At 37.9% G+C, this 256,830-nt stretch overlaps 1 protein-coding gene and 1 pseudogene across 2 annotated transcripts; one reads left to right on the plus strand and one right to left on the minus strand.

Moving 5' to 3' along the window:
• Positions 1 to 16,912: 16,912 nt before the first annotated feature.
• IL1RAP (interleukin 1 receptor accessory protein) lies at positions 16,913 to 147,413 on the minus strand. Of its 2 annotated transcripts, none has more exons than XM_004577785.3 (11): positions 147,350 to 147,413; positions 107,851 to 107,915; positions 70,048 to 70,333; positions 66,816 to 67,002; positions 51,177 to 51,342; positions 47,704 to 47,775; positions 44,565 to 44,691; positions 42,082 to 42,230; positions 32,184 to 32,333; positions 28,385 to 28,528; positions 16,913 to 17,825 (listed from the first exon to the last, which is right to left on the minus strand). In XM_004577785.3, exons 2-11 carry the CDS (start codon positions 107,912 to 107,914, stop codon positions 17,107 to 17,109), a joined length of 2,064 nt encoding a protein of 687 aa, XP_004577842.2. In that variant the 5' UTR covers position 107,915; positions 147,350 to 147,413; the 3' UTR covers positions 16,913 to 17,106. The 2 variants fall into 2 exon arrangements, with proteins under 2 accessions (XP_004577842.2, XP_004577843.2); XM_004577786.2 differs by lacking the exon at positions 16,913 to 17,825 and adding an exon at positions 25,688 to 26,188.
• Positions 46,905 to 47,266, plus strand: LOC101534594 (eukaryotic translation initiation factor 4E-binding protein 1-like; annotated as a pseudogene).
• Positions 147,414 to 256,830: the final 109,417 nt, after the last annotated feature.

Below are 256,830 nucleotides of genomic sequence, written 5' to 3' on the forward strand. Positions count from 1 at the left end.
ATGATCAATTTCTACGGTCTGCTGCATGCAATTAATACAATTCCCTTAGTAAATCAATGTAATTTTCTGAATTCAATAACTAGTACAGGATTTGAAATATTAGGGTGTATATAACAAAACAATGTTGTATAATATGGACATTTTGCTGTCTATTAATCTGTTATACTCCAGAATAGAGGTGATATTTTCACTTCTTCTTTTTACTTCTTTAGAAGATGATCCCTGTCACATAAATTACTGATAGGATGTATGTGTTTGATCTATTTTTCTAAAAAATTATGCGTTGTACTTGGGAAAGTTCTTTCTGGAGCTTTTCATGCTTAACCTTTACTATTCTATTCTGGGTTGCTGCTGAATTAAAGATAACTGCTTAATTGATTGATTTATAGGTCTGAAATATGAATGAAATATATTACAAGCTCCGTCAAAGAGTAAGAAATTGGATAAAATGTATTGGGAAGCTAACTAATTTTGTGATATTTTAGTTTTTGACTTTATTTCTCTCAAGGTCAGATTTTTGTCTTAGAACTGTATGACTTGTGTTGAAAATGGGCTTTGTCACAAATGAATGAACCTTTAACTGTAGACTTTGGGTGGGCATCAATAGGAGGAAGAAACTTCCTTTAATTATCTGTGGTTAATTATCTCTGCATTAATGACCCGACTGAAGCTATTCATCTTAGGTGAAAGCATAAATACAGAGTTGGGACTGAGAAAAATTGTCCTAGACAATGTCTTTTTGTCTCCACTGTTGCTGCAATGGCCTCTAGATAATTTTATAATTCTCCATAGCTTGACAGATGGATATAGTACTCTTAATTCTTCACTGAGAAATGTGATAGTATTAACTATGGTCAATTATTTATTCAAGGAAGATACCTACTTCAACTGTTTTAATAGATAACCAGTGCCATGGCATATCAGACCAATCTTCCACCTGCTCTGCTGGAATGCCATATGGGTGTCAGTTCAAGTCCCACTGATTCACTTCTGATCCAGATTGTGGCTCACAGTTTAGGAAGGCAAGAGAGGATAGTTCAAGTCTTGTACCCCTGCTTCTACATGGGAGTCCTGGAAGAACCTCTTTGCTCCTAGCTTTGGATTGGCAAAGCTCCAGCCGTCAAGGTCATTGGCATAAATCTCAGCATGGAAGATCTGTCTTTCTGTGTCTTTCCTTCTCTCTATAAATCTGTTTTTGTTATAAAAAGCAATGAATCTTTTTTAAAATAAGAAGAAAAATGTATTTATACACATAATCTAAAAGTCCAGAAAGTTCAATTACTTTAGAAACTATCTTCCACTCATTCAAAATAGATATTTAGGAATCATTCTCTATCTCTAGGCTACTCTTTCTCCCTCTGCTGGTTTAATTCAAGTGACCTCTTATGCAGGTTTTGGGAGCTTGGATTATTTCAGCAACTTATTTTAAAAGATAATTTGTTTTTCTAAAAGTGTCAAGGGTCATCACAGTTGAATTTTTAAAAGATATTTATTTTTGTTTGTGTGATTTTGAAAGTCAGTTTTTATAGAAAAAGAAGAAAATACATGGAGAGAGAGAGAGAGAGAGAGAGAGAGAGAGAGAGAGAGAGAGAGAGAGATCTACTGATTGACTCCCCAAATGGTTGCAATGGTTGGAGCTCAATGAGACAAGGTAAGAAGCCAAGAGTTTCTTCTGGGTCTTCCACTTGCATGAAGATGTCCAAAGACTGGAACCAAACTTCTCTGCTTTCCCAGGCTATAATCCATAGACTGTAAGTAGAAGAGCCAGGACACAAACCAATGCTCTTATGGGATGTTGGCTTTTGCAGGTGTATGTTTAGCTCAACATGCCATCACGTTGAGCCTCTAGCTGAATTTCTTAAGAATGATTTGTAAAACAGGCCTTCTTGAAACTAGTTACTATGTCAGTGAAATACTACTATGGAATAGACTTAAGTTATATATCCTTTTCTGAATCTAATCCTACTCATGATACTTAACATGGGTAATGGGAACAGATAGGTGCATTGCCTCCAGGAAAACAAACACAGAATATTATTATTAAGAAAAGGAAGAATGCATAATGGGTTACAAAATGCATTGGCCGTAAACTTGTCAACAGTATGATATACATGTTTAGCTTCAAATGATGATTGAAAGTTCATTTGGTGAACAAGTGGTTCACTTGGAGGAAGTATTGTAGTAGGCACATGGAGCAAAGAGTATATCAAAGACATAGGGAGCATTAAAGGCCACGATAATTCAGGGAAATGAGAGCAGGTTGTTCTAGTGGCCGAATCTCATTATAATCATCTCCATTTGGTATCACCTGAACAGAAGCCAGACAGCAGACACTGTAGGCACTGAAAGGATAAACATTTAAAATTATATTGCACAGATTTGAGTAAATAGGAAAGCTAATTAGCTCAAGAGGAAGTCAAAGTGAAAAGATTTTTAGTTCAAAACAGCTTACCATGTGTGAGAACTTGGAGGTTACATAAGAATTAAGTAAATAGCAATAATTATCTTTTCTAGAAATTATTCAATTAGTACTACATGTGCATTTCAAAAAATTTGTAAAATATGGAATTACATTTTGGTGCTAAGATTCATAACCCATGCAAAGAAACATCCTTGAAAATTTGTTGGAAACATGTATTATGAAGAACTAAGCCCTTGAATGTAAACTGGTCATAAGAGGTGCTTGCAAAAAAATACTGTATAATTCACACACATGGGCTCTTTTATTATGTCTATCCACTTGTTTTTCTCCAATTACTACAACACTTTCCCCAAGCTGTCTAGAATTTATGGGAAGTTATCAGCAAGCTATAAGGTATTTGTTCTGACCTCCCTTTAAATTGACTTCTCTTCTACTCTACTGGGAATGATTTAGGTCTTGGAGGTGTTTCTTCTCCAGGACTCTCAAGTAGTTACTAATTTCTTTCTGTTTCTCTTATTCTACTGGCTGACAGTAACTCTGTGCAGGTGTATTTGAACCACAGTCCATCTCTTGTATAACTTTCCTAACCCTAAATTTCATATGTTTTACTCAGATTGTGTTCTGAATATGGTTACTTACAAAGTCCTGATCTCTTCCCTTCATTCAGCATCACTTTTTCAGTTGAATTGCCTTAATTCTTGGAGACCAATATATTCACGTAAGCTATACTTCTGGTCCAAACTATCCTCAATTGATTTCTTTCCCTCACTGTCACTATCTTACACATCATAGTAAGCTTTTGAAGGATCTCAGTTTTTCCATAATATTAATTACACGTACCTCACTGTCTGACACATGTCTATCTAACTCACCTAAGATGTTCATTTAGGGTCTGGTATGATAGCTTAATAGCTAAATCCTCTCCTTGTATGCACCAGAATCCCAAACAGGCACTAGTTTGTGTCCTGGCTGCTCCACTTCCCATTCAGCTCCCTGCTTGTGTCCTGAAAAGCAGTAGAGGATGGTCCAAAGTCTTGGGACCCTGCACCCACAGGGGAGACATGACATGAAATAAACTCCTGGCTTCAGATTGGCTTAGCTCTAGCCACTGCAGCCACTTGGGGAGTGAACCAACAGGCAGAAGAACTGTCTCTCTGTATCTCCTCTCTGTTTCCAACAAAAATAAATATATCCTTAAATAAAAAGACTGTAATTTAATTCAAATAATCCTTTGATATTGCCAGGACAATGATTATAGTACTTTTCAGTAATACAGTAAATTATAAGCAAGCCTTGGCATATATTTTCCAGACATAGTGCAACCTTTCTCTCTACCTATTTACTACCTATGCATGTACTCTCATGTGTGATGGAGAAAAACGTAAAATTATATTGACACAGCTCATATCAAATTCATAACAAAATCAACTCCATTTCTCCCCCAGAATTCATATTGCATTGCTCTGGGGAGTTTATAGTCTTAGTTTTCTAGATGAATATTTCATACATGATCATTATATCCTAAAAATAACAGTTCTTTCATTCTCACTTTGGACTTATGCTTTTTTCTTTTATTTAGAAACAAATAGAAAAGAAATATATGAGACTGTCTTCAAATTTTCAGCACCACATCTATTGAACTTCCTTTAATTCAAATTGTGATAGTGGGAAAACCTTTCTGCTTGTGTACAAAATTAGTTCACTCTGGGCCTTTCAGAGATTTTCCTCTCTATCCTGCAACAATTTTTTTCCTCATTGATTCTTTATTTCTCATGATACAGTTCCTAGGTTCAGGGATTTCCCCTCCCAAATCCCCATTTTCCTTTATTCCTTCCCCATTTTCCCCTTTCACACCCCCAATTTTCCCCTATGTTGTAACAACAGTTCAGTCCCTTAACAATAGTCACAAGTCCATCATTATTCTATATAAGTGTATCCTGACATAGGTATATAGAATTGTGTAAAGTCTAGCATTCTGTTGTCAAGATATATTTAACATTTTCATTGGGAGCCCATCTTTTATGCAATGTGCACTTTCCGGCATAGATGTGGGGGAAAATGAACCCTACGCCACTGTTGGTGTGACTGTAGGCTAATCTAACCACTATGGTATTCATTATGGAGAGTACTAAGAGAACTAAAAATTGATCTGCTGTATGACACAGCTATCTCATGTCTGGGAATATATTCAAATGAAAGGATATCTGCATGTGAGAAAGTGATGTGTGATCCTATATTCATAGCAGCACAATCTGCAATAGTGAAGACATGAAAACAACCCAGCTTCCCACTGAAAAAGGAATGGATAAAGAATCCGTGGCACATATACTCTATGGAGTACAATTGAGCCATTACAAAGGATTAAAGTCAACCTTTCACACTATTTTTTTTCTCCCTGCTAGCTATCTGTCCATATGCTGGGTTGAAAAAGAAAGGTCTGATCAAACTCCAGTGATTTTAGCTTCCGCATTATTGGAAAACTGATGAAAAACACTTATAAGTGTCACTCCGCACCTTCCATTACTATTACATTTTTTTCTGCTTCACTTTACAATGATATATTATTTTGTTTTACAGCATCCCAGGCTCTTTCTCTATTGTCTTGAACTCAGTTGGATCTTGCTCTTAACACGTCACAAAATGCTATTCATCAAGTTCACAAAGAACCCTAACATAATAATTTTTAGTGCCCATTATACAATATCCCAGCCTCAGGGTTTGTTATAATTTTCTTCACGTTGAGGAGTTATCTTCATTTAACTCCAGAAATCTACATACTTCTGATTTTCTTCATTTCAGCTTTCCTTTACTTGGTTCTTTCTCATTACAGAAATCCCTTAGAGACAGTCTTTATAGATCTTCTTTTCCCAATATACAACCACTCTTTTTTTTCCCTAGTGGTCTTTGGTGAAGCTACAGGGATATAGACACATTTTCTGTGCAATCACTTATCTTGAATAGCCCCAACACAGCACTAAGAATTTTCCTAAACATTATTCTTAAATCTAAGAGGATCTTTACACATTGAAAACCTTTAAATTCTGAATTCTTCCATCAAAAATGTTATTCCATATTTCCAGTGGCTCATGACAACACTCTGAATGCATTCATGAATCTTCTCATACCTGTGTACACATCATCTAATCTGTCTTAAAAATTCTCTCAGTTTAACGTATCAAGTTCCATGACTTGAAGTCACTTCTTGACACTACCCCGTTAACATGCTGATTCAAGTATTCATCAGCTTCCATCTTGTTTAATTTAGCATTTGCTTAATTCACTTACGGTTCCTCTAAATTTTTTTCTCCGCAAGACTGGTGGAGTTATCTTGCTGAAGTGTAAGGCAGCACTAGGACTCAGATGCCCCCAGAGTTTGCAATGTTAGATATCCTTTATGTGTATTCTAGAGCTACTCCATCCTTTTCCAAACTGTTTTAGGATTAGGAGGTTGGGCATTCATCTGACATTTCCAAGATTCCTTGCTTTCTGAGTTCTGTATCAGAGGCAACAGACAGAGATTGGTGGGCAAGAGCATAAAGTATTTTCCTTCCTTCTATCATTGAACAAGTGTTGGCTACATTCATCTACTAAAATCTTAGCTGCAATACAATAATCCACTCCACATAAATGGCCATTGCTTCTGATAAATACTCCTTGCCTTTGCCATTTGACATAAAGTACTGACTCTTCCTTTTATTAATATTATTGGGCATTAAAACCTCTCATTCTCTGTTCTCTAAACCTAGCTATAAATTAATAAACAGAAATTTCATTACATTATCTTTAAATTTTGCATTTATGTATACCATCTGTTTCCTGCTGGGACTAAAGTTTATACATTTTTACTTTACTAGAAGAAAATTTTGGCTTACAAGGGATAGGAAATTATCACTTTAGTACCTCTGACTTCTTTGCCTGCTCACTCACACGCTCCTTGTATTTCAATCATAGGATTTCTAGTTTTCTTTTAGACATCATTGGCTTTTTACATTTGCTGTGAAGTCTGTTCAATTCCCCACTTCCCTTAGATCTTCACTCAAACACTATATGCATAGTGGTACTTTGGTGCTACCTATTCCAAATCTTTGCTTTCTCTATTTTTGTAATAAGTTCTACAATAAACATACTTTTTCATTTATTTTGTGTACTTTGCCACCAGAATGTTATCTTTAGTAGGAGTAAATTCGTTAGATGATTCACTGATCCTCTCTTAGTTTCTACAATAGATCTGGGCACTCAGTAGGTATTCATTTAATATTGTATAAATACGCAAATAAAATGAAGAAGAAATGCTATGTATAACTTAACAGCAAGGATATATTTTATAACAGTAATATTTAGCAAATTATATTTGAAATAAATCTTAAGAATTGCAAGTGAGATACCTAGTACAGTTTTCTCAGATATTGACAGCCTGGACATGGTCATACTGATGAAAATGTACTCAATAGCACTAATTCCTTTAGCTGGAGTGCTGAGTGCATAGTACAGAAATTCAGAGACTCATGGGAAATTGAAGCAGATGAAAAGTGTACTTTGGTGTAGAATTTGAAAAACATACTTAGCTTTTAACATGAAGTCATTTCTGAAGACACACTGAAGTTACATAATGGAATGCCCTTACCACAAAGAACAAACAAACTGGAATCAACTCACCCTAAATGAAGAGAGATGACAAAGTCTCAGAGATGCAATTGTTACAATAAGAGTTATATTGCAGGAGCAGTACTGGATAATGGGTGTAGGCGTTTGAGACTGCAGTCATCACAGGAAACTGGAAAGCATTTATGAAAGATGGTGTGTCCTGAACTACAGGAATTATGATGAGCATTAAGCAGGTACAATACGTCTCAGATAAGACAGAGAGAGTTTACAGACAGCCGGTATTTTTTGATCAATGTAGTCCTTAATTTTGTTTTACCAATATCATTTATATTTTGATGGATTAAGCAGTTATAATACATTTCTGCTTGAATTCATTAATAAGAAATACTGTGTGATACACTGTAGGGAAGTGTATTTATCACAGTTTAGCATGTCATCATCCTGAGATTATGTAATAGTGAGATCATAGACAGAACATCTGATGAGTCTGATGATTATTCTAGCATCAGCTATTATTACCGATTAACAGGAAAAGTGCATAACTAGACACCCTTAATGGGAAGGTGGCAACTAGGCCAGACGTGGCACCGTTGGAGCTCTTTCTACTTCCGCTTGGTTGTGGATCATTTATGCTTAAGTAATACCAAAAGACAAATTGGGTGGTGCCGGATGCGGTGTTGGGAGCTGCAATAGTTCAATATTAGAATACATTTTATGCATTGATGCTCAAAAGTCTAAAATGATTGAATGGTATATCTAAGATGTAAGAAAGATGAAAGGAAAATGCAATTCTGCCAAGAGAAAGCTTCGTAATTTTTGAAACAATTGATGTGAACCTAAGGCACTGTAACAGCAATTATATGGAAGGGAAATAAGTAAGCATTATGAACAGAAGAATTTTTAGCAAAGGTATATATAGCATGAAAGTAGATAGTATGTCAGGAAATGGAATACATGGTACATACATGACATGTATTTTGGGGATTCCCTTGGAGGTGGAGACTAAAGAAATTCTGAAAGATTTTTGAAGAAAAAAATCACTTTAGGATGAGTGGGAAAGAGGATAAATATCTGAGTTTTGGGTTGACTTTGCTCACCCAACTAGAATTTTACATACTTGAAGGGGATTCCAAAATTCCTAACCATATGATTTCAGGAAAGTAGAAAGGTGTCATATATTTTACAATTAAATACACAAAAAAGGTCTTACCTTGTTATTTTTTTTAAAGATTTATTTATTTTTATTGGAAAGTCAGATATACAAAGAGAAGGAGATACAGAGAGAAAAATCTTCCACCACTGCTTCACTCCCCAAGTGGCCACAATGGCTAGGGCTGAGCCTAACCAAAGCCAAAAACCAGTAACTTCCTCTGATTCTGCCTTGTGGGGTAAGGGTTGCAAGGGCTTGGGCTGTCCTCTCCTGCTTTCCTAGGCCACAAGCATGGAGCTGGGTGGGAAGCATGGCCACTGGGAGTAGAACTGACACCAATATGGGATCCCAGAGTGTGAAACGCAAGGATTTTAGCCACTGGGCCATCATGCTAGGCCCTCACCTTGCTATTTTGATATCATCCCATAAAATATTAAAGATAGAAGACACATGGAACTCCTTGAATTATTTTATCGGTTAAATATTATAAGTTTGGTGATTTGGTCAAGGTTTCATAATGAAAGAGCTACAGGAACTATTATAGGCAACTATAGCAAACAAATCAGAAGAAATAAATAGATATCTGTACACATACAATTTACCAAAATTGAATCATGAGACAATTAATAAGCTAAATATACCTACAACCTGGATGGAGTAATTAAATCCCTCCCAGTATAGAAAAGCCCAGGACCACATAACTTCACTGTAGAATTCTCCTAAACATTTCAAGAACCTTACCCAAATCTTCCACAATCTTCAAAACAACAGAAGACAAACCTTCCACATTCTTTCTATGGAGCAAACATCACATTAATATCAAAGCCAGATGGAGACACAACACAGAACAAAATTACAGACTGATATCCCTGATGAGCATAAACATAAAAATCCTCAACAAAACACTGCCCAACAGAATCCTTGAATACATCAGACAGATTGTTCACCTGAACCAGGTAGGATTTATAACTTGAATGCAGACATGGTTTAACATAATCAAATTAATAAGTGTGCTATACCATATCCACAAAATGAAGAATAAAAACTGAGATCATCTCAACAGATACAAAGAAGGCATTTGATAAAATCCAACAGCATTTCATGCTAAAAACCCTAATCAAGATAGGCATAGAAGGAACATTCTACCACACAATCATGTTTCTGGATCAGTAGAATCAAAAATTGCTGTTATCTTCAACAATTGCTATTGAGACAATTGGATATCACCCAGCAGAGGAAACAAGCAAGACCCCCACTTCTTACCATATACAAAAATCAGCTCTGAGTGGATTAGGGACCTGAATCTGCACCCAGAGACCATCAAACTATCACAGTAAAATTTAAGAAGCACTCTATGAGATGCAGGCATCGGTAAGGACTACTTATAAAAGTCACCAAAAGCACAAGCAGTCAAAGCCAAAACAGACAAGTTGAACTTGTTTATCATCTTAAGAAGCTTCTGTAGAGCAAAGGAAATTATCAACAGAGCAAGGAGGCTACAAGCAGAATAGGAGAAAAATATTTGCATATCACACAACCGATAGGGCAACAGGGAACTAATATTCAAAATTTACAAAATCTTCAGAAGCTGAACATCAGCAAAACAATCTTGTGAAGAAATGGGTGAAGGAAATGGCTAGAATTTTTTTTTCAAAAGAACAAACTCAAATGGCTAATAAACATATAAAAAATGCTCAGGCTCTTTAGGTATCAGGGAAATACAAATAAGTACCACATTGAGTCCACCTAACTTCAGTCAAATTGGCCTACATTCAGCAATCTGCTAACAATACTTGTTGGCGTGGATGTGGAGAAAGAGGTACCCTCCTTCACTGTTAGTGGCAGTGTAGGCTGGCAATGTCACAATGGAAGTCAGACGGGAGAATGCTAAGACGATCAAAAATTGGTCTACGATATGATCCAACTGTCACAATTTTGGGAATATATCCAAGAGAAATGAAATCTGCCTATATGAAAGTGGCCTGCAATCCTATATTTATAGCAACTCTATCCACAATAAATGAAGACATGGAAACAACTCAGATACCCATCAAGAGAGGCATGGATAAAGAAGCTGTGACACATCTACTCCATGGAACATCACTCCGCTATCAAACAAACAAAATTTTATCATTTGCAACAAAATGGTCCCAGTTTAGAGAGCATTATGTTCAATCCCCAAAGGACAAATATGACATGTTTTCTGATATAAGGCAATGTTTTTGCAAAATACAAAACAGACAGATATATAGAACTTGCATATACATCTAGTCTCATAGATGAACTGTATAATGGAGACAAACATACTGACATTGAAGACATGGTGCAGTATGCACTATGATGAAAGGAGGACTCCCATTGAAACTTAAATATATCAATATATCAATGGAAAACTAGATTTTCTATCATTGTCTATAACTACAACATCATGATAATCTTAAATGGAAGAATGCTGAACTTGTGACTCTTTCTAAAGGATTATAGTGTTGTAATAATACAGGGACAAACATTGGGGAGGGGTGAAGAAGAGGTGATTATATGATTACAAAATCACTTCAAGGAAAATAATATGAATAAAAATTATTTAAAGAAACGGGAGACATCAGGATTGGGATACAATAAAGAATTATGTATTAAATATATTCTCAGAGCTACCAGATCCAGTGACAGAAAATAATAATCTAAGTTTGCTGTTTAGATTTACAAATGAGAAGTGCATGTTGAAAATAATCCCTTACATATGAACTAGATTTTTCAAGTACCTTGACAAGAATCCTCATGCTTTAAAATATTCTTTCTGATTTTACTAGACACCGAAAATTTGTGTTTGCATGTATTTGTTCGTGTGTGCATTTATGTGGAAGTAATGGGATTATTTAAGCATTCCATATAATAAAACCTCCCATATGATTTTCAGCTGAAGTTCACCCATTTTTGAGGGCCTTAAAGTCTGCACTACGAAGAACATTAACATTTAACCGTTGCAGTTCATAGCTATTCTGCTCATTCCTTCCCTTTCTGTGTTTGTGTTTTGGAATCATCACTTTCTGCCTCTCTAGAGGTAACAGAACGGTTTCTATTTTTTTGATTGTGTAAATTTTATTTTTGATCATTTTTACATATTTGATTAACATGTGACAGGTCAAGGGCTAGAGGAAAGTCGGTGAGACCATTGTTATGACATTCTCTTTTTTCCTTCCTGAACCTTGAGGACGTGAGGAGAGATAAGGGAAGATGGCACACCCAGCCTTTCAGTCATCCCAGGGACCCTGATGTGGGGCATGCTCCGAGGGTGCTGCTCAAGTGGTTTTAATTGTTCAACAGTTCTATATTGCTGCCAATCTTGCCACTCCAATCACGATGAAATCTCTCCAGATTCCACTGGCTGAGGTAACAGGATAGTTTCTAATTTAATATGAAGTTCCCAGTCCAACATTGTGATCCTCTCAGATTTCTGCAGACTGTCTTTCATTTCTGTCGAGTAGGCGAGAGCCACAGAGAGAATCAGAGAATGAGAGCAAGAGCAAGAATGAGGAGAGAGGGATAGAGAGAGGGACTGAGCGCACAGAATAGAACTCACTAGACCACTCCCCCACTGCAACAACAACAACAAAAAAAGTCCTAGCTAGAAAAGAAAGCCCTATTGTTAAGATTTAAGTAACTCAAGATCCAACTTCAGTGTTGACTCGAAATCTTTCTGTTTCCTTTCCATGAACACCTTTTCAAGGAGTCATTCTTCCCAATGAAGTATTTGCGGATGCATAAACTGCCTAAAGAAAAAACCTCACTAATATTTCTAAGAATTTTGAATGTATCATAAATCTGCAATAATAAATAAAACTTTTCCTTGTTTACAATTATACTCTGCTAACAGAGCTCAAGAGTAACTAACCCTAAATTTCACCAATCTAAAGTCAACAACCCAAATGGAGTTTAATTCATTGTGACAGAAGATGCACAGACAGCAGCAGACTTCATAATACCCACAGTAGCAATTGCCTAGTAATTCATATGAGCTTTAGTAAGTTTTCTTCAAATTCCCTGTTTAGTTCTTCTGCTAAGTTAATCAAGCAATGCTTTCTAATGATCACGTTATATGCTCTGCTGTTTTCTAAATGTCCTCAGTTCTTCTGAGGCTCCCTGGATACTCAAATTAAACTGGGTTCATTTACAGAGAGTTTGAGTACCACAGCCTTTGAGCACTAACTAAAGCTGATGAGTGTAAAACCAAAATATAACAACTTTCAAAGTTTTAAGCATGATTCTTCTGAATGAGAACCTGTAATTATTACACATTCCTTCAAAAGCTTATGTGGGCAACATTTTCAGACAAAGTCTAATCATCTATATGTGTTGTCTTATCTTGCAGCCTTGGCAAACAAAAATGGTGTGTTGGGGCAAAGTCCTTCTAAACCTTCATCATCAATGGGTAGGTCGTCTCTCAGTTGGAATACAACCGCCTTCTTAAATGATCTCATTAGTAGCAAAAGACAACGCTATGTGCTTTGTTCCTCCCACGGAAACAGAAAGACTATTTTCTAGCCTTTTCTGTGACTGTGTCAGGACCTTGGAATTATACTGGCGAATATGTTTGAGATGAAAGAAATGGCTGTCAAACTTAAACTGAAGCATAAAAGAAAAAGCAGTGACACAGCTCTATGGAAAACTGCAAAGAATAAGTATCTGTGCTGGACATATGCTATAAACAAGAAATAAGACTTTGTTACTTGAAACTACTGGAATATTGAGCTTATTTAACAACACACGATAACTAATTTTTGTAAGCTGTCTTCTGTCTAATATATTTTATGACTACAGCTTTCCAGATTCTTAACATCAGTGTGATAATGCTTATATTACATATAAACTCTACTAACCACTCTGTACAATTGTCTCCTAAGCCAAGACAGTTCCAAGAGCTAAAATTCCGCTTTCATCTATTGCCTGTATACACTTTGCTAAAATGATAACTCACAGTCTTCCTTGGCTGAAGAAAACCAAAGTCTACAAAGAATTAAAGGCAGACAACAATCCATGCCTCTTAAACTTTTGTACATTAGAATCACTAGAAAAGCCAATTCATAGTGCAAATCTACCTCATCTTAAAGATCCTCACTTAGTTAACTTCAAAAAGGCTGAAAATAGTCATCTTACTATGTACTGCAAAGGATTCCAACATGTTTGTATCGAGAAATAGACTTTGAAAAGTTTAGAAAATACCAATTAAGAAGGTCCTCCCTTACAACAGGAACAATATTTTATAAGACATGAAAAGGGTTTTAAAGAGTTAACTTACTTAAATTCCCAAGGCACACTTTAAAAATGTTAACTCCTAGACAATGCTGAGCTTCTGATGAATTGGAATGGAGCCTGTTCTTAGATTTTTACCCCCAAAATGGTTCCTACATGTGCCAATTTCAAAATCATTACTCTATGATTTGTCCCTCTGAGTATATGCTTATAATTGATTCAATTTTATAGAGTATTTTTTATGAGATAGAATATTAGTTTCCCATGTACCTCAATTCTTCAATCTTGACATGAGTATACTTATAGTAATTTTAAATAGAAGAAAATGTAGCTCTTGTATTCACCGGATCTAGCATTATAATACAATTTTAGTCTATAGAACATTAGAAATGATTATAAATTTCAAATACATAAAATATTGAAAAATAAAGATATATAATAATACAAATCAAGATGGTCAAATGATGCATCAGAAAACAATGTTGAATTTGCATTGTGGGCATTACATTGCCTGCTTTAAAAACTGTAACATGCTTCTGGTGAAATAGTTCCATTTTGGTATTTTATAATAAAAATACATACACTTGAATCTTACAATTATGTTTCTAGAATTGGTACTGAATCAATTATTGAAAAGATGGATTAGAGGTTCAACTCTTTTGCCACTTAAGTGATTGTATCATTTCGATTATAGACATTTATGGCCCATGAGAAAATCTCCTTTGTTATAATTCGCCTCATTGAAGTATCTGACATCAAAGACCTCATTCAAATGTGGCATGCTTGTCATAGAATTATATCAACTCTAAGCCTTTCTCCATGCAGTTAAAGCACCACCAATTCCTTTGGACCCTATTACGCTAGTGCAAAAATTTACATCTTTTTACTATTTATACTATGTGTATAAAGAAATTAATACTGAGCTTATGTTTTGTGTTGACCAACATGATTCATAGTAAGGACTTGTGTATAATTTCCATGCCAGTGCCAGCATTTCCTAACAAAATACTTAGCAAAGGTGAAAGTGATTTCTCAATATTTCCAAGAGTATCTTACAGTTTAAGACATCAGGTTAATAATCAGTAAGAGTAATTATGATTGAAAACCTTCTTTCCTTCCTTAGAATTTGGAACCATTTACATAACTGATATTCTTTCCAAATTAAAATTCTTGAGCATACATCAAGAGTAGATTGCTTCTCTAAGGAAGAGATGTCAGCGTGGAGCAATATGGTGGGTTGTGCTGTCATTCTTTGTAGGCAGCTCAAGTAAGTGGCCTGTTGTGGCTTGTCATTTCCCTATTACAAATTTATAATGGGATCTTATCTCATTTTCAGAGACATTTTCTACCTTCTTTCAACAAGAAAAAGATCTTCAGTTTCCTTCTTCATGAGGTACAATGGGATAATGCTGTTTTCACACGACCCATTCACTGTTAGTGCCTGACAGAGACCTGCACTCACAGCAACATACATGCCTCACTATCCACCAATGCTAGTAGAGTGAAGAGAATCACTATGCTCTGACCAATCTCTTTTTCCCTTAAATCTGCACCTATTCAGAAGCAGAGGTTTTATGCTTTGAATTATTTCAAAGCAAATGCAATAGATGGGGGAATACCACAGAGAAAATAGAAACACACAGCTTGTTGGCTTTTTAACCCCTACTGCAGAGTTAAGTAGTATAAGATGTCTTCAATCTGGGGAGGAAATAAACATTTCCCATCATGTCTTCAGGACCACAGTGGCTTCTTGCCAGTTCCAGTGTTTCCAGGGACACCTGCGCCTCCACTTGCACATGTGTTCTTTTGGTTAAATATTGTACTTCTGCAATAATAGTCTAATAATGACCCTTAGAATGACTACATCTCACAAATGTGTTTCACTTGGCTATTGATTGCATCTTGGGTGTTTTTTTTTTTTGTTTTTTTTTTTTTTTTTGCTTTTTTTTTAAAAAAGATTTATTTGATTTTATTGTAAAGTCAGATATACAGAGAGGAGGAGAGACAGACAGGAAGATCTTCCATCTGTTGATTCACTCCCCAAGAGGCACAATGGCTGGAGCTGAGCCAACCCAAAGCCTGGAGCCCAGAGCCTCTTCTGGGTCTCCAACATGGATAAAGGTTCCCAAGGCTTTGGGCTGTCCTTGACTGCTTTCCCAGGCTACATGCAGGGAGCTGGATGGGAAGCTGGGCTGCCAGAACTAGGACTGGTGCCCATTTAGGATCCAGGCATGTTCCAGGCGACGACTTTAGCCACTAGGCCACTACGCCGGGACCTTGTTTTGCTTTTTTACTTCTAAGTTTAAGCCATTCCATAACTCAGAGCATGCATAAAATCCTGGATTTTTAGGGTTGTGGAAAAGGCTGGGATGTCTGGTAACATAGGTACTAGGTCAGTAGCAAAAACAAAATGGAGCTTAGAAAAACCATCTTTTCTATCATAAATGAAAACACTTCAAGAAGATCATAAAAAATGCAATTGAAAGACACATTTATTTTGCTGGATGTAAATTTGAAGTTCGCTGCATTGTTTCTCATAATACACATTTTGCCTGAAACCTTTGAAGATCCTGAGCATGTGCAGTTACTTCAGTTAAGTATTAACTCAATGTTCCTTATCGCATCCTTGACTTCAAATCAAACGCCATGGGCCTTTCGTAACTTTGTGAAAACATTTGTAGGAAAGCAATACTTACCAATGCTTGTACACTGTTACCAAATAAACATGTATGTTATGTTTGTATGTGACTCTTTCTGTTTTTTTTTGCTTACCTTCTGATTCTTATAGGTATCTACTATCATTTCTCAAACTCCTGAATGGGAAGGCTTTCAGGAACCAGCCTCAACCCAAGGAGCCACCAGTTCCCAGTAATAAACATTTCTGGATAAACTTTCATTTTATGATAAACTCTCTTACTCTTGATCCATTCCCAGGTTATTCTTAACACACATTAGAAGGAAACTAAATAGTTAACTTAGCTTTCCTGAAACTTCAACTATATTTTCATGTCCTGAAATACAATATTTTCAGATTTGAATATAAACTCCACAGAAAATCAGAAGGGAGAAAAGGTCAAATATATTAGTACAAATGGAATGACATAAAAATATAACTTTATTAATGCTAACAACGTCAGGAGGCTTAGAGAACATTCGTTTACAGTGAGACAGAGAACACCACGTGTCCCTGGGTGGATGTATTTGGTTCTTTGTGGGGAAATGGGCTGTAGATTGCCTGATGAGCTTTGTTCTACACCTCCACTAGAACCTTTTCCTCTCTAGGATACTTCCTTGGGAAATAAACCCTGTTAGCATCCTAGCCCAAGCATACCTGACTGGCTCATAACATGAGACTGATAGACAAACTCAGAGATATTCAAACCATTAGCACAGTTTTAAACCATTGGGCAGTACAGAGGATCAGAGTTTAGACAACTTTCACATACTGACCTTCTAGGGCCCAAGAAGAGTGTTCTCTTCTGAGGCCATTAGAGGCAAAAACTCTGGACTCAGGTGCTTCAGGTCTTTTGACTCCTAGAAATAAATAGTTTTTAAAATCAATATAAGGGACACAAAGCTGATAGTCCATTAGACAATAAAAACGTCAGTTATTCCCATAAACTCATGACACAAAGAGGGTTGGTCGAAAGAGCAGCCACCACCCACCACACATCAGTCATTATAGGATATAAAAGTCATTATTATTGGATAAATCCGTGAAATGATGAAGAGCAAGGGCTGAGATCTGGGGAACAGGGGGTTCCAATCTGGTGCCATTTTGTATCCATTGAGTTTCTGACTCTTGGGGAACAGGCTTACAGAGGTGTGTTTCCCACTGGGGCTGGGTCTGAATCTCTGCCCGGCTCTTGCTCTTAAGGTGACTCTCTCCTTCACAGTAGGTGACACAGCAGCGACAGGCTGCAGAGGGCTTCCCTCGGTGCTTGGACACTGTGCCTGTGGCGGGAGCAACGCTGGCAGTCCTCTCTGAGCTCTGTGGCTCTGGGGGCTCTTTTAAACGACTTCTCCTTCTTTGAATGTGATCCACACTGATGTCAGACTGGGAAGAGCAGCTCTCATTCCAGCCAGAACTGGCACTCAGGCTTCTGAGGGGAAGGGCCAACCGCAAGGCTTTCCAGAATTTAGAGCCAGAGTGTTTGGACTTTTCCCCTTTCCAGCTCACGAAAGACACAGAGTCCTTCAGCTGCAGGATGCCTGGGTGTGGATGCTCAAGGGGGCGATACTCAACCACAATGAGCTTTGTGGCAATGGAGTTCTGGCACATGACACCTAGTTTAAACTCCAGCATGCTGATGCTCTTCTCTGTCACATAGTCTGGACTCAGCACAACAATCATCCTTCGACTTCTCTGAATGAAATCAAAAACTGCTTCCACTGTATCTACAGGAAAATAGAAAAACAGTGTGTAGTGTCTAGTGAATGCTTCCCAATACACCACTGTCCGTCCTGTGCAGGATGAGGAATAGATAAACATTGAACAATATCTCAGGGCTTTATGCTATACCCAGTGTTATTTCCATCACCCTTTTTAGTGGTTCCTAAGGACTGATACAGTCATGCATGAAGAGGAGAATGAGTCAAGTTTGCTCTACTGCAAAACTTCCCTGTTTCGGTAGTCACCTTCTTGAATTCCTTATCCCTTGCTAGTACAGGCAAACTAACAAGCAGAAATGGAGAAGTGAACTAACAGATCGCTAAGAGCAGCCAATTTCAGCAACACATGTATGTTAGCTCTTTTTTAAAATTCTTCAAGCCTGTAAACTTTGATGGCTTCAAATGCTTGAAAGATTGGAGAGCTGTATCACTGTATTTCTTTTTACTTTTGAATTAAGTATTTCATATTTTTTCTTGTTCCAAAAATAACATGTCTCTGTTTCCTCTCTACTTTCATAGTTTTCTTCTGAATAATGTTCAGCTTATATATGTCTCTTAAGAATAAGCATTCCATTGTAATCTGACCAGCACAGAGCACTTTCCAAGATCCTTACCACACCTCTTGATAATAAACATGTTTGGACTTGACATCAGACAGTCTGCAGGACTATCCCTGCTGTCTGCTAAAATTGTCTCTCTTTTCTCTCTCTCCTTTCTCTCTATGTGAAGAATTCACTTAATAATCATCATTTACAGGGACAACAACAGTAACAACAGCTACTAATCAGTCAATTAGCTAAATCTTCTGGCAAAGCATTCAATTCTAACGCTATTGAGGTGGATTTGGACAGGCCCCAAAGGAAGTTCTTCAGATTAATCGAGTGCTTAACTTCCTGTGTTATTTAGGAAATTAGGTAATGCAACTATCTGTGGAAAAGGAAATGCAAATAGCAAATTTTAGCCTTTGACAACTCAGAGAACAGGTGCCAGATGCAGACTACAAAACTGAGTACCTAGCCTCTATGGAAATCAGTATGGAGAACATTCAAACAACTCAAAATCGACATACTGTATGATGCAGCAATAGCACTCCTAGGAATATACCCAAAACACCTGTTTTATGAGAAGCCAACATGCACCCCTATGCTCATAGCAGCACAATCAGTAATTGCAAAAACATGGAAGCAGCCAAAATGCCCATCAGCAGAAGACTGGATAAGAAAGCTATGGTTCATCTACTCCATGGAATACTACTCAGCTATTAAAAAAAACAAAATGCAGTTCTTTGTGGCCAAATGGGCCAAACTGGAAACCATAATGCTAAGGGAAATGAGCCAATCCCAAAAGGTCAGATACCACATGTTTTCATTAATTTAAGAGGATATGATGTTATGTAAAACATGTTATTGTATGTATATTATGTTATATGTTGTGTATAAACTAAAACTGAATTGATAATGAGGTGATCACAGAAGATGGCTAAGAAATTGCAATTGTTTTTAACATATTGGTTACCCAATACTATAACTATTAGTTACACAGCGAAGTTAATTGTTGCTGAGGATATGTTGGAGCATTTAATTGATTGGGTTGATAATCTGATGGTTCTGCCCTCGGACCGGACAGGATATCCCCAGGAAGCTGAGGAACTAGACTGAACTATAAGATGTTGGACTCTATGTTTAGTTTATGCTTGCAAAGAAGGAATCTCACCTGTACTTGATCAGTGGATATGCAACAAGGTGGAATATTCCACATGGGGGGAGGGCGGAGGGAGGGGTGGGGTGATTCCCAGTTCCAACGAAGCTGTATCACATAATACAATGTAATTAATGAATTAAAAAAAAAAAACTGAGTACCTAATCTTCTGGAGTCAAGACTGAAATAGTGATGGTGAAGACAAGAAGAAACTACAATGAATTTGATCATTATGAACCTATCAGCAAGGTTCTTAACCAGCTGAGTCTAACTAGGAAATTCAATATGAATCTGAAAGAAAATCAGAAAATAAATGTGCTCAATTTTGGACAAGTTTTGACCGAGTTCAACAAGATTATAAAAATGTTATAGAGACATTATATTTTATTGTGTAATGATAAATGTATTTTTAACTTGTCCTTTAACTTGTCTTTAGAAATTTCTGTGTGTGAGAGAGAACTTGTGTAAAATTTTTGTCCCCTCCAGTCCTGCAAAACCGTATCATTGAAAATAACTTTAAAAATAAACATTTTATTGAAATATAGTATACATAAAAAACAAGAAGAAGAGGGGAGTATAAAGTCCACTCTTTCTGAGGTTTTTGAACAAGCTTAAAGTAACACAGTTGGTTAGCTTTTCAACACAGGGGACTTACATACACTGTGTTTTCTTCAGGTTGGTCATAGAAAATATACTTTCTATTGCCTATATCACTACTGAAAATGAAATATTTTCTTACATCTGTTAAAAAAATATCTGTAGAGCCTCTTTTTTTCTTTTTATTGATACTCTTTCCACAGAGTGATGGATTTACATTTGAAAAATAGCAATGATAAATATAGATATGTGAGCTGAAATGTGGACATTGTGCAAGGAATGTTAAAGATGCTCGTCAGATAAGGCTTAGAATGTGCATTGGAGCCTCCAAGCGACGACTGAAAGGCTGCTGCTGCTTTTGTGGCACATTTTTCTAAATTTTCCATAATTTCAAAACTATGTTTTTTGAGGATTTTAGCTCTTTTTTTTTTTAATGCCAAAGTTCCTTTGGAGAAACAGGTCCATTTAATAGAGTGCTTATTCAGTTGTAGCTCAGCAAATGAAGTATGATTGTAGTTGAGATGTACTCTCCTTTGCCATAGTAAGATGATTTTGGTGTCATGGCTACTGTCTTTGAATCTCAACATCCATGGGATTCACCTGCAAGAAAGCTAAGGCTGTAATTTTGGAAGAATGATGTATGAAACTGCATCTCACTCCTCTTAAAGTCTGCAGGTAATGAAAAGAGGGACAATTCTAGCAGGTGGATCTGAATTCAGATCTTTGTTTCTCCTTTTGCCTCTTCTACTGTCTCTGAGTTCTATCTTTAATATGCATATGATGTCAACAAACTAGTAGAGAGGTTATACAAATTTAGAAATATTTAGATGCAAACGTGTAGTACTCACTAGGCATGTGAATGTCAACCGAATAAATCACTCAATGTAAACATAATATTATTATAATTTATATAGACTAGTGTTTATTGACTCCAAATCAATTCTTGCTACTAACTTTAGAATAGTGATTTAATATGTGAATAGATTAAATTAACTAGGAGTTAAGATAATATTATCTATTCAAATTAAATACATAGGTGTAAAAATACTTCCAAAGTGTTCAACCTAATAAGTCATTGCTTAACTTACTTTATATTACTTGAGTAGGAATAGAGAACAGACCACAAAATGTGTCTCTCATACGATACAGTGAATTTACAGTGAATGGCCTAGTGACAGCAGCGAAGAACTACCGATAACATCTTAAAAGGTTTAAAAAGCCAGTTACTCTGTTTTCAGAGTTAATTTACTTATGTTCAGGTTTAACACAATAACTCCAGGGGTGGGCATCTTGACTTACCTGGCTAAGCCTCCACCTGGGGTGCCTACATCCAATTTGGGGGCCTATTCGTGTCCTGGATGTTCAACTTCTTATTCAGCTATTGGCCCTGAAAATAGCAGAAGATTGGCCAAGGCCATAGTCCTCTGCACCATTGTGGGTGATCCAGAAAATGCCCGTCTCCTGTTGTGGACCACGCAGCCATGGCCACTGCAGTCAGGAAGAGAATCAGCTAGTGGAAGTTCTCTCTTTCTGTCTCTCCTCACTCTGTAATTTTGCTTTTTAAATAAAAATAAGTTAATCTTAACAAAGAAAGTAACTTCATACTTGGGCTCACTGTGACAGTTTAGTGGCTAAATCCTTGTCTTACATATGCCAGGATCCCATTGGGGCACTGGTTCAAGTCCTGACTGCTTCCATCCAGCTTATTCCCTGGTTGTGGCCTGGAAAAGCAGCAGAGGATGGCCCAAGGCCTTGGCACCCTGCACCAAAATGGGAGAGCTGGTGGAGGCTCCTAGCTCCTGGCTTTGGAACTGCTCACCTACAGCTGTTGTGGCCATTTGGGGAGTAAACCAGTGGAAAGAAGATCTGTCTCTTTCTCTCTGTAAATCTGCTTTTCCAATAAAAATAAATCTTATAAACAAAACAAACAAAGCTTCCCACTTAAGCCACTGATCTGATGTGAGAAGCTATACAGATTTTTGGTTAGGTTTTACCATATCTCAGAGTGTACATCCCTGCTTGCCCAGGACCCAATATGTGTAAAGACACAAGATTTCATTATTCAGCTTTGCTTTGTAGCTGTTTTTTAAATGAGTAGAGATCTGTCTTTTCATTCTAGGCACTAATAATATTATTTGGAGACTAGCTTTCAGGAGGAAAAATTTTTTAGTAGCAAAGTTCTCTACAAGTTCACATAGTCAGAACATGTTAAAATGCCTCAATAAGGATTTTTAACTAAATGGTTCTTTAAAACAAAACAAAAATGTAGTCCTGTTGCAACAGGTTTAATGTTATTCATTCAAAAGAAATGATATTTCAAATTCCTATCACTGGTTAATTTTTATAAGATGCTTTAGTGAATCAGATTGCCAATTAGCAGTGCAAAGCAATGGCTTTGAGGTTCTATTAAACAGCCAAAGGTGAGAGATTCCTATAAGCTATGCAAGTTTGAAGTTGAATAAAAAGTAATGGGATTCTTTGTTTTACAAGAGTCTTCTCTCTGCTCTGCTCTGCCTCTGTATCGCCTGTCATTCCTCTAACTGGTATTATCCATCACCTATCCTCACACACACACACACACACACACACACTCCAAGGATTTCCTAGTTCCCTGGAACTATTCCAATAAATTTCTCATATGGAAAGAAAATGTTTTTGATTTGAAATTATTTTTTCTCAGATTTCTCTCAGGAAATACACTTAACTAATGAAATCTATTAAATATAATTTTTATAAATGTAATTATATTTTATTCTTACCTCTTAAAGCTCAAACATGAAAATAAAGACATAAACACATGCACAAAATAAAACTCAAAACTGAAAATAAATGGTTTATTTTAAAAATAGGTAAATTTACACATCAAATGAAAATGGTATATACAAATGTTCACAAATAAAATTAAAACATAACATTAACATATTAAAACATGTATAGAAAATGAATAGTTAATGACTGATGTTTTATTTTTCAGCACAATGGAGTGTTTTTTTTTTATTAGAGTTTTAAGGCATAATCTAAGTTACAATAAAAAAGAAAGTGAAACAAATTTTATATCATGGTCCTTTGTTAACCTGGGTACAGTAGGGCCTTACAGAAAATACTCCAAATCATTCACTTTTGGTTTTGTTTTTAAGAGATGTGATTACTTTCTAAATGACAAAATGTTTTTCACCATTAAATGTTCTGTAATGGACATTTCCTGGAATATAAAAAAATACTTCACATACATTCCTTTGGGATGAAACATTTCAATTAGATCTGATGTATTTTAGACTACAGAATTTGGAAAATTTCAGTATCAAAGGCAGCAAAAAGGCAGGAAAAAGCAAGGAGATTCTAAGGACACCCAGCAGCATTTGGGATAAATATGGAATCCAGAAGTGCAAGAGAAATGCAGTATCAGCATGGCACTGGTCCCTTCTGATGAAACGATCCTCTGTTTAGCTAAAGCTCATGTAAGAACCGATGCTCAGGGTTCATCTGGAGTCAGCTTCCTGTAGTCTTGCGTGTAATTGGCTAATAAAGGGAACAGCTGCAATTCATAATGCTAAAAATATTAGATTCAAGAGTGATGACTCCATACCATAGTTTTATAGTTAGAAATCCAAAGGTGAATTTTTATGCAATGTAAATAATCAATAATTTTATGTGGAGAAATTACTTATTACAGGTTGTACCACTGATGAAGGAGAGTTAAAAACAGAGAGCAATTTTAGAATCATGTGTCAACATTTGTACTTCTGGGTTACAGGATTCTTTAAATTATAAATTATTGTGCTTTATGAGATACTTAGGCTTATGTATAGGTATATTTATTTTTCTTTGAAGTCAACAGTGCAAATAATTGTTGAGCACTGAGAGTAACTGCTAATTGCATTTCCTGGGAATAGAGCAGGAAATCAATCACTATCAGAAACCAGGTATTGCTGAGCTCCATGCACTACAAATTCCACTGCAACCCAAATCAACTGTACTAGTATTGAGTTATTTATATCAACTACAGAAGACAAGAATTGACAAGTACCACTTTTCCCAATGTGAATTTCAGATAATATTCATGTATCACCAACCCTGACACTAAAGCATTGCAGTAAAACACAATGTAACAACTGGACAAATGTTCTAGTGCTTTGCCATATTGTAGTAATGGCTGTATACAGATAAGTATATGTGTGTATATATGCAAATGTATATATATATATACATATACATATATACATATACATATGTGTACACACACACTTACAAATGAAGGTACTTAAAATAATTCATGAACAAATAGAAATAAAACAAACTTTTGGTGCAAAAACTTTGAAATATATTCATAGTTTTTTCACACTAGCATTTTCCACAAACTTTTTAAGTACTACCATAAACTCTGTGTGTGCAGGATAATATGTATAAATACACACATATGTGCAGATTTATATACACACATGTGTGCACATTTTAAGATTCATACATACACATGAATGTATAAAAACACATACACACATGTACATACACAGGATATATACATGTAACAGATAATCACCACTCTGTAAACTTCTCACTTAGCTTTAACTTTTCCAAGTCTTGGAAACAATAAAATATTCCTTAAACAAAAACAAGCTTCATAGACTGTGACTTTTTAGACTGATGTAACTGTGGCTTTCCGTGATCTGTACTAGTGAATAAATGATAGGAAATGCAGCTAATTCTTAGACAAGAAATGCTAAAAGCAACAATCAGGGTTGCAAACGCTGTTGAGAAAGAACCACTTTCCTAGTATTCACATCAGCAAGTCTGGAAATTAAAAGGTAATCACCAAATGTCCTATAATGTGCTCTTTTCACAAGCCAAAAAAAAAAAAAAAAATTGAAAAGCCTTTTTCTGTTGCATCTCTCTCCATTAGCACCATTAGGAAAAGTTTCTTTTCAGACCGACCCAGGTGTGGAGCCACCTGCAACATCTGCTTTTTCATCTTTTCTTCGACATGCAAACTCTGAATAAATGACACTATGGAATGATAAATATGGTTTAATGTTCAAATAATCAGGAACTTAGTATAATAAAAACAAAATTCATGATTTTTAAAAATTTACAATATTACCTCAACTACCTGAGATGAGCATAATGAGGGCAGCACAGTGGAGAACAATGCAACACACTTTTAAAATCAATTATTAGGAGCACTTTCACATGCAGTGCTTTCTAGCCACCTAGGTCGTGATGGTGTGGGAGTGCACAGTGCACAGTGCAGCTGAGCCAACTGAAGCTTATTTTCTGTTTTATTTTCCTATGCTCGGTTCAATGTAGGCCCTGATTTTCTTGTTAATGAATGAGTAAAAAGAAAAGAAAATTATACTTGCAAGTCATAATAATATCCCTGTCAACAACTGCATTTCTTAAGGGGATCTGAACTTAAATCCATGGGTAAGGCTGCTCCTCGATGTTAGCCCTTCCCTCACCCTTTTTTATTCCCCATGAAGGCGTGTACACAGGGACACGGTGCAGTACACCAATAGGGAAGTCCACACCAACAAAGTCTTTTCCTACAAAGAGTGTGGTGACACGACATTGACACCATATTCTAACCGCTGCATTGCCTGAGAAGCACAATAAACAGCAAACCCATGGCATTCTTAACTGATCCCCACAGGGAAGCCGAGACAGAATTTTTCTCTGCTTATGTAATCACAACTGGGATGTTTTTTGTCCTTTTCAGATGTTTTTCAGGGATGAATAGGAGAGACCCTTCCCCTCACTGCTACACCTCCTGGGACTTTTCTTCACTGGCATGGCCACCTGTAGCTGCTTCCAGAACCTGCCCTGTGGATATTTGGATTTCTCCCCTTTCCATTTAATGACTGTGAGCACCGTCTTAGCCCTCTTCAGCTCCTTCACCTTCATCTCCTTCACAGCTTTGTACTGGACTAAAATCACGTTGATGTTGCCCCGAGAGGCCATATTTTCTAGGCCAGCCTTGAGCTCCAGGAGGGCTTGGGTTCCCTGGAGCACGTAGTTGGGGCTTAGGACAACCAGGAGTCGTCTGCTTTTCTGAATGAAGCTCAAGGTTTCATCTGTGACAACTGAGAAAGAAAACACCACGGGAATTAGTGTTGGTTGAGAACACCTCAAGGGCATGAGGCTTGAGGAGCAACAGTCCGGGAATAGGAATGAATCTTTTTTACCAGTAACATTTTCAACAATTCATTTCATGGAATCAATCATGGCCTCATAAAATAGATCTTTTCAGGAAATATGGAAAATATTTACTTATATCCCACCCAAGACAGAATCTCAAGAGTCATGAAGCTAAAATGAGCTCTATTCTGTTATTCTGGTTTCCAAAAGCATTATGTGGATTAAAATAGGTTTCTTCAAGCTATGGCATTTTGTAGCCTGAGTCCTTTCTGCCCAAAATTACTTATGTAAACTTCAGAATTTCAATGAGTACAAGAGACATATATTAGATGTTATAGAACTCCATTTTCTGGCAACACAGGACAACAATAATAGAAACCATTTTTGGAAGTCCTCTGTGGTTGGACTCTTCTTCCTTCAATCAAACTTACATGAGTAGCCATTGCAGTAGAATCTATGAAAAGCCCAGGCAACTGGGTAGCATTTGGCTAGAAACACATTCTCAACTCAGGTTCCTTTCTCTCTGTCTCAGCTGCATAGCAAAATTTAGACTTGAATCTTTCTCTTTAAAATTCTGTGACTATAATGGAGGCATGCATGGAGAAAGCTACAATCTAATGGACATACTTTTGCAAATAGGCAAACTCTACAAAAAAAGAAAGGAAAAGAAAAATACAATGTAATTGTATTCTCCTGCCAAGAGCTTTGATTACCTCCTGCCACTATATTCTTGATGCAAATACTCCTCATGGTTACTTATTGAACACTGTATAATCCGTTACCTGGGCTCAGAGTTGCCAGTGTCAGGTAATGCACTGGCGTGGAAACCTGCACCGGGGCATGCCACGACCCCCTTAGTAGTAGTTCTTTCCCTTATTCTTCACAGGTATAGAAATTGTACAGAAATACTTGCCATTAAGATCTAGTGTGTAATGACTTGCACACTACAAAGAGTGTCACAGGAGACTGATGACGTTAGCATGGAAAGAGATCCAGAAGCTAAGAAGGATTACATTGGAAGAACACAAAAGAGAATAAGGGCAAGCCAACTGTAACAGGATACAGTACATAAATGTTGGTCAAATGGCTATATGCATCAATAAATAGATAAATAGTTTAGAGGATTCGAGTTTGGTTAGTTCTTTAGCTCTATAGTTAAGTCATCACTTCTTAGCAAAGATACATTGAACAAGGTTTCTTCTTTAAGAAATAAGCCAGACAGGTTTTTAAGGGATAAAATGATCAAATTGATTCAAAATGATTATAAAGTTTTATCTATTCTACTGCTCAACTGTTCATGAATATTTTAAAAACAAATTTAATGATTAATATAATTAAAATTTAATGGAAAAATATCTATGTGTCATGCTTAAAATTAAACACAATAGTGGGCCCAGAAGTTGAAAGAATCTTACAAATGGACTGTTACTTTTTGTGTTTGTGAAGCTAAAAAGAACATATGCACTGTTACTCTGAAACATTTAGCATTTTTTTCTTTAGATTAATATAGTATATTAGTCTTTTTTAAATTTTACATTTAGTCTCAAATATATAAGATGATAGCAATAAATAGACAGAAAAAGATAGGAATTTAAGTAGAGCTAGTTTGCCAAAAAGTAACAATGAAGAAAAGAAAATTAAGTCAAGGCCAAAGAGAAGCAGGGCATCCTATTTATTTTCAGAGAGTAATATAAGGGAAAATTCTACACACTTTTAACTTTAACTCAATTTTAGGGAAAAAATGCCTAAAGTCTTGTTCTTTATAAAAACAAAAAAGTGGTTTTCTGTAGGCAAAACAGGTCAGTGTAAGCCTAAAAATATAAGTGTGGGTAAACGGCATGGTTAGTGTTGGGGCACATTAAGACAGTTCAAATCCGGTGTCCAGCCACAGTTTTCTGATGCAATATCCTTGAGGATTATTTAGAAAAGCGCAAATTTTAATGACCTAAACTGAGCTGAATTGTGTACATCTAATGTTGTGAATTTTTTTTCTCTCAGGGAGATCTCCATTACATCAAAAGGTTGGACACTAAGTATCCAAATTTACAACTCAGAGCTGTGACTCTCCCACCCAGTCCAAGGCTGCTAAGTAATATCTTCCCCTCAGTCTGACACCATTTGGACTCATATGAAATACTTACTTCCCCCAGGAAGACTGTCTCTGTCAAAGATGCACAGCTTGTATCCGAATTCGTTCTCTAAAACTCCACGGAGGGTCAGTAAAACAAATTCCTCTTCTTCAGCATTCCTTGCATAGGACACATAAATATCATACTCCTTCCCATCTGGCAGAGGGACACAGACACAATGTAAATTAGGAAACACAGTACAAGTCAATACGATAAGAATATAAAAATAAGTGAAATTTATGCCTATTAGACATGCATATTTTATACATATATGAATTAGATCACAAATTTCACTGTGACTTTCCACTTGTATCAAGTATTTAAGTAAAATGACTACTTGAATTTAAATCTGATCTGATGCTTCTTTTATCCCCTTTTCACTGAGTTGGGTCTTTATGAAAACCATGCAGAAAACTTTGACTATCTCAGTTTATCACTCACAAATGTATTAGAATCACAGATGGAGCAGACCTTTCTTAAATTATCAATTTACTTATAACTAAAACAAATACAACTTAAAATATTCTCAGATGATTTTCCCAAATTTATAATTCACTGTCAGTTACTAATATAGATTCTGGGAGTCTCGCACAAGACTGGTGAATTAGAACCTTTGTAGAATGAATTTAAGAATCAATGGCCACGCCTCAAGCCTGGGAACACACAGTAGCTACCACGTACACGTGGGGAGCTGCTCCCAGATTTGCCGGAACCTTGATGGCTACCCCTTTTCTGGGTGAGTCCCGGGGGTCTGTGTAGCGAGTCTGGGCCTCCCCTACTGCTCGCCATGTGGCTTGAGCTGGGGGAAGGAGCCAGGAAGGGTGGGACTGGGGCCCAAGGACTTGAACCTCCGGCAGGCAGCTACCCCACTGCCTGCCGGGGGGCCTTGGGATGGCCACGCCTCAAGCCTGGGAACACACAGTAGCTACCACGTACACGTGGGGAGCTGCTCCAGGGCGGCCAGTGCGCCATTTGGCGCCAGGCTCCGCCTGCTGGCCGCCCGGCCAGAGTTTTTGATTTTTGGTTCATTGACCTGCTTCCTGGGAGGCTCCCTCCAGAACCCACAGTGCTGGGGGCGTGAAGCACTGTGCTTGCTAGTACCCTGATCTCTGAACACCTCAAAGTCTCTTTGGGGATCCCTTCAATCAAAATGGAGGAAACAGAATGCTGGCAATTAGGGAATCCCAAATGAACTTGAGGCTTGCACCTAATGGTCCTCAGAGCAACCACGGGCAGGTGCGTGATTCACGGCTAGGAACAGGCCCAAACTGGGAGGTAAGGGGACAGCACAACTGGGATGAGGCTCCCACCAAGGAGTGTAGGTGCTGGAATGGGGGCTGTGTTCTATCTAGGAAACAGTTGCAGTCACCCGAGGCACTTGTGTGGGCTGGGATTGGATGCACCAGGCCGCTTCAGATCCCAATACCATCTGGTGTTATGGAGAACCAGGGTTGATGTGGGACTGACTAGGCTGGGTCTCATTCCTCTTCTGAACCATGTGTGAGCTGTATGTGGGTATGGACGAGCCATGGCCGGGCTGAAACATCCAACAACAGGAACCAGAATGGGGTGAAAGCCAGCCAGGAAAAACCACTGTTCCTGCTAGGACAGGAGGTGAACTGAGTAGGGCTGGCTCAAGAACCCCCTGGCAAGCGCAAAATCTGGCATTGGGAGGGGTTCTGATGGAGGAGCCTGGGCAACTCCTCTGGCAGGACACAGTCCCTGCAGGTAAGCGCAAGAAGCATGATAGGAAACAGCCCAGAATAGGCCACGGAAAGTTTCCCACTGGCATGCATTCAGCATGGGTCAGGAGCAGATCAGGCTGAATCAGTTCATGTCAACCACTGGCAAATCCGATCGCCAGACCAGAGTGTGGGATGGGCCAGGTTTGGTTGCGACAAAACCAGTACACATTATGGAATGCCAGGGCGTGGTTGCCTGTACTGGATATGAATGCAGCACCCATCCAGCACACGTGAAATCCAGGAAGGAAGGGGCAGAGCTGGCGGGGGGATTAAGGGGCTGGTCCCCTCGCCAGACAGCTACTCCCACTGGAGAGTGTTGGCTGGGATAGAGACAGACCCGACTAAGCAAGGCTATAACACCTGTGCGCTGCATGTGGACTAGATCAGGGCCGCAGCATCAGCTGGCAGAAGCTGGCACTGGGGACTAATTCTGTCGAGTCAAATCACAGGACCACCTAAAGAGTGCATAAACCGGGACAGAGAGACCTGGGAGGGAAAAGTGGGTTCCCCCTTCCTGAATCACTATTCCCGTAGGAGGGCATGAAAACTAGGACGGGGGCTGGGATGGCTAGATAGAGAGGCACTCAACAACATCTGTGAGGGCTGGATGGTTGAGTTGATTAGATAGAACTAAGCTTTAATACCCATTGACGGGTACCAGAGCCAAATGGGATGGGGGACAGACGGGTCTTCTGCTACACATACTGGCAAACCAGGGTGGGGGGCGGGCTTGGTGGGGGTTAATGTGGGTCGCCCCGACTAGGCTGCAGCTCCCACTGGTTGATGTAAGGGCCGAACCAGATTGGACTGCAACACCCATTGGTTCCAGCGCAACTCGGGACTGAAAACAGAACCAACCCAGCAGTTGCAACCACCAGCTGATCGGGGTGATGGACTGTGCCGGGCCCTGTGCTTGCTAGAACATACAAAAAACTAATCTGGGAATACCTCAAAGTATCTTTGGAGATCTCCCCAATCGAACTGCTGGACTCAGAATTCTAACCAAGAAAAGACAGAAGACAGAACGGGACAGTCATTCATCTCAGCTATATGTTGGCAGCAAATTATGGGGCAAACGGAGACTTTATGATGGACCATATCAATCAGTGGACGACCTCATCGAGCGAAACTGGCAGCAATTCATAACTAGAGAACTATTAACACCACTTGGGCACATATTTCGGAGCATGCCCCACATCCGGGACTTGGGGTGGGCGGGAAACCGGGTGGGGCTTCTCCCTCAATGTCCCCCTTTACCTCAGATGCAGGATGGAAACAATATGGACATAATGGCATTGCCCACTTTCCTATCCCCCTGAACCTTTTTTTTCCTTTTTCCTTTTTTTTTTCTTTTTTCCTTTAACTGTAAATAACTATGTAAAGATTGTCAACAACAATACAATAATAAAAAAAATAAAACAAACAAAAAAAAAAAGAAAAAAAAAAAAAAAAGAATGAATTTAAGAATCTGTGTGGAATCAGAAGGTACCCAGAACTTGAACTCCAACACTTTGCTATAAGAGGAGGGTGAGCCAGTATGCAACTTAACTGCTGAGCCAATGCCCATCCTACTGATCACTTTCCATGTGCAAAAAGCATGGACTTCAACTGTGAAATACAGATGCCACAAACAACTTTATCTACTAGACATTTAAACTGATACAAGTGTAAAATAAAACATATTGTGAGTTTTGAAGATTTTCAAGTATCTCACTGACTTTTTTTATTAAATTACATGCAAGAATGATCACATTTTCAATAAACTGAGTCAGATCATTATTTTCTTTTGTTTCTTTTTGCCTTTTCTAGTGTGGTCACCAGAAAATCGAAAATGTCCTATGTGGCTTGCCTTGTATTCTTTTTTTTTCCTGTCTTGTATTTCTATTTGGACAGGGCTAGCCTATGTTAAATCACATTATTTCAGCCAAAAGAGTAATACACATCAAGAATATTTTCATTGATGGGCCCTGACATAAAAGATAATCTTAAATTTTCAATTAATCTAAATTTCATCAGTTTCTAAAGATGGCCATACATGACATTTATATAAAACTTCCATTACTTACCCATAATTGTTTCATCTGTTCCAAAATGGGCTCGGTAAAACAGGACCATCTCCAGCCAGTAAACATGGTAAACAACAATGAGAATCACCACCAGTAGGACTGTGGCTCCAAAGCCGCATGCCAGCTCCACTGTGTATTTTGGAGCTACCACTAGAATGAATAACAGAAACAGCATTGATCTCCATGTAATGTTCTCAGTGAATGATTATCTTAGGATAAGCCAATCAGCTATTCCATGCACTGACTTACATGTGTAAATAAGCAGAAGTAGCATAATGGTTTTATACTTGTAAATAGCAAACTATCATATTTTCCTTCAGAACCCAGCATAGAAAATGTTTATAGCTCTTACATAGATGGATAGACTTTGATGAAACACAAATTAAAATGGCTTCTTACTATTGGGACAGAAGGTCTTCTAATTCAATTCACAAGTTTGAACAATTTCTTTTAGTAATGCGATTTTATTTATTTATCTGTTTATTTATTTATACAATTTGAAAGGAGGAAAAGTATAAGAGTGGTGAGAGAAAGTGAGATGTGTACTGCTGATTAATTCCCCAATGGCCTGGAATAGCTGCTGCTGAGCATGGCCAAATCTGAGAGCCAAGAAATCAGAGGCTCTCGTGTGGGTGGCAGACATCACTATTCCCCCATAAAGTACACATTAGCACAGGCTGGCATAGGGACTCATAGCCAGGCCCAGCCTTAGGAAATGCAGATATTCTGTGCCAAAGGCCTGCCCCGCTTTTATACCTGAACCACCTCAAAAATCTATATCCTGCATTTCTCTGTGGAGAAGGAATTCTCACTGCTACCAGGAAAAAAACCATAGTACTGGTAGAATTTTAGTTGTTGGAAAATTGTATCTGAATATAAACTTTAATTTGTTCCATTAATTTTAGTTTTAGCCTTTGTCCAGTGCCAGTTGGAAGAAATGTAATTCCTTTCTCTGTATTGTTGGAAATAAGAGTTGAAAATCTTATTTTCACTGGGCAAATGTAAGAGGTATCCATTAAACCTGGAGTATGCTTGGGTTTGAAATGATCTCTCATGTCCACACTTCCAGAACACACATTCCAAAGATCAACCTGCATTATCTGAGAATGAGCAGAGATTCATAGTATCTCCCTAGTTGGTGTGACGAGGGTTTTCTTCACATGTTCTTTAGAACCATATAAGCTAACTTCTCAAGCATCTGAAAAATCCACCACCTTATAACTCATGAATCTTGGAATAAGGGCTATCACCATCACATTCCTGTTCTATTGGCATTTTCCTTTCCTCAGAATCACCAGAAATATTTAATGTTGTGCTCTTTTTGCTGGAACAGTTTTTTCTCCTTTTAGTTTTCATATTCATGCTCAAATTGAATACCACTAATTTTTAGAAGCTTTCACAAATTAAAACTCTTGCAACCTGAGCTCAATCTGGTAGAACACCTATTTTTTATTTTACATATTTAAAAAATTATATTATAATTCATATACTGGCCTACTATTCCACTCCCTCTCACTATCGATCCAATTCTACATTTACAATCTCCATCCTCTTCCTATCATGCCTACTACTCCTACTACTTCCTAGTACTATTATCTCAAGCTTCTAACATTAGCATGTTTAGGTTGGGAATATCTAAAAAAAGCCTGAGTCAAATTAAATCATGCATTCATGACTTGATAACTCTTTCTGATATTGATGAATAGAAAACAAAATTTAGGGCCTCATATTATTTCAGAAGTCATTATAAGCAAATAAATGAGCCAGTTTTACTACAATGGTGACCATATATATCCATTATATATAAAGAATATAAAGGAAATAAACAGGATAATGTGATACATGTCACTAAAGGGCAAGGGCAGTTGAAAAAGGAAACAGGGCATTTCAAAATATTCATGAAAAAATAAATGAAAAGCTAAGATTACTTTGACATGAAAGCTAAGATTACTTTGACAGGTATAGCATTTTACAATATGCAGCTTTCCCAAATTTTTTTGAGATCACCATACACATGGATTTCAAATAATTTGCTCCAAAATAAAGTTAATTCCACTTTCCATGGAATTAGTTTTTAACTCAAGAGGCAATGAGATAAAGAAAAAAGAGAGATAGAGAATTGCCATGTGATGGTTCAGTCCACAACTGTTAGCAACAGCCAAAACAGACGCCAGAAGCCAGAAGCCAGAACTCGGTCCAGGCCTTCCATGTAAGCGGCAGAGAACCAACTCCTTGAGCCATTTCCTGCCGTCTTCCAGCATCTACATTGGCAAGGAAGTTGGCATCTGCAGTTATAGCCACCAAGGAACCTTGGTGTTGGGTATGGGATGCTGGCATTGTTAACTGGAACACTGTACATGTAATGCTCATAAATGTTTTGAAGTTCCTTCTTATTTTCAATAGCTTGGTGAGGAACGCTTGTGTGTGTCTGAAACATCACAGCTAGTTACCTGTCTTCTGAGACACAGCACAGAAAAACCCAATCAGCTCTAGTACTGCTGCCAAAGATCCCTGATGCTAACTAGAGTCTTAGCCTAACACTACCACCAGATGGAATTATGGATCATACACTTGTGGAAAATCCATTTTACAACAGGTATGTACCCCAAGGGGGAAATCATATTTGAGCAAAGCTTCTACAATGAAGAGAAAAATTGCAGAATTTCATGTTTTTCATACCAAGCCCAGAAGATCAAAACTGCACAGGTATGGGATTCAGACATGCAAAAGTGTATCTGTAACACCTGCTCATGTTATGAATAATAGCGCTTCAGGAACTTCTCTATCATAAATGCCAGAAATAAGGGCAGCTGATGAGAATTTACTAAGTTCAATTCAGACAGCTGGCATAAAAATTGTGTTCCTAGTATTTCTGGGCATATTACGTTAACAGTACACTGTTGTGATCCCTTTTGATATTTTCTTATTTACTATTGCTTTTTTTGGCTCCCTCTGGAGAGACAGTTTGCAATAGTTTGGGGAGGGAGGGTCATTGGTTTCACATGGCTGAAACAGATTTTTTTATGTCAATAGGGATTTTGCTTAACGACTATAAGATTAATCAACTCTGTAAATTACCGTGTATGACATTCACTTTATTCCTATTTATTTTATTTCAGTGGGACTTTTTTTGTTTTGTGTCACACGTGCCACATTTACAGACTGTATTCTGCACAGCCATCTAGACATCAATAAGTCCCTAATGCCATTTCATTAATTGGACTGTTCAGATAAATAATCCATTACCTTGATTTTCTAAATTGTTTGAACTATGCATAGCAGGAGGCTTTCCTATAAAGGTCTGTTGGCTCACAGAAAGAACGACCTTTAACCTGTACTTTCTGTCAGCTCCAGGAAGAATCCTGATGCAATACCAAATAGGTTTCCAATCAGGAAGGAGTGTGTGTGCAATTTGACCCAACTGGACTCCTAAATTGTTTTTCTCTCCTGGATTTCATTATAATCTGAATCAGGATGTGGTCAAATCTAGCCATTTGCTATAGTCACACTTTACCCCGAGTCACAAATGCCTTCCTTGCAATTTTGCAGCAATAACTGGCTCTGATGCTCAAATTTCCAGGTGATTGACCTTGGCTCAAACAGTTCAACCCCCCCCCCCCCCCACTATTTTCCTTCTTTCAATTTCAAGTTCTTTTTTTACAACCATGTTTTTTTCCTTGAATATAAAAATTCTCATTTATACCTTAATTATTGTGGTTCCAGCCCTGGTGTCCCTAGTTTTTTCCAAACCAAGTAGTTGTCTGAATGCTCACATTTCCACTGGCACAGACATTTGCTGGTTAAGTTGCTGGAACTTTTTGACATTTTTCTTTTTCAGGGAGAAGGGGCACTTTGTAGCAAATGAATTCTGCCTGGGTTCATATATGTATATACATACTAAAAAGGCTAGAGAAGAACCACTGAGAACTAAACAACCCTAATCACTCAGGAAAGCCTTGAGATCCAAGAGTTAGAACAAGCAGAATCATGAATCATTTCGCCTCCTGAAGTATTAAGTGGAGATCAGAAATAGGTCAATCAGAATAAGTAGGCTCAATCTAACTACAGAAAAGGATAGGTCATGCCTACTCTAACAAAGCTAGATTTTTTATTGTAACATTTAAATTAATAACTTGCTAGAATAAAACATTGCTTAGGGAAAATGCATACATTCAATGATACAATAACTATAACATACAGCACATGAGAAAAATACTAGAATAAAAAAAAGCAAAAAATATGTGTATATATATATACACTTATATATTGTGTATATATGTATACATACATACCCAAACACATATATACACATATAAAGAAAACCACATACGATCCAAATTCAATGAAAAAATAAGCCAATAAGAATACAACCGAAGGCCAAGTACATGGCATAGTAGGCTAATCTAGAACTCGCTGCACTAGAATTTCATATGGGCACTGGTTCATGCCCCTGCTACTCCCAATTTGGATGCACAGTAGTAGCCTGGAAAAGCAGGGGAGAGTGTTCCGCATCTCTGGGCTCCTGCACCCATGTGGAAGATCTGAAAGAAGCTCCAAGATCCTGGCTTTGAATTGGCCCAGATCCAACTGTTTTCAGAATTTTGAAAGTAAATAGCAGATGGAAGAACTGTTGAAATTCTCTGTGATTCTGAGTTCCAAATGTTTTTTAAAAAAATGGATCTTTTCAGCAAAGAATATAGCTAGAATTAGCTAAGATGACAGAATATCCCAAAAATATTTTAATATATATTAATAAACTGTTTATTGAATTTGATAAAAAAGAAAATAGACAATAGAAACATCAAAGATAAAATATCCACATAGGGTTTTCAGTGGAGAAATGGAAACTCAAATACTGAAAAATAAAATTCTAAAGCTATAATTGCTGTGGATGCTATTACCATAGCAATGATTATTGCAAACAAGAACGACCCAAACCCAGTACAAGAAAAGGGATAAGAGAGCAGCAGTACAGAGTCTCAGAGATCTATTGGGTAGTGTGGAGCAGAAGTGGTTTAACTGAAACTTAGCTAAAGTACTAACAAAAGAAGAAAAGAACAGCAAACAACAGAAAAATACAATTGAGGAAACCATGGCTGAAATTTTTTCACGTTAATTAATAAAGAAAAGCATATAGACCATGAAGTTTAATAAACTTTAAATAATATACACATATAACACAACAGAAGATATTTATTTTTAAAAATCAACATAGTCAATATTAAAACCCGCCAAAGAAAAAGCGATAAATGAGAGATAACAATAAACAGAACAAAAAGAGACCAAAAAAATCCTCATAAATTGCATTACAAATAATATTGGCCAGAAGAAAATCAAATGAAACTCTAAAGAGGCAAAAGAAAGGAAGGAAGGAAGACTTTGAACCTCATGTTTACATGATCCATAACAATACCAGAAAAGGCAGCAGAGCAAGACCAGGAGGGAAGCAAACCCTTTCCAACAAATCTTTATAGAACCATTGGATATTGATATGAAACAAAAATCAAACTTCAGTTTGTTATTTTCATAGCAAACACACACCTACACACACACTGAAATTTTGACATTGATCATAGACCCACATAGAAGGCAATAATTCCATGGCTTTGTGGTACATAAACTTTTTTAGTACATTAAAAAGCAGCATGATTGAAGAACATCAATACCATTTTATATACTTGACCAATGGATATACCATTAGTACTAGAGCCAGAAATTTAAAATAAGTCTATTTGAATATAAATTCTGTGTCCTTTTCAATCCATGCTACTTTAGAATTATGATCTCTGGGTAGTTCTATGTGAGAAATCTATTGCTGACTTTACCTCATTGCTAATTGTTTTAATTGCCAAGATATAAATTACAATATTTAACGCTCCAAATTAAGTTATCAAAAGTGACAGAGCACAGGCTGGTTTAAATTTCAAATGAACTCTCTCATATACTACAATTAATAGATGAAGAAATATCCCTAAGAATATACAAATAAACACACTTCTAGATAACCCACGAATTAAAAAAAATAGGACATGTCCTGAAGTGAATAATGAAGAGCATTCAACATCATTTAGCATTCCTAGATTTACAAAGTAATTTAATAAGGGAGATTTATAAGTTCAAAATCAGTAAAACTATCACATTGACTAATAAATGAAAAAAATAAGCTCTTGTCTATAGATGAAATTAGGAATTCAAGAAAAGTCAAAACATAGAATTAAAAAGTCTCAATAAGCCAAATATGTTAATATTTCCGACAAATAAATGATATCTATCAAAATGCTCTATATGTGACAAACAAATTATATACATAATAGCTGGACCAATCTCAATTTGAAAATAACACAAAGTTGGCTCCTCTTGTAATTTCAAATAATCATTACGTTGGGAGTCAAAAAAGGGATGTGACTAGTCACATCATCAAAGCATAAAGCTGGAAAAGGAAGCAGCAAAACTGCTCTTTAATAGGATCACATAGCCAAGTTCTTAGAAAATGCTAAAGAAACAAAGTTGAAAAAGCAGAAACGGAATGACCAAGTTTAGCAACATCAAAAGATCAAGGTCAAAATCTAACATGTCAAAAGGCTGTATTATTGTGTTGGGTTATAAAATACTGTAGTCCTTAAAATAGTCAAATTGATTTTGAAAAAAATGAATAATACATACAGGATCTATTTTTAAGAATTACCTTCAGAGTATGTTAATCAGGATAAAGAAGTATTGAATTAAAAACAAAAATTCACAAAATGCAGTGCAGAGAGCAGAAAAAGATATATTTTGAGTCATTTAATATGTACTCAAATTTTCAAGGTAGTTAAACAACAACAAATGATTTTTCAATATAACATTGAAACAACTGGAAAAAAAACAAGAGAAAACTCAACTGTAACCAATACTCACATCATAGAAAAAAATTTGAATTGGTCTAGAGACCTAGATATTAAAGGAAAAAAAAATCTGCTAATCTTCTATATGACAAAAGAGAATAATACGTTTATAAATATTTAAGGTTGGAAGATTTGCTAAGGGCACTTTTAAAAACCACTAATTATAAAAGCAGAAACTGAAAAAATGAACTCCATCCCATTTGTAAAAATACTACTCAACAAATGCAAATGAATCCACTGAGTGAAAATGCTGACAAATCATACAGTAAAAAACTTATGTGTCTATCCAAAATACAATGAACTAAAAAAAATAGGTCATATGTTCTCTCTGATATAAGGTGACCTTCATGCAAAATACAAGATAAATAGCCCTTCCAATGCTGTTTTTGCTACATCAGGTGTTTTGATATGTTTGTTTTTATTTTCACTCCTTCATATAGGTTTTGTTCTAATCTATGATCAATGTCCTCACTGACTCATAGGTCACACAATAGCATTGTTTGTTTCAGGAAGGTCTTTGACTTTCCTTTTCACTTCAGCCATGCATTGACCATTCAGTAGTACGTTATTTCACTTCATGCTGTTGTAAATTTTCTTTTTTTTCTCTCTGTGTTGATTTTGTTTTATGTCTTCTCACTTACGAGGATGTTGTAGTAGAGATTATCGTGTGCAGATGTGAAGATGAAATGCAGTGTGCATCTCCTCTTCCAAATCAAAGATGAACTCCCAAGGAAACTGTTGAAAGTATCTTGACAATAGGACGCTGGTCTTTCTGACACTGCCTATATCTAGAATGCCATGATACACTTAAATAATAGATTGATGGACTTATGACTGATTCTGAAGGACTACACTATTGTAATGACATGGGGAAAATATGGGGAGGATGGGGACTTGGTGTGGGGAAAGGGAAATCCCAGAACCTGTGGAACTGTGTCATGGAATAACAAAGGAAACAAATAAAGAGAACAGAACAAAACGATGACGTCTCCAATACTTGATTTTAAATAACTAGTTGGAATTGTGCTGCCGTTAGGCTCCACTTAGATACATTCCTCTGATTTCTGTCCTAAATGTCTTCCTGTAGTATCCTTGATAAAGTGTATAGACTTTATAACGTGAATGAATTCAAAACAGGACCCACTGTGCAAGGCATGAATGTGAACTCAGCATTTAGGAAAGGGGTGACTATCTGATGGTAAATACCAAAGTACTTTGGTGTGTGGATTCTGGCTCCACTCCTACACAAAACAGTGTTCTAATCAACTGTTTTGACTCTATTTTTGACAATCAATTATTAACTTATGTCAATCCCCATAACTGTTTCCCAGGACACATGTCTCAGAAGATGAGTGGATGAGTTACACATGATACTTATGTTTAAGGAATCTGGAAACCAATACATTTGAGAATCTTGCATACTACAATCCAAAGCTTGGCAGACATCCTAAGTGAACTGTTATATATTAACACTCTAGTGGTCCTGAACCAAAGTAATTTGGTATTGGTCTGGTTTTACCTAGACTATAATGGCACTCATCAGAGTATAAAGTCTGTCAAATGACCTTTAGGAGACAGATATGGAAGCAGCAAGGGCTAACATTTACTGAACAATAAGAGGTATATATGCCAGAAACCACACTGAGCACTTGAAAACCAGCTTGTGTGAAATTGGTATTCTTTTGCTAACTTTATTCATAAAAAAAAACTGAGGCTAGAAGAGATTAAGTGATTTTTTTTTTCCCCACAAAGGATAAAATACGTAGCATGCCTAGATCAGGATTTCAGCAGGCTGCCTGACTGCAGGGTACAAATAATGCATTGCAGTACAATAATAGTTCTTAGCTGTGTTTCTAGAAAGTGCCATTGGAAAGCTGGCTAATATGTACTTTAGTCTTGTCTCCATGGTTTCAAGGAGCAGACGCAATGAGTTTTCCTTTACAAACCTACTAAAACTCAAAAGGCATATATATTTCAGGCCTTTTCTGTTTTCTACCTTGCCATGAAATTGTAGCACGGATCCTATTTGTTCATCAGTTTTTTTAAAAAAATTAAGCCCCACTTTTTGTTGTAACAATTATGAGCCAATTTTTTCCCATTTTGATGTAAATGATAAGTTTGTATGTCTGTTTATATGACACACAGACATATGTGGGAAATCACCCCTCCACTCCCTTTCTCTAGAATACTGGAAAATCTTCTCAAAGCGACTCATAGTCTGGGATTCGATGTTCAGGGTCAGACGCAAAATGGTATTTAGGAAAAATGCTTTTTTAGAGCAACAGCTCACACAACAAGGCTTTATAATTTTTTATTTGTAGAGAAAATTATAGTAATATTAACAAAAACATCATTTTTATATCAGGTTAAACAGTGGTCTTAATGATTATCGTTTATCAATGGTAGCTACTATATTATAAACTTGTTTGATTCTTGATACAGAGTGTTGCAATTACATATTTTATAATTTATTCATAAAATTAGATGATGGGTATTTATAATACACTTCAATATTACAAATAATGCCTTCAATAATATCAAGGGATAAACGATTATCTTTCTGTTATTTATTCGGGAATGATTCCCAAAGTATGATGTCATGCAGTATGATAATTTGTATGGCTCTTTAACTCTGTCCACCATGGTTTCTCAAAGGTTCTATACAATTCACTAATTATATGAGACTCTACAAGTTTGATTATATCCTTGGTAAGCTGGAATGTTTTAGTTCTCATTTTTACGATTAAGGAGACATAAAATTATGCCACTTTGTTATAAACACTTAAAATTTTTTTAGCAACAATTAGGCACTTAATCGTTCACACAATAATTAACAATATTTTGGGCATCTTTGCACAGATGGAAACTTGCATAGTTTTTTTCTCTCAACTCTTTCATTACCGTGTGTGAGATGTGCTAGGTGCTGAAATTCTACTCTTCCCAACTTCTCCCTTTTCCTTACTCACTTATTACAACCGGAGTTCACTGATCCATCCACTGAGGGCATCCATTACCTTTCTGTTTCACCTTGGCTGCTTTGTCAACTTCCCCTTTAGCATTTCTAGCATGACAGACATAGTTGCGCTTGAAATCCTCTGCTGTAACTTTCTTGATGCTTAAAATCTGAGTTCTTGTTTCATCTTCTGTTTTGGTATAAATTATACTAGAAATAGAGAAAAGAAAATAAAGGATTTATGAGACTCAAAAGCTATGTGCTTTCTGTGAATCTGACAAGGAAGCAATTGTAGAGTCCCCAGATAGGGAAGACATGCTCATCAACTGTAACACAATTGTTTCAAAAGGGGAATGATCACATAGCAAGAGTGCTCTTCACCATCTACGTTGCAGACTGTTCCAATGTTTATATCAAATTCCAATCATGGATTTTTGCTATAGATTTCTCTTCAAAGCAAAAGATCTTCCTTCACTGAAACTAATGAGGCAGGATGCTGTGTTCGTTAACACAGAATTCCATAGGGGCAGATCCATTTGAGTTTTGCTCAACATTGTCACTTACTGCTGTATACATGGGACATGATAGAAAATCTATGTCTTGTGTTTCTCTTTTTGTAAGAGAAAATTAGTAGTGCCTACACAGCATGTATTATTACTTAAGGACCCTGGTAACAGCATTATGGATGCATATTTACTAGAAGAATACTAAATAACTGTTCATGTAGGACTATTATTATCATCTCATTGTTGCTTCACTTTCAATACAGCTCCCTGTTAATGCACTTGGAGATCAGAGGGTAATGACTCAGGTCTGGGCTCTGCTGTAGGAATTCTAGGTTCCTGGCTTTACCTGGCCCCATCACAACCATTGTGGTCATTTGGGGAGTGAGCTAGAGAGTGAGAGAGACTCCTTCTCCTCTCTCTCTCTCTCTCTCTCTCTCTCTCTCTCTCTCTCTGTCTCTTTGTAATTCTTGCAAAAAAATCTTTAAAATACACAGATGTTTGAATTTTAACTCAGAGGATAAAATCATCCTCCTAAGCTATAGGCTACTCAGGCTCCCCTTTGTATTTGGTTTACTGTCAGTCACATGCTTTGATGGAGGGCCCCGGACTGGTTTAGCCGAAGCTGAACACTACTGCTTCTGTGAAAACGGACAATGCGTTTCCATAGCAGCAAAAGGAACAGCACAATTTTCCCTATTATTCATTCACTATTATTACAAGTGTGGGAATCACAATGTTCAGAACTCCTGAACTGATCGATCTCTCCCTCAGAGCCTTCAGCTACACCTTGCAGCAACACAATCTGCCAAAAAAAATGTATTTCAATTTTAGGGAACAACTTTTCTGCCTCTGAGTCTTTTCTGTTTCTGTAAATTCCAGCCTTTGGACATGATGCTCCTCACACTAGAAACATACTTTCCATTTATGTATCTTTCTAATCACACTCAAAATTCAGATCTTGCATTTGATACTATATCATCTCACAAGTAGTACTTAACCTCAAAAAACTGACTGAATCTCCTAATAGTCTCTTGCAAACCATTCGATACTACTCAGTCACAATATTTATCACATTTGATTGAAATGCCTGGTCTAACACTGTCATTCATATACAGTTAATTACCTACTTAGGGACCAAAAATCTAAAGCACAGTGAATAAATCAGGTTTTCTACATTAAGTCTGAACTCACCATTAGGAAAGAAATATCTCGTAAAGTCTAGAAACTCAAGCAGTTCAAAATATGTAAGCACATAGGTGATAAAATTAAGGTCCTGGAATGAATTTGTCATGTAGCTTGTTTGCTGCTAATCTTTTCATTAGTTGTTGCCAAGAGTCAAATGCTCTTTCACAATGGTATAATTCATTTAAACAGTAATCTTGTCTTCAAGGACCAAAGTCAGGTTTACGTAGCAATAAAATGACTCACACTACTATTTTAAAAATGAGCTATATTACTACCACAATTTAAAGAACATAAATGCATTTGCTCAATATTTTAATTATTGTTGATTATGAATGTAACACATACACATGTGCATTAAGAACTAGGGGAAGACAGAAAATCCATGCCAATTAAAACACAGCAAATGATACATAATTATTGGGGCACAAAAATATTTTCCAGAATTGAGAGAGAGAATGAATACACTGATAATCTTTCATGTATCACAAACCTACACTGTTTCCTTTTTATTCACTTGGGATATGCATTTTATCTACTTCAAAGAGAGTGTCAAAATTGTGTGAATCTTTCTGGGGTTAAGACAATACAGTGCAATCCTATAGAAGAAGTGTGAGGGAGGAGCTTAGCTCAAAGGCATTTGAATTAAATTCCATTAACAGTCATCAGGTAGCAGGTGGCTCTGAAATTACATGTCCAATATCCCAATTTTGGGAAGCAGTCACTGAACATATGATAATCCTTTTGACCTCTACTAATGATACTCAAAAAACGAAAATTTAAATTTTCATTGATTAGTGTTTATCAGAGAGTCTCAGGGACAAGGGTTAGTGACCCTTGGCTGCATCCCTAGTACCTTTCATTAATGGTTACATCAAGACTGACGTCATCAGGCTTTTTTCCATCGATGGTCCACCAAACTTCATTGCGTGAGTCCTTTAGAAAAGTAAAGTAGACTTTACAGGGGATGAGTAACTCCTCTCCTAAAACAAACAAAAAACAGTGGAGTAACCAAGATAATCCAATGACTTGTAACTTTAATATGATTATACTCATTTTATTTTATATCTATTCAGAAACCATAAAATTATATACACCTGAAATTTTAGCTTTGACTGCTACTCTATTGATCTACCATAAGGAAACATGTCACTCATAACCAAACCAAAAAAAAAAGCCATTAACTTTACATGAAGTGCCCAGAATTAACATTATCAATGCAACCTGAATATGCTTTAAAAAGCCAGCCAGTGTGCTGAAAGTGCTACAGAACTACCAACTTCGCTTCTCATTTGTCATTTCCCTCCAAAACAAAGCACAGCAAGGAAAGGTTCAGGGAGGGTCAGTCAGGTCGCCACAGAAAAACTGGCCTAAGAAGCGGAATCCTGAAATACTCACTCTGCAAGAGTGCATCCAACAAACCTTAAGACAGCTTACAAGCAAAAAATCCTACACTCCCTTTCTGAGATGGAACAAGTGTTTCGGGATATTCTTCGCAGAAAAGAATACTAATCACAAATAGCAGTTGTAACATACTCATTGAAAACTGTAAAAGTACCTGTGTTAAATATTTAAACCTACTCATGAGATTATTCGATTTTTTTTTAGAGAACAAGGGAGGCATTTTAAAATGCATGTTCTCTGTAATAGAAGGCCAGGCTTGAACATGTTAAGGCATCCTGAGAGCAAACTGTTAATAAGTTACATGTCAGGTTCCAACCTAGAGTGATTTTGCATTCAGATTTACTCATAAACAATGCTGTGTTTTGCTTACATTCCTGGTCAGTTATTCACATGAACTGCTTTCAATATCAAAAGGTGCCCAGGTCTGGAAGATAAACTGTATCACACCCTAATTTTAATTTAGGTTTTTCTCTTCAAGCAGTTATAGCCTGTCCACCTTCCTAATGCATGATTCTTGAGTTTTTCTCTTCCTGTTTCATACATACAAACATGAAGGAACACAGGCTGAACGCTGTGAGGCTTTTTTGAAAGCATAATATGAGAGGTAAACGAAAGACAATTAGGTCATTAATAAGGAGTTTCTGCAATTTTATTAAAAATGTTTATATTGCTGTACAACCCCACAGCTAACTCTAGAAATGCAGTTCAATTGATTTTAGCAGATCCCTTAGTGTGCTGCCTAGGTTTTTAAAAGATTTATTTGATCTTTTTTTTTATTGTAAAGTCAGGTATACAGAGAAGAGGAGAGACAGAGAGGAAGATCTTCAATCCATTGGTTCATTCCACAAGCAGATGCAATGGCTGGAGCTGCACTGGCCCAAACCCAGGCACCCCGAGCCTCTACTGGTTCTGCTACACAGGTGCAGGGTCCCAAGGCTTTGGGCCATCCATGACTGCTTTCCCAAGCCACAAGCAGGGAGCTGGATGGGAAGTGGAGCTGCCGGGATTAGAACCAGTGCCCATGTAGGATCCTGGCACATGCAAAGTGAGGATTTTAGCCACTGGGCTATCGCGTGAGGCCCTCTTTGTTTTTTTCAAGCGAAATCTAATTTGCAAATTTATTTTTGTTTTTGGTATTGCTGTTCTCTAAACCTTGTATTGCACTTATAGTGAAATTATTGCAAAGGATACAGTACAAAAAATGATAAAGTTTAACATGGTTGTCAGTGTATTTAATCACAGGCAGATTTGAGCCTGAGGAACAAACCATTAGTTGTAATAATAACTGATTATTGCCAGGAATGAAAAAATTGCCCGGAGGCCCAGAGCAAGCCTGTGGTTATACCCTGAATCCATGTGTACCAGCTCAATCAGTTGCTGCTTAATTCTCACATGCGATCTGGGCTCCACCCCTGCACTTTCATCATGGAGGAGTCTAGAAGATGTCTCTTGTTGCTGTGGCTGCCCCAGAAGACAATGCCCCATGCAAACTAGCACTTTCTTGAATAGCAATCCCCAAACCACAGAGAGAGATTGGGAGCAGGGGAAGAGAGCAGATGCTGAAAGTGAGAAAACAAAAACAAAAACACCTTTGCAGCTCTCCTTGAGATTGAGAAAGCAGCTGAGCCTCAGAGGTGCCTTGGTTTCTGAAAATACTTCAGTTTCAATCTGTGTATGTCTTTATAGTAGCTTTGATCATCTTCCACTAAGTAAACTGACATTTGAACACCTTATAAATAAGAAAATAGGCTGTTTCAGCGAGCGGGGCGGGAGGGTGGCCGTGCTGCGAACCATGTCTGGGGCCAGCAGCTACAGCCAGACCCGGAGCTGGCCATCCCGGCCCCTCGCCGGGTGGTGTTGAGGGATGGTGTGCAGCTGCCACCTGGGCACCACAGCACCACCCCTGGGGGCACGCTCTTCAGCACCACGCCGGGAGGCACCAGGATCATCTATGACCGGAAATTCCTGATGGAGTGTTGCAACTCCCCACTGGCCCAGAGGCCTGCAAAGGACCTGCCCACCATTCCCGGGGTCACTAGCCCTACTAGTGATGAGTGCCCTCCAACCCCCGAAGCCAGCCAGAGCCACGTGCGCAACAGCCCAGAGGACAAGTGGAGAGCTGGTGAAGAGTTGCAGTTTAAGATGGACATTTAAACAGCCAGCTGTCCCAGCGAGCAAGGCCCTTCTGGGCGAAAAGTCACACCATCCAGGCCATAAGGGATCTCGGCAGGCCCCGGTCAGGGTGGGGGCTGGCAACATTTCGGCCCTCTGCTGCTCTGCTCAGGGTGTCTGCCTCCCTCCCTCCTTGTAGGCACCAGCACAAACCTCCAATTGTGCCTCCCTCCGTGGGCGCGGGAGCTGCAGTCCAGACCGGGACGGTGGACCGCAAGAGAGAGGGCCCTTTCTGAAGGGACCTTCTGGCTCTTCTGGCCCTCTGGGGGCGCATCCACCCCTGCCTCAGGTTGGGGGTGCCTTGAGGAAGCGCCCCACCCCGCCCTCCCCACGAGAAGCAATAAAAGCTGTCTTCACTCTCAAAAAAAAAAAAAAAAAAGGAAAATATAGCTGAAATTCAGAGTCATGTCTGTAGTTACCTGGTTCTATTTCATAGACCACACGCTCATTGGGAGAATGGATCTGAGGAGGCATTGCATCTTTTGGAGAGCCTGTGAAAGAGAGGAAATAAAACAGGATTCATCAAGGAAAGGAGTCTTACTCAAGAACCTGCTTTTCTGTGAACCCGTTTCCAATTCTCCTGGCATGATTTTCTAATTCCTTTTAAGAAACATTGTAATTTGAGGCCAGCAGAGTGGCTCAACAAGCTATTCTGCTCATTGTGGTGCCACATAAGGGCTCCGGTTCACATCCCAGCTGCTCCATTACCAGCTAGTTCCCTGCTGATGGCAAGAGCCTGTGACCCTGGATGCAAAAGGGAGACTTACAAGACGCTCTAGTTCCTGGCTTCAGATAGGCTCAGTTTGGCCCTTGTGGCCCTGCGGTGAGTTAACTCATGGATGGAAGCACTTTGTCTCTCCTTCTCTGGTAATTTGCCTTCCAATTAAATAAGCAAATATTTTTTAAAAGAAATCCCTTAATTCTATTCTTTGTTTAATTTGTGCATTTTAATTATTTGAACTAAGGTAAGTGAGATATAAAAAAAAAAAACATATTTGCTCTGCTCCAGGCTCCTAAAATTCACGTAATTTCCCAAATGATAGAGGCAGCGGCAGCAGCATTTGTCCTGTTTGGCTGCATCTCTTGCCATGAATGCTCTTACATCCCTAGAATCTCTGGAGTGGTGTGTTCTGATGACATGACTGGGACTGCAGGCTCCAGGAGGGGAGGGCAGGTGGCCAGAAATAAACATCAGAACACGATCTAGAACTGTGATCTCACTCCCTAAGTTTCACGGAGTGAACAGTCAGGCGACTGAGTCAATTACCAATGCCACTGATTCTTCAGTCTTGCCTATGAAATGGATCTATAAAATCCCTTACACATGCTGTCAGAGAACTTTGGAGTTGGTAAAGACAAATACAAGCCAAGAAGTTATGGCATTTCAACTCCAGAAGAAGTGAACTGCTACACTGAAAACCTTTCTGTATTACCCCGTGCACTATTTTTCCCCCATGTGAAACCTTTGTAATAAACTTGCTCATATAATAAGCAGTTTACTGAATTTTCTGTGATTCCAGAACATCATAGAACCTGAAGAGGGAGTTGTAGGAAACTGACTTGTAGACGAGTCGGGCAGATGCATGGATAACCCGGGGAAACGCTGCACAAGACTGGCATACAAGCAGGGTTATGGCAGTCTTAGAGGACTGCACTACGTGGGACAGGGCAGTGTGGGCGATGAGATAACTGATAATATTAAACTCAACTGTATTGTAGAACATGTAATTTGTACCTAGAGAGAATTAGAAACTTGCTATGTATTTTATGTTTGTGATAGGATATTTTGATAGATTATCCTTTATCAAGGAACTACGATATCCTCCACCTTTAAGCACACATGGTTAAGTACAGTTTTCTTGCTTTCATAGCTTGTGTGAGACAGAGATATCAAACTAAGCCTGTGTGAGAGAGAAATATCAAACTACACTATAACTGTTTTCATATCTTTGTTATATGTTGTCTAGCGATCGCTCCCCATTATTTCCAGAATATCTAGTATTAGACACGGTTAAATAAATATTAAGTTAATGAATACATAAATGGTAAAATCAAAACTCATATTGTTAAAGCAATTCAAGTTCATATAAGCATACTTCAGGTCAAGTTACCAGCTGAATTGTATCAACAGGTTTTCTGCTCTTCTATATTGCCAAAACAATAGGTTGAAGAGGCTTTCAGTGTAGTGAGCAACAAACATTCTGAGCAAGGTCAGAGCCTGCTCAGGCTGTCTACAAACTATTAGAGTCTAAGTTTTAATTCAATTGTTAGGAAGCTAATTTTCTTTAACTATAAAATGAAGAATCATAAAACACATCTCATGGTTTAGATTTGAGATATAATGTGTAAGTTTGATTGCATTAGAGCAGACGGTAAGACTCTCCTTCTCCATTTGTGTTTACTTACTTTTACAACTATTAACTAGGTGACCAAGCATTCCTCCTCTTAGCTTTCCAAAAATGGGTGAACTTAATATGTGAGTCTATAGCTGTATCAACACACACACAGTGGAATATAAAGTTGGGTTACTCATTTGGCTTCCAAAATCCATTCACATTAGACACAAAATGTATTCGGGTATTTTCTTCCTCATTAATTTTTCACTTAGCATTAATTGATTGGTTTGAACTTTTTGACTATGACAAAGCCATTTATTTTTGTGATTTAAGATTTACTTATTCTATACTTCAAAGTCAGAGTTATAGCGAGAGAGAGATAGATAAATCTTTCATTCACTGTACATCCCTAAAATGGCCACATGGTTACAACTTGGCCATTCCAACGCTGACAGCCAAGATCATCTTCTGAGTCTCCCACATAGCTGCAGAGACCCAGAGACTGGGGCCATCCTCCACTGCTTTCCCAGGCAATAAGCAGGGAGCTGGATCAGAAGGGGAACAGCCAAGACTAGGGACAGTGCCTGTATGGGATGACATCACTGGAGGAGGGGTATTAGTCTACTAAGCCATCACATTGACCCCTATATTTGCACTATAGTTTTGCAACTGTAATGTTTTTGTAAGTTGTAATTGGCCAATATCTCAAAAAGCTCTGGACAGAGAAACCCCAAGATTCAGAATTAGTTCTACCATCCAAGGAGTTACATCTAAAATTTAACTTTCTGTCTGTGAATCTCATTGTTAGTAGGATCGTGAGTCCTATCAAAATCTATCAAAATACGGATACAGCAAAATATTATTCTCCTATGCCATCATCACTTTTAACACAATGAACGCAGCCACATATCCTGTCACTAGATCTGAAGCTATCTGTGACTGTCAGACTTTTTGGGTTCTGCACAGGCCCTGTCCTTTCCACCTCTCTAGTCTCTCACCCTATCCCATCAGTACAGAAACGGAATGCTACCAGTAAGCACCTTCAACGACAGCAACAGCAGTTTTGGCTTCCACAAAAATAGAGCTTGATGAAACCATGTAGGACACTTTTTCAACAATACACTTAACTACCATTCGTACCTTCTGTATCTCTTGTTTGAAACGGCATTCACACAATATGCTAGGTTTAATATTCGGAATTTTCCTGAGTGGTAGATCTTGTTGGTCCAAATGTAAAGATAAGGACACTAAAACCTTAATTAAAGTCATGCTATTAATAAGTGACAGTAATATAATTTAAACACATATATACCTAGTATTCTTTTCACTTCCCAAACTCCCTTTGTATCAGTTATTTGCAGATTTATTCAGCTGATGTGTTATTGAATTGATACTATACACATGGAATTGCTGTAGGCCTCAAGTGATAACACCATGGATTAAAAGCATTGTCTATTTTCCTACAGAGCATATATTTTTGTATATGAAAAATTGTTGAGAGCTTGAACAAAATCATCATGTATTTGCTGTGTATACTTAATACAAATCATGCTTACCTACCACCTTTACAGTAAGAGTCCTGGTGAGATGAAAGGTACGTCCATTTTCAGGATATGTAACCACACAGGTGTAATTGCCATTATTTGAAACCAAAGCAATGACAAAATTCAATTTCATGCCATCTGGCATAACGTTATGAAAATCTTGTATTTTATAACAACCCTTGAGGAAGTAAAACAAAATAGTTTATTTTTTGTTAAAAAGAGATTTTTAATTTGTAACATCAGAGTTAGAGAGAGAGAGAGAGAGAGAGAGAGAGAAATGGTTGCAACTATTAGAAATAGCTATGGTCGAAGCCAGGAACTTCATCAAGGTCTCCCAAATGGGTATCAGGGGCCCAAACACTTGGGCCATCCGCTGCTGCTTTGCTCATGCCATCATCAGGATCAGCAGTGAAATATCCAGGATATGAAATGGTGGCCATATGCATATATATATATATACATACAAACACATTTGCAGTGAACTTATAGGTGTATAACTTGATACAAAATTATCTTGGTCAAGTGCTGGATAATCTTTCAAAAATAATACATAGCTCTTTCCTGAAAAGGATTCATTAGAATTATGAAGTTACATATGACTACAAAAGCAAAGATCTTTCATTTCAGGTTCTGGTATTGAAATTCTCGAAAGCTCATGTTGATAGTTAGGCAATAAAATAACGACTAAGTAAATTACGGCAACTGAAAACTCGGCAATTTAGAAAAGTTACTTTTATTCTGCATTTTTTTTCATTGACTATATGAATTCAAGAATCCTGTCACACGATCTGATAACCCGGGACTCAATTTAGATGCCTGTTTCTGGCACTCTTGATCACCCTATTGACTCCCTATCATTTCCAAACAGTTTTTTATTTTTATCCCATTTCATCACATTTTCACAGTTGAGAATTATAGACCCCAAATCTAAAAGCTAAAAATTTTTTATTAACCATATTATGTCCAAGGACCTTGTTTCTGTTCTCAAATTATATTTCAGATAATTCAGCTATTTTTTAAAAAATGATATGAAAATACCCTTTACAATATCTAGAGTCCTGTTTTCATCCCTTAACTTTACTAACAAGCTACACTGTTTTGTCTTCTACTTTTGGAGAAAACTTTTCAGTTTATCCTCTATGAACAAAATATATGTAAAACATTTACATTTTGTGAAAAATCTTAGCTTTGTTTTACACATCTTCAATGATAAAAATCAATGACACTATTTTTAAGACCCTTTAAGTGCTTAAACTTCTGGGATTCTACTACTGACTTGTATTTTCAATTTTCTGTACTCACATACCTAACCTTTGATTCAAGTTTACTTATTTTATTTTATTCCAGCTTCTAATTATGCATTTTGAAGTGTGAGAGATGCATATTTAGAAAGTCTTTGTTGCAGGAAATGTCTTTCAAGAGCAGCACTGAAGTTTAGTTTCATGGAGATGATCAAGAGGAAGCTGGTGTGTGAACAATTTAATCCATGTTAGCAATGTTTCCTCTGCTGGAACAGGCAGTTATTTTGGTCATTTGTCACACTAGCAAAACAATCAAAACCCTTGTATTAGCAAAAAGTATAATGTCAAAGAAAAATCTCTGATCCTACGATTAGTTTTCATCAGATTTTGCTTAAATTAAGTTTAAACGTCTTTAGAACTTCTTTTCATTCTTGGGGCACCGTTCGTTTAAACAGCTCAAAAGTGGGGCAGGTGGAAAGGGAAACCCTGAGCCTGTGGAACTCTATCATGAATATGAAAAAAAATTTTTCCCCTTCCCCTTACATATTCTTAAATAGCAGTGAAGTTTGATAAATGTGCTCTAGTTGCACAAATGGAACTAAAATGAAACAAAGGCGTATTCTAGACATCATAATACAAAACTGAAACTCAGTTTTCCAAATGGCTAAGTAGAGCCCTCTCCCTAGGATCTGAAAACCAACACATACTCATCAGGGAATTGAGTTTGTAAAAATCTTATCGAGCCACACACTTAACATATATTTTATTGCCTCTCATCATCTTCATTCATGTTACAAAGTTTATAATGCTTTAATTTTATAGAGGAGAAAACAAAGGCCTGTGAGGTTAAGCAACTGTGGTGTAAGAGTTCAAGGCAGTATGGAAGCTGAAATGGGAACTTATCTTACTTGTTTCAAAATCCTTGATATTTTTTAAAACAAATTTATCCATGAAAATATAATCGATTCTATGCATCTCACACATACAATTTTACGACCATAATAGAACTTGTATTTCCTCCAAGCCACTCTCCTCCTTCTTATTTTTCTTTTTTACTTAGGGGATATCAAAATTTCCATTTACTTCATAATCACAAGCTTAATCCTCCAGTAATTAAACAATTCCATAAGTAGAAGGGGAAGGACCACAGCTGATACTGTCTCCTAATTCTTAAACATTTTCTCTCTTTTAAAAAAAATTATTCATTTTGGTTGGAAAGGCAGATTTACAAAGAGCAGGAGAGACAGAGAGAAAGATCTCCTCTCCATTGGTTCACTCTCCAAGTGGCCACAACAGCCAGAGCTGAGCCAATTCAAAGCCAGGAGCCTCTTCCGGTTCTCCAACACATGTGCAGGGTCCCAAAGCTTTGAGCCATTCTCTACCACTTTCCCAGGGAGCTAGATGGGAAGTGGAACAGCCACATCACAAACTGGTACTCATATGGGATTCCCAGCACATGCCCACAGGGATTTAACACTGAACCACCACACCAGGTCCATGTCTCCTAACTCTGTAAGGTGGCTTTCAACCTGTGCCATGGGGAAGCCAGTCTCAGTGTTAATAGTATTCATGCAGCCCTATCATTTAAATCAGGTTAATTTGTCCAATCAGTGTAAACTGCAAAAACACTTTTCAGATGAGAAACCAGCCATTATTACCGAATTGTCAATTAATAATTATTTTTTAACAATGTGCTGAAAAGAACTTGTCAGCTGCTTTAAACCTTCTAGGCTCATAGCAGTTTAGAAAGAAAAGAAACGAAATATTTTACATGCCAATGTTCATATGTATTGTGGGGGTAGTTTTAGGCTAATATTGAATTGTCAACATTCATCAGTACCAGCCTATAAAGCCCAGTTCGTGCTCTCGCTTTCTCTCTCGCTCCTTCTCACATCCTTTCTCTTTCCAGTTCCATTTTCTTCTACCTCTTGCAAATGTACCTGAGAAACACAAACTAATATTTCAAATAAGTCCAGCAAATATTATGGTGATTTCACAATCTTCTGTGTGAATTCCAGAAGAAAACAATCATGTAAAAGGTCTAGATGACCCAAGTATAGAAAAATGTTTCCACATACAAGACATTATTCAACGGTAAGTGAATTGCAGTAATGAAGCAAGCACTTGCCTGACTAGAAAAGAAACAATCCATCAAGGTGACCCATCACTTCCTCATTCTGAATTCAAAAAAGAGAAGTTAAATAGAAGAGCAACTTTACAACCGCACAATGATCACCATGACAACTGACCGCAACAAATAGGTAAAGAACAGCACAAGAAATGATTTTGAGATTTTTCAGCACAAATAAATGATGTGGGGTTGCAAAGGGTACAAGTGAAGCAATCTTATGACATCATAAAGATGAGTATTTTCATTTGAGAAATATACAACAAGAATTATGTAAAAAGGAAAGGATATGGTGCCCAAATCATTTACATACACAGCCTAGCACATAACTGCAACAAATACAATGAAAGACATACTGGGGCACAAAAGTGTGAGAAGACCATAGAGTAAGCACTTAGAAAAACTTAAGAAGGGAGATTCAGACTGAATCTTTAAAAGTTAAACAGATTATTAATAGAAATAATGTAGGAGTGGGATCTGGGTGACAAACACAGGAATATGCATGAAGAATTTACCGTCCCTGTCGTAATATTTTCCCCTCAATATTATGACCTGAATTATTACACAATAATGTTCTGCTTTTATTTCATTTCCTTTTTTGGAAATTAACTCCAAACAGGAAAGGTGGGCGAGTCCTGAACCTGTATAATAGCAGCTTGCCTAATATCTGGCCTCAATGTACATGCTCAAGAAGTGTGCATTACGTGAGCAAAAACACATTCAAAACTAAGCGAAGACACAAGGCATGGAGTTGAGAGCCAATGGAACATATAAAGGAGAATTAGTGTATGGAATATAAGATATTGAGTAGTGGATTGTAGGGTGGGAGAGAAAATGGAGATAAGGATCCAAAGAATTAATCCACAAAACCAAGTCTGAAAAATTGGGGCTACTTTTTGAAGTTTTGCATCAAAGATTGTGTTGGCATAAAACCCCTACACATGGCCACAAAATCTCACAAAACATCTACAGCCAATCACTTCGAATGAATAGAAATAAGTCTCCCAGTGTTCGCAAAACAATTATTTACAAAATCCCCTAGATGTGCCAGGCACTATTAGGAGCTGGGTACACAATAGCCAGTACAAACAGAACTGGCACTTTTTCCCATGGAATTTTACAGATCACTCTAATCCATTCAATTACTTAATGAATCTCTAAGGGCAACATATATTGTCTCTATGTTTTTCTGTGTGATTGATACACAATGGGAAAAGAGAGAGAGTGTCTACTATCTAGAACAGAAAAGATAAATACAACATGACAGCAAGAGAGATGAGATATGAATGGTGTGTTATCAGAAGCACAGAATGATTGATTTATTTCTCCTAATCTAATGCCCTAAGACTTCAGATACTTGAATTTGGCTTTAACGTTAAATAATGAATCTTCGATCATCAGATACTCTAAAGCTACATATAAAATGTTGCATGTATATGCATATGAAGAACTGTATATGAAGGTCTGGAAGACTATGATACTTTCTTCACATCAAAGATTAAAAATTACTATACAAAAAATTTAGGGAAGGCAAAAAGATAAAGAACCAATCTAAATTTTTACATAGAGTTAAAGCAAGCATTTAAAAATACTATACTATAAAGACACAGTATTGTCTTCTCAATAACATGCTGACATAGAACAACATGTTGGGCTATGAAACAAAAAGCCCAAGCCTGCTACATTTTCAGAAATGTCCTTTCCTAATTCTGTCTTAGCTGAAAGTAAAAAAAACAAAAAATGTTTCCTGTTCTCTGAAAGATTTACAAACAATACCTGATCAATTCTGAATAGCTGTGCATTAAAACTTAGAAGTGTACTTAATATATTACTTAAAAAATATTGTATGTATTTGAAAGAGTGACAGGGGAAGAAAGAGAGAGAGAGTCTTTATTCTCTGGTTCCTTCTTGAAATAGCCACAACAGCGAAAACTGTCAAAACTGGATCAGGTAAACCCAGGAGTCAGAAATTCCTACACAGGTGGCAAGAACTAAAATACTCAGAGCTTCATTTACCGACTCTCATGTGTGCTATTAGGAAGAAGTTGGATCAGGAGTGCAGGTGTGGTTTAGCTCCTGAAGCATTTTTTCCTGTTTTTTGTATTATTTTATTTATATAAGATGAGCAAATTTCATGTATTTCACAATACGGATTTAGGAGCATGATTCTTCCCACCCAACCGTGAATCCTGCCTGCTTTCCCACATTCCCTCCTCTTTACTCATTTATTATTTTTTAGTTTTTACAGTGGCCTACTTTAGGGTCATTCAAAAGAATAAGCTTAACTCTCCAATAATTAAATAATTGGTAAGTAAATAAAGAAGCAAAAACATTGTTCTGCAAACATATAGACATGGCTATAAAACAATTAAATCTTAAAATGTCAATTTTATTCATGTAGATGACATTATTTGGCATTCTGACTACTAGCACAGATCATGGAAAATACATCATATTTGTCTCATTGGGACTGGCTTATTTAATGTAGTATAATTGTACCACTTACACTCACATTGTTGCAAAGGACCAGATTTTATTCATTTATATGGCTGAGCAGTATTCCCTAGTATATATATACACCACATTTTTTTTGTCCAATTATTAATTAACGGACATCTGGGTTGACTTAACTGATGTTAGCTGAGCTGCTATAAAGATGGAGTACAGATTATGCTTTCGTATGCTGATCTCATCACCTTTGAGTAAATCCCTAACAGTGGTATGGCTGAATTATACAGTAGATCTATTTTAGGATTTCTGGGGGATTGTGATTTTGTCCTCCATAATGGCTGCACTAACTCACATTCCCAGCAGGGAACTGGAACACATTTCCCTCCCTATCCTTGTCAACACTTATTTATTCCTCATTTCTGTATGATAACCACCCCAACTGGAGTAAGGTGAAGCCTCATTATGGTTTTTATTTGAATTTGTCTGATTTAAATTTCTCTGACGATTGACTTTAGTGATCCTAAGCATTTTTTTTCATATTTCTGTTGGACATTTGGATTTCATCCTTTGAAAAAAATTCCTGTCCATATCTGTTTCTCATTTCTCAAGTTGATTGTTTGTATTGTTGTTGCTAATTTGTTGAGCTCTTTATATATGCTGGGTATTAATCTTTTATCAGTTGCATGGAATGAAGTATTTTCTCTAATTCTGTCAGTTGTATTTTCTTTTAGGAACTCCTTTGCAATGGAGGAGCTTCTTAGCTTGAGACAACCCCATCTGTTTAACTTATTATTCTCTGTGCTCATGAAGTCTTTCCCATGAAGTGTCTGAATATGCCAATGCCTTGCAGAGTTCCTTCCGACATTTCCCTCTAGCAATGCGATAGTATCAGGCTGTAGATTAAGAACCGTGATCCATTTTCAGTTTACTTTTGTGTAACATGGAAGGTAGGGACACTATTTCGTGCTGCTGTATGTGGAGATTCCATTTTCCCATAACCATTTGTTGAACAGACTGTCCTCTTTCTAGGGCTGATTCAAGCTCATCTGTTAAAGACCAGTTGATTGTGAATGCATGGATTGTTTTCTGAAGTTTCTATTATGCTCCATGGGTCTACATATCTATTTTTGTGCCAGTACTAGACTGTAGTATGTCCTGAAATCCTGTATTCTAATGTCTCCTGCACTGTTTTTTGTTAACATTAATTTAGCTGTTACAGGTTTCTTGTGTTTCCACGTGAATTTCAGCATCAGTTACCTTAGATTTTAGAAGAATTTTGTTGATATTTTGATTGAGATCGCAGTGAATTTGTAAATTGCTTTGAGTAGCAAGGACATTATAATAACACTGTTCTCCACAAACATGACAAATTTTCCATTTTTGTCTTCTTCATTTTTTAAAATATTTTATTTTAAATATAGATACATTATCCACTGGTTAGATTTATATCTGTGTATTTAATTCTTGTACTATTAGCAAAATTTCTGTGCCATTATTATAAGTTGTCTCTCAGTTGTCTATTTATACACAGGGTACAGATTTTCTTGTGTGGTTTTTTTATCCTTCAGCTTCACCAAAAGCTCTTACAAGTACTAATTGTCTCTTAACAGAGTCTTTTGATTTCCCTACCTATAGGTTGATGTCTTTTGAAAACAAGGAAAATTTTATTTCCTCCTTTCCAATTTGCATCTTTTTGATGCTTCTGATTACCTAATGTGTGTCTAAAACTTCCAGAACTGTTTTAAGTTGAAAAGAGAAACTGGATATCTTTATCTGGTTCACAAACTTAGTGGAAATGCTTCCAACTTTTAAGGCTTCAGTATGAAGCTAGCTGTGTGGTTTTTATGCATTGCCTTGATCATGTTAAGGAATAATTGTATATCTAATTTGCTTAAGATGTTTGTCTTGAAAATGTGTTCTGCTTTGTTAATGTTATCTTTGTATCTACTGATAATCATTTTTTAATTAAATATTTTCTGAGTACTAATTTTGGGTTTGTACTGTTTTCTTTATTGAGCAATTTCTTGATGTAGGCACAAATTTACTTCTTCTTAACCTTGCTTTTCTTACATCCCACGATATGTTGTGGAATCATTGCTGGATTTCAGGGATGTTTTATTTTTACCCTTCTCATTTCTTTTATGTCCTACTGTTCATTCAAGAATATATTGTCTAGTCTGTATGTGTGTGCATATTTTCTAGAGCTTCTAAAGTTATTCATTTCAAACTTCATTTCATTGTGGTAAGAAATCATACATGCTGGATCTGGCGCAGTAGCCTAGTGGCCAAACACCTCACCTTGCACTCACCGGGATCCCATATAGTTCCTGTCCTAGTGGCCCCACTTCCTACCCAGCTCCCTGCTTGTGGCCTGGGAAAGCAGTGGAGGATGGCCCTAAGCCTTGGAACTCTGCTCCTGCATGGGACACAGGAGGAAACTAATGGCTCGCGGCTTTGGATTGGCTCAGCTCTGGTCGCTGAGGATGGAAGATCTTCCTCTCTGTCACCCCTCTTCTCTGTATATCTGACTTTCCAATAAAAATAAATATTTCTAAAAAGAAATAATACATGCTGTTATTTTTATTTTTGTAATTGTGATTTTCTTTATGGTCCAACATGTGGCCTGTCCTACAGAATGTTCCAAGCGTAGATGAAAAGAACATATATCTGTTGCTGTGAGATGACAGCTCTTAGATGTCAATTGGGTCAATACGGTCCCTACTGTCAACGATTTCTGTTGTTCCTTTGTTGATTATTTGTCCGATTTATCTGGGTGTTGAAGTCAAGCACTACCATTGAAGTGAAAGTCCTCGACCCCCTGTACAGTCACCATCAACTGTTTAAATAGCTAGGCACCCTGGCATTGGGTGCATATATTTACGACAGTCATATATTCAAATTGATCCCTTAATCATAATGGGGCACCCTTCTTTTTCTGTTTTGACAGTTTTTGTGTTACAGTTTATTTGATGTTGATAACTTTTTTTTCTGTTCGGACTTGGATTATGTCTCTCCATTCCCCCCTCTGATGAGAAATCAGCTGTCCCGACACTCTTGTATGCATACAGGCGTTACAAGAAGTTGCTTAATGAGCTGCATCGCAGTGTCTACACCAATTAATCAATTTTATGAACACGATGTGCAAAAGAACAACTAGATTTTTTCAAACTGATATTCATAATGATATTCATACTGCTAAATAGCACTTGAACATATTTCAACAGCTTCCATAACGCCAGATCTAAAACATCAAACATAAAGGCTCATCTGATCCTTAGAAAATGGGAAAATTATTTTTGCTTTTTTGTCTCTAAAAGCTAATATTTCAAATACAATACTTCAAGAATAAAGAACAGAATTAATCCAATAATTAAATGTTAGGATGTTTTGCCATAATTTGAAGCTCTGGAATCTAACAAAATAATAAATATATTAAATTACAAACAATTAATGAATAAATATAATAGGAATATTATGATCACACTTCCACGCACATCTACTGCTATATATTTTTAGGTCTCTATGTGAATAAAAAGACAGTATTTGATCTGTATGCATATTGTGTTTTGGGTGTACTTTTATAAACTATTTGATATTGAGCAAATCTCTTGCAAATCATGTCTTTATCCCCAGGCTATTTACAAATTCTAGCTTATTCAACAAACATTTATTGAGCATCCGTTTAACTCACAGGATTGTTGAATGACAGAACTGTGCATCCTGAGATATGAATTAAGGAGACCCTGCCATGCAGGAGAAAAGAGGATGATAAAAGGAAGACACGCAGTGAAGAGAAACTCAATCCTGCTCATTATCCCTGTAATTCTGAAAGATAAATATTTTGGTTCCTATACTTCCCAAACTCAGTTTGTTTGCCATCCTTCTCTTCCTGAGTCCCATAATTCAGTTCACAATCCAACATGTGCTGAGTGTTCACCCTGATCTTCCAAGTACCCTATGCTATAAAAGGATCAGCTTCTCCACATTAGCTCTGAAGAGTGTGGGATTGGGAAATAGACAGAACTGGCTTGCAACTTCAGATTCTGATTAGCAGCTGGATTGTTTGGAGTGGATTTCCTAAGATGATATAAAAGTGTGGGATCATGCCACTTAAGATTGTATCTTCCGCACGCTTGGGTCAATGCTCAATCTTCACTTCAGCTGCTTCATAAGTATGTGGAGAGTATAAGGCAAAATAAGTAAGGCGTTTGGAACAATGTTGTGCTTAATAAATATTTGGTATTATTGTTCAGGTCTGTGAGACTTCATTTCCCAATATGTTAACAAAGGACATCTATCTCACAGAGTACATGTGATACCATATAAAACACCCAGCACACTGCCTTGTAACATGCAAGGAATGTAACTTTCTTCTTGCTTTTTCAATTCAGATCTCATCCTGAAGATAACAAGAAAACACATTTCCTGGAACTGATTATAATTTGTATTATTTGTCTTACTAAAAGAAGTCATGGGGACGGGGCAATAGTGTAGTGGTTAAAGTTCTCGCATTGCACGTGCCAGGATCCCATACGGTCGCAGGTTCTTAACCCAGTGGCCCTGCTTCCCATCTAGCTCCCTGCTTGTGGCCTGGCAAAACAGGTGAGGATGGCCCAAAGGCTTGGGACCCTGCACCCGCGTGGGAGACCAGGAAGAGCTCCTGGCACCTGGCTTTGTATTGGCTCAGCTCCAGCCTTTGTGGTCACTTGGGGAGTGAGTGGACGATCTTCCTCTCTGTCTCTCCTCCTCTCTGTATATCTGGCTTTCCAATAAAAATAAACAAATCTTTAAGAAAAAAAAGAAGAAGAAGAAGAAGAAGAAGCCATGGCTGTGATGTTAATGTGAGGAATTCAGTTGAGAACAACCAAAAGAGAAATCCTGTGGAGGGGCCAAAATACCTTAAACGGATATTTAAGGAAGATTTTTAAAGGCAGAGAATTAAAAACAAAGTCAGCAGTGCTAACGAGTGATCAGAGAATACAATTACTCAAAACGTTGATTTTGTTTCCAACATGGTAGATAAAGGCATCACTGGATTACTCAAAAATAGAGTGATAAAATAGTATGGCTTCACACCAATGGCAGTTTTGTTCCTAATCAGAAAAGGAGGAGGACAGATCTTTGTTCACTCCCTTTCCAGTCATCTGTACATTCTTCGACACATACCAGCATAATGGCTTTTCAGTTGTGGTATTTTTGTTCCTTTGTCTCCTTCCCACATTTAGCGTTTCCATTCATATTATACAAAGTCTTCCCTGAATCCCAGCTCACCAGATCTCATCAAATTCTGTTTAGTCTCCCTCTGGGCTTCAAAGACCATATAGCTCAGATCTGATCCTTGATTTTCCTCCTACACTGCGAGGTCACTGCCTCCACACAGATGTCTAACAGGCACTTTCGACTCAACATGACATTTCTTAAACTCATTACTTACTCTCCACTCTATCATGCTTTAGTTAATAGCTTCGCCATTTATACAGTGAGCATAAAACCTGGGAATCACCAGGATTTAAACATAGATTTGGTCTAACTGCTTCATGAAACAGTGTTTTAGGGCACATGCACGTGAATTCCCCCTCTTAAAACCAAAGGTCATTTTTTTTTCTCAAAGATTCAATTATGTGGAAGTTAGAACAATGCATTCAACAGGTATGTGAATTCATTTAAAACCAAAAGTTAGGAGCTGGTGTGACTGCTCAACTGGCTAATCCTACCATGTCAAGTGTAGCATCCCAGATAGGCACTGGTTTGTGTCTTGTCTGTTCCGCTTCCAATCCACCTCTCTGCTTAAGGCATGGGAAAGCAGAGGAGGATGACCCAATCCTTCGGATCCTGTACCCATGTGGGATACAAGAAGAAGGCCCCCGGCTCCTGGCTTTGGATCAGCTCAGCTTGGTCCATTGTGAATAATCAGAATAGGAAACAAGGGGTGGAAGGTATTTCTGTCTTTCCTTCTTTCTGTAATTTTTTTCTAATAAAGATAAGTCTTAAAAAAGTTATTTCTTCTCAAATGCTTAAATCTGTAAAACCTAGAATTTTACATTGAAAAAGAGTATGAATTCTTTTTTTTGAAATTGTCAGGATTAAATTACACAGATATTAGCATGTATCTTATTCCTTCCAAAACCTTGGACACAATTGATTTTCAGCTGGTACCTACTAAATGTATATACAAATGAATGTCTATTAAAAGTAAGAGCATTGCCTTCAGCACTGTGACATACCAAGTAAAGCCATTGCCTGCACTGTGGGCATCTCACATGGACACTGGTTCAATTCCTGGCTGCTTCAGTTTCAATTCTACCCCCTGCACATGCACCTGAGCAAGGAGAGGATGGCCACGTGTGTGGGCCCTCGCACACATGAGGAAGATCCTGAAGAAGCTCCCAGGTCTTGGCTTGTGATGGCCTCAGCTCTGACCACTGTGGTCATTTGAGGTGGAGAAAGGCAGATAGAGGTCTCTCTGTCTCCCCTCTTACACTGTCCATAACTTTGTTCAAATAAATAAATAAAACATTTTAGAAAGAATTTTGTAAAGTAACACTAAGAATAGCCATAAATAAACAGATATGACAGTATATATTCAGAAAATAATTTTTTGGCTGAAGGAAAAAAACAATTCAAGAAATCTGCAGAATGTTCTTAGATAAAAGGCATATGGGCACGGGAAATGAATATGGAAAAGGAGAGGGAAAAATAGACTTTACATGGAAATAAATCTTTCAAAATTTAGAGATTAGAGATTTTGGATAGAAAGTAGAGAAACAGTTTTGAACTGGAATATGCAGTGTTGCTTCAACAAAAATTCTTAACATTTTTTCATCACATTTCATGTAGTTCATTATTGAAAAATACAATTACTGAGAGGACATGCAATAAGTCCTTATTATACCCTTTTTTGTCTCAGCAAGTATCAATTAGGCTGCATCATATTTCATTTAATATATCTATCCACTGTACTAAAATATTATTTTAAAGCAAATCACAGAGGATATATAATTTCATTTGTAAGTATGTCATTTTGTGCTTATTAATGATAAAATTCTTTTGGAGAGCACAGCCTTGGTATATCACGAGCAACTGCAAAAGGCCAATATCTACCCTGTGGAACCAGCATCCTATATGTGATTCGGTTCATGTTCAGGTTGCTCCACCTTTTCTGGTTGCTCCACCTCACATCCAATTCTCTGCTTCTGGCCTGGGAAAGCAGCCAAAGACTCCTTAAGACCTTGGGATTCTTGTCCCACATGGAGGCCCCTGCTTCTTGGCTTCAGATTGGCTCAGCTCTGGCTCTTGTGGTCATTTGAAGAGTGAACCAGAGGATGGAAGACTTCCTCTCTCTATCTCTCCTTTTCTCTGTAAGTCTACCTTATAAATAAAAATAAATAAATCTTCAGAGAAAAAAGTAATAATTTGCTCATATCCTCAGTAGTCTAAATTCAGCATTAACTGATTTCTCCTAGAAAAAAATGAATACATGATTATTTCTTTGTATTTACCAGTTTTCAAGTTAATGAGTTGATTGTGCTGGTGCTGTGCCATGGAAGGTTTAAGCTTCTACATATCAGCACTGGTTTGAGTGGCAGCTGAAAATGGCCCAACTATGAGCCTTTAAACACATGTGGGAGCCATGGAAGATGCCTCAGGCTCCTGGCTTTGGACCAGCCCGGCTCTAGCTGAGGAAACCATAAGGGTAATGAAATAGAAGATGAACGATCTCTCTTTATGTCTCTCCTTCTCATCCTGTAACCATGGTTTGCAAGTAAAAATGAATGTCTTAAAAAGAGAGAATGAGTTGATTTCCCAGCACTATCCAAATACAACTCGTTAAATTTTTTTGAAATACAAAGGGAAATGCTACAATTTAAACTATTACACAGGATTCAAATTATTAAGATTCCATCTTCACTGATGTTCAATATGGAATCTTTGACCAAAAGAACCTTTAACTTCCCTTGCAAGTTTTTCCATTAACAAACTTAAATGGATACATAATTTAAAACAGTCAACTATAAGTATTAAATTGTCTATTTCTTTTTTAATTCTGACAACCTTTGCCTTATATAGTGTGAGGTTTTGCTACCAGATAGAAATGCTTTTGTTATGGTTATGTCATAATGATAAAGTAAGGTTTCTTTTATAATAAATTCCTTTTTTATGATAATATTCACTGTCTACTTTTATGATACAATTATTACTAACCTTTGTAATATGACTGAAAACCTTTTTTTTATGCCACCTTTTATTAATCTGGAGCCATTATCGTCACACTTAATTTTCTTTTTGATATTATTTTAATTTTAATTTATCTTCACTTATACAATTATTTCTTTCAAAGATTTTAATGAGTTGCATAATTTCTGAGTTACAATTATTATTTATGTTATTATTTCACCTTCCAAATGAAATTTTAGTAATTTCTTTTAGCTCATTTCTGAAATAGTTTGTTATGACATTTTCAATATTCCTTTTTAATTTTTTTAAAGATTTATTTAATTTTTATTGAAAAGTCAGGTATACAGAGAGGAGGAAGGTCTTCCATCTGATGATTCACTCCCCAAGTGACCACAATAGCTGGAGCTGCGCAGATCCACAGCCAGGAGCCAGGAACCTCTTCTGGGTCTCCCACACGGCTGCAGGGTCCCAAGACTCTGGGCCGTCCTCAACTGCTTTCCCAGACCACAAGCAAGGAGCTGGATGGGATTAGAACCAATGCCCATTTTGGATCCTGGTGCATTCAAGGCGAGGACTTTTAGCCACTAGGCCACCGCACCAGGCCCAATATTCCTTTTTTTAAGCAGAAAGGTTTTTACTCCTTTCTTGTAACTTTGGATGAGGTTTTACTTTCATTCTTCTTGATGTCAACCTGTTTCACCTAAACTTTAGAATATGAAAAGACTAGTTTTTCTTCAAGACATCCCTGAGTCATGAATGCCCTGGATCTGCCATGCTTCAGTGTTGTTAGCCAGTCCTTTTTCATCCTCTCGATATTGTCCTGATCTTGTTTATTTTTCATTCCAGTCTCAATATCTTCTCTTCAGTGTGGCCAGTCATTCTTCATCTTTTTAAGGCACTAGAACTTTTCTTATAATCCCTTCAGAACTTCTTGCTGTCATTCTCTTATACTCGCCTACTATTCCTGTTTTTGAAGACTGTCAGACACAACACTACGTCTCTCTTTTTCTCTCCCTTACATCATTTATTCCATATAGGTCTTGGGCGATGGGTGACTGGACTCACTCACTACAAGTGGTCCTATGACTAACTTGTTATTGAGTTCTGGTATAAACTCTGTCCTTGAATTTTTGTCTTTTGTGCAACTGTAGATCAGAAATGATTCAAAATTCAACTCGATGTCATAAGTGCGACCTTTAAACCCCTTTTCTTCATTAAATATTTCGCAAATCCCTCAGATGTGGAAGAGATCACAGACAGACAGTGCTTGCAAAGGAAGATGAAAAAGAAAATATCCAAATAATAAAATATGCTATAGATTAATCAAGCAGTTGAAATCCAGCACATAAATTACCTTCTGGCCTCCCTAAACATTAAGGAAAAGCAAGGATCATGTCTCAAAATGTTTGCGACAGGAAGTTAAGAGAATAATGGTAGTTTTAGTAATCTAAAGAATATCATTTCTGAAATGGTGAATTGAGGCAAGGTATGACACACAACATCATTTAAAATAGTAAGAAATGAAGAACCTAAATGTTTTGTGTAAAATTATTAAATAGGAAATTAGACATTCTGAAAAGCTTTAGTTTCTACATTTAACCCAGAACATAAGCATCAGCGTGGTAGCAATGATGAAATGTCTTTGACTTCGCTTACCATATACCAAGTGACGATGGGTTGGACACTGGAAGGGAAATATCCGTCTACATCTGGACAAGTGATCTTCTGAATACCATATTCTATATACAATCTATGCACAGGGAGTTTCATGGGGGAATTGAAGCAGCTGTCTTTTTGAACAACTTCCAGGGGAAATGCAACTTTGCTGCAATACGTTGTGTTCCTGAAAAGAGAAATATGCCATAAATGTGTGGCCTCATTTGCATTTGATTTGAAATAGCATCCCTATTAAACTGAACTAAGAGTTACTATGTTATGTTTTGAGACTTCATTTATATGTATAAGTTCATGTAGCAATTAAATGACTTACAGAAGTATTCCGTTCTCCAATTCACATCACAGAAAAAAAGTGCAAAAACAGATACATAATTAACTATGTAAAGATTGTCAAAAATAAAGAAAAAATTTTTAAAAAGGACTGAACACAATAGAAAGGGTTGGGGAAACGTACAAACATGGGGAGAAGGGTACTTATTATGAAAAAAAAAAATAAGGAGATAGCAAAAATTGCTTGCCATAAACTCTGTCCACAAACAATAAAGGGTCTACCACATGGAAAAAGGATTCTTTCAGTGGATGTGAATTAGGTCAATTTCCATTAATGTAAAAATACATTTTCTGATTTTAATAGAAGTGAGCAGAGATAGGTTGATTCAATCGACTAATATTCGAGCACACCTACAAACAACTTAATCCCAGAATACTAATCTAACAGCCAGGCCATAAAAGCATCCAGATGTTTTATTTCAGCTGATTCCACTTCAGGCTATTCTCAGTTTAGGAATGGACTCAGGACAATGGGCAGCCTGGCAATTCTTGTACCACCAAATTTCAATCCTAGCTTTGTTTGAAGACATGGAATATGTGCGGACAGACAGATGAACTGAAAGGGTGCCAATCTGGAAATAGATATAAAAAATAATAATATTTGGGGAATACCTACAGGCCTTAGGCAGGTAATCCTATTCCAGTAATGTTAAAAAAAAATCTAAAAAGCTTTTTATTTGGGAGGAGTATTTACTTGGCAAATTTTGGATAGACAGATTCTGCAGCATTTTAGAATGTATAGTAGACATGAAGCCCAAGAGAAAACCACTATGTATGCCTTGCTAGGGTTGCAAATGTTCACTTAGGAAATGTTAGTAGGTAAACGATTATTAAAGATGATAAAGTGCTTAAGCCAAACATAAGTCAGTTGTGATTGTGTGGATACAAATACTAAAGAAGTGGACACAACCTGAGTATGATGAATAGCTAAGCAATCGTGGAACCGGCTTAATCAGTTATTCTTTCATCCCACTCTTCTTTCTACTATCATCTATTTGTAGTTCCACCAATCTATATTAGGATACAAATAATGGATACATGAATATCCTGATACCAAGGAAGCCCATGCGTCAGTACACTTTCCACTCCAATAAAATGACAGTGTCCATTCGGTCTTGGGGCTATAAACTGCTACAGGATTCCCCACAGACCTTCCCGTGATGGAGATGGGGTCTTTCCAACATACTCATATTGTAGCTTACACTTATCAAAGCATAGACTTAGTTCTCCAAGAGAACCATTAGCATCCCTGTGAGAAAAAGGACCTAGGATTGCACAATGAAGCAAATTGTGTCATTCTCAAAGTCATACATCATAGTCACTTTACAAATTAATCCTTAAATATTAAGTAAGCTATAAAATTCATAAAGTTAAATCATAAATGGAGGTAACAAGCACCCTTCTACTAGGGAATGAAGACACAGAAACAAACAAAAGGAAAGATACATTTCTGGAGTTTCAATGTATTCCACTGGTTTATATATCTATTTCTATGCTGTATCATGGTGTTTGCTTTAGTCTCTATGTATTTCATATGATGGTACTATCGTGTACAAGTGAATTTTAGATAACTGTTGGGATTGTTTTTCCTACTTCTGCGTAAAATGTTATTTTGGTGGGATTTGCATTAAAATTCCAATGTCTCTTTGGTAACAGAAACATGTAAACAATATTGATCAATGAATATGGGTAGTATTTCAAAAAAAAGAAAAATCCATGAAGACATGGAGGGAGAAGTTAGCTAAATACAAGCTGAGGAGAGAGGCACTGGGAATGGAAACCACCTCCTCCAGGTCTCCCACACGGGTGCAGGGTCCCAAGAATTTGGGACATCCTTGACTGCTTTCCCAGGCCACAAGCAGGGAGCTGGATGGGAAGCAGGGCCACTGGGACACAGACTGGTGCCCATATGGGAGCCTGGCGCATGCAAAGCAAGCACTTCACCCACTAAGCTATCACACTGGTCCCGACATACTTCTTTTTACATCATCCAGTCTGTAGTATTGTGCATTTGCATCCCTAGTTCACCAACATATTGACTGAATAAATCTAAACCATATTAAAAATAAATAAGAAAACAAAGCAGTAACAGCACATCTGGTAGTTAGGAAAATGGTAAATCCTGGACACTAAGAAGAGACACAGGTTAAAAACAAAACTAAGAGTTAAACCTTAAAATGGTTATTTTTTGGAGATACATGTTTTTGAAATTTTATTTTTTGAAAAGCAAAAGCAACATTAACATGTAGTAAAGGAGACGCTATCATATTGTGCAGTAACATAGAAAATTTCCCCATAGCTATAATGAAAAAAAGTGGATTTGGAAAAAAGTTGACCATAATGATAGACTGTTTCATACTCAGATACCCAGGGATATGTTCACTTGCTTTTTAGAGGAATTCTGGTAGAAAAGATTGAAAAGCATTGCCCTAAATACATTGATATCTCCCAAATACTCTTTCAAAGACACCCTGTGTCTCTATTGTGCCAGGTACTTTGAAAAATGCCAAGAATAACACAAAAATGGACTCTACTTCCTGCCCTCTTCCTGTCCAAGAAAACATATGCTTGTCACTTAGGCAGGTTCTGGTGCCACACATACAAATTCCAATGTCATGGCAAAAAGGCAAACGAATAAAGCTTTACCTCTGAACAATGTTGACATGCATCAGGATCTGAAATGGAGCCACCCATGGAGACTTTTCTTAGAACAAAACCATTGTCTCCACGTACCTCCTTCCTCCCTCTTCAGTGAAGCCACTAGTGCAAATTATAATTCTGTCTAAATGTTTCCTTTCCTCCCCAGCTTCATAGCACAATCATTGTCCTGATACACGCAAAGGAATTAAAGGGAATGAAGAAAGCATCGGAGATAGACTACCTTAGCATGCAGGTATAGTTTCCTGTGTCATTGAGAAGAGTGGGCCGGAACCAGAGCACATCTTTCTCCTTACTAATGCGGTTCTCGGGAAGGCGGAAGTTAATTGGCTCCTCAAGGTCCCGGTCCTGCCTAGTCCAATACCAGATTAACGTAAGGCCAGCTGAATGAGCTGTGCTGTAGTTAAATTTCAAGAAGTGTTCAAAAAGTGGGCACTTGATGCGGGCTGGCTCATCTTCATAAACTTGGATTTGCCGCATGGTATCCAGTCCCCAGTCATCGCACCGTTCTGGAATAATCAGAAACAAAGAAGACAACAGATGAATAATCCTGAGCAAGGTTATTAAGAGGACAATGCTTAGTCCAGTCTTTTCCAGAAACTTCCTTTTCTGGTTTTCTTTAAAAATTGCCCTCTCATTAACATTGTACAGGTGTCTGTGCTACGAAGTACTTACTTCTAACCATTTATTTATTATCCATTAACAATTTCTTGAGCATCAACTTAATCTGAGAGCTTGAGTCTGTTGAACACTGCAAGATATGAGTGAATACATCATCTGAAAAACATGTCACATGTTTTTTTCACATCATGGAGATAGAAGTTCTAAGAAGGAAATTGCAACTTAAAAGATGACCTTCACATTTGGTGGTTAAGAGGACAGACTTCTGTGACTCTCCAAACAGTTTCTTATAGTAGCTACCTTTTTTCCTAGCATCAAAACACAAATGCAAACACATCATACACATATGCATGGATATTCACATATAAGACTATATTAATTAAATATGTTCTTAGGGTCATGTTTTATATTTATAGAGGGGGAGATGAAGAGAATAGAAGGAAGCAAAAGGAAGAAAGAAAAAAGGCAAGAAAAGAGAAACAGAAAGAGGGCCCCTTCATTCCTCAAATGCCTACAGTGGCTGGGGCCTGATGAGGAGCGAGAGTTCGAGCTGCGACCTAATGTAGATCTGGCACCTGGGGTGCAGGAACCCAATTACCTGAGCAATCTATGACCATGAACTACATTGGCTGGAAACTGCCAGTCAGAAGCCAGACAAGTAATTAAACCCAGGAGCTTTTGTCTGCCACATAGATGCAGGGCCCCAAGCACTTGGGCCATTCTCTGCTTTATAATTAAGAAATTAGCAGGGAGTTGGATTAGAACTGGAATGGATAGAATTGCAACCAGTTCCCACATGGGATGCCAGTGCCACAAGTGGCAGCTTTATCTGTTGTGCCACAGCTCCTGGCCCCAGCTATATATATATATATATATATATATATATATATATATATATATATATATATACTCATTCTTCAGTGAAATTTATAAAGGTCTAAGCGTTAAAACATTTATTTTCAATCTATAATGAATTTTGCTATGATTACAGAGATACCATTTTAATAACACATTTCCAATTTTATCATTTATTAAATCTGAATTATAAAATTTTATTGGAAATAACACCTTAATAATAATAGTCTAAGGCCCGGCGCCCTGGCCTAGCAGCTACAGTCCTTGCCTTGAACATGCCTCAATCCCATATGTGCACTCTATTCTAATTCTGGCAGCCCCGCTTCCCATCTAGCTCCCTGCTTGAGGCCTGGGACAGCAGTGGAAGACAGTCCAAAGCCTAGGGCTCCTGCACCCACATGGGAGACCTGGAAGAAGCTAAGAAGCTCCTGGCTCCTGACTTCGGATCGGCGCAGCACCGGCCATTGTGCTCACTTGGGGAGTGAATCATCGGACAGAAGATCTTCCTCTCTCTCTCCTCCTCCTCTCTGTATATCTGACTTTGCAATAAAAATAAATAAATCTTTTTAAAAATAGTCTAATCCTGAAGAAAGCTGTCATGCATTAGCTTAAAATTGTTTGCTTACATGTAAAAAAAATCTTCATAGTCAGGTACAAAAAATGATTCAGTGCCAGCAAGCCACTCAGTTGTTTCAACTCTTCCAAGCTATTTACTACACCCACTTACGTCTTTTTAAAGATTATTTCTTCATTTGGTGACCAGAATGACAGGGTGGGGAGCACAGAAGAGGAGGAATAGAGCCCAGTGCCCTAGCCTAGCAGGTAAGGCCCTCACCTTGAACGTGCCAGGATCCTATATGAGTGCAAGGTCTAATTCTGGCTTCCCATCCAGCTCCTTGCTTGTGGCCTGGGAAAGCAGTCAGGGACAACTCAAAGACATGAGACCCTGCACCCGTGTGGGAGATTCAGAAGAGGCTTCAGGCTCCTGGCTTCGTATTGGCTCAGCTTCAACCGCTGCAGCTGATTGGGGAATGAATCAACGGACAGAAGATCTTCCTCTCAGTATCTCCTCCTATCTGTATATCTGACTTTGCAATAAAGATATATAAATCTTTTTTAAAAAAGAAAAAAAAAGGAGGAGGAGGAGGAAGAGAAATGGAAAGAGAGAAGAAAGAAAGAGAAACAGAAAGAGATCTATCTTCCACCTGTTAGTTCACTGCCTAAATGATTGCATTTGCCAGGGCTTATCCAGCCCAATGGCAAGATTCAGATTTCATCTAGGTCTCCAACAGGGGTGGTAGGGATCAAACTACTGTGCTATCCTTGGCTGGCTTCTCCGACGCATTCAAAGGGAGCTGCAGCAGAGGGGAACAGCAGGGACCTGAAACCATGCTCTGATACAGAATGCTGGCATCACAAGCACACACTTCACCTGATTTGTCATATTGTGGGTCTCCAATCCCAATCTAAATTTTCAACATCCAAAATAACTTTTAATGTTCACGTAACAGGACAAAAGCCTGCAAATCAGCTCCAGTTCTTCACTCTTCCATTCATCTACATATTCTGCAGTGTGAAATTGTGAGTCTTCCCATCAAGGAAAGCCTGTTTTACTACCCCTGGAATCTAGGGCAGCCCTGGTAAGTGAGCTAATTCAGGAAAATGCCGCGGAAATAGCTATGTGGTAATACAAGCTACTGCAATACAAGCTAAAGCAATACAGCTAGTACTTTTCCTTCTTGAACCCTGTTGCCATGATGAGAACAAGTCCAGTAAATTAGCAATAAACGAGACACGTTTCAGGGCTAGGACATCCTAGCCAGCAACTGGCCAATCTCCAGAAGCACAACTGTCTAACACTCCCAAACCTGATCAACGCTTAGGGGAAGCTCACTCTATACAAATGGATTATAGACTTTTCAGCAAAAACCACATGAATAACAAATAGAATCACATTTTTTCATGGATATTTTAGTTTTATTAAGTAATATTTTTGGATCAATAATCAACTAGTAGAATAAATATGTTAGTATTTATTTTAATTGACAAAAGCAAAGAATCTGAAGCTTTCTGACTTCTGGAAAGAAATTGACACTTCAAGAATCAATGAATTTCTGGGAAATTAAACTGTCTTTTCCCAAAACTCAAAAAGTTGCTAAGTTTCCACTTAGAACTAGCTATCTAAAAAGAAAAAAAAAAGATTTATTTATTTTCATTCCCAAGTCAGAAAGACAGAGAGGAGGAGAGACGGAGAGAAATACGATTCACTCCCCAAGTGAGCACAATGGCCGGTGCTGCGCCGATCCAAAGTCAGGAGCCAGGAGTTTCTTAGCCTCTTCCAGGTCTCCCATGTGGGTACAGGAACCCTAGGCTTTGGGCTGTCTTCCACTGCTTTCCCAGGCCTCAAGCAGGGAGCTGGATGGGAAGCGGGGCTGCCAGGATTAGAACCGGTGCCCATATGGGATCCAGGCGCATTCAAGGCAAGGACTGTAGCTGCTAGGCTGTGATGCTGGGCCCCACTTAGAAACATCTTAAACCCAACATATATGAGAATAATTGGAAAGACTGAAAGATTATTTATATACATAAATAATATTTGAATATCTAAGCAATATTTTTTAAAATACCAATCTTTAAATATATTTTTGTTAACAATTCAAAGCGACCAAACTAACTCATTGATTATATACTATACATATGATGATATAAGTATAGTCTTAAGATATACAACAAATACATGTCTTTTAGAAGTTCACTAAAAAATATTTCTTACTATACTCTCGAGTAACAGAAAGATGAGGAAATGAAAAGAAATAGCAACATCAATATCCACTGGTGCCAACCAGCTTAGCAGAATTAAAGCAATAGGGCTCGGCAGCGTGGCCTAGCGGCTAAGGTCCTCGCCTTGATCCCATATGGCCGCTGGTTCTAATCCCGGCAGCTCCACTTCCTCTCTATCTCTCCTCCTCCCAGTATATCTGACTAAAAATAAAATAAATAAAAATAAAAATAAATCTTAAAAAAAAGGATTAAAGCAATAAATTGTAAACAAGCATGGAAAAGCCAGAGAAGAAACCGATCTGGAGAACAAACCAATATCCAGAAAGCTGAAGAGGCCTATGAACTGCTAACACCCAAACAGGAACCCCTTAGCTCTGTACACCCAGTATTTCTGTGCTCTCTTCTGAACTGTATTCTAAGGCCACACCTCCCTGCACCTCTGAAGTAAGGAGAGGTCATATCATGACTTTGACCAGTAACACACAGTCTTACTCCAGTCATGTGTGAACACTTCATTTTTTCATCCAGCTTCCTGTTAAAGTGAATCATGGGAGACTCAACAGTTTTGGATCCCTGGCACTTAGATGGGGGATTGATAGTATCTGACAGTATTTCAGGTTTTTAGATTAGCTGAGTGCTCGCTATTGTCCTTTCTATATTTTAAATATACATAAGCATATATAAATATTGCAATTTCTAGATTATCCGATGACATTAGCAGTGTGGAAAACATGTGGCAAAGTAGTTAGAAAAATAAAAGTTTAAAAAAGTAGAGTAAGCAGGTGAAAAGTAACATCATTAGTGCTATACAAGATAACAAGGTATGTAACAAAATCATAATTTATTCATATGCAAAAAATTGATAAAGTATTACTGTTTCAGTAAATATGCATTAGCACTACAAAGAAGGACATGGGCAGAGAAATCAGAATGGATGGCAATTTAAGAGACACTTCATTTACTTAATAAGAGAAGTGAATGATACTCCTGAAAGAAAAAGTGAATTGTAAACACAAATTGGTTAGCAAAACAGACATGAGAAATGCCATAGAAAACAAACAAAATATCCAAAAGGAAAAATACTAGCGTGAGTGAGGAAAATTAAAGCAGAAAGAATGCACTTATTTTTGTACAAGTCTTACATTGCCTTTGGAAAAAAAAATGGTGCATGTCTTTTTTGAAAACGTTTAATGTAGGGAAAAAAGGAAGGGAGAAAGAAATGATGGCAGGAATAGTAAAGGAAGACCACATCTGCCTTGTGATGCACTCAGAAGCTCATTCTCAGTGTCAAACCTTCCTAATCATATCTCCTTCCTCTTAGTCTTAACTTTGTTCTTAATTAAAAAAAAATCTGCGTTGGTATTCATTGCATGACAGTCATTTCACTTCCAAATTACAAGAAATATACGGGGGCCCGGCGGCATGGCCTAGCGGCTAAAGTCCTCGCCTTGAACGCCCCGGGATCCCATATGGGCGCCGGTTCTAATCCCGGCAGCTCCACTTCCCATCCAGCTCCCTGCTTGTGGCCTGGGAAAGCAGTTGAGGACAGCCCAGTGCATTAGGACACTGCACCCGTGTGGGGGACCTGGAAGAGCTCCTGGCTCCTGACTTCGGGTCAGCACAGCACTGACCATTGCGGTCATTTGGGGAGTGAATCATCGGACGGAAGATCTTCCTCTCTGTCTCTCCTCGTCTCTGTATATCTGGCTTTGTAATAAAATAAATAAATCTTTAAAACAACAACAAAAAAAGAAATATACGATAGTTTAAAGAAAAAGCCAGAGACAGTTGGGCGGCAGATGGAGCCTGGAACTTTACCATATTAAGGTGTGTGTGTGTGTGTGTGTGTGTGTGTAAAATAAGACGTCACTACCTTCTGTGTTCACAGAGATTTTCTTTATGCAGTTTACAAAGAAATCTTTCTCACAATTCTGCACTTTCTGAATAAAATTTTATGATGATTGAAGCAAGCATATTAGATGAAAACTAGAATCCTCTGTGCAGATCCACTCCAACATGTCTCAGTTCAGATCATGTTGATTAAGGGAACAATCAGTCCTGATACCATGTTTTCCTCTTACAAAAAAGCAATGGCAAATGGAAAAGAAAGAGGAAGTCCCTCTGGGCATTACTGATGCCTTTATTAAAGGATTCTTTCTGACACCAACCATACAAAATGTCACATTTTTTTTTTTTTGCCTCTGGAGATCTATAGCCCTGGCCAATGAAGAATAGTGTGACACACAGATATTTTCTCACGTGAAGTAGGAGAAAGGTAGTTAGGAAAAGGAAATAGGAAAGTCGAGTTACTAAAACATCTTAGGCACAAGCAGGGTAATCTGGCAGGCCACGTTGGAGGAAGTATGAAGAACATTTTGGTGACCACACAGACTGTGGGGATTGGCTGGATGCTCACTAATCATATCCCTCTTCCCTCCCTTTGGCAGATGTGAAAATTGCATATGGCCTTCGGGATGGGGCCAGCTGATTTGGTTCTGGCAAAAGAATGTAGCCAGCACTGCTACACAACCCGAAACTCCGAGGTAAATCTTTGGTGCCTTCTCTTCACATTTAAACAGAGCCTGAGGACCACATTTTGGAAAGAGTGGATAGCAATATGGCCAGGGTTTAGAGAAGAGCTACTGAGGAAAACTGTCTACCTCCCATGGGTATGAAAGAAAAACAAACCACCATTGTGTTAAACTAATGAGATGTGCTCATAGCAAGTAGCACTGCCTATAGTGACTAATAAAGGAAGTATTTTTCTTTCACAACAAGGGTTAATAATCTGCGACACTCTTTATAAACAGCATTTATAAAGGTTCTAACACACCGAAGTTTAAATACAGGATCAATCAACAAGATTTTGGCCGACTCTATAGACTCTATGTTTTCAATGAAAATAAAAGTAATATCTTTTTAAAGGCAAATCCTAGTTATGCCAGCTGTGTTTTTTCCTAACAGAGTATTTCATGGGCCAAGTGACTATGTCTGTTAAGTGAGTCATACTCATTTACAATAGGGAATAAAAATGTATACATCAATATTCATAAACATTGCTCCATGTGGTTTATTACTTTTTTCCTTTGAGGGCATTTGTCCATCTGAAATTTATTCTATGACTTTTTCTCTTTCAAGTGCTAGCCACCTGAGGGTTTTTGTCAGAGCTTTTCTTTTTTTTTTAAAGAAAGTATTTAATGAACTAATAAAAATAAATTGTGAGGCAACAGGCTGGCAAGTCATGTAACAACAAATTAATTATATGATTGACCACAGGCACCACCTCAGGAAAGACAGGGAAGCTTGTGTTGGAAATAGATTTGTCTCTAAAAAGAACAAAGGAAAGTTAAGAAATTACTGGCACAGTGAATTGCTTTTTGTTTCAAGTACCACCCCCCCCCCCCACTGATACAGTTTACTCCACAGTGGAAGTTCTTTCTAAATTGGCCCTACAACATGGGGGACCCACAAAGTCATCATTTCTCCCAGCCAAAAGGGCTTCTGAAGGATCCGCCAGGGTGGCACGGACGAATAATGGAACTGTGCAGAGCCTGGCAAAGCCAAGTCACTGGAAAATCCAACCCACGCTCCCGACAGCAATTAGCATTTATATAGCAGGGTATACATTTTAACTAATTAATCTCACAACACCCTCTTGGGCTTTCATGCCCATTCCCACATTACATGCCAGGAAACGGAGACAGAGAGATTAATTGACTTACTTTTGCCTGAGTGGTAGTACAAATAAAAGCTGCCCGAACACAGATCTAGGTTGCTTGTCCCAAATCCATGCTCACACAATCAAAGCAGGATATTTCCCACAGGAAAGCTGTTCATATATTTGCGTTTGTTCAGTATTTACTGAGATCTCGCTGTGAGCAAGGCACTGGGCTGGGTGGTATGGTAAACATACAGGTAAAAAACAAGCAAACAGACCAAAAATCTCAGAACTTCAGGTAGACAAAGAAAGTAAAAATCTGAATTTTGGCACACCTAATTAAGGTGGGGCTACTTTGCATGTGTAATTGTCATGTGTCTATTCCTCTCCAAACACTCTTGCACAAACAGACTCAGTTGCCCTTTGCGTAACCTACCTCTCCAGTGTTGTTATAGGAGAATTAAAGAGCCTGCTACATGAAAGGATCTCACTGGGCATCGCATGGCTCTACATAACAAATCCAAATGCATCTTACTCCATCAAGAAATTCAGTTTTGTTAAAAGACAAAAAAAAAAAAAAAGAACAGAATAAATGAACTGATTTAATGGTAATCTAAACAAAAATACATAGTCTACTACTTTAATTATAAACTGAGTGGAAATGGAAGGTGTTAGCCCTGAGACAGAGATCAGAGCCATTTCCTTTTTACATTCCAATCCGGAACCCAATCTGGATGAGGCTCCTTTAGAAACTGCCACATCACTATGTTCCAGTAATCCTGCTGAAAGCTAAAGCAGAGACTACGACCATTCTGAGAGTTTTGCTTCATGTTTTCTAACAGCAGGCATACTTCTTCAGTGAATATTAACATGTGACTGTCATGAACAGCTGTTTAGGTTGCCTAGCAAAACGAAATGTCATGAACAGAGAGAGCTGATGAACAGGTTACGTGTGGGCAAGTTTCTGCAGCAATTCAAGGAGTGGCGGCTCAGCCACCTTGAGCAGCAGTCCTGACGAGGCAGGCAAGCAGCACAGTGCACAGAACACCAGGGCTGTGGCTGTCAGAGGTGATTCAGAAACAGACTTTGACACCAATTGGTTTTATGCATCCATCTAATATGCATGTGCTCAAAATCCCATCAAAAGCCAAGTACTAAAGGGAGTTCTTGGAATGCACATGGAAACAAAACAGAGATCTCATGGAGCTCACCTTCTAACACTGGAAGACTGGCAAGGAACAATGGAAAGACTAAATAAGAAAAACAGAAGATAAGTCAGTGGAATAAAGAGAGGGGGGAAAAAGTGGGAGAAGAGGCAAGAGTATGCAGTTTTAATGAGGGTAGTCAGAAAAAATTGCATGATTAGTAAATCCCCTCAACAATTCTGAAACTTCCACACCCCAGAAAGGAAGCTCATAGTGGACCTAAAATAGTTGTGAGAGTGTAGCAAGCTTACAAACTAGATTCCTACTAGTTATGAAAGTGTAGTGAACTTACAAACTAGACTCCTACTAGTGCGCACACCGGGAGGAAGCAGGTGACAGCGCCAGGGCTTGGGTCCCTGTCAGTCACATGGGACACCTGGATTGAGCTCCAGGATGCAGTCTTTGGGTCTGGCCCCAACAGTTATAGATATTTAGGGAGTGAACTAGTGGATAAAAGGTCTCTCTGTCTCACTCTCTTTTTCTCTGCTTCTTAGATGAATGTGTAAAACTTAAAAATATCAGTAGAGCAATCCCTGGGGTTTTATCAACCCCATGGGTATATGACTCCTTAATCAATACTTAATTTATACTTTAAAAACATTTTTGTTCTGCAATGAAATATATAGAACATCTATCATAGTTTTTTTCTATCACTACTATATAATGAACCATGAGCTTTCTTAAAATCTTCTAATACCCATTCATCTTGAGTTCAATTAGAGAGGCAAAATGTTACTAAAATTTGGATTATTCAATAAGAAGAGAACTACTCCCGAAGGGTCTAGAAAATATTTCTAACTCACATGTGCCCCCACTAAGCTGTGCTAATTGGAGAGAGACAGTCAGGAGGCTGAAGGAAGAGCTGCAGAGGCTGTGAACATCCTTCGCACGTGCTCATGCTTTGTTCGCCACAGTGCTGGGCTAATCACTCAGCAGATGGCTCTCCTGAATTGGATAATTTGAGATACCTTGTTCCTACTAAGAAAAAAAAAGAGAGTTTTCTTGATTGAATAATTTGAAGAAAATGGGAAATATCCCCGAGCAGAGATAAAGAATGTCAAATTCAGAGAAAGGTCTGGGCATAGTGGGCAGGGTTCACAAGCCAACGTTTCTATCTTGCAAGGATTGCTAGAGATGTTTCCCAGAACAAATCTGATCTCCAATGGTGTAATACTCTTCCCTAAAACACTGCATATTCTTCTCTGCAATGCCCTAAAACACAGTCTCTTATATTAACTGAAAGTGGTAGCCCTGGGGTTAACAGCACCAGCATCAAACTAAGCATGGAAAACAAAAGGAAACTAGCACATATAAAAAACAAAACAAAACAAAACAAAAAATGAACCCTTTTAAATTAAAATTCAGAACTAGAGTAGAGCATTCTAAAAGTTACAAGATGTAACTGTCTGAAAAATGACCTAGAGGTTATCATCTTCCTAACAGTTAGAGACAGGAGAGGGACAGAGATGTTTCACCTGTGGGCTCACTCCTTGCACGCACCCCAATACCTATGGCTTAAGCTGAGGCCCCAACCAAGAGCTGGGCATTCAACCCAGCTCTCCCACGTGGGTAGTGAGAACCTATTTACTTGAGCCATTGCTCTGCCTCCCAGAATCTACATAAAGCAGGAAGGTGTTGTCGGGAGCTGGAGCTGTAAACTGAATCCTTGTACTCCAAAACTGGATAAAAGCGTCTTAACTGCTCAACTAACCATCCATTTTTCAAAGTCCGCTCTTACAGGATCAATACTCTGGGATATTTGAACATTTTGATTTTCATTCAATGCCTGCCAGGATAAAAATTGCATATAAATTGTGAAAGCCAGTGTCACCTGTAACAGTTTGTGGCCTGAAGAAACCCAGTGTTTCCGAGAGAATGTAAATCCTCAGGTCTGAATGAGCTGCAGTCTCCAGGCTTTTTCCAGATCTCCATTAAATCATTTCACAACTACTTCTGGGGCACTGAAAAAAAAAGACCCTGAATCATCATATACCACACCTAAGGAAGGTCCACTCAGCACCCTTCCATCATGAATAAGGAGGCATGCGGAATAACACCGTCTAACAGCCACCTTAACCAAGCCCAGTTCCCTCATCAAAGCAGCAGCAGGAGTTAGTAGGCTAGAGAATGGCTTCTGGGTATGTTCCTTCTGTACCTTGTTTCCATTATTTTCTCTTAAAAAAATTAATGACTATAATGAGCGTCCTCATGCAGTTGAAGGGGATGATTTCCTTTGCAGGGCTATTATGACAATAAATAAACTTGCTTATGTCAAGTGTGGCACAGAACACTAGAGAAATCACAAGCAGGCATTAACTGGCAAGTGTTCCCTTACCCCCAAGCAATCCTTTCTAGTCCATGATTAAGAGGTAAAGATCCAATTGCTATTCTCCTAGAACAACTGGGCCTGTATTTCTCTTTTTATTTTCATTACTACATAATACTTATTCAAAGTCCTAGGAGTGCTAAGGGCCATGACCAAAATACAGAAAAAAAAAAAGTGGTCCACTGTCTTAAAATTTCTATTTAAGAAACAGACTGTCAGTTCTCCCCTTGCACGCACCAGGATCCCATATGAGTGCCGATTCTAATCCCAGTGGCCCTGCTTGCCATCCAGCTCACTGTTTGTGGCCTGGGAAAGCAGTTGAGTACGGCCCAAAGCCTTGGGACCCTGCATCTGTGTGTGGGAGACCTGGAAGATCTCCTGGCTCCTGGCTTTGGATTGGCTCAGCTCCGGCCATTGCGGTCACTTGGGTAGTGAACCATCGGACAGAAGATCTTCCTCTCTGTCTCTCCTCCTCTGTGTATATCTGGCTTTCCAATACAAATAAATAAATCTTAAAAAAAAAAAAAGAGAAAGAAACAGACTATCAGGCTCAGAAGTCAGGTGATTTTGCAAATTATCATAGAATCCCAGAAGGTACTTGTCTGAATCTTAGATCCAAGTGTAGCCTGCAGTTCCAGTTCCACAGCTGCCAATATTGTCATTTCACAGAACTGAGTGCAATCACAAGAGAGTAAAGAACAGGTCTGAAATACGAAAATAATGCAAGGTAGTGGTAGGGTTCTTGCAGGCTACAATTTTTTTTCTTTCTTTCTGGAGAACATAGTGAGACTCTTGTATGTAACCTTATTTTTTTTTTCTTTCTTTTTTCTGGAGAACATAGTGATGAAAAGCCTCTGAAAATCCCAGGGCTAATTCTTGTTCTGTTGTTTCCTTGGCATGTGACTATGTATAAATAAATTAAACAACACAGAGTAAAACCCTGGTATAAAGATTAAATATTTTACAGTATTTAGCTGAGAGCAATTTATATATTCCTTGCTTCTGTTAGTATTATATCCCACTCTTTCTCAATTGCAAATTGATCATGGTCAATTGAAAATTGAACACTGCTTAACAAATGTTGCTAGTCAGTTTCAGGGAATGATCTCTATGCAGTGTGAAATACAAGGGGATTGAAAAAATAGAAAAAATTCTCCTTTTATAAGTCAGAAAACAGCACAGAGAATTAACTTGATGAATAACACAGAGATTACTAGTGGCAAGCATAGTCACAACCTTTCAATCAAATTGCATGTTCTTGTTACTAAATCATCCCGTCAAACCATAGATTTCACATACGTATCTGCATGTTCTCTGTTGATACTGGGAAAGTTAACAGCGCAACTGTGTATTCCTCTCTAAAACATATGTTAATAAAGGTTGAGGATCAAACTCAGAAATGCAGGAACAGATATCAAGAGTGGAACATAAGAGGTAGCTTTTGTGAGTTCTACAGAAACAAACCACACAATTGAAATCCTTGTTCTCGCCACTCAGTTTTTACAGGTGAAACCGATAAATGGAAATTATTTGATACTGAATGCTATCTAGACATGGCATCCAAAAATAATTCCTTGCCTCATTTTCCTTACATTTGAGCCATCTTTAAAAAGTTCATGGAGAACACATACTATGAAAAAATGAATGGATTTCAAGACTCATGCAACACAACAAACGTATTTTAATGTTATCTTTCCACTTTTTTGATTGTTTTAAATAACAGTACAAGACACTAAGTATATATTTAATGGAAGTATCCACCCTATACAGTTGCTAGGGGGGAATTTAGATAATTTACAAAAATTCCAGAAGGTTTTTTGGTGAAGAACAAGAGTTTCAAACTTTTAATTATTCTTTATTTTAACATAAAAGAAAACAGACTCAAAGAAGGAGGTGCCAGGGAATGTTGTTTATTTTGTGTGGTTGCTTCTGAGATTTACTACATTTTAACAGAGCCACAGACCAAAATTTAACAAAAAGAAGGAAGAGGAGGAAGAGAAGATAATTACGATTTGACTCCTAACATATTGAAAGACCAAATATGAATTCATGTCTTAATTAGTAAGGATAACTATGCAATTACTTTCCACTCAACAATGTGATGAACACTTAAAGCCCCAAAAGTACACAAGGGAACTCTAGGTTCTCATATCTGAATCTGAGGGTCAGGAGATTCCTTCACTAAAAGTAGATCAGAGGCCATTCACTAAAGCACAGTCGGAGCCATTCACCCCTGCCCGCTGCTGTCCCCGTCACCTGAGGCTCTGCATCTGTATTCCCGGTACAACTACGAAAACACTGCGAAGCCCACCAGAATGAATCATGCTAGCAGTCTTCCCAGCAATTCTAAGGAAACTGCCAGAAATAAAGTGCAATTTACGATCTTCATCACCTGCCAGGGAAAAAACACAAGATACAAGCCTGCTACTGCATTTAACAGAGGCATCACCTGTCTCATTTGATTTTAATAATGTGTCAAGCATGCAGGCTTCTTGAAGCCTCCTCGTGACAAGCAGAAAGCAAAGATTCTGAGAAAAATTAGGTGTAGCAAGCTGAGAGCCTAAGAAACGAGTCGGGAGCAACGAGCTAAGAAACGAGCAGGAGGATGATGATGGACAAAAGGATTCAAGAGGTCGGGCTGTCAAATGGCTGGGTTTTCAGTGTTCGCTCATCTAGTGATCAGTGTCAGCTCCAATAGGCAGAGGGCTTGGGAAAGTGAAACGTGCAGAGGAACTCCTGGTTAAACTTTATGAATAGCTGTGTGGCCAATAACATACTATGAATCTTACAAAATCAACACAGCATAGAGTTGGAATCAGGACTTGAAAATCATTAGAGCCCCAGGACACACTATACAGATAAGGTTCGGAGGCCAGAACGCTAAGCAAGGACTGCAGTGCAAACTGTGTCACTAGCAGAGGCAGGGTGGAAACCTCCCATAATCCTAGTTATTTGCCCTATATTTCAAACATTACATCTGCACACAAAGCCAAGCACAACACAGCTTAGACAACACTTACATCAGTCTTTGTTTTTCTTTTCTCCCGGTATCTCTGAAATTGAATTTCTACATCTACATTTATGTTCAACTTCTTCACTTACTACACTCCTAAGGTTCAAAGTTCTTGATCTTGTAAATGTTTATTGCTACAGAGAAAAGAGCCTACAGACTAACTTCTCTAATATCTGGAGCTCTTAAAACAAAAGAAGCAAAATGTAAGAATACATCTTTGTATTGGAAGCAAAGCAAACACTCCAGGAAAAAGTCAGATCTTGAGTCCTCACTCCGGTCAACTCCTGTCAACTCCTCTTTCAGGTGGTACATCCTTTCCCTCTCTGTTCACATCCACTGGTCAATGTATCACCAATGTTCTGCCAATGAGTGAAGCAAAACAGCTATCAGAATGTAGAAGATTGAAAATAATAGAAGCTAAATGAGGAAAAAGCATGCAAGCATATAAAACAGGACTTCTAGGAAGTACATGGTACAACAACATCTACGCAATTATAAATCTCATGCATGACAGTGAGTGTGTTCACATATCTCAAGACAACACTGTTAAGTCCAGGACACTCATACCTGGGCACTGTTATTTTCTCAATGCTGTGGCTCCTTGACTCATGAAGAAACCAACAATGAAGGCAGCTGCTCAGAAAGATGTGACATGGCTTTTCAGGAGGTACTATCTATTTATTTTAAAAGATTCACTTATTTATCTAAAAGGCAGATTCACAGATTGAAAGACAGGGATCTTTCATCTGCTGGTCTATGTCCCAAGTGGCCACAATGGCCAGGGTGGTGACATGAAGCCTGAAGATAAGACTATCAAGCTGCGTGCAGGCCACCCCCCATGAGTGGCAGGGGCCCACGTACTTAGGCTATCCTCTCGTGGCTTCCCGGGTGCATTAACAGGGAGCTGGATAAGAAGTAGAGCAGCAAGACACAAGCTGATGCTCTATTAGATACCAAGGTTGCATGATTTACTTTATTTATTTTGAAAGAAAGATCTACAGAGAGGAGAAACAGAGAAAGAGAGCTCTTCCACCTTCTGGTTCACTCCCCAGATGGCTACAATTGCTGAGCTGAGCCAATCCGAAACCAGGATCTGGGAGCTTCCTCGGGGTCTCCACATGGGTACAGAGGCCAATAGATTTGGGCCACATTCCATTGTTTCCCCAGGTGATAAACATGGAGCTAGATCAGAAGTGGAGCATCGAGGACACAAATCCTCTCCCAAATGGTATAAGTGTACTTTAGGCAGAAGATTAGTCCACAATACCACCTCGCTGACCCCCGCCCCAACCCAAGTATTTAGGATAGGAACATCGTCCAAATTCATCACTTAGGAATCATTGCCTTCTTTGCCTCACCACATAGCACCAATGATTACAGATCCATAAATGGTACAGAAACCACAATAACTTTACAATAACTCCTATTCAGATGGAAGACTCAGGTGTGTTGTATCCTTCAGTCACACAGGTAGGCAAGATTGCTCCATTTGGAGATTTGGAAAGAGAAGCTCCAGGAGGGACTTGTGAAGCTCACGGAGAGGTGAGGCGATGGAATCTTCAGATTCCAGAACAAATCCTCCCGTCCTGACCGGCTCAGGTCCCTTGGTAATACTCAGCCTCTTAGCTCCTGCTTCGCAGACTTTATATTTTGTTTCTCCCCTCAGACACTCCATTCATTTTGGTTCTTAAACAACATTTCAAGCTATATTCTTCTTTTCTGAGCTATTGTGAACTAATTAATGCTTCTTTCTTTGACTACTGCAATTCATCTTCAGAAAGATTTTTCTCAAACTTTCTCACCACTAAATATAGTTTCTAATATAGTCTCGGTGGAGAACAAAAACACAGGGTAAGGAGACCTCATTTCTTGTCCTAATACATCCGGGATGACCATCATTATTTTTCTTTTCTGTTGCTTTAAGATATATTTTTATTGGAAAAGCAAATTTTCAGAGCAAAGGAAAGACAGAAATGTCTTCTATCCACTGGTTCATTCTCCAACAAGCCACAAGGGCTCAAGTTGAGCTTATCCAAAGCCAGGAGCCAGAAGCTTCTGCCGGGTCTCCTACATGGATTCAGGGTCAGGCTGTTTTGCCCATCCTCTGATTCTTTCTCAGGCCACAAGCAGAGGGCTGAATAAGAAGTTAAGCAAGGGCCCCACATGATAGCCTCACAGCTAAAGTCCTTGCCTTGTACATAGTAGCATCCCATAAGGGCACTTGTTTGTGTCCCAGCACCCCACTCCACCCCCGTTTCTCATCTAGCTCCCTGCTTCTGGCCTGGGAAGGCCATCAAGGACGGCCCAAAGCTTTGGATCCCTGCACCCACGAGGGAGACCTGAAAGAGTCTCCTGTCTCCTGGCTTCGGATCAACACAGCTCTGGCCATTGCGGCCACCTGGGGAGTGAATCAATGAATGGAAGATCTTCCTCTCTGTATATCTAACTTTCTAATAAAAATAAAATAAATCTAAAAGAATTAAGAAGTTGAGCAGAGGGGACACAAACTGGCTCCCACATGGGATCCTGGTGCTTGATGTGGGAGGATTAGCCAATTGAGCCATCGTGCCAGGCCTTTCATCATTGTTATTATAATGCTTATTACCATCATCAGCAATTACAATTGAACATATTCCTTGTTAGCTATTAAGTGCATTGCATTTATTATCAATTTTTATCCACCATTAAATTTCTTTCAGATAACTTTATTATTGTCCCCACTTATCCAATCAGCAGCTTGAGCCTTAGGTAAAAGGTTAGCCATATGATGGCACAGCAAGTATGCCAGGAAGCAACAATTCCAGAGTTTCAAGCTCAATGTTGACTACAGTCAAAAAATTTCCATCCCTAGGATTCAGTTTTCTTACAGAATTTTCTTACAGTTTTCTTGCATCAGCTTGTATAATTTGATGGTCTTGTGTGACTTCTATCACTATAATACTATGGGATCTGAGCAATACTTCCTGTCAGAGTATTTATTTTCTAACTTGAATTCTTTAAAAAAGATTAAATTAAATTAAATTAAATTAAAACAAACAAACAAAAGCCAGGTTTTCAGAGGAAGGAGTAATGGGTTGGAACAAATGGAGTCCCTTTAGCTGAAGCACATAAGCCCTTGATTAATGTTTCCCAACCTTTAGAAGGCAAGTGTAGCAGCCCAGAGGCAGCAGGGCAGGTCTCATCTGTTTGAATTAGCAAGTGTCATAATAATGTCTTGTTTCCAATGGAGTCTCCGAAGCTATCTTCATGCTCAACTTTCCTTCAAAACAATCATTTCAGAAATCACAGGAGTCAGAAATGTCAGCCTGTCCTCGAAGGCAGCTCCCCTGGGCATCAGGTGCTCATTAAGTATAGTCAAGCATGACTCAGCTCTTCTATCAAGCGTTTGAGAAGAACATTTCATGCTGGTAGAAAATCACCTTAAGCAGAACAATGGCAGGTATTTGAGGGAGACAATTAGAGTCTCGTCACTTATTCCTCAAATCAAATCAGCCTGTTCCTATTCTAGACAAGCGAGCATAAACACAACCAAGGGCTGTCTTTGCTTAGAACACATCAGATCTCTCTGTCACCTCCAGTTACAACAGCCTGCCACTCAGACTTCTCTTCTGTCTGAGTCACAAAGCAAGGTGAACTGCAGGTTATGTTATGTCCTTCAATCAATAAAATCTCAGTGAGGACGTACTACAAACGACAACTTATAATAGGCTTCAGCAAGGGACACAGGTAAAAAGGAAAAGAGAATCTCTGCTCTCAAAGTTCTTATGCCTAGAGAGGGTGAACAAACAGGCAAACAACCAAAAGGCAAGCAGAATGAAGCAAATACTTACACAAAGATGTAACATGTCATAATTGCACAGATGAGATCTTAATTTTGATTATGAAAGGGGTAGATTTCAATGGAAATGTCACAGAAAGCATCTGATTTAAGCAGGAAAAAAAATGAATAACACGTATACAAACAAACGTAAGAGGAAAAGTCCAGGCTGTTGGGAACTGTGATTAGAAGTTAGTGCAATCAGCTCAGGTTGGCATACCGACTGAGGGATAACTAAATAGAGCACGAACATGTTGGCCTAGTGTCATACAAGAGACACTGCTGGCCATCTTGGTAGTAACTGAAAGCCACTGATGGTATTTGAAGAATGCAGTGATTTATTAACACTTATGAGAAGAGATAAAAGACAGTTTAGGGAATATGCTTGTGCTCTGAGACTTCCAAAGGGTCACACGCACGAGTAACTCCACATATGTCAGGAATGGAATATCTTCAACCACTTACTATCCTTGATTTTACTTACACCATCCACAAATAAAGTCAAAGAGATCATCGCGACCTGCACTGACAACTATGGAGAAAATATAAAGAAGCTAATGGATTCTGAGGTGGTACAACTGTCAGGCACCGTGACCTTTCAAGATGAAAAAGCTTCCATCTGCCAGTACCTGCTTTTCCTCAATGCCTTCCTGCTGATAATCATCAATAATAATCCAGTGGACACTGGAGGGGCCTACACTTTAACACATTTCATGAGATCTACTTACCCAGTCTTTATTGGTTCTCTCTTATGCAGTCTGATCTCAAACGTTTTAACGAACAAACTTCAGTGACTGTCAGTGCTCTTGGCAGGGCAACATGTTGTATACAAACCTTCTGATATTCATAATATCATTCCATAGTTTATAAATATTTATTTACCTGCATTCACTTTCCAGTTATCCAAAGTTTCCTTGTTTATCATGTTCTTCACAACCTATGTCCTCTGCCTAGTAACCACAACTATCACTGTCTCTGGAAAAGCATGGAAGTTCCACAAACTATGTAGCTGGAGAATAGTAGTGTAGATCCAAATATGGACCTGAGAGAAGAACTTCACAACTAAATAGAAAAATTGAAAGTTAGCAATGATACACAAAAAGACAATATTGAGAATTACTTAGCCAATAAAGACTTGGATCCAGAATCTGTAAAAGCAACAATAAGCGGGGGCCCATACCGTGACACAGTGGATTAAGATTCCAATAATTCATATTGTAGCACAAATCTGAGTCCCAGCTAATCTGCTTCCCATTGAGTTCTATGCTAATGTGCCTGGGTAAGCAGAAGGTTATCCATGCCGTTGGGTCCATGAATCACCAGTCATTTGATAAACACAAATTAAAAATCATTCAAGATAGTACCATACACTTATTGAGTAACATTTAGCAAATGGGGAATATCCATTTTGGTGAAACAAAGTTATTGAAACTCGGCCACTTTAGAAAAAAATTTGGTGTCTCTTATTAAGTAAACGTATGTTTACCAAACAAGCTACACACACCAGTCTCAGGAGAAAGGAAAATTTAGGTTCAGAAAAAACTGTACACAGATATTTGCTACAGCCTAATAACAACAGCCAAAAATGTGAAGCAGTCAAATGTCCTTCATTAATTCATGAAATGATTTAGAAATGGTATTAAATCTATTGAAAACAATCCTACCCAATACCAATCAATGGATTTGTGCTACTTGCCAATGTGTATGTCCTAAATGCATTACACCAAGTAAAGGCAGCCACTCCAGCAAAGTTCTATCCATGTGACAGCCCGAAAGGCATAATTATGGGAGAAGAATATCAGCATGATTGCTGGAAGGCAAGAGTTGGAGTGGGTTGAACAAACTGCCACGGCCTGAGAGAAACATGGGGGAGTAATGAAAGTTTCCTATGCTTCTATTGTGGTGATGTTTTCATGCTTTTATATATACATGTATATACATACATGTGTGTATGTACATAGTCATAAACTTTACACATGAAAGAAGTTGACTACATGTAAATAAGAATACATAAAAATAAGGATAAAATGAAGAAGGCACTGTTCCTGCTTCGATACTTGGCTTCACTTGCAACAAGCAGGAGGAGACATAATTTGTTGTAGACATTTTCTGCAATGCCTGTTCTCACCCATCTCCAAACAATCTAATTATGCTAATCTTCCGTGGCCTAAATTGTGTACTACACCTGTAGACACAGTTGACTGCTCTCAGTTTCAGGAAAAGTCTCTCATTTCTGAAACACCAAGGCATTTTTTTCTGTATCTCCTAGTGACACTAGTCATTTTGTACACTTCCTAATTGTTATTTGAGATTTTGCCTGATTCCCTGTAGACTGTGAGCTCAAAACCAGGGGTTGGTATCTGCTCATCCAGCAAAATTCCCAACAAACAAGGTCTAAATGGGGTCACAGCAGTAAAAAAAAAAATCAGTAACTGCAGACAAAGTAAAACCTCTGCTTATTCTGGATTCCCTGACATCCCCATACAAAATATTTTCTCAGCTAACTGAATGAAGTTTTAACGGTTTTTGTTTTTGTTTCATTTGTATTGTTTTTTTTCAAACCATTTATTCTCTGAGTATTCACTGAGCACGTATAGTGGCACAGCAAGTTTGCAGCTGTTCATGATATCAGCATCATAACTAAGAGTGACAGTTTGAATCCAGGCTACTTGGCCTGCCATCCAACTTATAGCCTAATACACCTGGAAGGCAGCAGAGGATGCTCCAGGTAGATAGAGCCCCCCTGACCTATGTGGGAGAGCAAGACTGACATCTTGGTTCCTGTGTTTACCTGACTCAGCCCTGCCATGTTGAGATCATCTGGGGAGTAACTCAACACATGAAAGAATGTTGTCTAACACTCTTTTCAAAAAAAAAAAAAAGGTATTTTTAAAATACATGAAATTTGTTCCCTATGTATATTTTCAAATGTAAATAATTTTATTTTTTAAGATTTATTTTTATTGGAAAGTTAGATATAACAGAGGAGGACAGACAGAGAGGAAGATCTTCTATCCACTGATTCACTCCCCAAGTGGCCACAGTGGCTGGAGCTGAGCTAATCCAAAGCTAGGAGCCAAGAGCCTCTTCCAGGTCTTCCACACAGGTGCATAGTCCCAAAGCTTTGGGATGTGCTTGACTGCTTTCCCAGGCCACAAGCCAGGAGCTGGATGGGAAGCAGGGCTGCCAGAATTAGAACTGGTATCCATTTGGGATCCTGGCACGTGTGAGGCGAGGACTTTAGCCACTAGGCTATCACACTGGTCCCCTTAATTTTAAGCAAAAGAACATAGCACTTGTCCCCAGAGCCATTTATCTAGGAAAGTAAGAAAAATTAAAAAAAAAAAAGAACGAGCTTTATTTAATTCTAAAAAAACAATCACAATAATATAACAGCTATATTGAATGGGTACCATGGAAAAGAAATACAAGATAATGTAAATGGGACACTTCACCTGAGCTCTCAGTGCTTGGAGATTAACAGGGTATATTTGCTGAGAAATATATATGACTATTGTGGTGAGTACTAAGAAATAAAGGCAAGAATGCAAAGTTAAATTAAAAAGACAGGAAGAACTGACTTAGCATAGAATAGATATATGTAAGGCAATTACTGGAAGCATCATTGCTAAGGACAAGAAAAACAGTGGAATATGAACAGGTCAAAGCACTAGGTAGGAGCCTGAATATAGACGGTCACAGAGGAAGACTACTGTAAGGAACTGAAACATAATTGAACAAGTAATAGAAACTATTTCAGGATTGTTATTGGAATGGATATCTGATATAATTTCTCATCTTAAAGAGACAACACTGGCCGCTGTGTGAAGAACAGATTATAGGGAATTCTAATAAAAGAGGAATGACCAGTTATGAAACTACTGCAGAAAAGTCCCAGTGGAATAAGAATTTCAGTTAAGATAGAGAGAGACAGAGCCACGTGGAAGAGGCAAGCTTAGTGAAAAACGAAAGGAAAAAGAAGGTTCAGAGGCTCTTAAACTTCCAGTTATGGAATCTAAGTGCGTCCAAGTCAGAAGAACTTCAACTATTTTACAGATGAGGAAACAGATTCAGAGAGGTTAAACAGATTGGTCAAGGTCACCTAGCCAATTGGTGATGAAGTTGAACAGCAATACCAATACCTTTTCTTATGTTCAAGGAATTATTTCTCGTTCATACCTTTTACAGACTACGTTTGATCTCGAGTTTGCTATTCATTTTTAAAGCAAACACAGTGATGGTGCCATCCATGACTCATGATGAAATAACACACAGCCAGAAACATTTGAACATAAAACAAAGACTACAGGTACTGTCCAAAGCAAAAACAAAAACAAACAAAAAAAACCTATTTTATTCAATGTTGTATGCCAATGTTTAGCAAATCCTCATCTTATTGAAATACCTTAATAAGTCACTATTGAGTGAATGAGTACATTTTCATTTTCCATCATTTGCAATTACATTGAAAAACACAATGGGAAAGCAACATGATTTTCAACTGGCGTAAATTTGAAAACCAGAGTAGGTGGCAGAAAATCATGACCATAGACTGGTTTTCAAGAAATGTGTGTCAAAGAATACTTTATTATTAGCCTTTTAATTCTTAGTGAAAAAAGGTAACTCTGGGACAGAATTTAATAACATTTGGAAACGCACATTCTTTTAGGCAAGCATGGACCTTCAAGTGAAGAAATTTGAATCCTAATCTCATAATTGAGGTTTACGCATCTGTTAAATGTGTGGTGATAGCTTCCAGACATACTTGACTGAGCTTATGCCCCCTTCTTGCTTTTGCTGATTACAGAAAATTTTTGAAGATATTATCTCACTGGATCCTCATATTATAAGAGGGAGACAGGGCTGGTATTATCATTTTTTTTTAAATATATAACTAAAGTCACCAAGAGTCACACTCTACTTTGGATGCTGAGAGTTGCTCGGGACATTTTACTCCCTAGGACATTTTGTGAGTTCACATAGCACTGAGACATAAATTGCTTCCATACACAAAAAGGAAATTCAAAAAATAATCCCACTGATGGATCAGACATTAACGGGCCGAATCCTAGGAAATCATGTAAATACACATTTTTCTCCACCTCTTCCCCCCTCATAAATTGTGACTGGCTTACAAATAGGTTATTTATACAAATAACTGATGAATTTGGAAATAGGTATAAACCTATCAAACCATTACAACAATTAACGCTATATATCAATCTGTCACCTATTATTGTTACCTATAAATTCAAGAGACCTGCTGCATGTCAGCATTCATAGGTAAGAATAATAGGTATATTTACTTGATTTCCTAGGATTCGGCCACTTAATGTCTGATTCATCAGTGAGATTATGCATAACCTCAATTATGAGATTAGCATTGAAATTTCTTCACTTCATATCTCTTAACTAATTCCTTTCTATCCATCTCTTCCCAACCCCCCTCGTCCCTGGCACTTTGAGCAGCTGGCAACCAGCATGTCTGGTTCTGCTTCTATAAGCTTGCCTGCTTTAGATTCTTCACATAGGAGGTATCACATTACATTTGTCCTTCTGAGTCTGGATTATTTCACTTTGCATAATGGCCTCCAGGTCCATCCATATTGTCACAAATGGTAAGATTTTCTTATATTTTAAGGTTGAATAATACCGTACTGGAGTGCATCAATTTTTTTTATATTTATGGGTTCATCATCTGCAGACTGAAGACACAACGTACTTAAAATACATATATTTTTAAAAGTATGTATTGAGGGCCTGACACACTAGCCTAGTGGCTAAAGTCTTTGCCTTGCACGTGTCAGGAATTAATATGCTCATTTGTTGGTGCCCTGGCTGCTCCACTTCCTATCCAGCTCCCTGCTTGTGCTCTGGGAAGGCAGTCGAGGATGGGTCAAAGTCTTGGGACCCTGCACCCGTGCGGGAGACCCGAGAGAGGTTAAGGACTCCTGGCTTCGGATCGACACAGCATCAGACATTACGGCCAACTGGGAAGTAAAAGATCTTCTTCTCTCTCTCCTCCTCTCTGTATATCTAACTTTCCAATAAAAATCATTAAATAAATAAATCATAAAAAACAACAAATACATAGATTTCTTTCCTGTCTTTATTCCCTAAAAATTACAGTAATTTGCACAGTGTTTATGTTGTAATAGGTATTATAAATAACTCAGAGATGAGTCAAAGGATAAATAAAAATCTGCATAGGTTGGATGGCAATTATCACCCCATTTTATATGAAGCTTGAGTAGATTCTTATTCCTACAGGGGTTTTTGAACCAGCCCCCCCCTCCCCCGATGACAGCATATTCACATTTTTAATTCATACTGTAAAATACTATGTTATGTCTTCAGAAAGCTAAAAAGATACCTATCATAAGATATATGTGTGTATATATATATACATACATATGTGCATACACATGCATTGTACACATACATGTACATATATAGATCATACATGTATATGTGCATGCATATATACATATATGTATGTAAGTGTACATACATATATATATCTTCACAGTTATGTTCATTGCAGCCACACTTGAGACAACAACGAAATGGAAGCAGTATGAATGTCCACTGATCTTTTCTTTTTGGTACAATATATTTTACTTTCAGCAATCACTGCATAAACTTATAGTATCATTCTAAACATAAACTCACCTATTCTTCCAGTTTAGCAATTTGAGAAATATTATCTATAGGATCAGAATGACCCAGTAATTGCAACTCAAGGTATATATCCAAGAGAAATGAAACTATATGCCTATGCAAAGCCTGCACCCCGATGTTCATAAAAGCCTAATTTATGGCAGCCAAAAATATCAGAAAAAAAGCTGGGTGTTTGCTATAGAAGTTAACTCAGAACTTTGGACACCCTCATCCCTTATTAGAGGGCTTAATTCAAGTCCTGCCTGGTTCCTCTGCTTCTGATTCAACTTCCTAACAATGCATTTGTGGGAAGCAGCAGATGATAGCTCAAGTTCTTCTGTTGCTGCTACTGATGTGTAAGACTTCTCCAGATGTTCTTCCAGATTCCAAGCTTTGGTCTTTCCCAGCAAACTTGTCAGCTGCAGCATCTGGGCCATGGACCACTAGATGGACAAGTCTCTTTCTCCCTTTCATTCTCTCTTCCTCCCAAATTCAAATAAAGTAAAAAAAATAGATATGCATCATGGAAAACAATAACAATAAATGAAACAAAACTAAACAAGATGAATGAATTTTAAAAATTGGAAAGAAAATCTCCATCAGTGATAAACAGAAAGACAATAGTATATTATTCCAAAACATGTTATGAATTATTGATACAGATATACTGTGGATTCACTACAGTAAGTCAAATTATGCTAACCCATCCACATATAAAATTGTTGTATTTATGTGGGATGGTCACACTACTCAAATCCACAGAGAAGGAAAGTAGATTAGTGGTTGCTTAAGATGCAGCAGATAGGGAAATAGATGGGAACTGACAGTTATCGGAAACAAGATTTCCTCTTAGCATAATAAATTTTCTCAAATTAAATGGTTAGACTAATATGCCTGGCTTTTGTTGTAAATCACAGATTTCTGTAAAAATAAAGAACGTGTTTTGCTGTGAAAGGATGGGGTTCTCTCTTTGGTCTGCCAGAAGAAAGGACAGTGGGTTTAGGAAAAGATCACAACGCGTGAATCCTGAATTTTCACTAAATCATCTAGCATCACCAAGACTCTCTTCTTAGAAATAACACTACAACCGACATTGCTTTCCTGAAGATCAAGTAATACAAGCACTTGTAGACTGTAAAAACACTGTAGGATGTCATTAACCAATATAATGATAACTAAATATAATGATGATGTGATCTATACCTGGAATATAAGGCAAATCCAACACTACACATATCTTTATTCTTACGGAAATGTAGGAATGCTGACAGATGACGAAAAAGTACTCATTGGCTAACATACACATACTCACGTCTTGGATATTTCAACCTGTTAGCTGGCTGATTGTACTATATAAAACTGAATTCTATAAAAAGTAAAACAAAAAACACAAGAAACTCCTTGTAATCAACAGAAACATTCAATGAGTAGATAAAGTAGGAAGGAAAAGAGGTATGTAGGCAATTGAGGAACTGAATATTTAAAATCGGTAAATATTAGTGAAAGAAAGTCATACAGCCATTGATTTCAACTTCAAAGTATTTGCATAGTTACTGTTAATTTTCTTGACAGTACATACATAACAAATAAACAAGTTGAGCCATGGTTACACAGCAGAAAATACCAGTGGTATTTTCACTTTTACTTCAATCTCCAGTGTTAATAGTCTACAACAATCAGGTCATCATGAATGTTACTATTATCTTTGGTTAGGGAAATCAGTAACTTCTCAATTTACTGATAGAATCAGCAGTCAAATCATTAACTGTCTCTACAGTCCCAGGCCTACCAGACTGCCAACGTACAGGTATTCATACTTTCTCACTTCTAAAATGAAGCTGCCAGCATTTTCCATTACAAATATACTCAGATTGAAATTTACTTAGGCAATAATTAATTCTTTTTAACTATGGGGGCTGGGTAGAAGTTCTAGCATAATCCCATTTTGCAAAGAAAATGTGAAAGGAATTTTTTCATTGTTTAGAATGAAAGGGACCTCTTGTGACTCAACTGTTGTTTTTAGCTCTGTTTATTCTCCTGTGGAATGGTGGTAGTTTTACTATTTACTTCTTGAATATTATGGTTCATTAAGCCTAACAAGTGATTGCAGAATAGACTGAAATTCTATTTTTGCAAAAATTAAAGCAAAAAAAAGAAGGGGGATTGAAGGTGGGAGAGAGGGAGTGAAGGGAAGATGGACATCTTAGAATTGTACCTTTGGAATATGTTAAATTTGCTCTACTTGCAGTTACATTTTTTTCACAACTTTTACCATCAAAAAAGCATATTTTACAGAGAGAAAAGGAGAGAGATCTTTCATCAGCTGATTTATTCTCCAAATGGCTAAAACAACTGCAGCTAAGCCAATCAGAATCCAGGAACAAAGAGTTTCTTTCAGGTGTTCCACAAGGGTGCAAAGGACAAAGGCCTTGGGCCATCCTTCACACAGGGAGCTGCATCGAAAGCAAAGCAGCTGCGATTCAAACTACTGCTTTTATGGGATGCTGGTACTAAAGCAGAGGATTAGCCTGTTATGCCATTGCTCCAGCCCTATATTAATATTTTCTTAAAGAATCAAAATGAATTTACCTGTGTTATCCCCCCCCCCCCCGCAAAAAATATCTGAAGCTCGGAAGTTACATAGCAAGGGTTCACTTGCACCACTGTCTGATGGTGACCATTACAAAAGACTGGAGGAACCACATACATTACAGAGACCACAACAACAATATACACAAAGTAACACATCAATGACAACCATTCAGCAACTGACTCTTCAACTTCAGAGTAATGGTGATATTGTTAGTGGCTATGAATCACTGGGACCAAGACCACTGTTTTAATACATCTAATGTAAACTCCCTCATTTTAGCCTTTAAAAATGTTCCCTTTCCTCAACCTCTTTGAATGTGCCCACGGTATACTATGGAACACATATTGTTAATGCAAGCCTCCGCTATTCCACAGTTCATATCATCTTTGGAGACTGCTTCTTGGATTTCAGACAGTCATTAGTTTTTCTGTAAGTTGACAATAGCCACTGTTACTGTTTGAGTGCATCTTCCACAAGAGGTACTGTCAAGTATGCATTCTCATGCATACATACGCATGCATGCCTCCAGTAATGTGCTGGGAAGTCAGCTGGAGGAGGAAGCCAATTGGTAACTTCTGGTACCAGTTACCAAGAGGAAAATATTCTCACCAAAGGCAAATTCAAACTTTCTTGCTGCTTTACCCCCAAAAAAGTTGTTTAAAGGAGCTTGTCCAGCATACTGAGAAACTGAAATCTTTCCCAATCTGTTTCCTACATAGCAGTTAGAATGATCATTTAATAACCTAACTGGATAATTTCAGACCCTGTTCAAGTTGTACCAATGGATTCTCACTACACTGAAGGTAAATGTAATAGAACCTTTCACATGTACTAGACCTGCTCATCTCATCCTCTCAATCCCATGGCTTTTCCCCTCCCAATTTATTTAGAGTTCTAACAACACTGGACAAATAATTCATGCGGTCTCATGACGTCCCACAGCCTTCCCTCTTTGCTTCACACCTAGGTAGTTCTTTGACATCTGCAATATTCAATTAAACAACATAATCTTTTATTTTTCATTATACAGTTCCATAGGCTCAGGGATTTCTTCTTACATCCTCCCCGCCCCCACCACTGTTTTTCCCTACATTATTACGACAGCATAGTCCTTCAGAAACAGTCATGAGTCCATCATTCTGCTATTTAAGTGTATCCTGACATTGTAGGTGTAGACAGTGGCAGAAAATCCAGCATTTATTTTTTCTTTCTTCCTCCCTTCCTTTTTCTTTCTTTCTTTCCTCCTTCCTTCCTTCATTTTCTTTCTTTCCTTCTTTCTTTTTCTTTCTTTCTTCTTTTTTTTCTTTCTTTCTGTCTTTCTTTTTCTTTCATTTACCTTGTAAGATATTTACTTAACTAGATCTGCTGATGAAATACAATAGAGAGTACTTCAAAACATTTGTGGTTAACATAAAAATAAATGGTTAGGTTAGTTTGGTGCCAATGACTTTTCATTACATGCACAAGTCATTCCATCACCCTCATTTTCCACAAAGTTTTTAAGGTCTGTTATATGCAATGTGGGGAAATATTTGAAAATCACAGCATATTCTTTTTTTTTATTGAAAAGTCAGATATACAGAGGAGGAGAGACAGAGAGGAAAGATCTTCCGTCCGATGATTCACTCCCCAAGTGACCCTGCAACGGCCGGTGCCATGCCGAACCAAAGCCAGGAGCCAGGAATGTCCTCCAGGTCTCCCACATGTGTGCAGGGTATCTAGGCTTTGGGCCATCCTCAACTGCTTTCCCAGGCTACAAGCAGGGAGTTGGATGGGAAGTGGGGCTGCCGGGATTAGAACCGGCATCCATATGGAATCCTGGGCATGCAAGGCAAGGACTTTAACCATTACGCTATCGCTATCGTACTGGGCCAACCACAGCATATTCTTAAGCAAATCTTCTATCACCGCTACAGAAGGAAAGAGTCTTCCCAATACAGGACATCAACACAGTGCCCTACAGATAACCATAACAAAACATACACTAAGACGCATTCATTTACTTCTTTTCTTCCATTCTCCCCTTCACAAGACTATATCTCCATGAGTGTAAAGATAACTTCTCTGTTGTTTACCAATACTGGCTACCATTACATTTAGCATAAATACATTCAGTATGAATGAATGAATGAATAATGAGAATGTCTTACACATTATTACATTCCCTAGGATACACAGCTTCTCGAATAAATGTGTCTAGGAGACATGCACTGAGCAAGGTTTCACATCTAATCAAGGAGCAACCTCCCTCAGTATGCAATCTATATAGATATTTGGCTCGCCTCTATTAAAACACAAAGTGCATTTTCAAAATAAGAGTGTTATATGTTTTATTCTGTTCTGACAGAGGTATTGCATGTTTTAAAATGGGTAAGCAGGCTAATATAAATGTGAATTTTGCTGGAAGCAAAGATTTGGGCATTAAGCCTGCTGGGATTTCAATGCAGGGGAGCTTTCAGTGAGAGAAATATTTCACCAATATATGGATTGCTGATAATCCCTCCAGCCCAGTTTGTGTGTGTATGTGTGTGTGTGTGTGTGTATTTGAGTCCAGATGACAGTTATTCTAGCTGTTTTGTTGTCACATACCAAAAAGGTGGCAGTTCTCAGAAGAATAAAGCATTCCAGTTCCATCAGAAATAAAATGGAACTTGGAGTGAAACCATAACCAAATTTCAAAATTCACACCCAATAACTGCCAAAGCACAGCAGAAAAGCACAGGCATTTTTAGACTAAAAAGAACTTTCTACTGCTATATAATTTAATGCCAAAAAAAAAAATTCCCTGTAAGCCACAAGCAAACATTATTTCCCAAGTCCCTTAGCACCTAGGAGAAGGGAGAGAGTCTATAGTAGTTGGGGAAGCAGGGGAATTTGGAAAGTTACAGTTAATATCTGAGTTAGCCACACAGGAAGTCAGATGAATAATGCCAAGGCAACTTTGCAGCACACAGAGGCTAACAGCCTTTCCTGCCACGCAAATCCCTACATCTGTAGTGAGCCACCTTCACATCATCCATATGCACACATGCCTTTATTTAGAACTGCTTATCCTGAGTAAAATCTTTATGTCTGGAATGATGTACATAATCTAAATACAGCTAACGTGTACCATATATGCTTCATGAAGCTTGAAACAACTACATTTGAGATCATATTAGCAACCTAAAATTTTAGATTGAATGTTAGCTATTGTGTTGATTAGTTGGATATTTCTTTTCAGGTCATAATTTATGGAGAGACAATGTTACTAGGCTTTGAAAATTATTTTCATTATAATAAATGCAATAACAACATGCATCTTAAAACCAAACAACACAAATTTTATCACTTACAACTTGTAGTGAACTTTGGTTTAACTTTGACTTTGATTGTGTTGCATGTGAAATTATTCATTAGAAAGGACGGTAGAAATATGCCTCTTTATCTTAGGAGACTAGTTACAAGTTTACAAAATACATAAATATACTCTCTGAATCAATTAATGTTATTTCCCTAACCTATTCTTTCCATCACACACACACACACACACACACACACACACACACACAACCACTACATAGTTATTAACAGTTTACAAAGAATTTTTAAAAATTGTAAGTCATACTTAGTTTCACAGGATCTTCTTTTAGTGATAAAAATAATCAGTATTGTATGCTGCTTCATTGTTATTACTGTAGTCATCAATTGTCAATGCATGAGAGATGAGAGGAAGATTTTTAATAGCAGGATACTTACAGTAATAAAGGTGAGATAACTAAAACTTTTAACAAACCAACCAGGAGCTAAGACCCTGTCATCATGTTTTGCTTTGTTTTGTTTTGTTTTGCCTGTATTTTTCATTGAAATACCACTTGGTTTAATGTAAGAACATCTCATGAAGTTAGAGAGAGTGTTTCTCATAACACTTCAATTTACTAATTGCTCTATCCACAATTTCCATCATTCTAATTAATTCTGAACAATGCTACATTCTCCTCCTGGATCTGAACATAAGTTGGGTGTATACTAACTATAAGCAAAATGTTGTTGCTAGCAGACATTTCACAACTCAGTGTGAATTAAAAACAGAATGTGTGTGTCTTAGAACTCATATATCTGCAAAATGGGAGCCCCAGTCCAACATTCTTGCCTGTCATCTCCTCTTCCTTCACTGTTGCTCAGACCAGCAAAATATTAAGCCAACATCATCTCTGCTATACACCAGTTCAGAATACAAGTACCTTGATTGAAAAGAATATTCCCTTAAGGTGTTGATGGCTCTCATAACTAACTACCTAAAAGGAAAACTTAGTACATATTCTAACTTACAACATGAAGAATGAGTAAAGGGTAGAATGTTTTTAAAAACTGGAAAGACATTAGCTGTTACAACAGGAAAGTATCCAATATAAAGCTTTGGAAAATACATTATCCCTCTTTCTAGTTCTTCTCTCATTTTCCCTCAGTATTCTGTTCCCCCCCCCAACCCTCTCTCCTTTTCTTTCACCTTGAACAACAGAAAAAAATGCTGAAGAGGCATTTAAAATCAATCCATGATATCAAATCGTCTTGCATAAATGAAGCACACTTTGCCCCAATCAGATACTGCCAATATTCCCATCTGGTGCATCATACATGAATAACCCAGTAAGCCTAAATCTTACAGCATTTAACAATGCACTACATGAGACAAGGATGAGAAAAAGGAGGGGGGAGAAAACCTTGGTATACACATGACAATGCACATCTCTCTCTCCCAGAGAACATCTCAGGAATGATCAAATTATATAAACAAGATGGGCTGATGTGTTTCAGATTTAAACTATGGCAGAAAGAGAAATAAAATTCAAGAAAACAAGATAAGATATTCAAGTCTAGATTATTATGGATGGTGATTACTTCATCTCTTTTCCTTTAATTTTTTGCCATTTTGTATTTCAGTGCTTCTACTATTCCAGAAGGATAATAAAGCAATTCTGTACATCATCTTTGATGGGACTGGACTACAAGTACTTGAAGCTAGTGTTCCAGTTTCCAGATTTAGAAAATGTATCCTTTTTTTTCTCTGTCCCTCAAAAATAAAGGAGAAGAGACTGAAGTTCCAGTGGATTTAAAACAGGACAATCATCACATTATTTTCAGTGATAATTAGTTTTATTTCCTAATGAAACTCATCAGATAAACAGGAAAAAAATGTAAAATACTGGAGTAAAAATTAAGACCTGCCCTGGCAGTGAGTCCTGTGACGGCAGATACCTGGTTGTATTAGGTTCTGTGGCAGCAAGTTATTTGAAGGAGCAAGAGGAAATGGCAGAAACAGACATGATTCCAAGAGCAGAACAGATATTTATTGCTACCTGCCACTACATGTGCCCATAGATTTCCTCCAAAACTTTGGGTGTCTCTTAACAAACAAAGCCATGTGAAGAAAGAAATGGGTCATTTTCTAAACATAAACTTTGATACAAGAAGGTGCTTATTTGTCATGTCAACATCAAGCTAATAAATTGTAATATTCTAGTCTCTCAGTTATCAAGATACAGAATAGTCACCCTTGGGAAAAATAAGTAACTGAAAACAGTGTATTTCAAAACAGAAAAGCAACTTAATGCAGAACAAAACAAACAAAACAGAAAAGAAGAGGTATGCTACCAAAGAACAGTGTTTAAAGGACAATAGGGTGAAGTTCTGTAATTTCGATGAGCATTAGTCCAAGGAATAAAACAAAATGGAATTCAAACATTCTCCAAATGTTTGGACTATACTGCACAGAAATGAGAAGTGTTCAGGATGACCAACCGTGGGCAGCTGAGGCAGAACTGAATGTCATAAGTACATCTGAATGTGGAGGTTTTCAAAAGACACATTGAAATAAAATGAGGCCACTGGGGCTGGCAGCAAATTGAATTCTTGCCAAAGGCTGAAAGAAACATTGCATATAGCATTAAAAACATATGTCCTTGAAGAAGAAAGACTGACTGGCTCCTTAAAGTCAATTATATTTAAATATGTTGGATACAATTATTCTCATTACCTGATGGGATCCCCATCTTTCATAATTGATTCCCAACCTACCTTTCAGTTTGGCTTCTAAACAGTTTCACATTATCCTTTGTGTGGCCCTGCACTATTTTCTTCCCAACTAAGAGATTTAGCTCCTCGTAGAGAAAAAGCAGTTATTTGATTATACTATCTTCCCCAGCAAGATTTCCTGTTAACATGTGTTATTCTATTTGTTACTTATTTTATATTCTTTCTTTCAAATTCTACTTCAAGACTCTACAACAAGCAACTTCCCTTTTCTACCTGGGATTATAATGTAGGCTGTCAAATGCGTGCTAAGTAGAGGATGGAGCGAAGTTATCAAGAGTCCAATAGTGCATGATATTGCCTAATACAACGTAAGAAGATGCAACGGGAAGATTCTGCTGTCACTGTTGTTGGTTGGCTGGTTGGTTAAAGATAAGGACACAGAGACAAAAACACATGAAATGACTCCTTTAACATCATGAAACAACCCAAGTGAAGCAGAATTTACATCAATGTCTCTCAATTGCCACAGTGCTTTCACTTATTTATTCTGCATGGTATGATTCACTGTCTAAAGTTGGTAGATTATTCCTATCCCCTGGATATTTTATAAAAACATAATGGAAGAGACATCAGAAGATCTTACTTCCATTAGCAGATCAAAGTCCTAAAAGGAGGCAATTCAGTATAAAGGAGAAAGAATTCTTTGAGGAGTCAAGGTAGCCTTCCAATTCCAGTTCTATCAGGTACGCCACCAGGAGCTTCAGGCACTTAGGCTACTTCTACAGCTTTTTTATCACCTAAGCTATTAAAGTCCATGGCATCTCTCACACATAGAATGTTCATACAGTTGACTGTCCACTGACCTTGAAATAAAAAGCTAAATTCAAAAATCTGCAAGTGCTCATTTTAGGGAGACAATACATGCTTTTTTATCACCTAAGCTATTAAAGTCCGTGGAATCTCTCACACATAGAATGTTCATATAGTTGACTGTCCACTGACTTTGAAATAAAAAGCTAAATTCAAAAATCTGCAAGTGCTCATTTTAGGGAGACAATACATGGTATATTTTAATGTGATTTGTGTACCAAATAATTTAGATATGGATATATGATCTCAATACACCATATCGTATCTTGTACTGTTTTTGTTCTTTCCTCCACTTGATGTCCCAACTTCTAAACAGCTACTTTACTCTAAAGGCAGCTTTAATGGCTTGATTTGTCTATGTGTGACCAGTGACATACACAAGGGGAATGTAGGATAGCTCATTATTCATTTTGAACAAGTGAAAATGGAAATCTTGCATGGTGAGGTTAGGGTTATAGTGATTTCCTGCTGAAGAAATGTTGTGGGGAAGCGTGTTGGGATAGGGTGCAAACACATCCCTTATCTAGAAAACACAGTTAATACTGAGGGATTCTTCAACTGTTAGCAAAATGATGATTCTTTTTGGTCCCTTGCATCTTAATCTTATTTCTAAGTTGTTCATGTTTTAGCAAGTACATATAGCAAAAATAGCATGAGTATCAGAAACTGAGATACTAGTTGGAGTCAGAGATACCATAAGTTTTGTAGAAAAGGAATAACAAAATAAAGAAAAGGAGGTGGGGTATATTTAGTACCAATGCATGCAATGAATTACTCTGAATATATAAAATAAAACCTACTTTTTCAGCAAAGAGAATTTTAACAATAATAATAATAATATTAACTACAACATGACCATAATATTATCAGTATAATTACCCAATTTTTAAATACTTAAAAGGAATCACTGGCTTCTTTTTTTAATTTGTTATTATCATTACTTGACATGTCACACCCATTGATTTCCCCTGTATTATTACAATAGTACAGCCCTTCCTTAAATATGAGACTTCCCTTGAAAGGAGGATCCAATGGCAAGGCTCAGAATAAGAAAATAAACTACAACATAATAGCCTATGCATGAAGAGTACTGGAAGATTTAAAAGATAGTCCCCTTATTTCCTTCAGATCAACTAAATTTCCAATAAACTGAAAACCTGTAACACAGAGATTCACATGCAAGACTAGTAAGTCTTCCAACATCTCCACTCTCATCAAGGTCAACACCTTCACACACAGAGAACTTGGTTGATCCTTCAGGATGTGCAATGATTCCTTTCTTCCCCTGGTAGTCCAGAGCCAGTTGATTCTTTTATTTTTGTCAACAATGGTTCCTTTTTGTTTCTCCCCCTCAAACTAGGAAGTGCATCACTGACAGTACAATTCACCTCTTCATGAAGAAGGCAAATGAGCATGTGCCAGATGGGCTGAGGGGATTACAACATGTTTCCTGCTCAGTTGGTGACTCAATGGAGCTGGTATGAGAACTTATCTCATTCAAGAAGTCCGCTTCCCTTGGCAGAATTATGAGTCACAACTCCTGGGAAGAAAGCTCACTTACCAACAGGATTAGGGTAGGGGTGGGGGGGTGAGAATTTCTTGGGCTGATTACAGTAAAGGTCATTCAGAAAGGCAATATAGCTAAAAACACTAGGGAGGTACCAGCCACCAGTCACTTCTGAGATTTCCATGACCACTTAACAAGATAACACATTACCTCTTCCTTTTTTTCCTCAAGGTCAGGCAGGATGTAAAATCACACTGATGGATTATTGATATGGATTTAAACATTTTCATAAAAGAATTGGTCAAACTTGGGGACAAAAGAAGACATAAAAGAACTTTTGTTCACCCAGCCAATATAAACGCATTGAGCACCTACTTGGTCTCCATGTGCTAATCATGATTCCAAGGGCTTGGATACTAAACAAGTGGGCAAAGTTTAGCCCTTGGCTTAAAATCAGTGGGTGAGGGGGTAAGTAGGAAGGTAAAGGGAGTGGGAAACAGGAAGGAAGGGAAAATGGACAAAAAGTTGGAGGAGAATAAACAAGAAGAAAGGGGAGCAGAGGAAAGAGGAGGAAAGAAAGAGGTTCAGTCTACCAGCTGGAAATGCCAAGTGTTAGAAACCAAACTAAAGCAGAATAGAGGGACAGTGAGCCCTGGCAGCATTACTTTAGCTAAGATGGTCAAAAAAGCACATTATGAGCAAATAACATTCAAATGTAGAACTAAAATAAAAACAGACTATAACCAGCATTTAAATGTACCTCATATTTAAGAAAAATCAACATATTTAAAATCAGGATATTAAATGGCTCACTAAACCAAATGTAGTATTCAATTCAATGCTGGGTTAGTATCCATCAGGCTGTGGACCAATGTATCCCAGCAGAATATCAGTCCTGGTTATATTATGACTGTTCCTCTATGAAGTCCCAAAGGCCATTAAGTTTAGAAGTTATCTCTACTTCCAGCACTGAGCTGTACTGTCCTAGTTATACCTTTCCTTTGGTGCTATTTTTGACTCCTAATACAATACTTTCAAGTGTTGCAGAAAAACTCAAACACACTCAGAAAAGACGATCAGGATGTTAGGAGGGCTATACTTCATGTCATGTGAAAATTAGTTGGAGATGTACATTGTGGAACTCTGGGGACATAGGTGTCTGATCACTGACTTAACATTTCTGAAGGGCTCTCACATGGAACAGCAACTAAAGCAATGCTATCAAGACGATAGTCGAAGACATTCAACGGTGTAACAAGTGGAAAGCTTTTTAAAATGAATTCTCCTTCAATTACCTGCATTAGACTTAGAGAATCACTACATTAGGCATTTTCTGTTTCAGTCAAGCAACTGAACCAAAGAAATATACGGAAATAACAGATTTCTGTTTTCCATACTAAATTTTTTTTCCTAGCCATTTGATAAGTCCAAACACATAAAAGTCTGCACGTACGTGATCCCTGCTCAGAGGCAAGCAAAGTTTCTCTGACCAGTAATTGTGAAGATAAGAGAAGCCTCAAAAGATGAACTTTCTAATACCAAATGCGTTTCACCTCCAATTTCAGATGATTCAGCTACATGATGGCTGAGTTTAAATATTCAAATCCAATAAAAGTCTTCCCTATCCACTTTCATGAAGGAACTCCAAAAAGTCTGAAGAAAACAGTGCTTCTTTTCCTGCACTTAACCAGCATGAGCAAAAACATTTTTTAAATGCCTCGATAGACTTCTGCTACTGAGGCTAATTTCACCAGTTGCTTAAGTTTGGAAATTATGGCAATGCCTTTTCTTTCCCAGAGACCATGAAAAGGGGATAGAAACATCACTCTTGCTGGCTTAGGTGCCAAGACAATGAACATGCACTGTTTTCATAAACACCAGACCAGATCTCCAGGTACAGTGCAAACCTTGAAGACCTCAGATATATCCATATAACCTTCCATCACCAAGGTTTTATGGTTTCATTAGACATCTAATTTTGCACAACGACAACAGGAAAATATATTTGAGGAATACTATGGTCTTTTAAATTCATTCTGTGAAAAAGGGATAGCTTCCTTTCCTAATATATGACTTGCATTGTAACAGATCATCAGATCACCTACCCGAGGCATCACTTTGCAGGATCCCACAGAAACAGAGACTCATCACACACCACAGAAGTCTCATCCTGTTGACATAAACATAACGGTAAGCTTAGGAGAGTACTTGAAATTATTAACTGCATAAATAACAATAGCTAGTACACATGAATTCTGACCATAAGACCAGGAACTTTTTATGATAGTAAGCATAATTATCAAGAACAATCAACACCATAGGCTTTGTTTTGCTTTGCTATTTGTTTTTAACCTCCTTGATACATAAGATGAAGGAAGCTGAACAATTTTTAAATAATAGAACAAATATTCTTTAGCTAGAAAGTACTAGATTCATGATGTCTGCAGGTATCAGTCAGCAAACATCCGTCTAAAGTTTTCAACAGGAGATACCTCTCTGACAGAAAAATCTGACCTTGCTCCTCTTCATAATTGTTTGGTCTGTTCCAAATTGGAACCATTTCATGATTCAGGTAATTTTCCATCTTAGAGATGAGTAAAAAAGCTAGAAATCCTTAATCCCGATGCTCTGAATTCATATGAACGGAAAAGAGAGACCAGTCTTGCCCTGCTGCTCTCACTCTCCTCATCTCACTGAAACACGCAAATAATGTGGCAGGCACACAATTCCGCAAATTTCAGCTTTTCTATTGATACACAGTTGCAACTGCCAACTGCTAAGAACCACACTTTTGCATTTAGTTGCGTTATTTTTAATGCAGAAGTCCTATAGGTTTAACAACTGTGTTGTTATTCTTTCTATGGACATATGTGGTCAGTGATAATTTCTCTATAGTGTAATAAGTAAAAGCTGCAGGTGAGCAGGAAATGCAATGCTCAATATCTCTGCTTCCTGTTTTAAACATAGCAGCCATATATGGATGTTTACAGAGGGTCTTGATAACATGCTCCAATCATATTTCTCTTAAATAACCCAAGTGAGATTTATAACCACATCAGGCTAACTACAAAGTCTATTATCCCAAACAGTCTGTGTCACAAATTTCATATCCACAGGTCCATCAGCCAAAAACAACAAAAAAGCCAGAAATAAATAAAATATATCCTGCATTCAAATAATATCAATTAAAATAGGTCAATTAAAAGCGCTGCATTTAATCAAATGCTATAAATTGTTGTTGCCCAAGCAATCAAATCTATGTGGTCATACTAAAGGACATGAAAAGTTTTCAGAGGCTGTCACTTCACTTTTTTCAATATTTTCACAAATATTTTAAAGGTGTGTACATTTGTAGAGCACCATGTAATGTTTTAAAACACATATACATGAACAACAATCAATTGGGATAAATACATTTCCTCAAATATTTAACACTTAAAATGCATCTCCCTTGACCACACATCACCAAAAGTCTGGTTCGTGTCATGCTTCTTGCTTCAGAATGTCTATAAACAAATCACAGGTGAGCTGTTCTATTACAAACAAGTGTTTATATCACATATTAAATGACTCTTTGTTTTCACTGCCACTCCTTTCTCATTCATATACATTATCTCCTCCATCATTCATTCACATATTCATAAAGCATCCACTGAGCATTTTCTGTTTTTAAGTGACAGAGCTATAACTGCAGGGGCCTATGTTAAGAAGATGCAGGACCTTCCTAAAGCACTTCTCTTCAGTAGGGATTAAATCCTATACACACCTCTTTACAATCATCTACTATGTATAAGATATACACAAGCAGGGAAGCTTAGGAGATGTGACTGTTTATCTGGCAGCCGTTCTAGGGCTGGGCAAAGTCTAGCAGGGACTTACATGTGTATAGAGAAAATAATGGCAATCCAAAGCAAAAAGTGGTGAAAATAGAGAACAACAGATAAGTGTTACTGTGAAGAATAGCAAAGGCAAGAGCTTACTCCAGGTGAGCTATCAAAGCACACAAAAGGAAAGTGGTGCGTTTTGAATTGAACAAGAACTGATTTAGATGTTTACAATGGAAATTGTGTAAAAGAAATCTTTGATGGAGAATAGTGTTCAAAGATAATGATAGGAAGGAACACAGATAGGAAATTGACCATAAATAATTCAGTCTTGCTCAAGCACAGAAGATTACAACTGCAGAAGATTTAGTTGGAAAGAAGAGTGTTAGGACCAGACTGTGGCAAGGCACTGATTAGCAATCTAAGCATTTGTAGTTTACCTTAAATACCAAATAGCGAAACACTGGAGTTTTCTTATTTTTGTGACGATATAACCATCAAGTAATGGTTTTCTGAAATCACTTTACCACACAAAACAGATGTGTTGCCAGTAAATTCTGTCTTGAAGATGTTTTAGCTCCCAAGACTGTCATCACAATTATTGCTATCCTTCTGACTTTGTGTCTCATACAAACTTGATCAACATGCTACCTATGCCTTCATCTAAGTCATTAATAAAATAATGAATAATCCTGCATTAATCCTTGTCATCAAGAGCAACGAGATAATTCACTGCAATTCAATACAAAGAAATTTTAGCTTCAGTACCCCTGTATATCAAAGCACTCAGGCCACTCAAGTTGATTTGGCTATTAAAAAACACATGTACACACACAGCTCTAGATTTTTCCCAATTTGCCTGTTTATAAGCTGTTGAAATCCTAAGGCAACACTTCGAAGACATTCTAATTAGTGTGATTGAGGACTTTAATTAATATTCCTCAAAGTAACTGGATTATGCCACAGGCAGTCAAGAGTCAGGTCACCCAGGTAGAGCTAATCTAAAGAAGACCTATGTGCAAATACAGGTCCAGAATCATTCTTACCCCGTGATGGATTAGAATAAAGCACACTGAAAAGAAACTGAGATGGTGCAGGCTGGTTTTGACAAAATGAAGATACCAAGTTTAGCAGGAGGTGGTTAGCAGATCTGAAAACGCACCAAGATTTCAGGATCATTTACTATCATCTTGTACCCAAACCTACAATTGTATTACTGTAAATATTAACACATTCTGGGTTCCTTTTTTTAGCTTGACAGGATGCTGGCCAGAGATGTAGAAACAGCCAGAAAGCAAAGGAACACACTGACTAATGCAGGGCCTCCCAGTTTCTGAATTACAGTTTAGGTGATGGCATCCAACAGACACTGCACTTGCATCAGATGACTGGAAACTGCATAAAATAAATTTCCGGTCAGTCTTTACAGCACTATTTTTTTTCTATTTGCTGTATGATCATTTTCACATCTCCCCCCTTATGTATTGGTATTTCTCTTGTATGTACCACCATTGTTTTGCAAATATCTATTTGGATGCCAGTATCATCTTGCAAATATTTTTATGTATTGAATTCTATGTAATTAATTAACAACAATGTTAAGGATAAATATGACCATGCATCCAAAACACTGATGTCTAACTGAGACTCAAGCTTTCTATTCTCTGGATTGCCCATTTGATTATCTCCAACATCTCCTTATTTTGAGTCACTGTGACCACTGGATTCTCTCAAGGGACCAGGAAGTGACTGACTGCAACGGGGCATGCTGCCCAAATACAGAATCACCATTTGCACAGCCATGCTCTTCACATCAGCATTTCAACAGGTCACAAAACTTTTTTTCCACCTCAGTTCCTCAATTCCACACTGAGCTCCACTGATAATGACTCCATCAAACTGACCAGCCAAGTACTTGTTCCTGATAAGGTCTTGCTTTAAGTTGGCTAAACTTCCTACAACAACGAAGTTATTATTACTTCTTTGTTACTGCTTCATTTCTGCAACAGTCACATATGTCCTCTCCTATGACTGATCCACTGAAAACTGGGCTGAGTACACCTTGACACAAACTCTCACCAACTCCATACACGAGGGAACAGCCTGCTGCCAAATCCTTTCCTAGCTTCCCGATACCACCAGATTCCTCCATTTCCATTTTCCAAATAGCAAGACATTTCAGCAGATCTTGCCTGTGTGTTGTTTTCAGACCAGTTAGTAAACAAGTCTTGGAAGAACATGGCACTACTCCACTTAACAAATAAAGATCAGGAAGGTTTTAAAAATTCTTCATCTTCTGTTTTTTGAATCATAAGATGATCCCTCTGCTTATCTTTACATTACACGACTCCTTTCTTTTTCTAGATATTTTAGGTTGGGGTGAGGGAGATAGAGGAGAAAACCTTACCAACTGAGCACAGTCAAGATGATTGGCTACTGATTACAGAACTAAAGGGGCAATAAGTAATCTCTAAAAACAGATATTACATGACAGATGTGGACTGATATCACAAAACTAGTAACTGCCAAACCCAAACTTAAATGAAATGGACAATCTGAATAGTCCTATGACTGTTCAGGAAACTGAAATGAATTCACCTCTAGAGCCTACAGAAGGGGCACAGACTTTGACACCTCCGATATGGCCTCATAAAACCCTAAACAAGGAATTCACAAGGTCACACTGTCCTTGAACTTCTGACCCAGAAAATGTCTTTGTTGTTGTAGTTGTTGTTAAGATTTATGTTATTATTATTGAAAAACAGAGTTTTAGACAGAAAGAGGGGTGGAGAGAGAGAGAGAGAGAGAGATGGAGAGAGAGAGATCTTCCATCTGCCTGTTGATTCCCCAAATAGCTGCAATGATCAAAACAAAGCTGATCCAAAACCAGATGTCAGGAGCTTTTTATGGGTTTATCATGTGGATTCCATACGTGCAGGGATCCTAGAATTGGACCATCCTTCATTGCTTTTCCAGTTCAGTAACATGCAGCTAGATTGGAAGCGGAGCAGCTTGGACTAAAACCTTTGTCCCACTGGGATTCCAGAAGCACAACGGATTGAAGCTTAGCCTACTATGCTGTGGCACTGGCCCCAAAAGTGCTGGTTTTTATATAACCAAATTGTGGGTAGTTTGCTTCAGTCTTAAGAGAAACTAATACATGAAGTGCACCATATGCATGAATTGAGAAACTCAACATAGGGGAAATGTCAAACTTCCATGATTGACCTACAGTTTTAGTTAACTCATGTTTTTAAAAGTCAGCAAGACATTTTTGATGCAGAAAAACCAATTGTTGAATTTATATGCAAAAGGTCTAAATGTTGAGAACAATTTTAACCACAAATTCATTTTAAAGTTATGGAAGACAGCTTAACCAAAAAGACTGAAGAAAGCAAATACACGTGGCAAGATGTTCAATTTATTATTCATTAGTAAAATATATAACGAAACCACAACATGCCATACAGAATGGCTGAAAGTTTAAAAAACATGTTGACAATGCCAAGTGCTGCCAAACATGCAAAAAAATGAGGATTTTCATATTAGATCAATGCAGAATGGTGCAATGTCTCTGGAAAAAAAATGGTGGATTCTTTTAAGTCCAGCATAGTGTTAGCGTAATTATGTAACCCAGCATTTTTACTGCTCAGTGTCTTATTCAAGAGAAACAAAAGCTTTAAAATTAACTTGAAATGTTGTACTTAGAAATTTACAGCAGCTTTCTTGATTCACAGGTCTCGAAAGAAATGCCAATCAATAAGTGAACTGATCAGCCAATGACTACATACAAGAAAACTGAATATTATTTCACAATGTTAAACAAAAATCCTTTATACTATGTGCTATTATAGCTATAGGGATGAATCTCAAAGTTTTCCATCAAATGATAGAAGCCAGTTTTGAAAGGTTGTCTTCTAGTAGCCAGTATAGTGGTGCAACAGGTTAAACTCACTGCCCGGCAGCATCCCATACAGGAATGCTGGCTCAGGATCTGAGTGCTCTATTTCTCATCTGATTCTACTGATACATTTTGGAAAAGCAGCAGATATGTAGCCCCACCATCCACTCAGTTGGAGTTCCTGGCCCCTGGCTTCAGGATGGCCCAGCCCCTGGCTGCTTTAGACACTGCAGAGTGAACTAGCAGTTGGAATATCTTTCACTTCCTCTGCTCTCCCTCCTTTTCTATCATTTCGTTCATCAAATAAACAAATCTTCAAGAAAAATAGATTACGTTCTGTATGTGTGATTCCATTTAAGGAAAATCCTTAAAACTATGTAACTGGAGTGAGAGTAAGAACAAGTCCTAATGTTAAGGATGATGGTGAGCGGGACTGCAAAAGAATCTGTCTAGAAAGATGGAAAGGCTTAGTATCTGAGGCAACGCAGTGGCTCAACAGGCTGATTCTCCACCTTGCACCACTGGCATCCGACTATGGCTACTGGTTTGTATCCTGGCTGCTCCACTTCCAATCCAGCTCCTTATTTATGGCCTGAGAGGGCAGTGAGGATAGCTCAGATACATGTGCCCATGAACCCATATGAGAGGCCAGGAAGCAGCTCTTGGCTCCCACCTTCACATCAGCTCAACTCCAGCTATTGTAGCCATTTGGAGAATGAGCCAGCTGACGGAAGATATGTCTCTCCTCTCTATAAGCCTGCCTCTCAAATAAAAAGCTAATAAATTTAAGAGAGAAAGCCGTTTAGCGTGATTGTGGTCACTGTTATATAATTTAATGCATGGTTCAAATTCATAGAGCTATACTCTGAAATAAGTCTTTCATTATCATTTAATTAAAAATGCCAAAATATATTCTAAAGTGACACATTTCCCTAATAAAGATTTTTTAGATCAACAAAGAATTTGTGAACTCTTTTAGACAGCTTAAACAAATAAGACCATTTTAACCTGAATATTGTATCTATTTTCAACACCAACTTTGAAATGACTTTGAAATGACGTGATCCTGTAGTTAAGTACAGAATGTTCCAGAAAAGTCTAGCCAGTAGAGGCAAAAAGAGAGATCAATGAACTGCCCTTCCAGCTTACCAAACCAGCAGAGTCAAAGTTCACACCAGACAACATTACCACACTGCTCTTATAAACTGCCTTCTCCTTTCTTACTAAATAGCTTCAAAGTGCTTGGAAATCTGAGAGGATATGTATAACATAATGTACCACCTGCTGGCCTTAGAAGTTTGGAATAGAATGACTAGATTGATTTCCTTTTGTCCTTCAGTATTTTGAATAGCAATGTGCTCCACAGTGTGAGGAAAGAAATGTCATGAAGTTCTGGGCCTCACAAGAGAACTAGAACTGGGTTTGCAGTGCCAGGAAGGTGAAAGAGCAATTTTAAAAGGGCTCTGACCTCCAGAGTTCTTGAACTAACTGTGTGATTTCAGACAGCCTGCGAATAGAAGCGACAGATATTCACATTAACACGTAACATAAGCCCCTCTCCTTGTCTTCCAGATTAATTTAAGACAAATGTGCTACGTGTTTATGGATACTTATAAATGAAATCAGGAACAACAATCCATTGTAGTCTCTCGAGTGGAAATGTTGGTCCTTATGGCTTCTCTATTTAGGGACACTCAAAGATGTGGGATGACTGAGGCCAACACTGGCCTAATCACTGGAGGAGAGGAATGTAATCCATAATCCCTTAGCACCCTCAGGAGCATGCACTGGCTCGGCAAATGCCAGTTTGCTTTAAAAAAGTGGGATAATAAAGGTGAGTCATTTGAAAACCCGTAAAGCCAGATAATGCCAGTCATAGACAAGAAGTCACAAAGTAACTTGTTTCAAGTTGACAACTGGCTATTATTCAAGATTTTAACATTCTGCTTTTTGAGTGTTTTATACTATTTCCAACATATTTCAAAGAAGATAATCACAGTTAAACTTGGTTTTATAAATTAGAACAGGGCCCACCATGACAGTCTAGTGGCTAAATACTTGCCTTGCATGCACCAGGACTGCATGTGGGTGCATGTTCGAGTCCCAGCTGCTTCATTCCCATCCAGCTCCCTGCATGTAGCCTGGAAAGTATAGAGGATGTTCCAAAGCCTTGGTGCCCTGTACCCAGCAGAAGCTCCTGGCTTCTAGGTTCATATTAGCTTAGCTCCAGGCATTGCGGCCACTTTGGGAGTGAACTAGTGAATGGAAGATCTTTCTCTCTGTCTTTCCTTCTCTCTGTATATCTGCCTTTCCAATAAAAAATGCATGAATAAATATTTCCAAAAAAATAAAAATAAATAATTAGAAGAAAAGCCAAGGTTGTCATGATAAGCCCTATAATAAAACAGAAAATTGCAAAATTATTATCCAATAGATTTATTTTCTGCTGGCCTCAAATTCTCATTTTTAAAACAGAAGTTAAAAATCCCTGTCGTATTCATCTGGCAGAGTGAATGCAGAGGATCAGATGCTGCTATGGATAACATATGGAAAGAAATGTTAGAATTACAAAGAGCGACACCAATATAAAGTATCATTAAGGCTGGTACTTAATGTGAAATAAGCTACACTTCTTTTTCATGTATTTGGCTTACATTTAAAATAAGTTCAAAGAGTAGAAATACTAAAGGCTACATGGAATATTTTGCAAGTTATGTAATTTAAATCAGAACATAGAATAGCTTTGGGGATAATGACAAAGAAGGGCAAGACCTAGATTCCAGGGTCTGGTATTCAATGGTGAGGTGACGGCTAGTTGGCAATGTAATTTTTAAAGAATCAGCAAGATGCACATTCAATACTTATGCACTTTGTTAGTATGTCAAAATTTGCTTATGTGATGGTAAAGAGTAGAGCAGCAGAAAATGTTAACAGAAAGATAGAGTACACACATGTACAAACACATGCACACAATGGCTCATCAAAAAGTACAGGAAAATGTAAACTATGAATAAAAGTAACGGAAATTCTCATAGCCTTTTGAAGTATCCTGCGTGTATGTGTGTATATCATACAAATCTATCATATATACATATAATTTTGCAAATATATTTATAGAGCACATAAATATGCCATATTCACCTGTAAAATTTTAAACCAAGAAGCCGACCAATTCTATACTTTTGACAGGGAATCACCTAGGAACTTCATGGCTGGAGAGATACAAATTTCTGATGAGAAGATCTAATATTTCATCTAACTCGTTCAGCAATTATTCCCCAAACTCTATACACAGATTGAAGAAGGAGGTGGGAATGAAATTGCTCTCATGAAGTTCGCCCACAGCCCAGAGACCAACACAGCAGCAAAGGCATTTACAACACGTGAGGGAGGAAGGGAGGAGGCAATTGAATCTGGTAATATGATGCCATTAGAAGTTCAAGCGCAAATAAGCACCACAGACACAAAACAGTCAGATTACCTTATGGACTATGATCCAATCACCCGAGGTTGGGAAATCAATTACTTTTCCCAGCATACAAATGCATCTCAGCCACCTGAGGTTTTCTCTTATTAAATCTGATGTAGCAAGTTGGGCACTAACAATTTCTCTAATTCAAAGAGATGGCTTGAAGATCAGGTTCACTGTTTGACACCCTCCAAAGAAAGGCACCTTCTGAGCACTGTTAAAAATGCCACAAGTAACAAAACCTTGACCAAGCTGTCATACATTTTCTGCAGGGTCTGACTGGGCTGAGTTCCTGCGTCTAAAGCATCAATTTCTGTTCAATTCATGCAACATGTATGGAGCCCCTGTTTCACAAACCTTAATCCAAACTGTGTAGTATATCAAAATAAACACTTTTTTTGTTTTAGAATCAGGAATTTCAGCATTTTGCAGCCAATTCTTTATGTAGATAAAGGAAAAAGGAAAAAAAATCAGTGGTATAGCTATGTGGTGTTGACACCATTACTTGGCACGCATCTTCATGCACACACAGCATTATTTAGCAAGACTAAAGGCTGTCCTAAAACGGTAGCCTCCTCCAAGGATTGGACCAAACAGGTGTCATTTTGAGTTTTGTGACTTCCATCAAGATCCACTGCCCAAGAAATGAACCTGTCTTCAAGAATTAGCTTGAACGGATAGAAGCTACCCTTGGTCTCACAGCACATTTTTTTCACAGAATACTTCCTTATCTATCCCCTAACTCCCCACCAAGAAATCTGTCAGAAAACTGATTAGCTTGCCAGAGATCATTCATCAGACTGGGGCCTCTCTGCCCCTCCTGTAAGGGGCCTGGAAGCCTCAGGCAGGTCAGTGCTACTCAGACCCCGCAGTACCCAAAGGCACCTCATGCTCACTTACACAGAGAGACTTGTCTTTTGAGGAGGCTGGTTCTTAGTTCTGACTCTGGCATTAAGTAGCTCAGTGACTTTGGCCATGCCCTTTATGGTTGTTTGCACCAGTTTTCATAAACAGGCTTTTTCTTTGCTTTTTATCAAGAAAAGTTATGGTCAAGGCTGTCATTGCAGCAGAGCACATTTGGGCACCAGTGCGTGCCCTGGATGCTCCAGTCTTGATTCAGCACCCTACTAATACACTGGATAAAATAACAGCAGATGGCCAAAATGCTTCTGTCCCTGCCAGCCACGAGGGAGACCTGGGTGAAGCTCCTGGCTTCCACCTGGCCCAGCACTGGCTGTGGAAGCCATCTGCGAGTGAACCAGAGCACGGTGAATCTCTGTGTCTCTTCCTCTGCCTCTGCAATTCTGACTTCCAAAATAAAATGAAATAAATATTTTACAGAGGTCAAGAATCACATTAGAACTTTCTTGAATCAATATATATCGAGTCACACTGTCCTATCTGTATGAAATTGTTTTCTCCAGTTTTTTTTTTTCCTCTTCAGGCATTCTTGCTCTATTGGAGAACATGGACTCCTCTTCATTCCCGCTGTCAATCTTGTCTTTGAAATGCAAAGACAATATTCCAGTTTTTTCTAACGATTAACACAGGCAAAAAAAAAAATGACCAACAAGCGAACAAACAAAAAGGCTAGGTACACATAAATATCATGTCTCTGTAACTAAAGTGTTAAAGAAAATCCCCTAATGAACTAACACTGAGGAGGTCTGTGTGAGACTGTGTCACTGTTGAGGAAATTCTATGGCTTCTTTCACTAATTTTTGGGCACCCAGATCATCCTGACAGATGGCAATGTGTACCCACCCATCTCAGTCTGGGCTATGACCTTATCCAGATCACTCTGGATGGAGGGAGGGAGGGGGGGAAAGACTAGTGTTCTCTGACCACAGTTCTTTCCATGTAAATTGGACACTTGCTGACTTTATTGCAATAATGTAAGACCATGCATTTCCCCTTTCATCAGGAATTTCATAGTGTTTTTATCTACTGATCCATAAACCACTACACTCAAGAGACCCTATTTTCAACAAGTTTGCCTTATCTTTGCCATACAGCTTCTTAGAGAGGAAAAAAAAAACGATTCTCTCACAGAGAGGTACTCAAGCAGTGCTTAATATGAGATTTTAAAATGCTTTGACAAGTGAACAGGCAAGTCAAAAATCATAACAAAAAAAATACTAACAAGAATGGGGGAGGGGGGGCGATGCAGCTTTGTAACTTCCAAAGCCAGTCAGAGGCTTTTTTCCCAGCATTAAGCCATTTAGTAGTAAGAGCACCTATCATGTGGGCCCCTGTGCTAAATGCTAAAGCATGACACAAATTTTAGCATGCCCCAGGCAATCAGGAACTCCCCAACAATGAGAAGAGCTGACTCTCTTGAGTCAACATTCCAGTTCCTGACTCTACTTCATAGGCCCCATGAATACTGAACAAGGTAATGAATCTGTTCATACCTTATTTTTCCCAATAGCCAAATGGGGAGAATAAAAGCAACTACCTCACATGCCTATTGAGAGCACTGTTCGAGTTCGTGTATGGAAAATATCTAAAAGAGTATTTGTTATGATTTCTCCTTTAACAGTATGATGCATTTTAGCTGTGCTTGTTCATGCTATTATTAAGTGTACAAATCTATCCAAGCAAACTGTTGGCATATCCTGAGGAAGAACAGCTTGCACTGGCAGGCAGCGGGACAGCTTGGGAGTTGGGACACAGTGTAGGAGTTTGTACCTTGGGGTAAGGGTGCGGGGAGGGTCCTTGGAGGCAGCGTGACACTTGCATTCTGAAGACAGGTATCACTCAAAAGTAAACAAACAAACAAACAAAAAACATGCACAACAAAGAAAGGCATTTAGGACAAAATTTAAACAGTTAAGAATATTGTTCGCGACTGGACAAAGAACAGAACAGAAAATGCATGAAAAGCAAGATGAAGGTTTCCCTTCAAGTATGAATTACTGAAAACCATGCAACAAGCATTTTTTCTTGGGGAGGGGGTCCATCATTTCAAGGACACACACTCCTTGGAGCTGCTAATGGCATCAACGCCTGGCTACCACATTCCACACTGCATAGCAATGTTAGTGATTAGTGGAGTATAGCACATTGCCCAAGCAATGGGGCAATAAAATGTATGTTCAGTTACAACAAAAGTGACAGTTCAAGAATAGAAACTTCTTCTAATAATACAAAAAAAATATTTTTGAAACTTTTTGTCAGATTCAAATATTTTCTTCAAACCCCTCTAAACTTTCAGGACTCTGGCACTTGATATTCCTCTAATTTTACAAGAAAAAAAAAAAAAAAACAAGCAGCAATTTTCCCAAGCTTCTACAAGGAATAAATGAGGAAACCTATGTTCGAACTCCTATATGTGTACACCAAATCCGATGACCTCCTCACAGTGTTCACCCTTTCTATTCTGGTTGTGTTGTTCTATTCTGGTTGTGTTAGACACAGCGAGGCATTTAGACATGATTTTCTACTGGAATTCGAATGTCTATCTTCCACTTAGCACACCCCCTCAGCACTTGTCATGTCCTAAAGAAAATCCCACGTTGTTGCACACTATTGATCTGTAGCTGTCTCCAACAAAAGGACTTGAATCCCTGCCGTGGTCCTGGGAATTTTAAATAAGAAGTCAATGAGAGATGCTGGCAAGCAGTTCTGTAATTGTCTAGGGGTGGATACAACCTTGGCAGAATAATAATCATATCAATATGCTGGCTACATGAAGGATCCTGCAATGAATTACAACAGGGCACTTCAACTCCAAAGCCTAGGGTGGCTTATCTGCATAATTAATCTCATTCCACAGTAACCCCACAGGGTCAGCAACAACGGCAATCTGCAGCTAAAATTAATGTCTTATTATCTCAGTACCCTCTGGTGTTTCTTCGGATTCAGGAAAATAATATCAGATGTAGCAGCTCTGTTGAAACAACCAGGATTTTAAAGGGTCACCAAGCTACCAAGAAATCCTCACGCAAATCTTGGGATGATACTCTGCTGGCTCTGTCATCAGACCGGAGAGGGTATACCTAAGAAGCCGTTGAACTTGACGGGACAATAAGATGCTGGACTCTATGTTTGGTATACGCTTGCAATGGGGAAATCTCAACTGAACTTGAGCTGTGGTTATGCAACAAGGTGGAGGAATCCACCATGGTGGGAGGGTTTGGGGAGGGGTGGGGAGAACCCAAGTATCTATGTAACTGTGTCACATAATACAATGTAATTACTGAAGTTAAATAATAAATAATTAAAAAAAAATCCTCATAGTTCAAGGATAACAATCTATAACCCCAAGAAATACATCCACTAAATGCAAGCCATTTGATATTTTTAAATTTTACTCTTAAATTAGCTTGGATTTTCCAAGGGCCACGTACTAATCTTTAGGGATTTACAGAATGATTCAGAGAAGTTATGATTCGGTGGCTCATCTTTGTTTTAGTGAAACATTTGCATATAAATATTGGGCAAAATATAAAGCTGAAAAATTATATTTGTACACATGACTTCCAGGTCATTTAAAAATATCAGTGAAATTACTTAGGAATAACTGGCAGCACTCCTCAAACCTAACTGACTTCACGAATTCATGTTTGGCAAAAACGATAAAGCTTTAGGATCAGTTAGGCACAGTTGAGAAATGCTGACTGACATTCTTCCAGTTAAAGGGGAATTGCAACACTAAAAGGCACCCAGCAAGAGACCAAGCTTTGAGAAACTTTTTGCAAATTCTCCCACATGCTAAATTACTCCTACTTAAGGTAATTTTAAAATTGAGATTTATTTTTGTTTATTTTTAATGGTAAAGTGTGAGCAAGAGAGAGAGAATAAGAGTAACACTCCCCTCAGTGGTTCCATTCCCCAAATGGCCATAATGACTGTAGCTATGTGAAGCCAAAGTCAGGGGCCTGGAGCTTCCTCTGGGTTTTGCACATGTCTACAGGGCCCCAAGGACTTGGGCCATCCTCCTCTGGTTTCCCAGGAACTGTATCAGGAAGACAAATTAGAAGTCAAGCTACCGGGTCTTGAAATAGCACACATACGGAATGGCAATGGTACAAGCAACAGCTTAACCTGCTATGCCATTACACCTGTCTAAGATCATGACTGATCTTTACATTAAAGATCATGAATCTTCATTGGGAAAAAAGTGGGAATTCAAATTGTTTTCATAATTTACCAAAGCACTCCTGTGGAACTCAATGGAGGAACAATGGCATAACAAATTACTAAAATGAGATGTACCACTATGCTGATGGACGAAAATAAGGTGAGTCTCCCAAAGTACTGTTGATTGGTGATGATTATATGTTCACTTATTCAGCTACTTTTGATACTTAAACACATTTCCTATATCAGCACATAAACACATAAGTCAGAAAAAAGGGGGAAGTTTTGTTCACTTCAATCATATAAGGACACACAGGAGGGGATCTGGAAAACATCCTTTCCACATGTGACTTTACTATAATCAGGAAAAAAAGTAAAAAGTAATAATAGCTTTAATTACTCTAACTTTTCTGGAAGAGGAAATAATGCATCAATTTAGCAGGTTGATCTATAAATTAATAGGTTTTTCATGTAAATATTCTTCCTATCCACTAATATGCAAAGCACTAAAGTCTTGTTCCCTAACTCTGAAAGAAGTGATGTTTACCACCGCAAACATGATTACCTGTGAATGTCTTAGTAAGTCTTGGGTGCCATGGGGACACCCACGAAAGGTGATGGATGACAAGGGGGAAACAATTGTCCCATATGTCACATCCTAGTGCTTCAGATGACATCCTGGATCCTCCAGACTGGTGGAAAACTCTTCCTCCCAACTCTTTTTCTGCATCACTCTTCTACAACTGGGCTCCCTGCAAAGGGACCACATGTAGACTGCGCTAGGCATCACCCGAGCCTTCGTTCCCCTTCATTCATTCCTTCCAACTCAAACATATATCCTTCCCGTGGCCACAAGCCCTAAAACTATTCCCAAAGCTAGTTCTTTCACGAAACTTCAAGGTTTCTCTCCGTGAGATATAACGTTTCCATTCTCTCCATAATTTTCTTTTCTTTTTTTTAAGATTTATTTATTTTTATTGGAAAGACAGATATACAGAGAGGAGGAGAGACAGAGAGGAAGATCTTCTGTCTGATGGCTCACTCCCCAAGCAGCCACAACGACTGGAGCTGAGCCAGTCCGAAGCCAAGAGCCAGGAGCTCCTCCAGGTCTCCCACGCGTGGGATGCAGGGTCCCAAGGCCTTGGGCCTTGCTTGACTGCTTTCCCATGCCACAAGCAGAGAGCTTGATGGGAAGTGGGGCTGCCAGGACCAGAACTGGAGTCCATATGGGATCCTGGCGCATGCAAGGTGAGGACTTTAACCACTACACCATCGTGCCAGGCCCCATAATTTTCACAATGCTTACTTTACGTACAAAAATCATTTATCATGTACTACAATTAGATTTGTATGTATTCTCTCTCAAGACCCTTGTGAATAGAGTCCATCTCTAATTTATTTGCCTTTCAAAGCCAAGTATGAACCCTACAACAAAAAAAGTTCTCTGAATTACTGATTGAAAGAATGTCTTCTTTGGACTGGATCCATGCTGTAGAATATCTTTCAGTCCAGGAATAGCTATACCGCTTTGATTTGTTCTCTCAGTTCTGGTCTTTGAACATTCATTTCTTCCCTCCAGATCATCTTAATTGACGCTTTTTTCCCCTCTCTTATAAAATCAGGCAGCCAATTTACATTCAGCAGAGTACACTGGGACTGTCACCTGCTTTGGTCATTGTAAGCCTCAGTTACATTCTTGTGATACATACATTTGCATTTATTAAGGGCCAGGTGACATTAAGGGCCCTCAGTTCCCCCAAGTGCCTGCATGGATAACACCAAGAATCAGAGCCAAAATACTGCTTAATTTGAATTCGCACAGTCTGATTCAGCATTACTGTAGCTCATTATTTTTTGAACATGATGATGTCTGGGGACCAGGTCAGGGGACAATTTATGTCATCCCATCTTACTGGATAGCTCTGTTGTTTACTGCTATTTCTAACCCCGTGAAAGATTTCAAGTAGCAGCAGGATTGAGACGGGAAATACTGAGCCCCAGAACACAGATTCCTCGACCATCTTTACAATATTCCTCAAACCCTAGAATTTAAGGGCAAAAGCAACATTTGTGTAAGGAAGGGAGAACCATAGCAACAGAGTGATAGAGGTAATAAGTCAAGGCAGAGATACACAGAAGGAAAAAAAGCACTTGAGGGAAATTGACTTTGAGAAAGAGTATGTGGTTCTTTCATTCAACCAACGTTTTCCAAATTCCTATTAGATGTGAGATATGCTACTTAACCGAAATTATTCATGCTTTGACAATATGCTCAGAGCTTTCCTTGTCTCCTTTGATTTGATATTCCCATAACTTATTCAGAAAGGAACATAATTTTCCTGCTTTCTGGATGATGGAATTGGGCACAAATATGTGATGTATTTAACTCAAGACATCACAGTAATCCAAAAGTAGAATCTGATTTTAATAATGTTCCCTGTCTGCCCTGATCCTGTCACTCCATTCTCTCCAGTGCTCATGGCAAGCTATAAAAGCTAACATATGAAGACTGTGTTCAATAGTCAGCTTGCTGTTTTGCAACTAATCCGAAAGAACAATTAAGAAATGCAGTGAAACAAAGGTCGTGGAAAATGTCAAGCCTAAATTTCGGGAATCCTTAAATTATAAGGAAAAATATCTCAGCAGAAAACCTATTTCCCCCCCATTACTTGGAAAGTAATGGAGTGGCACAAATGAAATGCTTCCGGGGAGCTACACAGGACTGGATTATTCGTAATTAGTGTAGCATCACTTGTAGATAGGGTGACATCACACACAAAGGTTTCAAAGTTGTTTTTCCAAACCATTTCCTATCCCTTGCCCCCAAAATCTGTCTCCTTCAGATCCTGGGAAAACACAACTTCTACTTATCACCCATGAGTAGGATATTAAATTTCATGGGCAGTTTTTAATACTTGGGTTAAACTGCTAACGATGGTGGTAGTCAGGGTCAAGGAAAGAGAGAACAGCAAATCAGCATTTAAGCTGTGCAGTCTCAGCTGAGCAGAAAGCTCTGTGTATAGATAATGGTAGAAGCTGCCCAGCAATGTGCAATGTCACAAAATGGCAGATTAAAAATGGTGCAACTGGTAAATTTTATGTATATTTTACCACATTAAATTTAAAGAAAAGCTAATGAATTTTCAAATTAGATTAGGTCATAAACATGCAATCCATTACACTAGGTCAAAGATGACCCTTAGCTGAGTCTTTGGTTTATCTCAAGTTTAGATAAAAACAGCATAAATACTGAGTTATGAACTACTCTCTGTAGGAACAAATATAAATAAGACAAGAGACATCATTCTTCTTGTTAAAAGAAAGGGAATATTCTCTACCACCTTACCTTTTTCTCAGAACACTTACTTTGGAGTACTTTGAATTGTTAAGCAATTTCTCATTTGAGAAATGGATATAAATGCTTTTGAAGCCTAGATTCACCTTTCTGTACTCTGTGCCCCTACAGTTAAAAACAAGCTGAGAGTTACTGCTTTGAAAGGTAAGTAGCCAGGGTGACAGGATGGTAACCATATCTCCCATTTCTGTGGGAGAACAAGAGTCTATCTTTGGGTGATTCCTTCATCAAGTTAAAAATTCCCTTTTGAAATAAAGATATGAAAATGTACTTTTTCTGGAAAAAGCCCAATTAACAACACAAATGATCACCCCCAATTACCAGGTGAAGTTGGACAGAAAATGTATGACAAACACTTCAATCAAGCTGTCTTACTTCAGCACTAGTTCTCATACATATTGAAAGCATGTATACAATGGGCTACTTGGCTAGGTAAAAGAGATTTCCTTATGTCTTTGAAATTTCTTAGTAGATTACCCAAGATATAATCACATGATGGCTTCATGTTCATTCAACAATAAAGACATGTATTTTTTCCAGACATTCATGAGAAAATGTTGCAAATAGAAGATTTTTATTTCCCAACATCAAATGAAACTTTAACCCTTTCAAATTTCACTAAAGTTAATTCTAAAACAAAGACATAAAACAGACAAACGTGATAATGACTAATTTCTAGACATCCATAGGAATGACTAAGTTGATCGCTTCTCGGCCTTTTGGCTAAGATCAAGTGAAGAATGACTAAGTCTAGTTATTACTAACAAGCAGGAAAACTAGAAGAGCCAAATAAACGTCTAAGAAAAAGAAGATACATTATGAAATACTAAGTGTTAGTATCTATGAAAATAAAGGAATGATTAATTGCACATCTAGCACATATGGAATATGTGGCACGTTTATGAACAAGATTTATACAGCAACTTTCAAAAAGCGATTATACCTTTGAGGTTTTCAACTTCAGAGTACGTATCATGCAGAGTACGTAGCATCCACCAAGACAAAAGTGGAAATTCAAATTAGAAGGAAATGAAAATGGAAAGAAAAATTAGGGCAAGAGAAAGAGAGTCCGGGAGAGTGGGAATGGCAGTGATCAGAAGCCATCGGAACTAGCCCCCCAGTGCTCTATCTGCCTCTAGGGTCTTCTGTGTATGCTATGCCTCCGGGATTCTAGAAAGCAAAAGTCCCATGGCAATGATTAAAACATGCTTGTTATCATTTAATCTTTCACCTTGTTTTTGGTGGTGTGTGATTTATGTTTTTATATTAATTTCATTATATGTAGCTACATTTTTACTTTTATCTTACTATATCTATTGTTTTATTCATTCATTTGAGACTTATTATAACTTTACTAATCACTAATTCTGCATTTTGTAAAAGATTGGGGACATTATCAGCATTACACAGATGTTTTGAATGTTGAGATCTGAGTAGAATAACTGAGCAAACTACAAAAACTTAACAAAGATTAGAAGACAGGAGTGACAGACAGTAAGAAAAACAGCAACAGCAGCAAGCTGGGTGGTTGGATATACTGGGATAAGGATGTGCAGTGGGAGTTATGATGACAGCACTTCTAAAATTAATAAGTTTTGCCTTTGTCAAATTTTTAAAAAGTAACCAACTAAAACAATGTGATTTTTCTTGGATGCGAGTCACCAAATTTCAGCCTAAATTTCACACTGACCTTGTAACCAGCCTTCCAGCTCTTGAAACAAATACAATTAAAGCAGCTAGATTCACTCCTATTACTAAGCTACTAACACAAAGTTATTTATTTGCATGAATTTCTGAAAGCTCCAAATTCTCATATCATTGCTGTTTTTGTCAAAGAAGTGAGAGGAGGAAACGAAGGTCTGCTAATAGGGTCAGCCTCTTCTACCCTCCTGATGGGAAACACAGCTTTCATTCCACACCCTCCAGAGTCATCATGCTTTGCAGACCAAAGCTGAAGACACAGTCTGATCTCAAGACAAAGTCTATCAGAATTCACTGACACAAAAGTAACCGAGTGAAAGAGAAATCAAAACATGTGCTCCAAGACAGCGTTTTGTGGATGTGCATAAGGATGGTTTGGAGAAATGGGTAAAATGGAGGCGCATTATTCATTTCAGTAAGCCTAAGACAGCACCAATCAAGACACAGCATGACAAAGTATATCAAAGGGCTGCATAAAGGCTCCCTTGAAGGGGCTTCCTAAGGGACTGGGGAGGATGGGAATGAAAAGATGACAAGAGAAGAGGAAAAGGATGTCCCAAATCAAAAAATGTCTTGATCAAAATACTGAAAGCAGCAATGGGATGTCAAGCAAAAAGCAACGATCTGATAAAGAGCTGAAGTGTTGTCTGCAGATCAGAAGTCACAAAATTGTGGCATGTATGGAAAATGGGACAAACTGAGAGGAACCACACAGATCTTATTTGTTTGACTCTAGTTTGAGCCCAGAGAGGAAGATACCTTTTCGCTCACAAGATAGGCGAGTTCCAACCAGAAAAAATAATAACTCTTGGAATTTAGAGATAAAGTTATTTGATGCTATATTTTGATACTTATTATTTACCATTCATTATTAGCTTCCAGAATAATTTCTTTTGTCATTCCCCTTGTTCAAATTTTTTTTTTCCAAATAAGACTATGTACACAAGGCTCAAAACAAAACATGGCTTCTCTCAAACCACTTACAAGGTCTATCACCTAGCACCCTAAAACCAAGCAGTGGCATGAGGGCACCCTAATACTTTGTATTTATTTGGAAACCTCATGTTTTCAGAAACATTTTACAATGTATTATTCTAAAACAGGGACAACAGAGAAGGATGGGGATGTATAGGTTTTTGCACAACTGTTGAAAATACTAAAATACATAAAAACAAAGAAAAATTACTGAGGAATACACAAATGAATAATTCTACATAATATTAATAGTAAAACCCAGGTAGTTCTTTAATGGTTTCCACTATAATGTATTTTCAATTGGTTATATTTTTAAATTTCAATAATATTATTAGGAAAACTATGTTGCAATGTCTTTCAAAAATCATATCAAATAGATAGTTAAAAAAAACTAGGCCCCTTCTCTCCTCTCAGAATTCATCTAGTCCTACTGCCAAGATTACCACATAATCTGTCAGATTTCCTACAGCTTTTCTTTTTATTCTTAGAAAAATGAAAATATGTGGATTCATGATTCAGTGCCTGTACTCAACAGAACAGGTTTTACTTTTTTTTCAGTTCAGTTAATAATTCTATTTCATTCCCTTTGATGGCTAAACATGAAAGCAGTGTCCAGTTTATATTTAGGTCATTTGTCTATTGATGGCGTTTTACTATTTTTTAAAAATCTGCCATTTTAATACTACAAGGTTGTGCTGATTTTTCTTTATACACAACCGAAATTGTCAGCATCTACCTAACAGATCACAGTAGAATTCTGATACAAGTTAATTAGCCAAGGAGCTTAGCACCCAAAGAAGAAAACTAAACTCACAGCAAGATATTAACAGGTAATGCCCCAATTCATATCAGTGTCCATTTCTAGTAAGTACCAAGTCCCCACCATGGCAGCAATCTAAATTTCTAACTGGCAAGATAAAAATCGAATCAATTTCACTTACGGTACACACCCTCAGATTCTCATTTAAATCCTTACACCAAAACGGAGAAATATAAATAAATTTAAAAAGCAGGATTTGGGGCTATTTAGTGTTACAGTCTAACATACATTACTTACTAATAAGCCCTGGGAACATTATTATGCACAGTGAAAAGTAACTGATGTTCAAAATGATGGTTCTAAATATTATAGGAAGCACAACCTCTCTGTATACTTTCCATAAGACAGTAGCCAAGGAAGGATACACTTCAGCAAGAAATTTTATTAAAATAGTCACAAGATATTACGTCAAAGGAGATCTGAAGCGTTGGGGCCACTCACTGAATTTAACAACAGCAAAACCAAACCATGTAGAAACTATGATTGACCCAAGATCGGTGGGTTACTGAAAATGATCCTAGCTATAACACAGGATACAAGAGCTTTTTGGCACTGTGTAGATAGTTCTTTTATGATTATAAAATAGGAAATGAAGGACTGAAATTTTAACTTCCCATAATGGTACACAATCTAAAACATCTTCATTATTATGTACCTACATATTCAATTACTGAGTATTTTTTAAGAGCATGATTTTCACTTTCAGAAACATTGTGATAGAGCCAGTGATATGGCCCAGTGGGTTCAGCTGCAGATGAAGACACCAGCATCCCACAGAGTTCTAGTCTTGATTATTCCACTTTCAACCCAGCTTCCTGCTAATGTGAAAAGCAAGCAGCAGAGGATGGCCTAGGCAACCGGCCTCTTGTTACTCAAGTGAAAGACTCCAGTGGAGTTCTGGGCTCTTAGCTTCGGCCTAGATCAGCTCCTACTGTGGCCAATTGATAGATGCTATGAGTGGATGGATGGTATCTCTCTCTCTATCTCTCTCTCTTTGCCTCTCCCTCTGTGTCACTTTGCCCTTCAAATAATAATAATAATAATAATAATAATAATAATAATAATAAAATACTGTGATTAAAAAATGTGAGCATGAATGGTTCTGGCAAGACTCCTGGCAATAAATTACAAAATTGCCAGCCATAGAAGTTCTTGGAGAAGGTAGACCTTCTTAAAAATAAATAAATACAAATAAAAAGGCATTATTTATTAGCCCAGAATAGAGCTTCACTGAAGGGAACTTACATCCACAGCATTTGTTATGGAGCAACTATACCACATATATAACAAGAAAAGTTTAGATACTTTTTCAGACACCAAACTCCAAGGTTTAGAATCTATTAACTCTAATATATAAAATAGTTGACTTGAACAAGATGGTCTTTGAACTTCCTCATGACTATGATTCATGTTTCTAGGCAGCTGTCAGGAAACAGAAATGAGAACAATAAGGGCTATGCATATATCCTGTGGTGTGTAATGCATATATGCACATATCTTGTGGCATGCAACATAAAGTCTCCTATCTTTGAGCATTTCTTGCAATGACAGTTTTCTGAGAAGTCTTTTAGACAGCAACTAAGCTTCACTGTTAGGGTGTTGTTGTTGTTGTTGTTGTGTGTGTGTGCTTAATTCTCTCACTCTATCTTCTTATCAAGATGACCTCTAGAAAAATCAGAAGCGACCTCCAAGTCAATAATGTTATTTAGGACACTGTGGGAAAACAGGAGCTCAGGAAACAGAGGTGACTTTCATGAGGTTAGCCAAAAATTATCTTTTAATTCCCAGTTCAGGCCCTTTTTTCTAGTGAAATCACACAACCTCCCAACTGAAAAGCCATAAGAAGTATAACTGTCCCCTAAAAATAACACACCATTTATATCCAGGGAAAGAGTCATGGCTAACCAGGCAACAATCCTGCATCAAAAGAGGACAGCTATTTGGGCCCAACTGCAATAAGCAAGCTGCTCAAAGAGCTGAGGTTGCTGTTTTCGCCCCACGACTTTGTGACAGTTTATAGAGTACACGGGCAATCTTAGCCAAATCTCCTACAGGCACTCTTGGATCTGATCCTTCAGGAGTCCTTGGAGCTACAAAGTCATTGACATCTTTACTTTCTGGTGATAGAACGACCTGATGGTTTCCCAAAGCTTTCCTCTAAGGGATGCCACTTCCTAGTTTGAGATACCCAAAAGTGATAGAATTGAACCTAGCATACTCTAGTATCTCATTTCATTGGAAGTAAAATGGAGTTGGGTTACAGATTAGTGTGTTATCCATAAATTCTGTGGGAAATGAGCACCTTGTTTCACTGAGAGCCACTCTCTTTTCTTAGTCGTAGCACTAACCAGTAGGCCTACTGCTAGTTTGTCTCTCCCTCCTTTCCTTAAATAGGAAAATATAAATTAAGGAGTTGTGCCCCTGACATTCTGACCTGCTGGCAGTTTTCCTTCAAAATCACAAAAAGATCCTGCTCTCAAACATGCTTTCTCCTCTGCTGCCAACTGCAAAGGTAATATTTTTCAGTGGTTGCCTGTCTGGTAGGATTCAGCCTTTTTTCAGGGTGTGTCATGCCTCATTCCTATAAGAGGTTTGGCCTGGGTAAGACTGAATATATTAGAAACAAAAAGAAAAAGGAAAAAAAAAACAGAGCTAGCAGCCAGTGAGAGGATTTTGACACGGATGTGCACCCCCCACGTGCTCTGGTCACAGACAGAACTGGGCTGGTAAGAGAGCCGGGCGGAACAGTGCCAGGCCCAGACACAAGTCTTTCATTCTGCCACAAAGTGCTGCCAAGAGGGAGAGAACCACATCCTTCCTCATCCTAAGGTCCCTTCTTAAATCGAGTAGTTGTTCAGATGGGGGAAGCACAGAGGGGCGGGGGGAGACGACATCACTCGTTGGTGTTGATTACAACAAGGGGAAACCTTATTCCCAATATGAAGTTTGTAAGTGAATTCAAGACAGAATCTCAGCACCGGAAAGGCCCTTCTTAAATGTCATTTTGATTCAAACTCCTTTTTGCAATATTCAAATCTGCCTACAACATCCTTACAAAGAGGATGTCTTTTAAGTATGTAGTGATGGTGAACTCATAACACTTTAGTTTACATTTGGCCTTAACTGTAATAAAGTGTCATTATAATGAGCCAGACTTTATTCCTCTGTAATTTTGAGCAACTTTTGCCTGTGTGTGTGTGTGTGTATGGGGAGAGGTGGGGGACTCACTGCTCCAGAAAACTTTGCTTGTAATCCAGTGGTTTGAAGTAGTTAAAAGCAGCATTTCCGTATATCCATAGATGTGATTTTCAAAAATCCGAAACTAGCGCTTTGGGAAAGCACTTGTTTGTATCCCTACTTCCCACCCTGATACTCAAAGTGAGAAGAATATACTTAGGAAATGAAAATGTCATTAAGACACGAAAACCAGTGATCAACTGATGAAAGCACTTCCCTGTGGTGTCTGAGGCTAAAAGGAAATTGAAAACGAAGAAAAGGAAGCAACAACACAGAAACGCAAAGGATCAAATGGAGCTGGCTTAGACGCTGAGTTTCCAGTGAACTCTGAGAGCTAACAGTGTACTAACTAGACACCTACTCTCAGATGCTCAGCTGCACCTGTAAGCACCAGAGCCCGCAAAGAAATGATGAGTGATCCTCTCTCAGGTCCACGTAAAAGCTTGAGGGTCACATGGCCCTTGGCTTTATTTCTCCCCAGTTACTTAATGTCAGTTTCCTTCCCAGCAAACAGTAAAGCACCTCAAGGAATTAGGTAAAATGATTACTATTTGAGAGAGCTTCATAAGGCACTTGATGCATAATAAGCACTTCAAATTTTCAGTTATAAGGATTCTTTTTGCTTTTTTCACTAGAAATTCAGCCCTTGATTCTCTCAGCCTTTTGTCCCTACATTCCTTCATATCTGAATGCCCATACATCTAGTAGGAAAATACGAAGCCAACCTCAATCGTGAGAGCAAAGGCAAGAGAAACAGTTCACTATAACACTACATTGCATGAGAAATTAGAAGGCAAGTTATATAAAGGCTTGACTCACTCTAACGACAGCATGTTCTTCTGTGATACATTCGCAATGCGAGGGGTTTAGACTTTTTGGCCCCAGTGATCATGACAGTTAACTCCATCTAACGGTAGCTGGGAAAGCTTGATTTCTGAATGCTTCATCTGGTTCCCCTAAGCCCATGTCTCTAAAGCATCAGCTACAAAATTTCTGGACTTCTCAAGGCAAAAATCTGGATTATCGATTTGATAAGCCCCTGGTATTTTTCGAGGAGGACAAAACCTTACAAGGCTGCTATGAATGGAGATTATAAGGATTTCCAGTCACCTGCTGGTGGCTGTTAAAATCTTAGGTGATACAGCAATAGATTTCAGTGTGCATTTTACTAAGTCAACAACAAATTCATGGGCCAGGTGCAGTAGCCTAATGTCCTTGATTTGCATGCACATGCTGGGGTCCCATATGGGCATTGGTTCATGTCCCTGCTGCCCCACTTCCCATTCGGCTCCATGCTGGTGGCCTGGGAAAGCAGTCAAGGATGGCCCAGAACCTTGGGACCCTGCACCCATGTGACAGACCCTGAGGAATACCTGGCTCCTGGCTTCAGAACAGTTCAGCTCTGTCCATTGCAGTCACCTGGAGAGTGAACCAGAGGATGGAAGATCTTTCTTTTTCCTTCTCTCTGTAAATCTGACTTTTGACTTTCCAATTAAAAATAAATAAATCTAAACACGCACACATACATACACACACACACACACATACCAAGTTCAGCTCTGTCTTGACAAAAAGGAATACGGGAGAAGGTGTTTTGTTTTTTGTTTTTTTGTTTTTTGTTTTTTTTGAAACATTCAGAGGTTTGTACTAGGAAGTTTGTACTAGGGATGATACAAGTAAAGCTGTGAGAGCCTCCTAGGCATGTTAAGGCACCTGCTCATGCATGCTTTTGTGAAGAAAACAGTCTGCCACTCCCTTGTTTGGCATTCTGTGCTTTGAAGAAAAGCAATGAATACTGCATGGAAGCAAGGAAAAACTTCTGGGTTCCCAGGGGCCTGTTCTCTGGATGGAAAGAAACCTTAAAAGCAAGGACATTCAAAAACTACGGATACATTAAGAACAGGGCAAGGTATGACCAAAGATCTGTCTCAAGAAGATGTTCAAGCAGTGGGGGATAGCGTGAAATAGAAGGCGAGGAGAGAGAGAGGTGCACATTCAGAGCTCCCATGAGCTCTCCTGAATCATCCAAGCCTAGGGGTCACTTAAAGTAGCATCCCACCTCAGAGCCTCAGGTATCTCACTTATAATAATTCTGGCCAAACTGACCTTACAGAGCTGTTATCAAACTAAATGAGCTATTGCATATGTAAGTAGTTTCTAAGATGTTGGGCACTTGGACAAAGATGAGGGAATACTCTTTTAACCAGCAGTCAAAGCCAGAGATTTGATTTACTAAATGAGACAAGTAGATATTTTTTCCTTAAGATGCCTCTTCTTAAAAATGATACTTATATGGTTGTATAAACTAATTTAAATTTCCAATTACATATATATACACACACACACACACACACACACACATATATATATATATACTTTCTTTACTCTTCACATACTGTAGAGAAAAACATTGAGAAATTTTACAGAACAGTTATCTGCTATGCTACCAGGACATAAAGTAGCAGATGACATCGGCCATATGTAAAGTTGCCTTGATTTGCAATGTTCACCAACATTTTTAATTCTCATGCTGATCCTAAGCAACCTCTTACAATGACTCTGGGCCATCACTCTCAGTGATAACAGGAGAGAGCTCTGGGAATACATTTTGTCTGGATTATTATAAGAGAGCCTTCATGAATTACCTGAAATACTCCCTCTCTGAATTAAAGTGCTTTAACATCCAACGCCACATCTGTCTGAAACACAGATCTACTACAGCCCACACATTGCTTAAGAATATTAAGTTCCTCCCATTGTCTTGTGCCTTGGGCACAAATTCCTCAGCAGGTTATTTAAGATCCTCAACAATATAGCTCCTACTCATGGATCGCTGTGCTCATTTCTCATCTCCAGGTCCATCTGGTCTTTCCCCAAGCAAGACCGTGGCTTCCTGCATCCACTTCATTTTTGTTATGTTCCATTTAACTGGGATATCATGTGTGTGTTTAATTACTTCAACTTCTTCAAGTTTATTATCCTTCTGCAGTTCTGAGTTACAGATGACCATAGGAAAGTACTTCCACATTGGCCACCAGGTAACACTACAGATCATGCACACTGTAGTTCACTGCAGGATCATCTCCTAGTTGGGTCCAGCAGCCTAACTTACTGCCCATTCAATTCCTACCAAATCTGACCCTTATACTACTGTATGTCTGAGGCCAGGTACGTATGAATTCCTACTTGTTAGTCCCTCACACATCGTCATGGACAGAGATGGTAAAGGACTGCAAGTCATCCCCATGGGTTTCAGATTGTTCTTGCTCTTTACTCTTGATTTCCCTTTGGATGCTACCCAAAGGGTAAATGATTTATCCTTGCTACCCTTCTCTTGTCCCCAACACAAGAAAGTGAAACCAAGTGAACTGTGGATGATATCACCTCACCTACATGAAGACTGCTTCTAAAGCACACTACACTCTCCAACATCTCCACAAAGGAGTCTCCAGTCCCCACCCGACAATGTTTATTCTTACCAGACACATAGCTCTGACAAGCTCATTATACAACTTCCTAGTCTATAGTAAATTAGAAACCTCAAAACATACAGAAAATGAAGACAAAACTGCTATGGCAAGATGTGATGAAGAGCAACAAAAACCAGCAGAAAAGAGCAAAGTCAGAAAATTTATGAAAATCATATTATACAAATTAAAAAATATACCAGCCTGGAGCCATTTAATATGATGTCATCTCAATAAATTCTCAAGAAAATGTGGTTGATTCCAATAACCTGCCCTGAAAAACCAAGATTAAGTAACGCCATGTATTGTATAATAACCTCTTTCTGCAATAGCCTTTAAAACTACTTGCAAAAGAAAAGCACACATGGAAATTTAACTTTAATCTTTTAAATCTTACTTATTTGAGAAAAAGAGGGACAGAGGCAAAAACAAATTTCTCATCCCCTGGATCGCACTTGAAATGCCTGCGCTGACTGGAGCTAAGTTGGGGTGGAAGTTGGAAGCCACAAACCCAATCCGGAGTCTCCTGCACTGGTGGCAGTAACACAGGTGCTTTGCCATCAACACTGCCTCCAGGATCTCTATTGTCAGAAAGCTCAAGCCTGGAGCCAGAGGCAAGAAATTCATCCCAGGTACTCCAACGTGGGACACAGGCATTTTAAATGTTTGAATAAATACCCACTCTCCACTACTTTTTAAAAACTCCAACAGCTCCCATTCTTGGGTGGGGGGAGTAAGTGAGTGGCGAGAGATTCAAATATGAACTACTCGTTTGAAAAATGCAGAGTCAAATATGTGTCAGGCACAAACCTCATGAACATTTACACACATGTGCCTTCCACCCTCTGCCATGAAATGACAATTCAGTAAGTGGGTCCTTGCCAAATGTGAGTCCCCTGAACTTGGCCTTAACAAGCCTCCAGCAGAACAAGAAATAAATCTCTTAGTAGCCTAAACACATTGCTTCCTCCCCACCCAGATACAGTAATAAAGAAAAAAAAAAAATGTGGAAACAACTGTCTCACCCACTTTCCCTTATTCCTTGATCCTCCTCACCCTAATTAGTGGTACATATGGGTATACATCCTTCTCAACATCATAAAAAACTAAAAATATTTTAAAAGAAAGCAATCTGTTTTTCATTAAGTATGTAGTCTCGAGTATTTTGTCACAACAAAACACAACAGACACATCACTGCACATAAGCAGCATACCAGTTTCTTAAAAAGATGTGAACAAATCCCACCAACAGAACAGGACCCAGCTCATTGTCACTTGCTTTTTCCAAAGCAAAATAAACTGTCCATTGGGATGAAGATTCTTATCTTCCCTATGTAATCTTTGAATCATTTCTTTGCCAAATCTCTCTTCTCTGCAGGGGAGGTCTCTGGAGCCTAGAGGTATTGCAATGTTGCACAATTTGCTTTTGAAAAAAAAATGTACCAAAACAAAGCATACTTTATTCTATCATCACAGTCTCTATAAAACTCACATTGAGTCCACTATGAGAACTCATATTTTCTTACAACTGCAATTTAAAATTTGCATGGGACTGCAGGAATGATTTAATGAGATAATGAGAATAAAGCACTAAGCACAGCTCCTGGCACACAGAATGCTCTGGATCAATATTAGGTTCTAAACTTTTGGAAAGCTCTGTAAATTAGCCTCATTAAGTATTGCATAGGGCAAAATTTCACCCTTTTCCCTTGTCACTCAAACACTCTGGGATCATCACTGGAATGCAAAGTAACTTTCCAACAAGGCAGGCATAGGCTGGAGAGAAGGATGGCATGATTGAAGTACCATTTCCAGATATATCAAATGCTTGGAAGAGACAAATAGCATGGTTGCAGGGCAACTTTTACTCCCAGAAAGATTCCCCAGGACACTCCCCATAAGAGGGCCTTTCAGCATTTACAACGCATGAATCATCCAGGACAAGGTACAGAATGTGCCTTGCAAAAAAAATCAACACCAATGACTACTAGAGTGGAACTTGCGCTTTCATTTTTTTTTAAAGCAAGTTAATAAAAACAATCACAACTTTAAAAAACTGCTTGTGCCTGTATGTAAGAACATATGCATGGAGAATATTTTAACTCAAAATATAATCTATACAGACAGAACGGACCACTCATTATTTTCTAAGCATTGCACTAAGAACTGTAGATGTAAGGATGAGCATATGGCGGTGGCAGGTTAGGCAACAGCCCGGTATGATTCCCCATTTCAGAATGCTTGGGAGTAAGGCTCATCTCAAGTCCTGTTCCAGCTGGAGGATGTGCAGCCTGGGAGGCAGCAGATGAAAGCTCAAGTTCCTGCTGCTCATGTGGGAGACTCACAGAGTCTCTGGCCGGGTGCTGAATACTATGGATATTTTGGAGTGTGAATCAGCAAATTGAATCTCTCTCTCTCTCTGTTCCCCCACAACCCCCTCTAGAGAGAGAGTGCTATACACACACACACACACACACACACACACAGAGAGACACATTGCTCTCTCTTCCTCTCGCCCTATGTCTCTCTCCCTCCCTCTCTCTCTACCTACCAAATAAATAAAAATTAACTTTTAAAAAAGCATTTTATGTACAGACTTTACTTAATCCTTATAATAACCCATTTCGTGCCAACAATGCACATGAGAAACTAGGGTTTAGAGATGCTAAGTAATGTTGTCGTATATTGAGGCAGTGAGGAACTTGCAGATCTAGGAAAAAGAAATTGATCGCATATGAAACTGAATTTGCCTTTTGCATGCTGATTCTTCAACACAACAGATTGCAGGAGCTGGTACCTGATTTTTTATAAGGAAACAGCTCCAAGGCCAATGTTTCGTGGTACTGATAAAACACCTACATAAAAACTGAAATTTCTAGCTGAATTGAACTGAGCAACAGTACATACATTTCCATCCATTACTCAATGCATTTGGAAATAAGAATGGTATCATTTGAGAAAAAGCAAGAGAGTCTGCTTTTGCCTATTTTGCCTATTTTCATTGTTATTGCTCCATTGAGACATTCTAATAGGAATGAGGGGCTATGAATGAAACATCAATACAACTACACTGTCTTTCTCATCTGTTCATTGAAACCTATATCAGATAACAACAGTTTATCTCCTCATAAACACATTCCTCTATTCTCCTGTGCTTTGGGTTCCAGGCTTGAAATGTGGTGAACCGGCTCACCATCACGCATTTGTCCTTTCATGTATTCCTGTTGTAGTTTCACAGAATCCATATTCCTTCCCTTGACCTATAAGGTCGGTCTAGTCTACACCTTTCTACTGTGGGTGATTTCTAGCCATACTCTCCCCTCACTGTCTCTTGCTACCTCAGCCACACTCACAGTGTCATTCTGGCCCCTTCTCAGCATTTACTCATGATTCAAAGATCTCTGTCTCAGAGATACCTTTTCTGTCTATTTTATTTGAAACTTCATCTCAGGTCCTCATTTATTTCCCTGAAATCAACGCATCCAATCTTGGTCTGCTCTCTGTTTACTGATACAATATTTCTTTCATATCATCCTAACAGCAAAGGATCATTTCAACACATCTTCTTCCAAAGATGGTTTTGGGCAACTACAATGTAAAGTGAAATTTTTATTTATATACACATCGAGTCATACATAAATCAGCATTTAAATATTCTAAGTATAAAAATGCTTCACATTCTATAAACATGCAGCCCACACCTACATGTATGCTCATGTATGCCTCTAAATATATATGTACACATATGTAATGTATACATATACAAATTTCAATGTTATTTATATAGTTATGAACTGCATAAATATTTGTATATTTCAGTAAAAATCTGAATCTATGTTTTTGCTTGTACTTCTTGGGACATCTCTGGAAAGTTACTCATTATTGACTCATGACGGAGTGTTATTTCGCAGGTAGTACTTTAGACACTTGAAATATAATAAGAAAACAAGTTGTCCTGGTAGATTTTTTATTTGAATGGTAGTAAAATTTTTTTAAAGATAAAGAGTAAACATTCTAGATCAAGTAATACGTGAAAATGAATGACGGAACAACTGTTAGAGGAAAAACCAGCACAGTAAGGTCAGAATGGGTCAGGAAGAGGTAAAAGAAGCAGGATGGGAAGCAATTTTATTAAAGTTTTTAACATAGCTTCCACTGAGGAAATACTGAAGAGAAGCTTCAAACAGCGGAGTCAGCTGTGTACACAACCAGGACCTTGAGTCAAAGCAGAAACACAAGGTAAGTCATACAAAGTCTCACAAGCTATTTTATAGACTGGCTTTACAAATTGAGTGAAATACTGCATGGATTCTTGTACCAGTCACTGCTGTAGACACTTCATATGCTCTTATAAAAACCCAGTGGAGTTTATCTCCATTGCAAAAAGATGCTAGGATTGCACAAATGAAGTAGAACTTGAACAAACATAAAAAGACTCCAAATATGTACACTTTTTTCAGTATTGCAAACTTATACCAGCAATGCTGAAATGCAGAGATCAAAAATTACTTCCTCAATAACTTCTCCACATGATCTACCATAAACGACCCATGTACCACATGTATCACTATTCTCATTCCTCGTTCACATGAAAGGTTGCCGAAAATCTTCAAGCAAACACAACGATCCTTTCCTATCCCTTACTGCCCCAGTTGCTTGTCAACCTGGAACACATTCTCTTACTCTGGCTGGGGCACCTACTTGATGTATTCCTTCTTTCCCTCTGAGTTTTATCAGACTGAGTGGAGAGAGAAGAAAAGATATTTACTATTTGCCATTTAGGTGGCATCTATAAATGAGATATGATAAGTAAGGCTAAGCAAGCAGTATCCAAGTCTCAAACTCAAACTCCAATCAAAAGCCAATTAACCTTTCACTACCTATCATATTCATTCAATCCCCTGTTCTCACTATTGTCTCACTCTGCAGTTAGAAAACCGAAGTCCATCCTTGCAGCAAAATTCTATTTACTGTGTATGACTACTCTTAAATCTCTATCATTTCTATAAAACAGCTTCTATATTTCCACAATCATTCTTCATCCCATGAGCATTAATAGGAAAAGGTATACTTTCACTTCTAAAAAGGTCAATGCCCATGCGCCTAACCTACCTGTTTATTTTCCTCATTCCCAAACTCAGATGCTGAGGTGGAAGGGGCTGGTCTGCAAGTCAGAGAAATGTGACAGAATCATACAGTTTAAAGACACAAAGGCATCTCTATGGATCTGACTTCCACTGCAGTGCTGTCATAACTCTCGCCGAGGACAACAAGGCTGCTTAGTATCTGAAACTTAGGATTCCCCCATGCCACGACATGTGGATGCCTCTGACAAGTGAATGGAGTTTTGTTCTTAGCCATTCACTACTTACAGTCACAGAATTGCAGAACACAGTACCTTCGAACGCATCTTGTCCAAATTCTTTAGGTTTTAGTGGTGACAACAGGAGCTTGAGAGAAAAAAATCAACTAATACCAAAGCTGGTGAACCATGAATGTAGGGGCAAAACATATGATGTGTGAGTTGAAAGCTGGGATCCATGTCTCAGCTCCACTATTTCCTGGCTGCACAATCTTGGCAGCTATCTAGCCTCCCTCTTAGGATATGCCATGTTACCAACAGCAGTCCTTATTACCTTAATGTTATTATAATAGTAAACAATTTCACATTTTGTACAGATATTTGTATATAATAACAAACATTTAGAGGCCTTAAACTTCTGTGTAAATGAGAAAATGTTATTATCTGAACTTAGGATTCCATTTTCAGATTCAGTATCTATTTAGCCATTCCATTAATGCATACTCATAGCTTTTGTTAACCACAATAAATATTAAAATCCTCATGCAACAAGTTCTTAGCAAATGTCATGGAATATGATTGACACCTACCAAAAGCCAGATAAAATGGGTTTTACTATTCCCATCTCTATAGATGCTAAAAATTAGGTAGACATAGACCAATTAACTTGTCCAAAGTCTAATAGGGAAGATCAGTGTGATTTCGATATCTATTATGTCAAGCAATTATAATTTTAAGCCAACATAGCATCTAACAACCAGTATCTCAAAGCATAATTCTATCAAAGGAAGGAACATTTTTAGTTATTAGAGTTTATAAAAATGACTGGCTCTCTTTTCTGCTGCCTTTACAATTGATCAGAAAAGGACACAACCAGTTTAATCCTAAGGACCTAGAAACCAGACAAGTAAACACCCCAGGCATCTGCTTATACACTTAAACACATGAATGTGAATTCCTTATTTCTTTTATAAATCTTGGCATTTAAGTTCACTGTAGCTGTTCTCTTCCATGAAATTTCCCATATTTTCTATGGCAATTTTTAACTTAACATCATTAGATGCAAGCCTACACTTCAATGTCATCCTACACTATGCTTGTTGACATTTTTAGGGTGGAAATGTGCTTTCCTAACACAGGACCAATATTGTTCAATATTCTTCAGGTCTAGGACTCCTTAACATTTTTTAAATTTATAGTCACAAAATTAATATCATTAAATTGTTTCTATAAGCAGTAATATTTCAATTAATATGATAAAGTAGAAAATATCAGCAGAACAATTCTGGGCACCCCTGATATAACAGTCCATTAACCATATTCAATTATTCACTCTCTGTGGATCAGGCACTTCACCTGGCACAGGGTCGAATAGCACAGACCCTCAGTTGCTAAGCTGTTCATCACAAGCAGGTAACAAACACAAAAGCACAAAGTACTAACCAAATCATAAAAAATAAAACAAAACAAACAAACAAAAACCCACACACAATAGAGACAGAGAGTACATGGACTAGAAACAACCAAGAAAGGATTACAGTAAAGTTTTGGGAAACAGAGGAGAAAGCAAGGAGATATCAAATAAATCGGTGTAGTGTGAGAAAACAGAAACGGATAGTTAATTATGAATCCAGTTATATTTCCTTAGATTTCACAAAACAGTGTCTAATAAGCAGGATATGCTAGCTTTATAATCAAGCACAAACAAGTTCTAATCTTTACTAATTAGGTAACTTTGGGCAAGTCTGTGTGTCACACTGAGCCTCAGATTTTTTCACTGGTAAAAGACAGACAGTAATATCTGTCTGAGAGCTGTTTTGTGCTTAAGTCAAACAGCAAAGGTACATGCCAGCCTCCTTTGCCTTCCTCTGTGGGACCAGAAAAATACATCTCCAGGGCATAAAACAATGAGAGCAACTGCTTTTTACTTTTCTTTGTTCCTATCAGCCTTGACTTGGCAAAGAGATAGGGTTACAGAATTGCAGAGATGAAAGGAATCTAAAGAAAATAAGATGACAATGCATTGGAACAGAAGGACCTTAGGGATCATCTAATTCAGCTCTCCCACATTTTAGGACCCAAAAGTAAAGAGACCCCAAACACAGAATAAAACCAGGGCAAGAAGGGTAGGATGGGCATGGAATGGGTCTTTGATCATAGTTCATTTCCTTAGTTCCAACCCAGGGACAAGGCAACTTAAGGTCCTTCTTAATATAAAATGTGTAGATGTGCTTAGCACTAGTACTTTTCTTGTGCTATGTGATTCAGGTCATATTACTTAACTCCTATGAACCTTAGTTTGCAGAAAGAATTTTTGCAAAATTGCATGGGATGACACATGTAAACACTCAGCATACAGCCCAAAAGAGTTCAGTAAAATGCTGCTGCTGAATTTTAATGATTGACATTTCACAGACTAAGCAAGTGAAGAGACTGTTGGCAGAAGGAGGACTTGGTGGTGATTACATGTCCCCTGAGAACAAGGTGATGATGAGACAGAGCCTGAAGCTTCTCTGCAGGAACCAGCTTCCCTCTTCCGTAGCTGAAGGGACTGGACATCGGACTTCTTCCCTCACGTACTTGCAGACTAAAATCTACATTGCCACAGCAGACGGGGACAGCCAGGACAAAATCAGACCAGAAAGGGGTCTCCAAACAATCCCATCAGCATGGACCACACAGTCTAAGCTTTAAAAGAAAGGAAGGGGAGATGAGTAGCTAACCTGAATTTATGTCTCAAAATATCAGAGACCAAATGTTCTGTAACCTTCCCGTTCTTTGGTGCTTTATTCCCCCAACAGAACAATTTCCAAAATGGGCAAAGAGCACAGTAGGTGGCTCTTTTTAATATTTCATGGGCAAGGCAACAATGACTCACCAGATCCTACATCTGTGTCACCAGCAAAAGTCTGAAGTTGAGTAACAAATGAAATCATGTGTGTGTACATGTGCACACGTGTATGGAAGGGGTGTGTGTGTGTGTGTGTGTGTGTGTGTGTTTCATTTAGCCTCCTTCCCTACTCCCCAGCCTCAGTTTGCTTTCCTAAGTATACCAGGTAAGATGATGTTAGCTGCCTACCTTTTGGCAAACATATGTTTCCAAATGTCAAATGCACAAAGGAAATCATTTCTCTCAGAAATACATTTGCAAACCTGTCTAGTTGCAGCAAGGGAGAGAAACCTGATGACCTGTGAGGGGGCTCAATGCATAAATGACCCCACTTTCTGGACAAAGAACAGAACCTCTCACTTTCCTACATAAGCTGGAAGTTAACAATAACCAAATGCTGACCAGTTCCCAAATCGCACCACCAGCAAGCAAGGATTTCTGATTTTTTTTCTTAAAATGCTGCTCTGCACTGTTCTCTGTATTCTACCTCCTACACACAGAATCTAGGAAAGAGGGAACAATGCTCTCTATGGTCACCGACCGCATTTGCTACTCACTATTACTATCAGCCTTCAAACTGATGCAGGATGGCACAAGGAAGAAACTGCCCCAAACGAGAAAAAGTATGGAATCATTTTCATTTTGCATTTTCATAGTAGATAGTCTCCCAGGATTTGTAGGTGTATCACATCAAAGAGATGAGAATAGGTTTCTTTAGAGACTGCTGCTTTAAACGGACTGTCTTGAGAGTTTGCTCCCTCCACGTTACAGACCCATGTGTAAGTATACCCTGTTAGCAAAGAAATGTTCACCTTGCAACAAAAAGTACCCTGGACGTGTCAGCCAAATAAGGTCCAATCAACACATGAAGTAAGCTGCTATAGATTGTACTGAAGATGTGGGAGAGGCAGATACCACGCGAAAAGCCCTAACATACAAGTCAAAGAGGTATGGGGCTCGGCAGTGTGGCCTAGTGGCTAAGGTCCTCGCCTTGATCCCATATGGCCGCTGGTTCTAATCCCGGTAGCTCCACTTCCTCTCTATCTCTCCTCCTCTCAGTATATCTGACTTTGTAATAAAAATAAAATAAATCTTTAAAAAAAAAAAAAAAAAAACAAGTCGAAGAGGTATGAATTGTGAAATGTGTTAACCATGTGATCCCTAGAAATCTTTTGTTTTTATGTCTCAATTCTATTTTCCTTCTCAATGAGACTAAAAGCAAATATCATTGAATGAGCACCTACTTACTACATGTACGTGACACAAACCCATTGAATTTAGTCCTTACATGAATTCTTCCAGTGAGCATTTTTCTTCTTTTTTAGGATTGATGAACCAATTGTATACATGAAGAAGCAAATTTCTCAGTGTCATACAGTTACTGAGGTATTGGAGCTGGAATCAGAAATCCCAAACCATAGGCTCCTTCACATATGCCTACCCAGGGATCACGCTACGGTAGATCCCTAGGAGTTTGGAAAGCCCTTCGGAAGTTTTAAAGTCCTTCACGTACATGTGGGCTTGGTAATACTAATAACACATGTGAGTAGAAGGGCAGCTATAACAACCTTTCTTCAAAGAACCAGAACTTTAAAAAAAATATATAAAAATCCGCTTTCAGTCTCCTTTCTAGCTCCTTGTTTTGACATTGTTTTGAGCATTTTGCTTTTTGCCTTGGCTCTCCAGCCCCCTAGGCAGGCAATGAGCTGTATCCCAGTCCACCCCTCACAGTGTATCCCCACAGCAACATGCTGATGGAAGAGACAAGGGACAAGGCCACGTTCTGTAAATACTTCATCCAGCTGCTGTCTCAGGCAGCACCACCAGGACCAGGCCTTCCCTCCAGATGTGTCACACCCCTTTGCATGCACTCACCAGGACTCAACACACAAATGGTATGGATAAGGAAGGAGGCAGCAACCATAAATGCTAGATGCAGGATTCAGGGACTTATGCCATAGCCAGTAGATAGCACTAAATCATGTTGTAAAGGCAATCAGAATAAAGTCAATAATCGTGAGCAAGGTAGGAATGTAGAAAACTGTTTAATTTTCAAATAGGAATAATACAGGAATTAATCAAATGTGTATGTTCATATTTAATAATACATGTCTGTGTCTACAACACACTGACTTAGCAACATCGCTGAGCAACGTACAAGAAACATCCGAACATTTTCTACTTGCTTGCCGATACTAGCTGAAAAGCCCTATTGCCTGACTAACCAGAGTAAGCAGGGTTTGATGGCTTCAACAGTGGGGTCACAGCTGCAACTTCAGGAGCTCTCCTCTACTCTTTCCCCTGTCATCAGATTCAACACCCTCTTACTCAAGAAGCAATGCTTCCAGTTCACAGGAAACTAGGAAAGTCGCTCCTGAGACATATCAGCTTTACACATCCCAAGTCAAACATCCACGATCTGAGTCACACAGGCAGATGTGAAAAGCACCATAAAAGAGGGTTCCACACTCCCAAATGGAAAGCACCAGGATATTTACATTTTTTTAAAGTCACCACATGGAAGAATAAAATCACCCTCAGTGAAATACTTCCAGCAGGGTTACAATATAGCCATTTTCAGAACAGTTGCAATCAGATGGAAGGGATCAAGTGAGAGGCGAGGCACAAGCTGAATCTGAGCCTTGAATTAGCCCAATTCATTCTCCTAACTATGTGAAGGGTTCAACGTAGTCATTACTATCTCCATTTCAAAACTGATAATGTTTTGTTTGTTTTAAACTGCTAGTTCTAGAAGAGTGGAAGAACATGCCCAGGTTCATCCAGCTACTACAAGGCAGAGGTGAAATCAAACAAGGTAAATCCTTTTTCAGTCAGTAGCTAATCCAGGACCTGTAGAGGCAGAGCAGTGACTTGCTCTCAGTGGTGCCCTGGTTCAGGATTCCACAAAGGGAGTGGAAGACAGGCTGGGGGCTGGCTCTTAAAGAAAACAGCAGAAGTTCTTGAGATCCAGTCCATGCCTTACAGAGCCAGCGGCCCTGCTCCCTCCAGAGGCTGGAAGGAGCAGAGCTGATCAAGGGAGATCATCAGTACCCCAGCATCTGTCACCGACCCCTGCCCCTCGCTCCCACTTGGCTTCCTCCAGAATCCGCACGGACACCATGCAAGGGGCATCCTTCTGAGAAAGCAGGTCAGTCGGGGGAAGCACCCTGTCACAGCTCCAAGTGGGGTGGCAGACACCCAGTGGGCATGCTGGGACACACCGCCTTTTCATCCTCAGGCTCTCAGCCGCACTCTGGAGCAAGCAAACCACGGTTTCCAGCCGGGTGGGGGGAGGATGGGGGTTGTCAGAGTGAATCCCTCAAAGGACCCAGAATGGGGCCAGTAATGCTCTCTGGGTCCCACTACTGGGTTACTTAAATCCCCACAAGGCAAAGCATTTGAAAAAAGCCTGCTTCCAGTCCCGAAACCCTAATGTAGCCCTGCTCTCTTTCCCAGCTACCACGCCAGTAAGCGTCTCAGTGTTCCCTTCTGTGAAATAGGAAGGTTCAACTCTGAAAATCCATCCAGAGTGTGAGGTGCTGCGGTTCCGCGGAGCCCTCACTGCAGCCGAGACTCACCTTTGCGAGCGGCAGAGCGGTCACGCAGCGAAAAGCAGCAGAGTCGGGTGCAGGGTCGCCGGCAGGCACTGGTTCTTTGCGCGCCTCAGGGCCGACGCTGAGCCCCGGCAGCCCAGATCCCGACTGTCTTCCCCCAATGAGCCTCTTACTTTCCGCCGCACTTTCTTTTTCCCCTTTCGGGGCTCCTCCCCCGGCGCGGCGCTATTGGCCGAGGCCACGCAGTTCGGCTCCACCCGCCGCCTGGACTCGCGATCCCGGAGCGCTCGCGGCTTCCGGGACGCGCGGCTGATGGGCGGTACCCGTGCGCCAGTCCCGCCCGCTCCGCTGCGAGGAGGAGCCGTGGTGAGCCGGCCCGCGGGAGGCTGCGGGGCTGCGAGGCTGCGAGGCTGCGAGGCTGCGCCAAGCCCTTCGTGTCCAGCTGCAGCCTGCACTGCAAGCTCAGGCTGGAGCGCCCCGGGAGAGGAACGCCGTGGCTGTGCAGCCCTGCGCGCACCCCCACTCTCTCTCTCTCTCTCTCTCTCTCTCTCTCTCTCTCTCTCTCTCTCTCTCTCTCTCTCTCTCTCTCTCTTGTCTCTCTATCTCCCGGTGCACAAGACAGGATTAGGAATCTCACGGAAGAGGTCAATGCCACGCTTCTTGCTATTTATTTACTTACTTATTTATTATTTATCTATTTCTGTTCTCTATGGATTTCGCTGTGTGGCTGCAAGGTCGCATGAGTCCATGCAGTGTCCATGATTTGTGCGGCCACAGTGAGCCACGCACAGAGTGACAGAAGCCATCTCCCCATTCGGCAACTCTTGCTCTGCTAGCTATGACAGCCAAGGGGTCATGGCAGCTGGATAGAAGCTGGGCTGTCCGCGGCGAGACGCCTGCTGTCTTACACAGTGCCTGGCAAGACTTGAGCCCTAAGGACACGCATGCTGGATGCACGGATGGATCAACTCACTAGTCGGTTACAAGAGGAAGCAGCCTTTAGAAGAACTAGAAGAACTGTGTGTCTTTCCCTCACTCGTACTTTAGGTTTCTGTGTTCCTGTTGGTAGCCCCTCAGAGATCACCCTGCCCCCTTTTCTGAGGCTCCCTAACAAAGGCCATCCACCACGGACTTGTGTCTTCTTGTTTAGCTCGCGGGCCACACCTCCCTGACTTTTCTCCCACTCTTGAAGTTACCTAGATAAATCTCGAGACCCAGAGAAAGAGGAAGGGCTGGAAAGGAAGAAAAGGGTCTGCCAGGAGGGGATGGGAAGTAGTGGGTGCCAGTCCCACCTGGGTGGAACACAGGGGGGCTCAGCCTCTGCCTGAGGCAGCTTACCTCCCCTGGGGGAACTGTCAGAGCAATGCAAGCCACGAAAGTCTGGCCATGTCACCTAATGAGAATTCATCCCAAGAAATGACAATATCTAGATACATGGCTTACAGGCTCACAGTATATACTGACAACATTACTGATGCAAAGAAAATAATAAGTAAAAAAGAATTTGAAAACTTACTTGCATGAACGAAGAATGCTCTTTGATTTGCTATTAAACATATTCCAGGCTTTGTCATTTTCTTCCTCGCATAGTACATGGATATAGCTATAGATACAGATATATAGATATAGACATATAGATATATTGCTCACAAAGCAGACCATGCCATGAAAATTTTGCATACAGCAACTCCTTTAACTCCACAAACTATGGCTGTGATTAGTATCTGCAGTTTATAGATGAGATAAAGAAAAACTCAGTAACCTGACCAAAGGTACGAGTCTCCAAATGGAGAGTGCCAAATGAGAACCCAAATGATAGGTTCCAGCTCTCCTCAGCACCTCACTATTCAGTCTGCTGTGCTACCTAGAAATCAACTAAGTGGTGATAACACAAAACTGAACCAAAAGTAACCCTAGATATTGAGGAACTAGTCATACATACTGAAAAAATAATAGGCATATAGACATACGATCATAGCATATTACAATTTGAAGATAATATAAAAGGCTAGAAATGAAAATGATTAGCTAATCAATTCTGTATATCCATACAACAAATTGTTTTCTATCACAATCATCAAGTTATGGAATATATCTGCAAAGAAAAAGGTTTGCAATCAATAGAATTGAGTAAAAGTTGTGAAGACATATGAACAGCAGTTAAAAGACCTGTGTGAAAACACTCTGTGTGAGGACTATGAGATTGACCATAGGCATATTTCTGTATTTTATTTAATCTAAAATGCTTCCATCATAATTAAGTTATTTATTTATTTATTTATTTATTGGAAAGGCGTTGGTAAGTAGAGGCGGAGGTGGGGGGAGTAAGAGAGAATAACAGCCGTCTCCCATTGCTAGTTCATTCTGCCATATGCCTACATATGGGATTATGCTAAACAAAGCCGGAAGCCCAGAACACCATCAGAGTATCCCACATAGATGGCAGGGATCCAAGTACATGAACTGCCACCTGCTCCCTCCCAGTGTACGCATTATTGAGAAACTAGATCATAAGTGGAGTTGGGACTTGCACCCAGAAACTGTTCTATGAGACCTGGATGTGTCAAACAGTGCCTTAATCAGAACATCACATCCCTCTTCTTAAGAAAAAAGTAATTTAAAAATCTTACCAATTAAGTATCCACTCATACTAAGCACTCAATGAATAACTGCTGTGTAAATGGAGGAAGGAGGCTGCAAACACATGGTGTCAGTACCCAGCAGGGCTGGTGTTTAGGAGACAGACTAAGAAATATTTTACACTTCCCAGCGAAATTTAAAAAAAAAAAAAAAGCATTATTATCCCCTGCTGTTTGTTCATACTGTCCTCATCTTCTTTCTCCCTTAAGTTTATCTTCAATTGGCTTTTCTTAATTGTAAGAGGTCTGGGAATTTTTCTAGTCCTTCAAAACCACTCCATTAAATATTTGCTCCTAACACTCTACAACTTCCATGTTGCTAAAATTAGGTTTGTTGCTTTCTCTGTAATCCACTGTTCCCTGGTGGAACTCTTTGTGACCTCTGAATGTTAGGATGTCCAGAGCTTAATCCTTGGAGGGTTTACATCCTTTGTCTAGGGCATCTCATCCAAACAGCTTTCTAAAATGTCTGCATGATACTGACCCCAAAATATAAAACTTCTCAACTTCCCAAATTTTACTTTTTGATTATTAATTTGTTTTTATTAAAAACAAACACCAGGGGAGAAAGAGAGAGATTTGATCCTCCTGTGCGGGTGGCAGAGAATCAAGTGATTGAGCCACCCAGGATGTACATTATCAGGCAGCTGCATCAGAAGCAGAAGAATCAAGATTCGGACCAGACACTCTGATTTGAGATCTGAGTGAGTTAAGCAGAAGATTAACTACATGGTAACTACATGTATTACAGTGTCAGCTCCTATATATAGCTCAAATTTTAAATGCTCAAATTTTTATCCTTCATCAAACCATTTTTTCCTGTAATTCTCTTGTTTTTGTAGCTTATAATAATTTTTATCCAGTTTCCCAGGTCAAAAAGTTGTGATCAAGGCCCAGTGCAATGGTTCAACAGGCTAATCCTCTGCTTGCAAGCTATAGCATCCCATATGGGCACTATTTTGTGTCCTGATTCTTCCACTTTCCTTCCAGCTCCCTGCGTGTGACCTAGGAAAGCAATAAAGGACGATCCAAAGCCTTAGGACCCTGTACCCTTGTGGGAGAGCAGGAAAAAGCTCCAGACTTCAGATCAGCTCAGTCACTGAGGCCATTTAGGAAATGAACCAGCAAAGATGGAAGATCTTTCTCCATCTCTATTTCTCTCCTGTAAATCTGACTTTCCAATAACAACAAATTTAAAAATGTGTGCTCACTGTCAATTCTCTTATTTTTCTTATCTTCCGGGTCTCCCACGCAGGTGCAGGGTCCCAAGGCTTTGGGCCATCCTTGACTGCTGTCCCAGGCCACAAGCAGGGAGCTTAACAGGAAGCAGGGCCACATGCATTAGAACCAGCACCCAAAAGGTATCCCAGTGTGTGCAAGGCCAGGACTTTAACCACTAGGCTACTCTACTGGGCCCCATATTCTCCTATTTTTCTTCTAATTCTAACGCAATTCATCCACAATTGTTCAAATTCTTCTGTATTCAAAATGTATCTAAAATCTAACCATTCCTCCTCCCCTCCACCACAGACTCCACAGGCCAACTTACTGTCATCTTTCCCCTTGAGACCCTTGCTTTTTCTCTTGTCCAAGAGCCTGGAACCTGGAATCAACATGTCAGAGAATCTGATAAATGGAAATCAGAATAAATAGAGAGTAGCAATTTAGAACAAGAACCCAGACAGCAAACTGCCGCAGCCCATGCTCAAATTGAGTAGCATGTTAAACAGAAAAGATAATTTGCTTCTTTTTGTCTGAGATGCATCCTTTGTAAGCGTCACCAAATTAAATGAGCTTGTATTTGTAAAACACTAGGAAGGTGGAGTGTCCCCTTTAAGGGTCATATCAATATCACAAGAAACATGCTGGACTCTGCACAGAAAGCACTCCAACATCTCTTGCTACGATCTGGTGACTTTCCAGAATTCTTGTTGTGACAGTCAAGGGCTGTACATGCCTTGACTCTCACCCCTTCTTTTGCTTGCCCCTCGCTGTCGCTCGTGCACACCAACATGTTCTTACCGAGGGTTTTGGTATCTTTTTCCCTCTTCCTACCATGCTCTTCCACTGTCAATCACTTCCTCATTTCATTCAGAACTTGCCATGTCTCTACTCAACCATCACTTTCTCAGTGAAGACTTTCTTGGCGTCAGTAATAACTTACTTCATACTTTCACAATGTTACATTATAATTTACTTGTTTGTCGAATATCTATTTTTGGTTAGAATGTCAGTACTAGTCGGGTAAGATGATGTTTCCCTAGCAAATGGACAGAGCTCTGTACATAGGATTTATTTAATAAATGTTGGTGGAATTTTGGATCCAATCCAAAGCTCTTATGATTTAACTGAGACAAATTTATTATCCAGATCATTTGATTTACACCTCTGAGAGTCAGGAAGAACTAGAAGAAGAATAAAACAGCAAATAGACTTTCCCTCGACCCCTCCTTTGGGCTCAGCGCAGGGAAAAGAAGGTACAACATAGAAACAATTTGTTTTTGAAGGTAAAGGTCAATAATGAACCAAGAGAGAAAAAATGTGAAAAAGGAAAAAGCATGTCTTCTTCCACATTCTTTGATATTCCTATGGTTTATACTTCTAGTATTCTTTTCCCAACCCCACCTGATCCCCCACATTTTTTACCAGCTGTCCAGCAGCCCAGTTGCTATGTTCCTGTCCCTTAATCCAGCTGAATAGGTTATCTGCAAGCCCGGAAGGAAAGAAAGGAAAGGCGAACTCCTGGATCTCATCAAGAATGTTCTATAAATACGTAGGGATGGAGGAGAATCTCGTGAATGGGCATTGCTCTTCTGGCAGGTGTCAAAGGCAAGGAAAGCTGCGTATTTGCTACAGTGGTGAAAAGAAATTTCATTCAGCAAGGACTGGCAGTAGAGAGCTGAACTCCATTTCTTTTTGTGCAGAAATGATGCAGACATTTTAAAGGGCAAAGGAGGAGGCAACCACACAGGCTTTCACTAGTGTCAATGAAGTGAAAAAAAAAAAAGTCACACAAAAGGGTTGGTGAGGGTAAATGTGATTAGGTCAGCTGTGTCTGCAAGCTCACAGTCATCAAGGTTAGGCTTCTGTCTCCCCACAGAGAGTGGAAGACGGAGGCCCAGCCTTCCTGATGCTTGCATTTTCAAGGAATGGCTTTCAGGTTCTTCACTGAGACATGACTGATTTGTAAATGATATATGTTCAAGATTAAAAGCCCTTTTAAGCAAAGGCTTTATAAGAATGAGAAGGGCAGGGATCTCCCACTGAGTTAGAACAAACAGGAAAGTCTCCTGGAAGCCTTGAACTTTCTCAAGTAGGCATTTTAGTGTGAGAGGACTATGATAGGCTAGGGTTTTCCCAAGGGCACAGATTTTGGCTGTAGATGTGCTAAGCAACTGATCCAGTACCTTAGAGCAAAGGCTTCACATGTGCTGAGTGCTGTAGTTCTCAGTGGTCAGCAAATTCTCCCATAAACCCGCAGTTATACAACCAGAATCCTCTTCTGAGTTGTATTTCCTCAAGCTGGTCTTGCCTTCCTTGGAATGTCTTTATGATGCTGCTGCCCTAGTGCCACCACAGAAGTGTGTCATTGGCTGAGAGACAAAGGGGTATTAAAAAATGAAGAACAAACAAAAACAGCTAGGGTCTCCTGAGCTATGGCCTAAAGCTACTGAGGACTAATGGAAACTGCTACATATTCTCTTCTTGCTTTTTCCCTCCAAACAGAAGCTTTGAAAACAAAGGTCAGGATTTTAATAAATTCTTGGAGGCTAGTTATTATACAATGTTGACACTTTATTACAGCAGGAACTTTTAAGATAGTAACTTTGCAGACTAGGGAAAACTTGCCTTTGTCATTTTAACTGGGCCTTGCCAAGTAGTTAAGCACTTTTAGACTCCAAATTCTAATCTGTACTGACACATGTTCTTCCTGTTGATACCATCACCTGTACCATCCCCTAAGGACAAACACTATTCTTCATAGCGGACTTAGTCTAAACTGTCCATCAGTTGGTGAGAAACACACAATCAATGCCAATTAAACGATAAGTTAATGTTTGCTTGTTGCTGTGCCAGTGTGAGAGAACCATGACAATCAGCTGTATTTTTTTTTTTTCAGGAAGACGACATGATCTTGCAGCAGGCAAGCACTTGCATGAGTCAACTCCAGAGAATAATTTTCCAATAGTCACATGGTATTCGGAAATTTTGAGTGGGATTCTTTCTCTGCTCCCTGCATTAAGAAAATTGTTTGGTTTTTGTTCGTTCTTTAATTCAAAGCTGGGTAGAACATGTTTCTGTTTAAACAAACCCTGAGGGATGCTGAGTAGAGTAAACTTATTTCTGTAGTTACAGCAAGGGCGAGGCAAGAAGATACATTGAGCAGAGTACACAGCACAAAGATGAAATATCTGGTTTTGTTGAGCAATTGTCATTGAGTTGGTGGCACGCCCTTAAAACATGTCTCATCTCTAAATCTTCAAGCAATAGCTAGAGGTAGAAATAGTGATACCTTTAGTGATGGGAAAACAAGGAACCTTACTTGCCTAACAACACAGCAGTAATTTATGTAAAAATCAGTAGAAAAATGCTAGGGCTAAAAGATTCTGAAGACCACACTTGCACCAAAAGAAGATTCATAAACTTAAAATAAAGTACTCTTGAATTTTTAAAGAAGAAGAAAAATGGCTTGTCTTCAGAAAGGATCTCGGAAAAAAAGCAGAGTGTGTCACTAGAAGGTGTTGGAAGGAATCAGGGAATGAAGACCTCCAGGGACAAAGAAAGGAAGTACTGAGACACAACAAGGAAAGCACAGAGTATCACCCATTCATTCTTTCAACTACTATTTGATATATTAAAGAAACAGCAGAATAATATGATAAAGGTTTTTTTTGGTGGGGGGAGGGAAGTGGAGGAAGAGGATATGCTCCCAATTGGCCCATGTGTTTGAGCTTATCTTTAACATGTCTGTGTTAAGTGATGACAGAACCTGGGGCCAGCACCATGATCTAGAGGGCTAAGTATCCACTCATGGCACAAGCATTGTATATGGGCACCAGCTTCAGGCCCGCCTGCTTCACTTCCCATCCTGCTTCCTGCTAATGCACCTGAGAAAGCAGCAGAAGATGGTTCAAGTGTTTGGGCCCCTGAACTCACATTCAGGGAAGAAGTCTCTGGTTCTGGCTTCAGACTGGCCCAGCTCAGGCTGTTGCAGCCATTTGCAGGGTAAGCAAGGGAATAAAAGATATCTATCTATATCTCTCTCCTGCTTCTTCTGTAACACTGCCCTTGAAATAACAAAAAATACATAAATCTTTAAGCAAATAGGAGACAGATGCTTTAGGAAGTGGTGCCTTGTGGTAGGTATTGCCATGCAACCGGTTAAGATGCCTACTGTGACCCTGGCAACCCATACAAGCCCAAGTACGAGTTCCAGACACTCACTTCCTGTCCTACTACTGGCTACTGCATCTGGCCCAGGTTCTGGGCAATGCAAGATGGCCCAAGTTCTTCAGCCAGTTACCCACAGCTCTGGCCAGGTAGTCACTGGGGGAGTGAACCAATAGGTGAAAGATCTCTCTCTCTCTCTCTCTCTCTCTCTCTCTCTCTCTCTCTCTCTCTCACACACACACACACACACACACACACACACACACACACACAATCTCTCTGCCTCTACCTTTGCATGAAATAAATATATTTTCAAAGCATGATGCTTATTAGGAGATCCTTAGGTCATTAAACATGAACCTTTGGACAGCATTAAGGAAATTTTCTTGTGACATCCTAAGCTATTGTTTGAAACAGTTGTTATGAAGGAACAAGCCTGGTTCCCCTCCTGCCTCTTTGACCTCCTGTTTTGCCATGTGGCTTCTCCCTCTTGCATACATTTCTGACCTTGTAAAGCTATCTCCTCTCATGTAACCCAGTCAAGAGTCCCAATGGATGAGGATGCTATACTTCAGATTTTAAGTCTCAAAAATTGTGAATTATTACTTTTATTTATTTGCAGCTATTTATTTTATTCTATGGCTGTAGTCACAGAAAAAAAATAACACAGGTGATATTCCATGGATGCCCAAAGGAACCCATTTTCACTAATCTTGAGTTCTTAGGAAAGGTTAATCAGGGTAATCCAATGTATCTAGAGAATGCTGGGGAGTGGCAGGGGTGAAGTGTAATGGAAGAAAAGTCCAGAAAATTATGCTTAGATTGGGTGTAGAGGAAAAGCAGGAAAATATGATCTGTTACTCAGAGAGCATGAGCTCTTGCTTACACACTTAATGTACTAAACGGTGATTGAGATCCTGAATTCATAATGACAATAATCAGTAAATGAACTAGTGATGCCTGCTGAGAGACAGATATGCTTATGGTTGTAAAAGATTGACTGGTTTATTAGAAAGGTACACTGATCAAAAGACAGCAAGAGGAGAGAAAAGAGAGAGAGAATGTTCCATTCTCTGTGATTCACTCCCCAAATGACCATAACAGATAAGGATGCCCCAGGATGAAGCCTGAAGCCTGGACCACCAGTGTTGTCTCCCATAAAGATAGAAGAGGGCCAGTTTTTTTTTTCACTTCAGAGATGTAAAAACTATGATTTTCAGGGAGCTAACATGATTGTTCAACATCACAGAGCTATAAAGATATAAAGCAGAATTTTAATATTTGACTTAAGAATTTATAATTATTTTTGTTTCTTTGCTGTAAATGACAAGCTAAGGCAATTCTGTTATTATCTGGGTTATTGTTCTAAATAAATATTCAGTTGTAATAGAACAGAAATGTATACAACTGCACTAATCATATATTTTCAGGATTATAAATTTTAGCAAAGTTAAACACGGCCAGGTTGTTAGTTATTTTAAAAAGTTTCGAGTTCTAGTTTTTATGATATTACCATATTATTACATGCAGCTAATTCCCGCAACTTGGTTCTTTACCATGGGCCAAAACCACCAGACACAATGAGGTATCTTAGGAGGTTTATTTGGGTGGGGATTGGGAGGGATTGAGGGCAGGCCCCAGGGGATTGGTGCCTGAGACTGTCACAGGTGATTGCCCAAGAATAATTGGTAAGTGGGCAGAGCTGGGGAAGGGGCTGGAAGATTGGGGGTGGGATTCTCAGGTTACGTCTGATTCACTGCCGGCTAGATTGGCGCGAATTTCATGAGCTGTGAGGAAGATGAAATGGTGCTGGGTCCAGGGTGGGATATTTGAATAACTTCTTACTCAGGTAACTGGTCTAAAGCTCTTATTATAACAGGCTACATAGCTTTGACTTAATGTCATGATTGCATTCATTTCTATAAAAAGAACTTTCCCTGTAGCATTGATTTATGCGCACAGTATTCTTGGGAACTCATAAACTATTGGATCTGCTCTTGCCTGGAAAATTAGCTAGTTGACGAATGATAAAAGCTTGTTTTTAGGGGACATGTGTTACCCCACTCCAGAAGTAACTTTTATTAAGCAATAACACTGAAAGAATAACTTGGGTTCATTGGAATTGGATAAACCTGGATATTTCTGGGTAGTGGAAAGGGAAACCACTGTGAGACTCGTGCACTTATTTTTGATTGTCTATATTACATACTGATTCATGCAGCTTTACAGTTGTAACCTGTAGAAATTAACTAACACTCCAGATATAGAACTCTATAAATGATAATTCTGAATAGTGGTTAAGGCAGTAAAGGGACCATCTGACAAACCTAACAACTGCAGTGGGATCAGTTCTAGCCTAGGCTGACAGATTTTGATCTGTTGTCCTTGAAAGTCACTTCTGCTTTCTTAGTTTCCAGTTCCCTTTAAAATGGTCATGAACGTGCAGCATTTTCCTAGAAATTTGGTCAAAGCTCCTTGCTAAGCATCCAGATCACCTAGAGTTTTTTAACTTTTTGTATTTTTTTTTAACTTATTAACTAGAGATCCTCAATCCCTTGGTGACCTGCATGTTTTGCATACTGTGTGAAATGTATCATTCATTTCCAAGGTGAATATTAAAACTAGAATTTGATATACACAGTAATTGTACTTGTTGATCTTCAGGTTATTGTCCAGAGCAATAGACCTTATTTATTTATTTATTTATTTATTTATTTATTTATTTATTTGTTTGTTTATTTATGAGGTAGAGCTACAGAGACAGGGCGAGATAGAGGGGAAGGAATAGGGAGTGAGTGAGAGAACAAGACACAGAGTTTTCGCTGGTCTTCTGGTTCACTCCAAAAATGACCACAAGTGGCAGGCCTGATAGAGGTCAATGCCAGGAGTTTAGAGCTTCTTCTGGTGCTTCTACAGGGGAACAGGTCCCCAAGCACATAAGCCATCTTCCACTGCTTCTCCAGGAACATTAGCAGGGAGCTGGAATGAAAGTTGGAGCAAGGCCTGACATGGTAGCCTTGCGGCTAAACTCTACCTTGCACATGCTGGGATCCCATGTGGGAGCCAGTTTGTGTCCCGTCAGCTCCACTTCCCATCCAGCTCCCTGCTTGTGGCCTGGGAAACCAGTCGAGGACAGCCCAAAGCCTTGGAACCCTGTACCCACATGGGAGACCTGGAAAAAGCTCCTGGCTCCTGGGTTCGGATCAGCACAGCACTGGCTGTTGTGGTCACTTGGGGAGTGAATAATGGGACTGAAGATCTTCCTCTCTGTTTCTCCTCCTCTCTGTATGTCTGAGTTTGCAATAAAAATAAATAAATCTTAAAAATGAAAGAAAGAAAGAAAGAAGGAAAGAAAGAAGGAAGAAAGAAAGAAAGAAAGAAAGAAAGAAAGAAAGAAAGAAAGAAAGAAAGAAAGAGAAAGAGGAAAGAAAGAAAGAAAGAACGAGCAGCTGGGACTTGATGAGATGTGTATATGGGATACCAAAATTGCAGACTGTAGCTTAACCTGTTATACCATAATGCTGGCCATGAGAAATATTTCACAAATGATCAGCTGATAGAATTTCAAAAATTTTTAATAATCTATTTTAAATAAACAAGGCCAAAATTTTTATCACAATAGTAATAAAATTTAAAATACATTTCATAGAATTTGCATGTATGTGGTTACCTCATGTCACCTTAAGTCCTCAGGAAGGAAGAGCAATTGTGTGATGACTGTGGTGGCATGAATTTATTAATCTCAAATTAACTGTAATATTTTTGGCTTGCTTGAAACATGTTTTGATATTCAGGTACATTATCATATGGAAATAAAAATTAAAACAATTAAGTTTTAAACAATTAAATCATGTTTTGTGTTCCAACTAACTGTTAAGTACAATTGCAAAGTACCATGGATTACAAGGTGAATATTAGCAAGGAAATCTGGGAAGATGGTTTTAGAGGTATTTGTGATCAGTATTGAGCAATGGATAATATCTGTCAAAAAAAGAGGAGAGAAAGAAGCATTTAGTCAATATGAACACAGAGTCAGGTGCATAGTGGTGTCAACTTGAGTAACAGGGAGACAAGAAATAGTCCAGTTCTTGTGACTGAATTCGTAAACCCGGATTAGTCAGAGATGGAGTAGGATAAGATGTTGTGGTGTCCCTCATGAAGGACTTTGCTATGTAAGCATGTAGATTTCAGAAATCACAGATGATACTTAAAAATTGATAGGTAATAGAGATCTTCTTACAGAAACAGAGGGAATACGGATTAGAGTCATTTAGATGCCAAGACTCTCCTATAACTGCTAGTTCTTTAGTGGGATTCCTTGGAAGTGAAAGACAAGGATGACGTTTACAATGAATGTTCCTTCTGGTGTTCTCAAGGCCTCCAGAATGGAGGTCAGCAGTTATTCATCAATGCAGAGCAACAGCATGCAGTAGGTTGGCATCAGGAAACACAGAAAGGAACTGCGTTAGAAATTGCAGAGAGAATTAGAAATTGGTTGAATGCAATTACCCACATTGGAATCTGGCCAAAAGCTACAGATTTAATATTGTTACTCATACTGGCTTTTATAAAGACCCTCTGAGGTCAGATACTTTCATTTTATTGTTCCTGTAAAATTCTTGGGATGGCATTTCTGAATCTTCTCCTCACCCCATAAACCAAGACCTTTTACTTTCTTGCCTTGGCCACATTGCTTCCAATATGGCTTTGATTGCTGCTACCGACGAAAAGACAGTTTCATTGCCACTGAAGGCTACTTTTTTTATTGGTACTATCTTTCCAAAAGATGCAGTTATCTCCCCTGAATGTTCAGCTGGCCACATAATAGCACAGGCTGACATTTTGGTGACCACTCACGAGAGAAGTAGATTGTGTAAATTCCACAGCTCTGGCATGTCACTTTTGAGGTACCTTGAAAAAAATTGTGCAGGTTGACTGACCTTGCTTGTAGACAAGAACCATAGACAATGCAACAATGGGATAACTGAGCACTTCAACTAAAAAGTATGAAACATTTAATTAACTATTATGCACACACAGAAACATACATATAACCTTTTTAAAATGAAAATGAAAACATAATAAATTAAAATATGCATCAAGATAACATTAAAGGATATTTGAAAAGTGATGAAACAAATATCCAAATTCTAATAGTTAAATAGGCAAATATTGATTGAACTTTGAACAAATAAAGTAAGCTGGCAAGGTCAAAAGTGTATGGCATAGTATTTTTATAACTTTTCTAATAAAGAAATGAAAATGGAGACAATGAGATTTTCTTACTTGAGTTCTTGGAAAAACATAAAGCTAATTTTACCAGTGAAATTTTGGATTCTTTAGGCAGTATTACATTTTCATAATGCAAAAGTTAACAATATTTGAAATATCAGTTTGGCCAAAGAATCAAAATTTAAACGTATTATATTCAGACATTTTGATACTCGAAATTTACCTGAAGAAGAAATTAAAAGAAGAAAATGCATCCATGTATATAATCCATTACACAAAAACTACTGTGATCCTGTAACTCACACAAAGCACACCTATCATTTGACAACAAAAATTTGAATAATTTGATAAGAAAATGAGCAGAGGGCTTGGATAGAGATTTTCCAAAGATGATTTGCCAATGGCCAGTAAATATATTAAAAGATGCTGAATATCACGAATAATTACTGGGATACAAATCAAAATAAAAATAAGGCACCATCACATATTCATTAAGACAGCACAAATGTAAAAAAGAAAGAAAGAAAAAAAACATAAATTGTCCACAGTGGTAGGAAGTAGAACTTCTGTTCACTGTCAGTAGCACATAACAAGGTATCGGATCTTTGGGGTACAATAGAGTAATTCTTTTAAATGTTAAAAACAGAATCAGCATATGCCCTAATAGCTCTGGTTCTGGATAAATACTTAAAAGAACTGCGAAGAAGGTCTCAAAAAAAGTTGTGTAACCTTGTTCATAGCAGTATTTTTCATAATAAATAAATGTACAGGCAACCCAGTCTCTATCGGCAAATGGATATGTAGAAACATTCAGTGGTTAGAAAGCTTTAAGTATTATCAAATACTAACAAAGAAAAATTTCTAACACTTGCAGCAACATGGGATAACCTTGAAACATTATTACAAGTGAAATAAGCCAGTCACAAAAAAATACAAAGATTATTTGATTCCACTTACATAAAGCATCTAGAGTATTGATATTCATAGAGAGAAATATTAAAACAATGATTGCCACAGATTTGGTGAAGGGGGAAAATGGAATGCTTTTTAAATGGATATAAAACTTCAATTTTGTCATATAAACCACTGTGTAGACTGCTTGCTCAAAACTGTGACTGAACTTTTGACATTATGTACTACCAAACTGTACATTTGCAAAGTAATTTTAAAATGCAAATTATATACTGGATGTATTTTACTCCAATTTTTAGAAGTAGTATTCTTATTCTATTGGATAATAGCATAATTAACAACTTAAGATAGAATGTGATACATCATTACATTCCTATAATCATTAGCAATTTTAATTATAGAGAAGCATAAAAGTATATGTGAATTTTGTCTTCTAAAATATTTATTTATTTATTTATTTATTTTTATTTATTTATTTATTTGAAAGGCAAATAGAGAGAGAGAGAAAGTATGAGTGAGAGAGAGCTCTTCCATCTGCTCCAATGCCTGTAACAGTCAGGGTTAAACTAGGAAAAATAAGGGACAGAAATTTCTTCTGACTCGATCCAGGGTGGAAGCAACCCAGGTCCTTGGGTCATGATTCATTGTCTCGCAGAAACAGCAGGAGGGAGCTGGATGGGGAGCACAGTAAAGGACTGGAAGGAAAAAGAAGAAAAGAAAGAAGAGAGAATTAGGGAAACTGACCAGTGTATACATTTCTTGAAAATGTGAGCTTACTGAACACATAAAATTTGAGCCACAGCAAATTAAAAAGGAAAAGACTGCTCCCATAGGGCCCTGCAATGCATCAGCTGCCTTCCATGTTCTTGGCTGCTTATTTACACTCTTTCTTGAGTTGAATTTTCCATTCTCTGGCAGATGGGATGTAAGTTCTTGAGTAAGTTATCTGATGTCCACGTATCTGTGTTTACACATAATAAAGGATGATGAAAGACTGACCTCAAAGCTAAGTTTTTGTAAGGATTAAAAGGGCTATCTCATGTCAAGCACTTCTAACAGAACACAGATATTATATATGAACATAAAATATAAATTCTTGCCCCAGCTTCCCAACCTCATGTGAATTTTCAACCAGTCTCCTGTTTCCAAGGAGCCATAAAAACCTAACAGAACCATTGCCAACACTAATTCTGATTCTCCACAGAATTCAACACAATTACTTGCATGTGATAGGTAGTTGATACAAATCTATTGATTGGCTCAGGTACTCGATAAACACTTTTTGATCGATCAACATTGCAGCAAGAGATATATGATTTTAAAATGCTTTGTTGATTTATTGTAACAGATTCAAGGTGTTATAAAGTCAGCTTCTACCTTATTATTTCAGAAAAGGGAAAGCTTTTCTCCTGGTAGTGTGGTACTTAGAATTCTTTGTGTTTGTGCACTTAAATATGCCATAGATGCTATTATGATCTATAAATTGGATTCTCATAATAACCATGTAAAAAATTAACAAGTGGGAATTATTATTACCATTTACCATTTTAATATTAGGTTCCAGTTGAGTGTTGATGATTTTCCCAGGGATAAATCCATATAGAAAAACCAACAAAGAATACTGAATTCTGGTTAGCTATACCAACTTGTGTTTATAACACTGCTTCAAGGCAGTCCTGCTACATTGCAACCCTCACACAGCCTTGCAGAACTGGCTTTATGATTTGATTATATTATTGCGCTACAAAACTAGTTGGTGTATTTAGCACTGTTTAGCTCTTGGGCTCACAAAGTGTTGTGTTGAGATTTAATTAGATAACATGACTTCCCTTCAAGGAATCAAAGTTTGTTAAACATACTGTAATCATCATTATTTTGTATGAGCTACTCCATCAGTATTTCATGAAATCAGAACATTTCATTATAAACTGTTTACAATTCTTTATTTTTGAAGACACATAACTCAGAACTTGGAAAGATCTTAGTGTGTTTAAAATACATAAGATGGGGCCCAACACGGTGGCCTTGTGGCTAAAGTCCACATCTTGAACGCGCCAGGATCCTATGTGGGTACCAATTCTAATCCTGGCAGCTCCATTTCCCATCCATCTCCCTGCTTGTGGCCTGGGAAGGCATTCAAGAATGGCCTGAAGCCTTGGGACCCTGCACCCGCGTGGGAGACTCGGAGGAGGTTCCTGGCTCCTCGTTTCAGATTGGTGCAGCACTGGCCGTTGCAGTCACTTGGGGAATGAATCATCGGATGGAAGATCTTTCCACTCTGTCTCTCCTCCTCTCTGTATATCTGACTTTGCAATAAAAATAAATAAATGTTTTTTAAAAAGTATATCAGGTTATGCTGTATGCAAACTAGTTAAAAGAAATTAGTATGTGAAGAGGGAAACTCTTGCCATCCCTCCCTAGGCTGTTTGGGGTAGTTATCTTGACACGAGTGCAAACACCATGCAAGTTGGTTTCATCAGATCAACCTTGCTATACAGCAAGGTGATAATTCGTCACCTAAGAAACTGCTATGTGTGAGGAGATATTAAATCATGTAGCAACCTTTCTTACTGGCATCTTTTTTTTAAAGACTTGTTTATTTTTATTGGAAAGGCAGATATACAGAGAGGAGGAGAGACAGAGAAGAAAATCTTCTGTCCGCTGGTTCACTCCCCAAGTGACCACAATGGCTCTAGCTGAGCCAATCTGAAGCCAGGAGCCAGGAGCTCTTCCAGGTCTCCCATGCTGGTACAGGGTCTCAAGGCTTTGGGCCTTGCTCAACTGCTGTCTCAGGACACAAGGAGAGAGCTAAATGGGAAACGGAGCTGCCGGGAGTAGAACTGGCGCCCATATGGGATCCCGAAGCATGAAAGGTGAGGATCTTAACCACTATGCTATCGGGCCAGGCCCACTGGCATCTTTCATTCTTAGAAATAGGGACCAACAATGATTTTCCAAAACTGGTTGACAACATCATGCAGTAATACCGAAATCATGCACTAAAATCTGTGTAAACTTATTGTTAGCCTGTCATCCCTTTTTAATCCTGCAGCCAATTGATCATTGTTTCTCCTGTACTTGCTATGTGCAAAGCGCTGTGCAAAGCATTCTGGAAAAGAATCCTGTGGTTCAGATTCACTCTCTTCCCTCAATTTACTTTTGGAATCTTGAAGGACACAGTATATTTCACAGAGGAAATGGCGTGAGAGTCATAGGCAAAGTGTAGAAGAGCTTAAAAAAATTTATAAATCTCACTTCAGTTGATGTCGGCAGGTAAGTTGTCTTCTCCACTCTGTGCATCCCTTGGCTTATGCTGCGAAACCCTGGCTTGCACAATCCTCAATCTGTGTCCTATGCTTACTCTTGAGATAATCACAGTAAGAAATAACACCCTTTCTTGCCACTTCCAGCCCTCCCCTTGGAGCTAAAAATGGACTGCCTTTGTTCATTAAATTATTTCAAATACTATAGCTTTCTCTCTGCTTATACAAGCCTTTGCATCTATACAGATGAATTTTCAAAATAGATAGAAAACTGATATGTGCCAATTGATTTGTTTTAAGGTCCTTCAGACCTTAGGACCATGTCTTGAAGAATGTGATAGAGAACAGACAGTTGACAGCAGAATATATTTTCCTTTGCTGAGAGTTTTAAACATCACACTATACAAGACCTGCCCTTATATGTGAATTTCACAATAATTAAAGAACAACTGTTGTGAAGCTCTTAGCTGTATAAAATGACTAACATACACTTACCATTTGTGTATGTCAGAACCATGGAGCAATGCAATAGCATTTTTTCTGAATTTCTTTGAAGTATGACACAGAACATTAATTTAAGACTAGAGAATAGAAGAGTTATAAATTTGGAATTTGACAAATAAGGCATGCTTCCACAAAGTGCCAAGACTGAAATAAAAAATGAATGTGTTAGAAAATCCCAAGTCCTTATGACAAAGTTTCTTCTAAAAATTGTTCCATGAGAATTTTCCTCTTTTTATCCATTATGTAGTTGTTCTTTGTATTGTTTCCAAATTATAACTCATGATCAGACCACTGTTAGAGTCATTGTAGAAAATATATTTATAAATAAAAGTAAACTTGATTGAGTTATATACAAGCCAGCATACACATACTGCAAGCTGTAAGGGGAAATGTAATGAATATATTAAAATGATAAAATAGTACGTATTTATAATATATATGGATTATGCACATATCAGTGACATACACATATGGCAACTATAAATTTATAGAGCTGATTTTTCATATGTGTGGACAATGAGCACATACCTAAACAGCATCCACTCAGTTCCTTTACAATAGGCACACATGTCACAAACACTTCGTGTAGCATTTTGTCCGTATGTTTAAAAAATTCTTTCTGGGACCTGGGGTGGGTGGGAAGCTGGGTGGGGCTTCTCCCTTAATATCCCCCTTTATCTCAGACACATGAAGGAAACAATATGGAAATAATAGTCTTACCCACTTTCCTATAGCCCTTGAACCTTTTTACCCTAATCAACTATGTAGATTGTCAAAAATATAATAAAAATTAAAAAAATTCTTGTGCATTTCCTTCAGTTAGATGTAAACATGAAGATTTGTTTTCTAATAAAATGTCTGTTTCTCAATGTATTCATTTGTTCCATTTTTAAAAATTCAGTCATTTGTTTCTTGAAAGGCAGAGTTAGAGAGAAGGGGAGATGGACTGAGAGTGATTGTTCATCCACTGGCTCACACTCCAAATGGCCGAAACACTGAGGTTTGATCCTGGCCAAGACCAAGACCAAGAGACTCATTGGGTTCTCCAACTTGGGTGTTAGGTCCCCTAACTCTCAGGTGATCTTTAGCTGATTTCTCTAGAGTATTAGCAAGAAAGGATCAAAAGTGGATTTAAATCGGCTCTCACCTGTCATGCTGTGTCATATCCAGTGGCTTGATCTGCTGGGCCATAAAATTACCTCCTTGGTCTGTATATTTCTACCTGGAAAATCATGCACTGAGTCCAGAATACAATAATTACTTAGTAAATAGTGTTTGAATTATTTAGTAGTGAATGATAAAACCTGAAAATAACTCATTAAATTGACATAATATTTATATGATATATGACATCAGCAAAATAGGGATTGTTTCAAATATGGAGTTTCACAGTGCTATGATACAGTAAAAAATACATACCTGGGCATAGGAGTCAGAGAACCAGTGTAAATTTCTCCCCTGATGCTCCTTTGATATGGGTACTAACATGGATGTTGAGTGCCCCCTAGAGACTCACATTTTGAAGGGCAGTACCATTGGGAGGTGGTGGAACATTTGGAGGGAAGCACTCCTGAGTCCTTGGGGCTGGCCCCTCAGCAGATAACCCTGTTACTTCTTAAGTTCTTGCAAGAGGGTTGCTATAAAACTTCGATTTGAGTTGCTTCTTTGTCATGTGGTTTCTTTTCTCTTTCTACTCTTTATCTGCTATGAACCTTCACCAAAGTGTGTATCATGCTGTTCGGATTTTGAAACTGTGAATTGTGATCTAGATAAAACACTTCTTTTATTAAGTGTCCTGCTTCAAGTAGTTCATTATAGTAATGAAAATCTGGCTACTACATTCAATAATTAGCTATGTGACTGAGATGATTTGTTTAACATCTTTAACAGTACTTACCTAGTTGAAAATCTGAAACTTCAAGCTAAATAACAGGTAAGGAAAGTTTTCAATTTTGTGATCAATTAATATATGTTGCCCCTCCCTTTCTATTCTGTCCAGATGTTCACTAAGTAATATTTAGGAAGAATACCATAGGTTTTTGGTTAACTTGAAGCATGAAGTCCCCTTTCCACTGAAAAGAATATTAAGTGCTTTGAAAATATTTGACCTCTGAATTAGCTTATCTGCATTATCCACGATTTCATTCAACAGTGTAATAAAGAGCTAAACAGTATCAAACTGTGTGCCATGTGCTAGTATTAATGGAAACCTGGTAGAACAACAACAAGCTGGTATAGCACTTGGGAGACTGAAAGCGAAATGTTGGGCCTACATGACAATAAACAAGTATTGCTTCACTCCCTGAGTCACAATTTCTTCATCATTAAACTGAGAGGTTTAAATTGTATCTCAAAGATACTCTAAGAATTTTGGTATTTTGCTCAGGGCAGGATATGCTCTTATTTACTATAATAAGTAGGAAAGAATTCATGGAAATGGAAGGGGTAAAAAAGATAGTTTCTTTCTATAGTCAAAGAATGAATTCTTTTGAATTTTTTTCTGTTCTTTAAGTGTTCGAAATTGGAGTGCACTTTTTTCAGGTAATTGTGCTAGAGTTAAAAATAAAAAAGGGCTCAGTTCTGTGATTATACTTGCTTTTTAATCTGAATAATTATTTCCTCAAACATTGACAGTTATTATTTGTGCATCTCATCCATCCTATGGCAGCTGTCTTGGTAGTAGAGGCACAGCATGAGACACAAATAGGACAAACCAAGCAAAACTAAGGACAAGTTGAGCTATTTAATGATAAGTTAGAGAGTACTGAGTGGAGAATGTTTTCATCTGACAGAAATTTACAATGATTATAATTTTTAATATGTATTTGGTGTATTTTTTTAACTGGAAGAAGGAGAGATAGAACTATCTTCCATCTACTGCTTCACTCCCCAAGTGGCCACAACTCACAGAGCTGAACCAATCTGAAGCCAAGAGCCAGGAGCCAATCCTAAGCCAGGAACTTCTTCTAGGTCTCCTATGTGGATGCAGGTTCCCAAGGCTTTGACCCATCCTCGACGGCTTTCCTAGGCCACAAGACTGGGATACTGCTGTAGAGCAGCAGGGATATAAACCAGCAACCATATGGGACCCCAGCATGTGCAAGGCAAGGACTTTAGTCTCTAGACTACTGTGCTGGACCCGATGATTATAATTTTAGAAGAAACTAATTATAGTCACATACTGTTCTAACAATGAGTGCTTTTTATGAAATGCATTTCTTCATGGCCAAATGGGCCCAGTTGGAAACTATTATGCTAAGGGAAATGAATCAATCCCAAAAGGTTAGATACTACATGTTTGCCTTAATTTAAGATGAAATGATGTCAATCTGAAAAATAGTACCTGTAAATTGTAACATTATTACACCCCCAAACAGCCTGTATCACATGCAATAAGATATTGTGATGTAACCAATGAACGAAGAATCAATGAGAGACAAATTGATTATGATCTACATCAAAGAACTGAAATCTCTGATATGTTTTAATTCCCTATGTTATTCTGTAATGGGTCAGGAGAGCAGAGAAATCTTCCACCTTCTTAGAGTTTGTAAGGAAGATGTTAAGTATAACCTATCAAATTTATAACAGGTAACTTACAGACAGCAGACTCAAATATGCTTTAAACATTAGCAAAAACTATAAAGACATACAGGGGGATCCAAGGGGGATCCAAGAGCGATCCTGACAGCTCTTAACAGGAAGTCATTTGCAAGAGCGGCGGGGGGGGGGGGGGGACCACAGAGTGGAGCAAAAGGACAGGAGGAGGCTTGTATCCTATCCCTGGAGACTCCCGGTTCCTCACCAAGGACTATCAGTATGGGCACCAAGGACTATATCCCAATGGCCAACGAGACCATGGGGAATTGGAATGCCCTCGTAGGCCAAGAACTCTGAGGTCATCCACTTGCTTTCAGATCTCCCACATGGGATGGAAGAAGCCCATATCCTTCCTCACAGGATCTAATGTCATCAGAACAACAGCCAGGAGCCCTGAGCGGGCCTCCGAAATAGAACAACAGTAAACTTTCTTCGGGACTCGGGAGAGGAACTTTCTCTGGTCCTTACTTAGTTGTAACTTTGGCTCCCCACCCTTTCTTCCAATGACCATCAGGGTTGCTCCGGAGCCCCTCCCTCCCACCCCCCCAAATTAAATCAGATATACAGAGACCAATAAGGAAAGCTTGGAACAGTCAGCTTGGACCCCCATATACCTTACTAGGTAGGACACAAAGATTAGTTACTCCTCACTAAGGTATTGAAGATTTCTCTGCACACCCCTCCTAAAACTGTTCTGCACTTCAGTTGTTAATATTTGGCATGTTTGAGTTATAAGCCTGTTTGGACTAGCCTAAAATTCGCGAAGTTCAGTAGAAATCATGCTTGAATACTATAAGCTGCTAAATATAAAAATGAAAATAAACACGAGATAGCTGAATAGTACCCTATACTTATTTTAAGGTGTATAGCAGCCTTTTGTGTATAAACTAAAATTAAAATGTAAATGAAATAGTCACAGGATGTGGTTAAGAACTTATACTTTCTAACATATTGGTCACTTAATACCATATCAATTAACTTCGTGATGTTGTAAATTGTTGTTGAAGTTGTGTAGTGGCTTTCCATTGGAGGGGATGATATTCTGCCAGCTCTACTTTCAGACCAGGGATGGTCTCCCAATGAAACTGTTGAATGGATCTGGACAATAAGATGCCGGACTTTCTACATGGTCTATTCCCGCAATGAAGGAATCAGGACTGGATATGAACTGTACTGCCAGAGACTAGCTCCGGCTGACTGATAGCTTGCAAAGGATGCGTGGATCAGTGAGACAATAAGAAGAGATAAGATGTGGACTACTATGCCATGATGCTCATAATGGACAACTCAGAAAAGCTGCCTTCTTTATTTATACACAAATCATCACAAGCTTTTGCACTATATCCAATTGCTTCATTTTTACTTCATGGTTAAGAGAATGCAAAAAGCAATCCTAAGGAAAACATTTTCAACAATCATTACTCTTGAAACCTGCAGTCACCTAGCTGAAGCCAGGAACTCCATGGTTGGCAGTGCATGTGGTTACATAGTGACAAACGATTTACTTATACTTAAAATCAATTTTTACTAAACACAAACTAATATTGCTTAGAATACTAAGAGTACAGAATTAAACGATCATAAAAGGATCTTATAAAAGCATATAATATAGATTCTTTGCTAAATCTTATAATCAAGTCATGCATTAATTACCGTCACCTTCACCTAGTGCTGATTCAATTGTTTTTTGTTCTTTTGTTAAAGGGCAGTGAAAGGGATCAAGGCAGCTCAAACAAACACAGGGCTTTTACAAGAAACTTCCTTTAATCTTCATAAACTGTTTTCTTTCCCTAAACATAAGTGTCAATATAAGATAGAGATTTTAAGCCATTTTGAGGGGGTTCACATTTGTTTCCCTTTAGAAGATGCCGCATATACTTTTGCTTTCTGTGGTGAGAAACTAAAATGCGTCGTATCATGTGTTGTAACAGTTTGAGGTGCATGGTAAACAAACTCTTTGTACCTCCATGTTTGCCATCAGTTCCAAGATATTATCAAGCCATTTCTTAAGAAAAACATTACTTTTACTAGGGCAAATTCCAGGACAAAAGTAGGCACATATTTTGGGTCCCCACCCCCTCTCGTAATAACCATCAGGAGCACTCCAGAAACCCCTCAAAACAAACAAACAAACAAACAAACAAAACTAGAATAGATGGACAGAGAACAACAAGGAAAGCTGAGAAACAGACAGGAAACGGTCAATGGGGATGCACTTATAACTCACTGTGTGGGACACAAAGATTAGTTACTCCTCACTGGGGTATGGAAGATTTCTCTGCACACCCCTCCTAAACATGCTTACCTAAACAGCTGACATATATCCTGTTAGAATTATAGAGTTAGACCACCTGAAAAACAGCCAGGTTCAGCGAAACCATGCTTCAATGCTATAAACTGCTAAAGACTAAAATTAAAATAGGCATGAGACGGCTGAATAGCAATCTATAGCCATTTTAAGGTATATAGAACACGGTTAAATATAAACCAAAATTGAAATGTCTATGAAGAAGTCACAGGTTGTGGTTGAGAACCTGCATTTTCCTAGTAACATATTAGTTAATCAATACCATGTCAATTAATGTCACAATGTTGTAAATGGTTGGAAATATTATGTTGGGGCTTTTAATTGATTGGAATGATACTTTGCCGGCTCTACCTTCAGACCAGAGATGGTCTCACCAACAAACCATTGAACTTACCAGAACAATAAGATGCTGGACTTTATGCTTGGTAAATACCTCCAATGAAAGAATGTCAACTGAATTTGAATTATGGAAATGCAACAAGGTGGAGCAATCCGCCGTGGGGGGAAAGTTTAGGGAGGGGCGGGGGGAATTCCAGTGCATAAAAAATGTATCACATAATGCAATGTAATTAATTTTAAAAAAATGAAATGCAATAAAAGTATGTTTAAAAAAAAAGTAGGCACATAACAGGATGTTTGGAGACATTGTGAGCTCAATTGTACTATTGTATACTTTTAGCTGTGTGTCATAGCTTTACATCGCTAAAGATGTTTTTATCATGATTGATCAATTTGAGGTGTCATACCTGTTACAGGAATCACTTCACATTAGCAGAAAAACACCACCACCCTCAGGAGAATTCTATGAAACATCAGAAAGGTGATTGAGTGTCCATACAATGGGGTGAGGCAGCAATGAGGAGACCAGAGACATTTTGCCTGGCCTTGCTTCGCTGCCAGAAACTCCTCGTAGCCTTGCTAACTGAGCAGCGGTGCTCATCATTCACTCATGCCATCTGACCCAACTGCATGGCTCCCCGTACTGTACTACTGCAACAATATGGAGGCATTCAATATTGGGGGAGGGCTTTTTTGGAAGGGTTGGGGGAATCCCAGAGCCTATGAACGTGCATCATAAAATGAAATAAAAAGAACAAACTAAAAGTGAATTTCAAAACTATGCAAATTTTGATGTCTATAACACTGTTCATGTTAACTTCAGCTCAAGATGCCTGACCCCCTTTTGATGAAACAAAAATCATTTATGCGAGGGTATTTTGACCCTAATAATCTTTTCATTACTCTTGATAAAGTTAATTAATTCATTAATTAATTAATCAAAACTTTGTAGCGTGACTGCTCTTTACCAGCTTCTGTTTTAGGAGTTGAAAATACAGAAACTATTCAAATACAGAAAGTATACACCTCTTTTTGAAAAAAGCTGGCTAAGTCTAAGACCAGGTTGGGAAATACGCAAGATGATCACAGAATATCATGTAACATCACAAAGAAAGAAACCAGTAAAACAAAAATAGTCTAAGAAATAAACAGTAAGAAATGCTGAGCTTATGAAACAAATACAGAAGCAATTGCAACATTCCTGATGGCCAAAGGTGGATTGGTTTTAAAAACAAGCCACAACTCTGTTAATTTTTCAAAGCAATAAAAAAAAGAAAAACTAAATTCATATTGATAAAATTAAATGATTAAACAAGTTGAAACACTGAGTGAGAAACAACCAATCCCCTGTGTAACAAAACTCCAAGTAGTTTATGTATGGATTTTCCCCTCCAGAAGAGAGAGCTCCTTATGTCCAGACTGTGTGTAGTGACTTGCTTCCAAACTATATAGTAGGGAAAGGGACAAACACGGTAACATTGCAGTGGAGTAATCTGGCCAACAGTACATCAGTCAGAAGAGCAAAGTCAACATCATCACTCATAGTCCACGTTGATATAACACACTCTCAGAATGTGGTGACAAAAATAGCAGATCACGTGTATGAACTCTCCAAAATCGGCAACCTCAATCTAATCATTCAGAAAGACATCTGAAAATTTCCAATAACAAGGCACCCTACAATGTATCTGACTAGTACTTCTCCAATTTGTGAAAGTTGTCAGAAACAGAAAATCTGATAAATTGTCACAGCTTAGAGAGATCTAAGAAAATATCACAATTTACCACGATGTAGTAGTCTGGATGGAATCCTGATATGTAGCGAGGGTTAGTAGAGATCAACTAAAGTAATCTAAATTAACCGCAAGCTTCAGTTCAATAATGCATCAATATTGATTTGTTCATTGTGACAAAAGTGCCACACTAAAATAAGATCTTCGCTAACTGGATAAACTGGAGGTTTGATAGGCAGGGATATTCTGTACTGTTTCCATTTATCTGAAAATATGAAGTTACTGCAAAAATCAAAGTTCATTTAAAGAATTTTATTATTTGTTGGAAAATAAATTGTAAGATACATAATGTTTAAGATAGAGTTCTATTTAGAATAAAGTGGAAAAAGTGTGGAATCCTTGGAGAAGTGTAGTTTCATTTAATAGGTCAAAGAAGGTCTACTTGAGGTGACATTTTAACAAAGACCTAACAGAGGTGAGACTGTGAACCATACACTTAAATGAAGAAAGAGATTCCATGTAGGTTAAGTATCAAGACTATTGAGATAGGAACAAACTTGTGTTTGAGAAATTGCAAGATTCTCATATTGGTTGCAATGGAAGAGAGCAGAAAGAAGGACTAGAAGTGAAGTCTGAGACACAATGATTGACCAGATTATTGAGGATTCATTAACTGGTATAAAATGTTCTTTTAAAAAAGCACAATGTAAAATCAGAAGTTACTTGATAGGTTTTAAGCAGTAAATTAAGGTGATCTAACTTGTTTTTGTAGGATCTCTCAATGTTTTTGCATCAAAACTGATAGAAAGACCAGGAGACTTGTGAGACTTTAGACATAATAGTTCAGATTTAGGCCTTTGGGAAAGAATTGATGAGAAGTTACTTTGAATGCACTTGAAAGTAGACACAGTGGATTAATGAATGTCTGAATGAGAACTGTGAGGGAAAGATGCCCAAAACAGCAGGGAAGATGAGGGAACCATTTCCTTAATCTAAAATATATATAAAGTAAAACAGAGGAATTTTTGTGTTAATGGACTCTAATTTGCATAGCTGTCCCCAAGATCTCTGAAATTTAGTGCTCAAGTACTTAATATTGTTAGCACTAACAGGGCAGAATCTTAACCTAATCTTGATATGAGGCCTTCTGGCAAGTAATTACATTGGATGACTGCTATGATGGTAGTTTTTAGTGGTAGTTTTATAAGACACAACCCAGACATTGACTCTGAAGCGTGCTCCCTGGCTCTTGCCATGTCATGCTGCTCTGTGATAATTTTGGACCACTTTTGACCATCAGCATCATCTAAGAGGCTAAGCTAAGCAGGCCTGTTTGATGCTGGAATATTAGTCTGCTGAACCATGAACCAAAATAAACTTCATTTCTTTATAAGATTAGGCTACGTCATATATTTTATTATAGCAATGAAAAGCTATTTGTGACAATCATGAAGTTTATTTTCTTCTCTTTCCTGGATATATTTCAGATTTAAGTTTTGGCTGTCTCCACTGTTACTCCGTTCATCAAATGTCTATTTTTCTTTCTCCTGAATCAATGCCATAATCTAAGTTCCTTGTTCCATTCTTGTCCTCCCACGACCACGTCTCCTCCTAAAAATGAATATGATCTTTTAAAACTGTAACGGATAGAAATCATTCCATGCATGAAACTCTACAAAAAGTTTAATTTACTCACCTACAGAATCCCAAACCTCTGTCCATAATTTCAACTCCATCTTCTGACTCACTGACCTCCAGTTACACTTGTCTTTTCTCAGTTCCGTGTGGCAAACGTCCCGTCCCTGACTCATCCCTGGTTCTCATTACTCCCTACCTCACTCCCACCTCAAGTACAGCATTTGTATATGCTCCTCTTTCCTCCTGAAATAACGCTCCACAAACTTGTTACCATCTCAGTGTTCATCGCTAAGCATTAGAAAGCCCATCTCTTTGTATTCCATTTAAATAGACCCTGGTCCACTTTGTCACTCTATCTCAGCATTGTGGATGTTATCAGAAGTTACGATTGTGCTGTTTCTACTTGTCTATCCATTCATCTAATCATTAATCTGTAAAACTGGGCCAAATCTGTTTACCTTAATAATTTATTATAAATTTCTAATCAATGATTTAAACATAGTGGGGACTCAATAAACACTTGGTGAATTAATATGTTTAATCAGTTTTGTCTTCCCTTATCTATCAGTACCTGTCTTGGGCAGGTCCTTGCCCTCAGTTTTACACCCTTACCCTAAATGTCAAACTAGGAGTTCATAGAGAAACACTACTAAATACTTAATCTGCAATTGCTGTTTTGTAACTTGTCTCAGTCACAGAATCTCGAAGAGTGGGTCTCTATTCTGTTCAAGTGGAGTAAAAATAGGCACTGCTTAGCAACCAGCATTTTTTACTGAGCTCTCTCTCCTCTGAGAAAGGCAGAGCAACACTAGTGCTCAAATAGTAAAGGGATTCAGGAACTGATGAGTATGTTAAACAATTAGGAAAAGTGTTTTTGAGGAAAGGCTCCAAACAATTGCTGAAGAGCAAGAACATGACAAGCTAATGATAAAAGGACCCCTTTTCACAGACAACTTGCGCATTAGTCAAATTAGATAACACATTCAGGTGAAAGTATGGAAGGTTTTTTAAACTTAAATGGTTTAATTACATACAGTTTGTCTCTAACTCTTCTGTTTGATTTGATTAATTGCTCTTTTTGCTACAATCACAAACTGTGGAAATAAAGTTAAAAGTGAAGCAGAACATTAAGGGAGGGAATTATTTTGGGTTTTTGGATTTAACTTTTAATTCTAACCTCTATTTTGATCTATTCAGACCCGTTTGTATCACTACATCTTTGCAGAAGCAAGAGCAGGTCAGTTTTGCTCAAGGGCTGTTTTAACCCCAAGCCCCAGTTAAAGCTACAAGTAACCACCTACCGAGACTCTGGGTAAATCCCATAGACCTTACCCAGAAGGTCATAGAATCTGCAGGGGTCTGTAAACTTATCTCTTACCCTAGTCAGGTAGGACCCCACTGCTGTCACGCACCATCTGGCACTGATCTGCAGTTCACTTGCACTCCAGAAGGTTCTGGCTGAGTTATGAACACCTGACTTCATCCCTTGTTAAGCACTTTATCTTCTCAAAAATATCATATCAAATTTCCATACCTCTACAATTTTTTTAAAATTCTAGCTCATTTTTAAAAATATATGCAAGCTCTTCCACTTAACATTCAAAGTTATTTCCATCCCCTGATTGGACCCAGACTAGTTTAATCAGTAGAATTAAATTTTTGTCATAAAATATTTATCAAGAGGAGGATGAGTCTCTCAATCATGAAAAATGTAACAACTTACAGAATAACACACATTGGAGAATATGTTTTCAAAAAATATTAATCTGTTTTGTTATAGTTGACTTAATGAAGTCAGGAGGGAAAACTACTACAGACACTTGAACCAAATAATTCAAAGGAGGAAATGAAAAGCATTTTAGATTACTTGAAAAGTAAACATTCAATTTTATTTCCAAATTTTCTTCTCTCATCCCCTATTTTACATAGAATGACTTTTCTTTTTAATAATTAGAGGGTCAGGAAATGTCAATTAAATTGAGAATGAAACTAAGCTTTCCTGATTCTTACATTTCTGTAATTTACGGCTTTTTGTATATCCATCTCAACTTAGAGAATAGTCCCTAGTCTGATGGCACAGGAATTTATTTTGCCAAAACATTTTTTTGTTGTTGTTGTGGGTAAAAGTAACAGGACAAGATTCCTTAAGCTTTCAAAGGACAAATTCTGGGAGGAATGACAAATGTGCAGATACAGAATAAAGAACATCAAAGATTCTCACAGAGTTGATGCTGACCACTGCATCATTTTACAGAGCTAAATAGAAGCCGTAATTTTAGTGGATCTGTACTTCAAGACAAGCACTACATGAAAGTGCATGAGTTTTTACAACTTTCGCCAAAGGAGAAAGTTTACAATTTTCTGAATAAGTTTTCAATGTTGCCTGTCTCTGCTGATTTCTCTAGGCGAACGTGGGACCCTGTGGGTTTTCAGAAAGATTTGCAAATATGGAGAACTTTCTCTCTGGTTTTCTCTTAATGCCTAAATAACAGATCTGAGCTGTTTATACAGAAAACCATAAATCCTGAGAAATTCAAGTTGGAAAAAAAAAAGAGCAAGTCATATGTTTAAGGAATAAATCACGGATGATATCAGCTACAAAACAACTTCTTGCATGATTCAATTTTTCAATTTTCAAGTATTCTTATGAATATCTTATATGGTATTTAAATATACCTACATTTAAAGGTGGGTTTATGGAAGTCATAAACAGGTAAAATCAGCCCAAAACTAAAATTGAATATCATTTCTATATGTGTCTTTAAAAAAGCCATCTTAAAACATAGTGTACTACTGCAGTGTAATAATAAGCAGTGTAATAATTATAGAGACTATTTTTCTGTGTGCTGTGGTAAGCCCTTTGCCTAATCCTAGAGATTAAATAATTTACTTAAATTCAAACAGCTGAAAAATTGCAGGTGTTGGTTTGAATCCTGCTGTGCCAGAGCCATTTTCCCTCACTGCCACAAATGAAAGACATCTGGAGGACATTCAACTCACAATTCCTTTTTTTAATGGGAGAAAGAAACATAAAAGGAGAAATGACTTGTATCAATTGGAGTTCCAAATCAGAATTCAGACTTGTGACTTTGACCATTGCAGGTTTTGTATCACACGCGTTTTCGAGAGCAATGCATTCTCCCTGGTGTTGAGTATTACTGAAGCTGCCTGGATAATGTGGGTGGGAGAGGGACACTGCTTCAGTTAATTTAAAGCAGAATTTATGAAATCTGTAGCAATCAATGTAATGCATGTGTTGGTTACTTACTCTAGGATAGTTACAAGCTAGGTAATACAGTAGGAAAACAAGTCAATCATCCTGTGTTTTTCTTCAGAAGATTTCTAGTGCAGGAGAGAACAGTTTAAGTTTATAGAATAAATTTAATTTATAATAGCCCTGTTTTAGTTTACCAGGCTCTATTTTTTGAAGAGTGATGCCTTGAGAAATTTATGTGCCTTCCTTAGAGTCTACATTCCTTAGCACGGTGATTAAGGGCTCAATCTTTGTATTTAGCTCCTCTTTGAGTGTGAATCTTAGATATGTCCATTGAATGACCCTGGGCAGGCTTTATTTTGCCTGCATTTCAGCTAACTTATATGCAAATAATAGACATGAACAAATAAAAGTATTTGTCTTACAAGGTAGAAATAGAAGGAAGAAAGGGAAGAAGGAAGGGAGGGTGAAAGATAGGAGGAGAAAAAGGAGAGAAGAACGCAACGTGCTATCAGATACAGAAGAAATATAAATCATTTTGATCCAGTGTTCTTTGTCCCAGAAAAAATATAGAACATATCTGAGCTACACTTTAAAGACTTTATAGAATTGCAATATAAAGAGTAGGAGAATTCATTCAACTTCAAATTCTGTCTTATTTTCAAAGTTGTAAGAAATTTAATTTAAAAAGAAATCTAAGATTTAAAAAAATTCCCTCTTGGGACAGACCTGGAGGTGAAGGTACCACTTGAGAGCACTGTTCAAGGACTATTTCTTCTCCCAGTTCCCACCTTCTGCTCACGCTTACCCTGGGAACAAATAGGTAGAGGTTCCTTTTTTACATCCTTGTCACCTATATGGAAATCACAGAGACCCTGGATCCTGGCTCTCCTGTACCAGCCCTGTGAGAATACTATAGAAATTTGAGAAGTAAGCCAGTGAAATGTTAATCCCTGTATCTGTTTCTACCTCTCAGATAAGCAAGTTTTAAAAAAATGAAAAGAAGAAAAATTCCTTCCTACTTGCAGTGTTGCCATCCCACATAGATAGGCAAGACCTTATACCCTATAATCCAGGACAGACGTCATCAACCTGAAGCCTGTGGGCCAAATGTCTACTGACTCATGGATTTTTTTTTTAAGCTCAGTGATTATTTGCCAACTTTTAAAATAGAGAGTTTTTGCAGAAAAGAAAGCATTTCCTGTATCTTCATCCCTGGTTACAAACACCTATGAGTGATTAAGCCCCAATGTATTTTATGATTCCTGGACTTCAGGAGCCCTCCAGATTCTTGCTTGACACAGAAAGAATGGCAGAAATCAAATTCTCTGTTCATCCTTCTGGACAGAGGCAGCTACAGGTATATTTGAATTATAATTACAAGTGCATTTTTGGCATATGAATAAAAAGGATCTTTTCACAAATGCAAATACAATAACTGTGGGTTGTTCAGGGAAGGTCGGGGTATGAAGGCATAGCTACAGGCAGTGGAGAAAATGGTCATAAAGGGAGGATGAAATAGGAAGAAGAAATGAAAGAATGGCTGCGGTTATGTCATGAAAGATCTTGACAACCACGTTAAAGGTTGTCCTTTAAGCTCTCTTCTCAGCCTTCTTCCCCTAAAATATGTGTAAAAATTCTGAAATCTTGTAACAACCTAAATAAAAATGAAAATCTTTTTAAAAAGTCAACCATAATTCTATTCAATAAGCATTACATTTTTTTGCCCATATTTCTCTTAAGGTCTTTTTCACTATTTATGAGAACCCTTAAATATTTATATATATATATATATATATATATATATATATATATATATATGTGTGTGTGTGTGTAATTACATATGTGTGTAATTATATATATATATCTGTAAGAAGGATACATGAGTAAGTCATTTGGTCCTATAACCACCTCTCAGTGCTGGGTGCCAATAATGTTTTAGCACGTGGATTTACCCGTTGCATATGCAGAACAACTCTTTATTTGGCTTAAACCATATTTGTTCCAGTGGCAGGTGAGAGTTAGCTATCAAGTCACAATATCAACACCAAAAGAATTCAAATTCCATGTCTTGTGTCCATCCATCCATTTTGCTACAGAAATTCCCCAATCACCAGTGAAAGTAGTTTATCTTGGATTCCTGGAACCTATTAAGTACAAATTATTATTCTCCTCATTGTGGGTCTGCTGAAGACGATTTTATATGGGGCCAGTTGCATCCACCAAAGTAAGACAAGTGCTCAGCAGATGGTAAAAATTGCTAGTCACCAACCTGAAGTTCCAATCCCTGTATCCTAGGAAGGGAGATGAGCATGAATGGAAGATGCTCTGGCGTCTCAGCAGGAAATTAGAAAGACAAGGGTATGGTGTTTGCCAAGATACATAGCAAAACTACAGATTATGAAAAAGAATGAATGTTACCATTAAGGGAAGTTCTATGTCCTCAGGCTGCTGCATATGTTAAGAAGGCAAGGATTTGGCAATTGCAAAGATTCCAGGAAATACTCAGTCTAATAAAGAGCAGTTCATGTCGAACTTTCAGGTGCATATGAATCTTCTGGAGGTCTTTCTGAAGTGTAGATTGTTGTGGAGTAGGTCTGCATTACCAATAAACTCAGATACTGCAGATGCTCCTGGTCTTCTGCTGAGTAGCAAAGTTCTAAAATAAAAGCAGAAGCTCAAGGTAGATTGGCTGCTAAGAGCCCTAGAGTCACTTTAGGAAGGATTCATCCTGAAAACTTCAAGTGTGAGCTAGCAGGTGGTGATCACCAACTGTGTGAAATACAGCAGGAATCTGAGTGAGCGCAACAAAGGCTAGGCTTGAGCCATCTCCCCAGCCATTATTGGATGATTGTGGTGATGGATAAAACTCTCGATTCAATCAGCAAGAACTCTTCAGGGACCCATAAACCATGCTGGCTCATATTCTCAGAGATAAATATTTTCTCAGGAGGCTTTAAATCTTTGTAGAAAAAATAGAACTCCATTGTTGTAGACCAAATCTTGGTCATTGAGAATAAGTACTATTTTTTTAATTGTTTTAAAACTAGCAATAAATTTAGGAACATGGATCAGCTTCTGTTTCTTGCCCAAGAGAGCTGAAAATAGGATTCACTGGCAATGAATGTCATCTGCTGTGCTAGAGATTAAAACAAAAGCCAGATGGGCCCCAAAGACAGAGGAGACGGTGCAGATGGGAAATGCCCACCATGAGCTATATAAAAAGCAGGGTGAGAAACATGCACGGAGCTTACCCTTTAGAACCGTGAGGTTGCCAGGGAGGAATTCACCTTAAGATGAAGAAAGACAGCTGCTAAGGAGCCCAGTGACACCAAGACTGCTAGAAGGTTTTCAAATGGCTCAACCACTAGGAAATTCTGGAGCCTGAACATTATGCTCACAGAGTTTGTCCCTTTATTACAATGCAATCACAGCACCGCAATGTCACTTAAAAAGTCATAGGTTATATTAACAATCACAAAGCCAACCCATAAAAGAGTATTTCTAAAAAAGAACTCAACATGCTAATCTAAACAGGACCATCCTCGATGTACCTTTCTCTGGCCCATTTTGTAAACATACTCTAAAGATGATTGTAGAAAGGTTAGCAGCTTTGCCAAGAAACACATGCTACAAGTTTGCAAGTCAGGGGAAGAGGCAGCGAATGCATTACTAAAGCACTGTGGTGAATTAAATTTGGCAAATACCATGATTATTCTTCTACCCTAAATCGAGTGAAATTGCATCCCAACTCCCTGCTCACCCACCACCATGTCTGTCTCATGTAGTATCCATACTACAGTGAATTCCCCAGTGCCATCTGTGCTGCTAGGATGCCCTGATAATCTCTACCTTCCACCCCACTAGATCTTATCTCCACTCCACGCTATTTCCTTCTTTAGAAAAATCTGCAAAAGACAGTTAGCTATCATCCTTCTTCCTTTTATCACCTCCCCAACACACACACACACACACACACAGAGACACACACACACACACTTCCCCTTTAAGGCAGTTTATCAAACCCTTCGTTATTTACCCTTTGGCATTACAAATACGTCTGGTCATGCCAACATTAGCCACATTGCAGGATTATTTATACAGCAGCAATTGCCTCCTGCATCTGTGATTATAACTGAGAGGAGAGAACAGGAGCATCACTCGGTCTTTCAAGTGTTCTTTTTTTGCTTAAGTCATTAATGTTCCAACACGCAGTGCAGGTTTTCTGCAATAGCTTTTAGCCACTAAACTCTTGTTACATTAAAGTGATAAATGATGCTATAAAAATGAGGAACCCCAGCTGAGGGATTAACGTGAGGTGCCCTTTAAAAAGGATTTAGATTGTGTGTTTTCACTGTATTTGTTATGGGATATTTGGGCCTTTTAGTGATACGCCAGTGTTAAACCCTTGCATTCTGATGTTGTCTGTTTAAACAATGTCAGATCATCTCTGCTACATTGGCACCAAAGATAAATCTTCTCATTAAATGAGGCTCCTTTTCCCCTGTGCTGATAGAAGCTGTGGTCTGCAAGTGATGAAATGGCTCCTCTGAACACATTACCATTCAGTCAATCCACTGTCTTCTCTTTCCAGATCCCTTCTTTCTATGTGCCGTCATAACAACCACTCTGCCTTTAAGACCAAATGAGAAAAACCCAGTTCTGATTCCCTACCGTACAAAAGAGGTCTGGCGGTAGAAAAACATCATCATTACTAAGAGCTGTCTCAGACTTCCGCCTAAACCAGGGGCATTTTATGTTGTCATTCATATTAAATGCTCCAAATACATCACAGACCAATTAGGAAGGAGAAAGACCCACGTAGTTTCAAGCCTTGAAATAGGCAAATTTAGTTTATTTTACTTTTTACATATATGAGAAAATGTTAAATTAAAATACTTTTTAATCAGCTCCCAGGTACTCCTTATGTAGAATCATAAAATGCTGTGTTAACATATGTATAACAAGATATGTGTGCTAATATTTGCCATGAAGATAATTGCATTCCCATTAACTAGAATACTGGTATCAAATTATTCCTTAATGTCACCTCTAGTAAGCAGATATTTTTCTACCAAGCCCTTAATCTAATATCACTCACAACATTTATGATAAAGGGTTATGTACGTTCCAAAGATATCATGCCGTAGAGAAGGAGCTGTAATTTTTCTGCAGTGTTATCAAGAAATCAATGTGGTTTTTAAGCCTGCACTTGCTTTAAAAGTGAAGGAAGTCAGAAGTTTGTGTAGATTAGTCTTTCCATAGCCCTTTAGAAACACACACAGAGCTCAGTAACTGAGCTTCTTGTTTGCCATACAGATGCTGCAGATGGGTGCAAAGAGCAGTGGGAAGGTCAGGGAATTATGTTGCTAATGCAAGTCAAAGATGCTCTGGGGAATGGCACACTGTCTCATTTCATCAGCGAAGTCCTAATTGAAGGACTGAAAGTTGTCTCAAACTATCCACTCTCCTCAATTCTCTAGTTCTACTTCTTTCAAAGAATTGATTTTAAACCTGTCCCTGAATGCATTCAAAGGCACAGAAAAATTGTTTGAGTCCTTCTTATAAAACCCAAAAGAAAATCACAAATAAAAGATCACATTCCTGTTATGGCTCATAAGTAGAATTAGTTTCCTGAGTTAAAGAGCTCAGCTTAATAGCACACTTATTAAGTACGAATAGTACAAAAATACTGCAGCCTAAACTGTGCACCACCCAGACAACTGTTTTATCTCTTCTTTAAAAGAGAGGACAAGAGAGATAGAGTGAGTAGGGGGAGACAGGCAGAACTCCCATCTGCTGATTCACCTCTCCAGTGCCTGCATGGCCAGGCCTGGGCCAGACTTAGCCAGAAACCAGAAACCTGGTTCAGACCTCACATTAGTTTTAATGATCTGTTTGTCATTAATCACCAAAATTATGTGTTAGTTCATTTCTATACATAACCAGAAAGCTTTCTACACCAAGTAAAGCTTTGTTACACAATTACATGTGACTATTTCTAGACTTAATAAAATTTACATTTCATCATTTCCTTTCCCTTTCCATTCCCAACCTAACCAAAGTTTAAAGAGCCCCTTAGTTGTATAAATGGCTTTTTAGCATTAAGAGATGGCCCTTCATAATAAGAGATATTCATGCTGGTTAAACTTTCAGCTTTAATGGAATTTTTTTAGAAATCCGTGGAGGTACTTTTGGCTATATTCCTGGAACAAAAAATGAAGTGTGCTAATTCTTAAATTTATGAAAAGAACTATGTCCTACTGTCCCAGAAGAGATAAAATAGAGATGAAAAATAGTGGAAGAAGGCAAGGCAATGAGAATGAGAAAATGAATATTATAATATAATATTATAATTATGAATTATAGTAGAAGAATTTAATGGATGATTATTTGTGGTATCAATAGACACCTTTCACTCATAAATATTTATCTTCCATCTAGAATTTGCTGATAGTTAATTCTCATTCTCTCTCCTTCTTTGCATGTATTTCACAAAATGAGATGCCATTAAAATAATCTATGCAATTTTCTCTCAGTCAGAATTCTCAGTTGAATCCACGGAACTTCTTGATCGCCTCTCAAACTTGTGAGTGAAAATCTCACTTCCCAGGGCCACAGCAATGTGTATAGGCACTGGTTCGAATCCCAGCTGTTGGATTTTTGATCCAGCTCCCTGCCAATGTGCGTGGGAAAGCAGTAGAAGATGGCCCAAGGACTTGGGTCCTTACACCCACAAGGGAGGCCGAGAAGAAACACTTAACTTCAGGCGTGGGCCTGATCCAGCCCCAGTTATTGTGTTGGGCGTGAGCTAGTGGATGAAAGACCTCTCTCTTATGCCTGTACCTGTGCCTTTCAAATAAATAAAATATACATTTTTAAATCAATGTCTTGGGGAAAGTGCTACAGGCTAATTCTCCACCCTCAAATGACAGCATTCTGCTTGGGCTTTGGTTTGTGTCCTGTCTGCTCCACTTAGCATTCCGCTCCCTGTTTATGGCATGAGAAAGCAGTGGGAGGATGGCCCAGAGCCTTAGAACCCTGCACTTAGTGGGAGACCCAAAGGAGTCTCCTGGCTTCAGTTCAGCTCAGCTCAGCTCTGGCTGGTGAGGCCAACTGGAGAATGAACCAGCTGACAGGAGATCTTTCTGTCCTATCTGTAAGTCACAGTTATTCCAGGAAGGGCTTTGGAGACAAAGACACATATTAGAAACTATGACATTTTAAGAGAAAGCCATGAGAAAGGGCTGGATACATAGAAAGTCTCAGAAGAGACTGTGTGCAGGACAAGAACTGTATCACGTAGACAAGTGAATGCTGTCTCACACCATAAATACATGTATCCATGACATTCTTAAAAATACATGCTACCCTGCCCCATATTCCTGCCTTTGTGTGTATTTTCTTTCACTCTGAAGTGGCCTACTTTCCCAACCTACATCTAAACTCTTATTATTCTTTCTCTCACTTAAATTTCATGAGGTTTTCGCTAACTAGATGAATAAAAATTAAATTTCCATGACCTATTTTCTCAATGATCACTTAAAAATGCTTATATTTATTTCATATTTATTGTTTAACTTTTTTTTCACTTCAAGAAACTGCCTTGTTAAAGTAACTTGGAAAATGGATGTAGACAATGTTATTGAATTCTTCTCATGGTTTCCCTATGGATTTAAACAAAGAACATCTAAGTATTAAGCATCAAGGCAGTGTTTTTGAAATTTTTTATGATGTGGCTAATCAAAGTTCAAATAACAAGGTTCAAGTAATTAATTTAGACAATGGATATGGTATAGGATGGAATTATATTTAGTTTGGCTTTATTAATGTAAGTATTAAGATATTTAAATGTTGTTATATCAAAGGAAAAAACTACAAAAAAACAATGCCTGTAGTACTCACACCATGTTAAAACATACGGACTTAAGGAGGCATTACATATCTTTTATTTTATCTGATGATAAATAAACTAATACCACTGAAAGTGTTGCTATTTACTGCTTTCACTGTTCTGAATCTTGATTTCGGTCATATGTAACATACCTTCCAGCTATCATACCCTGTAATCTGAGGTGCTTCATGGACCATTGCTAATTTCACAAACATTCTCCATCATTCCTATTTTCTCTTTATTTTTCCATCCATTTCTTTTGCACTTTCCTCCCTCATGTATAAAGAAATAACTTATGCATCAAAGTTAAGGAACTTATGTTGATTATACTAGTTTTTGGTCACTGAACTTGGATTTATATGTAATGGGATTTTTATACTGAACCTATTATATTTATTTCAAATTCCATTGTAAGAAATGTTCTACATTTCAGTTCTTTTCCAGTTTAATTTCCTGAAATTCAAGTTGCTTAGAGCATGGTGTGTAACTACACAACCCAATCATTGGTGCACAATTCATAGGGAGGGACAGGAAGTTTGTCAGAACACTTCTACTGGGGATTTTCTCTACTGCGTCTTTCTTCAGCGAGCCCCAGTAGTGAGACAGGGTGGTGCTGGCAGAATTCTAAAGCCACATCAAAAAACGTCTTGCAAAAAACACAGATTATTATTCTCCGTGGAAAATGCCAGGTTGTAAGAACAAAGGCTGAATGACTGCATTTACAACAGTAATTATCTCAGAATGATAATTAACTATTTTCTTCAAGTTTTTGAAGATTTGAATGCCTCCTACATAGCTGTAACTGTTTGTTTTAGTATGAATGCTTTTTTTAAAATAAATTCCAGAGAATGACTGAGAATCATTTTTTCTTTTGCTTCCTAGGGTATGCTGTACTCATCCCCCACATGATCTTGTAATCTATCCAGGAACTATTTTTGTATATATTTTTTTCCTCTGTTAAAATTAAGTCAGGCAAACATGTGGTATTTAACCTTTTGGGATTGGCTTAATTTCCTTAGCATTATGGTTTCCAGTTTGGCCCATTTGGCCAAAAAGAACTGCATTTTGTTTTTTTTAATAGCTGAGTAGTATTCCATGGAGTAGATGAACCATAGCTTTCTTATCCAATCCTCTGTTGATGGGCATTTTGGTTGCTTCCATGTTTTTGCAATTACTGATTGTGCTGCTATGAACATAGGAGTGCATGTTGGTTTCTCGTAAAACAATTGTTCTGGATATATTCCTAGGAGTGAGGTGGTCACAGAAGGTGGCTAGGAACTCGCATTTACTTTTAACATATTGGTTACTCATTACTATGTCAATTCATTCCATAAATTCCGTAAATTTTTGCTGATGGTATGTTGGAGCTTTCAATTGACTGGGATGATACTCTGTTGGCTCTGTCTTCAGACCAGAAAGGGTATACCTAAGAAGCCGTTGAACTTGACTGGACAATAAGATGCTGGACTCTATGCTTGGTATACGCTTACAATGGGGGAATCTCAACTGAACTTGAGCTGTGGTTATGCAACAAGGTGGAGGAATCCACCATGGTGGGAAGGTTTGGGGAGGGGTGGGGAGAACCCAAGTACCTATGAAACAGTGTCACATAATACAATGTAATTAATGAATTAAAAATAATAAATAATAAAAATAATAAAATAAAGTCAGGCATTTGACTAGTGCTTAAGAAACCAGTATCCTGTATCATATTGCTTAGGGTTTATTCCCAGCTTTCTTCCGGTCCACACTTGTGAGTCTAGCCTCCTGCTGATGTGCACCTGGGAGGCAGCAGGTGGTGACTCAGTGCTTGTCTCTTCCATCTGTTTGGGAGATCTAGAGTTTCAGGTTCTTGGCTTCAGTTTGGCCCAGTGTCAGATACTGGGAGCAAACCAGCAGATAGAGGATTTCTCTGTATTTCTATATCTTTCTCATTAACTCTTCACTGTTTTGAGATAAACTAATAGCCTTTTCTTGCCTTCTAAGCTAAGCTAAAACTTGAACACATTTTAGATTTTGAGCCTGCAAGTTTTTAGGACTGAGCAAAACAAACAAAAACTAACAAAAAACAACCCTTGGAAATTATAAGACATCATGATGCATGGGAAAAGTTGTTATAATTATATAACTCTATATGCGCACACAGGAACACACAAACACACTCACACATACACACACTCATACATTCACACAGTAATGGTTCTGTTTACCTGGTAAACCGTAACATGATAATGCTTCACTTTCACTAATGAGAACATTACCTAGACAAAAAAAATCATCAAAAATATAACAGTGCCAATCTACACTATAGACCAAATGGTGCTAATTGATACGTACAAAACATTTCATCAATAGATGTAGCTTGCACTTCTTTTCATCCATGCATGGAAATGCCCATAGGATAGGACAAACGTTATCCCATAAAGCAATGAATGCAACCAGATCTAAATTCTAGCATGTGTAAATTCTGATCACAATGAGAAGCTGTAAATGAACTCTAGAAAATGCATAAACACAAGGAGAAGAAATAATATGTTCTGGAATAAACACTGTTCACAATAAACAAACAAACAAACAAATAAATAAATAAATAAAACAAAAACAAAAAAACTGAAAATTTGGGCCGGGTGCAATAGCCTACGGGCTAAATCCTCACCTTACATGCCCTGGGATCCCAGATGGGTGCCAGTTGATGTGGTTTGTGTAGCAGCTGCTCCACTTCCCCTCCAGCTCCCTGCCTGTGGCTTGGGAAGGCATTAAAGGATGGCCAGAAGCATTGGAACCCTTTCACAATGAAGGTTTAGTCAGATTGGGTTTAGAAGAAACATATCTTCAAACAATAAAAGTAATTTATGTCACACCCTCAGTCATCATATTGAATGAGAAAAAGCTGGAGACATATTCACTAAGATCGGGAAAGATAGACAAGAATGCCCACTGTCAGCTTTATGTTCCATAAGTTTCTGTGTGATTTAGGCAGACGCATTAGTTAAGAAAAAGATACAAATAGGAAAAGAGGAAGTCAAATTATTCCTGTGTCTACATGATAATCCTAAACACAGGGGGATCAAAAGACTCTACTAAGATCTATTTGAACTCATATAAGAGTTTGCCAAAGAGTTGCAGGATATTAAATCAACAAACAAAAACCAACAACTTTCAAACACAGAAGAAACAGAATTGTTGAGAAAGAACTTGTGAGAACAATAGCATTCACAGTAGTTACAAAATAAAATATCTTCAAAAATATTTTCTTTGCAGGGTACAAAAATTGTCTTCATAGCTTTGTTTAGGCAGAATAGACACAGAATAATCTGCACATATTTAAATTGAATCATGTGATGTTTTCATATATGTGCATCCTTATAAGACAATAAGGAAATAAGAAAAAATACACAAAAAGTTGAAAAATCATCCATTTTGATGAATTGGAATAATAAATATAATTATATCCATACTATGCAACGTAATTACAGTTTTAACACATTCCACTCAAAATACCAAACATGTTGTCAAATCTTGGGGAAAAACAATGACCCTAAAGTACAACCATTACTATAGAGATCCTTAACAGCGAAACAACCCTAAATAAAAATAAAGCTGAAGGGAACACAGTATCTAATTTCAAGACATATATCAGAGGGAGTCATGATCAAAACGGCTTGATACTGGAACACCAATAGAGGCATCTACAAACAGAGCCAACTGGAGTCCCCAGAAATTAATCTATGCATCCACAATGAACTAATCATAAGCAAGCTAAACTTAGTCCCCTGAGAATGAACAATCATTCAATAAAACATGATGGAAAAATTTAGTCTCTGCATGCAGAGTCATGAACCAACACCCCTGCTTCACAGTTTATGCAAAAATTAACCCATTCTGTAACAGGTGTCTAAATCTAAGACCTGAAACTGTCAAGTTACTAGAAGAAAACCAGGAGAAATGTTGTAAAACATAGATGTGGGCAAAGACTTGCTGGAAAACACTTAAGAAGAAAAGGCAATTAAAGCAAAAAGAAGCAAGATTACATCAAGGCAAAAACGCATTTCGAAGAGAATTGTCAACAAAGTGAACAGGCGCATAGAATGGGAGAAAATATTTGCAAACTAAGAAATTGACTGAGGATTAATATCTAAAATCTATGAGGCGCTTGCATAACTGAACAGCAATAAAACAAACAATCCAGTTAAATGGGCAGAGAGCATGAACTGCAAATTTCAAATGCTGAAACACAAATGGGAACAAACACTGAGGAGCACCAGCCATCATCAGAACACAAAAAAAATACAGAATGAGGCCTTACCTCACGCCATTTAGAATGACCATTATTCCAAAATTATAAATAAAGAAGTAAAGAAATAGATAAGGGCAAGGATGTGGGTTAACAGCTACCCTAATACCCCATTATTTGGAATGTAAACTGGTACAGCTATCATGGAAGACAGTATGAAAATTCCTCAGAAATCTGAAATGAGATGTGTCTTATGACCAGCCATTTCACAACCAGAATTTACCCCAAAGCATGGAAATCAGCATGTAAAAAGACATTTATACCCTCATATTTACACAGCTCAATTCAAAGTAAGTGAGATATGGAATTAACTAATAAGTACATCAATAATTACTGCCTAAAAAAATTGTAGCACCTATATGCAATTGAATACTTTTCAATTATCTGCAAACACAATGAAATCTTAGCTTCTACAACAAAGAGACCATTAAGGTTAGTGAAATAAATCAGTTTATAAAATGCAAATATATTTTTCTTCTATAGCTAATATAACTAATACAAAAAAGCATATGTAAGTGCAATTGACATTTAAGGTTTGGTTATTGTGTAGACCTCTTTTCTATAGTTCTAAAAAACAGTAGATTTCATTATACAGTTCCTCCAAATAAACATATATATTATGTATTATTTATATAATATATAACATATATATACATGTTTACCTATATATCTATTCATCATGCATTTTGTTTGAAGGTTGCCTTATATCAGAATGAACAAATGATTTTTGTCCTTTTGGGACTGGCTTATTTCATTGAGCATAATGGTCTCTAGTTGGGACCATTTTGTTACAAATGACAGACTTTCAATATTTTAATCGCTGAGTAGTATTCCGTGGAGTAGCATACTGAGAATTGAAGACACATTGCAGTATGCATCTCTATCCCTGATTAAAAGTTGGACTCCTAATGGAAATAAATGCTAGATTTTCTACCACTGTCTCTACCTACAATATACACTTAAATACACTTAAATATTATGATCAACTTGTGACTATTGCTAAAGGACAATTGCAATAATACTGGGGAACACAATGAAGGGGTGAGGAAAGAGTGCAGGTAGAAAGAGAAATCTCAGAGCCTATGAAACTGTATCATGAAAAACAAAAATCCTCAAGTAAAAGAAAACAAAGAATAGTAGTTTTATTATGTACTACTTATTATTTTGTTGAATTATTTATGATTTTTAATCTTGTGTTTGCAAAAAAAGTTAAAGGCATGTCATTGTAAAAATTAAAAGAATGAAGGGCTGGCATAAAGGAGGGTAGGGTAGAAAGTATAACAAAGAATCTTTGCTTTTTATGATATCCTGAAAGTATAACTTGTAAGCATTGCCTGTATTGTTGATCACTTTTTTTGTAATACCTTCTCTATTATTATGCTACATATAATATCCTTGATTCTTAAAAATTCTTCTTTTGTCCTATTACTAACATTGAAAAAATGAGATTTACTTGGTTTATAAGTTGTTTCATTTATTTATTATTATTTTAATATTAGATTATCATGTAGATAGCACACTTTGTTGTTATTTTTAATAATATCCAGTCTTGGGCCCAGTGCGATAGCCTAGTGGCTAAAGTCCTCACTTTGCATGTGCCAGGATCTCATATGGGTGCTGGTTCTGATCCTGGCAGCCTCAATTCCCATCCAGCTCCCTGCTTGTGGCCTGGGAAAGCAGTTGAAGATGGCCCAAAGCTTTGGGACTCTGCACCCGTATTGGAGACCTGTAAAGAAGCTCTGTGCTCCTGGCTTTGGATTGGCTCTCTTCCAGCTGCTGCAACCTCTTGAGGAGTGAATCATTACATGAAAGATCTTCCTTTTTCTCTCCTCCTTTCTTTATATCTGACTTTCCAATAAAAAATAATCATAATAATAAAAGAAAAAGAACAAACAACAGGTTGACCCAATAACAGGGACCCCTCTGCTAAAAAAAAAAAATTAAAAAAAAAAGAATGAAAGAAAAGAAAATTTAAAAAATCTAGTCTTTTTAAAAGATCATATTAGGTTATTGCGCTACATCGGATTCAGATGCAGCTGGTGACATTGGCATCCCTTATTGGAATTAAAATTTTAGTTCTAACAATTCCTCTTCTAATTCAGCTTCCTGTTAATGTCCCTGGGGGAAAAAATTATTGATGATCCAAGTATTTTGACCCCCAGTACACCTTTGGGAAGCTTAGGTGGAGCTTTGATACTGAAGTCAGCCTGCCCAATCAACAATTGTTAGAGATATTTGGGATGAGAACAAGTAGATAGCATCTCCCTCTCCCTCTCTCTCTCTCTTTCTCATTTCATCTTTCAAACAAACTGAACTTTCAAAAAATAAAAATTAAGTCTAATGCTGTATGATTTCTATCTAACTAGTGAGTTTAGATTCTTTACATATCTAAATGTATTTTACATTGTATCTTTAAGGTTATGAACTTGCACTAAACTGTGTGTGTGGCGATACTTATTCTCCATATTGCCTATAAATATTATGCACGGGACCCAGCGCGGTGGCCTAGCAGCTGAAGTCCTTGCCTTGAACGCACTGGGATCCCATATGGGTGCCGGTTGTAATCCCTGCAGCTCTGCTTCCCATCCAGCTCCCTGCTGTGGCCTGGGAAAGCAGTCAAGGGGGAAGCTGCACCCACTTGGGAGACCTGGAAGAAGTTCCTGGCTCCTGGCTTTGGATTAGCTCAGTACCGGCCGTTGCAGTCACTTGGGGAGTGAATCTTCGGACAAAAAAATCTTCCTCTCTGCCTCTCCTCCTCTGTATATCTGACTTTGCAATAAAAATAAATAAATCTTTTTAAAAATTATACGTGTAGGATTTTACTCTTAAAATTCTCAATCATTTTCCCTTAAAGTTGTAGACTTCCTGCTTTTTTTGTATTGTCTTATTTCTAGAACTTGCATCATAGACATGCTGACTGTTCTCATTCCATCCTTACTGACTTTGAGTCTGTGTTTTATATTTTTATCTCATTGTCATGTTGAATTTCAAATAAATGTATTCCACATATGTACTCATAGTATCTTCTGTTCTTTTTCATTGAAAGATTATTTTTTAATTTATTTCTTTGAAAGGCAGACTGATATGGTGCACAAGAGACAGAGAACTGATGCATTGGTTCACTGCTCAAAAGGCTGCAGCACTGGGGGCAGCGACCCAAGTATCTTGGCCATCCTTCACATCCTTGATGGGGGACATTAACAGAGAATAGAATGGGAACTGGGAACAGGACTCCCATCACACTCAAGCCGAATAGCAGGTGTCTCATGCTGCCCGCTAACACTGCATCTCCACAGCCACCTCACTCATGCATTCTCAGTTAATTTCATGTAAATAAATTTTATTGTGAAATCATTTCAACAGTCATTCTTCTATAAGATTTCCTTGTAATGTGAATTTTAATGCATCTTTTTGAAGTGTTTTAATATTTACATTTGCTGTGTATAATAGCTTACGGGTAATTTTTGTTAATTATTGAGATAGAGGTTTCTACAGTTTGTGTTTATTGACAATTTAGATTTTTATTAATCAGATGTAAATCCATATTTACACTTTCTCTTTTTCTCTATCTTATTTACACTTTATTGCTTCCAGAACCTAGGCAGGTGAGACTCTTCATTGCTTTCTGTCTGCTCTTGGTAACCCAATTTTATATAGCTCTCCACTTCTCAGCTTCCGACTTCAGAAAGCAGAAGTAAGGAGATTGAATTAAATTGTCCTAATTAATACATTTGATAAAACTTTCTATTGAATGTATATTGAAACAAATCCAGAAAGAAGTAAAAATGACATCTAATTTACTAGATTTTTTTTCTCTGTTTGGCATCTTCTCTGGAATTAAACTTTGCAGTCCTGTGTGTTCAAATATTAGTAGTTATCGTCTTCTTGCTTCTATTGTAGGACTCCTGCAAGCTTTATTTTCCTGCTCATTAGATTTTGATGTCAGGATTATACTGACCTCTGATAATTATTCAGAAGAATTTAATGTTTGTGCTCTCTGCAGAAACATGAATTTGTGATTACTTATTCTTCAAACTTTTAAACAAATTAATGGAGAAATTATTTAGATCTTTGATTATCTCCAGAAAGACTTCATATGTGAACTTCATTTCTTGACTAAATATAGGACCACACAGAAGTGTTTTACTTCCTTGTCAGTTTTATGAATCCAAAACTTTGAAATAAAAGTTGCTCATTTCAAGCATGTTTATCCAGTGGTCTGTTTATTGCATATATATCCTAGAAAAAAAATGAAATCTGTTAATATATCACCTAACTACCCAAAATAGCCTAGGCATTTTAAATCCTAGCAAATCTTAATCCGTTAAGACAATTAACAGAGAAAATGTGGTATACACATATTTTAGAATATTATTAAGAAAAGATTGAAACCTTATAACTGAAAACAACATGAATAACCTGGAAGACAGTATATTAAAAGAAATAAGCCAGGTACATGCAATTTAACTTATATGTAGAATCTACTCATGTGTAGAATCTCGTAAAAGTTTAACAGGCCTTTTGTGCCAGTACGGCAGGGCCCACCACCATTGTTGGTATCAGGAGACCCATGATGGCAGGTTGTTAAGCGCCTGAGGGTGAAGCATTGTGGGCAATTGCCTCTGAGCCCCTGTCTGCTACCTTGCGGACATGGTTTAGAGCTTACTGTCCATGGCCTGAGGCACAGCTTCTAGGCATATATGTAGAACATAACCTCTGACATGACCAGAAGGTCAAGGAAAATAGACATGTCATCTAGCCAATAACATTGTCTTTGGTGGGTGTGGGGACTGCCAGAAGATGCCTTCCTACCCTCCCCCTTCCGTAACCGTTAAAACCCTGGGGTTTTTATTGAATAAATGGACATTTCTCACTCATTTGCCTCTTATGATTTTCATGAACAAAGAATACCATTGCCTCACCCTTGGTGACCTTGGGATCTGCTGGCAGGTTTAAACCCTGAGAAGGGTTTGTGGGGACATTGGGGATGGCACTGGCAGGGTTTAGTGGGGACCTGGGGCTCACGTCCAGGCAGACAGAGCAGAGCTTGGGGATTTTCACGAGCATGGTCCTGGGTTGGATGGGGAGAGGGCCCTAGGTTAGCATGCCACCTAGCAGGTGGACCAGGCTTGGGGAACTTCAAAGGGCATGGGTTTGGGATATGTGGAGGTGTAAGATCCCAGGCCAGCATGCCTGCTAAAAGCTTGGAGTCCTAGCAGATGGGTAGAGATCCAGGCCAGCACTTCACTCCACCACAAGATCAGGCTTTGAAAGACTGGGCTGGGGAACCCATACATGCCCTGGCTCAGGGCCTGTGGGTTGATTGGGGTAAGGGGCAAGGGAATGTGTAGGAGGGAGGACCATTAAAGGAGTATGTTACAGGTGAGGAATAATTTCTGAGGGACCTCCATTGACAAGGCCACTGCACTTGCAGATAAGCAAGGGGGTGGAGACAAAGTGGTTTGATGGGTAGAAGCTGGAGGACCTTTCTGGGTCAGACTGATACATCAACCCACATAGGAGACCTGAGCTGGGCTAGTTAGCATTGACCACCACAGAACACCACACACTGGTATGCAGTAAAGCTGGAGTTTGGAGCCTATGTGGCAGGGCTAGATCACAGCACCTGACTGTACAAGTCACAACAGGAGATGGGTAATGTTAGGCTGTGCCATGACACTAGCATGCGAGGGAACCAGCTTTTGGGGCAGACTCTGTGGGGGATATATGCACCTAACCCTGTGCAACTACAGTTTCCACTGGTTTACTCAGGAGCTGAAGGTGTGAGGTAGGGGCGGGGATGAGGGCTGAGCTAGGCATGACCATAAACAAGGTTCTAGACTGCAAGATCTGGAGAGTATGAGGTCCAGGAGTGGGAGTAGGCCCAGTAAGGAAACTGCGGGGCACCCCTCTGAAAAAAATGCTGCAACTCTCACTGATGAGCATGAGAACCAGGGCTGGAGGCCAACCTTGTTACACAGTTGGTGGCGCCCACTGACACAGTGTGGGCTGGATAGTGGAATTGGTTGAGTGGAGCTAAGCTTCAACGCCAGTTAACATGTACGAAACCTGAATGGGATATGGGACAGAGTGGACCAGTCTGCTGCACACACTGTCAAGCACAGGAACCAGTGCTGGGGGCCCATCTAGCGGTAGTCATTGGGGATTGCTGCAGCTTGGCTACAGTTCCTGCTGGTGTACATGAGGGCAAAGTGTGTGGTGGGCAGCATGGGACTGGGCTGCAGCATGCACTGGTTTATGTAACACACAAGACTGGAGGACAGAATCAACCCAGCAATGGCAACAACGTGTGTGTGTGTGTGTGTGTGTGTGTGTGTGTGTGTGTGTGTGTAGGCAGATGTGGGTGATGGACTGAGCCAGATCCCGGACTGGAATGTAAGAGTCAAGTCTGGGATAATCTCAGACAAGGTTTCTTTGGGGATTTCCCCAACTGGACACTCAGAACTCCAACCATGGGGAGAATCAGAGGAGCTGTGATCTGACCATAGAGTGCATGTGTCAGAACTGGGCCTCCTTAGTGGCTTAGATGGAACAGTAGATGGCATGTCAGATGCACAGGGAGGATAAGGCAGTCCATTGGGGCTTGCAGAGGACATTGGGAACCATAGCATAGGAAGGAGGGCAGAATAAATTGTTCAACTACATCAGCCCAGTGTTGACAGCAAATATCTCGGAAAACGGAGTCTCTGAAGTGAACTATGACAGCTAATGGACTTTGGAAGTTTTCCTCATCCTTGGAACAGCAAGCTCGACAGCATTTCAAAACTATCAAAGCTACTTGGGTGGAATCCTTAGAGTGTACTCCACCTTGGGAATCCTGGGACAACATCGGGTGGCCATTGCCTATCCCCAGGTACTGAGGCAGTTGGCAAGCTGGGTGTGGTTTCTGCCTCCCCGCCGCCCCGCCGCCCAATATAGAAAGAAGAAAGAAAAAATTTGGAAAAAATGGTCTTGCCTACTTTTCCCTAATTCTGGACCCTTCCCACACTAGCCAACTATCTAAATATCATCAAAAATAAAGGTTTAAAAATTAAAGATTAGCATTGTTTACCAGAAAGTAGGGAGTAGAGGAAATGAATACAATCACAATACAAATATTATAATTAGGTGCCAGTGTAACAGCAGTGTGAGTAAAGCTACTGCCATTGAAGTCGCCTTCCCATACATGTGTTAGTCAAGTGCCAGCTGCTCCATTTCAGATTCAGCTCCCTGCTAATGGCTTGTGCAAAGCAGGTGAGTATGACCCAAGTGTTTCTTGCCAGATGAAGCTCTTGGTTTCTGACTTCGGCCTCGCCCATCCTTGGTCAATATGGACGTTTAAGGAGTGAACCAGGGACTGGAAGAACTCTCTCTTCTCTGTCTTTCAGTTTCTCTTCTCTCTTGATCTCTGTGTTTTCCTTTCAAATGAATGCATCTTTCCAAAAAAGTTACAGCTAATGAGTTCTGCTCTATTGTGCGATAGTGCAAATGTTTACCAATAACGTATATTTCAAGAGTTAGAAGCAAATTTTGTTCCTTGAAAATTTATTTATTTTTACTGGAGTGGCAGATCCACAGAGAGAATGAGATATAAAGAGAAAATCCTTCCATCCACTGCTTCACTACCCAGGTGACTGCAACTGAGCTGATCCAAAGCCAGGAGCCAGGAGCAGGGAGCTTCTTCCAGGTCTCCCACATGGGTGCAGGGTCACAAGGCTTCGAGCCATCTTTGTGTGCTTTCCCAGGCCACAAGTAGAGAGCTGGATGGGAAAGTGGAGCAACCAAGACACACACTGGTGTGCATATGGGATCGCGGCATATACAAGGCTAGGGTTTAGCAAGTAGGCTCTTGTATCAGGCCCAGAGGCAGAGATATTTAATGTTTTCATAAAAAAGAAATCATTAATTATTTTGTTGATGAAAGTATTTACTATATTTATCATTATAACAATCTATATGTAATGATGTGCCAAGACAAAAATGACACAGCAGAAAAACTCCTAAAATAAATTGAAGTGCAAACACATTGAGTCCACTACTTAGATTTCCTATCAGCTGCACTAAATTTCAGAGATTTAGACTGTAAACTCGTCACTCTTCCTATCACCTGTGCATTCTCTTTTCATTTTGTGAGTTCAGCTACACATTAGACATTATTTTAACAGGTTCTTAGCAGGAAAAATCAAATCCTGTATCGGCTCGCTACTTTGTCAGAATCAGGTGAACTAACACTATTAGTATCACAACTTTATATATTGAAAGATTGCCAGGCATAAGATGCCGAAGAAAATAAGACTGTATTTCGGAAAGAGTTTCACTCTTTCACTGCTGATACAGTGACAGCAGCATGTTTTCTGTGTTTTGAAGCCATACAGAACAAAAGGGTTATTGGGTTTAGTGAAAATTGCTCAGTCAAATTCAAAGTATAATCTTCTCACTTTTAAGATCACTCAATTCCAAACTGTAGAATTGAATAAAAATTCATAATGATATAACAAATAATGTATTATGGCTCTAAATATGTTTTAATAAAATAATTGTGAGTAAGAAATAAAAATGCAAAAAATTAACATGAGAATTACAGATAAGTTCTTTGAGAATCTAAAATAAAAAAGAAAATAAACTATTCATAGTCATCAAAATTCTGAAGTCCTCAATAATCATTTTTGGTATTCATCATGCTGTATTCTCATATATCATCCAAATGTGAAATTTCAAATACAATATGCATGAATTAGCTGATAAAATGTCCTAAAGTAGAATATATTACAGTATTCATTGCTAAATGGTTTTGCCAAGGAAATTGACTTGATAATGCTTCATGAATAGTGCCAGCTATTATCATCTAATTTCAAAGTCCAGTCTAATACTGTATCCGTATTTCAAAAAATGGAGTAAAAATTACAACTTTCATAGTTTAAAAAGTCATTTGCTTCATTTGTGTCCTTTCCTACACAAGATGAAATGAAATTTAAGGCTTACAATTAAAGATTATTTTTTTGTTATACTTTTGTACCTGAATGTCAATTATAAACTGTTTAGATAAATTACTGATGTACAAATGGGAATACTGTGATGAAGCAGAAATTAATGTAACTGCATGAAGTATCAAACCTAATTTAAAAATTGCTCCTTATTCATTTACTGAAGAGTAAAAAGCTTATTAAGATAGGAAAATCAGAGTCACAGCAGCTTCAGTCTTCCAGCCATAAATTTAAGATGTGCTTTATGGCATAGCTATTCTTTTAAGTGATGAGCTTCACAAAGAGCAGCCAGATAGTCTTTTCCACAATGGGTTCATCATATTCTTAATTGCTTTCTCTAAAAATCAAATAGTTTATAAATTAATGGTTGAATTGACAACTTACATTAGGTACCTAATTCCTAACCAGCTGACATTGGGTCATTAGGTACCTAATTCCTAATCAAGGCAAATAAAAGATATGATTAAAGCCATACTAGATCTGCAGATTTTTAAAATTTTAACATCAAACATGGGGGCATCAATGGTGGAGAGAACACTCAACCCCAGTTTGCTTCATTGGTTTCCTTTTAGCTTCAAAAAGTGAATATAAATACTAAAACACTTGTTAATGTCCAAAGATAGTAAACAAAAGTAACTATTGACCTAGTTATGTCAGACTTACGAGTATTGCAAGTTTTCACTTTCTAAAGGAATCTGGAGGGAATAAAAGAAACTCCGTACAAGTTTCTGGTGATATAATACTACGTAAATGTGTTATGAGAAAGATAATCTGAGCATAGACAATGAGTTAACTCCAAGTGGACTAAAATTCCGATGTCCTTTCCTCTGTACTACGAACCTCACAATGCTTTGGAGAGGTAGGATAAACAGCTGAATGCCAGTTCTTTCGTCACAATCCTTCCTTCTTCCCCATAATCGAAGTGTGTGTACAATTCTCTGTGGAAATTCTGATCCCTAAAATGGGTTAGCACAAGCTACAAAGAGAGCAATCCATGCTCTATGTCTGATATGCTGTGTGAGCTCTAGATACCCCAGACTTTCTACAGGAAGCCACAACTCTTTACAAAATAAGGGAACTATCTCTTGTGCTATTGGGGTAATCAACAGCATGGAGACAAAACAGGAAGGAGAAACAAGTACAGGAGAGTTCTCAGTGTTACTTTTCCTGTGTTTGGAAAAAGTTAAAAATGAACCATTGCCAGAGAGTGATATCACATGGGCAGCTCAAGTTCCAATACATGAGTCTTCTTTTCTGATCACAGGAGTCAAGAATGGGAACCCAGGTGGAAAAGAGGTGTAAATGAAAACACTGAATTTTGCAAATGCCCTCATACAAATCACAGCCCAATGAGTGTGGAGCACTGACACACAGAGTGTGAATGATCTTCAAAGAAGCAAATTGAGCTTTGAGCCATCAGCCCCAATGAGTGGAAAAAGAAAAAGTTGTGATTTACCTCTGCTAGATTGAGTAATCACTAGCAGAAAGATCACAACAGTTTCCAGAAAATTATAACAAAGCCTACAGTTCAGAACAAAAAGGTAAAGGGAGGGTAAATACAGTCTATAATGTGGAGCTGACATGCTCGTTCCTCTTGTCACTTCTCAGAACACGGGCCTTGGACTCAGAGTTAGACCATCAGCTCCTCTGGTTCTTGGGCTTGCACGTACTCCTCTCTTTCTCCTCCCTGCCACTCAATCTGTGTGTCTCTAATAGTGAAAAAAAATATGATTAATATATGTGCATTAAAAAGATAATAAAGACATAAGAAAATCATGGTGCCAACAAATTTGACAATTATATGTGTAAAAAGAAAAACACAGCAAAGAAAAATGAACCGTAAGAAATGAGGAACAGGAATTAATTACATACTCATTTTAAATACATTTTCTCCGTAAAGGTTCCAGACTCATAAAAGTCAGGTTCATACAATTTTTAATGAAAATGATGCAAAATGTATAAGAAAAAATGTATTAAAATGAATATGCTAAAGACCAAAGATAAATGGTTAATAAGCATAACAAAATATGCTAAAAATCATTCATCAGGAAACTGTTGACCCAAACTACAGAGAGATATAACTTTATAACATATCTAGGATGACTAAGCTTTAAAAGCTTGACAACAGTACCAAAAATAATGTGGAGAAGTCTGAACTTTTATACATTATTAATATTGCAAATGGTACAACTTACTTTAGGAAATCACATGACATTTTTTCATTAACTTAAGAGTTACCATTTTTTTTTTAAAGATTTATTCATTTTATTACAGTCAGATATACAGAGGAGGAGAGACAGAGAGGAAGATCTTCCATCCGATGATTCACTCCCCAAGTGAGCCGCAACGGGCCGATGCGCGCCGATCCGAAGCCGGGAACCTGGAACCTCTTCCGGGTCTCCCACGCGGGTGCAGTGTCCCAATGCATTGGGCTGTCCTCAACTGCTTTCCCAGGCCACAAGCAGGGAGCTGGATGGGAAGTGGAGCTGCCGGGATTAGAACCGGCGCCCATATGGGATCCCGGGGCTTTCAAGGCGAGGACTTTAGCCGCTAGGCCACGCCGCCGGGCCCAAGAGTTACCATTTAACAGAGAAATGCGTATGTATATTTTTGCGTTTCTATCTACATATATTTTGCTAAACCCTATGCATACACACACAAAGACCCATATATACATGTATACACATAATATATACATAATATATACAAATATGTGTATACACACACATACAAACAGGTATACACACATTCACACTTAAACCTTTTGGAGATACCCACAATACACAAGTAAATATGTGTCTATAACTTTGCCCATAAAATATACATGAATCATGGAAAAAAACAGACCACATAATATACCATCCCATTACATTACTTTTACACAATAGAGAAATCAAAGAGAACAGAAAACAGATTAGTGGTGATTTTCCAGGGATCGAAGGACAGGGAGTTGATCACGATTGACAATGATTGCAGGTAATTATGACATGCTGAAATTGTGACGATGACTGTATAATGTTAATGTATTTTAAATCATTGAATGGCAGTAGAATGCTTCAAAAGTTCATGGAAATTTATATTACTAAAAAAAAATTACACATAGCTTTGAAAGTTTCTAACCCAATATAATCTTATATTTTTAGTTCCATTTTCCACAGCTTTGTTTGTTTTAAACGGTGGGTAGTATAAAATGTAACTTGCATATCTATGAGCTGCCATAAACACAATGTGGTATATTAAGACCAATTCCTATCCCAAGAAAGCAAGCTGGCTTGATATTTAAAAATGTAACAAAAATCACCATACAAATAGAATGAAAAGAAATTCTATACATTTGTCATTTCAATCAATACAGCTAAAGTATTTTTTTGAAAATATCTATTCATTTATTTGAAAGTCATGGATATATACATCAAGAAAGAGAAGAAATGGAGACCTTCATCTGCTGATTCACTCTCAGTACGTGCAGAAGCAGAGGTTGAATCAGGCTGAAGCAGGAGCTAGAAACTGCTGAGTTTTCCGTACAAACAGCATGTTCATGAGGGCTTGGGCCATCTTCCACTGCTTTTCTTGGGCACTGGCAGGGAACTGGCTCTGAAGTGGAGTAACCAGGACATGAACAGGCACCCTAATGCCAGCGTCCCAGACTATGGCTCCACACACCATACTGCAACCCTGCTCCTACTTAAAGCTTCCTGATAAAGCTTAATATTCATTACTAATTTAAAATTCTCAAGCCAGAGTGCTTGTGGAACTTCCTCAAATGATCCTATGGGAAAAACTCATTCCTTATCTCATCCCAAGCACAAAAATTATTTAAAGTGGATCATAAAGTAAGAAGAATAACTGAAAATCTCCAGTAGGAAAAAAAAGTGGAAATAATTTCTGTGAAATTGTGGTGAATAATACTTATTAGAGAGCAAAAACATTTGTTATAAAGATTTATAATAAGATAAAATTATAAGCAACTGACTGTAAAATAGTAAAGGTTTGCATCTGAACATGTTAAAACCCTTTGCAACTCCATAGTAAGATGGATCAGTCTAAAAATTATAAATTTTAACATATGTCTTACGAAAGATACACAAATACCCCAAATACATATGGAAAATTGCTTAGCATTTTCAGTGATCGGATTAGTACAAGTAAAATAACATGATGAATGTCCCTTCAGGTCACCCACAGCATGAGACATTGATGACTGCAGGAAATGTTTACAAAAATATGGAGTATTTTTCACAGTCATTCACTGCAGATGTTATTATATAATATTACAACAACCCTAAAAATACTTACACATTTTCCTAAAAGGTGAAAGGTTTTCCCAGGTGCCTCAGCCATTCCAATTCTGTTTATCCAAAAAAAAAAAAAAAAATTGAAAATACTTATCCTCACAAAACTGTTTTATGTTCAAAAAAATCTTTATTTTTAGCTGATAAAATAACTAAAAACCAACCACATTTCCTCACCAAGTGAAACCATAAACAAATTGCAGTAAAATGCATATTTCCTCACCAAGTGAAACCATAAACAAATTGCAGTAAAATGGACATTATTCAGTATAAAAACAGATGAACAGTTGACAAGGAAACAATACAGATACATTTGAGGAAAGTAAACTGATACAAAAGAACTCATACTCTGTTTCTTCATTTGTATACAATCATATTGGCTGATAATTCTGGTGTAAAAATCAGAAAGAAAGTGATTACCTGAAAACTGACTGGAGGAAGGCCAGGATTATAAAGAAACTTTAGGGGAATCTGGAGTTGGTGGAAATGTTTTGACAATGACGATAAAATCATGGATATATACAAACATGCATCTGTCCCATTTCCCTTGAGTTTGCAGAAGTACCTTTGTTTATGCATCAAATTCAGCGGACCACATATTTTAAATAATTTTAGTTTATTATATCTATCAATTATTTAAAACAGGGTAAAATATTAAATAAAAATTTCTTTCAAATTTATCTATTTTAACACCTTATTATAACTGTTAGATCTCTTGATGTTATGGTCTTGATACTACTTTCAACAATCTTCTGAAGTAGGAAAATGAGAACCATATAACTTAATAGATTTATTAAATTTTGAAGCTATTGGAAAGCACTATATACATATTTTATTATTATTATATTCATTTTATGATACAGTTCTTTAGGCCCTGGGATATCCCCTATCCCCTCTCCAAATTCCCTCCCCCTCCACTGAGTTCTCTTATATTATTACTATCATATAGTTCTTCATAAACAGTCATATGTGCATCATTGTGGGCATGGACAATGGCAGAGTCCAGTTATTGCCAAGATATAGTTAACAGTTTCACTGGGAGTCCATCTTAAACTGGAAGTAGAGATGCATACGGCATTGTATCCTCACATCTGGGTATGATAGTCTTCATTACACAGTCACTATACATCCCCTTAAAGAACAAGCCACCAACTAGGCTGCAGCTCCCACTGGTTGATGTAAGGGCCGAACCAGACTGGACTGCAACACCCATTGGTTCCAGTGCAACTCGGGACTGAAAACAGAACCATCCCAGCAATTGCAACCACCAGCTGATCAGGGTGATGGACTGTGCCGGGCCCTGTGCTTGCTAGAACACACAAGAAACTAATCTGGGAATACCTCAAAGTATCTTTGGAGATCTCCCCACTTGAACTGCTGGACTCAGAATTCTAACCAAGAAAAGACAGAAGACAGAATAGGACAATCATTCATCCCAGCTACATGTTGGCAGCGAAATATGGGACAAATGGAGACTTCATGATGGACCATATCAATCAGTGGACCACCTCATCGAGCGAAACTGGCAGTGACTCATAACTGGAGAACTATTAACTCCACTTGAGCACATATCTCAGAGCATGCCCCACATCCGGGACTTGGGGTGGGCGGGAAACCAGGTGGGGCTTCTCCCTCAATATCCCCCTTTACCTCAGATACATGATGGAAACAATATGGACATAATAGCATTGCCCACCTCCCTATCCCCCAGAACCTTTTTTTTTTCTTTTTCTTGTTTTTCCTTCAACTATAGTTAACTATGTAAAGATTGTCAACAACAATACAATAAAATGGATAAAAAAAAAAAAAAAGAACAAGCCACCAAACAGAATCAACAATGGGAAGAAAAGAAATTAAAAATGCCATGAAGTTAAATGACAGGCTACTGAATGACTAATGTGTCACTGAAGAAATGAAAAAGAAAATCAAGAACTATCTTGAAGAAAATTATGCTATTGTATAAAGAGTTATGTGATCAGATTTACAATTCAGAAAAATAAGTCAGCCTAGCAGAGTATATTGGTAGATGAAGAAAAAAATCAAAGGGACAAATTAGTAGAACAACATATAGCAAGAAGTTGTAGAGATCCAGTTACAAATTGATGCAAATATGGTAACTAAGGGGCCAGAATGATGGTATCAAGGACACATCTGTATTTCCATTTTGAGGAATGGCTTAGATAGTGTTGCATTACACAGTGAACACAGAATGAATGGCAGCTCTACACAAGATGGTGCACTCACTTATGGAAGGTTTTCTGGAAGCTGTCAAGAAGATATATCTATGGGATAGTTGAAAATGCAGACCTTCATTTTTTAGTTCAGGCATTTTCAGCTAAAACTACAAGTCTGGAAACATTTAACAAATGCATGGAATTGAAGTCAATGGACATTCTGAGGTAATCTAAGGTCCCTATCATAAAGAATTCAAGGGATGAAGGGTTGGTTACTGGGAACACAGACGTTACAGGAGCTACTTAAAACATTAAGAAATAGAAGGAGAGTCTGAGAAACAGGAAGAAAGCCAAAAGAGACAGATGTTACAGAAACTCACAGAAGAAACAGTTTGGAAGATAAAGCAGCCAGGATTTTCAAGTGCCAGTTTGGGATTTTCACCTTTCAGGTCAGGCAACTAAATAGCTTAAACCATAGATGCATGGCAGAATAAGAACTGTTTGTCTTGACATTAAACGTATTTCAAATTTTATACAATTTTATACAATGTAAAATGGAATGAATTTGCTCTATGTGGATTCAAAAACCAGAATTAGAACCAGTTTGTAGAATGCCTTAACAGAAATATTCAAGCTGAATTTAAGTAATAAAATTCATTTTGTGAGGGCTGCTCAGAGATAAAATTGGTTGCTCCAAATTGGAACTTCATGGTAGACATTGGAAGAACCCATGCATAAAATTCCCATTTATCAATTTCCATCACCTACAAGTACTCTGTTAGTACTGGGTTGTATAAAACGTAACGAACAAATGTTAAAATTTTTTAATCCACAATATTATAGTTTTATCTGGTTTAACTGTTTACTGAATGAACAAATATACATTAAATTATGAAATTTGTTATTTTTGAAAGATTAAAATAAGTGCTTTTTAAGAAGAGTTTCAAATGTATTAAAAGGAATCAAATAAAGATTAAAATTAAAAATAACTTTTACCAGAAGGAAATATATCTCATTCTACCTTTATACAGATATTTTTGAAACTGTCAAAGCAGTATCTTAGGTAAGAATTTCCTCAAATATTTCCTAAAATCTCATTGTAAGTTTTGTATACTGAAGTAAAAATTATTATTTTTATCACCATCAATATATTTTATTATTATTACTGTCATTGATAGCAGTAAAAAATGAAAAAGTTTCTAATCAATATACCTCTGAGCCAGAGGAAAATAATAGAGCACTATCTTTTATGTTTGAAAGAACAAGTTCTTATCTTCAATTCAGTTTGTATAATTCAGTTTCCGTAGGCTTTTTTGCTTTTCATCCGTGTATTGCGATCTTAAGCCTCACAGAAGGAAAGAAACTGGGAGTTGTTGATCTAGCCTTGATCATTCCGAGCCGCTATGAACATGACTTTCTCATGTTATTTCTATGAAATCATATATGTCATGGAAAGTGCCATGTTTTGTTCCTAACGTTGATTTGTAGTGACTAAGTCTTTCCCTTTTCAGCCACTTAGTGTCACCCTATTACAACCTAAATTACAGTTTGAATTATAAGGATAAAATGCTCTGTTGCCCAGCCACAGTAAATGCTCCTCACGGTGTTTGTTCAACTGTCCTGCACTTCTGCTCTCATTCTTCATTCAAGCAAATTCTAGGAAAAATGATGCAATAAGGAAACAAAAATTTTGCTTTTTTGACATTCTGGGTCACTCGTAACCTAAATTGTTCTCATAATTCTTCTAGGAATCTGATCATGATCAGCATTTTTTAGCATCTGAGTAAAAACTAAGTGAAGCCTTGATTAATCCTTAGTAATATGCTGAAGCATACTCGAGCATTTTCTGATCTAGATGTTAATACTGGCCAACACTTAGGTTGGCGTTTTTCTGCAGCCAGAATCATCTATAACTGCAATACTAGCCATGGTATCATCTTGCACAAAAATGTGAAAATTTTTTTATTCTGTTTCCCTATTTCTTTATTCTGCTATTCAAAGATTCCATCATCCATTTCTACATGTTTCTAGGCACACTGACGTTCCCAGATGCCATCCTCAACCAGTCTTTGTGTCTCAGGATCTATCTCCAATATTATCTCCTCCATGAAACCTTGTATGAAATAGAAATAATATTATACATCTAAAACATTCACATTCAGAAAATTGTGAGTTTTTGTCATTTTTGGTTAGTATATTAGGAATGTTTTCTATAATCCACATACTCTACTTTTCTTGTGTGTTATTATACAAAAGTAGGCCTGCCTTATCTAATTGTTACCAGCATAAATGAATGAATCTTACACAATTATTTAAGTCATTCATGGGATTATAACCTAGGACACCTGGAAGAGGAGTAAATAAAACCTGTGTTAAAACACAGAAATAGATTTTGGGTGTGTGATATTATTTTCAGCTCTCTCCTTGCAAAAATAAATTGCCATCTTTTTATATTTAAGTTGTTTCTTTTTACACAGTTATTAAGGAAAATGAAATGTATTATATTCTAATCTTATGTTTTACTTGAGGGACCAACTTGAAGTTTCAGCTATTTTCTCCAGTATGGGTAGCACATAGTAAGTGTTGACAAACTTTGGTAGAAGAAAATCTTGGTAGTGACCATCATTTAAGAAACAGAATTGTGATTCAGCATGTATTCAATGGGTAGAAGGCAGTAAGTTCATACTAATGGAAGTAAGAGAATTCTGTGAATGAATAGTACTGGCTAGCATAATTGTTTCTGCTTGTAATTACATCAAGTTATTCCTTAGCTGTGTTATCTTTGATACATAATAGAAGCCAAGTCCTTTTAGTTTCTCCTTATGTGGGAAACAGTGACTTTATGTGGAAAGTCAGGATAAAGCCTTAGTGAATCAGTGTTTCTAACTTGCTAGCTAAGAAGCAGGGACTTGATGTAACAGTAGCTACAATTCTTGTGACCTGCTTAGATCAAAAACTCATGGATATTTTGGTCAATGTGGTATGTGGAAAAAAAATACCTTCTTGGAGCCTGTATTTTCCTCCATAAGCAAACTAAAGCCAATTGCCCTACTGACAAATGGGCCTAGCAAGTCACATTTCTCCTTTACTAAATGTAGTTGGAAGAAACAAAATTTATAGGCTCAAGATTCTTCTGTTACCACTTCTAGATTTAAAACAAGAACACACCTCAAAAAAGTGTATTTTGATTATTACTTTTAAAGAATTACTAACTCTAGTTTGTGTAAGCAAGGGGAAAGCCAGACACCTAAAAATGAAAGTAAATGCAAATAATTTGGCATTTGAGAAGAAAACTAAGACTATTTCTCACACTCTCACAAAGTGTTGTAATGTTTTGTAAAGCCTAGGACCTTAAACTTTTAATATTTGACAAGAAAACAAATTCCATCAAGAAATGTGAGTGAAACTAAGTTGCGGTTAGTATCTGTCAAATTGTATTTATCAAACCAATAAACAGCTATTTGGCAACTACAGTGCTTATCTGAAAGCTTTGAAAACATACCTAGAATTTGTGATTTTTCAGGAATTCCATAATGCAAGTTTAAGAAAACAATTTGTGGGGCCCGGCGGCGTGGCCTAGCGGCTAAAGTCCTCGCCTTGAAAGCCCCGGGATCCCATATGGGCGCCGGTTCTAATCCCGGCAGCTCCACTTCCCATCCAGCTCCCTGCTTGTGGCCTGGGAAAGCAGTTGAGGACGGCCCAATGCTTTGGGACACTGCACCCGCGTGGGAGACCCGGAAGAGGTTCCAGGTTCCCGGCTTCGGATCGGCGCGCATCGGCCCGTTGCGGCTCACTTGGGGAGTGAATCATCGGACGGAAGATCTTCCTCTCTGTCTCTCCTCTGTATATATCTGGCTGTAATAAAATGAATAAATCTTTAAAAAAAAAAAAAAAAAGAAAACAATTTGTGCCCTTACAGACATCCAGCATACACGTGGTTTGTCAATTATTACCATAAACATTGGCACTTAAGGCAAATATTTAACTCTAAGTTATGTCAAAGCACTCTTCAGGGTGATACAATTTGTGTTAAATTTGCAAAGTCTGCACTTAATGGTCCATTTCAGACATGGCCTCTTAGTTGCTGGTACAATAGAGTAATGAGTGTAGAACAAATGAATGTCAAGTTTTTCCACTTAAAATCCAACTTGGCTCTACATTCAGTTATAAGGGTCTTTGTGGAAGCTTTGACTTCCTTTTCTTCTGCATATTTTTTTTCTAGTTAACATCTTATGCTCACAAGATACTGCCTGAAAAAAACTCTAGCAAAAAGTAATCCAAAAGTATGCTTGTTTTCTGCTTTTCACATTATCTAGAATTAAAAGAGATGAAATCCATACTTCGAGTTTCCAAGTTAGCTCATTCACTGGCTACTGTATCAACTAGTTTGTTCATCAAATAGCTTTTTAATACTTACTGTGTGAAACTTCCCGTTCTTCGTACTGAAGAAATACAGGGAGTAGAATAGTCACCTCTCCTTTTCTTCATCATGTTTACCTTCTGGGAGAATTACAAAGGCAAAAATGAATATTATACATACAATATTAGAAACAGAGTTTCCCTAAAATAATTTGGGAAACATAAACTACAGAAAGTGTTTCAAGGATAAATATAACTTTTAAGGAGAAAAAATGTGCTGATATTGTGGTATTTTCACAAGGAGATGAGGGACTAAGCTATCTGGACGAAGGAGGGAGGTGCAATTCCGACAAAGTGGAGTGAAAATTCAAGGGTTCCGAGGCAGGTAATTGGGAAGATTAAGGCAAAGCAGAGGCAAAATATGCCTGGGACAGACTGAACTAAGAGGAGGGTAGTGTGCATGAAGCCAAAAAAAAAAAAAAAAAAAAAAAAGAAAAAGATGAGAATGTACCTTACAAAGTTATTTAGGAGTTTTGTATAGAGAAATAAAGATGTGATGTACAGTTAGGGGGATCACTTTGATTGCTAAATTGAGAGAGGATTATAGCTGGGGACTTGTAAAAAGTTCTTAAAAAGATGCTGCAATGGTTCTGAAGATAGACAATTATGGTTTATGAATAATTAGGAGAAAACCAGATGGTAACGTCAGGGAAAACTGGTGGAGGCCTGTCTATATTCTAAAAGTAGATGCTGCAGGATTTGTTGCTAGATTGAAATGGCATATTAAATCTAGAATAAAAAATATTTATAGTGGGTTATTTGGCTTAGCCGCTATAATGATAGCTAAGAAGCTCAGATCCCATGTTGGAGTGCCTCATTTTGACACCCAACTTTGCTATTAAATCCTGCAAGTTTGAGTTTTCTGCGAGTGAAGTTGACCCTAGGAGGCAGTAGTGAAGTCTCAGCAGAACCCCCCCGCACGCCCACCTCCTGCCCTGCCCCAGCCTCCCAGGTTAGAGGTGTGGATGGAGTTCGTGCCTCAGGATCTGGGCCTTGGTCCAGAGCTCGCCTGTTCTTTCTCTCTGTCCTCTCTTCCCTCCAGTGTGTGGGGTCCAAATGAAATAATGAAAAATTAATGAAATAAGGATATCTGTGGTGGAAAACTTGAAAGAACAAAGACTACATTTATGATACATCTATTTATTATTTATTTTATGAAAAGATTTATTCACTTTTATTAAAAAGATATAATATTTAGGGAGAGAAGGAGATACAGAGAGCAAGATTTCCCTCTGTTGGTTCACTCCTCAAATGGCTGCAAGAGCCGGGGCTGAGTCGATCTGAGTGTCTTCTGGGATGCACGCAGGTGCAGGGTCCCGAGGCTTTGGACCATCCTTCACAGATTTTCCAGGTGATAAGCAGGGGACTGGGTGGGAAGTGGAGCAGCTGGGACATGAACTGGAGCCCCTATGACAACCAGGCGCCTGCAAGCTGAAGGTTTAGCCATTCAACCATCATGCTGAGGCTGTGATATTTACAGAAGTCTACTATACATGCAAATGGTGACGTGGAACTGGCACTGATTAATTTCAGAAGAGATCTGGATTGAAGAAAGTAATTTTAAAAACTGACTTTATAGATGATAATCAAGGAAATTGAGTGAAGTTTCTGAGAGAATGAATTCATATAAATAAGAAATGATTCTGAAGGCTGCATCTTAGGACACCTCTCATGTGTCAGTTCTGGGGTAATGGAGAAAAATGGCCAAAAAAGTGAGAAAAAGTCAGGAAACTCATTGTTCCAGCAGCTGGGTGAAGAAGGTGTTGAAAAGACTTAGAGATGATTAATTATGACAAATGCTGACTTCTACTTCAAATAAGACGAAGACTGAAATTTGGCCATTGTTTTGATGAAATGATTAATATTTTCTAAGTAGGAAAAGAGGTAAATGATACAAAATAACAGACTGATGCAGCATGGTGCTTGATTTTACGACCTTCTTACATTGCTCTCATTATACTTTCTATGGGATGCTGACCTGATTTTGGACTTCTTTAATTTTTCTATAGTAATCAATTTATTATATTTATGTAATGGCTCCTTTAAGTCAATATTTTCAATTCTATGTTTAAATAAAATTATCTGAGGGATCAAGACAACAATATCATTTTCATTTTAGAGAAAATTTTCCTAAGAAGATCAGTGCCTTGCATACTGCTAGTTACTACTACTACTAGTGGTGAATTTAGCTGAGGTTTTCTGACTTCTAGACCATTACATGGCTCCTTTGACTTTAAGAGTAATATCCTTCCTTGCTCGTTCTTTCCATTTTCTATATGCAGGCCCATTGCTATTCATGTTGTTATTTATTATTTCTTAATGTTTATAATTTTTGTCCTTAGTTCCTTTTAGAAGGCTGCGTGTCATGACTTTTACACATAAATATTGATGTGAATTCAGAGTTACAAAAATGTGGACCCCTTCCAGGCTATGGATCCCAAGGTCAGTTTTCATATTGCTTAATATCTACCTGTTCATTGAAGAATTAATTTCTTCTCATAAACAGGAGAACTAGAAGAGACTGTATTGTGGCATAGTGGTTAAAGATGCATGTGTGATGCTGGTACCCATCTGTGTGCTGTGTCATACTCTGGCTACTCCACTTTTCATCCAGCTCCCTGCTAATGGTGTGGGGAAAGGAACGGAAATCGTCCAGGTATTTGGGTCACTGCCACTCATGTGAAAGACCCTGATGAACTTGCTAGCTCTGGCTTCAGGCTGGCCCAGCTGTGGCCATGTGGGAAGTGAATGAATGAATCAATGAACCGAGGGATAAAAGTTCCCTTTCTCTCTCTCCTTTTTTGACAAGAATATTAAATCCATGCATCTAGATAGACTTCGTTGCAATTTACTTATTTATCTGTGTTTTATTAAAAATGCAGATTTATACACAGAAGGAGACACAGAGAGATCATCTCTGCTGGTTCACTCCCCACATGGTTGCAATAGGCAAATCTAACTTACTTGAAAGCAGAAATCAGGAGCCTTTTCTGGGTCTCCCACATGGTGGGCCAGGTTCAAGGACTTGATCTAATGTTTTTCCAGGTCATAAGCGGGCAGCTGGATCAGAAGTGCAACAGCCAGCACACAAACTGCGGCCCACATGGGGTGCTGGTGCCTAAAGGTGGAAGAATAGCTTTGTGAGCCATGGCACAGGCTCTCTTCATTGCAGTTTCTAAAACAAGACCAGTCATGCTGCCCTTGTCTCCACTCTCTTTTTGAGTTACCAGATCTTTCTCTTATTTTCCAGAATTTCTTAAATCATTGACTCCACTAACCAAAGTCAGACTTCTAACCACTTAAATTAATCAGTGAAAAGGTCATTTTGTATTCTGTTTAATAACAGACTTGGAGACAGTCAAAATGGTGACTGTCTCAGGGATAAAGAACATTAAACATGGGTTTACTTTTTGCTTTTGATGTTGGTACTCAGCCCTTCCTCTGCTTTGAAATTCATGACAGTGACCATGGTTACATGCTAAACAGATCAGGGCCACTGCAGAGTCTGCTCAGCCCATCTAAATGCAACTAGTTCACACACCTCAGTGCTCAATTCAGAATGGTGGTTTATTTAGGTAAACCGATAACATGGTTTTGTGCCCAGTACTATCTATGTATGTGATCTTGTGTGATTTCCTATGTTATAATTTGAGTTAAATCTGTGGAGCTTCAATCAGCTTGAACTACAATACATTTGTTTGATATTCTAGATCCATTTCAACACTGATCCTTGGAGATACATAAATAGATATAATTAATATCATACAGATACTATAAAATGCATGCAACACGAGTACTTCAAAATTTAGTGGAAAAATACAGTTAAAAGATAAGTTTATCTTGAAGCAAAAAAGTTTTCAAAATCATGTCTTCCTTTTATGTGCTGTGCATTTCCATTACCTTTCGGAAGAAGCCTTATACACCCAAAATACAAACATCTAATAGTGAAAAGTCATTTTCTTCCTATTCTTGTTTCCTTAGTCTCTCATTTCCTTATTACAGTGTCAATCACTATTAATAGATTGATGTAATTATATATTTTGTATATGTAAGTAAATATGTGTATATTTTATAGAGACCCACCATAGTTAACAGGCCTAAAGCATAAAAGGTAGCATGATGCACATATTAGTCTATGGGCTTTGTTCCATTCCACTAATGCTTCTTAGAGCCCTTCTACACCTGCATCCACCTTTTCAGCAACCTTCCCAGCACCTTTTCAGTGACTATAATCATATTATATTTAACCAGCCATATTTTGGTGGACATTTGGGATTTCCAAAGCATTAGCAATGGTGTTTCAATTAATATCATTGCATATGATTATTTATTTCATGTGTAGAAGCATCTGTAGGATAGCTTCTTTGTAAAGAATTCTTTGCTTAGAATATTTTTACTGATTGTGTTTATAGATAGCACTAGTTTTCTTCCAAAGAAGTTGTACAGTTTTCTCAACCGTGTCTTTTTTGAGTTTGTTTCCTCATAACTATCCCTCCCAAGTTATATAGGTTTTTTTTGAGCCTGGCAATTTGGTCATCAATGCATAGTATTTATCTAACTATAAGGAAACATAAATATCTTAAAATCACTGCTACCTTCTTTCCACACAATTCTGTCCTTCATGGCTCTTTGAATGACACTGTTTTCTGCAGTGACTTAAAATGATGTTCAAAAGTGTCTCTGTGTTTATTTAAATCTAAGTTCAAGCTTACTGTCTCATCTATTTTACTGTTTGGATGAGTCAGTACCGATTTTTGTGAATTGCTACACCTTTATAATAAATTTTAATATATAATACTGGTGTAGCAGTTTTTTCCTGAAGAATTTTCCTGAAGAAATTTCCTGAAGAATTTTCCAAGTTTTTTTGTTTGTTGGCAATGTTGGGGTTATTTTATTAAAATAACACTGAAATACACACTGTTGAAGAGATGAATTGAAAATTGTCATATATGAACCTATTTATAAAACAAGAAAAACTTTGTGTACAAGATTTGGTGAAAAAAGGATTGAAATTATATGTAGTAAAAACAGATAAAAAAAAAGGACCAAGAAAGAAGAAACTGAATACGTGTTCTAAATGATAGCATATAAAGCAATCACAAGTTCTCTGGAATGAAACATGCACCTGAATGTTGGATGACATTTAATCAGCCAGCTAGCCTAATAGCTCTGCATTTATAACCTCTACATTTAAGGCCCTAACAAACAGTAGCAATGTGCTGACCTAACCTGAAATTCCTTGAACTCCTGGTACCTGTGAGCATGCACCTGACATTCCATTCCCCAGCATGCACTAATCCAAAAGAGCCATCCTTAACACTTGCCCTGGTGCGAAGTATGATGTATAGAGAAGCTAACAAGTTCTAAACAGAGGAGGATAAACAGTGAAGAGACTGCTGTCTGGCAGACTGGCCTTCAATCATGTCAAGATTCAGACCTTTTGGTGTCACTTCGGTGATCTCAACTCCAGGAACCTTCTGTTTGTCACTCTTTCAGGTAATCATCTCTCTTTCTGGGAAAGCATTTTGAAAGGCACCTTAAGCACTAGATTTCCTACAAATGTATTCCTTGTGCAAATTAGTTACTCTGCCTTTAAAAGGTTTTCTTTATGACAGCATTACCAGCAACTTGTAATTTATTATGTTCACTGCTCAGAGACACAGAAAACAAAATGTGCACAATATCAGTCTTATTTTTTGTTCGTGTATTAATATGGATATCAAAATAATGTGATGCAAACGAAACTTTGCTTAACTTGGCTATGCTGTGAAGTTTTTAACAATAAAACAATGCCATTAACTTCGAGGTAAATGCTATGGGTGGATTAATTAAAGGCATGTTGCTGTTGCCTGCAATCACACTTGATGCTCGACAGTTTTTCAATACTGCCTGATGTAGTCAGAGCCATTTGGGGATTTATTTTGCTGCTTTTTCTCTAACATCCCTTCATCTTCTGCCCCAAATTAGCATCTCTGTATCTGTTACTTGGATGCAATGCATCTGAAAGATTTAGGTGTAAGCTATTAAAATAATTAAAAGACTTCATTCAACATTTCATAACTCAGAAGTCTGACAACTAATGAATTGGCAGTGAGTTGGTAACAATGTGGTACTGTGTACCTCTCTCTGACACACATTGAACACAATGAAGTGACTTGAAAGTAAAATGCTGCCTTTGTTTATCTGTTAGGCGGAATCCAAAATGATTTCATTTACCCATTAGTGAACTTTATTTATAAACAAAATTTGAATGCTAATTTTCCTCTCTGTTAGTATGCAACTCTATTTACAGCATTCTAGCAACTCGTTATCTGTGTTTAAAAATTGTTTATTACCATACTACTCATGGATGGCCAATTCACAGTTCAATCTGCATCTCCACAAATCTCTACCCAGATAAACTTGGTAGAGTAACTACAAGATGCTAATGATACATGTGGAGGAAAAAAAACTAGCTCATCCAATAAGCCCATGTCTACCATTTGAAATGATCTTACTTCTTATTTGTACTTACATTTGTATGTTACATTTCAGGAAAGAAAGTACCTCTGTTGACTTCATAAACCTGGCATTTGAAGCTATGTTTAAGAGATAAAGGTTTTCTCACTGTGTACAGCAATCCCCATTCAAGGAGTGGGGAAACACACAAAACTATCAGAAAATGGTCTCTTTTTTCTTTGTGAGTGTGAAATATTATATAAAGTTCAAAACAGAATTTAGATCATTGTGCTAGAATACTTGTGTTTGGGGTATATTAAAATAATCAGTTATCACTTTCCCCCCTCCTTTTTGATAAAAGTGATTGCAAGTATGAACAAGAATACCATGAGATATTTTAAATGAATGTTAGTGTTAGAGCAGGTTGAAATCACCTCTTTATGCATGTATTTAATATCCATTGCTGCTAATAGGATTAATTTCTGCTTCTGTGTACTTAGTAGGAGGTCCCTTCACATGAAAATAATTCTGCAAAATAATGTACCCCTTCCTATAGTTGAAACTTGAAAAGCAAAGGAAACCAAACTAAACCAAACAAAACAACAACAACAACAACAAAAACTGTAAAGCATACTGAAGCTCTTTAGAGTCAGCAAAGTCTGCGTATACAAAGACCAGAAACTGTTCTCAAATCCAGCTAGTATAGTTTGTATGGGAGAAATCCAATTCATGGCCTTTATCACCTGTCACTGATGGTGTTACGATTCTTCACAGAGACTTTTTAAAAATTCAACTTAAATTCAGTACACTGAAAATAAACCCTGTTATGGAGTTTTTAATAATAATAATAAACAGAATGATATTAGCTCAAACAGCCTGTGTGCACTACTTGTATTAAAAGATGATACTGATGAGATATGTGGATTTTTGTTCTAAATATGTGTTTCAGTTGGTGCTCTCGGACCTACCATGTGAAGAAAATGAAATGTAAGTAAACAACAAGAGACCCTATATATTTATTTGGCATTTCAAAAACCTGAAGAACCAAAGAGGCTCAATTCAGTCTGAGAAGCCCCAAATTAGGTTCAAATGATCACTATAATCATGTAAAGAAAAAATAGCTTTGAAAAGCAGATAGCCTCATTTTTTCTAAAAACAGGGAGGATCATTTGTATTATGATGAGCTTTAGTAGATAAAGAAGGGGACTTGTGGATTTTAAATGTTTTGACTCACTAAATTTAGTTCCTTTGAGTTTGCAGGGTGCTTTAAGTTCTTGAAAGAATCATCCTATAACCCACGGCTTACTGATCATTATAAATCATAGAAATGATGGGAGGCAGTTTTTGTGATAATTCAGCTTACACTCTAAGCAAATAAGCCAAATTCTGACCCATGAGATGTGTGAATTTCAAAGTGCTTTTGATATGAATTATGTGAAAAATAGATTCCTTTTTTTCCCTCTTTTTCTGCTATAGACTTAATGGTTCTCAGAATTCTGCTTAGGAGATAGGAGGAAGGTGCTGTTACTAATGCTGCTGGTGATTAATGTGAACTCTAATGCAATGTGACTTAGCACAAGTGTCAGAAGAGCACTCTGCCAGGCACTGTCCTCTGCTTGCGGCCCTCCCAGCCAGCTGTTGTCATTTTTTCCTTGCCTGTTTCTCTTACATCCAGGGTCTCTGAGCACTGGCTACAGAATAATAGGCCTTGCTGAGGGCTGAGGAAGTTTCTTTAGGTCCTGGAATCACTCATCTGTTTGTCATAGATTGTCTTCTTGTTGGCAATTTGCTTCCTATGCTTGTGACACATTTTAAGTTCCTGCACAGCTCTCTCTTACTGTCTGCTTGCATTCATTTTGGCATTTAAGGTGCTATCTTTTGCTGTGACATGACACAGATTTTCAATGTTGTGTGCATGGTTACCTGACACTGGCTAGCCTCATCTACTCTCTTCTTCTTAATTTATTTTTTTGCTTTTAAAAGACTTTTTGATTTTTGCCTAAGTTTCTAAGATAAGATATTAGCATTTACATTGCAGTCATATGTTTAATATTAAGTAAAGACTTCAACAAGTAAAAAGCAAAAAAAAGATACCAATTTCACTTGTATAACTATAATGTTTAACATTAAATTCTTTAAAAACATCAGAGATCATTAATACTATAGTAGTCTATTAGTCTTATTGTGTTTTTTGACAGAAACATAAAACAAAGCTTGATTAAACTATATTTGCAACTATGTTCTTACACACAGGCAATTGTTTATCTACTTGAAAGGTATAATAATGACAGAAAGGGAATGAAACTCAGAAAGATTTTCTGCTTGCTGCTTCTCTCCCTAAATGGCTGAAACAACTGTGGCTGTGCCAGGGTGAAGCCAGGAGACAAAACTCCATTCTGGTTTTCATAAGGGTGGCCAGGGTCCAAACACTTTGGCCCATTTCTGTTGCTTCCCCAGGCACATTAGCAGGGAATTGAATAGGAAGCAGAACAGCTGGGACTGGAACCAGCGCTCTAATATGGGATGCAGATATCGCAACGCATGGCTTACTCTGGGACACAATACTGGCCCCAGTTCATTCACCTCCTGTCTTTGACACAGAAGAGCAAAATAAAACCATTCATCACTGGAAAGGATCTTATACATTGAATCCAAACCTCTAATAACATGGCAGACTGAGCAATAGTTTTTGCTGACTGAGAGTTGCTGAGGGCAGTGGTCTCCTTTTCAGGTGAGAATTTGAGACAATTTATTGAAACATAATAAGTTCATAGTAGGACTTCAATTTTACAAATTTTCCCTATCAATTTGAAACTAAATGGTCTGTTCTATTAATTATTATTTAATGCCTAGTGATTTAAGTGAAAACAGGAGGCCAGCTCATGTAATAGGCAAATCAGCAATAAAGACAAAGAAGGAAGGAGAGGGTAGCTGGGATTATGAAGCAGAGTATCTCAAATATTTGTACCAGTTAGTGTTCGTAGTACAAGTATACAGTGAAAGACATACTGGTTCCTGAAAGAATAAAAAGCCACTACACCCAAACAAAATCTTCTTTCTCTACTTATATTTATTCAAAGAATTCTCAGTTTAGAATTGTTTCTCTGAGACAATACCTTCTGTTACATTATGTTTCCCAGAAAAGTAGACATATTTATCCTTTCCAAGTAAATAGCACAGTAACAAAGACACTAAGGCGTACAAGAGAAAGGATCCGTAAGGATGATGTATTCCAACTACAACTTAGGAGTGAGAAACATAAAAAGACAACTTTCTCAGAGTTCACATGCAAATGGAAAGAGAAAAGAAAGACTTGGATTGCAATGCAAAGAAATAGAAAAGGAAAAACTGAAAACAAAAGAAAAGAAGGAAAGAAAGAAAGGGGGAAAAAAGGTTATCTGGCTGCCTAGGTTGGATTGTGGAGAAACCATCATTGATAATCAGAAATTCAAAATATTTTCATTAATTAACTTTTATGTGGAAGAATAGAGTTACATTCTTTTTTAAAAAATTTGATATATTAGTCCTTCTTAACCTTGCTCTCAAATATTAGGTTAGTTTTATCTAATATACTTCTTTTATTTTGTAATTACATTTATGTACAGATATTTCATTGCCACCCCTTCTCATGGTACAATGTAAATATTGTAATTAATACATGATATAAAATATAGTACCTCTTGCAATTATACTCCTAGTTTATTCTCTTCTTCCAGTTCTGAGATTCTTTCTTCTGCCTCCTTCATTCTATTTTGGAGACTCTCTACTGTACCTTTAATTTGCTCTACTGTATTCTTCATTTCTGATATATCACTTTTCATTTGATTCATCTCCAGTTTGATTATTCCTTAAATTCCTTGAATGCCTGCTTTATATGCTTTTCATTGTTGATAAGAAGTTTTATAACAAGAGCTTTGAATTCTGTATTCCCCATTTTCTCAATTGCTTGCTCAGTTAACTCTGAGCTTAGCAAAGGGTTTTGCTCCTTTGCAGGGGATATTGATTTTGCCTTTGTTTCTTCTTTTGCTCTTGGTCATTATACTTCTGGTTATTAGATTCTTCTCCTTGGGGCAGGTTTCTAGGCTATGTCACTCAAAAGTCTACAGTTTGATTTTACTTATTGCAATTGGTACATGACTCTCTGTTTGCAGTCACTTGTACCACTCCCTCCAGTGAATTCCAGGTCTGTGTTCTTATGTTAGATTTACACCATGGTCTCCGTAACCTCAGTTCCTGGCTCACCAGTCACCATCTCTTGTGATACCATGCTGAGGTTGCACCATTGTCTGTACAAATTTTATCCCACTTCTGGTTTGAGCAGGTCTCAGGATTAGGGAGACACCAGGTGTCCTAATTAGTTAGGTGGTTGTTGGTGGTAATCTTGCCGGAACCTGTTGGCCATTAGGTCTGAGAACCACATGGACCTATTTTGACCCATACAATGTCATAGTTGGTATTATTTTCCTGTGGGGCCAGTGTAACAAACTGAACTCAGTGAGTTCTCACCAAGCTCAGCACATGTGCAGCTCACTGCTTTCCCTGCAGTCTTAAATTTTTTGCCACACTACGAAATAGCGCCTAATTTGCCACTACTAGAGTTTTTGACCTGCTGGCCATCAGGTGTGAGGGCTATCTGGACCTATCTTGGGTGGAACCTATAGGATGCCATGTTGTTGCAGTTCACTGAACCAGAAATGAGTTCACTCCCAAGTTCAGTGCATGTGCAGTACTGTCCATAGCCCTTTCCTCCTTAAACAAAATGGTGCCCGATATAGCTCTAGGGGGGAGGACTGGGCTGTGAAATCCACCCTGTTCTCACAGTGCCTGCCTGGGACCTGCCACTCTGTCTCTGCTCCTGGTCAAGTCAAACAGACCAGCAGAAAGAGCAGTTCTTTGTTTGGATTCAGTTCATGAGCTCCCCTAGTGAAAGTTTCTTCATACTTGATTGCTGGTGTAGTTCCAGCTCCTGGTGCAATTCAGATTGCCACTTGCTGAATGCTGCTGTTATATCTGTCACCGCGACACTGCGCCTTTGTGTCCATTGCCTTCCTATGTCTGTCAGTCTTCAGTACCTCTCTGCTGTTGTTCTGTCCTTTTCTGTTTCCTGGAATGTGCCTCTTTGCTTCAAAATGACTAATATTTCTCCATTTGTTTAAATGTGTCCTTACCCTATTCCACCATCTTGACTCCTCTGAGGAACAATTTTTTAAATGGGAAGAAAAACATGGAATTTGTTGCATTTTTCTGAGTGCTTTGATCCACATTGTTTACTTTCTTCACAATGTTCTTCTCTTAATGAAGCCCCATGGTTAGAATTTTTCTCTGTTTTCTCCACCAAACGTAGTTGCTGATTTTAAAGGTTACCACAATTTCAATTCTGTATCTCATCATTTTTATTATAAAAAAGCTTAAGCCAGATCTGAAGCTCAGTTCCAATTTTCTAGATGGGATTTTTGCATTCAGCTATTAAACTGATATCCTTCTTGGTTAAATTTCTTTTTCTGATGGTGCCTATGCTTCCATTTTATTTTGTGTATATTTTCAATCATTTATTAAACCATTTTGGAACTCAGTATGTTGCATGTATTAAGGCAGTTCTGCATGAGGCAACATGAGCTTAGAGTTTACTCTTGCTGTTTTCAGCCATAGTATTGCACAGTGGTAAGAGATAAGAACTCCTCAGATAGGTCATTTCAGTCTAAATTCTGCCTCTTTCATTTCTAACAATGTAATCTTGGGTAAGTTTTTATGTTTCTCTTTGGCCAAGTTGCTCCACTGTAAAATTAGGATTACAGAAGTGTAACTCTACCTTAACATGTTGTGAGTTTGGAGGTGATTTACTTCCCTTGAAGTTATAGACCTAAAATGGAAGTGTGCCACTCTCTGCAGTTTCTCTTCTTAAATTTACCAAATCAACACATTTGTTGTTCACTTTAGGCTGACATTTTTCAGCACTGAGAGTATCCGTCAGTAAACACCACTTCATCTAACCATGTGAAACAGAAATCTTCTCTACAACATCCAAGTAAGGAAAGACCTTTAGGAGTTTTCATAGGAACAGAAATTATCTCTTTGAACATCCATTTCTTGGGAATTTTGAAGATTTTTATAATGTTTCCATTAAACATTATTGTCAACTCTTATCACACTCTCACATTTTTGTTTCCTTTTAACATCATCATACCAACTTGACTTCCCTCTTCAGAGTAATTTCATTTCCAAAAAATATAATCTCTCCTATAGTGAATATCTTGTACTTAAAATATTTAAAGTATTTAGTTTAAAGCTCACATCATGGACTATTTGTAAAGGCTCACATTTCTTCCTTTAAAGAACAGAATTTGAAAAGGAAATAAAAATATCGGTCAAGGGGTTATGCAAAGTGGGACAATTTAAGATAAGTTTTTACTCTTTGGCTGATTATACCTCCTTGCTTTGTTTTCCACAGTTGCACTTAGTTGTACAGCATTTACAGTCCAATGGGGAAACTAGTGTTCCCCTTAGTGCCTTTGACTTTGAAACTCACACACACACACACACACACACACACACACGGACACACACACACCCTGCATTTCCCAGGCCTTGTATTGCATATCAGAACTTCCACTAGAGGGAGCACAGGATTAGAAAATGAAGCAAGCAAGTTGGGCATTTGCTTAGTCCTGGAGGAAAGGAGGGCAATGAGTGATTTAAAAATAAAATTAGGAATTGGGGAAGTGATAAGGGAAATCCCAGGAGCCTATGGAACTGTATCATAAAATGATAATAATAATAATAAATAATTAAATAAATAAGAAAAAAATAAAATAAAATTAGGAAACAATACCAAGAAACTAATATTTAAAATCTCACTTACTCCTATATGATTTATTTCAAAATGCCAAGGAAGAGAAGTAGAGATGTATATTACAGGAAACTGAAACAGTCCATATTCTGTGACATGAGTTTGGATGTCTATGTTTCAAAAACAAGAACTTTCCATTCTTTGAGTAACATAAGACACCAAGAAAATTTATGTAATTCTGTACATGTAATTCTGCAGTTTAAAAATATTTACATTTTAATGTAACTTGTTAATGCTTGCTGACTATAAAAATGATACAACACATAAAAATTCCAAAAGGAATATTTCCTCAAAATACCACCTTTAAGGGGAATAAGCATTAATAGTGGTTTGGTATACATTTATATTTTACTAATAACTATTTAGATGAAATGGTTATATTTGTGACAAAGAATATATGCCAAAATAGCATTGAATTCCCTGAATTGCTTTCCTCAATGAGAACTTTAATTCTAAACATAAATATATGTTCTTGAAAAAAAATGAATTTTGAGAATTAGAGAGAAAAAGGCACTCACAGACAGCTCCCAAATGAAGTCCTCTCTGTTAATATCTGTAAAGATTTGTGTCTAAGCCAAAGAAGGATGTTGAAATTCAATCCAGGTTTCCCGTTTGAGAGGTAGGAGCCTAATCACCTGAACAATGACCACTGTTTCCCAGAGTACTACATTAGTGTGAAGCTCAAGTGAAGAACCAGAGTCAGACATCAACATGGAGCAAGTGTACAAACCAGCCTCCGAATCAATAGGCTAAATGTTCACCTTTCCATTCTTTTTGGTGACTGTATAATAATACAACATAAGGCTCTTTCATGAATTATTTTAAACAAAATCTTTTCCTGATGATCATTATGTAAAATAAAGATGAATTTATTTACTTGAAAGAATTGCAGAAAGGGAGGAAGAGAGGAGAGGAGAAGACAGAAGATGAGAGAGAGATTTTCTACCTGCTAGTACTCTGCCCAGATTGCCCAGGGCTGAGCCAGGCCAAAGTCAAGGCCAAGCTCCACTGTGCAGGCATTTGGGGAGTGAACCAGTGGTGGAAGATTGATCTCTCTCCATAACTCAAGTCTGTGTGTGTGTGTGTGTGTGTGTGTGTGTGATTCTACCTTTTAAATGAATGAATGAATAAGTGAATGAGTGAACAAATCTTTGGAAAAGTTTAAGTTGACACTATGTATATGTTAAGAGGCCTTTTTCTCAACTATAAAATCATGGGCATGGCTCTCTCCTGGGGGATGTAAGAAGCAATTAATCAACTGACATTTAGAACATCTTTCAAATTGGAAAGGACTGAGTGGTGTTTTTAAAATCACTAAAGAAAATGTGTTGTTTATTAGGCTATTACGAACAGATTTCCAATACTTAAGCCCAGAAAATCATAATAGTGTTCCACATAAGAAAAAAAATCCATTGGCAACATGTGCCCAGTGCAAATCTTAAGCATAATGAAGGACTCCAAGATCGGTAATCTATGCATTTTGAAACCTGAGAAATTAAATCTACTGAAAAATCACACTGTGAAGTTTATTTTTGTGTGACCTTTTAAAACTTGCTTCACTGGGGGCCAATATTTTGGTATAATGGGTTAAATAGTCATCTGGAAGTCAACATTCCATATGGCACCCCCTTCAAGTCCTGGATGCTGTTTCCAATCCAGCTCCCTGCTGGTGGCCTGAGGGAGCCTCAGAAGCTCGGGCCCTCTCAACCCATGTGCGAGGCCTTCTGGCTCCTAGCTTTGGCCTGGTCCACTTACAGCTGTTACAGTTAACTGGAGATTGAGCCAACGTAGTGGAGATATTTCTCTCAGTTTCTGGCTCTCTTTCCCTGTCTCTCAGTCTCTGTAATTCTGCCTTTCAAATAGGTAAGCAAATCTTTGAAAATATAAATTAAACATAATTGAGTAGTACCTACACACGAAGGATTTGACAATTCTAGGTAAACATGTGAACTTCTAATTCCTTGGTTAATGATGCTGGTAGTCATTTTTATGTTTATTTTTCTCCTGGCCCGATTTCTTTCCTGACCAATTGTCCAACTGGAATACAACCAGTTGGCAAAGGTCCACTATTCCCTATCAGGATATTAAATATTAGCAGGGATTAATAAGAATTTTAATGGAGAATTTGGTTTATGACAGTTTCTACATATCTGGATAAATGGAACAGCTCATGGGTTTGGAAATTTTAGCTTTTATTGTAATTGGAAAAAAAGGTTTTTTTTTTCTTTTACTATTGTTAATTACTTCAGTGACACGTAGGTCATATAATAACACAGTTTTCTTCAAGAAAGTTTTTGTTTTACTTTCTTTTTCATTTCTTTAGTGACTCATAAGTCATTCTGCAGCATGTTATTTTAATATTTTGTTGCTGTAAATTTTCTATTTTTCTTCTTGTTGTCCATTTTGTTTTCTGTCTTTGTATTTAACTGAATGTGTAGGAACTGTGTAATACAGACTATCATATCCAGATGGCATACTGCAGTCTTCCAAACTCTTGACAATAGGATGCTGGATTTTGCCATTGTCCATATCTACAATGTCAGGATACACTTAAACAGCCAAATGGTGGACTTATGACTTTTCAGTAAGGACTATACATTGCAATAAAAAGGGGAAATCAGTTTGGGGGTGGGGGTGTTGGGGAGTAGGTAGGGGAAATCCCAGAGCCTTTGGAACTGTACCATAAAAATAGCAAGAATAATTTTTATTATTTTTTAAACAACACTTATTTTGATAAAGAAGTTAGTCACTAGCTTCTCAGAGTATGAGGGCATTTGCAACTCCAGAATCATACCAGAACCAGGAACATTTTCTGTTTACATTCCTGATAGTTTCAAATTTATCTGTTTTCCAGTGCCTGGGTTAAATGAAAGGCAGACACGTGTTTTCTCAGGTTGAGATCATAGATGTTTGTGGATATAAGCGTGTGATTGTTCTGAGGGATATAGATAAGGCTAGTACAATTTGGAGGTCCAGATGGTATAAACATTGTCCAGTTAGAAGCATAGTGCTAACTGTGCTTCCTTCATTACCAGGTGTGAACATTATCATGGACAAAACTCCAACAGCTGGGACATCTGGTAAGAATATTCTCATTTAAAAAAATTAATATTTGTTGGTATATATACAATTTTTTTCCTGAATAATTTTAGAAGTCACAGGAATTGAATAGCTTATGGAAATTTTAGGGCACATATTCCGCCATATTGGTTTCAAGTTTTAGGCCAATATTTTCTTAAATATATTTTTTTGTAACAAGGGACTTACTATTTTAATAACAAACGTTTCACCAGCCTTGGGGTTTTTTAAGCAATTGTTCTTTTTCAAATTTCTCTAAGTGACTCCTCTATCCATTTTATTTCTGTTCTCAAAAGCCAAAGTATTATTGCAGCCTCTCTCAGGAGACAATCCCTCAGAAATCTGAAAGCAGCTATTATGACCTCCTAGATCCTGAATTCTGTATTTCCCAAATTTAGCATCATTAGTTCTCCGAGTCATCTATTTGTTGACTCCCTAATTTAACATGTAAACTATGTTCAACTTCTGTAATACTGACTGAGCAAGTACTTAGGTAGTGATGAATTAAGTAAAAGGAAAATGAAGGAACCAAAACATTACTTTTTTAGAATAACCTGCACATTTGCAAGAAGGAATGATTGTCATTGCCTGATATGAGGGACAGCAGAGAATACCATGGCTGCAAAGATTTCGGCACCTCCGATTACTTGCAGCAAACCAGTTGCAGCCCCGTTCATGTGCTATCAGAGGCTCTTCTTTCTCCCATCCTCACTCCCTGTTTGCTACCTCTGTGACAGGTTCCTGCTTCTGATATTCCTGGTGGTTCTTCTCTGTGGAATCGTGCTCTTCTGTTTCCAGTGCTGGCTGAAGAGACGCCAAATTGATTGCTCAAGACGTACGGTAGCTGTGTTTGTTGTTGGAGACTTGGACCCCATGGATGGTGAGCTAAACATTGTTACACACTCTGACAATCCTCTTACTAACTCTGTACATTGTGGGAATTGAAACAGTATCCTCTACAGAGGAAAATTCTAAGATACGACATAGAGAAAACTCTACATTATACATTGAAGACAGCTGATAAAACTTCAGAAGGAGAAAGATCTCAGGAAAAATAAAAATGTATCTTGGGGAAAACAATGCATAATTAATTCTGGAAATAACAACTAAACATTTTGCTCAGTTCACAATGAGAAGAGATACACAGGGCTGGACAAGCCAAGTGACTGGTAGAATTTAAGTGCAAAATGCTTCTTAGTATTATTCTCAGTCTATCCTAAACTGTGTTCATGGTATCACTTAATAAGCTCTCTACACTACATTTAATTAATCTCCAGTGACATCAAAGCACACTGCCAAGATTATTACCAACACACACTCTGAAATCCGTGGAGTTGGTCACAATGGTGTGAGACCATATAATCTCCACCCACCACACTGAGAGCATATGAACCCTGCCTACTCCTATCTCCATCCAAAAATCACATCCTTTGCATCATTTCCCAATTTTCTAAGGAGGTAAGGAATGGAGGAAATTAATATCTTAGAGTTATTTGTAGTGTCTATCCTTAATTATACATAGAAATAAAAAGGTTAAATACTGATTACTAGGAGGTCATAATTGATGATTGATTTATCTTTTGAAAAATTTATTGATTCATTTTAAAGTCAAACATATGATTATATATTTTGTACTCAGTAAATAAGTTACTCCAGTTCATGGAAAACATGCTATTTGTCTTTTTGGAGCTGGCTTATACATATATTAGGAATGAAATGGATATTTTGAGATTTAGTGGTAGCTTGCAATTCTTGGCTATACCATTTTTTCAATTAAAGATATTTTATTCTGTTTTATGATATATCTCTGTAGGTTCTGGGGTGGCCATGCCCTTTTCCAAAGTCCTTCCCCTCCTCCATTGGTTTCCCTTCTATTTTACAATGGATGTCCTTCACGAACAATCACTTGAGGAGCTGTGGTTTTCATATTTGCTATTTGTGAAATGGCTTTCCTAATGATGGTTAAGCCTGTGATTATAAAATAATCTGAATGTCATCATAAATGTTAAAAAAAAAAGGAAGGAGAAAGGATTGGGACTGTGAGTGAGAAGGCAGAGTGGGAAGTATCACTATATTCCTTAACTTAACACATAAAATACATGAAATCTGCACATCTCTCATTAATGAAATGATCAAGAATGGGTTACACAGAGTGGAAGATATAGAGATAGCAAGATCTTCCATCTACTCATCCATTCCTGAGCATTCCTGAGGTGCTCACAAGGACCAGGGCTCGACCAGGGCTGGGCCAGATTGAAGCCAGGAGAGATAGTAGCTTCATCCAAGTTTCCCCTGTGAGTAATGGGGTCCTAAACACTTCACCCAGTTTCTGATATTTATCCCAGCCCGTTAACAGGAATCTAGATCAGGCGTGGAGTAGCTGGGACATAAATCGGTGTTCATGTGGGATGCCGGCCTCACAGTGAGCAGTTTTATCCACTATGCCACAATGCAAAAATCAGGCAGTGGTTTTTCATACTAGAAACTATCTTCTTCCATCGACTGATATGTGATATTCCCTCTAAGGTACTAGATTAGACGCCCCCCCTTCCTATTGTTTGAGGAAGAGTTAATAAATACGATTAGCTGTTTCAGAGTTATTGTGTACCAGCATGAGATTTGTTAATTGTTGGAAAGGGGGGCAGATTTAAAAAATAGAATAAAAAGAAACTAAAATTGGCATAAGCATTTTGTGTAGTGGTTAATATGCCACTTAGGATTCTCATGGCCATATCAGAGTGCCTGAATTCAAGTCCTGGCTCTTCTTTAACTCCAGACAGTCCCTTATTCCTAAATCTGAGGAGAATGAGAAATGACTTGAATAATAATGGCAACAGAGAAGGATATGAAATAGAATTTATGGACTTCCTGATATCCCTAAGTGAAACAGGATATGGAAGATGGACCATTTGAAGCACTATTATAGACACCCAATTTGATGCATTGGTTTTCAGTTTCACCCAGACCTTTATTTTATTTTATGACTTTGATACTGATTTCACATTATTACCATATTTGTTGAATTTATTAGTTGAAATGCTTCTGCCCTTTTGGCCTGTGAGTCAGGGGTTTGACCATCAGGATTTTGTAGAAGACAGTCCAAGCCAATAGGAGACAAGAGGAATAATTTGGCTGAATGTCAAAGGCTGCAATTGACTGGGCTTTTACTAAATTTGTCTCAGTAGCAATTCTTGACAATGTTACATGGCACAGTTTTCCAATTATCTTGATTAGAAATACTAAAAGGAGAAAATATTTGGTCTGATACCCTTAGAAAAGACATGAAGGAAGTGTTGCCAAGATTGCCCATCCTAATGACTGATGAAGCGACCTGTCCCAGAAAGGTCTCTGGGACCTCAGCCAAATTGCCTGAATCCACATAACGTCGACAAGGCAGCAACTGGGCCTTTCTGCAGTACCCTGCCAAGTTTCTCCTCAAATAGTTGAATCTCTACTCCACTCCAAGGGATCTAGGTACTGAATGGCCAGAGTGCAGATTTTCCAGTCAGTGGGTTTTATAGAAGAGCCTCTGGCACTAGTGTACTCAATGAGCACTTTCTTTTCTTATAGTATGTTATGAAGGAACAGTTTATCCTCTGGAAATGGAGAAGTAGTCACCTTGCTAACTCTGTTAGGGCTGAGTTGTCTTCCCAATTCTTAAGTTTGACTAACCTACTCATGGGATCTCAGAATAGGACTAACTTTGAAGAACCGTCCTTAATAAAATTGTCTAAATTAAAATGAGACACTTGTGAGCCACAATTTGATATGACTAGCATTTTGTATGAGGAGATTTCGCACATAAACCAGTACAGAGAAAATGTCTGATAAAGACACAGGAAAAAGATGCAAATTTATAAACCAAGGTGAGAAGTCTCAGAAAAAAATTAGCCCTGCTGATCCTTGGTATTGGAAATACCCAGTCTTTCACTTTGTGAGAAAATCAGTTTCTGTTGTTTAGCCACACAAGCTGTGCTACTTTGTTGTGGTAACCGTAGAAACCTATTGCAACCTGTTAGGGAGCTACAGATGAGGAGGTCAAATCAGAGAATGCAGGAGTAGGAAGAGAGATGAAAGTCAGAAAAACTAGAGAAGGAGCTAATAAGGCACCTAAGAAGAAACTTGACATTTGTTTGGAGATATCTTTACATCTGAAATTAGAATCTAGTTGTTTTATGCCGACGCTAAATATTCTAATTATTTCTGCTTATGGTCCCCTTCCCTTCCAGGATGCAATTCTGGAATCTCCTAGTTCACTTTTTCTTTTGTATTCAACCACCCTTAACACACTTTTATACTGGATCCGGTTCTTCCTTAGAATCCCTGTGGCAATCTCAGAAAGTGCTCAGGGCCCTCATGTCTGCTTGGGTGGGACGTTCATGAAGCGGTTTCCGACATTGCCCAACCGTGTTCTTTCAACCAACAGACATCCAAATGCTATTTGGGTGTTCAGCATCTGTGTCATGAATAAAATGGCTTTTTGTTTCAATGTTTTCTTGTCTCAGATTCATATCCACACTTTTTTCAGATTTATTTATTTATGGGAAAGGCAGAGTGACTGAGGGAGAGATGAAGAGATAACCCTCGCCAGACATGCACAGGGGGCATGTGGAAGAGGCACCTTCTGTGCGCTGGCTCAGTTCATAAGCATGATTCAGACTGAAACCAGAAGCCCAGGGTTCTATTCTATTCTTTTCCATGGGTGGCAGGGGCCACGGTGCTTTGGCTGTCTCTCTTGCTTTCCCAAGTGCTTTAGTAGAGAACCAGATTAAAATCAAAGTAGCTAGGAGTCAAATCTTCACTCTAAAGATACAATAGTAATTTAACCCAATGTGGCACATCAACACTGTTTTAATGTCTATTTTTTAAAAAATATTTATTTATTTTTATCATCTTCCCTCTGTTGATTCACTTCCCAAGCGGCTGAAACAGCTGGAGCTGAGCCGATCTGAAGCCAGGAGCAAGGAGCCTCTTTGGGGTCTCCCACATGGGTGCAGTGTCCCAAAGCTTTAGACTATCTTCACTTGCTTTCCCAGGCCACAAGCAGAGAGCTGGAGGGAAAGCAAGGCTGCTGGGATTAGAACCTGTGCCCAGCACTTACAAGGTGAGGATTTTAGCCGCTGGGATATCGTGCTGGGCCCTAATGTCTTTTTTTTTTTTTTTTTTTTAAAAAGAGCTATTTATTTGTTACTACAAAGTCAGATTTACAGAAAGGAGTAGAGACAGAGAGGAAGATTTTCCATCTATTGATTTACTCCCTAAGCGAGCATAATGGATAGAGTTGAGCTGATTCGAAGCCAGAAGCCTGGAGCCTAACCCAGCTCTTCCATGTGGGTGCAGGATCCCAAGGCTTTGGGCCATCCTCAGCTGCTTTCCTTGGCCACAAGCAGGGAGCAGGATGGGAAATGGAGCCATTGGGATTAGAACTGGTGTTCATATGGGATCTTGGCACATTCAAGGGGAGTACTTTAGCTACTAGGCTATCGTGCCAGGCCCTGTTTTAATGTCTTTTAAATGTATTTGCGGGGAAAAGAGATAGATAGATAGATAGATAGATAGATAGATAGATAGATAGATAGTATATACATTGGCTCACTGCTCTATTGCATATAATTGTCAGAGCTATAAATGATAGCTGAGAATCAATCCAGATCATCTAGGGTTGGTAGAGACTAAATTACCTGAACTATCTTTGTTGCCATCTCTCTTCCTGAGCTGGGTTTGCATTAGAGGGAAGCTGTAGTCAGGAGCCAGTCAGGGATCACATGCGTCTTACCGTTCTAATTGCTAGACTAAATGTCCCTTCCTTATATAATTTAATCATGCTTTTCTAATCTCTTCTATCTGATGACTTCAAAAAGCACAGATTTTTAACTAATTTTAATTTCGCAGATGTGGAGAACCAAATGAGAACACAAACATCACAAATTATTTTTAAAAGAACATATGCAGATTTTTAAAAGATAGTGGAAGACGAAAATTATTGAAGCTATCACATAATTATGGGCATCCAAAGACTCCCTAGTTTCTCTCCACTTTATAAAACTAAGGATATGTGAAAAGATATAGAAATTAAAAGTAAATTTAAAAAGAAAAGAAAGATAAAGATTTAGGTTTGTTAAATTGTTTTTCTATAAAAGTAAGTATCATCTAATAAAATTCCAATTTTATGTAAATAATTTTTGTTATTTCAATTCACTGAAAATTATGGGGAAATAATGCTGTATTGAAAGTAAAGTTCTGACACTTCATAAACTCTCATGTTAATAAGAGAATAAGAATTTATCAACAATGAAAAAAAATGTTTGACAATTGGGAGCTAGGAGAGCAAATATGACTAGAGATAAAAAAGATCCAATGTTCAACCACCACTTTCTCAATCCTCTATCCCTAAACCTTGCGGGAGCAGGGTCAAAACCACAAGAGGTTGCCAATAAACTTTTATCAATAAGAGCAGTAACTTGAAAAGGGAATCCAGTTCACCTGAACTTGTTTTTGGTTTTGTTTTTTTGGTTTTTTTCAAAATAAAATATACTCAGAGACTCCTTGTTAGTAGCACTGCTGCTGGTCTTTAATAAAAACTTTGGCATGTGTGATCTTGACACATGCCACTGAAATAATGATCTTTCAGCACAAGCAAAATTGAAAGGTATAACTCAACATAAGGAAAAATAGGCATCAAATAAATCCAAATGTTCTGGAGACAGAGTATGATGGTTTTGCTTTATCTTTTAAAATCTGTTCTTGACGCCTTTTTATGTTCTCTTTGGGGTGTTGGTGTTCATGAATAAAAATATTACTTTAAAAACAAACAAAAAAGATCCAATGTTTATTATAGAAAAAAAAAGAGAATTTGAAAGCTTAGAGGGAGGGATGCCTATCATTACTTGTATTCATTTTAAATAAAAACTAACAAATTGCATTCCTATGTCAGCATTTTTTTTCCTTTAATTCATTGGGCTGTGGGTCAGAGTTGGGTCACCTCAGCCCTGACAAGGGTTTGTGTCAGGGTCCCATGTCTGTTTTGAGGTGACAGTAAAGCAGGGATTCTCAAAGACACCTATCCTAGGGACACTCGTCTCAGCGCTGCTTTCCTGATGGTGCTGCCCTTCCAGCATCCAGGCTCCCTGAACTTTGCTTCTACAACTTTGGAGATAATATTCCTTTTTTCCTATTTCTGAGAACATATCTTTAGCAGTGATTAAGTGTGAGTGCTCTGAATGGCCAGGAAAGGAGACAGAGGAACAGTAGAGCACCATTTATGCTCGCGCCCTTTCAGCCCAACTTTCCCAGAATTTCCCTATGTTCTAGATTCTACATGCAGATATTCTGTGACTTCTTTTAGGAAAGGAAAGTGAAACAGGTTCACTCACACACGTTTAGAACAGAGAATGAGAATAGTAACAACTCATGATTATTGATCGTTTCCCGTGAACCATATCCTGTGCTAACTCTTGACATCTCTAATCTCATTTGTTCTTTCCAATAACTCAATGAGTGCTTCACTATTTTTCTTAACACTCTAAATATGAGGGAACAAAGACTGTTAGAGCTAAAGCAACAGAGTTAGTAGATGGCAGTACTATGACACAAATGCCTAGTTTTAGGCATTGCCAGATGACAGAAGAATGAAATAAGGAAGGGGAAATAAAACAGATACAAGGAGGTTGTTTAATATAATTCTATTAACATGACAAGTAATAGTATGCAAACCAGTTTCTCACTATAAAAACTAAGCCTAAATATATTTAAATATTAAATAACCTACAATAGGTTTCCCAGATACTCCGGTTGAACTATTTTATATTTACGGACATTTTCAATTGAGTTCCTCCAGATTCTTTACTTGTCCAAAGGTAAAAATAATGCTTTTTCTCCTATTTCGCTTAAGCATAATGATATTGTGTATAAAAATGCTTTGAAAATATTGCAAACTGGTAGATGTTCAATTTTCAAAAGTTGTCTGAGCAACTTGATGTTTTATGTATAGCAAATGGATGCTTGTGCTTTGCATAACAAGGTTAAGAACGATAGAGAAATTTGTAATAAGGGGATAACAAAACTTTCCTACCCAGAAAGCAATTGTCAAGATCCTATCAATCGGCACAAATCCTAATCATGGCACCAGTAGAGATAAATGAGACCTAGTGTGCACAGGAACAGGCTGAGTAAATCAAGTCAGCCATTTGCAAGAAGAAAAATGTGTGCATTGCACTGATTTTGTGTTGATTGCATCATGGGCAAATCCCCAGGAAAAATTTTGGAGTTTAGAAGAAGGGCATGATGGGACAAGTTCATGTTACCAGCAATAACTACACTTGATCAAACCCCACAGAATTAGCAGAGAATTGCCTACCTTTCTGGACCGTAGCAGAGGCAGGTGCTTAGGATGCCCACTGCCCATGTTACAATCTCTGATTTTAGCACCAGTTCAACTTCTGATCTGCTGCTAATGTATTCTCTAAAGCAGCAAATGATGACACAAGTTCTTGGGGAATGACACCCACATGGAAGACCAAGAACTTCTGGTCCAGACCTGGCTTCTGTAGACCTCTGGGGTGTAGACAGGTAGATGGAGGATCTCTCTCTCTTTCATATAACTAAATAAGTATAAATGCATGTCTTTACAAAGTTTTCATTATATGTTTTATCTAACAATTTATTATAATAAAGATAATGATTAAATCTTTGTTTAACCACTAAAATAGCATATATGTGAAAATAAAAGCAACGTAAAATGCAAGCACTTACTTAGCATAGTATAACTCTTGATATAAAACAATAATAAACATTCATTTTAAAGATTTCATGCTTGGTTAGCCTTGTTTTTATGGAGGTAGATATTATCATTATTCCTTTCTTCAATAGAAAAAATCTGAGGCAAAGAAAGATCATGTAATAATATAGATGTTTATTATCGAATTAAATAATTATCTAAGAAAAATACTAAACTAACAGTTGAGATTTACATGCTTGTGGTACCCTCACATATTGTGTGAATATTTGGGTTCTTGTACTTCTTCCTTTTGAGAAAAAGGAAGATAAATACAATTTTATGAACTTCTGTGATCTTAAATTAACATCATCCAACGCAAAGTGACTGTTTTGAATAATCTGCGTATAGATTCACTGAGGCAGTTATTGCCTTATACACATATATAACTTTCTTAGTTTTTTTGAAAATTTTATGAGTTGCTATTTTTTAGATGTATTTATTTATTTGAAAACCAAGATTTACAGAGAGAATTAGAGAAAGGGAAAAAGGGAGAGAAATAGTCTTCTGTATGATAGTTTGCACCCCAAATTGTCACAATGGTCAGAGCTGGGTTTGTCTGAAGCCAGGAGCACAGAATTTCCTCTGGGGCTCCCACCTACGTGCAGGGGCCCAAGGACTCAGGTCATCTTGCGCTGCTTTCCCAGGTGAATTGGCAGGGATCTAGGGTGCAAGTGGAGCAGCTGGGACTTAAAAGGTTTAACATGGAATACCAACATCCTGCTGATCACCATGAATTACTTTTAGTAGGTGAAGATCCTATAGAATGTTGCTGATATGACAATATCAAATATTAATGCTTTAAAGAAGGTCAGTAAACTTCCCCTGTGAAATGGCAGGTAGAATATATTTAGCCTGGCAAGCCACTTAGTCTCAAAATACTCTGCCCTTTATAGGGCAAAAGCAGACATAGTAAATATGTAACTAAATGGGTGTAATGTGTTCCAATTAAAATAAGTTTGATAGCCAAATTTAGCTCAATAGCCTATTTTTTTCTTTCGCCACTTTTTAAAGATTTATTTTTTTTAAAGATTTATCTTTATTTATAGGAAAGTCAGATTCACAGGAAGAAGAGACAGACAGAAAGATCCTTCACTGGCTGGTTAAATCTCCAAATGGCTGTAATGGCCAGAGCTGAGCTGAGCTGAAGTCAGGAGCCCCTCAGATCTCCCACATGGATGCAGGATCCCAAGGCCTTGGGCTGTCCTCCACTGCTTTCCCAGGCCACAGGCAAGGAATAGAAGGTAAATGCAGCATGTGGGACATCCATATGAGATCTTGGTGCATGCAAGCAAGGACCCCAATCACGAGGCTGCCATACTGGACCCTTTTTCTTCCTGCTTTGAGTGTGTAGTTGTTGCTATTGTTTAGAGAAAGGCAACAATATCATTCAAAGACATGTTAAACATTCTTGTGAAAAAAAGCACATACAAAGAATGAAGTGCTACAAAATATGATTGTTGACTTCCTGTATCACTCAGAAACACTCTTTCAAGGAAACAGTAATAGATTTTTCAAAAGAGAGGTTATAATCAGTACACAGTTTGTCAGGGTGACAAGCTTATGGAAGAAAAAACTTGCATATCTAATTCCTTAGACTGTACATAACTTAGAAAAGAACTTAGAAAAGAACTTAGAAGAACTGATATCTTCATGTTTCTTAATCACTTATACTTACTTTTCTTTACTGGGTAAAGACTTTACATTGAATCATTCAGCATTTGTCTTAATTTTTTTTTCATTTGTTGTGGGACACTTGTTATGTTTTTACTTTCAAATGTTTTAATTTATCTAATTCAGAGCTGTATACAGGAGAGGGAGAAAAAGATGGAGTTTCTGTTCACAAATTCACTCCCCAAATGTCCAAACAGCCAGGATAGGAGAACACAACCAAGCCAGAAGTCCGAATTCAGTCGGGGGTCTCACAGTGGGTGGTAGGACCCAATCACTAGTCATCACTTTCTGCCTCGCTGAGTGCATCAGACATGTAGGGTCAGAAACAAAAAAGCAGATCTCAGAACCAGTCATGCCTGTGTGGGATGTGGATGTCCTAGGCTGTGACTTCATTTTTTTGTACCACAATATCTCCCTTGGAACCTGCCCCAGGAAGCATTTAAAGAAGTTATTTGCACCAGTTGTTACTTGCAAGCATCAATACAGCATAATGAACTTTAGAAAGTGATATTTTAATCTGTCTAGTGAGATTTGAACACGAGAGCTTTAGCTAAAATGTCACTGATGTTTACAGTAATCCTTCAATTTCAGCTACTAAATTGTAAATGACTCCTGATGAGTAAAACAATGATGATATAATCAGTTGATTCACATAAGCCTTCTTGGTTGATTGATTATAGCAGGTAACTACAGCAGGACAAGGTTCAGTTCTCTTAGCACTCTTCATACTGGTTTCTAGAGTGGTTGTCCTAGCCTACACTCTCATCAACAGTGAAGGGGGAACCCCTTTCCCCACATCCACACCAGTAGGTGCTGTTAGTAGAGTTCTGAATATAGGCCATTGTCACTGGAGACAGGTGGAACCTCAGTGTGATTTTCCTTTGTATTTTCCTTATTGTTAGGAAGCCTGAGATTTTTTTTTCATATTCCTATTATCCATTGGAATTTATTCTTTTGAAAAAAGTTTGTTCATTTCCTTTGCCCATTTCTTCACAGTTTTTTTTTTTTTGTTTGTTTGTTTAGCTGTCACTGAGTCTCTGAAGCTCTTTTGTAAATCCTTGATATTAATCCCCTGTTGGTTATATAGAGTACAAAGATTCTCCCCTCCTTCTACTGGCTGCTTCTTCACTTTGTGATCATCTCCCTTGCTGTGCAGAAGCTCCTCAGCTTGATGCCATCCCAATGGTTTATTTTGGCGTTGAGTGCCTGTGCTTCTGGTGACTTTTCTAAGAAGTCTTTCCCCCAGTATCTCCAGTATCTTGGAGAGTGCTCCTAGGTCTTCCTCTAATAGTTTAATGGTTTCAGGGTGCAGATTTAGGTTCCTGATCCATTTTGATCCGATCTTTGTGTAAGGTGAGATGTGGGGTCTTGCTTCTTACCTCTGTAGGCTGCTATTCAATTACCCCAGCAGCATTTGTTGAAGAGACCAGTCTTTTCCCTGGTTTGTTTTCAGTTCTCTTGTTGAAGATTAGTTGGTTGTATATGGGTGGATTTCCCATCGGGTTTTATATTTGCTTCATTAATGCTCTTCTCTGTTTCTGTACCAATACCAAATGGTTTTTATGACAACAGCCTTGTTGTATGTCTTTAGTCTGGAATTTGATTCTTCCAGCTTGATTTTTATTCTTTAGGATAATTTTTGCTATTCATGTTCACTTGTGTTTCCAGATAAACTTGTATCTTCTTTTCTATTTCTGAAAAGTATGTTGTGGGGATATTTATAGGAATCACATTCAATCTGTATATTACTTTTGGTAATACACATATATTGATGATTTATTCTGCCCATCCAGGAATAATGGCAACTTTCTCCATTTTAATGGCTTCTTCTATTTCTTTTTTTTTTTTTTTTTTTGCTTGTTTTTAATGTTTTACTTTTAATCATAGAGATCTTCCACATTTTTGGTTAGATTAACTGTGAGGAATTTAAGATTTCTCTTCCCTATTTAAGGGGACTGTAATTACATTTTTTAAACCATTGAGTTATTGTGTGTTTTAGTGTCATTGAGTTATGTTTATTATTGTTTTGTATCCTGCTACTCAGCCAAATTATCTGAAGAGTTCCAAAAGTCTCTTGGTTGTGTCTTTTGGTTCTCTTCTAAAGAGAATCGTGATTCAGCTATCCCACTATTGTACATTATATAGGGCAAACAGTGGGTGGATGGGGCTTTTAGGAGGAAAGAGTTGAAATCCTAGAGCTCATAGAACTGTATTATAAAATAATTAAATATTTGTAATAAAATTAGTTAATTAATTACAAACAAGCAAGTTGTAACTAATTAATTAATTAATTACAAATAAGCAAGTTGTAACTAATTAATTAATTAATTACAAATAAGCAAGTTGTAAGCAAGTTCTACCCTTTCTCAAGGGTAGAAATAAATTTGTTCCTTTAGTGATTCAACAAATGATCAGTTTTGCCAGGAAGTTCATGTACTTACTTCTGCTTTATACTGACTAGGAAATTACAAGTTTCCATATTTCTCTCTATAGGAACAGAAGCTGCTGTAAGTCCAACTGTTGGAATTCACCATCAAACTGAAGAACTTGAACTTGAACTGTATTCTGTTCCATGTTTTAGTACTTTTGGCCCCCCTCCTCCATATGAAGAAATTAAAAGCAAGCCAATTTTAAATCTGAATCATGAATAGAAAACATTACAAAAATTGATAAGAATTTTCCTAAGAATTTTCAGAACGCTATTAATCATGTCTGGAAAATGAAAGACAAATGACCAATGCAGAGAAAGGATCTTGGCTATTGAGATGTTTCAGTAGTGAATCAGTGGACTCTATTTTAACACTGTTCTGCTATACTTTTGATCTACACAGCAAAGTTAATTCTCCATAAATCTCTAGATAAGCAGTAATTAAGTGATAGGATTATTCTTCAGTAAGCTTATAATTCCACTTCAGCACACATCACAACTTTATCTCACTATTTCCATACACATTCATTTCTTTCTGAATATGGAATTATTAAAATTGCATAATAATTTGGCAAAGACCCAAGAGAGATGCCAACATGCTCATATCCAGATCAAGAAAGGGCGTATTTGAGTAAGGCTGATGGAAGGAAGAGAAATTTGAATAGTAAAAGATAACGATAGAGGATGGAGCAATGGCAATAAATTTCAGTTCAAGGAATATTATGTCAGCCTCAGTGGCAAGAAGGAAATTGTATACGGAAAGGTAGAAAGAATTGTTTTGATCATGTGTCACATATCGTGACACTAGAGGAAGGAATAAAAATTTCCCACTGACTGGTAGAATGTAGAACAATGAGTCCACAATCTTTATGCCTTTAAGATCTGGAATTTATTGGGGCACCATGACAAGAACCTTCAGGCATAAGCATCAGTGTCCTCTGAGTGCACAAATAACAATTAACTTTTCAACAGTCATTTTGGCAGTGATCATTAGCCATGGACGTGGAGAAGGAAATAGCACCCATGGGAGGTACTGTATCTTGTTGTTGTTTTGCTGACAAATATTTTGCACAGAACAACTGACATTTTTAGTGGGTTTTAAATATATCAAATTTAACTTTACTAAGCTTAGCCCCCAGTGTTTTCTCAAATACATTTTACCCCAATCTTCTCTATCTCAGTAGACAGTGACAAACTTCTAAATCGTTCAGGCCAAAGACCATGGAGTTGCCTTGAATTCTTCATGCTAATTTCTATACAGATTATACCTGTACCATAATAAAATATGTCTACATTCTAATTGGGCTTACTTACAATATTTCTGGGCCAGTTTTTGAGTAGTTTTAAATTTGCAGTGCATATTCAACGTAGTATGCAGACTTTTCTTTTATGCCTGTGTGTCAGCATATGCATGAATCCCTATTATCAGTATTTCCGCCAGAGTGGTGCGTTTCTTACAAATGATGAACCCACAATGACACATCATTGTTATCCAAATCCAAAGTATGTAGTAGGGTTCATTTTTGATATTTTGCATTCTGTGATGCATATCCAGCAGTATAGTATAATACAATGCCTGTCAATTCCTCTCTCCTCTGTAACTCCTCAAAATCACTGATCTTTTTACTGTTGTCCTAGTTTGTTACCAGAGTGTTGCATATTTGTAATGATGATACAAAGTATTTTCAGGTTAATTCTTTCCCTTAGTAATGCATAAAGGTTTTCTGTGTATGTTCTCATAGGTTGATAACTTACTTCTTATCAGTACTGAGTAAAATCCAATTACCTAGATATATCATTTATCCATTTAATTATGAAAGGACATCTTGGTTGCTTCCAGGGTTTGGAAGTTTTGAAAAGGTGTCATCAAAATCTCTGTATTGGTCTTATTGTGGACATGCCTTGTAAATTCCTTTTGGAAAATGCTGAGAATACAATTGTTTGACTTTCTAAGAGACAACTAAGCTATTTTCCCAAGTGATTGAACCAATTTATATTTCCACCTGCAGTGAATGGTAACATCTATTGCTCCACATTCTTTCAGCATTTGTTGATGCCAATGTTCTGAATTTTTACTATTATAATAATTGTGTTGTAGCATCACAGTGCTTTAGTTTTCATTTCTCTGGTCACATGTGATGTTGATAATCCTTTGTACTTTCTGAGATGTCATCTTTTTATAACAAGAGGATTGTATCCCTTAATTAAACCCTCAGGAAAAAATGCTCAAATTGTTGATATATGGTCCTCCTAGTTCTATATCCTTTACCTTTTTCCTTTATTATGACTTTCCACTCCTTTTCTGGCACCTAATACTTGCTATTCCAGAAGTCTTCATGCACAGTCACTTCTTCATTGAGACTTGCTGATTATTCTAAACTTCAGTATCCCTGGAACCCTGCATTTCCTAGCTCCTCATAGATACACTCACTATTTCCCATAGTACTGATCACCTTAAAACAGTGCATAATTGAGTTCTTTGTGCACTATGATACGTGGCTTGTTTTGCTATGTAAACTCATGAGTGGAGGATTTGTGTCTAATTCACTGATTTGTATCCTGAATGTCTAAAACAGCATGCCTGGTACCTAGCATGCATTAAGCTAAATTTCAAAAGTATTGGTTTTTTAATTTTTATTTTAGTATTAGGAATTGGTTGAGAATTCAATGTGGTGAAGCCCTATTGAAAGTAATTGGATAAAAACAGGGACTTACAGCTGTTAAAAAATATCTCATTTGAACTAACTGATAAAAAGATTAAAGAAACTTGTGTTAAGTAATGTGAAATTGTGCTAGGATTTTATCATGCACAAACCACTTTTACATACAATATCTTTTTAAATTGGAAAGGCAGATACACAGAGAGAAGGAAAGATATATAGAGAAAATTTCTTTGCTGTACTGCTTCATTCCCCAAGTGGCCATGAGGGCTGCAGCTGAACTGATCCAGAGCTGAGCCAATCTGAAGTCAGGAGCCAGGAACTTCCTTAAGGTCTTCCACACTGGTGCAGGGTCCCAAGGCTTTGGGCCATCCTCTACTGCTTTCCCAGGTCATAAGTTGGATGTGAAATGGAGCATCCAGGACACAAATTGGAACCCATATGAGATCCTGTGACTACAAGGCAAGGATTTGGCTACCAAGCAATTGCATCAGGCCACAATATCAAATTTTATTCTAATGATGGTTTTATGGCTTGGTTATTTTTAATTTATTGTTATGTGCACTACAATGAACACTCTAGTGCTTCAGAAACTCATGCAGATTACAGAATTCACAAGGATAAGGACAGTGACAAGAAAATAATAGAGAAAAAGATAGTAGAAAGACTGAAAAGATTAATGACATGAACACAGATGATTGTGGAAAATAATGAGTGATCCCACTTTCTCCGGTTTGCTAGATGTCTTAGGGAAAAAACTGAAAATAATTAAACAAAGCCATCTTGCAATAATCTAGAATAAGAGACAGGACAATTGAAGAGGATTGTGAACATGATAATAAAGTTAATCTACTTGAAGATATTATTACAAAAGAGGAGAAAAAAACTAGTTCTAATCAAAACAAAACATGGGAGCAAAGATCTGCATGATAATATGAAAAGTTGTTAAACAAGAAAAAAATAAATGTGATAAATTAATTATTTATAGGTAATTAAAAAGTTTTACAAAGGGGGAAGTCTATAAAATAAATTTGACTAAGAATAATGTAAATTTAAGGATCATGCAAATATTATTTTTAATGGTTAAAGTATCAATAATGCAGTTACATTAAGTTGACTAGCATTATTCACTTAATATAACTTATTTTTTAAATTGACAGAATGGGAAAAATGGAGGGAAACAGAGAGACTAAGGGAGAGAGAGAGTTAGGAAGCTCCCATCTGTTGGTTCACCGCCTAAATGCCCAAAAGAACTAAGGCTGTATCGTGTCAAAGACCGGAGACAAATTCTATCCAGGTCTCCCTAGGATTGTCAGGAATCAAGACGCTTGAGACATCATCTAATGCTTCCCAGGTGTATTGACAGGAACCTGGACTGAAAATCAAACACAGGTCTTGATATAGAATAGGGCATCGAAAGTGAAAGGTCATTTTCCTGAGACACAATATCTACCCAGATTAATGTTTTTTTATTTTTAATTTTTTATTTTCATTTTATTGAAAGGTAAAGAGATAAGGAGATAGAGAGACAAGCAAAAGTAGATTTCCATTCCTCGAGTCACCTTCCTAATGCCCACCACAGTCAGGGTTAGGCCAGGTCAAACCCAGGAGCATTGAAATCAAAGACCTGAGCCATGAATTGTTGATGCTTAAAATGCATGTTAGCAAAAACCTGTATCAGTGGATTAGCCTGAATTTAAATCAGGCATTCTGATATGGGCTAAATGTGTCCCAAGCAGTAACCCAAATTGCTGTGCTAGATATTGACCCTGTATTAACATATTTAATGTGAGTTTTTTTTTTTCTTGGCAAGTTAAGCAAAGGGAAAGTATATGTAAGAGAAACAGTAAATTTAGGGTAAGACATCTGAGTCCTCCTGTTCTCAGATTGTGGTAAGTCAGTAACAATTATACCTTAAGGTAAAGGAATCTCCCAAAAGAGAATAAAACATATGACTTGAAAATATTTCAAAAAAAAACATTGCAAATTAAAAATCATTTTCTTAAGGAATTATACTTAAACCAGGAGGTATGGTTTAAAATAAAGCAGAAAAGCATATATTTCTACCTACTAGTACTATTTGGTTATTAAAATCAAATCGATATATGGGCTTAATGAAAACAAACATACAACTAAACAAGTGTATAAACTTTGCCAAGATTATTGCTTGCAGTTAAAAAACAAAAAAAAAATCATACGACAAGAAAATGTGAAGGCTGAACATAAATATTTTTAGATTATGAGTTATAAATATTTTATGTCTTCCACACATTCTGGATTTTCTAATTGTTTAATGATGTATATTTTATTTATAGTTAAAAACTCAGCAAGCTTCTGCTTTAAATGTCTGGGGAATGGATATTCTAATGACTTATATTCTAATGAGGATGTGTGTGTTTTGAAACATTATGTCTATATCTCAAAACATCCTGAATGTTTAGGATAATAATGCATCAATTGTGAATATACAGGCACCAAAGAAATGGATATATTACTGTTTTCATTAAACAAATGAGAAACATTGAACCTCAAGTGTTTTTGTCGGCATCTCATGAGATATGCATGTTAAAATTAATTCCATTTGCAGAGCAGCCAGTGGTTATAAATAACACCAGGAAAAGTCTAAGCGCATCTGGAAATAGGACTGATGATTTAGCAGCTGAATTTTGCTTAAGACATTAGTAAAAATTGAGAGTTGAAGCGATCAGAACTCATTTTTAAGTGATTTGCATAGGTGTGTCAAGGAAAATCTAACTGCAACATACAGCTGCCGTATCAGTGATTGGCTTATTTGGCGATGCCTGTAAATGGTGGTGACAAAGAAAGTGTGTACACAGGGCACAGGGTGCTGGGTATAGGACTAACAGGAGCACTTTATTTAAAAGGACACATTTTAGACAAAGTTTTTTTTTTTTTTCAAAAAACATCAGTTGTGCTTTCGTTTAATGTCTAAAGAAATTCATACAAATTTTATGCGTTAAGCATTGTGGAATGTTGCAAAACTAGCAAACTGTTAGTATTGTTTTTAGTGATGCTGGGGTTGTAGTGATGCTGCCAGTGTTTCTAGAAAACAGAAGGTAATTAATGTCTGACCTCCATAAAGAAAATTGAAAATTCTGTAGCTGATACCCTTTACAGTCCACTGAAAACTGCAAACAGTAAAAGTGACAATGTTAATTTGTACTTTGTGATTATCATGATATTTACAAAATTAAAAAGATAAATTTGAGACCCTTTTCCATTATCTCTGAAAATCTTTGACTGCATTTTAATTCTTTGATATAACTGTATACTTCTATTTAAATTGTGCACCTCAAATTTTAATGCTAACAGGACTGCATATTGTATTTCTTTGTTAAGGAAAGGATTTTAAAAATTCTTTTAAAAATTAAGATATAAAATTGTGCGTATGTGTTGTTATTGATGGTTCATTACTTGCATGTATTTTGTGCAATCTGATTAGGATAAAATGTTTACTCTTTCTACATTACTTTTAAGATTTTAATATTACTTTGCATAAAATTATCCAGAATTATATTTCTCAGCATCTTTGTAGTAGAAAAATACACAATATAATATTACCTGTAGTCATCCTACTATGCATTAAGAACCTTAGGAAATGTCTTCCTCTTGTCCCACTCTAATTCAACACACAGCAGTGAATGTTCCACTGCATTTCATCAGCCTTTGGCATCGTCATCATATGTTGTATCTCTTCATTATGAGTTATTTTTTAAGATCCTGTTTGAGGATGAGATCATGCTTGAATGTCTCTACTTGGCTTATGTCGCTTCTTTAAGCTTTATTTTATTACTTAGTTGAAATGCAGAGTTACAGTTAGAGAGGGGTTGTGGGGAGAGAGAGAGAAAGATTGACTCTTTCAGGTAATGATGGAGAATGTACCAGGCCTAAACCAGGAGCCAAGAAGTTCATCTGCATCTCCCACGTGTTCAGTGTTCCAGGGACCTGTACATCCTATTTTATCAGTATGTAAGCAAGGAGCTGAATTGGAAGTGGAGGACCTGGGACACAATCCAGTGCCCGCATGAGGTGCCAGTGCTGCAGGCATCATCCCAAGCCATTATGACACAACTCTGGCCCTGTGATATTTCACTTAACACAGTGGCCTACAATTAAATCTATGTTTTTGAAAATAAGAAGATTTCATCCTTTTTGATGACTGAGTGATAACCCATGACGCCCAGTGTACCACATGTATTTATCCATTCTTTGGTGCATTGACAGGAGTCGTTCCAATCATTGGCTCTAGTGGGTAGAGCTGTAATAAGCATGAGACTGTGATGCCTCCCAGCATACAGATTTTAATTCCCTTGGGAACTGGAATTGGGGTTATTGAATTATATGGCAGTTCCATTTTTTTTTTAATTTTTGAGTAGCTTATGTAATTTTTTTCACCATGATTGCATTAGTTTCATTGTCACCAATGGCATAGAAGGGCTCCTTATTTTCCATGTTTTCAATAACTCTTGTTATCTTTTGTCCTTCTGATATAGCCCATCTTATTGGAATGGAATGATATTGTGGTTTTGACTTGAATTTCTGTAGTGGTTAATGATGTTGAGCATTTTTTTCTTATATACACCTGTTGGCCAACTGTATGTTTGCAAAAGAATTTCCTTTCAGAAATTCCTCCTTAAATCTACTGCCAATTTTTTAATAGATTATTTGAATTTTGTCTGTGGTTTGTTCTTGCTGTTGAGTTTTGCATTTTAACCACTGATTAGATGAATAGCTTAGAAATACTTTTTCCCATTCTATAAGTTTCCTCTTCCATAATGTTCTCTTTGTTGTACAGAAGCTTTTTAGTTTGGAAAAAATATTATTTTTCTGATTTTTTTGTTCTTTTTTGCTTTTATTTTCTGTGTTTTGGGGATCTGAACTAGAAAATCCTTGGCATCCCAATGTGCTTAGTTGTGTTCCTTACGCTTTCTTCAAGCATTTTCAAAGCTTGTGGTCTCACATGTAGGTCGTTAGTCCATCTTAGGCTGACTTTAGTATATGGTGAATGATGTACGCTAGTGATGTTCCTACATTGACTTTATGTCATGCAGCAGTGCTGAACTTGTTTACCGGCCTTATCGGCATTCCGCGAACTCTCTAGGATATTCTGTGTGATAAGATCATGCAAAGTGCAAATTGAAAATTTGACTTACCCCTTTCTAATTCAGCTCTGTTTTATTTGTTGCTCTTGCCTAATTGTTCTAAGTAGAGTTTCCAGTACTATGTTTACAAAAAATAGTGAAAATGTTCATTTTTGTCTTATTCCAGGTAATAAAAAAGAAAAAACAAAACTAACAGAAAAAAACCTTCATCTTTTTCCCTAATGTTAGCTGTTGAATTTTTCTAGATTGCTTATGTGTGTTTTACTTGGCCTCCATGGCAGCTGGTCCTTCTTCCTTTTTCTTCTTTTCTCTTTTTTTCTTTCTTTCTCTCTTTATTTCCCTCTTTCTTTTCTCTCTCTCTCTCTCGAAAGGCAGAGTGAAATAGAGGGAGAATGATAAAGGAGTATGAGAAAAGAAAAGCAACAATGGGGAAGGAGCGCAGAGATGCAGGGAGGGAGATCTCCATCCAGTGGTTCTCTCCCCACATTATCACAACCACTGAAGCTGGGTCTCTGAAGTCAAGAGCCAGGAGTTTCTTCAGGTCTCCCATGCGGGTACAGGGCCGAACAATTTGAGCCATCTTCCATTGCTTTCCAGGTTTGTTAACAGGCAACTGGATCAGAAGTAGAGCAGCCATGACTCCAACTGGTGCCAATATGTGATGCAGGCATCCGAGGTGGAAGCTCCATCCACTAGGCTACAACATTGGCCTCAACAGCTGCCTTTTCACCTGCTGATTTCTGGGTAGTTGTACCCTTCTCTAGACTAGAAAATATTCTATCAACATCTATTTGAATATGCTTTCAAGTCCCTGTGTATGCTTAAGTCCCTGTTCAGTCCTAATAACTTGCATATTTTTGTTTCATTCTGTCCGTATCTCCAATGGCATTTCTTTGTAGACATTGGTGCATTTTTCTTTTTTTTTCCCTGCTGGAACTTTGTATTTTCAAGTAGCTCACTAATTTTCTTATCTGATCAACTTAGCTATTGATGTCTTCTATAATGTTTATAAATTTCACAAAGCATAATTCCTAGCTGAAACATTTCTGCTTGATTTTGTTTATCCTCATCTCTTTCATGTCTCTGTTAGAATACTGACTAGTCTGTGCTCTCCTGAACTTCTTTGACTTTCATTAAAGCAGCTGCCTTTAAGTCTTGTGGTAAGTATTTGAAAATTTCAATTTTGTCTATGGTATTTTATTTTCTTCTTCAGGTGAAGACATGTTTCCCTCAAAATTACTGGTATATGTTAGTTTACAACATCTTCTGTACTTTGAAAATGTAGGTATAGAAATATGGCTTGGGCCTGGTGCGAAAGCGTAGCAGTTGAAGTCCTCACCTTGAATGTGCCTGGATCCCATATGGGTGCAGGTTCTAATCTTGGCAGACCCACTTCTTATCCAGCTCCCTGCTTGTGGCCTGGGAAGGCAGTTGAGGACAGCTCAAAGCCTTGGGACCCTGCACCTGCTTGGGAGACCTGGAACAGGCTCGGGCTCATGGCTTCAGATTGGCTCAGCTCTAGCCATTGCGGCCGCTTGGGGAATGAACCATTGGATGGAAGATCTTCCTCTCTGTCTCTCCTCCTCTCTGTATATCCGCTTTTCCAATAAAAATAAATAAGTCTTAAAAAAAAAGAAATATGGCTTAATTCATGACCGTTCCTATTGAAATTCTAAGCAGCTTATTTACTTTTCTGTAAGGACTATGGACTTCTGTGATTTCAGCTTTCAACTCATGCTTCGTCCCAGGTCCACTAACGATATGTTTTCAGATTAAGTCTTACCATGACTTGATTCACTTATCAAACTTAAATTTGTGTCAAACATGCCCATACTGTGTTCTGCAATATGGACTAAGGAAGTGCCTAAAAAGAGGTCATTTCCGAAGCAGTGGTAGGCTCAGCTCTTTGTACAGTGTCCACAAATGTCACAATGTGATATCCCATTAGGAAACCTCATCCCACCAATAGAGGAGGTAACACCAGAGCTTACCATCCCATGGTCTGTCTTGTAAGAGGAACCTACTGCATGATGCTGTAAGTATCAGTCATGGGTGATGTGGATGGAATGTATGACTGCTCAATTAGGACCAAAGAATACACCGAGGTACTGAGGCAAGTCTAAAAGCTTTCTGCAGGCACAGGGCTGGGAATAGGGACTGTTAGTATCTTCTCAATTCTAAGTTTCATTAGGCTGGTACCAAGTCTCAAGGGATTCCTGTGATTCCTTGCGGCCTGCAAAAGCTATAGCAAGGATCAAGAGAAGCAGCCACTCAGCCACTCACATAGGCTCTGGATAAGGAGAAGGTCACACTTTATTCCCACAGTTCTTGCTCCTCAGTTTTGAGTTTGCAAAGCAGACCTGAAAGAGACTAATGGTGATCCTGACAATTTTAATCTGTCTCACCAGGATTCAGGTCTCTTTTCAAGACTGAGTTAAGTTCAGAAACTGTGCAGAAACTCTACCCTCAGGTTAGAAACAATCACAATTCCACCTAAAGACATGATCCAAGGCAGTCAGTGGTCATGAAAACATTCTGACACTGGTACAGAAACAGAGAAGAACACTGATGCAGCAGAATAGAAAGGTCAGAAGGGAGCCCACCCACGTTCAGCCAACAAGAAATTTCCTCCACAAGAACTCTGAAAATAATCCAGGGAAAAAGCCTGGTTTCCAACAAATGCTGCTGGGGTAATTACATAGCAGCCTGCAGAGGTAAGAAGCAAGACCCCACATCTCACCTTACACAAAGATCAGATCAAAATGGATCAAGAACCTAAATCTGCACCCTGAAACCATTAAACTATTAGAGGAAGACCTAGGAGCACTCTCCAAGATACTGGAGATACTGGGGGAAAGACTTCTTAGAAAAGTCACCAGAAGCACAGGCACTCAACGCCAAAATAAACCATTGGGATGGCATCAAGCTGAGGAGCTTCTGCACAGCAAGGGAGATGATCACAAAGTGAAGAAGCAGCCAGTAGAAGGAGGGGAGAATCTTTGTACTCTACATAACCGACAGGGGATTGATGTCAAGGATTTACAAAAGAGCTTCAGAGACTCAGTGACAGCTAAACAAACAAACAAAAAACTGTGAAGAAATGGGCAAGGAAGTAAACAGACATTTTTCAAAAGAACACATTACAATGCTCAGGTTTCCTAACAATAAAGAAAATACAAATGAAAATCCCACTGTAGTTCCACCTGCCTCCAGTGAGACTGACCTACAATCAGAACTCTAACATCTGTTGGTATGGATGTGGGGAGAAAGGTACCCTCCTTCACTGTTGGTGGGAGTGTGGAATAGTACAACCACTCTGGAAATCAGTATGGCAAGTGCTAAGACAACTGAAAAACGATCTACTTTATTACCGAGTTTCCCTCTCACTGCAGCAGTTTCCAACAAAGTCCCTAGGGTATTCCTCAGGTCTACCAGAGACTGGCAGTGACCCACACCAAGATCAATCTGACTTCCTGGGCCTACGTTTCTGCCTGATGCTGCCTCAACGTAGAGGCAGTCTGTGAACACTGAGAGGGTAGTGGATGTCTTGAGCCATTATTCGGTGCTGTATTTCCACATAACACACCTGACTGTGACCTCCCATCTACAGCCTTATGCTACTTCTGCTGGGTTTTCCACTTTCAGAGGTTGTGAGAGGGGTGCCAGGTGCTACCTAGGTGTTGAAACTCCAGATATTCTCCCTCATCTTCTGGGGCTAGGGCCTGGATCATGAAGGCTCCATCCAACGGAAATGCTACAAAATGAGCCCGGCACTGCTATTCAATTTGCTTTCTTCCAAGCAGGGTAATTCTCCAAACCATATTCCTTAAAGCTGAGGAAGGATTAACACAGGCAGCCAATTTTTGCTTCTTGCTTTCTTCAATGTTACTTTTCTGATCATTTTTTTTTTTAGATTTTATTTCTTATTGGAAAGTCAGATATACAGAGAGGAGGTGAGGCACAGAGGAAGATCTTCAGTCCATTGATTTACACCCCAAGCTACCCCAATGACCAGAGCTGTGCTGATCCAAAGCTGGGAGCCGGGAACCAGGAGCCTCTTCTGGATCTCCCACATGGGTGCAGAGTCCCAAAGCTTTGTGGCCATCCTCCATTGCTTTGCAAGGCCACAAGCAGGAAGCTGGATGGGAAGTGGGGCAGTTGGAATTAGAACCGGCAGCTATTTGGGATCACGGCACGTTCAAGATGAGGACTTTAGTCACTAGGCTATGGCACCAGGCCTGACTTTTCTGTTAACTTTGACAAGGTGGTCTCCTGCTTGGCTTCTGTGGCTCTGGTGTTGGTGAACTGAGGTACATATAGTTGTACCCATTGCTGCCTCTTTTGGAAGATGGCTTCTGAACCCTTTCAACTACCACCTACCTTCAACCTCCAGCTCTGTGTCTTCAGTTTTTAAATGAGGATTTTTCTTGTTGTTTCAGGGAAAGCTGTGTCTGTGAACAGCCACCAGGGGGCATGAAAGCCTACCAGTGCTTCTAGACCCATTAGCTGGATTTGAAGAAGTGGCTACATGAAACAATGAAACTGGAATACTATTAATACCAGATTTATGACTGACTGCAGAAGCACAAAATAATAATAATAATGAGGTCCCAATTTCCAGGAGAAATCTGACTCTTTTAACCCTTACTACTAAGCTGAATATCAAGTGAGATACCTGCCATCAGAGGAGTCTAGAAACTATACAATGTATTTCACCTTCTTTGAATGAGATCTTGGGCTTCAGTCACCTACAGAAGCAGGCTGATTTGGGCATACGATGGTCAGAGGGTGCGTAATATCTACAGCACTGACCCAATAGGTCTAGCCTATTTTTTTACCTGATCAAACATTCTCCTCTAATTCTCAGTTTTGTAGTTCCAATGCTGTTTTATTTGTGTTCAAAACACAACTTCTATAAAAGACAACTTCAGAATTCAATATCTTTCACAGAAATGAAATAGAACTGAATAGCATTCGTGTGAACATGAAATGAAACTCACCCCCAAATATTATATTTAAAGCTAAATATGAAATACTTCAAAATTGTGTAAGAGAAAATGAGACAATGAAAATGTGTTAGCTTTAAGACCCATTTTTTGGCAGAAAATGATTTTTTTAAAAAATCAGAGTTTAAAAGGGAATATAATGTGCATAAAGGAATCTTCTAATTTAAATATGTTTTGTTTTGTGATTTCAATGCAAAAGAACTCTCCATAAATATTTCCTATCTGTTGCTAGATTCTGGCAAAACAGTAAATTATGTTGTTTTATTAGTGGTCCAAGAAATGAAATACAAGTAGCGATCCCTTACAATAAGAAATAAATTGGTAATAAAGTAATTTATATTTGTACATTCAGAAAAGTAGTAATTTCTCTGCAAAAAGTATGTTAGTCTGTACTGTTCGACTTATGAAGAAACAAAAACATCAATGAAGAAGCCAGGTTTATGTATTATTAGAGTAAAAGCGGATATTGCTGAGAAATATCGAAACTATGAATAAATGAAAGTCGTTTAACTTTTACTCTATCTGCTGTGGAGTCTCTAGAAATCTGTTTCTGGAAAGTATCAAGTAGAACTAATATAATCTCCCTGTCTCCACTAATTCATATAATTATATCTCTACATTTAGTAAATGTCCACAGTATTTTTTCCCCCTAGGAAACCCAGCCATACAAAATGAAGCCTTTTGTGCTTCAAGTCCAAGTGAATGTGTCTTAGATGCATATACTGTTGACTTATTACTCTTTTAGTTTAGAAGGTTTGAAAGTAGTATCTTATCTGGAAGCATATTGGCAGATACAAAATAACAAGCCTTGAGATTTATTTTCACTTAATGATCTGCAGAAGGCTGATCACTTGTGACGCAGTGAACCAACTACCTTCCTGCCAGTACTGCAGAGGGGTGTTGAGAGAAAGTGTGGGATCCTAATTCTCAAGAGTGTCAAAACAGGTCAGAGCTCCTGTCTCGGGAAACTCAGGCACATATGCTTAATGTAGGACAAATATACAATTGAAAAAAAGAAATTTGATATTCTGCTAAAACTGAGGGACTGCCACTGAGGGTTTACCTGCAGGAAATAATAGATGGACAGTAAAAAAGGATTAGATATGAAATTGAGGGCTTTCCAGGCTGACATGTTTGGATCACAACTAATCTGTAACTATGTAAGGCTTTAGGGGAGAGTGTTTTGCTATGGAAATATATGTTTCTTACAAACAGATATATGCATACAGATAGATGCATTTATTTGTTAATTCATTATCATTTTATTAGCATAATTTCATTCCATTATGAAGGCAAAAAGAATTGGCATATGCTCAAAACAGCCATTAGTGAAACATGAGCTCCATGCTATTAAGCTTACTTCTATTTTTAGCCACCCAATTTCTATTCTACAACAATGCCGTTTTTTTTTCTTAAGTTTCCTATCCTTTTTGTTGTTGTTGTTTTCAGAAAGGTTTATTGATTGCTTAAATGTTTGTACATGAAATAAATTAGCTTATTTGGTTTCTATTATAAAAGTTGAAGTTTCCTCCTCTGACTTTTTTCTTTTATTAATTCCTAACATTTCACAGCTTTAGAAACAAGAGCTTTGGGCCCGGCGGTGTGGCCTAGCGGCTAAAGTCCTCTCCTTGAAAGCCCCAGGATCCCATATGGGCGCCGGTTCTAATCCCGGCAGCTCCACTTCCCATCCAGCTCCCTGCTTGTGGCCTGGGAAAGCAGTCAAGGATGGCCCAAAGCTTTGGGACATTGCACCCGCGTGGGAGACCTGGAAGAGGTTCCAGGTTCCCGGCTTTGGATAGGCGCATACCGGCCTGTAGCAGCTCACTTGGGGAGTGAATCATCTTATGGAAGATCTTCCTCTCTGTCTCTCCTCCTCTCTGTATATCTGGCTGTAATAAAATGAATAAATCTTTAAAAAAAAAAAAAAAGAAAGAAGAGCTTTAGAAACAATATATAATGCCTGTTTTAATTTAGTAAAAAGAAAACCACCATTTGTAACTAACGCATTTTTCAAGCCTTAATAATTTGGGGGGTTGTATAGATTTAGTTTTGCACTTAACATTATTCTTTTGAAAACAGCTCTTTCTAGTTCCCAACTGTTTGTAGTTTTTCTTCCGGTAATATCAGAATGTCAGCTCAGTACGTGAGTGCATGCTCCTCGCTTTTTCCTTTATTTCTACCAAAGCCTTATCTCAAAAAAAACCCTTTTGTTTGCATTTTAGCTTTCACATTTTGCAACTTTAATTGTCCTTCTTTATTTCATAAATATAAATTTTATGAATATAAAATTTTCACTAAATGTATAAATTTAAATTAACCTTTCTTCTTAATTTTATAAATATAAATTTTACAAATATAAAAATATGATGTTACAAATATCTTTTTTTGTGCAAGCAGTCTAATTTTTGCAAAGGAAATTTCAAAGATTTCACATGGCTTCAAAGGTTCTCAAATTATTAATTCAATTAGGTTTCACAGAAATTAAAATTATCTCACTTCCCTTCAGAGCCACATTACCTCTAAGACATACACAAATCTGGTTTTTAAATTCTGAATAATATAAAAATGGAAATTTTCTGCAAATGGAATAAAACCAGTACTGGGAAAGCTGCAAGGAAGGAGTTGCAAATGGTTAATATATTTGACTGCAATAAGGGTATTGTGGCTGTGCTTAGGTCCTTATAGGCCAGGTGTGCACACGCTCATGTGTGTGCCTGTATTTGGAAGTGAAATGATATGCTTTTCTGAGATCTTTTTAAAACAGTCAAAATCGAATATTTTTAAGTTTTTAATTCTTATATTTGAATATATGCCCATTTTGCACTTGCCTGCTTTAATCCTAGTTTGTGGTTCTTCTTTCCATAGGTAGGAAAATTCAGTGAATGATCCTTGCTTTCCTTAGGGCACAATTTGTTGTAAGAATAATACATGAATTAATCTGGGGTATACAAAAAAAATACAGCCACTCACAGAATAAAAATTATTTTCCTTATTTTTATTTCACATATTTTAAAGTTTTCCATTTCAAGCATAAATAAATATATTTCAAATGGAAGCTTTATATTGAAAATCTAGTCAATTTTTCAAATCCAAGTAGAAAACAATTGCAATAAGACAAAAATACTCCATGTAGCACCAAAATATTTCAAATAGCTTTGGTAGTACAAATGCCACTTTTTGAGATTTTATTTAACACAGAACTTGGAATTTAGAACAAAACGCAGCAATGCATTAACAATAATTAAAAGAAAACATGTTTCAGGTATACTATTTATCTAATGAATGCTGAAAAGTTGCTCAATTACATGTAATTAAATCAATTAAATGAATATAAAACAGTTTTCTATGCGTAAGATTTGCAACAATGTTAAAGATTGCTAATATTTTGCTTTTGCAAGAATGTAGAGAGGCAAGGACTTACATATGTTGGGAGAGGCATAAACTTGTAACAGATGTATAGGGTAGTTTGACTTTAAGTATTAAACACCATCTTCTTTTTAAAATATTTATTTATTTTGATATGAAAGATTTACAGAGAGAAGAAACAGAACGATCTTGCATGCATTAGTTCACTCTCCAAGTGGCCGCAATGGCAGGAGCTGAGCTGATCTGAAGCCAAGAGTCAGGAGACTGTTCTGAGTCTCCCACATGGTTGCTAAGCAGCAGCGATTTGGACCATCCTCTGAGCTTTCAAATCCATAAAGCCACAAGCAGGGAGCTGGATGGGAAGTGGAGCACCCGAGGTATGAACTGGTGTGCATATTGTATCTTGTCACTTGAACATGCTGTATAAACATGTTAAGCTATGGTGCAGACTTCGAATCAAACATTTTAAACAGAGATTCAGTATTTCTACTTCTTATACAATAAATTAATTCCACAGTTACAATGATATATGAAGACAAACACGATTGTGCATCGCTGTCACATAGTAACAGCGAAGACCGGCAACAATAGAGCTATATGAGGGCAAAGCAAAACAATGGTACAGTACACTTCACGGCCTCTAGAAAGTTAAGTGGTATGGACAATGTCAACTGTTTACTTGCTGATTTTATTTTTAAAGGCAGGATGAAAATGCCAGTGTGGTGCATATATTTTCAAAGGATGTACATATTCCACATTTTTTTTTCTGAGAGGATACCAGAAATGGATATATATCCTGCACAGCTCCTAGGGGAGCGATGGGAAGATGGAGATCATGGGATGGATAAGGAAGATGTTTATGATTTAGATTATTCTGTTAACTTACATATTTTTAAAAAGCACTTATTTGACAGGCAGACAGAGAAAGACTGCATACATACACACACACAAACAGAAAGAAGCAGAGAGTTCCCAATTTTCTGATACACATGAGTGTTCGACACAGGGGCCATAAGTAACATACGTATATTTATAAGTTTTCTTTTGTCTTATTGCAGTTAACAGGAATGACCGAATCATAGAATACAGAATACTAAATATTTGAATGGTTCAACCTGCTCAGCTACACCTGGAGCATTTGGTGTTACTTTCATTTTCTTTTACGAGGTGTTTGGAGCCACGACCATGTCATTGATCATTTCTTCATTATTTAATATTTCTGTTGTTTTACATTAACTACTAGGTAAAAAACTATGCATTTTTGAGATGCTTCATTAAATTA

Source organism: Ochotona princeps, chromosome 3 (assembly GCF_030435755.1).
Source record: "Ochotona princeps isolate mOchPri1 chromosome 3, mOchPri1.hap1, whole genome shotgun sequence".
Lineage (NCBI taxonomy): Eukaryota > Metazoa > Chordata > Mammalia > Lagomorpha > Ochotonidae > Ochotona > Ochotona princeps.

Coding starts and splice junctions, on each gene's coding strand:
- IL1RAP (XM_004577785.3), bottom strand. CDS start 107,914: ATGAGACTTCTGTGGTGTGTGATGAGTCTCTGTTTCTGTGGGATCCTG. Junction 42,231..44,564: donor GATGTAACCATTAATGAAAG/GTACTAGGGATG, acceptor CTCTATTTCTAG/TATAATTTATACCAAAACAG. Junction 32,334..42,081: donor AGCCAAGGTGAAACAGAAAG/GTAATGGATGCC, acceptor TATTCATTCTAG/TGGTAGCTCCAAAATACACA.